The sequence below is a fragment of the Prionailurus viverrinus genome, chromosome A3 (assembly GCF_022837055.1).
Source record: "Prionailurus viverrinus isolate Anna chromosome A3, UM_Priviv_1.0, whole genome shotgun sequence".
Taxonomy (NCBI): domain Eukaryota; kingdom Metazoa; phylum Chordata; class Mammalia; order Carnivora; family Felidae; genus Prionailurus; species Prionailurus viverrinus.
In genome coordinates, this window is record NC_062563.1 from 1125118 (window position 1) to 1400000 (window position 274883).

The window sequence follows — 274883 nt, forward strand, 5'->3', positions numbered from 1 at the left end:
CAAACATCATACATTAATCACACAAAGACAAAACCGCCTGCTATCACATCTCTTCTCAGGTTGCACTGGCAGTTCCAGCCAATGGAACAAGACAGAATAAAATGATAACTAGGGATTGAGAAAGAAATAAATGGATTTTATTTGCATAAAATACAATTGCACAGAAGCTCTGGGAAGTATGCAGATGAGCAACAAGAACTGATCTGAGCAATCAGCAATTGCTACGTATAGGTTTGGGTACCAAGACCAATAAAAATATGGCCAAAGAGAACATGAAACAGTAAAGAAATCCCACTTGCAGCAGTAATAAAAGCCATGAAGAATTAGCCTTCAGGACACCTGCATGATCATTGTGAAGGCCACTAACGAAGACCTGGTTAAATGGAGAGGCTTGTGTATATAGATTCAACACAACATATGTCGTGCATAAAATTCAACAGCATCAAGGCATCAGTGCTCCACAGATTTGCCTATAAATCCATACCATTCCCAATCAAAACCCCAAGAGCCACTTAAAAATGGGTAAATTGATGACCTCCAGTTCTGTCATGATGGAGTTGCCCTGCTCTTCCCCTACAACTAAAACGTCCTGAATACAATACAACCAAAAAGTGTGGGAAGACTCTGAAAGATGGGAAGAAGAAGGCACTGCCTAGAGACCTTGGGAGCAAGGAAAGACGTGGCAGAAGGATCCCTGGGTTTCCTTATTACCTCCCATTCATTGTAGACAGAACATTGCAGAAGCCCCTAACCCAGAACCACCAACAGGCATGGATCACAAAGCTCCAATAAAGGGGGAACCTGGGAGGCTCAGTTGGTTGGGCATCCGACTTCAGCTCAGGTCATGATCTCACAGTTCGTGGGTTCGAGCCTCATGCTGGGCTCTGTGCTGGCAGCTCAGAGCCTGGAGCCCGCTTCGGATTCTGTGTCTCTCTCTACCCCTCCACTGCTCATGCCCTGTCTCTGTCCCTGTCTCTGTCTCTCATTCTTTCTCTCTCAAAAAAAAATAAAAAATTTAAAAAAAAACTTCAAGAAAAGCCTGTTCCCCCATCCAGAGAACCAGGAAAAGGATGGTCTAACAACAAAACGCCTTTTTGCAATACTTGCCTCACTGTGGCCAAACACCAATGGAAAACCACACTCCTAGACCCTGCAATGTAGAATTCAGAGTCCGGAGATAAACCCATGCATCTATAGCCAACGGATTTTCAGCAAGGGCGCCAAGACCACTCAGTGGGGAAGAACCGTCTTTTCAACAAATGATGCTGGGACAATTGGGTGTCCACACACAAAAGCCTGAAGTTAGACTACTATGTACTTCATGTCACATGCAAAATCAACTCAAAATGGATCGAAGACCTAAATGTAAGAGTTAAAACCTAGAATAAAACACGGGGGTAAATTTTCCTAACCTTGGATTTGACAATGGATTCTTAGATGAGATATCAAAAGAATGAGCAACAAAAGAAAAAGTTAAGTAGGCATTCATCAAAACTAAAAACTTTTGGGGTGCCTAGGTGGCTCAGTTGGTTAAGCGTCCAACTTCGGCTCAGGTCATGATCTCACGGTCCGTGAGTTCAAGTCCCGTGTCGGGCTCTGTGCTGATAGCTCAGAGCTTGGAGCCTGCTTCACATTCCGTGTCTCCCTCTCTCTCTGCTCCTTCCCTGCTCATGCTCTGTCTCTCTCTCTCTCAAAAATAAATAAACATTAAAAAAAAATTTTTTTTAAAACAAACCTTTTGTGCAAGAAAGAACATTATTGACAGAGTGAAAAGGTGACCAACAGAATGGAAGAAATTATTTGTAAATCTCATGTTTGATAGCACTCATGTCCAAATATATAAAGAGCTCTCACAGTTCAACAACAAAAAGACAACTCAACTAAAATCCCTACCTCAAGAAAGTAGAAAAAGAAGAGAAAAAGAAGCCCAAAGCAAGGGAAACAAAGGAAATAATAAAGCCGAGAGCAGAAACCAATGACATTGAAAACAGGAAAACAATGAAGAAGATTAATGATCAGCAAAAGAAGATCAACAAAAAGCTGGTTCCTCAAAAAAAGAAAATCAATAAACTTGACAAATCTCTAAAAAGACCGATGAAGGCAAAAAGAAAGAGGACCCAAAGCACCAATATCAAGAATGAAACGCGGATGTCACTACAGACAATAAGGGGATAGTACAGAACTCTATGCTCATAAATTTGATGACGTAACAGGACTCGATCAGACCAGCATCCTACTCAAACTCAGCCAAGAAGAAAGAGAGAGCGTGAATAGTCCCACAGCCATCAAGGGCCAATCAGTAATTTAAAAGCTACTTAAATAAAAACAACGATGGGGCGCCTGGGTGGCTCGTTGGTGGAACATCCAACTCTTGATTTCAGCTCAGGTCATGATCTCACAGTTCATGAGATCAAGCCCTGTGTCGGGCTCCTCAATGAGCATGGAGCCTACTTAAGATTCTCTCTCCCTCTCCCTATGACCATCTCCTGCTTCTCTCTTTCTCTCTCTCTCTCTCTCTCAAAAAAAATGTATATAGTAATAAATAAATAAATTCCCCAGAATTTTCACTGGAGAAAATTCTACCCAAAACTTAAAGAGAATGAACATCAATTTAACACAATCTCTTTCAAAAAATAGAAGAGGAAGGAACATTTCACATTTTATGAGCCAATGTCACTCTGATACTAAAACCAGACAAAGACAATACCTAACAAAGCAAAAGAGAATTACAAACCAATAGCCCTCAATAACTTAGATACAAAACTCACCAAGAAAATATTACTAAATTGACTCCAGCCATACATAAAAAGAATTACACACCCTGGCCAAGTGTGATTTATTCCAGACGTGCAAAGCCATCTTCACATTTGAAAATCGATCAATATAATCCACCATATATCTATCCAAAGGGAAAAAAATCATATGATAGTATCAACTGATGAAGAAAAAGTGTTTGAATCCCACACGCGTTCGTGATAAACCTCTCAGCACGGCAGGAATGGAGGGAGATTTCCCCATCTTGGTAAAGAGCTTGCACACAAAACCCACAGCACGATTCACGGCGAGCACGGCGTCTTCCCTCTCAGACCAGGACCAAGGCCGGGATGCCCAGCCGCACGGCTTTACTCAACGGAGTTCTCCGGAGTTATGGAGACTGCTGTGGCTCTGTTTCCACGTCCCTGTGGGGTACCAGGGAGTGGTGTTTGGGAAATGGGGTGTTCACGGGGCACCTCACCTCCTCCCCCACACCCCCCCACCCCCCTCCGTCCTCCTGAAAGGACCCTCCTCGCTGGTGAGAAAATGTGGTGGTCCACCACCACCAGGCAGCCCTCCCACATGCCCAGAGCGAGGGAGCGCTGGACGAAGGTCCAGTGGCCACACTCACATCGGAGCCCTGGCTCCCTGCAGCCGCCCTCTCCCTCAGCGGCCGGAGAGGTCTTCAGAGGCATGAACGAAACCCCACGGCTCCAGAGAGCGAGGGGCAGCCCTGGGCGCCCTGGGCGCCCTGGGGCCCCTGGCCCTCAACATGCGCGTGTGCGGAACAGTCCCACTTCTGCAGCTCACCTTCCAGGAAGGTGGAGGGAAGCAAGCCCTGAGCAACCCCCGGCTTGAGCAGCAGCAGGAACACGGCTTGCTTGCATGGTCCGCGGGCCGGGGGCCGAAAGGCCGGGGCTGGTGCCCAGGCAGGACTCGGCTTCCCGCCCCCACCTGGCTGCCCCGGCTTCCCTGGCTCCCAGCCTAACCTTCCTCAGGAGTGGCAGCTCTCCCTGGCCCCCGTCCTGGGCTTTGAATGCCATTAACCACGATGAATTCGTTGGGGCATTTCACAGGGGGCCTAGGCACCCTATTCGACATCAATTACTTTGCAATTAAGTGACAGTGCCCATGGCGTGGGGACCGAGCTCCGGGCCATGTCCGCCTCCCAGAGTTGACGGCCAGAAGCCGAAGTGTGGTGCCTGGCTCCGGCTGGAGCCTCCTGACAGCAGGCCTCAGGGCCAAGGTCAGGCCTGGCCTCCGCTCTGAGGGCGGCGGCCAGTCCTGCTTCACGTGGGTCCTCGGCAGGGAAAGGTCCAAGCCTGAGGCCCCTTCCTTGGAGCTCCTGCCAAACCTGGGAGCTGGTTAGAATCTGCACTGGAACATGGGCTCCACGGCCTCTCAGGCACGTTGAGGCGGGGAAGGCCTGCCCTCGGGGGTCTGGCTCACGGCAAGAGACGGCTCTGCCCGAAGCCACCCCAACGCGCACAGCCACGATGCCGGGGGTGGCCGTGTGCCCCGGTGGTCAACACGGGTCAGGGGTCGGCGTGACCTGGGTGACCCCCTGCCTCTGCTCAGCCTGTCTGTGCATCTCTGTTCATGTGCCCAGGGGGGTCCCCTCCGGGGGACGGGCCTGGGGGTTCCCAGCCGCGAGCGCTGACACCGTGAGCCGGGCAGCTGCGGGAGCAGCCAGGGGAGGGGACCCCGAGTCAGACTGTGCCGTGTGGTGCTGCTGGGTAATCCAGCAATTAAAGTCGCCGTGCGGCAGCATCCGGGAAGATGGGATTTGCATAATTTGAAATTTGAGGAAAATCTCTAAATACTTTAATTTTGATAGAAACCGTTTCCACTGCTGACATGTGTCTACACCTATAATTTCAGCTGATAAATTGCTGTAATTTCTCCTCCATTTCATGTTCTTTCGAACATTAATTGTCAGTTGCAGGGAAGACGCTATAGAAAAGGGAGAGAGAGAATAATGCCACGGGCCCGGCACAGGCGCCCCTCTGCAGGGTGATTCTGTGGCTCCCAGATGCGCGTGGACGTCTGGGCTCACACAAAGATGCTCTCTGAGGACCCCCTTCTCCCCCGCCTGCAGTCCCGGCTGAGAGGCTGAGGCCTGAGCCGCGGTGCTGTCACCCTGGCACGCGTGTGCACGCGCACACCAACTAACACACACTCACACTGGGCGTGTGCCTGCTGCCCAGCCCGAGACACCTTCCTTGGTCCAGTCTGGGGACAGCAGTGGTGCGGGACGCCATGGAAACAGTGGACAAGGTGTTACGACACAGCCTTCCAGCGGCACCCTCTGTGGGAGCCTCATCCCGCTTCCTGCTCATGCGTCGGGTGCGGGGCCCTGTCCCCCCCGAGAGCCTGCCCCCCAGACCTACAGGCCCGAGCTCTCCCCGCGAGCATCCAGGATGGCCCCCGAGGAGGCCACGGGGCAGAGCTACCCCCGGGTGGGACCAGAGGCCCCTGTCTTCAGGCCGACCTTTCAGGAAAGTTCCCGTGGGGGTACACACACCAGAACCTCCCCGGGGGTCCCACTGTTGTCACTCAGGCCTCAGCGCTGGCTGGGAGGCTGACGGGAATCGGCTGGATACTCCGTGTGCACATGGTCCCTCCACTCGCGGGGTCAGCCCCACACCAGCATGGTGTCTCACAGGGACACAAAACACTTTCCAGCTTTTCTTAGGGAAACACGGGGCTGGTGAGAGCCGGTCTGGAATCCAGGTCTCCCCCGTTCATCCTAAAACGCTCCCCAGGATTTGGTCTCCAGCCCTGCCCACCACCCGACCTGTTAGGGATCATTCATCGGTGCAGAACCCTCCCCGGTTGATTCTGTCCCGTGCTCTGCCTTCTGCCACGCCACAAATTCCCTTCCCCACTCTGTTACAACAAAACCCACCCTTACCCGGTATCACATGGCACTACCAAATTATTCTATTAATTTATTATTCATGATGAAAAATTATTCTAATAACATTTCCCATGCTATTAATATTCCAAAGAGGAGCCGTGTAAAGCCCCTTCCTGCGGCCCTGCTCTTGGTGAGGGCCAATCTATTTTTAACAAAGTGTATTGAAATGAAAATCTAATCTTGTGCAGTATATGCTGTGTGGAACAAACACACTTTCAAAGTCTGAGTCCGGGCCCCCCAGGAGCAGGCAGGAGGGTGGGTGCCCTGCCCAGTTGATGGACAGCCTCTAAGGTCTCAGAGCCCCTCTCCCCAGTGGGGGCTGGGCCCGCTGACCACTCCTCCCCTCCTCCCTGTGTCCAGCGAGCCTCAGAGTGTGGCTTTGGGCAGGGGTGTGCAGACCTCTAGAGTAGATGTGGGCATCTGAGGGTGGCCCCGGGGTCAGGAAAGAAGGCGAGCTTCTCCCCACTTAGACAATCCTGGAGGTCCCCTTGCCCCTGCTGACCTTCTGGCTTCCCACCCCTTCCCACTGACTGCCTTCTCAATGGGGGGGCGGGGGGTGGAGGGAGGTCCTTGGCCTCACCAAACACCCACTGCAGCCCGAGGTGGGCTGGAGTCCAGCAGCCTAGGGAGGGCACTTCGGCAGCTGTCCTGCTCCCTTCCCTCTGCGTGCAGGTCCCTTCAACGATGCCTCTGGCCATCATAGGTCCCGCAGGTGCACAGAGACATCATCCACGGTCTGTCCAGCCTCGGCTACTCCTCTGCCCATCTGCGCTGGAGACAGAAGCATGAGATTCGAGACCACAGTCTCATGGGAGGGAAGCAGCGTCAGCCCCAAACACTGAGGAAGCTGCTTGGAAAGTGTCAGCTTAGTGAGAAGGATGCTGACCAGGCTACTCCTTAAGGGGTCAGGGTCCCCTTGGGGAGAGGGGAGGGGCCAGGAGTCCCCTGGGAAAGAGGGGAGGGGCCAGGAGTTTCCTGGGGGAGAGGGAGGGCCTAGTGGTCTCCTTGGGGAGAGGGGAGGGGCCAGGAGTCTACTTGGGAGAGAGGGGAGGGGCCAGCAGTCCTCTTGGGGAGAGGGGAGGGGCCAGGAGTCTCCTTGGGGAGAGGGGAGGGGCCGGGGGGGGGGTCTCTTTGGGGAAAGGGGAGGGGCCAGGAGTCCCCTGGGAGAGAGGGGAGGGGCCAGGAGTTTCCTGGGGGAGAGGGAGGGCCCAGTGGTCTCCTTGGGGAGAGGGGAGGGGCGGAGGGGGGGGAGGGGGGTTCTCTTTAGGGAAAGGGGAAGGGCCAGGAGTCTACTTGGGAGAGAGGGGAGGGGCCAGCAGTCCTCTTGGGGAGAGGGGAGGGGCCAGGAGTCTCCTTGGGGAGAGGGGAGGGGCCGGGGGGGTTCTCTTTGGGGAAAGGGGAGGGGCCAGGAGTCCCCTGGGAGAGAGGGAAGGGGCCAGGAGTTTCCTGGGGGAGAGGGAGGGCCCAGTGGTCTCCTTGGGGAGAGGGGAGGGGCGGAAGGGGGGGAGGGGGGTTCTCTTTAGGGAAAGGGGAAGGGCCAGGAGTCTGCTTGGGAGAGAGGGGAGGGGCCAGCAGTCCTCTTGGGGAGAGGGGAGGGGCCAGGAGTCTCCTTGGGGAGAGGGGAGGGGCCAGGGGGTTCTCTTTGGGGAAAGGGGAGGGGCCAGGAGTCCCCTGGGAGAGAGGGGAGGGGCCAGGAGTTTCCTGGGGGAGAGGGAGGGCCCAGTGGTCTCCCTTGGGGAGAGGGGAGGGGCGGAGGGGGGGGAGGGGGGTTCTCTTTAGGGAAAGGGGAGGGGCCAGGAGTCTCCTTGAGGAGAAGGGGGGTCAGGCATCCCCTTGGCCAGAGGGAATGAGTGCTGTCTGAGCCCAACAGGCAGTAAGAGCAGAAGCCCCTCCAGGCCAGCGAGGGGAATGCGCTGTGCTGGGGGCCACCCGCAAGTCCCACTGAGAAGCCTCGAGCCCCTCTTGTGTCCAGCCCGTGCCCTCCCCACCTGGCAGAAGGAACCTTGGCCCTGCCCAGCCCCTGGGTGGTCCCACAGTTGTTGAGTTTCTGTTCGTTTTTTTTTTTTTTCTAATAGATCATTGACTTCTTTCCCTTTAACGGCTTTATTGAGCTGTAGCTCACATGCCATAGAGCTGGTCCACCTAAAGTGTATGATTCAGTGGTTTCCTTCCATTCACAGAGCTGTGCAACCATCGCGAAGGCCAGTTGGACAACATTTGCCTTCCCCCAAAGGAATTCCTGGGCCCCTAGCTGTCACCCCCCCACCCCAGCCCCCCGCTCTCTGACGGTGTGGCTTTGCCTACTGTGGACACTCCCATCAGTGGACTCAGACCGTGTGTGCATTTGTGTCTGTCCTCTCTGAGCGTCATGTTTCCAGGGTCCGCGCACCCACGGGGCACCGTGAGTCAGCCCTTCGTGCCTTTTCACAGCTGAGCAGTAGTCCCCCGTGAGGATGGGCCGTCTTGTCCGTCCGTCAGCCGCTGCCGGACTGGGGGCTGTTTCCAGGTTTGGCTCTTGTCAACCGTGTCGCTGAGAACCCCAGTCAGCTCCCGCTGTCCCACACTGGCCTCGGCTGCCAGGGGCCCCTCCGCACGGCCTCCAGGACACCCGTGGGGCAGCAGCGCGGACTCCCAGGAGTGTCCACACTGGAAGGACCTCCCGGTGACCTCGAATGGGTGCTCCAGGATCCCCTTCCACTCACCCACAGAGCTTTCCGAGCATGCGCCCTTCTCCCCACCTCAGAGGCGCCCCGGCCTGTCTAACCCCTTGACCTGCCCTCCCCTCCGTGGCTCCCACGCCAGCCCCCGGCTAACCTTCCTAAGCCATCCTGGGGACCTGAGTGGCCTTGTGGCTTTGGAGTGTGTCGTGTAGGGAGCCCTTCTCACGGAACCACGCGATCCAAAACTGTCTCCCCTGCGCTGGATTCAGTAAGAAATTCTAATTAATTTCCTTTTCAGTGAGTGGCAAAGCTGTTTTTAAATCGCACACCTGATTGAATTAACAAACTGTGAGACAACAGACCTCCTTTTTATTTTCCCGTGTCCTTTAAAATGCATATCGAATTTCATTTTTTATTTTCTCGTCCTTTCTATGTGTGCCAGTTGCCAGGGCCACAGGGCAGCAAGGCAGCGGCAGTTATAGGAGGTGGGTCCCCGCCTTTCTCCAGCCCTGCCCTTCAGTCCCTCTCATCAGTCTGCACGGTCGGCACATTTTCAAGGGAGATCCTGTTTGCTTTCCCATAAGTACCTCCCCCCAACCCCAAACATCTTGTGCTGCAGGGTGGGGTGTGGGGGGCAGGGTCCCGGGGTGCCACTAACCTCCAGCTCGCTGGGCAGTGGAGGGCAGGGCGGATGGGAGGTTGGGGAGGCCAGAGCTGGAGGAGCTAAGGAGCGTCTGGCCGTGTGGTCCGTGCTATGGCTCCGGGCCTGGCCCGATGGGTTCCAGAAACCACCTGTGCAGCCACAAGGCCCGACGAAGGCTCATGACGGGGTGGGCCTGAGCTTCTGACCCCCGTTGGAGCTATGATCACAGAGCCCGGGATGGGGTAGCTCAGGAGGCAACCAGTGCAGAAGGTCACCTTGGCAGCCGCCCGCCAGCCTCTCCGTGAAGATGCCCTTGGAAGCTGGCAGTGCTCTGTGTCTCTGTCTCTGTCTCAGGATCTCTCTGTCTCTGTATCTCTCTGTCTCTCTATGTATGTCTCTGTCTCAGTCTCCGTTTCACTCAGCCTTCCCTCTGTCTCAGGTCTGTTGTATCTTTCTCTTACCAGGACACCTGTCACAGGCCCTAGACCCACCCAGATCCAGAGTGGCCTTAATGACATCTGTAAAGGCCCTTTTACCAAACAAGTTCCCGTTCACAGGTTCCAGGGGCCATGACTTTGGGGAGTCACCATTCAAGCCACTACAGGCACACATTTGGAGGCCCCTGCAAATACCACTATGGACCCAGGAAAGACGCTAAATAGGCCTCGAGCACAGAGCAAGGAATAACCGAACAGGGTTCCATGTGAGAGACTGTCCACGGGGTGGCCACGTGGGCCTTCCAGCAGCTGGGCCCTGGGGCCCCACGGAAGCCACCTCAGCTGCTGGGAGGCACCCGGGACTGCTCAGCTCCCCTCCCTGGGAGCTGACTCTCGGCTCTCGGACAGGTATTTCAACATAAATACAGAGAAGGGCAGGAAAGTGGGGACAGCTCAGGAATGGCAGTGAGGCTGGGGAGGAAGTGCCCTGTGACGGGGACCGGGCCTGGGGAGACAGGGACACACTCTGCCTGGCGGTTCCCTCATGTTCTGGGCCCTGAGCCTAACTGCAGGGACACTAGAGGCGGCAGGGGGTCTCAAGAGGCTTCTGAGAGGTGATGCTGACCTGCAAAACCTTGGCCACTTTGGGGCGCCTGGGCATCCGGTTTCGACTCAGGTCATGATCTCACGGTTTGTGAGTTCAAGCCCTGCATCGGGCTCTGTGCCATCAGCTCCGGGCCTGGAACCTGCTTCGGATTCTGTGTCTCCTTCTCTCTCTCTCAAAAATAAATGTCTTAAAATTTTTAGTATATTTTTAAAAATTATTAAAAAGTAATAAAAATAAAACCTCAGCCGCTTTGAAAAGCGATTTACTGAGTTGAAACTCCCGTAACATAAAATGAACTGTTTTGGAGTGAACAGTTGGGTGGCATTTAGCGCATTCGTGGGACCACATGCCCACCACCTCCAGTTCCAGGTGTTTCTATGTCCCTGGGGTGAAGCCCCAGCCCATCCCGCCAGCGACCCCCCTCTGCCGCCCCCGCCCGCCGTCGTGTTTCCGTCTGCGCGATCTGATGCTCCGGGGTCTCCCCTGAGGGGAGCCCCACAGCCCGGGGCCTTTTGTGACGGGCTCGTTTCTCCCGGGTCCTCAAGGTCGATCCTCGCGGCAGCAGGTGTTAGAGTCTCCTTCCTCTTGGAGACCGATGGACATTCCAGGGACGGGTGGACCCCGGTTCGCTGAGGGACCGGGATGTTTCCGGGGCTCGGCTCTCGTGAACAAGGACGCCGTGAGCGTGGCTGCAGACCCCTCTCTGAGACCCGAGTGTTCGTTCGCCAGGCTGCCACACAAACACCACAGCCTGCAGCTCGAGCCACGGGCGGCCACGGCTCCCGGTCTGGAGCCTGCAAGCCCAGTATCCGAGCTTCCTCTGAGGCCTCCCTCCTGGGCGTGTGGACGCCGCCTCCCCAGGTCCTCGCCTGGTCACCCCCTGTGTGTGTCTGTGCCCCCATCTCTTGCAGGGACACAAGCCGTGCTGTTTAGGGCCCCCCTGATGAGCACATTTTAATCATTTCTGTAAAGGCCCTGTCTCCACTCTGAGGTCACACTCTCAGGTCCTGGGGGTTAAGCCGCAGGGATTTTGGGGCGAACACAATTCGGTCCACACACGCCTGCTTTCTGTGCTTTGGGGTGTGAACCCGGGAGCAGAACCTCTCGGTGCTGAGGTATTTCTGGGAGGAAACTGTTGAGGCCCCTACGCTTCCCAGCGTGGCCACGCCGTTTACAGCCCTCCAGCCCAGGACGAGGGCGCCGACTTCTCCCCAGGCTCCTCGGCCCGGCCGACCGGCCCTCTAGCCTGACGAGGCAGGGACAGCCCTGGACCACGGTTCAGCCGGTCTTGACCCCCTGGTCAGGCTGCTGCTCCTTCCTCCTGAGCCTGGGGCGCTGGGAAGGGCCAGGACCCCGGGGGACCATCTGGACCCCGATGCAGGGTGCGTCCTGGGCTGTGCCCTCAGGCATGTCATCTTGGAAAATGATTTTAAAATAGCAGCAGCACACACGAGTCCACACCTGCCACACTCGGACCACGTGGCGCCTAGCTGTCCCCACGGGGAGAACACCTGTGCCCAGCTCCCCACTGTCCAAGCTCTGCCCACGCGTCCCTGCTCGGCTCTGGCTCCCACCCGCAGAGGCTCTGCTCACCAGCTCTGGAGACCCCAGGAATCCCCAAGTGCCTCCCCCCACGACCCCAGTACCCCCGCCTGGACCCTGAGAGTCAGAACCAGCAACCTGCAAGTTGATTTGCACAAATCCCTGCCTGTTTTTATCACCCACCTGGTGGAAAAGCCTGACCTTTTTTTCCCTGTTAGATGGTCGGTACCCTGGAGCCACCCACGTGTGCCTGATGGAAAGAAGCGGTGAGTCTAATTTAGAACAATATTGACCTTCTCTTCTTGTCCTTTCTGTTGTGACTACATGACAGGGTCCAGCTGTGACATGTGCGTTTCACCGAGCTGGCCAAGTTCCCGAGAGAGTCTTTGCTCGGAGCACTGGGCCGAGCGCCCGGCTCGTCTCTCTACCTCCCTGGGCTCTCTCGTGGGGGCGCGAGGTTGCGGGGTCCCCAGTGTCAGCCCCAACAGGGGGCCCACGTGCCCCTGAGCCCGGGGTCTTGCTTCAGGTCCCGGCATTCGTGCTGGGGGACGGGTGTCTCTGGGACCGCCATGCGCTCTCCTAGGGGACCCGCAGAGAAGCCACCCCTTGTGTTGTCCTCACATCAAATTCACAAGCATGCCCGAGGGGTGTCACCAGGCCAGCCACACGCGGTCCTCACGTGTCATCAGGTCCCGGGCTGGTGTGTGTCCAGAGAGCACAGGCCCCGAGCAGGCACGGGGTCATACCAGGTCCCGGAGGGAAGAGCAGGTTTCCGGAGCCGGCTGGGACCCGTAGGGACAGACGCAGGCAGGGATCCCGTCCCCCAGGTGCTGTCGGAGAGGAGAGCGGGGCCTTCGGGGCAGAGGGAACAGAGCCGGTTACCAAAGGGCTGAAAGAGTCGCGGCTGGCGGAGATGGAGAGGCAAGGCCCGCCGAGCTCCGTGCCGGGAGCCCAGTGAAAACCCAGACGGAAGGCAGGCCTCCATCCCCGGGCCTTTGGGCTAACACGCGCTCCCCTGCCGCAGGGGCCTCTGCGGACCACCTGGTACATGCGGGTCACGGGGCCGGAGAGACGCGTCTGCCTGGGAGAAGCGGCCCCCGCCTCCCAAGCCGGGCACACGGCTGGGGGCGCGCGGCCGGGGGCTCGCAGGGTGGTCCGCGGTGCCCCATCAGCCCGCAGATGGTTGATGAGCAGTTCCCCTCTTGGCATGCAATATAGTTAATGAATTGAAAGCAACCAGGGCATATTAGAAATAACTTAATTAGCTTATCAAGCCCCCGGGTCACTCACGATCCATTTTCCAATCCCCCAAAGTTATCGGCTTCCACTAGTAACACCCCAGCGTAGAGCGGACGGCCAGACTGTACATCCTTCACACGGTCCCCGCGGCAGCCCCCCCCCCCCCCGCTCCACGGTCGCAGCCTCTGTCGGCACCTCGCGAAGGACGGAACGCCGAGCCGCCAGTAACACTTGGTTCGTACAAGCAGGCGGCGGGCCGGGGGTGGCCCGAGAGTGGAATTCAGTGGTTCTCACCTGAACATCTGTCGGCAACACTTGGCAGCGTCTGCAATAATTTCAGTGGCTCGGACGAAGTCTACCGCGGGAGGAGCCCCCGCACCTGGCGGGCGGAGGCAGGGCGTCACCAAACATCCTACGTGCACAGGACGGCCCAGGAGAACCACACCACGTGCCCCAACGTCACTGGTGCCGGAGCTGAGAGGCCCCGGTCCAGAGTCCTGAGTCCAGAGAGAAGGTAACGGGGCACTCAGGGGCCGGGTGTGTCCCACGCATCACAACAGCGGCTGCGGGCAGATGTCATCCCCGGCTCGGTCCCCTTGGGCTCCTGTAACAATACCACAGACGTCAGCAGGAAGAGCGGCCCAAACACAGACCTGACTTCTCCCCGTTGAGAGTCAAGGTCAGGGAGCCAGGCAGCTGCTTCCGCTGTGTCCTCGTATGGTGGGGGCAGCGAAGACAGGGGCTCTGGGGCCTGTTCTCACGGGCTCCCAACACCGCCACATTCAGGCTCCAACGTATGAATCTGGGGACACACGCTTTCACCGCCTGCAAAAACTCTGGTGACGGGCGCACACGGGGATGTGCACGGGGCGCCCAGCTGGGCGTGGGGCCCAAGGCCTGAGGGTATGAGCGAGTGAGTGAGTGGGCAAGGGATCCACACACGGGCACCTGTTTGCTGTGAGCCCGTCCCTTCTCAGGCTCCTGGGCGCAGCGATAACCTCACGGGCAGGTACCTGCTGGGTCCAAGCCACCGCCACAGGGGCGATGAACAGCCTGGGTGCACCCGGGGTGGGTGGAGGCGGGCTGGCATCCCGCCTCGGTCGTGGCAGCGGCAGATGCCCTGATGTGCTGTGCCCTCCAGCTGGCGGCCAGCTCTGCCATAATCCCAGGGTATTAGGGGGAGAAAACCTTTTTTGCAAATTGGCCCGTCAGCTGGGTCCACCATGTGAGGACTCCTGGTGTCCCCCGACCGGGCCAGGCAGGGTTGCTCACAAGGTCTGGCTGTGCAGGGGGAAGCTAAGGAAGTTACAGGACAGGACGCCGTGGGAAGCACACCCGTGTGCAAGGCCACCCACCTTCCATTAATGCATAATTACATGCTAATAACGACTCCCTATTTGTGCAGTAACGACGCATCCTATGGATTACCTGATTATTTACCCAGAGTTAGCATGTGAATCGGGGTCTAATTACCCTGCATAATTGTTCAACCTCATAGTAACACTTTAATTTGCAAAGCAAAAATAACCATGTGATTACCCTGCAATTACATGACAGTGACTCTCCTCTGTTACTTGGGCAGAGTTTGCTGGTGTTTACAGACGGGCTAATGCCCGCACACGCTGTCCCGAGGCGCGCCTCTCCGGGTGCGCTGGCACTCACCCGCCCCAGCCTGGGGGGCATCCGGCCCTGCCAGCCTCCCTCACCCCCCCACTCACAGAGGGTGCTGGCGTCCTGTCTCTTCCGCCTGCTAGCCTCACACCTGCAGCCAGGATCCTGGCTTGCTCCTGGGTCACGGGGACGGCGGTGGCCCTTGCCTGCAGCCTGCTGTGTGCTGGGCTCAGGCCAGAGGCTCCCCTCGTCTTCAGGCCCTCGTCTTCAGCCGAACTTGAGTGAGGGGCTAGAAGGCTCCAGCCTATAGGTGAGGAAGCTGAATTCAGGCGGGGAAGCTTCTGGAGCCTGTCGGCCTCTGTGGTTCGCAGGTGCAGGTGAAGGCAACGCTGTCTGCAGAGGCACCGCCGTGGGCTCGGGCGCGGGAGGAAGCCCGACCTCAAAGGTTGTTTCTGCGCTTGCTTCTTCCCAGGCCACGAAATGTCCGGGCTGGGTCAACCCTGGAGGCACGCGGCTGTCACCTCCCCCAGTGCGCCCACAGACATCTTGGCAAACCATTCCTGACTCCAGAGTTGAGGCCCCCAGGGAACGCGGCACGGGGAACATGCGGTGTTTTCCCACCTGGAGAAGGAGCGCCTCGCAGCTGGGCCTGAGCAGGCCTGGACGCTGCACACAGGGCCGTCCGCCCCGGAGCGCGAGAAGGAAGGCTCCCCGGGGCGACAGCACCGCCTGGGACCTCACCGCGCAGGAGTCAGCGGCCCCTCCGCCAGTCTTGCTTCCTCTTTCTCCATGTGCAGCTGGGGGGCCCTGAATGTGGCAGGGGTGGGGAGGCAGAGAGGCAGGGCGCTGGCCCAGCCCCTCCACCAGGAGGCGGAGGCACCAATGAAAATGGCACTTTGCCAGCCTGCGTCTCTCTAGAAAGACCCAAGCCCACTGCGTGGCAAGTTTCGGAACAGCCTGGGCGCCTGCACCTGTGGACAGGCCTTGATAATAACTGGACGTCCATCCACTGGAATATGCCGGCCCTTGGCCCCAATGTGGCCGCCCCCCCCCCCCCCCCCGCCGGAAAGACTGCCTGGGCTGCGGGGCCTCAGGCCGCTCCCGGCCACACCCGGTGCCCCCAATATCAGCAACGTCTTTCCTTCAGACCCATCGCTGAGATGACGTCGTGCTGAGTTCTACCTGAGAGAGCCACTCCACGGCCACCCTCTCCACCCTCCACGCGGCAGGGTCACCCCACTTGCTGTCTCTGTGTGAGCTTCAACTCCCCCCAGCTGCCCGCCTCCCTAGCTTCGTGGCTCCACCCCTCTGCTGGCCCTGGAGGACAGCCTGCGGCGTCCTGGGATGCACTGGGCCAGATGGCTGTGGTGTAAATGGGGAAGCGGGGCTGGAATAAAATCAGGACGCTCTGCTTCGTCCACCTTCTGGGGCAGGTGAACCCAGGTGACCGGTGCCCTGGGGGAGACGAGGCCTGGGCTGCCCACCACACGAGGGGACCTGTCACGGCTCAGATCGAGGCAGCCCTTCAAGATAACAGAGGGAGGGCGTGGCTCCCGCCCCGCTAACCCTGAAGACCTGGTCTCCACATCCGCCTTCTCTCCCGGGCGCCCCGCCCTCGCTCTTGTAAACAGAAGGCAGTGAGGGGTCCTCTCTTGCTCTCGAAGCCTGACGGCTCTGCAGATGTGTTTCGGTCTGGAACCTAAGATGAGAAATAATAATCTCTCTGTAGCAGATTCAGAATAGACCCCGGGATGAAACCCCGTGAGCCACATCGAGAGGCCCTATCGGGTCACTTCCCGCCTTCTTCGAGTCAGCGGAGGTGGAGCTCGGGGGCGGCTTCTAGCCCTGCCTCAGCGAGCCACCGGATGGACACAGGGGCCCCACAAGGCTTTGTGCTGGCTCTGAAGAGGCAGGTGTTCTGTGCAGCTGGGACAAACACACATGCAGGTGCACACACACAAGGTGCACACACCTACATAGGTGCACACACGAGGTGCACACACACATAGACAGGTGCACACACAGGGCTAAGAGAGTCTGGAGGACCTGAGATTCCAGGGGAAGCCACATCCTTAATGTTACATATGATAATAAAGGAGACGATGAACACAATTAGCATATGCTTTAAGTAGTTTATTAGTGAAGCTTACCATGAAATCAGAACGGAGAGCGCTCCAGGGTGGGTTGGAATAACAGCTTCTAATCCTTTGAGTCGTAAAATCCCTGGCTCGGAAGGAATGGGCGTCCTCAGATGACAGAGTCGCAGGCCGGGCACAGCCAGCCCGGGCCCCAGAGCTGCACTGCAGAGGTGAAGTCAGTCAGCCTGCGAGCCTGCGGGGCAGGAGAGGGGTCTTCTCCCCTTCTGGCACCAGGCCTTTGCAGCATCCGTGGGGGTGCACATCCCGGGGCAGGAGGGCCACACGCCTACGTGGGAATCAGGACACCGACCTGGTCCCCTTCACTGAGGGCCGCGAGGGTCTTGGCAGGTTCAGCTGAGAGCAGGTTCTGGAAGCAGAGGACGTTTTGCCAGGTGAGGGAGAGACACAGACCCCCGACCTTCCGCCCACCTCGGAGACGCCAGAAGTCAGCCAGCGGACGCTGACCACGGGAGACCTCTGCCGTCCGTCCCCCAACCTGCCGGCCTCTCCCAACACCGGCCTTGGGCGACCCTCCCTCTGCATCCCAGGGGTCAGCTGCTGTGACCGAGCCTGTTTAGGCGCTGGGCCCCGCGGCGCCACGTGCAGGGTTGGTCACGAGATCTGCCCCTTGCCCAGACCCAACAAGGTGAAAACATCTCCACGGGGAAAGGGGCTCCAGACCCGCGGGAACCAACCTGGGCTCTTCACAGGCTCGCTTCCGTGGAATTCCACACACTCGGGATCTCTTGGATTTTCGGGGCTGTGGAGGGAGCACCGGCACCACGGCCTCAGGGCTCCCTCGGCGACGGTGGCCCCGGGAAAGCCACTGGCCTCCTGAGTCTTTCGTTCTTTAATATTGTTATTTATATTTGAGAGAGTGGGGGGGAGGGGCAGAGAGAGGGACAGAGGATCCCAGACTGGCTCTGCCCTGAGACCGGAGAGCCTCGGCCACCCACAGGGGTACAGATGCGCCGGGCACCCCCACCTTGGACCCGCGCCCCTCATCCTTGCCCTGGCTGCCACGGGGGAGCTCAGGCTCCCGGGCCACGTGGCAAAGGGCCACCGACTGGGGCCGAAACAACAGAACTTTTCGCTCTGGGCTCTGGAGGCCGAGGCCCGAGGTCCCGGAGCTGGAGGGTTGGTTCCTGCAGGGGGAGCTCAGGAAGGGGCTGCCCCAGGTGTGTCTGTAGCTCCTGACGTGGCAGACGCGCTTGGTGACCCTGGGCTTTTAGGGGCGTCCTCCCAACACTATCTCCATCTTCCAGGGGCTTCTCTCTGTGCCTCCATCCAAACGTCTGTCTCCTCATAAGGACGCCAGTCATAGGACTAAGGACCCACCCTACCCTGGAGCCACCTCACCTTAACTAATTACTCCTGCAAAGACGCTGTTTCCAAGGTTACATCCCAAGATGCCAGGAGGGACACTGTCCGTGCCAGTCCAAGGGCATCTCGGCACTGCCCTGAGGGGCAGGTCTTCGTGACCCCAGGAAGGTCTGGAGCCAGGATGGTCTTTGGGGTCGTCCTGGTGGAGGGTTGGGTGGGACCTTTGTCCCCCCACGCGGACAAGTCTTCAGATCCAGGCTGGCTCCCCGGCCCTTGGAGCGGACACGGCTGTGAGCTGCCTGCAGACCCCCCGGCCCGTCCCCTCTGCGCCCCCCGACCCCCTCCCCTCTGCACCCCCTGACCCCCTCCCCTCTGTGCACCCCGGCCCCCTCCCGTCTGCACCCCCCGGCCCCCTCCCCTCTGCGCCCCCCGGCCCCCTCCCCTCTGTGCACCCCGGCCCCCTCCCGTCTGTGCCCCCTGGCCCCCTCCCCTCAGCGCCCCCCGGCCCCCTCCCCTCTGCGCCCCCCGGCCCCCTCCCCTCTGCGCCCACCGGCCCCCTCCTCTCTGTGCCCCCTGCTTCCTGGGATCCTGAGCCCTTCCTCCCCATTTCCCCAAACCACAAATGCTGGAGGGCCCCAGGCTTGGTCCTCAACACCCCTCCTCCAGTGTCAGGCCTCCAGACCCCCCAGGCTGGATGGGGCTCCTGGAGTTGTGTGCAGGGGGCTCCCAGGGAAGCCAAGTGAGTGCCCCAGTGTTCAGGAGTGCCTCTGACAGCAGCTCAGAGCCCTCTATCACGGTGCCTCCTTGTTGCTCAAGCCTTATCCCCCACCCAGGCCAAGTCAGTGCTGTGCTCAGAGGTGTCCAATGGGTTCCCGGCAAGCTGGAGCAAATTCTACAAGGTTCCATGGCTCTGGCCCCACTGCCTCTCCTCAGTCCTGGGACATGACAAGCACACTCCTGCCTCAGGACCTTTGCACCCACTGCTCCTTCTCAGAACATTCTTTGGCCCCCAGATCTCTGTGTGATCCATCCTTTCTCTGCCTTTATGTCATCCGGTCCCCGGCCTTCCCGCCTCTCCAACTCAGAAAGCGCCTCTGCGGCCTTGGTTCACTGCTCTTCTAACGCCTGGTGCCACTTAGATGTCCTCGTGCCTGTTTGTTTTCCCGTTCCAACGTGAGCTCCAGGGAAGGCCGCAGCTGGTGTGCTGTGTGCCCAGGAGGGGAGGATTCTTCACTCTGGGGTCCACCTGGTACAGAGCGGCCTCCCCCAGCAGCACGGCGGCCCCTCGGTGTGCGGGCCATGGGAGAAGGACCCACCTGTGAACCCGGGCCCCCAGAGCCACTCGGAACAGCTCACACCTGTCAGGGGCCAGTGTGCCTGCTCGTGGGGCCATGCCCGCCTCACTGAGCAACCAACCTGGGGGGTCCCCGGGGCTGCAGCCTCTCCCTGCGGCCCGGCCCTGTCTCTGCCGAAGGCCCACGCAGGCGACAGGACACGTTTTGATGTCTGACAGCAGGCTGGCTGCAGGGCAGGGCTGACCCTTAGAATCTTCATCGGTCTTGTAAACTGGGAACATTTGGCAGGGACGTTGTGCAGGGCCGTGAATGTGGAAGAGGCATCTCTGCGCTCCGCCCGGCCAGCCCGTGTCACCCAGAAGGACTGTCCCCGCCCCTGGCTCTGGGCATACGGTGGTGGGGACCTTCCGAATGAAGCCACTGATCGGGTTGCGTGTTTCTCAGAGCAGTGTCTTCCCCCATCCACAAGATGAAACTCTTGGAAAAAGAACCTTCCCCAGGCGGGTGCAGGCGGGGGCAGTGGCCATGGTTAACCCAACATCCCCGAGGATGGGACGTGACGGTGGATGTCGGCAGGACAGGGAGGTGCAGAGGCGCGTGGAGTAAGATCGAGCTTCAGGACCCGGCAAATGCACATTTTACACCTTTAATCAGAAAGGTTCCTCTTCTGCCCCCTGGTGAAACAGCAGACATTAGACAAAGGCTCATGGGAAGGGACAGGGCCCCCTCGCGTTTCTTCACCCGGAGGGACAGGGAAAAGCTGTCACTTCTCTCCTTCACACAGATCCGCTGGCCGGGGTGGCATTTACGGCGCGGCTTAGTGTCTCGAGGAAACGGACCGACTCATCGGGGTGTGTGGGCAGCAGAGGGCTCCGTCCCCACCCCCTGGAGGACCCATAAACGCAGCCAGAGTCCGCATCCGAGCAGGCCTCGCAGGCTTCAGGCTTCCCCCATTTCTGTGGCCTGGGGAGGAACAGAATTCACCTGACAACATCCATTTCCCATCGTCCTCAGCGATTCCTCCACCTGGAGATGCACAGGCCTCTCCCTCGCACCCCTCGATGCCGGGCAGCGAGGGGACCCCCTCCGCACACGGCCCTTCGTGACTGTGCGTTGGGTGGGGGAGGTGGGCACTGTGGCGGAGTCCACGCAGAAGCGTCTCCCTGATGACAAAGTTCCCTTGGCTGGTGGGAGAGGCAAGGGCTGGGCCGGGAAGGGCTTAAGCCCCCAGAGGAGACCCCAGGAGCTTCTGCGTCGGGGCGCAAGCTGGCGGCCAGAGCCCCTGGCTTTGTCCCACCGAGTGAGTGACAGTTAACAGCTCCCTCATCTCTCAGGGCTGCGGTTCCCGAAACGAGCATGAAACGCACACCGAAGGACGACATCAGTGCCTGCTCTAGGCATCCCCCGCGAATCCCCCCGCGAACTCCCCCTCTTCCCGAAGGACCTTTGAGAGGAAAAATGAAGCGTGCTTCAGTCATAAAACACCCTTCCTCTGCACAGCCCCACCGCCAAGTGCACACGGTGGGCACCTGCTGAATGGGAGAGCAGTGCAGGCGCTGGCTGGGCTCACGGGGACCCAGAAGCAGAGGGACCCAGCCGGTCACTCCTCTCCCTGCAACATCCTGGGTTGGGGGGGGTCACCGTCTTCGCTGGATCATTTCCTAAGAGCTGACACGTGCATGTGTTGCCCCACATGATGGCTCCTTTGCAAAAGGAAATTACCGGGAATCTAGATTTTATAGAGGAGGGCTCGCGGAATGCGGGTGTCAGAGGAGTCTGGCATGTGACAATACACGGATGATTTGAGACCTGGTGGGGGTCCCGTCCCCCTTTCTGTGTGTCCTTGGAGAAAGCCGCACAGGCAGGAGGAGCAGTGCATGCAAAGGCCCTGAGGCAAGAGCAGGTCTGCCCTGCTGAAGTACCTCCAAGACTCCTCTGGGCTCTGACCGGTTGGAAGCCACTCGGCATCCACGGGGTCACAGTGCCAGAGATCCCTCTTGCATCCCTGCAGGACACAGGATGTGCAAAAAAGTGGCTCTTTCCAAGGATGCGCACGGTGAAGAGCCATGGCCCCTCACCCCGAGGGAATGTCCAGCCCCCAGGGTCCCAGCCCAACAAGGCAGGTCTTCCAGGAGCCAGGAGCTCGGTCACCTGTGCAGATCCACCAGAGGCTGGCTGTGTGCCAGCCGAGGAAGAAGAAGGCAGGGGTGGGGGTGTCCCCGGAGGCCTGGCTGGCTCTTCCTCGGGGAGGCACCTGGGCTGGGTGAGCAAGATCAGGGTCACTCCAGCCGGGCTCCCTCCACCCCAACACCTGGGGCCCCTCAGGGGGACGGCTGTCCCTCCGCTCTGCCCCATGGGGCGGCACTTAGGAAGGGACAATTTCCACCGCCAGCTGCTGACCCGGCGAGCTGCCAGTACGCCCTATACCGTGGAGTCACTTCAGTGACAGGTGTCCCTGCAGAGGAGAGAGCCCGCAGGCCATCCGCCACACTGACTGGGCCGTGCCCGTCTGCGCTGGGACAATGACAGGGGAGCGGGCCTCATCAGTGGGGTGAGAGCTGAGGAAATGCACGTGTCCCCCCAGCAGCGTCTCCCGTCCCATAGGCTGTGTTTTTTAAAATTTTTAATGTTTATGGGGCGCCTGGGTGGCGCAGTCGGTTAAGCGTCCGACTTCAGCCAGGTCACGATCTCGCCGTGAGTTCGAGCCCCGCGTCGGGCTCTGGGCTGATGGCTCAGAGCCTGGAGCCTGTTTCCGATTCTGTGTCTCCCTCTCTCTCTGCCCCTCCCCCATTCATGCTCTGTCTCTCTCTGTCCCAAAAATACATAAACGTTGAAAAAAAAAATTTTTTTTTAAATTTTTAATGTTTATTTATTTTTGAGAGAGAGAGAGAGACAGAGCACAAGTGGGGGAGGAGCAGAGAGAGAGGGAGACACAGAATCCGAAGCGGGCTCCAGGCTCCAAGCCGTCAGCACAGAGCCAGACACAGGGCTCGAACCCACGAACCGCGAGATCATGACCTGAGCCGAAGTCGGATGCTCAACCGACTGAGCCCCCCAAGGGCCCCCCTCATACACTGTTTTACCCATGGGCCCCGACCCCTCTCGATGGGGGGGCCTGTGAGCACAGCAGAAGGGGCCACTTGTGACCTGTGGGGCCTGCAGGGGACGGTGACACACTGGCACTTAGAGCCAAGCCCCCACGCCTAGAAACCCCTGCGGGTGTGGCCCAGGGGGAGGGGGCGCAGCTGTGGCCACGTGGGGCGAGCACGGGCCTCCTCTCCAAGGCCCACGAGACTGCAGACCCGAGACCCAGACAAGTGGCCGTTGCTTTAAGTCGCCAAGTTCCGGGGCGGCTCTCGCGCAGCCACAGCAACCGGAAGTGATGCCCGGAGGAGGCAGCGGGGGGGGGGGGGGGGGGGGGGGGGGAAGGGCCCAGCGGGCGGCGCGGCGGGAGGTCAGCAGCGGGTGGGAAGTGGGTGCCCGGTGGGCGCGGAGGTCCGGTCAAGGAGACTTCCGGGCAGCACTGACGGTGCCCCCCGTGCGCTGCGGCCTCAGGCGGGGTGACCGGCACCGTTCTGAGCAGATCCTGCAGTCGGTTGGGAGCTGATGCCGAGAGAAGCCGTTCCTCCGTCCGCTCTGCCTGAAGCTCGAACTGACGAGCGGCTCGGGGCTGTTCTCACATCAGGGTGAGACTAGAGGGCTATCACAGCCTCGCAGAGGCTTGAGGGGAGCCTCACAGAGCCGCCCACCGCGGGCCCGCGCTGAGCAGGGGCCTTCAGGGACATGTGGGCGACGTCGCCTCAGAGGTTCGTGGGGGCCTGAGACAGGGGGACTGCCTCACAGAGCTTTGCGGGGGCAACTTTGTAGACGGCCTACAATGTTTTACAACGAGGGTTCTGGGGGGAACATTGCTGGTTCGGACTGAAAAGGGCAGAAGGCGGACAGAATGGACAGGAAGGGTGACGACTCCAGGCCAGGGCCAAGAACCCGACCAGATGGAGCCCCCAGCAAGGGGCCGCGCACCTGCCCGGACCTCAGGGCCCACAGGAGCCTCCACTTTTGCCACTTTGGGGTGGCGTTTCCTCAGCAGTTAGCCCGCACCTGTTCCAGCACTGGCTGGGTGGGCACAGACAACGTGTCCCTTGAATCCTGGTCAAGAGAAGCGTGTGGTTGTGCCAGAACCTCATCCGCTTCTGGACTTGATCGATGACAAGACCCAGGCCCCTGAGACCAGGCCTGATGGCTCAATGGCATGTGCCTTCGGGGTGCCCGGGAGGACCCAGGGAATCGTGCAGGTGGGAGGAATGCAAATAATTCCCAGCCTGGTGGTTTTAAAACCTGGCCCACCAATTATGGGAAACTCCTCCATCAAGACCTGGGGCGCATTTCTCCTCCTACTGAATCCGGACTCCTGACGGCTCCATTGATAGCATCTGGTGGTGGATGCTGTGCCAGTTTCCAGGCCGAGGCCTTAAGAAACAGCTCAAGGGGCGCCTGGGTGGCTCAGTCGGTTAAGCGTCCGACTTCAGCTCAGGTCACGATCTCACGGTCTGTGAGTTCGAGCCCCGCGTCGGGCTCTGGGCTGATGGCTCAGAGCCTGGAGCCTGCTTCCGATTCTGTGTCTCCCTCTCTCTTTACCCCTCCCCCGTTCATGCTCTGTCTCTCTCTGTCTCAAAAATAAATAAACGTTAAAAAAATTAAAAAAAAAAAACTGAAAGCTCGCACTCCCTGTATCTGGGACACTTGCCCTTATAACCCAGCCACCGTGCTGTGCAGAAGCTCAGGCTGCCCTAGGAGAGGCCGGCATGGAGAGGAACCACAGCCGGGCCTGCCCTCCAGCCCTGTGCGTGCGCCATCTTGGAAGCGGGCCTTCCAGATGGAGCCCACGTGCCCTGGCTAACACTGTGGAGCAGAGACAAGCTGACCCCTCCAAGCCCTGCCCAAATTACAGATTCCTGATCTCAGTGGTCATATTTTAAGTCGTTGTGTCTTGGGATGGTTTGTTCCGCAGCAGCGGATAACACAGGCGTCCACGGGAAGTGCGCAGGGAAGTTCCTGGCACATGGCAGGTGTTCAGCGAGTGCTGGCTGCTATTTTCATTCTTCTGGTGATTATTATCGTCAACAACAGCGACCTCAAAGAAGTTGGTCTGGCAGAAATGGTCAACCTCCAGAGATCCACAGGCCCACGGGACACATGGACATTAGGAACAAGGGTGCAAACCACTGCTCCTTGGCTTTGTGGATCAGCCTGGGGGGACATCAAGCTTTCACACTGTCTTAAAATGAACGGGGTAAGCGTTGGGCTTTGGGCCATCACAGGCTCCGTGTTGCTTTTTCTCCTTGTCCATAGTTTCTTTGCCTAAAATGTAAAAGACAGTGAAAACGTGCCCGTGTTAGAGGCTCTCCGTTCCTGACTTGGAACTGCCCGACTCTGCTTTCGCGAGGAGCCACAGACACGGAACACACTTGTTTCCGTTTTGGTTTAAGCAAGGCGCTCTCCGACACCAGCCGCGACCCCACGAACGGGCCAGTGGAATTGATGGGGCCGATTTCAGAGCTGCCCTGCAGGAATCCAAGTGCCGAGGCTTCCCCTCGGATTTCAAACGCAGGGAGGGTCATGTGGGCCTGCGGTTCAGGTGGGGCCTCTCCCCTGGCAGATCCCCCTGGGGCAGGAGAGCCCCTGTGGGGGTGGCACCTCAGAGCCAGGCCCTCTCAGCGCTTTCTAGGCGGCCGGCCTTGCTGCCAGCCCCGGGGTGGGGTGGGGGTGGGGCTTTCCAAACACCCCTCAAGCCCCAGTGCTCCACGATCCATCCCTGGGGCCCCCAGTGGCAGTGGCCCCTAGAAGGGACGCCCGGGCAGCCGGAGAGAATGGGCCCGTCTCCCCTAGATCTCATGGGCCTGACCCCAGTCGGCAGCCGCCTCTCCTCCGGCTTTGGGGGGCTAAGGGGCCATACAGTGGCCCCTACTCGGAGCCCCTTGCAAAGGAAAGATCAGCTGCCAGGGGAGCCCTGTGGCGGGAGAGCCGTGTGGCCGTGAGGTAATCAGCAGGCAACACTATTACCATTATGCTGCTAATTAATTCCCAGCTCATTACATTTCCTGTGGCTGATTTGTACTCGGGCTGATTTGATTAAGCTCATTTCTATGCTAATAAATGTGCTTTCCTTTGGTTTTAGTGGCCGAAGGAAAGGGCTCGATATTTACATATTTTGACGTTTATCAGAGAAATCACAGCGTCTGAATTAATGAATCTCTGCTTTACGGTTTGTAGGAAGCATCATCGTGGGGTCAGGCACTTCCCGCAGACAACCCTTCTCTGCGACCCTCGGGCCCAGCCCAGGTGGGGTCTCCTCCCTCCCGGGTCACAGCTGTGCTGGGCAGGACCTCCCCTTTCCTCCCTCTGTGGGGGGCTGTGGTCACACCCTCTCTGCTGACAAGGGGTGTGTTTAGGAGGGCGGCACAGAACCCTGGCTTTTCCGTCCCTCCAGGTCTGAGCGGCAGGGTGTCAGGGAACGTTGATATCTCCCTAAAGCCAACCTCATCCTGACTATGGATGGGGTCCCATCCGCCCCCCACCGCAGCTCCCTCCAGCCACTGTGTGAGCCCCCACCCTGCACAGACACCTACTGGAACGGGGAGGGGGCAGCCCGTCCCCATGCTGCCCAGTACTGTGGTGTCCCTGGGCCCCTCTGCCTCAAGGCCTCACAGAAAGCAGAGGGTGAGAGGACTCATCTGTCCCCAGTCCCTACCTCAGCAGGTCCTGGGATCTGTCTGTTGTCTGCACCCCAGCAGGTCCTGGGATTGATCTGTCTCCTCGAGGCCAGTCCAGCCCCCACATCCCACCATGGCTTCTGTCCACTGCTGACCACGCCTCCCTGGCCCCTTCCTGCGGGCTGGGGCTGGAAGGGCACAGGGGATCCATAGGGCCAACCCTTCCCTGCCTGGGCAGACCATTCAGTGCCAAGCCGTCCTAGACTGCAGTGGTCCAATCTGCGGGGCCCAGGGCCACGGAGGGTGCCGCTGGGATCAGGGCCAGCCCCAGCAGGGCCAGCGGATGTGGTGGCCCCCGCTCCACAGGTCCAGGACCCAGCCTCCAACCTGGGCCTCCCTGGACAAGGGCCCTCAGCCCCTTGCCGCCGCCATGAAATGCTCTAAGGGTGAATGCAGCCCAGGACTGACTGACTGACTGATGGCCCAGGACAGGAGAGCAGACACACCTGGCAGCGGGCGCGGAAGGCCTCAGGGGTGGGGGGTAGGGTCTGCGCTGACCAGCGGCCATGAGGTTTGCACAGTCCACCCCCTCACCAAGTGCGCTGCATCTACCCAGGAGCCAGTCCTGCAGCAGAGGCCGACTGCGGGGGCGGGGAGTTCGCTGGCAGGGGCGGGGCCTCGCCCGGTGAGCGGGGCCTCCGCCAAGGCCAGCGCTGGGTCCTGGGTCCTGGGTTCAGCGTCCACTCCGGCGTGCACCCCACCCCGCAGCGGGGCCGGCACCTTCTTGGGATCTTTCCGCAGCGGAGACTTAGGGACAAATCGCTGTTTCCTCAGGCTCTGCTCCTTTTTTCCCTGGTGGCGGCCTCCGAGCCCAGACGGTTGTCCGGTGGTCCAGTGAAGGGCCCAGGGTCAGACCGAGGCAGCACATGAGGGGAGGGGTGTGGAGCGGAGGTGGCTTGGGAGCAGGACGAGGACGCAGGGATGGATGCTGGGGTGTCCCCAGAGGCCCTGCAGCCAAAATGGGAGAGACCTGGAAGCGGAGTGGGGGAGGGGCAGGGGCAGGGTGGGGAGCGGGCTGCCCAGGCCGCTGGGGTGGGGGTGGGGGGCGGGTAATCCGGAGCCTCCGTTGAAACACGAAACACGAAACACGAAACACGAAACACGAGCTTCAGGCGTTTGCCTGCTCGGCCCAGGACATGCCCTTGTCCTTTCAGGACACGTCTTTGCGGCAGGCCAGTGGGCGTCATTTCCAGATTCTGGGCCCCCAGAATCTGCCCTGGGTCCCGTCCTCCAGCGCCCGGAGCCGGCACTCTGATGCAGAGGACACTTGATGGTCTTGTCTTCCCTCATTGTTGCCTGTAACAGGTCTCACATGAGAGCCTTGCCCAAATTCTGGGGGCCCATCTGTGGCATTCTGGCCCAGGGACAAGCCAGGGACTCCCAGATGCCATGTCCCCTTCTGGAAACGCCACTGGGACTTCTTCACACACCTTCCTCTCCCTCGTCCACACCCATCACTCATCCCACCTTCCCCTGGAAAGATGCCAGAGAAGCTGGTTTCCTGATGGAACATTGATCCCTCCCCCAGAGAGGAAGCTGTGGCTGCCACCCCCCCCCCCCACACACACACACATTCTGGAGCTCTGTCAGGGGAAGGGACTGAGGGAGCCTTCCCGGGGAGATGTTGGCCAGGATTCATGGGGGGAATTCATGGACGTCCGGCAGGGAAGGCCGGGCGGTGCCACTGGCTGCTTCCCAGGAAGAGCCAGCACACTGGGTTCAGCGCCCCACTGGCCCCAAGGACTGCCTGACGCGTGCTACCCACTGAGGTGGGCTATGAGCTCTGGCCGAGGGACAGGAATTTACAACAACGGGTCCCTGATAATGTAGCCGTGTGACAGATGGGGAAACTGAGACATGAATAACTGTCCAAAAACAAAGTCTTGTCAGTTCTCCGAGGCGACGCCCTCACTGGCGGAGCTGGAGCCTCACGGCAGACAGGCCCACCCCCTGCCAGCCGCACTGGGCTCTTTCCCCTTCACCCAGCACCCCCGTCGGGTGGCAGCTCCCTGCACCCCGCAGCAGACCTCTCTTTGGGCTGCCTCCATCCCCAGCCCACGCTCAGACCCAGGCGCCCACTCCCCACCTCCCCACACTGCATCTGTTCCTGCTCAGTGACGAGGACTGGGGACAAATGTCATGACAGCCGAGTGCTAGGTCCCAGCACACGCTCCTCCGATGTGGCGCTGACGCCAGGTGACAGAACCACTCTAATCCCACACAGCTTTGCTTCCTGGCGAAGATTCCCGGTACACCCAGGCGGACTTGGTTGGCACCAGAGTGGGTGCAAATGGTTATTCACCTGAAAATTCAGCTTCACTAAATGGGGTGAGGAGCAGGGGACATGGCCCTGCCTCCTGGGACTCCATTTTTCAGCATAAACTCAGTGTCAGGAATTATCAGTAGGCCTCCTCCCTTGGTGTGGAGCTCGGGATTACACTGAGAGGTGTCCAGGGGACATCTGCTCCGCACACCTGCCTGAACCCCAACCCTCAGGATTAGCAGACACTCAGACATTTCCTAATCACTTTCTCAAAGCAGCAAGCAGAGGAGGAGTGTCCTCCTCTGTCCCTTTGGGGAATCGCCATGGGAAGGGAGAGAGGAAGGACAGGGATGAGGGAGGGTCCACTGAAGGAATGCAACGGGAAGGCTCAAGGTCTGACTGAGGTCAGTAAAAAGACTTATGTTCCCGAAGACACACAAGCAGAACCATAACTCATGATGCGTTAAAGTGAGTCCTGGTTGACTGGCATTTGTCAGGCTGCCTGAAGGTCTCGGAGGCCGGATGGCTGTGCCTTCAGCACCTTGGAGAGCGCTCCAGGCCCAGAGCTGCGTCCTGACCGGGTCCCAGCACCGTGGACAGCGTGCCGGGCCAGCTTGGCCATCCCCAAGGGACTGGTAGGCACAGGTCCCAGGCTCTCCAGGCAGCAGGTGAGGCAGGGCGGCTGCAGTCAGCTCTGCCAACAGCCAGGCAGGGACGTGCCTTGTGCCTCCTAGAGCTAGCTGTCCTCGGTGCGGCTTCTGACACGTGCCCCCGATGAGTGATGACAGCTCAGCTCCCTGTGGGGAGTGGGAGCCTCTTGGGGCCAGGCGTTTCAACTGCCCTCTAACCAGCAGGTTTTAAAAGCCTAGAGCCCCTGAACAGGAACAGATCAGCTGCTCCCTCCGAGGCTTTTATGACAAGCCTCTCTTTTACCTCCTCAGGACCCCATCAATGCTCCGTGTACATGAGTCCAGGAGGGGTTGGAGGGCAGAGAGGGGGCAACCAGCTGGCTTCTCTGCTTTCCGGCCCCGTGTCAGCCCCACTGAGGGGGCTTGGGCTGGAGAGGTTCAGCTCAAGGGAATGGTCCACAGGAATGTTGGCCCGGGAATGTGGGCTTCTGCCTGGAGTGTCTTCCCTCCCTCATTCACCTTGGAAAGAAATCGGCTCAAACGCCACGTCTCCCCGGAAAGAAAGGGATGGTGTGATGCACACACCTGTGTGTACCTGCACCCACTCGGAGCTGCCTGTGGGGCCTCCCCCGGCTCTATCCCGCAGCCTGCTGTCAGCATGGCAGACAATCCGTCTGTGAGCACCTGTCCTTCAGGACCCCACCTCTCTCCACTGCACGGTGTGGTTCTTACTGCCTGACCTCTAGAAAACTCTCTCTTCCCTGGGAAAATCCCTCAGTGGCTTCCCAAGAGGGAAAAAGTGGCCAGATCCCTTGGGGGCTGGAAAGAGCTGAGGATCCTAACCCTCCAGCTGCTCTGTGAGTGCACTCCCGCCAGCCCCGCCCCTGCTACTTCTGTGGGAAGGTGCCCTTTCGCCTTTCCTCCTATGCTACATGCCCCAGGAGACCTGGGGGTGCTGGGCTTCAGGAAAGTAGATGGTTTCAGTGGGGCAGGGAGTGTGGCCCAGACCCCGGGAGCGGGGTGCTTGACTCCTGTGCTGGCCACTGCAGACCACACGCTGCCCTCGCCTTCTGGGCATCGGAGGGGACGTGACTGGGCGGGAAGGGAGAGGGGGCTCGGCTGTCTCCATGCCTCTTCTTTGTGTCTCTTTGTCTAGGGTTTGTCCAGCCCCTGCTGCTGACTGTTGGTGCTGGAGCCGCCCTCCCTGCTGCGTGGGGTGGGGTTGGGGTGCAGGGCAGGGATGGGCGAAGGTACCAGCAGGCAGAGGGAGGGAGGCAGAGCAAAGACAGTGAACTGGCCGGCACATCTGGGTTTGCTCCACGGCCACTGGCTCCACACAACCCCCCCACCCCGGCTCACATGGCCCCTAGCAAGCAGTGCCCAGTTGGCCGTGGGTGCTGATCAACGCTTCACAAGGGGCTGGTGATGCCCCACCCCCCCCCCCCAAAAAAAAATATCAGGCCAGTTTGTGTAGGGACTGAGTGAGTGAATAGACATGTGGATATCAGAGGACGGCATTTCGCACTGGAGAGTGGAGCCCTGGGGTCAGGAGCTGGGTCCCCGCTGTCCCCGCAGCCATGTCCCCACCTCCGTCTCATCTGGGCGCCCTGTTCGTGCACCGAGAGCCCTGCCTGTCTCCTGCCCAGAGCGGCAGCTGTCCACCCGGCACCCCTGAGTGTCTCCTCTTGCCACCACTGTCGGCCACCGGTGCTCATTCTCTGAGTGTCCCTCCCATCCCCTCCCCCTTCTAAAGCTCCACAGGGAGGGGGCTCCTCCCATGGCCCCTCGGCCCCTGACACACCCTCGTGGGTGCAGGGTGACACCTTCCAGGCTCTGCAGAGCAGGCCTCTCTGTCCTGTGTGTGTGGCGGCTCCACACGGGATCCTGGTTTTGCTGAACCGGGCAGCAGCTGTGCTGACCCTGAGCGGGCCTGCTGGTGCCAGTGGGCGTCCCCACTGGACACATGCTCCCGAGAGAGGGGGACCCACACAGCACAGCCTTCACGGCCGGGGTCACTTGCTCAGGGCTGTCTGGCGGGGGTGACGAGGCTCAGGGCAAGTGGAGCATGCCTGTCCCCTCCAGGCACCAAGAGAGGCACCTCCCCCTGCCTCTCAGTGGCCCCGCCGCCCAACCGCTGTTGCGACCCCAGCTCTGCAGGCCCTTCCGGGGCAGCGGAAGCCAGTGACTTGTTTACATCTTGGACAAACTCTGGAAACCCTAAATCCTATGCTTCTTGGTCCTGCTTTGTCCACAGGCCCCACTCCCTTTGGGTCAAGGCCCTCCTCACCTAATGGACATCTAGGGCCCTCGTACTCCAGAAGTAGACAAAGGGACCTTCCATCTGCCACGAAATAGGAAGGCGTCAGCCTGGGCCGAATGAGCAGGAGAATCAGTTACAGGACCCACGGGGCACAGAGCACGGCAAGTGTGAGGCTTTGACCTCTTGTTCCACACTTCCACAGTGTTCGGCGTTATCCAACCTCAGTAAAAAGATTTCGTCAAGAATGTCCTTGAAGCTTGAGTAGGGCATCGTTTTAGTTAAGACGGCAGAGCGACACTCTGAGAGTCAGCTGGTGCACCCCCCACACCGCAGTTTCCTGTGGCCTGCGTGGCTCATCACGTGTGGTCCCCGGGGGAGCTATTGCTGCGCACAACTGTGACCAAAAGGCTGGGAGAGGCTTATAGCCTCGGGGATGGGTGACGGGGTCTGGGCTGACACCCCTTTCCCGGAGAACCACGCCGCCCACCAGTGGTAGAAAACCAGTCCCGGGTGCAGACTCCTGCGTCAGCGCCCGTGAGGTCCGAGACAGGCTGTGTCCAGAGCTGCCCGGCCGCCACCTTGGGGGACAGCAGGAGGCAGCACTGGGAGTGAGGTCCGTCCTTGAGGGTGAAATGGCACTTGGTCTCCTGCCCTCTCCCCTGGGGCTGCACCTCTCCCCAGCCCAGCTCGAGGCCTGTGAGAGCAGAGCCTCTTTCACCTGCTGAGCGGCGACTCCCCCAAAACACAAGGGAAAGGCGAGGGAAGAATAAAATCCGTCTCAGGCATCCATCCCAGGATGGAGACAGTGCTGCCCGGAGACGGGGCCCGTGCCCATCAGCAGGGAGGCTCCCGATGCCACAGCCAGCGACAGAGCCCGAGGTCGGGGGGCCCCCCCCACCCTGGCCCTGGGCACGCACAGCACAGATCCACTTGCAGACGGAACCCTGGCCAGGAGCAGGGAGGCGGCCGCGCATGTCCTGCGGTGAGAGGACGGAGGAGAGCGGGCGTCCTCCCTGAGGAGCAGCTGTGCCGCAAGGGAAAGCCCTCGGGGCGCTGCCTTGGGGGCTAGGAGAGCGGCCCGGGCCTGCCTCCTGGGAGCCCGGCGGGTTTGCAAGTGTCACTGCTGTCAGGCCCCAAGAAAGCCCAAGACAAAGTGCGGAGGCTACGCCGACAGGTCACAGAAGCCCTGCCGGGAGAGCGCACGGCACGCAGTTCGGTCCGACACCCCACTTCTGTCCGGTCCCCCTGCCGGTCCCCCTGCCGGCCGTATTATGTTGGCATCCTCTGATGACTGTTCGGGACTTTTACCAACCACAGAAAACAGAACTCACGGTAAACAATACCTTCTAAAATTGTTTCAGTTCTGACCGTTTGGAGAAGAATTAACGCCTTGGCAGAAGCTGTAAAGACTTGCCTTCTCCAAGCCAGTGCCAGCCTCGGCTGATCCTGGATGTTGGAGATAATCAGATGGCTCCCTGGAGACACCCGGGGTGCTCGCGGGGCCGGGCGGAGGCCAGGCCAGGCCGTGTCACCTCCCAGAGGCTGAGCCACGTGCATGTGGGGAGTTGGCCCCGGGCCCCGACCAGCACTGCAAATGCAGGCAGTCATTCCTGCAGAGGTGACCCAGAGGCATTGCAGGCTGCGGGCGACATGCTTACAGATGGCGGGAAGAGGCCTCATCCGTGAGAAAGACAGACCAAAACGTGCGTCAGGCTTCAAAGCTGCTTGCCTCCTTCCACCGGCCCCAGGGTCCTGCCGGGCCCAGAGCCCAAGGGCATCATCCCCACTCGTGCAAATCTTTGCCCCCATCCCCCCGGGAGCTGGTACGGACTCATATTCCTGCCTGCAGGTTACTTTTCCACTGAATTAGCTACGTTGCCCACCTTTAAGATGTTCTTTCTAAACGCCAGGTTTAATTCTCACAAGTTTCTGGGTCTCCCCCGTGACTGATGAAGATATGGTCCCGCTCGGTCAGGGCAGACACCACAAGTATGTGGAGCGGGTAGGAAGGCTGTGGGGTCAGCTTTCACAGAAGCTGTTTCTGGACTGATCCTGCTGGGGAAGTGCCCCACGTGCCACGGTGGAGGAAACCACATCAAAGTAAGTATTTTAAACCACTTCTCGTAATTGTTGTCAACGAGACCAAAACAGGGGCTGCAGGCAGTGAGGGAGTTTCAGCCAGGAGAACAGCATCTGTGGCCCCCGACACCCGACCCGCTCAGCCCCTTGGCACTGGGGAGTCGGCCTCTCCCTCCGCACGCTGACCCCCAGGTGGGTGCCAGCCCCACCTCTGTCCAGACCACATGCGCTGCTCGGAAGCAAAGGGCTGCGTGTTCCTCGTGGGACCCGGGGCCATGCCGCTCAGGGCCAGCCGAAACCATGGGCTAACTGAAGCCGGCGAGAGTGGCTGGCACCCGGGGTCTCTGTGCCCCCACCCTTCCCAGGATGCCGCAGGCACCGTGGTGGCAGGCGTGGGAGGTCCAAATGACCAACTGAGTCTGAGCCAAAACTCTGCCCAGGGAGGCCGGCGAGGAGCAAGGCACAGTGGCCGAAGGCAGCTGTGGTGAGGATGTCCACAGCCCTCGGCCTCGGCTGGTCTGGCTGCCAGAGCCACCCCAGGTCAGGGACATTTGGAGGCTCCTCTGGCCCCGCGCACAGCGTCTGTCAGCCTGTCCAGGTCAGGGTGGGACACACCAACATCAACACTGCTTAGCACGAGGACACCGGAGAGGGAAGAGAGAGCAGGTCGGTGAGGCTCTGGGTTCGTGTGTCTGCCCTCGGGTGCCCACGCCCGCCTGCCCGCATGCTGGGAGGAGCCAGCGCCTCCCAACGCCCGGCCGAGGTCAGGTTCATCAGCCACCTTCCCGTCCTTCCCTGGTGGCCAGCCCACCAGTGCCGGCAGCTGGCCTCCCTCCTGCCGACCCTCACCGGCCCCTGTGGCCTCCTCGATGGGACGGCTTCGTGTTGGAGAGAAGAGGGACGAGGGGCGGGCAGCAGGTGTGACCTCCACACCTCCAGTCCCATGAGCTCTGCCGCGGGAACAGGTCAAGTCCACAGGGGCTGCAGTAGGGACAAATAGCGGTTGTTGGTGGTCCTGAGGGGGGTGGCAGGGAGGCCTCTGCCATCAGTCAACCAGGGGAGGAGTCACGAGCCTCACTGACCACAGGGCAGCTGCTGTGGGCTCAGGGGAGGGATCCACGCTGAGGACATGGCCACAAACACCGAGGAGGGCCTGCCAGCCCCACATAGTCCGAGCACACCCACGCAGGCACACACCTGCCTACGCGCACACAAATGCACCCACAGAACACGGGTGCATACACCATGTGCACACACTCCCATGCGTGCAACCTGTCGCGCAGAGCACGCACCTGACAACATACACACGTGCACTCGCGTGTGCACACTCACAGGCATGTGCACACGCACGCAGAAATCACAGGCACCTGCACGTGCACAGACCGAGCACAAGACAGAGCGTGCGTGTGTGTGCATCCGTACGTGTGAAAACACACTAGCACACGCAGGGCAGGTAGTGGTCAGGCAGTGACCACCTCTTTGGGGTGCAGATGCTTCTCTCCTCCGGCAGAGCCCCCTTTTTCTGAAGCAGGGTTTGGGGTGTCTTCTGAGCCCTCTCTCCCCCAACCTGCAGCTCAGTTAGGTTTATAAATGTGAGTAAAGCTTTATGAGAACTTCCTCTCCACCCTCCTGCAGCCAGAGCTGAGATGTCAGCCCCGTGCACCTGCCTCAGAGCCCAGGTTCGGTGACAATAACTGACATTTCCTCCTCCCTCCTTCCCGCGTCGTCCGCTTTCTTCTGCGAGTTCCTGGAGCCAGGACGAAGGTCGCAGGAATATCTTGTCTTACTCGCACTCAGGGTGTCAGATGAATCACCCCCAACCCTCTGTGGGCTGAGTCCAGCTGAGACCCACAGGCCAGACACAAGACTCCGTATTTTCTTTCCCCTGTGAGCACGTGATGAATGAAGGCAGGAGGAGTGGGGACGAACAGGTGAGCTAGTGAGCACGTGAGTGAGCTGGGGTCCCGGTGGGGCCATGCCTGACTGGGTCCCAACAGCAGCTGAGGGACATCACCCCTGCCCGTGGCTGGGACGGCCCAGAGACTCTGGCCCTGCAGCTCAGCCAAAGACAAATGCCCCCGAGGGGCAGAGGGCCACATGGGTCTTAAAGGTGCACAGAACATGTAGCTGTCACCCCCATGCCACTCTCTGCAGGGTGCCAGCCTCTGGCCCTTGAGGAGATATGGAGACCCCAAGACCCAGAAGTGAAGGGCCTGCTTACAGCGAGGTCCCCCTACCCCCGCCCCACCCAGCGACCAGCCTGCCACTGCCCTCTGCTGGCCATGCCGGACCACCACACTCCTGGCCCTGGCGGGCAGAGGGAGGGGACATGGGAGAAACCCCCCTGTGTCAGCTCCAGTCAGCATCAGCGAGCCAGTTGCCATGGCGACCGGACGGTGGGGGTGGGGGGCTGCTGTGAAGTCCTTCTGGAAAGCAGGGAATGTGTGTCCTCCTTTCACGGAGCCAAATTCCTCACCCTCTGCCTCTCCCGGCCAAACCCATGTGACCACCCAGGCCCGGGGAGGGGGCTAGGCCCCGCTGTCCTGGGCAGCCCCACCCCGGGGGGCTCCCGCACCCTGGGCACCATGAACCCGCCTCTGCTTGGGGTATAGTCAGCAGGAAAGACGGTCCTTCCTCCTTGCAGCCTGTGCCCCTGACACTTCCACAGGCCACATACCCTCCAGAAAAGCCAGAGGAAGCCTGGGGCGGCCACCTGGGGGAGGTCACTGGGATTCCCCCGCCTGGCTTATGGAGGCATCCGTGATCTCAGCCAAAAGCAGAGGTGAGGCGGGCACGACACGAGCAGGGACCCCAAGGCCTCAGGCCCCGCTGGGCACACAGGCCTTTTCCCGGGGCTGCTGTGCACACACCTGTCTGGAGGGTAGAGGCTGATCCAGCTTGGACGGGAGCCGGCCGCAGCGCCGTCTGAAGCCAAGACCCCGGCCCTGGCGGCCCCATCGGCCGCAGCTCACAGCCCCGGGGAGGGATGCCACCCGGCATGCCCTGGGCCAGCCGCAGCCTTCGATGGCAGCATGGGCTGTCAGAGCCCCCCTATTGCCCAGCGAGCAGTGGACAGCTGAGCCTGGAGCCCAGGGGGACTGAGGAAGCCCTGACCTCAGGGTGCCACCGAGTGAGAGGCTCGTGGGGACCCCTCGTGTGCAAGAGCGGCCCAGATGTTTCCTCAATGGGAGACGGCTCCCAGCTCTCCAGTTAGTACTTTATGTAAACAAACAAGAGAGTCGCTGGTTCTAAATAAAGGTATTTGTCTATGTAAATTAATATATCATACGCTGTCCTGAAATAGAATTATTTGTCTCTGGAGGAATCATGTTAAAGACTGACATAGGGTATAACTGTATTCATTTGCATATGCAGATATGTCTAATTATTCAACTCGCAATTAAAGGCTTGTGTGTCAGCAAATGAGACTAATTAGATACATTTATCTATGATAATCAGCTTTTTACAAACAAAATAGATCCCCTCCACGTCGCAGGGATGCGGTACGTGGGGAAGGCTGCCAGACCAGAGCAGGGTCCGCTTGGGGGCGGCGCCCGGAGGGAGGGGCCGCTGCGGTGACCCACCTGGTGAGCCGCCCAAGGCCACGGCCCAGCGGAGCCAAGCTGGCGGAGGGGGCGCCCCGGAGCCCGTGCCCGCCCACAGGAGCACCTGTGAGCAGAATCAGAGAGTGGAGTCTCCAGGCCCTGCAGAAGCTGTGGGGCAGAGGGAGGGTGCCTGGGTCCGAGGAGGTCCTGGCTAAAAGCCCAGAGAGATTCAGAGTCCTGGCAGGGGGTTCTGTCCCCTGGAAAGAAAGGGCAGGCGTGTTTCCCACGAGGAAACCTGATCGCAGGGTCACTGGGCACATCCCGGGGGCTGGGATCTGGAGCCTCATGCTGGCTGCCGTTGCAGACCCTGGCTCTCGCCTCTGAGAGCAGTCTGGACCTCGGGGAGTGGCCCCTTTCAGGAGACCAACCAAATGGGCCCTGCAACACGGGTCAGAGCCCCCCAGACCCCTACTTCAACCCCACGTCTCGGGTGAGGGTCATATACAGCTTCATCACGGGCTGTGAGAGTGAGCGCGGCCAGCCCACCCACAATCCCAGCCACCGCACATGCCCACCTGCCCGGCCCACAGCCCCCGACTCCCAATCACCCCACCAGTTGGCTCGCTGGGCACCTCCCACGCCGCTTGCCCGTGGCAGGAACCCGTTAACAACGCCGACGCTGATCACCAGCTTCCCCGTGTCCCTGCTCTGGGGGCTGTGTACTGCCCACAAAGTATGCCCACCTGAGCACTAGAATGGGACCTTATTTGGAACATGAGTCTTTGCAGGTGCGATTAACGTAAGGCTCTCAAGAGATCATCCCGGATTCGGGCAGGCTCTAGGCCCACGGCTGCCTGTCCTTCAAGACAAAGGAAAACAGACACAGGCACAGAAAACGGGCCAGGCGGGGACAGAGACGGAGGTCGGGGTGTATGTCTACAAGCCTAGGCTGCACACTCGCCTGGAACGGACCCTCCCTTGGGGCCCCAGGAGGAACCGATGCCGTGACACCTGGATTTCTGTCTCCAGGGCTGACAGGATAAACCTCTGTTGTTTCAGGCCTCCCAGCGTGAAGTTCTGGGCCAGAGAGGCCCTAACGCCTCCCCCACCCCTGCTGCAGGGTCTACTTCTGGGGGAACCCAGCCCAAGACAGGGAGTTTTTTAGCTAAATGAATGAACTGATTTAAACACTTCTTTTAGCCTTTGAGCAGATCTGTGATATCATGGGTTTGATAAGCTGGTTGAATCTCTCTAAATACACACTCGAAATAGACTCTCGTAATATGGAAATTGTCGCCTGAGGCTCTGGCCACCTGAAGTCTGCATGACACCAGTGGCAGCCACACCCCCCAGGAAGACTGGCTCTTTTGCTCTTTTCAGAAGGCCAGGAGAGGCCCCAGTTTCAGAGGGACCCACTGCAGAATTCCTCTCAACGGCTGGTTTCTCTAAAGAATCCCAAACACAACCAATTCCTAAAAGAGCATTTTTCATACAGCTTTGCAGGACTTGACATCACGCCCGGGGGTATGGTGGCCACTGAGTGTGGAGGCCACAGAGCAGGCAGACGAGGGCAGGACCACAGCCACACAGGGAAAACAAGGACAGTCAAGTCCAAGGGGGTGCCAGTCCCAGAAGTGACCCTCTGAGTGAATGGGGCAGGTGCAGGGGACAGGGGGCGCCACGCCCAGATGCCCCTGATCTGGCCCAGAGGCAGGAGGGGTGGGAGGTGTGGCTTCACTCCGTGGCTGGAGAAGCAGGGGGTTGCATTTGGGGGGGCCCAGCGAAGCACCCTTAAAGTCTGCCATTTCTGGGTGATGAGTCTATGCTTGCCGGGGGTGGGGAAAGCCCTGGAGGGGGGAGCGTGGACCGCCATGTCGGGGTGCTGCCTGCTGCCGGCATCACTCTGGCTCATAGGGCACCGGCCTGGACGCTCATGGAGAGCCTTCCCATGCTTCGGGTAGCAATGGCCGTCTGAGATGGCGGTGCAGAGCCCAGCCCCCCTGAGGCAGGAACGACCACCCTGGCGCAGCCCCCAACCCCCCTTGCCGAGGCCCCTGTCCCGGGTCTGTCGTCCTACCGTGGGCCTGCTGTGTGCCAGGCCCCATTTGGGGACACTGACGCCTGTGAGCACAGCAGAGCTGTCCTGTGAGCCTGCGTGCAAGGGTGAGGGCAGCCAGAAGGGCCGAGGCTGTGCGGGCTCCAGTCAGGGCACCGCGTCCGGTGCGAATGGGGCCATCACCACCTGCAGGGATCCGCCTTCCCCTGCCAGACTCCTCTGCACAGTCACCCATTTGGGGCAATTAAAGCCTTTATTTGGAAGACATAACACCCAATTTCCTCAGCTGAGCAGCTTTTCAAGTAGCATATTATTATCTCGAGTTGTGAGAGCAAGTATCCCTCGGAGTCACCCTGCCCGCATCCTGAAGGCTCGTCTGCCTCCCCTCTGCCCTTGGGTGGATGCAGGAGAAGGAGCCCAGGCAAGCTGGGGCAGGGAGGGGAAAGCTCGCAGGTGGACAGACAGATGGGCGGGGCCTCGGCACCCCGGAGCGCATCCGCAGGGACACCCGCTCGCAGTCCTGTCTCTTTGCAAAGTGCCGGGGCTCAGAGCTCGGCTGAGGCTGCATCCGCTTGGCTGCCGCCTCAGCAGGTCCCTCGGAGTTGATGGAAATCTAATCAGGCAGGCAGTCTGGCACCAAATGTCCTAATTTCCCCAATGCTCGAGGGACACGAGTATCTCTTGGCTGCTGTGGCTCCCGGTCACACCTGGCCTTCCCATCATGCTTGTTTCTCAGGCCAACCTGCAGCTGCGTGGAAGATGAGGCCCATCGGAAACACTGGCTGTTTTCAGAACCTCTAAATTAATTAGGCCCCGGTCGCAAAAGGCACTTAAAATACCGATGGCATGTGAAGGGAGCACGGGCGCGAGAGCAGATGGGGCCAAGCCTGCCCCATGCAGCCGCGAGTGGAAGGCCTACTGGGGACACAGGGGCCACCACCTCTCCTGCAGGGAGACGCCCTCACGGACCTCCCTGCTCCCCGGCTCTCAGGGTCCAGGCCCAGGGAGAGGGCCCGTGCTGGCGGATGCCCTGCCAGCACTGGTGATCCCCGAAGAAGAGAAAGGGAACCCGGGCCCGAATAAGTGCTGCCGCAGTACTTGGGGTGCTGGAACAGGTATCTGTGTGAGCCCCCAGCACTGTCTGCAGGAGGCGGTAGGGGGCTCGAGGTCACTGAGGACTTGCATTATCGGCAAGGGCATTTCTGGTAGGGGAGAAGCATGGGTACAGGTGCAGAGAGTCTCTGCTCTGCCCTGCCCTGGATGGACGCCCTGGAGAGGATGAGGCCCCCAATGCACCCTGACCCCTGACCCGTTCCTTCCAGCCCAGGTGCCTGGCGTGTCCCTAAGGACCCCTACCCTCCAGCTGGCATTTCTGTGCCTAGCACAGAGCAGACCCTCCACGGAGACCTGGTGCTCGGGCAAGAACATGGGGTGAGGTTTCCACCCCCGGTGCCCACGTGGGCCCCATGCTCTGATCCCCCGGGCTTTCGAAAGGCCACCAGGCCAGAAGGGCTGTGCAGAGAACAACACAGGCTGTCAGCCCACTTCCCAGCCAGGGCAGGTGGGGAGCCCCCCCCCACAAAGGTCAGGCCCACCATGTGCAAAGGCATCCCAAAGCCCAGAGGACTCCAGTCCCACCAGTGACCATTCAGGAAAAGCTGTGGTTTCACAACTGCCATGGAAGAGCCAGACCCTGGGTTCCCCTGTGCATGCGGCACTGCTGTGATTTCTACACACTAACCTATTAGGGACAGGAGTCAGGGGAGCCGGTGCCGATGTCTGTCCCCTGAGTGTAGCTGCCAGAGGAGGCCTGGCCCGCAGGCTTCCTATCCCTCCACACTGGCTTCCCCACCCCAAATGCCAGCCACCCATGTCCCCTTCCTCCATCTTCTGGACGCTGCCCTTTCTGGCGGGGAGTGCCTCTCAGCCAAAGCCGAGGAGCCCACGGAGAAGCACCCCAGGGGCAGATGATTCCAGAGGCTGTTCTGTGTTTCTTGTCCCAGCAAAACCAAGACCCCTGCCCCAGCAAGACCTCACTGACCATAATTTCCACTTTTTTTTTTTGCCTCTTTCTTCCTGGCGTCCTCCCAGATGAGCCACCACACATAAGCCCTTGCTCAGAGCCCAGCTCAGGTGCCCAGTCCCAACAAGCTTCTCTGGGGACAAACGCCCCTGGGTCAGCAGGGAAGAGCCGCTGCTCCAGAGGCCAGGGTGAGCTTCCTGCAGCCATAGGGTCAGGACACTTGCTGAGGAGGCCTCCAGTCCTGCCAGCTCTGGATGGTATCCAGGTGACACCCAGAGCCAAGGCTGGCCCTGTGCCAGCTCCCAGGAGGTGACCTCTGTGGAATGTCCTGATGAGGGCATGTTTGTTACCTGTGGCCTTGGGCTGTGCTGGATAGTCTACACTCCCGGCACCACCAGCCCCGACAGAACCCTGGACACCCAGGCTCGGGAGCCTCCCTGATGACAGTGCTCCACGGGTGTTCCCACGTGGCTGCTGCCCACACAGCTCCCTGGCAGGAGGGCCCCTGGAGGCACACGGGGAAGGAGGGAGAAGGGAAGAGAGACAGCTACTCACTCAGCAGAGGGTGGAGGCGAGATGGGGTTTGAGAACTAACTTTTACAAATGAAATTGGAATCTGACAAGAACTCACAGTTTAGAGACACGTTGTCCTAAACTCGGCTCCTGGAGAGGAAGGTGCCGGCACGGCACAGCCCACCATCAGGCTCCTGGCACCCCTCACGTGCCTGCACAGCTCAAGCACGGTTTCTCTCCAGGACCCCCTTGCAATCAACTGAGTTAATATGTTACCCCTAAATAAGTTAATTATATTATTACTTTCTGACACTGCAATCACAGATTTTTATGTTTTGATGCTAAATTGGGTAAAACTTTAAATTAGGGTAATTAAATAATTAGCTTTAAGATGACAAAGTAGCTAACAGCTTCCCTCTCCCTGACATGCCCAGTCAGTATTGCCTGCATGGAAAATGCCAAAGAGAAGGCCTGTGCCACACCAAAGAGCCTGCTGGGGTGTCCCCAGCATTCCTGGCTCTCACCTGCTGCCCTCCTCTCTGGGTTTAGTGTCCCTGGAATAACCCATTGGCCTGGGCTCTTGTGTGAGGATGGGGCCTGGCAGTCTCTACATGTTTTGCAGGAAAGCGCAGAGCTGGACTCTCCTTTGGGGAGCAGCGGGGTTACTGGCATTTTCCACGCAGCAAAGTAAGTGCATTGGTCCCCACAATGGCTCAGAGCTCAACAGAATCAAAGACCAGCTTACATGTGAGAAACCTTCCCCTCAGATCTGAATCTCACCCCTCTCCTCATCTTCTTGTCCCTCCAAAATGCAACAGCTCTGAGCACCAAGTCACAGATGTGCATGACAATGGTTATGGGGTTTGTGGCTATTTGAGGAGGTGCTCAGTTTCTAGGTTAATGTGGCACATAGAAACATTTAGGACCTCAGTGTTCAAGTAAAGCAATATTTATAGAGCGTGTGCACCATCTGTGGCCTCATTTCTCTCCAGGTGAATTCCCTGTCCAGGCTGGATGTCAGCAAGAAAAGGCAGAGCAGCTTTGAGCATGATACTTTTCATTTCGAGACGTGTGTGTGAACATATAGACTCAGTGCCTGCAAGATGTCGGCGCTGACCTGCTAGGCTTGGGGGAGAGACTCTACAGCTAAGATTCGCTTTCACTCGGGGGCTCCTTGCTTGGATGTGTGCATCTTTACCGGAGACGTGTCCCACCCCGCATGGGGGCGACCAGAGCCAGTACCTCCTCTGTAAGGTGGCGGCAGGTGCGCCCTACCGAGCAACCGTCAGCACCACGGACAGCATACAGCCAGCACCATGGACAGCACTGAGAGCCGATCAAGGGTGCGTTCCTCGCGCAACCTCTATTCCTTCTGGGCACTAGTGACCTGTAACGCCCGCCCCCACACCCCGGGGGGATGGCAGCTGACCCTGAATTTGGAGAAATCGTCCTTATTTCTGGTGCCAGAGGGTCCCTGGACTTGACCCACGGCAAGTGGGAGGCCCCCACAACCACGGAGTCAGCACTGGGTTGGCCATCAAGCATATCAGGCACATCAGGCTGGCTCAGCTCATAAGTGGGAACCTGCCTCAGGTCCCGGCCATGGCCCACCCTCTGCCCACATTCTGCCTTTGGAGGGGGGAGGCAGCACCATTATTCACTAAACACAAAGAAGTGTCTCCCCCACCCCACCCCAGTACCATCAGAGCACACACAGTGCAATGAGGAAGTTACCCTAGACCCTAGGCTGAGTGAGCCCCTTGCTGGCACCCCCACTGGGCCAGCTCCAGAAGCCACCAAGAGCTTGAGGACAACAGAGGTCACCTGATTAGCCATGTGGAGCTTGGCAGGAGCCACTACCATGGCCTCTTCCCATTTCTCAGTAATCCCCCAACCTTTGACAGCCTGCCCTCCTCCCTCCCTTCCTCTTCCTGCACAATATATGTGGTCCTTTCTCTCTCCTGTTCATGAGCTTTTAGAAATGAAAACCCACCAGGAAAATCCACAAAGGAAGAGAGGAGGGGGAACTGAGAAGCCCAGGAAAGGAGGAGACCCTCTTCAGGAATATTCACATGACCAAGAGGTACCCAGGCCTCTTAATCCATCCCAAAAGGAAGCCACAAGTTCCCTTAAACAGGAGGCGGGCAGGTGAGGGCAGGGGCCACATGGGTGGAGATATCTGTGTCCATCAGGGTCCAGTATTAGGAGAGCAGAGCCCGTGACTCAGGGTTTACTGGCCACAGTGTCAGATTCAGAAGGGCTGCAAAGCCAAACAGGGGATGGGGAGGGGGCAGAGGCCACAGGAAGCCAATCCCACCCTGAGGGCTGGGGGCCAATGGACACTGTCTGCAATGATGAGCAGGAGCTCCTTCCAGGAGACCATGGGGCCCAGCAGGAGTCCCTGCTCGGGGACAGGCCTGGGCTCATCTGTCGGCTCAGGAGAGGCTGCTGTGGGCTGGGGCGCAGAGAGTGAGAAAGGGGTGCCCCACAGCTTCCATCTTGACCCGCCCCTCTGAGTCCTCGTCCTCCTCTGGGTGTCTGGCCCTCCCACTCTCCTTTGGCCACAGAAGGCTGTGAAGGTGGGTTCTGGGGGAGGCGCTATCATTTGGAATCCCTTACAGTCATGAACAGGGGGCGGTGTGGTGGACAGTGGGAGGAAGCCACCTGGCCCCTCCCAGGTCCAGATGAGGAGGAGGGGCCGGAGGCGTAGGCAGTCCCTGCCCTGGGGTCTGGTTCACACCTTCCATTTGTCCACAGGGAGCCACGGCCTGGGGCAGGGAAACCTCCTCAGCTCCACAGGCGTGAATCCCGGCTGCTTTTGTAGAGGAGGCTCCCGTCCCCCCGCCCAGGATGGGCTGGCGCCTCAGTGGGTCTGGGTCCAGGGAGCAGCCGTGTGCGTGTGGTGTGTCCTGCTCATGGTGACCAGGGACCCCACACGTGTCCCACTGGAGAACACAGGTGTCTATGTGCCCCAGAAGGCGCTCCCTCTGGGGCTGGAGGCCGGCGGTCTTTCTCCAGCTTCTCTGTGCTTCGTTTCTTTGCTCTCATCTCATTTCTAAGTGTGGAAATTACTCTCAAAATAATGCCGGACAGAATCACACAAAATCTAGCTCTTTACCCCAAACCTCACCCACACATTCCTTGTTTGGATTTCTCTTCTGAGGTTGATTTACGTCCATCTAGTTTACCTGACTTTGCCGCATTCACACACGGGCACGTCATCTGTCCTGACGGCGTACTGCCGCCTTCCGGGTCTGAACGGAAAACCGTCTACAACCTGGGCCCGCATGTGGGACCAGGCATGTCCCGAGCGACCCAGCTGCAGGACCTCCGTCTCCCGGCCAGACTCCCTGCTCCCACTGGGGGACACACGGGTGGGGCTGGAAGCATTTTGCCTTTCTTCCTGCCAATGACCAAATTCAAATGTACAACTTACAAACTACATTTGCACTTTCCAGCCCACTGCCTGCAATGATTGTGCGGTGATTATTAAACACGTCATAAATAATAATGTGACATTTTCTGATTGTGCATCTGATTAAGTAGCCATTCTTTGCAGCCTGAGAGTGGGCAGCTGAGATCGCTGAAGACAGGACCATTTCACGGGGTCCTCAGCCCCCTGCCAGCCTCCAGGGACCAGCAGTCAAGGCCCCCAGTTAAGTCCACACAGATACAGCCTCCCCAGTGCCGGGTCCCAAGTGTCAGGGTGGGGGCCAGGGGTAACCCCAGCTGTGTCTTTCCCATGAGCCTGAAGCCTCCCCACAACGTGCCTAAGTCTGAGAGCCTGGCTCAGCCTGTCTATTGCCTGAGGTCTGAGACCACTGCCCGCTTTCCCAGCCCAAGGTCACTGCTCAGACACAACCTGACCCCAGTCTCCTGCCTCTGATGTTGCTAGCCAGACCATGGCCTCCCTGCCCCCCAGCCCAGCATAGCCAGCAGCCAATTGGGAGGTAGTTCCTTGGAGAGGAGGGAAGGAGGATACACCTGAACAGAATTCCTCATTCTCAGCAAGATGGCCCAGCTCTCAAGACACCAAAGAACATTCCAGAGTCTGGGGCGCCTGAGTGGCTCAGCCAGTTAAGCGTCCAACTCTTGATTTTGGCTCAGGTCATGATCTCACAGTTGGAGGGACCCAGCACTCCGTTGGGCTCTGTGCTGACAGCACGGAGCCTGCTTGGGACTCTCTGTCTGTCCCTCCCCACTCTCTCTCATTCTCAAAATAAATAAACTTAAAAAAGGAAGAACTTTCCAGAGTCCATGATGTCTGACTGTGCTGCCCCTCTCCATCCCGCTGGCTTGGCAGGGAGGTGATGAGGCTGCGTGATATGGGTGGGGGGTCAGTGCTGTCCCCAGGGTGAGCCCTGCCACACCCCCTGACACTGTCAGCACCGACAACAGGTCACCTGGACACCGGGACCGTCTCAGGGGCGGGTGGGAAGCAGCCTCAGGAGGGGCTGGAAACGAAGCCCCGGGGACCAGGAGGCGAGCTGCAATGTGGTGTTACGTGCACGGTGCAAAACGTGGGCCAGCGCACGAGGCAGGGGTGCCGCCCTGAGAGGCCCTCAGAGCAAAGCTGCTCCTCCCTCTCAACTTGTCAGGGTGTCTCTTGTCTGCTATTTAATGTCGTTCTAAGTAAAGAAAAGTTAAATTCCAAATTATTAGCATGAATTTTGCTGTTTGTCCCCATCTTACACAATAGCAGCTATAGAAGCAAATGTAAGAGCTTAACTTCTACACAGAAACATCAAAACCACACAAGCGCACCTCCCAGCACCACCTGCACGTGGCTCTGTTCTTGGGAGAAAATGCCACACACACCCTGCTTTTGTCTCACTTCCTGATGCGTGGACGGTCCCCCCGAGGCCCCTTCTCCCACTGGCGGTGCAGGAGAGGCAGGAGAGGAGCCCGGGTTTCCTGCCCCCTCACCCCGTTCCGCAATCACCCTCAGGCGCATGGGGGCTGGCGCAGGAAGTGGTGGGAACAAGCAGCAAGGGTCGCACCATGGCCTCCTCTCTGCGTCTGTCGCAAGTTCTCGCTGAAAGGGACATGGGCGTCTGCTGGTCTCCCTGTCGGGACGCGCTCACTCTGATCTCGCTGGACCCGCGCATGCGTCCCTGGAATTCTGTGTTCAGGGGCTTCCTGAGCCTCCGTGTGGTTGGAGAAAACAATGCAGAAATGACAGACACGTGAGGTTTCTCCTCTGCTCACACACTTGCTGTGTCAGCCCCTCAAACGTTACTTACAAAGTACAAGTTCAAAGACAAAATTATTAAGAATTTCAAGATTGCTACAGTGTGGCATTAAACCAAACACAGGCCTGCTCTGAGGGTGGCCCCTATGCCTGCCCGGGTTATAGCTCGTGAGACTGGCCTTGCTCTCCCCCAAAAATGGATGTCACTCCCTGACTGGGGGAGGAGACAGGATCTGGAGCCTGGGCACACCCAAACCCAGAGGCCAGCAGTGCAGAAAGGCGAGGCCCCCAGGACAAGAGGACACACACACACACACACACATGCGTGTGCACACACACCACATAGGTGCACACATGTGTACAGACGCAGGTGCACACACTCACAAGTACACACAGGTGCGCGCACACGGACACAGCATCAGAGTCCCAGCATCAGTGCTCCTTTCTGTGAGGTAGCTGCTGCCTCACTGGGTCGCCTTACAAATTCAAATGTCCCCAGAAAGACACTGAGGTCTCTGCTCCCCAAACCCCTGCCAGGCCCGCGGAGCCCTCTCCCTGCCCGTCTCCTCCCAAGTCCATATCCCTCAGGGTGACTCCAGGCTCTTCCACGGAGGGTGAGGAAAAAAGCTCATCAGCAAAGCCCCGCCCTGTGGACACTGAACGTTCCAGAGAGGCACCAACAGACAGCTTCGAGGGAAATGGGACGTTGTGTTTTCACCCCCCACAGCACCACTGTGCTGGGTGACAAGGACAGTGCTGCTCAGGCACGAGAGCCACCCCAGGTCACAGCGTGAACCCCAAAGCCCCCACCACGACCGCACCAGGACCCTCCTCCGCACCAGCGTGCCCCCTGCCTGCTCCTTGCAGGTGGCCCCAGCAGCCAGCAGAGGGGCCGGGAGGGGCCGTCACGTCCTGCTTTCTGTCCTCAGCCTCCTTGGCTGTCACAGGACCAGCCCTTCCTTCCCCAGGGGATGGTGGGTCGGCCCCCTCCTTAGAAGAGACAGAGGACCCCGCACACCCCACCGGGGCAGGCCCTGGAGGACGCAGATCTAGGGTTTCCTCCTTGTGGTCAAGTGCATGAGGGTGGTTCTGGCTGCCCTGGGCTTCTCCTCCTGGGCCAGCTGCCCCAGAAGCAAACCTGGGCCCTCAGTGATCCTTGCCCTCACCGCCACCTGGGCCTGTCACCTGCCCAGCTGAGCACAGAGCTGGAGGGGCCCAGGCTCAGCTCCCAGCACCGGAGTGGGTGAGCCCCCCTTCTTTCAAGGCCTGCCACCTCTCGCTGACCCCTCATGTCCAGATCGAGGGTCACCTCCTGTGGGACCCCCAGCCTCCCTGAGCGGTCAGGCCCCACCTGCCCCAGCCCCTGGGTGCCCAGCTTCTGCCCGGCACAGGGCACATTGCCAGCACACCACTGCTCAAAGGAGAGCCTCCTGATCTTTGGGGAACAGGGAGGACAGGGTGGTGGATGCCGGCTTGCCTTAGTAACTTCACAGAGAGTGGTGGCCGTGCCTGATCCTTCCAGAAGGGCTCAAACAGGATCACATGACTCGGTCAGCAACCAGTTACACCGCACGAGCTCCGCCAGGCTGAGGAGAGCCTGCATTGGCACTCGGGAGGCCGGCGCTCGCCTGCCGGGGGCGCTGGCTCTGGGTCCAGCCCCTGAACCTGACGGTTAGATGTTACCAGGTGCCTCACGGCTCCGGGGCGGCCAGGCCTGCAGTGAATGCTGCCCGTGGACCCTGCATGTCCCTGGGTCCTCCTGGCCCCGGGGCTTGCTGGCAGATGAGGGACAACGGCTCCAGTCCAGCACCTGCCACGCAGCCCCCAGCGCCCCCCCCAACCCAGGCCCATGGCAGGTGCCCAGCTTCCCGTGTGGTTCTGTGTCCACTCAGCCTGCTCCCAGCCTGCTGGATACTTGGCAGCTTGCTATTTCGCTTAAAAAGATGAAGAAGACAAGACGTCGGAAGGCAGGACACACACTCCTAGGTGGGAAGCCTGCACTTAATTGAGGATGTAGCTATTTATTTTCTCCCCTCACTGGTCCAGACCATGAAATATTTATTTTTCCTCACTGAGCCTCTGTGCTCAAACAGCCTCGGACCAGCTCCCTGTGGGACCAAAGAGAAAATTGTTAGTCGATAACCTCAAACAAGGGAGCCGAGACGATGCAAGCTGGCAGCTTTGGCAGGACCCCAGACAACGGGGAGCTGCTGTGGGAGGCCCGTGGGCCCCCAACAGAGCCCCACCTCCCAGCCCTGGGTAGCCCTGCGCACGACGCGCTCACGGGGGGCGGTGTCCGGGGGGCCCATCCACAGCCCGCTGTCCAGCCAGGTGCAGCCGCTGGGATGTGCGGCCGGGCCGGGTGGCGGTGCGAACAGGTGCATCTGTGGGCTCGGACCAGCACAGGCAGAGGCGGAGGCCGGGGTGGGAAGGTGGGAGCCCACACCCGAAACCAATGGAACCATCGCAAGAGACGACCAGCGTGTCTGCGTGAGTAGGGGCAGCTTCTTCTGCCGAACCCACCTCCCCACTCATTCTGAGAATCAAGCTTCTTTAAAATCCAGGAGCCACTCCCTGACCCGCCCCCTCCCCTGGAGCCGAGCCCAGCAGGTGGAGAAGCACCAGTTCGGGGAGAGCCGGACAGGTATCATCTCTCCCCCACCATCACAAGTCACACCTGTCAGGGCCCGGCCCAGCCACAGGGACCCCACCCACACTCCCGCAGCCCAGGACACCCGCGCCTGGTGGGTGGCCGAGGCCCTTGGAGAAGGGGGCGCCCCAGGGCAGGAAGTGTGGGGGTGCCCCATCCCGACACCCCCATGCTCCGGGCCAGGCAGGTGGATGGGCTTTCCAGAGCCCTGGGACGGAAGGAAGGAGGGGCAGGGGGAGGAGGCTAGACTCTGCCCAAAGCACTCCCCACACAGGACTTCATCACAAGGAGACGGGAAGGAGAAGGAGATTTCTGCTGCCGAGTGAGATCCCACTTTAATTTCATGCCACATTAGGGCAATCTGGCAGGCAGAGCCCCCCAGAGAGGGTGTGCGTGCCGCGTCCCCCAGGCCGCCACTGCCCTCGCTAATTGTGACCTGATTCAACAGTGTTGGATTAACTCCATCCGTCTCCACGGCCAGACCAGGACTGAACCCGGCCCCTCTCCCGGCTCTTTGTCCGTGTCTCGTGAGCGGGAGGGGGTGAGCACCCACACACACGCAGCGGCACGCCCCGAAGCCAGGAACACGACCTTCCCCCAAAGAAATGACCGTCTGCTTCAAGGGGGCACCCGATGCGTGACGCGTCCCCAGCTTCTCCGGGACTGGCGGTTCAATTGCCACATTAACGGGCTGCTCGGAGAGCCGTCCTGGGCCTGACCTCAGGTGTGTGGTCTTAGGTGAAAGTGTTGTGTCTGCTCAGAAGGTCCCAGGTTTGCAGCATTCCTCTTACCTGAAATGCCCAAAGCAGGCAGGTCCAGAGACGGGAAGTGGGTAGGTGGGTGCCAGGGGCTGGGGAGGGGCTGCTAATGAGGACACGCCTCCTTTTGGGGTGATGGCAGGTCTGGAACATAGTGGTGGCCGCACAATGTACTAAATGTACTAAATGCCAGCAAATTACACACTTTAAAATGGTTGAATTGCGCAGTGCGTGGAGTATAGCTCAATAACACTGTTTAACGAAACAAGATGCGCAGGGCAGGTGGGGGCGAGGGTGAGGAGCTCCCCGATGGGCATGGTGCCTCCAGGTGGGCTCAGGTGGGCTCACGGTTCCCCGTGCTCCACTCGGGATGGAGCCATTGCGTGGTCACGCTGCGTGGGTGCTGAAGAGGGGGGTCTGACCAAGACCCCTCCTTGACCAAGCTCCAGTCAGGCTCCCCCGAGTGCGCTTTTGGACCAGGTCTCAAACCCCAGGCCTCTGGGTCCTTCCCTGTACCATCCAGTTCCAGCAAGAGCCCCCCGCCCCCCCTTTGGCCTCACGGGCAGGAGGCCCGGGCCATCGATCCACACTCAGTCACCGGGTGCTCCAAGTTTGGATGGTTTAATGCTCTGCAGTCACGGTCAGGAAATTCTTCATAATCTTTGAACAAAGGGCCCTGCATTTTCATTTTCTACTGGGCCCAGCAAGTTCTGAGCTGCTCCTGCCTCTGTGGGGAGGAGATAAAGGCTGGCCTCTCTCCCCACCTTCTGGTGGGCCTGGAAGTGAAGCCCAGTGGCTTCCAGACCCCGCCAGCCTCCAGCAAGGCACAAGTGCCCAGAGAGGCAGCTCTGGGGACCGGGCAGGTCAGGGTCAGCTACTCTGCAGGGGCAGGACCCCAGGTTTCCTGGGCCCTGCCCACCAGGCCCTGCCACCCACTGTTCTCAGCTCTGAGAGTCCCCAAACCAGCAAGGGGCCAGCGCAGGATGGACAAGGGGGCTGTGCATGAGGCATGAATGAATGACTGAATGAAGACCGGCAGGTGACGTGCATGGATGAATGAATGGACCACATTGAATGAATGAATGAAGGAATGGGCGTGGGCATGGCGGGTGAATGAATAAACAAATGAATGGAGCCCAGCACCCGACATGAATGAATGGATAGATGAATGAATAAATGGACGGTCTCCCCAGTGAGTGCAGCCTAGAAGCGTGTGGAGCCCGGGCAGGGGCAGCAGGAGGAACCAGAGCCACAGGGGGCCCCGTGTCCACCCCACCAGAGTTGGGTTCCCCCTTATGAGCAGAACTGTGTCCCCAAAATTCACCTGTTGAGATCCGAACCCCCACGACCTCAGAACGTGAGCTCATTTGGAAGTAGGACAGCTGCAGAGGGAATCAGGTAAATGAGGTCTCACTGGACTCTGTCCTGTAGGAAGGGGACCCTGGGACACACAGCACGCACGGGGAAGGCCACGTGCTGCCATATGGAGGCAGAGACCCGTCCGCGGCCACCGACAGACACAGAGCTGGCCCTGCGCACACCTTCCTCGAGGACTTCCGGCCTCCGGGACTGGGAGAGGACCCATCCCCCCTGTTCAAGCCCTGGGCCACTCACACGTTGGCCCCGCTGGGAGGGCTGGCGACACGCACGTGAGCACGGTAAACGCGCTGACAGCTCACGTTGGGCCCCACCTGGCGCCTGGATCCAGACGCTTCTTCACGCTGCAGCCCCACAGGCCCCAGCGGCCCCTAATCCGCCGGGCTTCAGCGGCTGGTGCCCTGGCTGGGCTGAGAGCATGGCAGCCTGGCAGAGGACGCAGTGCAAGCCGGCCAGAGGTGTCCCTCGAAGCCGCACACGCACATATACCCTCGGCCCACGGGTCTCCCTTCCTGGCCCCACGGCGGTGGGGGGGGGGGGGGGGCGATGCCATGGCCTGGTTCTTCCTGCTCCCCGGCCCCTCAGTCCTGCCCAGCACTCTCGAGGCCCCTGGGGCTCCGGAACATTCTTTCCAGAGCCCTCGAGCTCTGTTGTGAGCGCCCTGTGACAAGGGCAGAGAACTGGCAGCCGCAGGGGGAGGCCTGAGTCCCCGTAAGGAGTGCTCAGGAGGAAAAGCCTTTATGCACAGGTGGCCTCCTGTCTGTGTACCTTCACGTCATAAGCAGGTGCCCTGTCCTGTTCTGAGGGCTGAAATTGTGTGGTGTCCGCAGCATGGCATGGCCTTCGGCCGGCGAGCATGGGCAGGACCGCCGGCACAGGGGAGGCCGCTTCTCCGGGTCCCAGGAGCTGAGGGGTCTGCTGAGCATCTCAGTGCCTGGGGGGTGAGGTGTGCCGAACACAGGGGGCTGGGGCACCTAGGGACTCCACGTGTTCCCCACTGACTGCTTTCGTGGCCAGAATATTTCAAATGGTTACTCCAGTTTTAATTCATCTTAAAAAATAAAAATTTTGAGGGGTGCCTAGGACGCTCAGTCAGTTGGGCGGCCGACTTCAGCTCAGATCATGATCTCACGGTTCGTGGGTTCGAGCCCTGCGTCGGGCTCTGTGCTGACAGCTGGGAGCCTGGATGGAGCCTGCTTCGGATCCTGGGTCTCCCTCTCTCTCTGCCCCTCCCCTGCTCACGCTCTGTCTCTCTGTCTCTCAACAATAAATAAATGTCAAACACTTTTTAAAATAAATAAATAATAAAAATAAAAATTTCTCCAAGGCCACTCTGTATTGTGCTCAGTCCTCAGTGTCCCACATGAGAATGTGAGCCAAACGACCCCTAGCCCCTCCCCTCCCCTCCACAACCCTGCGCGAGAACCGCGGTGGCTCCTCTCTGGCGGCACAGAAACCGCTGGAACGTGAGGGGCCTCTGGAAGGAAAACGGAGTCGAGGACCATATGCTCACAACCTCCACTCACCGCAGGTGACTCACACCCCCTCCGGGGAGACCCCTCACCCGGAGGCCCAGGGGCCCCTGCCCCGTGTGACAGGGTGACGTGGCCACCGTCCAAGCCACAGTTCCAGGCTGTAGCGAGCGGCGACAGGCAGGAGTCAGCCGTCCGGCCCCCGGCCGCCCCGCCCCATGAAGTGTGCACAGCGTGCTCATCGAGTGAACCAAACGGCGGCAGGAGGGCGGGCCCAGGCCACGAACACGCCACGAGGGCCGTGGGTCCAGAGGATCTCGGTTCACAGGGCGCCCCGGAGAGGAGCAAGGGGCAGGGGGCCGCGAAGGAGGACATCGCAGCCACCAGAGCTTTGTGGCCACAGCGTCCAGCCGAACGAACGCATCAGCTTGGAAGCCCGGCCGGAGCGTGGAGCCAGCAGCCCTGACCAGCCGTGTGGCGCCTCCACGTCAGGGCACATCTGCGCCAAGTGTCTGACGGGGGTTGCTTCCCACGGGACACCCGGAGGGGCTCTGCCGGCCGATGACACCACGGCGACGCCACGGCCAGCGCTGGCCGTGCCCCAGCAGCAGGGGCACCCGAGAGCCATGGCCGGCCGGGGGGCCTTTCCTGGGGGTCAGCAACCCCACAGCGACGGACCCTGAGCTGCTTCTGCCGCGACGGAGAGGGCGCACGAGTGCTTGTGCGCGAGGGCCTGGAGGCGTTTCCAGCTACGCCGGGCCGTCTCATTTCCGAGTCGCTCTGGAGCCTCACCTTATGCGGAAAGTGGGAAATAACACTCGTCTCCCACCCGCTTTGGAAAGCCGCCCACTCTGCCTAACTTGGAGCCTCGGGCTGAGGCGGCTGTGACCACCCATCCCCACCAGGTGGCGCCACCACAGGGGGCGGCTCTGGCCTCCTTGGGGCCTGGAAGCCGGGTGGGTGGTCAGGGGGCTGGACCATCGGGGTCCGGGGTCAGCAGCCTGATCTCCTCCTGGGCGGCTCCCGGGACAGGGCGCCCAGCTGTCCTGAGCTGGAAGGTTCGGGCACACACAGCCTGAGTTTTCTCTGTCGTGGCTGCCCCTTCCCTCTGGACGAAGCCGACCTGGGTTGTCGGTAAGAACGTTTGTCTGGATGACACTGTCCCTGAGGGTAGGATGGACCCAGGGAAGGGGAAGGAGGAGAAGCACGGGGAAGGGAGGTTGGTGGCTCCACTCCCAGCAAGCCCACAGCCCTCTGCTCGAATAGGACGCGACCCAGTGCAACCTCCTCCAGGAAGTCCTCCTGGGACCAGCACAGCTGGGTGACTCTCCACAGCCCTCCCCAGGCCACTTGGCAGACGGGGTGGGCAGGCCTGCAGGGCACCCACAGGCGGATGATCCTTCTAGATGGGGGTCACTCTAGGCCCGTCTCTTGGGTGGGGGTGGGGTCAGCCAACCAAACCACAAGGACCAAGAGTAGGGACGCAGTTTCCCGGCCGAGAGAGAGCAGCTGCCGGAAGGGAAACGAAGTGGTTTCCCCCGGGGCGGCCAAGCTGGGCAGAGGTTCGGCTGCAGCTGCCGGCAGCCTGTGCTACTCGGGGGCTGCCCGCCTGCGAGCAGGGCAGAGCTGAGAGCTGAGGGAGAGCCCTCAAGCCAGCCTCGGACAGCTGGATCCAGCGGTGCCTGAAGCCGTCCTTCGTTCACACAACTGAAAACCCAGAGGTCCCTTTTCTTCTTAAACCAGTTTGCATTAGTCGAGATTCCTTCCCTTGTAAGTGGTCGGGTCCCAGCTCTGACGAAGGTCAAAGCTGAAAGAGACTCCAGACGGGTGTGGAGCGACACCAGGAGGCCACCCCCGGGTCTGCCCTGCACACGGGTCTCTGGGGCCCAGACCCCAGCCTGCTCTCCCTCTGCAGCTCGGAGCCCCTCCCCACCCCACAGAAACGGAGGAGGGGCTGTGGGCAAGGCCAGAGGCTGTTCCTCGTGCCGGTGGGTCTGGGAGGACTGGAGACCCCCCCCCTCCCCGCCCCGCCGCCATCAATCGATCTCACCGCCATAACCAGCGAATGCGCTCACCGAGCCAGCAGGCTGGGCCATACAGGGTCCCGCACGCCCCCCAGGACCGCCCCTCCCGGTCCCCTGGCACGTCATTCACTTGCTTTCCGATTGTGCCGTACGCAGTTGCTTGCCGGAACACCTCTTTTTAATTGCCACGTGCTGAGGTTTAATCTCAACCAAGTACAAAATCATTTGTGCAATAACGTGGGAGCCACGGGAATAAGAATCAGTGACAGACACGTTCAGTCTGCTCTCAGCGTGTCTCAAGGGTCCCCGCCCGCTGGAGGCGTTCACGCCTTCTTGGACACGCGGGCCTCCCAGGACTCCGCGGCCGGGGCAGTCTCGTGGGCTCGGGGCAGGTCCAGGCCAGTCTTCTGGGCCACCTGCGGGATACAGACGGGGCAGCCGAGGGGTGACCGGCCCCTCTCCTCCACGGGCCTTCAGAGGGCCCCCAAGTCCTCATGTCTCCACAGGCCTCGTGTGCAGTGGGGCCCCCTCCTCCTGCCCACAGCTGCCGGAGGCTCTGACAGAGAGCTAGAGAGCCGCAGCCACGCCCACCCAGAGAGGGACTCTGCACAGGGGTGCGGGGTGGGGGGAGAGCCAGGTGCCCTCGGGGCCCCCAGGTGAGAGAGTGCAGCGCCCCCCGCCCAGGACTCTGGACCCCAGGTCCCAGGTCCCAAGCCTGGGGCTGGACTTTATCCCTTCTGCGTCCGGACAGATGCAGCGCGTCCCTGACTCTGTCCCAGGGCCATGTGACCCTGGGCAAGCCGACCCTCTGGGGGAGGGGAATGAGGTCACCGAGTTCCTGGCAAAGCTGCCGGAGCTGGTGCCTCCCTTGTTCAGCAACAGCGACAGACTCAGAGGCCGAGCTCCCCGGTGGAAGGCCAGCGGGAGCATACGTGGCAGAAGGACCTGTGAGGACCTCCGACCCTGCAGGACTGTGCCCTTTGAGGGACAGAAGTCCGCCTCAGAGCCCTTGGCTACCAGCTCGCCGGCGGGGGACAGCGCCCAGGCTGCGGCTCAGGAAGGCCCACGGGCCCAGAGGCCTCTCTGAGCAGAGGAGATAGAGGCCAGAATCAGGGAGGCCAAGGCAGCGGGCAGCCCAGGGCCGAGGCCCCGAGCGCCATCCGGAGGGAGCCCCAGAGATCTGCAGATGAGGGTCTGCACGCGCAGGGCGCGAGGCCCCAAGATGAGGGCAGTGGCAGGACTCACGCGGGGCCGGGGCAACGTGCGTCCCAGCAAGGGGCACCGGGCGGGGCCCCAGAGGGACTCTCTGAGGGTACGTGAGCCGCACACAGTGCTCCAGGGCGCCCGTCAACAGAAAAGCCCGCCCGGAAAGGGTCGGCGTGGCCCCTGCTGACCTAGCTGCACAACACAGAGACCTCCCCGAAGCACTAGGACAAAATCCGCACCCAACGGCACAGGGTCCCCAAGGCCAGCGTCCCAGCAAGGTTGCCAGGGACAGGAAGAAGGGGGAAGTGTCACCCTCAGCGGGAAGAAAATGGGCCGGCAGGAGCAGGCCCAGAACGACAGAGGGACGGCTCGGCGGCAGGGACTCGGGCCTCGTGTCCTCGGAGCATCGGGTGGTGGGAACGTGACCCCCACGTCTTCTCATCCCACACGTGAAAAACGCAGCCTCTCAAGTGACAAACACAAGGGACAAGATGAACAGCAAATCTCACGTCACAAAAGGAAAAACGTGAACGTGAGGACACGGCAATAAAAACTACCCGCAAGGAAGCCCAGAGGGGACAAAGTAGACTGAAACAGGAGTATCAGTGGCACGCAGGCCACCAGTAAGGGGGTGGAGGGACAGGAAATACGCCCTAAAAAATAACGGTCAATTGGGGCGCCTGGGTGGCTCAGTCGGTTAAGCGTCCGACTTCAGCTCAGGTCACGATCTCACGGTCCAGGAGTTCGAGCCCCGCGTCGGGCTCTGGGCTGATGGCTCGGAGCCTGGAGCCTGCTTCCGATTCTGTGTCTCCCTCTCTCTCTGCCCCTCCCCGGCTCATGCTCTGTCTCTCTCCGTCCCAAAAATAAATAAACGTTAAAAAAAAATAAATAAATAAAAAATAACGGTCAAGTTCTCCAAACCTGCTGAAAATCCAGAGACTGAAAGAGACCAACAACTTCCAGCGGAATAAACCCCCACGGAAAGCCTGGTGCGGCGATCCCAATACAACTGCCGAAAACGGCAAAAAAGGAAAACCTCCAGCAGTCCAGGAAAACAGACGAATCACACACAGCGGGACGGGGATCGGAGCTACGGCGGACCGCTGGGTGACACTACGGGCCAAACACGGCGAGGGGACAGCTTTAAAGTATCCACAGAGAAAGAAAATCTGTCCAGCTAAACCCCGACATGGCACAAAAACGTCTTCACAGATAAAACGTTTTTAAACAAACAAAGAAAGTCAGAGGCTTTGTCACCCGCAGGCTCTCAGGAAAAAGTCATCAAAGATCTTCAGGCACAGCGAATGACACCGGGCCGGTCTACGCAGACGAACAAGGTGGGCCAGACACGGAGAGCACGTGGGTAAAGGTAACACACTGTTTTATTTTTGATTTTCGGAAGGTAATCGAGCGTTGAAAGCCGACTTATTAATGATGTGCCTTGGGCTCCGCCCACACAGCGTGGGCCGTGCGACAGCGGCACGAGGCAGGGGCGCGAGCCCACGGCTGCCGGGCGTGCAGGGCGGGCGCTGGGTTAGCAGGACCCACGCTGACCCCAGACAGCCACCGCTAACGTGCGAAACTCGGAGCCAACAGGAGAGAAAAAGATGGAAACACTTCTCAAACCCAGTCCACGGCGATACGGGAAAAGAGGAAAGGAGACGTTTCGTGAAGACGCGTGTCCGGAAAACGCGTGTCTCCTTGAGGACAAGGAGAGAGCCGTCGGTGGAGGCGAGGACACCCCGTCCGGACAGAAAGGCCAACGGATCCATGAGCGTACCAGGGAGGACATCCACTCATCGGCGATGACAAAGGGACACCGGCCGAACTCCACAGGCCAGAGGCAATGCGGCTCATGGGACACAGCCAGGCAGATGTCACTTGCACCCTGGCCGACCAGCCGCGGTCCAGATGGGGCCACGGGCCTCCGGTGGGCGTCACACAGGTGGCTTCACGCAAACACAGCGGCAGGTGTTGGCGAACACTGGGCCGGGACAAGGCCCATCGCCCAGATCGGCCGGTGACCCGGGGTTGTGTCTTATTGGCCGTGAGGGCACCAGTGGGGGACGGGCTCCCGCCTGCTGCCCTGGGGGTGGGCGCTCCCATGGCCCCGTGTGCAGCCAGGGTGTGAAATGGCCGCAACCATCTGACCTAGTGCCATAGTGACGGGGCTCAGAATGAGGTCCAAGGTGCCGTGGGCTGAGGGAGCAGGGAGAGGGGACACCTGAGTGGGAGGCCAACAAGCCATCGTGCCTGCCGGCGACCGTCAGCCTTGCTACCCCATTTTACAGATGGGGAGGAGTGAGGGAGGCCTTCCTGGACGGCTGGGCAGGGCACCGGGGTCCACACTGCCATCGTCCCAATAAGGTGACCCACTGAAGTGTGTGAATCGCATGGTGCACACGGGTCCTGTCCCCACACACGCAGACCCCGTCTGCACACACGGGCCCTGTCTGCACACGTGGACGCCGTCTGCACACATGGGCCCCGTCCACACACTTGCCTAAAGTGCACAGAACCTGGGAGGCAGGTGCCATGGCCGGGCCTTGCCCAGGTGAGGAGAGAGTTGCGGGTCCCGCAGCAGCTGCCAGGAGCCTGGCCTCAGGTCCCCAGCTGCCGCCCGCCGAGGCCTGCTCCTCCTCCCTCTGGGGCCATGCTCAGTCTCCTGGGCCCGGATCCTCCCTGCAGCCAGAACCCACCATCCTCGGGCACCAGGCTGGAACCCCTCAGCCATCGCACAGACGCCCCTGCGCCTCCCCACAGCCCTTCCCTGTCTGCGGGGCCCCCTCCCGGGCCCAGAAAGGCTGCTGGTGCCTGCAGCTCCCCCCATCCCCGCTGGACTCCACCTGATGCAGGGCTGCGGGGGGCAGGGTGAGGGGACTGGGGCTGTGTCCTGATTACCCCAGAGGGCCCAGGGCCAGAGGTCGGGCCCAAGAGCAACCAAGGACACGCTTGCATTCCATGACTCCGCAGCCCCCAGACCTGCCTTGGAAGCGGCTGGACCCAGGGGCTTGCTGCCCCCTGGAGGCCAGAAGGAGAACTGACCCTAATGGGCCACCCCTTCACCCCGCCAGGAGGTGCTGCGGGGCGCTGAGCCACACCCACGCGGAGCCCCACTGATGCCCGTAACCTGCTGAGTGTGGGGCAGGGGCCCGGGGCATGGTGACCTCAGGTGACCTGAGCAAGTGCTGGCCAGTCACTGCCTGATCTCCAAGTGCCCGCAGAGAACACAGGCGAGGGGGCAGCAGGTGAGCCAGGACCTAATGGGGTTAATGGGGGAGGAGTGGGCAGGGGACACAGAGGACAGAAGTTGGAGCAGGACCCAGGCAGGCCCCCCGAGAGGGGTGCAGGGGACAGAGGGGAGTGGCATGGGCCTTGCAGGGAAAGTTCTGCCTGCAGATGTCGGGGGCTGAGGGACCACCTGGGCCAAGGTGGGAATGGGCCGGGTGCGATGAGGCCGCTGTTCTCCCGAGCTCTGAGCAGCAGCCAGGGGCCCCTGCAAAGGGCCAGGTGGGCCACAGTCTTACTGTGAATGAGGGGACCTCGTCAGGGACACACCTGACATGCTTCCCAGGATCTCCCTTGTCACCTGGGGAGGAAGAAACGTGCGAAGCCCGTGCAGCAGCGGGATGCAGGGAGGCTGTCTCAGGTACTACTCCTGCGTGACGGCCACCTTATCACTCGTGATCCCGCGTGTTGGGAATTGGAGCGGGCTCAGCAGGACAGCCGTCTGCTCCACATGCCGTGGGCTGGGCAGGGTCAGGAGGTCCAAGAAGGGCCACCGATACCCCGGGGCCTCCTTGCGGGCAGGTGCTAGGCACATCCTCTCTGGAAACTCTCTCCTGAGGACAATGTGTCCAGGGGCCAGAGGCAGCGAGGGAGAAGAGGCAGAAGCACCCCCCCACCACCAAAAGAACAGACGCAGCCCCGTCTGCTGCACGGCTGGAGACCCACGTCCGGGGGGGGTGGGGTGGGTAGCTGTGGACGCCTCAACTCAGTGAATGCTGAGGCCAACGGCCTGGACCGGGTGGGGAGTGGCAGCAGTGGGCAAAGGAAGGGGTGTCTCCAAGCACCCACTTAAGCAGCAGAAGGAAGGAACGAGGTCTGTCTGCATGGCCACGTGCTTCCAAGAGCAGTGTCTGCCCCAGGACCAGAGGAGCTGGCCCGGACCCCCCCCCCCCACCACCCTCACAGGTGGTCCAGAGCACACCCCTCCCTGAGGAAAAGGCAAGAAATTGGGGGAAATCTCAGCACACCTCCTCCTAGTGCCCCCTGGTGAAGACAGGAAGGTGCCCGGGGGCCCTAGGTGGCATTTCCACACTGTCCCACGTTGGCATTACAGAGCCACCTCTGCCAAGGGAAGCCTGGGATCCACCAGCCTCTGATCTTGTTTCCAGCCTCTCCAGCTCTGCCTCCAGTTCTGCCTCCAGGACTCCCATGCCAGCCCTGTCACTGGGTGCTCACAGTCCTCCCCTGCTGCCTTCCCTGCCAACTCCAGTCAGCATGAGTGTGACTGATCAAAGCCAGGGATGGGACACCGGACCCCTCACCATCCTCAGACCCCAGAGCGAAAGGTCTGCCAGCAGCGGGGGGGAGCACAGTCCAACTTCCATTTCCTCCAGAGTCTGAGGTCATGGCTCTGCCCACTTTTTAAATCAGTTTGCGTTTTTTGCTACTGAGTTGTATGAGTTCTTTACATAGTTCGGATATGACCCCCCCCTTATCACATATATGATTTGCAAATATTTTCTCCCATTCTATAGGATATCTTTTCATTTTGTTGATAGTTTCCTTTGCTGAGCAGAAGCTTTTTGGTTTGATGTAGTCCCAGTAGTTTGTTTTTGCCTTTGTTTTTGTGTCAATCAAAAAAAAAAAAAAATCATCACCAAGCCAATGTCAGAGAGGTTACTATCTGTGTTTTCTTTTAGGAGTTTAAGGCTTCAGGTATTATGTTCAATTGTTTAATCCATTTTGAGTTGTTTTTGTGGATGGTTTAAGATAGGGGACCAGTTTCATTCTTTTGCATGAGGTTGCCTAGATTTCTCAACACCATCTGTTGAAGAGAATGTCCTTTCCTCATTGAATATTCTTGGCTCTTTTGTCATAAATTAATTGGCCATATATGTGTAAGTTTATTTCTGGGATCTCTGTTCTGTTCCACTGGTCTGTGTGTCTGTTTTTATGCAAAAGCCACACTGTTTTGATTACTACAGCTTTCTACCATGGTTTTAAAGAAGGAAGCATGATGCCTTCAGCTTTGGTCCTCTTTCTCGATACTGCCTTGGCTACTCAGGGTATTTTGTGGTTCCATACAGATTTTAGGATTTTTTTTTCTATTTTGTAAAAAAAAAAATGCCATTGGAATCTTGATAAGGATTGCATTGAATCTATAGATGGCCTTAGACAGTATAGACATTTTAACAATATTAATTCAACCCATGGACACAGAATGTCTCTCCATTTATTTGGGTCGTCTTCAACATCTGTCAACAATGTCACAGTTTTCAGAGAACAGGTCTGTCACCTCCATGGTTAAATTTATTCCTGGGTATTTTATTCTTTTTGATGCAATTGTAAATGGGATTATTTTCTTAATTCCTCTTTCTGATGGCTTGTGGTTAGCATATAGAAACTCAACTGATTTTTGTGTATTAATTGTGTATCCTGCAACTTTCCTGAATTCTTTTATTAGTTATGACAGTTGTTTAGTGGAGTCCTGAGGGGTTTCTATACAGACAATACCCTACTTGTGATTATTTGACTTTACAAAGGTGGGAAAGCAATACACATTCAGTAGAAATCATACTTTGACATTTGCTCTCTCCCCCAGCTAGAATCATGCGGTCGGATCCTGCCTTGTGAGGCTGGGTGGGGATGGCTCCCAGCAGCCACGCGCTCAGGAAGGTCAACAGCAGATCCACTCATAACAATTCTGCATCCAGTCAACATCCTATTTCCCCTTTCCATACGGCATTCAATAAATCAGATATTCAACACTTTATCATAAAACAGGCTTTGTGTCAGAGGACACTGCCCAACTGTAGGCTCATGTCAGTGTTCTGAGCACGTTTAAGGTCAGCGAGGCTAAGGTGTGATGTCTGGTAGGTGAAGTGTATGAAATGCATTTCCTACTTGTGACAGTTTCAACTTACGATGTGTTTGTCAGGATGTGACCCGTCCTAAGTCCAGGAAGATCTCTATATAAAACCATGTCATCTTCACACAGAGGCAAGTTTATTTCTTCCTTTCCGATCTGAATGCCTCTTGCTTCTTTTTCTATCAGCGATATTGGCCTATGATTTTCTTTTCCTGTAGTGTCTTAGTTGGTTTTGGAATCAGGGTAATGCTGGACTCAAAACATGGTTTTGGAAATGTTCCCTCCTGTTCAATTTTTTGGAAGATTTTGAGAGGGATCGGGGTTAATTCTTTAAATGTCTGATAGAATCTACCTGTGAAGCCATCTGGCCCCGGGCTTCTCTTCATTGGGAGGTTCTTAACTATGGACTCAATCTCCTTACTAGTGATTAGTCTGCTCAGACGTTCTGTCCCTTCATGACTCAGGCGTGCTGGGTTGTATGTTTCCAGGAATTTGCCCATTTCTTCGAGCTGTCCAACTTGTTGGCATACAATTGTTCACAGCGGTCTCAGGACCCTTTATATTTCTGTGGTACCTTATAAGCCCATGGATGTTTATAGCAACTTCATTCATAATTGCCAACAACTAACAGAAGAAATAGAGATGTCTGTAACCATGTAGACATTTTTAACGATACAGCGAATTTGGCCAAATTAACTTACATAAAACATTACACCCAACAACATGCTTTCAAAAAAAATGACAAAAATTAACCATATGAGATGTCATGGCAATTTAGGGAGAAGGAGGGAGGGACAAACGGGGGGCGCAAGGGCAGGGATTTCTAAGGCATTGTAACTGTTCTGTGTGACGCATACCCGTCTCTACACATCTGCCCAAAGCATCGGCACCCACAGCACACGGAGGCTCATGTAAGCTACGGACTCTGGTGTGTCATATGTATCAGCATTGGTTCATCAGCCGTGACACCTGCAGCTCGTCCTGCAAAGTCAATAACAGAGGAGTGGGGGAGGGGAAGGGTTAAATGGACACTATACTTTCTCATCAGTTTTCATATGAACTTTAAAACTGGTCTTTAAAGAAAGCGTACTAACTTTTTTTAATTGACCATATGCTGAGCCTAAAGCAAGCTTCAAAAAGGACACTAAGGGATCTTGTTAACATCTTTAGGGAACAAATTTTTCAGAGCAGTCTTGATGTGCCCAGCAGAAAGGCTTTATGGATGGTTGTCCGCTCTCCGTGATACAGTCCAGTTACACAGTGAGAGACTGTCACATCTCAGCAGCTGTCAATAGATGAAAGGTAAGAATATGGAGGGTTTGAACAGCAGGATACATACACGCGACTGAATTTGGGTAAATATAGACTATATATATATATATACATACATACATACATATGATTTCAACTGTGTCCAATAAAACTCCCATCATATGCATGAGCTACGTTCAATGACTATAATGGAATAAAATTAGAAATCGACAAGAAAGGAAAACCAAAAAGGTATTCATATATCTAAGTAGTAGTTACAAACTTTAAAGCTGCTTTCCTATGAAGAAATCTGGTATTGCTTCAAAGAAATTTAACTATTTTGTTAACGTTTATTTTTGAAAGACAGAGCATGAGCAGGGGAGGGGCAGAGGAGAGGGAGACACAGAATCCGAAGCAGGGCTCCAGGCTCCGAGCTGTCAGCACAGAGCCCGACGCGGGGCTCGAACCCATGGACCGTGAGATCATGATCTGAGCTGAAGTCGGACGCTTAACTGACTGAGCCACCCGGGTGCCCCACTTCAAAGAAATTGTAAAGGCTCCATATCTAAATGTCAGGGGTGCAGACTGTGTTCTCAGAGGGAAATGCCGAGCCTTGATTGTCCAGAGTCTCTTGGCGAAGCTCACCGCTCCTAATGAAGCACGAAAAATGGACACCTTGTCCAGCTGGGGGCTGGGGGGAGGGTGTCAGGAAGGCTTCCTGGAGGAGGAGGTACATTCAGCCCGATGGGATGGGCAGGGGCATTCCAAGCGGGCAGACTTCTAAGGTCAAGGCGCTGAAACCGGGAACGCCCCACATCACACATCACTGGCACCAGTGCTGGGGGCACCGTGGGGTGGGGCTCGGCACGGGGTCGCGCAGGTGGGAACGGCCTAGAGCACCCCCAAGTGGCAGGGACTCTGCCGCAGGTGAGTGACAGCTGCTGGGCATTGTGGGTGGAAAGAGATCGGACCAGCCAGGAACCTGGTGATGGAGAAGAGGGAGCAGAGTGGCGAGGGTGAGCCTGCACGGAAACCCTGCCCGAGCCGGTACACCGACTTGCTCTCTGTGTGTTGCTCTAGGTCAGCGGCTGGGCCACGAACCAAGGAGACAGTTTGAGGAGATAAATTCATGCTGATGCATGCTGCACCTGTCTCCACGGCATCCTTCCCGAATACCCGGCAGGTGCCCCCTCTGCGGGGGATCCGAAGGTCCGGCTGGTGGGACAGGACTTGGGAGTCGTGAGCAACATTCGGGAGGCGGCCGGGAACTGCCTTGTATGTGCCTCATCACGAGGCCACATCGCATCAAAACCTCCTCTCGTACGGCGTGGCAGCCTGGAAGTAGCACGCTCAGTGAGCGAAGCCCACGAGGCATGATTGCAGCCGCACGAAACGTCCAGAAGAGGCACACACACAGACAGGAAGGAGACAGGTGGTTGCCAGGGGCTGGGGGAGGGGAGGAATGGAGAGCGGGCGGGTGAATACGGGGTGCCTGTTCTGGTGTGAAAAAAGTGTCTTAGAATAGATTGGGAGGTGGTGAGGGATGCATAACACCGTGGACATACTGAGAACCTCTGAAATGTGCACTTTCAACGGGCGATCTGCGTCGCTTGTGAATTACACCTCAGTGAAGCCTCTCTCATCGGCCTGGACGGGCCTGGCTCAGTGCCCGCTCGGAGGGGAGAGGGGGGAATCCTTTGAAAATCGCCCAGTGCCGTAAAAATGTGGAAGGTTGCAGTTCTGCGAAGCTTCTAACGACACCTAGACCAAAAACAGCTTCTTGGGGGCGCCTGGGCGGCTCAGTCGGTTGAGGGTCCCACTCTCGATTTCGGCCCAGGTCATGACCTCACAGTTCATGGGACCGAGCCCGATGAGATCCCCATGGGATCGAGCACTGGCAGTGCAGAGCCCGCTTGGAATTCTCTCTCTCTCCCTCCCTCTCTGCCCCTTCCCCTCTCGCGCTTGCTCTCTAAATAAACAAACATTTTTTAAAAAACAGCTTCTTGTAAGCAGACCAGGACCAGCCCGTCCACCTGCCCCAAGAAGAGTGTGGTGACACAGGGCAGAGGTGGGCCAGATGCCGACCACCACCCTGGGCACTGTGGCACAGGCTCTGGGGGCTTTGAGGGCGTGCACTAAGCACTGCCTAGAGGCACGTGGTAAGGGGTACACAGAGACACGTGTCACCCTAAGATGAGCTAAGCAGCCCTCTCCTCCATCACCAGAGACCCGGAAAGACAACGGGGGCGGGGGGCAGAGTCCCGCCTGAAATCCCAGAGGAACCACCCGGCCTCCTCCCTGCTGGGCGAGCCGGAGGTGGTCCTGGCTGCCCCTAGGGACCTTGTCCCCGGGGAACCATCCACGCAAAACCGCAAAGAGTTGCAACCTTGTTTGGCCTCCCGCACTAGAGCGATATCACAGAAACGAAGCACAACCGGAAAGCGGGTGCAGAGATGTGCAAGAAAATCAATAAAAGCATTCAGAGGTTTGAAATAAATGCGTGTTAGGCACCTTTCAGAGAACGTCTGTGCGTGAATGCCCCACGTCCCCACACCAGGCACCGTGGCCTCCTGTTCGTTAGTGGTGTTTGACAAGAAACGGTTGAAACGTCACGGGTGGTGTAGGAATGAGAAGGATGCTCTGCGCTAGGAGACGGGAACCCTACCGCGCAGGGCTCATTCCCAACACTGACAGGTGGATTCTCCCGCCCCTGAGGCTGGGAATCCCCCAGAAGGTCCACGCGGTGTGTCCACGGCCTCTCCTTGTCCTGTCTCGACGCCCCTCCATTTGCAGATGAGGAAGTGTGGCTTGCCCGAGGCCACGCAGCAGTGAGCTCTGGGGACCCCAGCGCCGTGTTCCCTGCTGCTCCCCTGCCCCAGCCTGCCTGCCTGGCCCCCCAGGTGACTGTGTTCCACGCAGGCCCCCACCTGCCCCACCGGCCCCCCTTCCCCAAGACCCAACAAGTACAGATGCAGGGGCAGCCGGCGCCATCCACTGGGGGCTGTGGCATCCGACTGTCCCCGCCTGGCTGCGGCAGAAGGGCCGGCCGCATGCAGGGACCGTGCCTGCGTGACCCAGAGTGGCTACCCGGAGGGCGGAGGAACCACTGTTCAGAACAGCCTTCAGTTACAAACACAGTCCCACTTTACTGATGCGGAGACGGGCCCAGGGAGGCTGCGGAGCTACCCGTAAGCGGTGGAGTCCGTGCAGCCCTACCTCACCCCATGCTGCCCCTGCCTGCAAGGGTGAAGGGCCCAGAGCTGGGGAGACCTGGGCCACGGGACAGATGTGCTTCATCAGGCTGTATACAACAGGGCCAGCCTCGAGCCACCAAACCCCGGGACCGTGAACCCAGTGACCAGCATGACAGACAACAGGAACCTGGGAAGCAGCCTCCTGCGGCCGGTGAGCTGGTGCCCAGAGGGCGGGAGAGCAGGCCTCCACCTGGCCCTGAACTCCGAGGAGCCCCAGAGCCCAGCGGGTGGGGCGCAATCTCCTGGGCGGCCAGCAGGTGGCGGCGTCTGACCAAAAAACGGTGCCTCTCCGGGCGCCTGGCCGGGATTCGAAGCTGCTTTTCCGTCTGTGGGGGGTGGGCCCCCCACGAAGGCTGTTTTAGGGTCCTGGGCTCCAGATGTGGGCCCATCCCTGCCTCCAGTCCTTCTCCCAGCCGTTGAAGGTGCTTGGTTACGGGGCCATTTAGAAAATGGCCGTGGCCTGAAGTTTAGACATCCCAACTTCCATGCCCACCACAGACCAGGGTGCCCGTCCCCAGCTGCGACGCGGACGCCGGCTTTAACCAAACCTCCCGGGTGACGCCGACCTGCAGCCGTGGCTGGGACTCTGCTCCAGGCCTTTTTTTTTTTTTTTAAGGTTAAATCTTTTATTTCCATTTTTTTAAGTTATTTTAATCACGCGATGCTCATCACAATCCCAAGTGCTCCCCTTAAGCCCCGCCCCCCGTCCCCCCCTCTGGTGGCCGTGGGTGTTCTTGGCACTGAGGAGTCTGTTTCTGGGCTTGTCTCTCGCTCTTTCTTTTCCCTTCTCTTGTTTGTCTCTTAGATTCCGCGTCTGAGTAAAATCATAGGGTCTTTTTGACTTAATTTGCCCAAGCGTATTTCCAGATCCATCCACGTCGTGGCAAATGGCAAGATTCCATTCTTCTTGGTGGCTGAATAATATTCCATTGCCTGTCTGTCTCTACCTCTATCTCTATGTGTCTGTATATCAAGAGAGAGAGAGAGAGAGAGAGATCCAGGCCATGACTGGAAAGCCAACCTCACCGTACCTGCACAGTTACTATGTCGGTCACCACGGCGTTCTGCTGACACACCCCTCGGTGATTCAAATGCCCCCACTGGGTCCGTAGCATACCGTCCCCTCAACCCCATCACCTCCAGTCGGTCCTGAGCCCCAGAGGCAGGACATCGTCTGATGCACTTTTCCTCAGGGCCCCTGTGGACTTGGCCCACCTCTCTGTGTCCCCTGTCACCCCCTCTCCCCTGCAGCTCTGCCAGGCCTGGAAGGACCTCCAGGAGGAAGTGTCCCCAGCCCCCAGAGCACAGTGACCTGTAGAGAACACTTCCCTGAGCACAATGGCTGCCGCTGTCCTCCAACACGCCACACTCCTTCTGACAGCCCGGATGCCCCCACCCCCAGCCCTCTGGTCTAATTAACAGCCACTCACCCTTCAGACCACGGCCTGAACACCATGGCTGCCTGTCCACACAAGGCTGTCCTCAGAGCTGGCCTGTGACTGACCTCGGCCCAGGCCCCTCTCAGAAAGGCCTCACCCTGACCCTTCTCGTCCTTGCCAAAGACAGGGCCCACCTTCGCTCTGGGCCCGGAGATGCTGTGGGGGAGACCTGCCCTCCTGAACGCACAGCGAGGGCGACCATGAGGCCCCAGCACAGGCAGGTGCCTCAGCCTGTGTGTAGCTCCTCTCCATTCATTTCCATGCGGGGCCCGGAGCAAGGACGCCCTGAGGTTTTCCACGATGGCCTACCCCTAGGTTCCTGCCCTCAAACACCAGCACAGAGCACAGAAGCCCTTGAGAGCCAGGATCCCAGTCATTGCTGGATTTCCAGAACCTTCCAGACAGCAAATGGCTCTGAGCCATTCACTCCACGGCACCTACTCACCTCCCTGAGGACTCAACACCACACGCACCATTTCTGTTACTCTCTCCTTGAAGGAACCTGGAGAGCAGAGACACTAAGCCACTTTGCCAAGGTCTCGTGTGGAGGCCAGGGTGACACTTGTCTCTGGGCTGAGCCAGAAGCAAGCCTTCCCACCAGCTCCCGGGCCTCCAGGCAGCTTCCCACCCAGAGAAAGTCTGGGGTCCTGGCCTCCACCCCTCACTGGAAGAACCAAAAAGCTGGGTGCTGAGGCCGGCAGGACCTCCATCCACTGGGGCCGGATCCGAGAGGCGGCAGCAGCCCGGAGACTCCAGGGAAAGCCCCAGAAGCCAGTGTGCACGCAACGCCTGGGTGGTTTTCCGTCCAAGAACGCGGAGGAAAGTTAGCTGGTGGTGCACTGGCCATGCGCGGATATCATTCCCTCAGCACACCCTGCAAACAGGGACCCAGGGTTTGAGGAAGGAACCATGGCGCCCTCAGCTCCTTCCCCTGCCCCATCTGAGCCGTTCTGGGCTTTTCCAACCTGTGTTAGAAACTCCATGGTTACTCCCATCGTCTCAGACCTTCCGAGAGCTCTGGCACTAGTTCCCAAAGCCTCCCCTCAGCCTCCAGAACTTTTCCTGGTGGGGCTCCCAGCTCGGCCCACCCCTCACACGGAGGAAGCTGAGCCCAGTGACCAGCACAGCCCCCACCCCCCTGCAGGCTCTGGGAGAATTGCAGAATAGGACCTCATACATCGCAGCACCTCCCCCCCCCACCCCGGGCCCCCAGGCAAAGATCAGGTCGGGCCCCCACCTGGGGATGCCACCCTAGTGTCCCCGGGGTGGGGAGTGTTGGCTGAGACACGGGCCAGAATTACGACTCCTCCCACCCCCACCCCCAATGTCTCACTGGCCACCCTCCCCAACTCCACCACGGAGGTCACACCCTGACAAGGACAAATGAGAAGACCTCTCTGCCCCTGGACAAGTGTGAGAAACCCTCACACCTGAATTACCAGAAAATTGAAACAAGACGTTGATCCTAAGCAAGTTTTGTCCTCAAAGTCCAATCCCGGCTTTAAGCCACTATGACTTGGGGGAGTGTGGAAAGGGAGGCACTCATCCGGGGAAAGTGCCAGGGGACCACAGGCCCAGGGACTTCCCGATGGCGCCACAGGGCGGGCAGCCGGAGTGAGCGGTGCGCAAACTCGGTTACGCGGCTGTACGTGGGCTCCGTGGGGCACCCACCCGGGCTGCACGCCCAAGACCCCGGAGGAGGCCCCAGGCCAGGGCTCCGCACCTGCTCCGGCGGGGGTGGGGGGGGGTGGGGGGGGGGTGGGGGGCAGGTGTCCGGGGCTGTGCTGCGCGCTCCCCGCTCCGACCCCTGCGCGACGCCGGAGCCGGCTTCTGCCAGAAGAACCGGGGACAAGACGGGCTGAGGCAGGTGCCCGCGTCAGACGCGGGCGTCGTGCGGCGGCAGCCCCCGAGGAGGCAGGAATCGGCCGGAGACGCGGAGATGCAGGTAAAGCCGCCGCCAGCCCATCTCCACGCAGACCTCCAGCTCCCTGCATCCAGCGGTCCCCGCCCCGGCCGTCGGTAGGCGCCGCCGGTGGAGCCAGGCGGTCACCAAGTCCCCTCTGATTGGATGGCCGCGAAGTCCCAGCAGCCGCCTCCGCACCTTAAAACGGGAGCCGAGCGCGTGGGAGCTCCAGCCCGCCCCGCCCGGCCCTGCACGCGGCGGCGAGGGGTGGGGGAGGAGGAGGGCAGGAGGGAGCGAGGAGGAAGGACGAGGAGGACGGAGAGAGGAGGCGCCCAGGAGGCGGGGCCCGGGCGGCCGGAGAGGCTCCGGGACCGACCCACCGACCGCCGCCGACAGCCGGACCGACGCGAGAGCCCGGAGCTGCACCGGCCGCGCGGCCATGGCCGAGCTCAAGTCGCTGTCGGGGGACGCGTACCTGGCGCTGAGCCACGGCTACGCGGCGGCCACGGCCGGCCTGGCCTACGGGGCGGCGCGGGGGCCCGAGGCGGCCCGCGGCTACGGCGCGCCGGGCCCGGGCGGCGACCTCCCCGCGGCGCCCGCGCCCCACGCCCCGGCGGCGGCCGAGAGCAGCGGCGAGCAGAGCCACGACGACGACGCCTTCGAGCAGCGGCGGCGGCGGCGGCGGCGGGGGCCCGGGGGCGCGGGGGACGGGCGGCGGCGGCCTCGGGAGCAGCGCTCGCTGCGGCTGAGCATCAACGCGCGCGAGCGGCGGCGGATGCACGACCTGAACGACGCTCTGGACGGGCTGCGCGCCGTCATCCCCTACGCGCACAGCCCGTCGGTGCGCAAGCTCTCCAAGATCGCCACGCTGCTGCTCGCCAAGAACTACATCCTCATGCAGGCGCAGGCCCTGGACGAGATGCGGCGCCTCGTGGCCTACCTCAACCAGGGCCAGGGCCTGGCGGGCCCCGTGGCCGCTGCGCCCCTGACGCCCTTCGGCCAGGCCGCTGTGTATCCCTTCTCTGCGGGCGCCCCGCTGCCCTGCCCGGACAAGTGCACCGCCTTCTCCGGGACGCCCTCGGCACTTTGCAAACACTGTAACGAGAAGCCGTGAGGGCCCCGAGCCGCCCCCACTCCCGCACGCGTCTCACATTTTACCTTGCCACCCCCCCACCCCGCGACCGTGTCACCCTGCCCCGACCGGCCCCACCCACCGGGAGAAGGCGCCCGAAGCCGCTTCCAGCCTGTGAGCGCGGAACCGTGTAGGGCAGCGAGCTCAGAGCACGTCTGGGCGCGGTGGAGAGCGGAACACGGGAATCCGCGCCCCCGAGCCCTCGGTGCGCGCCCCGGGCAATCTCCTGACTTCCGGCTCCAAGCCCGGGACGGGACGGCGGACCTGCCCTGCTTGTGCGGGCATCGCCACGCACCCTGAAGAGAAAACCAGGACTACAGCTGGAGCGGGGACCGGCGGCGTGACCCCGGGGGAGCGGGCCTGCTGGGCGCCAGCCCGGTTCTCACCGAGCGCGGGGACAGAGCTTAGCCCCGCCGGGGCGCGTCCTCCGCCCAAGTCGTCTGCTCCCGCCGGACTGCGGACTGCGGGGCCCGCTCCTGGTGGGCGTGTTCCCGAGGCCGCGTGGCGCCTGCGCCGGGTACCTCGGGTCTCTGAGGCTCCGAGACCCCGTCGCGCCCCGACCCAGCCCCAACTGGCGTTTGGAAGGAGCTGCCCTAAGAAGACCCCGGGCCGGCAGCTTCGGGGCCCCCTCGAGTCCCAGTGTGTTACGTTTAGTTCCCCGCCTGCCTAGAGGCGCGCACCTCTAGAGGTGAGCCGACACCGGCTGTCTCCAAGTCTGCGGGATTTGTGCCCCCAAACAGCCCCCTGGGCTCCCCGGCCACCGCCGCTGACGCCAGCTCGTCCCCGCCGGGGTGCAGCCCGCGTGGAGTTGGATGGAGACCGCGGGGCGCCCTCCGCTTACAGGCAGCCGCGTGGAGGACGGTCCTCGGTGCCCACGACCGCACTTGGCCTGGGGTGTCAGGGAAGGGCCTGGTCTAGCTCCGGGGACCCGCAAAGCCCCCTCCGCACCAACCCCCACGCGTTTCCAGGGGAGGAGGCCGGGGCATGGGTGAGTAAGCTGGTGCCGGGGGCTACCTGACCTGTGGAAAGGTGTGGGGGGTCTGTCTCCGGGATGTCAGGGGCACGGGGCGGAACTCTGCCACTACAGGGGTCCCCGCACCCGCAGCCCGCCAGCCACCCTGCAGTCCGGCTGTCGGCTCCCAGTTCACCCCAGCCGCTCTGCTGCAACATCCAGCTTTATTAACCCAATTTCCTTGGCTGTCCTTAATGCTATGCTAATGAGGTGAGGACGGGGGGGGGGGCCCTACAAAGCCGCCTGTCTAAAGCATTTAACTTTAATTAATACATTTCAAAAGGCCCTTTTGTATTTGCAAAATGAAGTGTGCGATTAAGCCTTATTCATAAAGACATACGCTTAATACTGGTTTTTGCTAATTTCCATATTTATTTCTTCACTGTCTTTTCTTCTCCCGGACCCACAACTTTGTCAGTTTTGCACATTCAAAAAGGGGAGTCTTAGGAACTATGTTTCAAATCCCTTTTAGGGAAGGAGGGCAGGACAGGACCAGTGCGAGCCACTCACCCGCAGGGTCATTTCAAGTCGATGGTAAATCGACTCTATAAATCCCTTACCCTAATCTGAAACAGAGTTGCTGATTCTGGTTAAAACCAGACGTGTTTAGGACATTTCTATTCAGAATAAAGTATTTGATTTCAAGATTTTGTTTTAAATATGATTAAATTTTAATATCAAATTAAATATGTTCATTTGTGACTGAACTCAATTTCAACTTTCAGATATTTGTGTCAACCTGGGCCACATGCTTCTAAATCACAGAGTCTAAAAAGTCCCTGAGATGCAGACAGCCATCTGTAAGCCGTCACTCAGCGAATATATGAAATACTGAGGAGAAGGTGAGGGGAAAAAAAACCTCTCTGCCCCATCTTGGATGAAAAACAATTTTTTAAAAGGACCATTTCAGTAACGAGTTCTTCCAATTACTTGGTTTCCAAAAAAATTAAATTAAATGGGTTCTTTTAGATGCAAAAGCGGTGTATCTACTCTTCTGGAAAACGTCAGCCTGCCTCTCACTGGGGTGGAGTGGAGTCATTTTTCAGAGCGAAATTAGGCTGAATTCTCAGCAACGCTGATGAAGCAACTTGGTGTATCACATGCATGTCATTTCATACCCCCTTTCTTTTTTTTTTTTAATGTTTATTTATTTTTGAGAGAGAGAGAGAGAGCAGGGGAGGGTCAGAGAGAGCAGGAGACACAGAATCGGAACCAGGCTCCAGGCTCCGAGCTGTCAGCACAGAGCCCGACGCGGGGCTCAAACCCATGAACCGTGAGATCACGACCTGAGCCGAAGTCCGACGCTCAGGTGACTGAGCGCCCCAGACCTCCCCGCTCTAAGACAGCCTGGACACTGGAAGAACTCCCAGCACGGCCCATGTGCCCCACATACGGGGCCCCAGGGTCTCTGCCCGTTGGCCAGCCCACCACCCTCTGGAAACGTGGGCGGGGGCTCTGGCTGTCTTCTCCCAAGGGCCGCGTCCCCACGGGGAGTCACTGCGGGTGACCTCCCAGAGGTTTCGTGACCTGACCACCAGCGCGGTCACTTCCTCAGCCCTGGGGAGGACTGAAATAGGAAGCAGCCTTTTTCCCAGAGGCTCACGCTTAGATCCGCCTCAGGGTGAGGGGAGAGGTACATGCTGTGATGTGGGGCGAAGTGTCCCTTTAAACCCCAGCTGCCCCGCTCAGAACCGGCCATGCGGGAAACTGTAGCTTTTCTAGTGGCCACCTAAAAAGAGCGAATAGATGAAATTAACTCTAATGACTTTTACGTGCCCCAGTGTATGCAAAACAGTATCATTTCAATGTGAAATCAGTGTTTTTAAATTATTAGGGGGGTATTTCATGCTCCTTCTTTTTTGTACTAAGTCTCCAAAATCCAGTGTGTCTGAATTCAGACCAGCCTCGTTTCGAGTACTCAGTGGCCACACGTGGCTCAATTGTACGGATGCAAAGCATATGAGGCGCCTTTGTTTCCTTCACCCTCATAATAAACAGGAAGTGCCCACTGGTTCGAGGAGTAAATTCCAGAGCTCAACAAAGAGGAGACGCCTTGTGACTCCTCAGTCTGGCTCACCAAGTCTAGGGGCAGGTGGCAAGGAAAGACGTTGTCAGCTTTCTACCGCGAAATGGGGCAGCACATCTACGGCGTCACCGGTTCCCAGCATCGCGCACCCACCTCCAAGCCTGGGGAGCCAGCATGGGGACACTCCAGGGGAGGGGGGCATCCTGAAGCCAACACTGCCTTCTTCCTCTGCTAACCACACAGCTGGAGGGCTCTGCCACGCTGTGCCACTCGAAGACCCAGGTTCATTCTAACTCAGTTGTGAGCCCGCGGAGCCCGCTCGTGGTGCCCTGGGGCAGGCTTCCCCAAGTCCAGGGGCTCCGCAGGGGTCCCTTGCTGGGGTCGGGAGAGGCGAGTTGCCTGGCTGAGGTCCTGCACCCTGTCTGCATTCACTGACCGGCACATCCGTGGCCGATGCGGGTGCTAACACGCCTGCTTGCCCCGTGGCACCCCCAGCTTGCCAAGTGGAAAAAGAGGGCACATGGGTCGGAAAACAAAAGTGGGGGGCCCTTATGGTTAAGCTAATGATTGAGCATCCCAGGACAGACACAGTCTCCTCTTCCTTCCTTTCTTTAAAACAACCGACGGCCGATATATCTCTCCCTCTCGTTTGGGTATTTTGATGAGAATGTTTCTACCTACTTGGTGAGCCTCCGTGGTGCCAGTACGTTCTGTTCCCGGAGGGCCCGGGATATTTGACACCCAGGGATCTTTGTTTTCCTCCGGTTAGGAAATTCGCTTACCTGAAACCGCATCCCTGGTTTTCAGTAACAGGTAATGGCATCGGAACTGCGGGAGCAGAACCCCACCCTACCCTAGCTCTGCCCCCGGGGGCCAGGGGCACGGGGCGCACGGGCCATCCCGCCCGCCCGAGGTCATCCGCAGCCCTCCTGCATGAGGCGCGGCGGCTTCCGACGGTTTCATTTTGTTGATTTCGTCCCAAAGGTGGGATTTTCTCTTCCCCCATGCAGATGTCGCTGGATTCGTCGGGGAACTTTGTTCTGCCCTACAAGCAAGCAGATGTGCGTCCGTGCAGACACGCGCTTCGCCAAGTACGCGTGTCTCTTTCCCCTGCAGGTTGGCAGCACCATTCAACGACGGGCGCCTCCTCCTACAGGACAAGTGCTGTTCTCCTAAAAGAATGTGTGAGACGTACGGACTGTTACCCAGTCTCCCCCGCGGGCGTCTGCGAAGTCTGACTGCAGCTCCCCAGCATAGGCTGTGGAGCCCCGGCCAACCCAGCAGAGAGCGATTACAGCAGTTTATCATGTGGATGTGCCTGTGATACGGCCTGAGTCTTTAATCGCTCTTGGCATCCCATCGTAAGGGATGGAAATAGAGGGATTTACAATGTATTAAATCATTTCTCCAACAATTAATTACCTCTTTGGATCATAACCCTGCACGTTATGTTCCGTACCCCAACAAAAGTCTTTCCATCAAACTGGAAAATTAGTACACATTTGCAGATTTAACCCCAAAGGGGCAAGACCCACGTTACCATAAATCCAGAACGGCTCCAAGAGTTAGCAGCATTACCTTGGATGTCAGTGTTACCCCTGATTTACACAATGATTTATGCAGGTTCTCCCCAGTCTGAAGTGCCCGAGGCGTATGCAGTGATGTGAAGGGATGCACGCTGTTTGTAAGCGAGGCTCTGTGAGTAGGAAGCCGGATTATTTTCAAAGTCGGGGCGGAGGGGCGGCGCTCGTGAGAGGCACACGCGGAGGGGGGTGTCTGAGTAAACCGACGTTTCCACGCTCCTGTTCTGCGGTTGGCTGTGGGATCCCCCGGCTGTGGCCTGGTCAGGACACAGAGGGAGGAGGCTGTCTGGCTCCAATGACCGCTGCAGCCTGCATTTCCATCAGAATGCGAACCAGAGCTGTGCACGGGCCCGGCCGGTGGTCCCTGAGCCCCGAACACTCAGGCCCCTCCCGGGGTGCCCGCCCCACAGGGTGCCAGCCTGACGCGGGGAGGGGGGGCAGGGGGGTTGGTCGGTGGTGCCACCTGGGACAGGAGCAGGATCCTAGCTGGAGGGTTTCTTAGGAGCGGCTCGCCTGTGCGTTAGACACGGAGGGCCTTCCCAGCCAGCCTGGTTTCGCCCCCAAGCCCCATTTTGTCTAAAGCGATGAGCCCACCGCCAGTTGTGCTCCTGGGGGCCCTGATTCGGCCTGACAGGAGCCAACCTACCGGCTCCGTGGGGACAGCACTTGTGCTAATGAGGCCACAGCCAGTCTGGGAATTGGCCACAAACCCAAGGCACAAATGGGACCCGCAACACTCGCTCATGGCCACAAGGCATCTGACAGGACGCATTTCACTCTGCAGCTGGCTGGCTCTGAGCCTGAAGCCGTGTGTCCTCGGCCCTCCCTGCACCTCCCTGCTTTGACCACAGAGGCACGGAAGTCACAGAATCCCGGGGAACCATCTCTAAGTCTCATGCATTCTTTTACCGCCTCAGCGAACACCCGGGGCAGAAGCCCGCCTCTGCCCAGAGGGTTCCAGAGCCGGCCAGGCGGGGCTCGAGAGACCCGACCCGCCAGGTCGTCACGGTGCAGATAGAACCCAGGCGTCCTCTGCCGAGGCCCTCGGAGGGTTTCGGGTAAAGCAGCCCGGATGCCGTCTGCTGAAAGCAAACCGGCAAGGGAGCAGCTCGTCACCGAGGAGGGCTACGCCCGCGATCGTTGGTCACTGGGATCCAGAAACCCCCCATCTGAGTCAGCTGATGCCAACGGGCCCGTGGCAACCAGACCGCTGGTGGAGAAAACACCCGAACAAGATGATTTCGGTGTACAGATCCGTTCATCTCCTGAGCGTATCACTAACCCGCCCCGTTAGGCTGGACGAGCCTGGCTGCCAGCGGCCTTCCTCACTCCCAGAGGATCCGGAGATCTGCGCAGGCCGCACCTGCATTTCAAACAGCACACACCAGTGCGAAGGTGTGTGTTTCGTATTCAGGAATCTGGGTTTCCAGAAGAATCCAAAGCCTCTTAACTACAGAGAACTGCCATCCACCTACACTGGGTTCCCTCCTACGGGCTGTGGGTTTGGCAGCGACGTTCAGAATGACCGGGCCCCTCCAGAGCCTCCCGTCCACTCTTTCTCCACCTCCGTGACATTGGGGTACCAGACGGGGTGAGCGCTTCGCCCCAGAATGTGCAAGGGCTGTTTCCAGAAATGCCTGTGTCCAGGGAGTGGGACGTGCCCCCGGAGCCCCTTCCCGGTGTGCCCACCCTAGCTCATTCCGTCCGTCCGTCTCTCGCTCACTCTCTCCCGTAGCTTCTTCAGGGAAAAAGAAGCACTTCGACCTCTCTCCCTCCCTCTGGCCCTGCTCCCCTGAGCAGCACACATACTCCTTAAAATACTCCACATGCAAAATACTCCTGGCCATACCTCGCGGTGCGGCATCTGGCTTAGGGGGAGCCCAGCAGGTCCGGGAAGTAAAGGCTGATCCAGAAGGCAGCTGACGGGCCGCCATCAGCCTGGAGCCCGGAGCCCAGTGGGACAATGGGTGGGAACAGGCCGGGGCCGCCATTATCGTCTGTGCTCACGAGTGTCCTGAACTCGTGTGTGCGTGTCCGTCGCACTACATACAGTTTCGCTCGCCACGCGGATCCCTGGGTCCTCGGCTGCGGTCAGAACAGAAAATACCTGTCCCACCGGGAGCCCCCTCACGGCTCGCTCCTCCCGACGCCCCACCTCGCCGGAAACGGCCCTCGAAACCCCCTCCCGCTCTCTAGACAGCCTGGCCTCCAGTGTGCTTGACCGAGGCTAGCAGGGTGACCCCCTTGCCTGCTTATCCGGACGGGGGTTTTCCCAAGACACAGGCCTTCCATTTTCAAACTGTGTGCTGGTCACCCAGGGGTTAGGTCCTCAAACGGAAGAGCACAGAAACAGCATGAATAAAACCGGGCAGAGGGCCCTCCTCTCCGCTCGCACGCCTCCTGCGGGACGCCCTGAACCCCCCGCCGTATGCCATGGAGACCGTGGCCTGGAGCACACAGTGTCTGCTGAGGGTGGGGGCCCCACTGCTGCCCCCGTGGCTGCTCCGAAGGGGGGGGCGAGGCCACTCTACGCAGACAACAGGCAGGACCCAAGGGACAGTGGTTTCTGTTTGGTCTGAGGGACAATCTCGCAGCAAGAGCTTCAGGGAGCAGGAGCGGCTGAAAGTGCTCACAGGAGTGACTCTGCAGGGGAGGGGGGTGCCGAGACGGGGGAGGGCCATTCCCTGAGCTATGGCCACTTTCTGTAGGCCTGCTTCTCCCAAGATGCCTGCACCCAGCTGGCCGGCCCAGCACCAGAGCGTCTCCACTCAACACATAGCCCATCCGGATTTTAGGGGAGGTGATGGGGGGGCGGGCCCCGAGGGAGAGACGTCTCCAGAAGGCGCAGGAGCTGGCCAGAAAGGGAGGGCAGCCAGCGGCGGCTCAGAGAAGCTGTAGGAACAGGGAGCAGACAGGAATCGGCATCTAATGAGCACGTCGTCGGGATGATTTTGCTCTAATTTCTTGCTTAATAGGGTTGGTTTAAAAAGTAATTTTGAGGAGCCATGCCTCCCCTAAACCTGTTCGTTATCACGACGGGCCTCCCCCTCCGGCACTGCAGGGGACGTGGTGGTTAATTAATACCGTGTCGGGAAGTGGCCGTGCTGACAGATGAGGGACATGGACGGACTTTCAAGGATACTGACTTCATTAAGCAGCCTCATTACAGCCGCAGAGCCGCTAAGTATGCTGTTTAAGGGGCGCTCAGCTCTCGGCTACTCCCCTTCTCCTCTCCGCCCACCACCTAAGTGAACCAAGGATGTTTCCAAAATAGCGACAAACGGGCAAACAAGGTCAGAGGCCCCTGCAGGCACCGACAGGTGTGCGCCCCGCGCCCTCAGCCGCTCTGGACACAGCGGCGGGACAGGCGGGCGAGGGAGGGCGAAGACGGAGCCCGAAGCCGTCCCGAGCGCCAGGTGCTCTGGGGGCTTCGCGCTCTCTGGGCCCTCGCGGGGCCTCCCCACGGCCGTTCCTCTGGCCAGACGGGTCAGCAGGGCGCTGCCCTGTGCCAGCGCCGTCTAGAGGTCCCTGGTCCCCCGCAGGCGGAGGGGGGCGGGGGTGGCCTGTGAGGGGGCCGTTCATTCTTTCACAGCGTGACTGTGTCCTCTTTCTTTGTATTGTGGCTTTTTGTTACGTAAACCGACGTTTTAACCATTTTGGACTGCATAGTTCAGCAGCCTCAGATACATTCCCAGTGCTGTGCAACCACTATACCGTCTATTCCAGAACTCTGCTATCATCTATAATTTGATTTTTCTCAAGTCGGGCTTCTGAAGATATGATTTACATCCAGCAAAATGTGCCGGCTTAAACACACGGTTCCACGAATATGGGAGACATGTGCCATGTAGACACCACCCCCAGGATCGAGACAGAGAATCCCGCCATCACCTTCTCGCGCTGGCCTAGCCCCACGACCGCCAGCACACAAGGTAGCCTAGCCTTTTCCGAAACATCTTTCACTCGGCATGGTGCATCTGAGGTTCACCGAGGTCCCCCTCCGGGCCTCAGTCTTACTGTCTGTAAAGCGGGATGGTAATCATCAGCCCAAGAGGCTTCTGGCAAACCGTGAGAGACGTTTCCATAAATCTCAGCGCCTCGCCTGCCCCACCTTGGTTTTTGCGGAAGTAGCCCCCACGTGAGCCTCTGTGACGCGAGACAGACTTTCCGGGGCAAAATGAGCAGTCTTCACGGGAAGACCCGATTGGCGCGTGCTGAGACCTCCCAAGACCGTTCCTGCCTGGGATTCCGGGCCAGCTGCGTGGCGAGGCGGCGTCCAGGGCCGTCAACACCAAGCGCTCTCGCAGTCAGCCCACCCGTCCCCCACGTCGCTTCGCCTTTCCAGACACATGTCTTCTGGGTTAAAACTCATGCGGCCCACCTGGCTGCTGCTGGTGGCCCCCGTGACAGGTGAGAGGGGTTGAGAGTTTGGGCAAGGAGCCGCTGGGTGGCCCGCGCTCAGGACACGCAGAACCTAGAGCCGTTGTGCCGACCCGTGAGAACCTCGTCTGAAACAAGAACGGCTTGTAGCGAATGAGCCGTGAGTCGTGCTGGGGACATTAACTGCAAAATGGGCCGTGAGAGATTTGATGCTCCTCAGACTTGTCCCAAACTCCTCCCACTGCACTTCTTAGATACAGCAACACGGAGACGTCTTTAACAAGCGAGTGAGTTGAAAGTCGTCAGGGTTAAGTCCCTGACATCATGCACGGACGGGCGTGCACGTGTGACCCGAGTGGCCGCGGCTGGCGCCCAGCGGAGCCGCGTGCTTCGCCACTGGCTGGACCTCCGTGTGCCCCGGCCACAGACGTCAGCAGGGAGCTATCTTCATAAACAGGAGGTATTCATAATCCCCCGTGTGGCAGCTCAATTATCTGTCCAGCGGCAAGGGACTGTTACGGATGAGGCTATGATTAAATTTCCTCATGTAACGACCCTAAGTAAATCTTTGCAATTTTCATTTTGTGGAGATTTAATATAGATCGGCGCCCTGTTGTTGGCTCCCATTTTAATCCAAAGTCACTCATTAAATGGAGACCGGCAGACGTCGGTGGGCAAGGCCTGTGGGCTGAGCCGCGGACTGGACGAGCCAGCCCCCGTTCCAGATGGACGGCTGCTGGCCTCGTTCTGTGATGGGCGCTAATCTGAAACCTTGACCTGCTTCTCTGCACATTACGCATATTAAATGCAACCTGGACACCGAGGGGTGGGACGTTGTGTGGCCACAGACAGGAACTAGAGACCGTCACGTTCACGGTACCAACAGTTCCCGAGATTCACAAGTAGAGGAGTGGCAGGAAGTGCTGTTTACAACAGGCTATGATTCCCGTGTTAAAGGAAGGAAAATGTATGCAGGGATCAGATCTTCGTGGAGGGAGACGAGACGCTGCCCGCGGTGGGGCTTCTGGGGAAGAGGCTGAGGGCCCGGTGGGGAGGGGAGAGGGGACGCGGCCCCGGTGGCAGTTCTATACCCAGCCGTCTTCACACACTACGGATATTGTCTATGAACCCCGGAGACTAACCGTCGTGGGTTGAGTGTGGCTCCAAGTTACGTCCGTGTCCTGATGCCTGGACCTTGTGAATATCACCTTGCAGAGCAAACTGTGTGAGTCAGTTAGGGATCTTGAGAAGAGGCACCTGTCCTCTCCTAGATCACCCGGCTGCACCCCAAAGGCACTCACCTGCATCCAAATCAGCAAAGGCAGAGGGAGTAGGGGGAGCTGCAGGGGGAGGCAGCAGAGAGGGGGCCGGAAGCCCGACGGACACCTACCTACCCCAGGGTGGGAGGAGGCAAGGGGATTGTCCCCTGGAGCCTCAGGAGGCAGTACAGCCCCTGCTGACTCAGCCGTGGCCCAGAACTGTGGGAGAGCTCGGTTCCGACCCAGCAGCGGCCACCACAGGGAAAGTACTGCAGACAGAAGGGAAGTGGTCTAACCTTGGTGGATACAAAACGACCCAGTCCACCCACTTGGGTCTCCCGGCCGATTTCCGCTTTCCCCCTGGGGCCTCAAGTCTTCCGTGTGACTTTATTCTTCCAGAGGAACAAAAGGAGGGTGTGGCAGTGGTTGCCCCAAGTATGAACCACACACTAGGATGGGTCCCTCCCAGGGACTGGAAGAAAACCACTCGAAGACATCCCTTCCTCCAAACAAAACTGTCCTCCCAGCAAGCCCAGGGCCGTCTTGTCTGAGTTAAGCTCTGTGGTGCCTGTGGGTGTCCGAAGGGGCCACCGGCGAGGAAGCCCCTTTATCAGTCTGTTTCTTTTCTTTTTTTAGAGAAGTTTTTCTTTTTTTAATGTTTTGTTAATTTATTTTGAGAGAGAGAGAGAGAGCACATGTGCTGGCGCAAGCAGGGGGAGGGGCAGAGGGAGAGGGAGAGAGAGAATCCCAAGCAGGCTCCGCACCGCCAGCACAGAGCCCGATGCGGGGCTCGAACTCAACAACCGTGAGATCATGACCTGAGCTGAAACCAAGAGTGGGACGCTTAACCGACTGACCACTGAGGCGCCCCATCAATCTTTTTGAGAGCACGGTGCTGTCCTCTGTCCAGGGTCTTTGCTGATGTCCTTGCAGACAGGGACCTGTGTCCTCTGGGGCACACCTGTCCCTTGGGCCCATCCGCACTGCCTGGATCACGCCTGGTCTAGCAGACACGGACACACTTCCCAGACTTCAGCAGGATGCCTTACCCTGGACCACATGGGGCCCCCCAGCCGTCTCTGCGAGCCCCTCTGTCCCCCAATGCCCTGCCCCAGCGACTGCAGGCCGGGGTGGGGGGGGGGGACATCCAGACACACTGGGCTCTATCAGTCCCCTTATATTTTATTGGTAGTAATAAATGCCCGTGCTAATTAACGGAATAGGTTTAACCGCAGTAATGACTGTATCACAGGAGTGGCCCTTCTGAGTCTTACATAAAACCCTCAGTGATAAAATTTCCTCTGTGCCATTTTCATTAAGTTTCCATTGTTCTGAAATGAGGCACAGGTTGTGCTAGAACATTCTGAAGGGGCTGCTGGAGCCTCACACCCATGCTCCACTTGGGAAATGGGGTGGGGGTGCAGCGCTCGGATCCCGGGATCTGGAACATGCCCTCAGAACCATCTCTCCCCACGCCGTGGCCAGGCTGGAAGCGGGGGAGGACTGCACAGGCGACCCGGACAGGGCAGAGCCAGAGGCCCGGACAACCCGCTGATCGCCGAGCCTCAGTGTCGCAGTCTGGGTGGGGATGGGAGTCTCTCCCAGGTGCGTGCCTGCCTCCCTTGGGCTCAGCAGACAGACTTCTTACAAATGAGCCGTTTGGGGACCCTGGGCAGCACACGAGGAACTGTGTCCCCAGAAACCAACTTGCGCAATGCTTCCAGAGAGATCAGCCTGCTCTCAAGAGCCTGGGTACATTTTCTCTCCCACGGGGATCAGCTCCCAGGATTCATTTGGACCTTCACCTGGTCCCCAGTGCCCGGGGCTAACTGTGCCCGCTGACCCCTTGCCATTGCCAGGGAGGAACTGTGGGCAGCCGCGTCTCTCAGACATGGGCGCAGGAGCACCCAAAGACAGCACGAGGAAGCCAGAACAAGGACCCCCCAGGCCAGGCCCTAGACCAGAGCCCATCCCGCTGGCAGCGTGGGCCCCGTCTCTGTAAGGGGGAGGCACTCTTGACTCCCGAGCCGCAGGTCTACAGGAACTGGGAGCCGACTGGGGGGTACGGATGCGGACGCAGTGGACGCGAGTTCCCGCCATCGCTGTGATCTCAGACAGACGGGTACCTGTGTCAGCAAAGCCAACTGTCCCAAGGTCACCACCTCCGTCCTTCCAGACCTACACATGGAAACCCCAGGAGAGTCATGTCGGAAATCAAGAGCCTGCATTTTTACAACACGAGTTCAGGCTTTCCGCTGATTCTGACACTTGTTCTCTTTGTTCTCGACTGGTTTATCCTCCCTGGGCCTCCCATCCCCCATCCCAGCCTCCCTCCCCCCCCCAGCCTCCCTCCCCCCCCCCAGCCTCCAGTCCCACTCCTTCCACTCCCATCCCCCCCCCCCCCCGGGGCCTCCCCTCTCTCTTCCTCTCAGCCTGGGGAGTCTGCCCTCACGTGAGGCCACTGCCCAGGAGAGGCCTATGACCTCTGAGGGCCCCTGTCTGTCCCTTGGATGCTTCCACAGACCCAGGCGGGCGGCAGAGTTTGCCAGGAAGCAGTCACTCTTTGTCAACTGAAGCCAAGAGCCGAGGCCGCAGGGCAGCGCCTGCCCCCAGCTGCTGCTGTCTTCTCTGTAAACCACCGGCCGCTGGGCCCAGCTCAGGCCCTCTCAGGGCCGCCAGCAGACCCATCCATGAATATTGATGGCACTGCCTTTGTGACAAGCGTCCCACATGGGCCCGGGGCCCGCTGCAGAGCGGCCGCTGCTCCGAGACCTATCCGGCTTTGTTGAGGGCCAGGACGCGCGGCGGCGACAGATGGACACTGGCCTCCAAACCTCTGTGCGCCCGAGCCCTGCACAAAGGAGCCCGGGATGTTTTTAATATCACACACTTGCCTCGGGGCTTGTTTTCAGTCCCATTTACCAAGGGCTTGGGCTTTTTATCAGTCAAATGCCTTAAGCACTTTGTCAACTTGGACATCTGGCCGCGCGCTTACAATTTTTTTATTTGCTAAAATATTTAACAGTGTGGCGGGGGGGGGGGGGGGTCCACCGGAGACTTGGGCCACCGTGGCACATGCGGGCACCAGCCACCCCAGCAAAGCACCACAGGGGACCCCGTGGGAGTGGCTCTTCCCTGGTGGAGCAGTGGAAGTTCACCCCATTCGGGGCCTGGTGGACGCCTCACCGTGTTCCCGCCTCTAAACCGTAGGGATCTGTGAAGTCAGCAGACAGTCGTGATTGACAACGGGGCTGTAATCGATCCTGTACATGCACGTCCACGGCAGCAGTCTGTTGGGTACCAGAGCGCAGCCGAGGCTGGAGTCGGCCCAAGTGCCCACCAGCCCGTGAACGGATGGACCAGATGTGGCCCATCTAGACACTGTGCGCCACTCAGCCACACGAGGAACGTGGTTCTGACTCGCACGGCGCGCGTGGGCCTGGAGAACGTGACGCGGGGCGAAAGCGGCCACTCACAAAAGGCCACACGGTGTGAGATTCCACTGGCACGAACTGCCCACGGCAGGCAAACAAGGGGGACAGGAAACGGATGGGTGGTTGGCAGGGGCGGGCGGTGCGGAGGGCAGGGGCGGGGGGGGGGGGCGGCGTCCTTCTGGGGTGATGAAAAGTCTGGAACCGTACAGTGATGAGATGATTATACAAAATTAAAAATGGTTAACATGGTAAATTCATAAAAGGGAATTTACCAAGATGAGGTGACGCTGGTACTGGCTGTAATGGCCTTAACCCTGATCATCAGAGGTCATCAGTGATTAAGGGTCCCCTTGTGCTCAGCACGGCTGTCTGCTGAGGCCACATTAATGAGCAAGAACAGGCATGGACAGCAACCGGATAACTTAGTCTGAGATGAAGGAAGGCTTCCTGGAGGAGGTGACGTTGGGCTGAGCTCAGGAGAATGGGGAGGGGGTCCAGGCTGGGAAACAGCAGGGAGGCCATTGAGGCAGCAGTGTGGCTCCCAGGGATGAGAGAAGGATGACCGAGGTAGGGAACAAAGAGGTCGAGAGGGCAGTGCCAGGCACCCTGCTCCTGCCCCAGGAACAGCGGCTCACCCGTGTAGAAAGGAGGTACATCAGAGGGCAGTTTGCCTGCCCCGTGGGCCCTTCCCTGAGCCCCTCCCACGTGCCCGGCCTGGTGAAGCTGTTCTCTCATGCCTGCCCTGGGCCCCACACTTCCCAGGTAAGGATGCTGAGGCTCAGAGAGGGTGGGTCACCGTGAACCCCATGCCCCCTCCGGGCAAGGCCTCAAGCCTGAGTCTGGAGCTCCTCTCCAGCAGAGGGAGGCAGCAGCCTGCCAGCTCCAGTGAGCGCCCCGAGAGATAAAGACTCCTGAGAAGTCCCAAGAAACTGGCCCAAAGCCTGTGGTCCTACAGCCTGGGCCCCGGGAAGCCGAGGTCCCCAGTGTTGGGCCAAGTCCTCAGTCCTGGTGAGGACCACTCTCCATGCCTCACCCTCTCCTGGGCCACCGTAAGAGGCCACCAGCAGCACACGAGTGCACGGTTGCAGGAGCCACCAGACTGACTGGGGTGCTCCTGCCTCAGACCAGCCTCCATCACTCACCAGCAGAAGGGGCCTAGCCCCTGGGGCTGCACACAGTCTGAGGACCCCATCCCCAAATGCCTGTGCACAGGGGATGACCGTGGTGCCATCCACGTCTGCCTATAGCACTGAAGGTCCACAGCCAGGGCCAGGCCAACAGGAGACAGCACGAAGGACACAGTGTGGAGGGACAGATCCTGGATGGCTAGGGGAAACTGAGCCCTCCCCAGCCTGGAGGGTCTGCCTGGCTGTCAGAGGACATTCCTGGGAAGAGGTACAGAGAGGCTGGGGTAGGGGGTGTTGTAGGGCATGTTCTGGGGAGATGGTCAGGGCCGCTGTGGGTCACGATCCTGTCCCCAGACAGGCTGGTGGTCATCGAGCAGGGTCTCTACGTCCAGGAGCCCCCAGTGGCCCCAGATGTGCCCACCTCACCCTCACCAGTCCCACGCCCCCTCTCTCGGCCCGCCCTCCTGCTGTGCCAGGCCCCCTCGGCTTGCTGCCCCCCGTCCACTCCCCTGTCTCCTGCCTGCCCCCACTGTCTGAGGACAGAGACGGACCCACTCCACCCCACAGCGGGTTGGCCAAGGCACCTCAACACTCCTGGATCCATCCACAGTCCTAGTGCCCACACTGTCTGGGGAGCAGAGGAGTGAGAAAGATTCCAGAGGCTTCCACACAGTCAGCATGCCCAAGCTTGGACCAGTTCCCCAAAATGGCCCAGCAGGGTGTTGACCTACAGCCCTCCACACCCACCTGGCCTTTGGACACTGTTCTCAGAGCCCTGAGTGTTCCCCCGCCCCCCATCTCTTCCCCGTCACACCCACCAGACCCTGCAGGATGCCACCCCGGAGAAGCCACTCGGACTTCCCAGCCCAAGTCAGCCCATGTTCCCACCCCATGAGCCATCCAGGCCTTTTTCCTGAGCTGGGCAGGACCCCATCATTGACACCTGGAGTCAGCACCTCGGACAGGGCCAGGTCCTGGGGGAGCCCAGCAGGGACCCTGGAAGGGGTTCACGAGGTTACCACCCCAACTCCAGGAGGGGACAGCAGCAAGACAGGACTCACCTGTGGAGGAGGGTGGCAGCAGGGACTGGACCCGACCGGCTGGACCCAGGATGCAGTGGAGGGGGCCCTGCGGCCAGCTTGGGACGCAGTGGAGGGGGGCATGACGGCCCACTCGAGACGCTGTGTCCTCCGTCGGCTTCTTCAAAGAGGACATCTGTTCGTCTCTCAAGGAGACCGGCTTCTCTCCCCGCCCTCCTCTGGATGAGCTTCCATGTCCCCACAAAGGTGCCGACAGACATGAAATGTGCCCGCCAAGCCCACCCTCATGTGGCTGAGCTTCTCGGGCTGACCCTGGGTCACCTGCACCCCCCCCCCCACCCCGTCTGTCCCTCCCAGCTCCGGGGCTCCATCCCCACGGGTCTGGGCCGCGCAGCCCCCTCTGCCAGCACCGCCAGGACCCCAGCCGGCTCGCGCAGGTTCTGGTGCACCTCTTGCCTTTAGATGTTCAGCAGCATGAATATTCTTATTTTTTATTTAAAACTAATTTGGAGTTCTCGCTCTCTAAGGGGCTTCTAATCACCAAAAATCGCCTACGGCAAGAGCTGATTGACAGGCCAACGTGGCCACTTCTGAAGAACAAATTGGCCATTGGCGGAGCCACATACAAAGAGAAATGCCAAGGGCTTGTATTTATGAGCTATTAGGGAGAATGCTATTAGCATCTGCTTCCCACATGGGCAAAAACACCTGTCAGACATCAGGAGACCATAAAACAGCACACGTTTAATAGTTACTTTGTTTAAAAAGTCATTAAAATTGAATGTCAGCTAAAACTTAGGAAAACAGTTATTCTTCAAACCCCTTTGATTCTTGCTAGCAAGCACACAGGACTCTTTCTTCCCAGGACAAAGACACAAGTTTGTAAAGGGGAGGGGAGGGACTGCCCCAGAGCAGCTTCAGTGACAGAGCGAGGCTTGAGGGAGAAGTGTCTGTTGGGACCCCCGATGAGGTCCTGGGTGTGGCGGGGTGGAGGTGCCTCCCCACCCTGTGGGATGGCTGGCTGGACAGGGCTGCACACTCACCAGAGTCTGCAGATTGGGTCATCCCAAAGGCCTCCACCCTGACTGTCCCCACTTGCCCTCAGTCCTCCCCCAGCAGGGTCCTCCCCAGGCAGTGTCCTCTCCAAGCAGGGTCCTCCCCAGGCAGGGTCCTCCCGAGGCAGGGTCGTTCCCAGGCAGTGTCCTCCCCGAGCAGGATCCTCCCCAGGCAGGGACCACAAACGAGGTGGGCTCTCTCCAGCCACGAGGAGGCAAGTGCAGGACCCTCACATCTCCTCAGTGTCCCCAAGAGCTGCCAAGTAGCCAACAATTAGGGCCAATTCTGGAGACGACTCCTGATGGGAACTCATGGGCTCAAGCCCAGGATCGGGTCAGAGTGGCAGGTGGGGCTGGGGGGCCGCTAGTCAGGCAGCCAGAGCAGGGCCAGGCCAGTCCGAGGGGCTGTCCGCCCTGGAAGGTGGAGACAACTGCCCGCTGCTCACAAACAACAGATGGTCCCGGGGACAGAAATTGGCCCACAGCCCTTGTCACATTCGCTACACAATGTGGGTCAAATACTGAAGGCGGGGAGAGGTTTGCTTTGGGAGATGGCAGGGGCAGGGAGCCCTGGTACAAGCGAAGCCCACCATCATCTCCACCCCACTGAACAGAGGGGAAGGGAGACGGGGCGGCCCAGGTCACATCCCTGACCCTCACCACATGGAGGGAAGGACTGAGATGGCCGGAGTCACGTCCCTGATTGTCACTGGTTGGAGGGGAAGAATGAGGCCAGGGTTAGGCACAGGCACAGGCAGCTGATGAGAGTGACCAGCCAGCGCTGGGGACTTTGGCCCCAAGAACGTTGTTCTTGCTCAGGTTCTTGGCCCATCTTTGCCTGGGGCCTGCATGGTGCTGGGGGGCTCAGCCCAGGGCTGCACATCAGCTAAAGGTTGATGGAAGGAAGGAAAAGTCCCGCCTGGCCATGTCAGGGCTTCGGAGCTCCCAGGGTAGCTGGACAGCTGGACATAGAGACCCCAAGAGAGAGCAGACACTGTAATTGGCCAGTTTTGACAACGTGACCCGTGCTACAACGGACCGGGTAGCCCAGCCTGGGGCATCTTTCATGTAGATGAGTTAACCCTGGTGAAATCGTTTCAGCAGCAGAGCCATGGAAATGTTGGACATGGTGTGTGTGGCCACGTGGAATGATGAGCAAGGACTTCCGCGGGCTCAGCGAGGAAGCTCTGGAGAACGTTCTCCAGGGAACACGTCACATGATAGAAGCTGTGTGGGGTCTGTGGCTCTGGTGTCCTCGCGGGTGGTGCCTGCGGACCCGTGTATGCTCGGTCATCCATTTGGGGCAAAGTCCTGGGGACGGGGCAGAGAAATCTGAATGGCGGCACAGCCCTCCTTCCCCAAAAAGCCATCATCCTGGGGAGAAAATGGCATGAGATGATGATGCTGAGGGTCCGTGGGGGACACTGCAGCTCGTCCCCAACCTCCTCACCCCAGCTCAGCCCCAGGGACTCAGGGACTCCTGAGGAGTGGCAGTTTGGGAAGACCAGGGGTGGTGAGCAGTGTGGAGGGCTGGGTCTTATTGTCCCTGTCCTTATACTGGGGGAGCCTGGGGCGGGGACTCCCTAGCCCCAAATTCCAAATGACCTTCAGGAAGCTTTCGGACCGTGTACCGTCGAACAACGCTCTAATCCCAGCCTGTGAGACAGGGCCGCTGTCCTGCAGGGACAGAGGAAGGAGGACCCGGGGTTGGACCGCGGGCCGGACAGGCTGGAGCCGCTCCTCGGTGGGCATCAGGGGCCACGGACGGAGGTGAGTGACCCCGGAAAACACCGTCAGCGCCCCGGACGGGGGGGCCACACGTCCCCGTTGGGGACCAAGTCTCCTCACGGAGGGCACAGAGGGGACAGCGCCCGACCGAGGCACGCGCACACGGACAGCGGCCTGAAGCCCTGTCACCAAGTATCAGCAGTCCTCTCTCGGGGGCATTTATTCCCACTCATTCGTCCTCCGCATTCTCAGCAAAGAGCGTGTCTCTGCCAAGTCCATCAGGGCAGCGTCTCCAAACTGGAAAGGAGAGCAAGTGTGGGCCCAGGGTGGCCGATGGTGCGTGCGCCCCCCGGCACTGCCCACGAGCTGGGAGGTTCCAGGCGGGTTCGCCGCCCCTCTGCCTTCCTGGGAATGGGGTGCCAACCTGACGGCCTCTTCCCCTACTGTTCGAGGACGCCAGACAGGCTCCGTGACCCGCCACGGCCTCTGTCCCTCCGGATGCAAGGAGGCGGCCGGTACCGGGCACCTGACCTGGTCTCTGAATAGCCCTGTGCGCCGACATTTGCAGCTGAGGCGAAATCTGCAGGACGTTAAACCAGACGCTTTTCCTTAATGTTATTTTGAGAGAGAGGGAGTGAGCGTGCGCAAGCACCCGTACGCAGAGCAGGGGCAGAGAGGGAGGGAGAGAGAGAATCCCAAGCAGGCTCTGAGCTGTCGGCACAGAGCCCAACATGGGACTCGAACTCAAGAACTGTGAGAGCCTGACCTGGGGCGAAACCGAGTGTCAGACGCTCAACCGCCTGAGCCCCCAGGAGCCCCGTTAAACCAGACACGGTCAGCGGCAGTTAGCACATTCGGTGCTGTGCGGCCCCACCGCCTCTCGTTCCGGAACATTCCTTCACCCCAAACGGAGGCCCGCCACCGGCGGCAGTCACGCTCTGCCCGCCCCGATCCCTGGCAACACCGATCTGCTTCTGCCCCTGCGGACTTTCCTACGACTCGTGTCCTCCTGGGTCCGGCCTCTCACCCCACGCCGTGGTTTCAAGGCTCGTCCAAGCGGCCGCGCCCACGCTTCGCTCCTTGCTGAGCCCGAGTGACACCCCGCCGGGGGCTGGACCGCGTTTGGCGGACCCGTCGTTGTCTCCAGCTCTGGCTGCCGCCAGCGTCCGCGTGTGGGTTCTGCACGGACACCCCGCCATCCCTCTTGGGCGCACGCGGAGCGCTGGAGCTGCTGGGTTGCTATGGAAACCTCACCGTTCGGCGTCTGAGGATCTGCCAGGCGGCTCTGCCCGGGGGCTGCACCCTGTACCCCCCCGGCCGGCGTGAGTGGGGCTCCGCTTCCCCACCGCGTTCACGCCAACGCTTCCTGCGGCCTGTGTGCTGATTCCAGCCGCCTCCTGGCTGGGCGCCAGGCCCGCCGAGGTGGATCCGCACGTCAGCAAATGATGATGCCATGCGTCTTTCCACGGGCCGTGCTGTGCGCCAGGGCTTACGGGCCCGCGGCTTGTTTGTGGCGAGCAGGACTGAGCCGTTCGTTCCCCTGGACGCCGGTCGCTGGGGCGCTGTGTTCTGTCTGAACCGTGGTCTCCGGGCCTGCACTGGCGTTTCTGTGGCAGCAAAGGGAGAGTCTCAGACACGGAGGACGTGGGTCTCCCCCCAGCCAGGAGAGGCTGCCCCGGGGGCCGGGTGGAGATTTGCCGCAGGAGGTCACAGGGGGGGTCTCGGCACCACCCTGTGGGGAGGGACGGAGCAGGGGGAAAGCCGCAGCCACAGCCGAGGTCTCCATGGCCCCGCGGGAGGTTCTGGAGCTATGACGGCCCTCACTGCGGTCCGGCTGAGGCTGGGGTTGGGGGTGGGGTGGGGCGGCGGGCCAACCCTGAGGGAGGCGCAGCCTGGGAAAGGGGCTCGGCTGGCAGCTGCCAGCAGCCCCCACCCCCATCCTAAGTGGGGTCTGGTCGCCCACAGCATTTTCTATGGCCTCCAGGGCAGCCTCACCTGCCCTCTACGGCCCTGGGTTCAGGGCAGGTGGCAACAGAGAAGCCACACTGTATGGCTGAATTGTGTCCCCCAAACCCAATGTTGAAGCTCTAACCCCCGGGATGTTGGGGTGACTGTATTTGGAAGGGGGGTTTTCACAGAGGTGATCAGGTCAAATGAGGTCAGTGGGGTGTGCCCCACTCCGGTCCGTGTCCTTGTAAGGAGAGATCTGGAGGACGGCATCTGCACGGGGGCCCAGGAGAGAGGCCTGGGGTGGGGGCGGCCTCTGTGGTTGGAGCCCCTAGCACGCAGCACTTTGTTCTGACAGCCTCGGGACGCTAAAACGCCACCGTCACACCTACCCCGAGGGCGCTGGGCTGGTCCCTGTGGCGGCGCCTAATTCTGGGAATACAAACGTGCATCCAGGCAGGCACAGAGATAGAAGACAGGAGGGGGGTCGACAGAATACGAAACGTCCCTGCTGGGTGCAGCAGGTGTCGGGGAAACCGCTGGCTCGTACACAGGGAGCCCGTCCCCCAGGCGTCCTCTTCATGAGGAACAGGAGGAAATAGGAAAATACATTCCCAGCCTGGGCACCGGCTGAAGGCTCTCTGAGCCAGAGGAAGAGGGAAAACTTGAACCACTTACGGGTTTGCCGGATGGCAATTAATGCTAACGTGTTAAATAATTTAATTGGACAGGGTGGACTTCGTGTCACATGTCCCTGGCATTAGTGGCATCTCCGTTAGTCTGTCCTTGGCACAGACGCTTTCCCGGCTCCTTCCTAAAGCAGCTCCTGGGTCCTCTGCCCACCTGAGCAAAGGCAGGCATTGCTTTTGTGAGCAGGAGGAAGTGGGCATCGGTCAAATTCTCCCTGAACAACAATCGTGAGCCAAGACTGGACAGCCGAAGGGCGGCTGGGGACGCCCTGAAACTCAGGGCCCCCCTGCGGTCTTCCCAAGAGAACGAGCCCCGTTCCTCCCGCAAGCCGGACCCAGCTCAGACGCCCCCAGACCCTCCAGCACCCACATTGGATGGGCACACCCCTCCACTCTCTCCTCAGGGAGCCCTAACCCGTCACCCGAAAGCCAGGCTACTTTACATCAATCATCGTATTCTCTCTAGCAGCCGCTGTAGGTCGGGCATTGGAGGGGGCTCATCTGGGCCATTCTGTCGGGGGCTCCTCGTGCAGTTAGCCAGAGAGCCTCTGTCTCTTCCTGCACACCAGGGCCTCCCCGTGTCTCCCTCACAGCATGGTGGGGGCCCCAGACCCAGTGTCCGAGGGGAGCTTTCCCTGACCTAATCCAGAAATCACCTTCCGGTCTTAGAGCCCACCTAGATCCAAGGTGCTTAAGGGAAGGAATTTGGGGGCTACTTTTAAAATAGCAGCTCAGGGGCGCCTGGGTGGCGCAGTCGGTTAAGCGTCCGACTTCAGCCAGGTCACGATCTCGCGGTCCGTGAGTTCGAGCCCCGCGTCGGGCTCTGGGCTGATGGCTCGGAGCCTGGAGCCTGTTTCCGATTCTGTGACTCCCTCTCTCTCTGCCCCTCCCCCGTTCATGCTCTGTCTCTCTCTGTCCCAAAAATAAATAAACGTTGAAAAAAAATAAAAAATAAAAAAAATAAAATAGCAGCTCAGCTTCTCAGGGAGGAAGGGCCTCCCTCCCCTGTGCCCGCTTCCCCCCAAGGCGGGCACAAAGCTGCCTGATCAATGCCAAGGCAGCAGACCCCAGGATTCCCATCACACGTGTCCCAGGGCCTGTTGATGCTGGGTATCTCTGCCAGGCAGAGCAGAGGGCACAGTGCCCTCCACCAAGGACCACCGAGGCCAGGCCCCAGGCTGGGGGGCATGAAGGAGCACTGTTCATGAGCCCCGCCCTCAGAGCCTCTGTCTAGTGGGGGGCCCCTGCCACACCAGCACCGTGTGTGTGCCTGCACGTACACGTGTGTGCACGCATGTGTACGTGTGTGTTGGGTGATGGGGTGGGGGTGATCTAGGCAGTGACAGAGGCCAGGCCAAGGTCTGGAGGTGGAAAATATAGGCAGGGCAGAGAACAGGTGCGTCTGACCGACCACAGGCACCAGGTGTGAGGGCTGGAGGGACACGGGGCCTGGAGTCTCAGAGACTGAAGCAGGAGCCCCGGGGTCAGTCCCCGCCACTAAGCTGCCTCACTGACCTTGGCAAGAGTCATTTTAGTAGGTGGTCAGGCTGAGAGGGGCACAGGACCCTCTGGGGGGACAGAGACAGAGACAGAGAGATGGAGACGGAGACAGAGGGAGCAGGAACGGGGTGTGGGTCTCGAGCTGGCTGTCTACATCTTTGTTGTAGGAGGAGGGTGGCAGGAGGGGCCCCGAGGTCTCTGCAACAGCACGGTGGCTGGCGGGCTCAGGCCCTGCCCGCTGGACGCCGGCTCACAGGGTGTGAGGAGCAGGCTGAGGTCCTTCCCCCCACTGCCAGGCGCAGCTCTGGTGAGCCCCTGGCCTCCCCGCTGCCCATGAGGACAGGCAGGGATGAGTGCCTGGTGTGGGTGGGGCCCAGGGCGGGTGGAAGGTGCGGGGACAGCACCCACCCCGAGGCACCTTCTCCCAGCTTCCAGCCCCTGCTCGCAGGACTCGGGGACACGGGGCTGCTTGGGCATGGCAGTGCTGGCCGGCCCCCCTCCCCTCCGCTGGCCTGTAACCCCACATGGCCACCGCCTCGGGCTCAGGAGGGGCGTCAGCTAGACTCCAAGGAGGACCAGCCAGGGTCCACTGCCCCATTAGGGGCTGGTCGGCGACGGAGAACACAGCTCCCCCGCCACCGGCACCAGCCTCCCCGCCAGCTTCTTTCAAAGTTGGGAGTGTCTTTTGTATTCCAAAGGCCAAAGGGCCAAGCTTGCCTTTAATTAAAATGCACGTCCTTTAATTAAAGGCCCCATAACACATGAAGGGCATCCACTGAAATAGGACGTGTGACACAGTCATTTCCCTGCTGTTAATTACTAATTAATGAAGCTATTTCAATTAATAGCTTCCCCACCTCACTCCCCCTCTGACAGGCCCCGTGCTGGGGCGCGTCCTAGAATCAGACACCAGCTCCCGTGCCAGCAGCCACCGTGCTGAATATTCATGCCACGACCTCAAAGCTTTTCAATTAAACATAATAAAATAAATCCCAGTCAAAGCGCAGGCCAATTGTAGCTCATCTCCTTCCTCGGGCACCCGAAGAGGGGGACCAGACGGCCCGCTGCAGACAGGACGGAGCATGGCCGGTGGCCCCTGCATGTCCCCCTGGTTGTGAGGTCCGACTCACCCAGGGGGATGGGTGTCCAGAAGTCCCCGAAGGGGCAAGTGGGGACTCCCAGGGCACTGCAGTCCTGCAGCCGAAAAGACGCAGCCAGAAATGGAGGGCCAAGGAGGGCGGCCCAGAGAGGTGGGGGGCCGTTAACATGTTCATTAGGAATTTTAAGTGGCCATTAAAGATCCTGCTTTAAAGAAACGAGGAGAGGGGCACCTGGGTGGCACAGTCGGTTAAGCGTCCGACTTCAGCCAGGTCACGATCTCGCGGTCCGTGAGTTCGAGCCCCGCGTCGGACTCTGGGCTGATGGCTCGGAGCCTGGAGCCTGTTTCCGATTCTGTGTCTCCCTCTCTGTCTGCCCCTCCCCTGCTCGTGCTCTGTCTCTCTTAAAAATAAAAAATAGTAAACATAAAAAAAGTGACCTTATAAAAAGAAACGAGGGGGAAAGTCATTTGTGGTGACCACGTGTGGGTGGGAGCTGAAGGAAGGGCACCAGGAAGCCTGTGTGGGGTCTGGGTCCGAGGACAGGACTCAGGGAAGCCTGTCCCCCACCCGAGGGACATCCGGAGTCTGAACCCCCAGCACCCCTGCTGCCTCCTTGCTCAGGTAGGTGGAGGACAGCCCCGCCTGGAGGACCCAGCCCCCGCCCCCAGTGTCAGTCACCGGCCGGCGCCCCAAGCCCGGCCCCAGCCCCTCCCCCTCCCCCTCCCCCTCCCCCTCCCCTTCCGCGTCGGGCTCCTGCCGCGCTGTCCAGCCTCCCGCCTGCCCTGGCCCGCCCTCGCCGCAGGGTCCCCTGCACCTGGAACATCCTTCCAGCCCGTTCCCTCCAACGGAGCGGAGCGGCAGGGCACCCACGGACAGGGCACTGAGCAGCCCGCTGGAGGCCCCTCCCACGGCACCTAGAGGCGGCTGGACGGCCGGACGCAGCCCTGTCAGACGGCGCCCTCTGTCGGCCAGCTGCAGGTGACAGCAGCCCGGGCCTCTGGCGATGCCTCCAGGCAGGGCCTCAGGGGCACTCACGGACTCCCGCACCCCCGGGGGCAGCGAGCTGCGAGCACGGTTGGGTGTGCGGTGCAGGAGGCCGGCCCGAGCCCTACGCCCCCCGGCTCTGCTGCTTTCGCCCCCGTCGCTGCCTGACCTTGGTCCCCGTCAGCCACCGGGACCTGCCAGGGCTGTTGACAGGGGACGCGTCTGAGCCTGTGAGCGGCAGATAACACAGGGCTGGGCCCCCACCAGGCTGGAACACCCTCTGCCAGCAGCACCCTCCCTGCCAACAACCGTTTCCCCCAGACTCTGCAGCCCTGACCGAGCTCCGACACTGGCCTTGGAGCATCCAGCCCAGAGACGGCTTCCCAGATCAGGAACGGCCGTTGCCGGAGGGGGCCGGGCCCCTCTGCTGGGCACCCACCCGGCCTGTGTCCCCAAATCCCACGTGCCTGCCTCCCTCCTCTGACTCTGCGGAGGGGACCGAGTGGGACCCGATATGGCGTCCTGGGGGCCTGGGGCCTCAGTTCACACACGTATATCTTGGTTCTCCTTCTGAGCAGACCCACCATCGCCTCCTGTGTCCCATGTTCCTTCAGGGGCTCAGGGTCCGAGACCCTCAAGGACTGAGCAACCACGGGAAGGGCCACCTCCTTGCTTACACTCTTAGAGACCTCACGGTTTTCTGTGGGTTGCGAAGGTGTTAAAGGCCTTACCCCGACAGCCAAAGGTTGAAACAAGCCAGGAGTCCACCGCAGATGAGTGGACGAACAGGTGTGGCCCGTGCACACATGAGACTGTTACCCGACCGTAAAAGGGAAGGACGAGCCGACACCTGCTACAACATGGGTGGGGCTCGAGGACACCACAACGAGTGGAACAAGCCAGTCCCTGAAGGACAAATACTGCATGACTCCCCTTACGTGAGGGGCCTGGGGCCCTCACACCCATAGGGACAGGAGGAGGATGGTGGGCCTCTGGGGGCGGGGGTAGGTGTTGTTTAGCGAAGACAGGCTTCCCATTCTGGAAACGGTGGGTGGGGACGGCCACGCGGCAGTGTGAACGCGCCAACATCCTGCGCCGCCCGCTGGCAGCGGTCATGAGGGCCGACCTCAGCTCCCGCGTCCCAGGACCGTCACCGTGTTCTGCGCTGCAGGACGTCGGCCGCGGGGGGCCCTCCGGGGCTGGGCTCCTCCTCCGCCGGGGGTCACTTGGGGAAAACCTCCAGCGGAGCACATGTGAAGGCCTTTGTGGTAAATTAACATCCCTAGAACATTTCCACGCCGCCCCCCAGCGCCTCTCCGCGTCTCCGCGTGTCCCCGACGCCCCCCCAGCGTGTCTCCACCTCCACAAACAGGCCTGACCTATGGAGGCCAGACTCATTTTGTAATCAGAGGTCCGTCTTCGGGTTCTTTCTGATCCCAAGTGGAGGCGGCAGGGAGCAACGTGTACTCACGCAGAGCTACCCTCCTCCTCCTCCAGCGCACCTGGGCTGTCTGGGCCCGGTTCCGCGGGAGCCGCGACAGGCAGGCCACAGCAAGGCCAGAGGCTCCGTGCCACCGCGGGCGGGTTCCCCGGGTGGAGGGGCACCTCCTCCCAAGCTGCCCCTGCACCTTCACCTCCACCTTCCTTCCTGCATGTGTCTGCTCAGGGGGCCGCCCCTGACCGTCACCTGCAACACTCCCCTGGCTTCCTCCGGGGTGAGCGCAACAAGCCTTTAATACGTGTTTATTCTTTTTAAAAAAGGAAGATTGGGGGCCTGGGGGGGCTCAGTCGGTTGGGCGTCCAACTCTTGACTTCGGCTCAGGTCATGTTCTCACGGTATGTGGGATCAAGCCCCACATCAGGCTCTGTGTTGACAACACAGAACATGCTTGTGATTCTCCCCTCCCCTCCCGCCCTTCCCCTGTTCACTCAAGCACTCTTTCTCTCTCTGCCCCTCCCCACGTGCTCGCCAACTCACTCTCTCTCAAGATGAATAAATAAAAGCTTCAGAAAAAATAAATAAATAAAGGAAGGTTAATAAAACTTCAGCCTTCCCTTTCCAGTTTAATCATTTAAATAAGTCTGGTGTGATCTCTCCACATTCTTGGTTCTTCCACACAGACAGCTTGCAGAATCTATTACAAACTCACGAGATGACCAGTTTCTCGTTATGAGAGAGAGAAGGACAAGGTGGGAGGGCTCCCTGGTCCCCAGAAGCATCCCTGGCAGAAAGGGACCCACAGGGGGTGCCGGGGGGGCCCCAAAGATGGGCGAGGGCGTCTAGCCCACAACCCCCAACAGCCTCCATCAGAGCCGCGGTTCTGGCCCAAGGCACAGTCTCCTGAGGACATGTGGTGAGGCCAGAAGACAGTGCTGGTTGTCATCACTGGTGGAGGGGGCCACCTAGTAGGCGGGGGCCAACTGCTAAACAGCCTGCAGTGCACAGGACGGCACCCCCCAGGAAGAATGATCTGGCCCCAGGGCCAAGAAGCAAAGCAGAGCAGGTCTGAGGGAAGAGTCCAGCTGGGTGGTGCCCCTGCCCCTGTGATGACAGACAGGCAGCCCTCCCACCCAGTGACCACGTGGGCACGCAGACCTACGTGGGACAGACTGTGACAGTGCAGCTGCTACTCAAAATACCAATCCCACTCACCCCTGCCAGCCCACGAACCCCGGGGAAGGGCGCGATCACCTCACTGGCAGGTGGAGAGACTGAGGCCCACCAGGGCCGCCCGGGCTCTGCTGGGGCCCGTCCCCCTCTGCTCACACACCCGGGATCAGGAGTGGGAGGCTCTTCAACACAGCCCGACGCCCCGAGGCGGGCAGCACTGGGTCCTCGGGGAACCGTCAGGCCGAGGCGGCTAGAGGTCCTCGTGGGTAGGGCTCAGGTCCACGCGCTGGGCCTCTCCAAACAGCAGAAAGATGCACAGCCCCAGGCTGCTGATGGCAGCCACCAGGCTGAACATGGACGTCCAGGAGCCCGTGGTCTCGATGAGGTAGCCTCCCAAGCACACGCCTACGACACCTGCACCAGAGGCGGGCGGGGCAGTCCTGAGGGGAGGGCCGGGGCGGGGACTGGGGCTAGGGTACCAGGAGGGGAGGCCGGGGGCGGCCTGAGGGACAGAAGCTGAACTCAGGTGTCCAAGCTACCAGGCCAAGGGAGGGCCGGCCTCAGAGGGTCCCAGAGGGCCAGAGACCTCACGGGCTGTCCGGCATACTGCCTCTCACAGGTCCTCCGTGGGGAGTGAGCCCCAGCGTTCTCACCCAGCCACTCAACCCCTGGAACCCCGGGCCTTGAGGATTTGACTCACATCTGTTGGTCAAGTGAGGGCTGGGGTGCTCGCCATCAGAAAAGTGAACGTTCGCCCCGGACCAGCTCCGGGATCTCACTGTCCCCCTCCCCGCTGGTCTGACACCGGGGGACCCTGGAGGGCGCCGTGCCCCACCCTGCAGGGCTAAGGGGCTGGCGGGGCGGGAAGACTCAGGGGTGGGACAGCCGGGAGACACCCAGCCCGCCTCTTACCTGCCAAGGCCCCAGCTGTGTTGGCCACACCTGTGAGCGAGACAGAGCGACAACGAGGATGGGTCACAGGAGGCCCTGGCCCGGGGGCAGCCCCTGGGGGCCCAGAGAGAGGACGGGGGGCTCGGGTGAGCAACGCCTGGGTGGGGAACAGCCCCTCCTATTCAAACGGGGGCCAGTGGCTCTCACCGAACAGAAAGCCGGCACAGGATGGAGCCAGGTCCTGGATGTTGACGGAAATGCCACTGTGGGAAAGAGAAAGGGAGGTGGGCGAGCAAGTGACCACAGGGCGGCTGCCACCCCATGGAGTCCGGGGCTGGTCCTCTGAGCACCCGGGGTCTAGAAACTGCCACACGGGCACTCGGAACCCAGCCCAGCCAAGGCCCGCCCCCCACAGCGGGGCGCTCAGCCATGCCAGGGCACAGCCACCGTGCCAGGGTGCCGGCTGGTGAGTGGGGCGCCCGGCCCTCACCTGTGGTTGAAGGTCTGCAGGCCGATGGAAGCTGATGCAAACACCACAGATTTGCAGAAGCTCGAGGTGTGCCCCAAACACAGGGCAAAAACGCTGGACAGGCCAAGGCCCATCACCTGCGGGAGAGAGGATTGGTGCCTGCCGACAGGGCTCCTCCCGGGGCCACCTGGGGCGCACTGAGCAAGGTCACTGGGAAAGCCCCTCCCAGGCCTGCCCAGCAGGTATGAGACCCCTACTTGTCCGACCAGAGGGGAATGAGGGCGACCCAGGCCCAGAGACGTGTGCGGGGGTCTGGGGGGGCACAGCTGGGAGAAGGACCTCAGGTCGGCCAAACCAGCCCCCAGCACTGACCCAGGGCACCTCCGAATGCTTTCTGGGTCAGGAGACGGGGGGGTCACAACCCGCAGGTCCCGGGAGCATTCCACCTCCCTACCTGCATGAACTTCCGAACAGTGATGGTTCTGTAACCTGAGCAGAGGAGAGAGGTTCCCACTGGCACCCATGTGGGGTCCCAGCCGGCACGGCTGCAGGGAGGGAGCGGGAGGGGAGGGCCGGGCCCTGGGCTCAAGGAGGGGGTGTCCCGGGTCATGCGTGAGACATGTGCACATGTGTGTGGGCACACGTGCCTGCACTGGGCATCCTGTGTGCTGGGTGTGTGTGAGCAGCTGTGTGAGTGTGTGTGGGCATGTGTGCCCCGTGCTGGGCATCCTGGGTGCGTGTGCACACCCGTGTGAGTTCCTGTGGACGCGTGTGCCCTGCCTGGGCATCCTGCATCCTGGGTATGCGTGCACATGTGCGAGTGCGTGTGAGTGTGCGTGCCCTGCCCTGGATGTCCTGTGTCCTGGGTGCACGTGTGCAAGTGCGTGTGAGCACGTGTGCCCTGCCCTGGGTGTGCATCTAGAGGACTCTCCAGGACAAGGTCAAGCAGACAGGCAGAAGGAAGGCCCCGGGACGGTTTACACACGTGCTATCTCCCTGTTTCTGCAAAGTCTCCACTTTTTCCACAGTGAGGGTGCAGCACTCTCTCACTAGGAAAGGACTAACGTCTAAGAATGCGTGTGCGTGTGCATGCGCATGCGGTGTGCGTGTCTGTGAGATCCTCGTCCTCGGGTGTGTTCGCTGGGGTCCCGGGCTCGCACACACAGCCCCCCCCGACCTATGACCTCTGACCCCTCTGAAGACCAAGGAGGAGCTCCACGGTGCCCACAGGAATCGGGTCCTCTCCCTGTGCCCCACCCCCTCCGGGAAACTGAGGCTGAGGTGGTCGGGGCCCCACTCTCGAAGCGAGGTCCTGGGGGTGGCAAGACCCCTCCCATCCCCGTAGCACCCCCAGGAGGAGGCCCCCACCCCCCACAGTGTGGCAAAGCTGGGTTGGCTCCCGGCAGCCCCTCCCCCAGGGCTCACCCTGATTGATGAGATGGTCGGAGAGGAACCCGCTGAACAGACCGGCGGGGATGGCCACCAGCCAGGGCACCACGTTGAAGACCCAGCCCTGCAGGGAAGAGGGAGGCCTCAGAGGGCATGCGCCTGGCCACCCGCGAGAGGTTGCACAGGCCGGTGGTCGCCCATGTGCCCTGATGCCCGGTAAGTCTCTCCCTGCCCACAGGCTGGGCTCCCGGGCTGGAGGGCCCCCCTGACCTTGACCTCCCCCACCCTGGCTGAGCTCCACGTCCACTAGGGCCGCCCGCCTTCAGGCCGAGTCTCCCTCACTGGCCCCCCACACCGTGACAGGGCCAAGCAGGGGGGACACAGGCCCACCGTGTGGAGGTGCAGGAGGTTCTGGTCACCAGACGGGGAGGGTGGCCGGGGTGGAGTGGGCCAAGCTGACCCTGCCCGTGTCGCGATCCCCACTTGGCCCGTCCTCAGTCATGACCACACACAGACCGTCGGCTGAGCCTAGGACAGGGCTCTGCCGGGCGGCCGCACAGGGTGCATCCAGGGAGTGGGCGCTGCGCGGTGGTGGGAAGGGGCCCTGTCCTGGGTGGCTGCACCAGACCAGAGGGGCCGCGGGCCCTGAGCACGGGCGAGGTCAGCTCAGGGCCGTGAGCCTGAGTGGGGCTGCAAACAACACCGTGTCTCCGTCACCCCGCGGGCACCAGGGTGGTCCACCCACCTTGGAGCTGGGGAACGTCTCCTTGAAGAAGGTCGGCAGCCAGGAGAGGAGGATGAAGAGAGCGCACGCGGACGACAGCTGAGCAGAGATGGCTGCCCTGGGGGGCGCGGGCTGGGCTCAGGGTCCACGCGCCCCAGCACCGCACGGAGGGGCGCCCCCGCCAGCCCCCGCGGAGCTCAGAAGCCGGGGTGACCCTGGCCTGTGTAGGCTTCAGGAACACCAGAGATCGGCTGGGCTTGGCCCCGTGCCGCCCCACCCCAAGCCGCGGCCCCGAGGCGCAGGCTCACCAGACAGAGGGCTTCCGGAAAAGCTGTCTCCAGGGAACTTTGGTGCGCCTGGACACCCGCAGGCCTCGCACCAGAACGCCCAAGGCCAGGATGAGATCTGAGGGGCAAGCGGTTTCCATGTGGAACCTCCTCAGAATCGGGGGACGGCGTCTGCTTGTAACAGACGGCTCCCGGGGGGGCAGCTCCAGGGGCCAGCGCCCCCACAGCCCTGCGGCCCACCTGGCTGCCCCGGGGACGGCCACACCGTCCTCCCTGCCAGCACCTTGGGCTGTCGGCATTTGAGGGAGTCTGAACAGACTTCCTCGGTCCTTCCCCCGTCCTCGGATCCCCCAAGCCCCGCTTCCTGCCATCTTTAGACCGATGGCCCCTGCCAGCTGCCTGTGCCCGGTGCGCACCTGTCTCCGTGTGCCCGCTTCTTCCTGGGGCACGGCTCTCAGGCCTGAACCCGGGCAGAGCCGGCCCGAGAACTGGCATTTTCCTCAGGCTCTAGTCTAGAGGATGCTTTTCCGGACGGGGCCAAGCTGCAGCCCAGGGACCCGCTGAGCGGGCGCTACTCCGCAGGTGAGTTGGGTGGATGTTTAGCAGCCGCTAGAGGGGCTGGGCGCCAGGCCCTCGCCCTCCCTGGGCAGCTGCGTTTGCCGGCCATCGCCCGCCCGGCCGCAGTTACCTTTTTCACTCAGCAGGTACCTGTGCACATAACACACCCACAGCAGGGTGAGCCCGCCGGAGAGATAGAAGACGCTAGGCCAGCCGTACCGGTCCAGGAGCAGGGAGCCCACGGCCCCCGTCACCAGAGTCCTGAAAGACAGGTGGCCGTGACCCTGGGCTTTGCTGGGGCAAGGCGATGCCTCTGAGCATCCCCACCCAGCATAAGCTCGTCACCAGGAAAGCAGCCGCCCCAGTCTGAGCGTATTTTGTGAAGCATTCGGAGCGTTCAGGGAGACTTCTGGCTGCCTCGGCGCCCAGGGGACGTGGGCAAAGCCGTGCGGCCATGACACGGCACGGGGGCCCTCTGTTGCTTTAATTTCTTGCTTCCGGGCCTCCAAGGTGGCCTCCAAGATGTCTAAACGCAAAAGCGGGAGAAGCAAGCACAAAGCCCAGAAGCCCTGTGGATCCTCGCCTCCTGCAGGCCGGGGGGTGGGGGGTGGGCAGGGGGGCGCCTTCCCCACCGGAGCCTCCCTTTCCTCATCTGTGCAGTGGGCAGACTGTGTTCCATGCCTCTCAGCCTAAGACACGGGCCCAGGACGCCTGGGTAAAGCGGGATGTCAGAAACAACGCACACCCTTCCTTGTGGGAGTACGTCCCACACGGCGTATCCAGAACCCCTGTTCCACTGGGCGCTCTGGGCTTTTATCCGGGCTCCTGGCCCGTCCTCAGGCACCCCTCCACGCTCTGATTTCTTGCCTGCTTCTTGGCAGCAGGGAAGTGAGGGACCTGAGCCCCGGGTAGTGAAGCCCCATCAGGACAGCAACATGTCCCTTCTCCCCGAGCGAGGCCTCCATTCAGGAGTACAGGGACAGGGTCTTCGTGTCTGGACCGTGTCACATGCCCCCCAAGGGGGCACAGGTAGCCTCCCACATCGGGACGGCACCCCCTCTGGCTCCCTCAGCACAGATGAAAGGGAACGCCGTGTCCCATTGCCAGAGCCTCAACCACACCACCTGTCCTGGGGACAGAACATGCACAAGGGTGGGGGGGGGGGTCCCCCGCAGCACAGAAGCAGCCGACCCGCATCTCCCTGAGCCACAAAGGCGCCCACGTGGCCTGTCCCCGCCCAGGCCCCCCTGGGCACACCCTCTGTCCCCTGGGCTCTCAGGGCCAGGACTTACCCAAATTGGGAGCCGGCCCCCACGGCACTGTATGTGAAGGCCCGTTCGCTCTCTCGTACCTTCTGTGACAGCAGGCTGGTCAGCGCCGGGAAGTAGACCCCTGAAACGAGCAGAGAGCTGCGTCCCCACGCTGTCACCTGGGGCCAGGGCGGGGCCAGCCAGGACCGAGAGCTGCTCTGGGAGGCTCCCCCGGGGACCAGCAGGACTGGGCTCTGAGGACCTGTCAGCTGGACTCTCAGCTGGGGGACAGGTGTGCTCAGGGTCCTGGCACAGAACGGGCTGTGGGAACGACGGAGTCTGAGCTGGCACTCCTGCCACACCAGCTCGAGTCCTGGTGCACACTCACACTCACACACGCACTCACACACGCACGCCACACGCTGATTCGTGCATGCTCACGCGCGCACGCTCACACACACACGCGCACGCTTGCTCGCACAGGCCCACTCACACTCGCACACACGCTCACACACTGGCACGCCCTGCTCGCACGTGCACATTCGCACTCACGCTCGTGCTCACACGCACACGCTCACAATGCTCATGCACACTCGCACACACATGCTCACACATGACACGCTCATGCACCCACGCACACTCACACGCTCTCTCGCTCGCACACGCACGCTCGCACGCGTTCACACACGCAGTGCACCTACAGCCCGTGAGGCCCGAGCGAGCGGCCCCACGGAGCCACGGTGCCCGGATGTGTCGTCGTCCCGCAGCCACACGAGATGCCGCCCCAGGGAGGCCCGAGGGACCCCGGGGCCCTTTCGCAACTTCCTGCAAATCTATGATCATTGCAAAACCTAATTTTTAAAACAGGGACGGCGGCTCCCGCCGGTTGTGCTGCGCTTTTCTCCCCGGAAGAGCTAAGAGGCCAGGGGCTGAGGCAGGGCCCGGCCTTCCCGTCGGGGCCCCACCCCCACCCACACCAACTGCCAGTCACCCAGGCTGATCGCTGCCCCTTGAGCTCTCGTGATGGCACGGACCGGCCCCCCACCTCCCAGGAAGATGGGGGAACAGCCTGAGCCGAGGGCCCCCTGGCTGGATGCCCAGAAACCCCAGCCACGGGACCGGCCGCACATGGGGCACCGGGGTGAACCCACGGGGGCTCAGGAGCCGGACTGCCCGAGAGGCGGACCGGTGGGGCCGGCCAGGAAACAGGGAGAGGCCCAGTGCAGACGCGGGTCCTGGAGGCTCCGGCCAGGGGCAGCCTCTGCCCAGCAACACGCAGAAACTCAGCAAGTCCCCGCTGCTCCAGCGGCCAGGGGCGCTGACGGCCACCGTGTGGCAAGCTGCCTGCCACCCACGCCCCCGGGGTGGGCCTTTTGGCGGAGGGGGGCATCTGACATCGGATTGTGCCAGACCGTGAAATATTTCTGGGAAACAGACAGAGCTTCGGCGCCAAGGCCTCGCGCGGCACGACAGACCCGCCCGCCACGGGGAAGCGCAGCCGAGCGCCGGCCGCCTGCTGGGGGTGGTCCGTCCTTGTGCCTCCCTGCCCACGAGGACAGCTGCCCGCCCGCCGCGCTGGGGGCTCCCGGGGCCTTATCAGCAGGCGCAGGAGACTTCCTCTGACCTAAGCACATGCGCGGGATCACGCCTGAGTACACGTATGTACCCACACGTACACCCACCTGCACGGACACGTCCACACACCCACGTGTCCACGCGCATGTACCTACACGCGTACACAACGCGTGCGCGCTCGCCTGGCGCTGGCACGGCTGGGACCGCAGAGGGGAGCTGCCAAGACAGCCCTACCTTGGAGCAAGCCCGTGAGGATGCGCGAGAAGGTCATGAGGACCAGGTGAGCACTGCTGAGGCGGGCGAGCAGCGGAGTGGCGGCAGTGATGAAGCCCCAGGCGGAGGCGGACAGCAGGATGACCTTCTCACCCCCGATCCTGGAGGAGGACGAGAGCACAGTGGCGGGTGGCGGGCAGGGTGGGCGGGTCCTGCCCGGAGGAGCCCAAGCCGGTGCCTGCTCCAGCCCGGCTCTGAGATGCCGCCACCGGGACGCTTCCTCGTCCTCCTCCGCAGAAGGGGCGGAGGGTGAGGGCACAGGCCCAGGCTGTCCCTCCGTCCCAACAAGCGCCCCCCCTCCCGCCCCCCAGGACAAGCGCCCCAAGGGGAGCCGCGCACCTGCCCCCGGACCGCCTCCTCCACGGACCTCGGTCCTCCCGGCCGATGCCTCTCTCCAGGCCAGGCCTGGCCCCACATTCATCCTGCGGGAGCCGCCTCCCCCCGGGGCAGCCCCGGCCCCGCGTGGGGAGCAGGAGTGGTTACCTGTCCCCCAGGTGGCCGCCCACCACCTGAGTCAGGCAGTAGCCCCAGAAGAAGCTGCTGAGCACGACGCCGGCTTCCTTCTTGTTCCAGCCGAAGTCCTGGCTCATGGAGACGGCGCACACGGGCACGCTGACCCGGGCGCAGTACAGCAGGCCCGTGCCCAGCAGCAGCGTCCCCGTCCATGCCTGGCACTCGGGCCTGTGGGACAGGAGGGACGGTGTCACCCAGGAGGGCAGCGTGGCCGCCCCTCCGACACCGGAACCCCCCTGCGTGTCGGCTCCTGAAGCACAGGCAGACTCTAGGAATGAGTCACGACAGCAGAGGCTGGGAGCAGCCGGACGGCCAGCAGAGGGGCACGTGGGACAGAGCACAGCTGGAGGGGTGTGCTAGCCGGGACCGGCAGCCAGGTCCACGCCCCCACTCCCCGCTCCCCACAGGCCAGGGTCCCCAGGGAAGCAGCTGGGCAAGAGCAGACAGCTCAGTAACCTGCCCAGGAGACCCCGGCTGAGGCCAAAAGGGAGGGTCTCGTGGCAGGGGTGGGCCACTACGGGATAGGAGCAGGGCAGTTGGTCCCCGAAGGCTCCGCAGGAAAGCTGTGTGTGCCCCGCAGAGGAGGTCGGGGCAGGCGGTGCTGGGTGGCCAGCAAGGGGACAGTGCCGTGGGGCTGGTCGGCCCTTGGAGGAACCCGGGCAGAGGCGAGGCAGGCCCGGCTGCCTAGGAAGTCTCCAGACAGGTGTCCACAGGGGGACGGTCCTTGAAACTTCTGGCCAGTGCTCCCCGACTGCCCCTGAGACCAAGGGAACTGAGAAACTGCCAGAGCCAGGAGATGACGCCCCCATGCATGTGGGGTCCCAGATGGGGTGCTGGGGTGTGAAAACCAACAGCAGAAATCTGAGCAAACTCCGGGCTTTTGTCCGTGGTTCCCTGCGGAGAGGGACTCGCAGGCAGGCGGGACAAAGGCACGGCGCTGACAGAAGATGTGGAGGGAGGGGCGGGCGGTAGAGTCACTCCCTTCACGTGACTCTGCAAATCAAGAACCGGCCTCAGAGACAAAGTTTACTTTTAAACAGTGAGAGGGAGGGAGCTGTGGGCACCAGCCGTGGGGGTGGGAGATGGGTGGAGAGGGGGTACCGCTGGTGACTTGTGATGTCCCGTGCGGAGGGCGGGGTGTGCAAGCTGGGGGCGGGTGGTCAGAGAGTGCGGGGGCCTTGCAGCAGCCCTGCGGGGAGCTCAGGGGCCCCGCCTGCACGGGGACCCATCCTGAGGGGGTGCACACACCAGGAGCCCCATCAGTGGGTGTGATACGACGCACCCATTACCACAAACGCCCCGACCTGGAGCGGGGCCCACCTGCCGGGAGAAGTCAGGGCTGCGGGACTCCCCGCAGGATGGACCACTGACCACAGGAGCTGCCCCGGGGGCTGGCCTCCAGGCGCCCAGGTGCGGGTGGGTCTGTGGACACGGAACAAGAGGCCTGGCCTCTTCGAGCCTCCGTCTCCTTAGTGAAGACAGGCTGGTGCCCATGACAGCTGCCTCTTCATGGGTGAGTAGACAGCAGAGTGACCAGCAAGTTCCCAGTGTCCCAACAAGAAGCCACTGTGACCAGGAGGAAGGGAGGCCAGGCAACTGTGTCCACCTCCTCCAGCTGATGTCTCCACGTGGGTCCACTCCCTGTCCACAAACCACAGTGCGCTCTTCCACGGTCAGGGAGGAGGCGGCCCTCCCCACGGCCCCGACCTGCTGAGTGGCCCCACCGTGGGCGCCCTGGGGCCGCTCCTGGCTGCAGCCCCTCCACAACCAAGGAGCCACTGCTTGAGGCTGTGGGGCCCTGCAGTCCCACCAGCAGAGACAGCTGATTCGAGGTTCGACACCATCACTCAGGAGTTTGGGGGTGAATGAGTCTGAGTTCCAGCAGCCGGCCTTCTGGCCCCAACAGACCCCTATCTGTAGGCCAGGGCCCCATCTGGGGCTTGGGGATTCCAGTTCCAAAGTGCCTTCCAGCTCCTGATGGGGCGTGTGGCGTGGGCATCAAAGAAGTCCCCGTCCAGGCCCTGGCACGACGCAGGGAACCCCATCCCTTCCCTGGACTGGTTTCCCAGGCGTGCTCTGGACCAGGCACTTCAGGCTGGGCCTCTGGACCTCAGAGGGGCGTGGCACGCAGGGCTCCAGGGTGCCCTTCTGTGGCCCTCTGCTTTTATATACCAGAACCAGTGGGAAATCGGGTCCTGTGCTAAAAATATCCCCAGCTGTGCAATTCCAGAAGCCAGACACTAGACCCTGCTTTGGCTGAGGTCAGCTGGGGGACGGTGCTCCACTTGGAAACTGCCCAGTGACCCCCGTCACACGCCCCCCACCCCCACCTCCAGGTTCTTAAAATGTTACTGGAATGATTCAGAAGCCTGGACAACGGGGACAGCAGCATGGACCCGAGGTCCCAAGGCTTCCCCTGCTTGAGAGGGATGGGGCCATAGGGGAAGCTCAGTGGCTGTCCCTCTGGGCCCGGGGGCCCCAAACGCTAGTTTTCTTTCCAGAACTGAAGACCGTGGGGCAGAGGCAGGGCCAGGCATCTGCGAGGCTGATAAGCCCGCAGGTGGCACCAGCTCACTGCCCACCCGACACAGGACACGGGGCCCCTGGCAGGGCGGACCACCGTGGGCTCAGGCACCTGCCCCTCTGGGGTTCCAGACCTGAAGATGATGCCCCCAACGTCTCCCCGACGCTCATCCCTGGGACTTGACCACAGTCGCCCCGCGAGCACCTCACACGGTCCTCCCTCCCACCCAGCTTTCCAGCCCAGGGGCAGCGGGCCTGTTGGGCACATCGCTCTCCTGAGCAAACACTCCCACTGGCCTTACTGGGGAGGCCCAGAGCAACACAGCCCAAACTGCCCCCTGGAGTCCGTCCAGCTGGCCTGAGCCCAGCCGGCTGCAGCATCACCACGGCCTCCGGGTGCCCCATTCCGGGGGAGCCCACGGCACTCCCACACCCCCGCGCCCCCTGCAAGCATGTGTATGCACTGTCCAGGGGCACCAGGAGAAGGCGGGCGTGGAGCAGAGTTTCCAACGCCCCCACAGACAGCCACAGTCCAAAGGTGCCTTCGAGAAGGAGCTTCATTCCTTTCTATGGTCAGAGCAGTGGAGGGCCACCCGCGTCCAGACTGGACTGTGCCCCCAGCAAGCCCACCTGGCCCATCTCACTGGTGACCCTGAGAGCCTGGCTGTGTTTGCTCTCTGGGTGGGAAGGCCAGCTGAGGCTGACCCACTCTGGGAGGCTGGCAGGCTCCTAGAATATGGTGCTGCCCCTGGGCCTCCTTGTGACCACGGGAAGCCAAGAAAGGCCCATCAGCATCAGGGCCAGCAGTCTGCCCTGAGCTTGTGTGGGGCAAGGTGCTGTCTGCTTCCTCCCTGGGAGGCCCCCTGGCCCAGTCCCCAAGCTGGAGGCAATGCCAGCTGGGCAGGCAGAGGTACTTCCTCTCCAGTGGCTGGGGACACAGAACAAGGAAGTCTGGCTGGACTCGGCGGCCCAGGCACGGACTCCTTGATCCTGTGGATGGCCTGTTTGGGAACACAGAAGGCAAGAGTGGATAGGAGAGCTTCATCCTGCCCACAGTGACCTGCCCTGAGCCTCAGGCCTGCGCCCCCAGCTCATCAGAATGCTTCCTATGAACCTTCTAGAAACTTCTGCTTCCTGCCAGTGGCCCTTGTGCATAAGCATCCACGGCTGAGCAAACATGTGGTCACGTGGCCCCTCGATTCAGAAAAGGGAAATGTGCCGGCATTGCAGGCCACGGGTCCAAGGCCACTGGCTGCCCCCACCCCTGCTCCCAGGGCCCACGAGGGCAGACACGTGGCTGTTGAGGCAGAGGGCACACAGGGTGGGCAGCCAGAAACAGCCACACTCACTGCGATGGGTCCACTCAGGGGTGGGGACAGCCTCGTCCCGGCTGAATCCAGTTCTACTCAGGACCCCCAGACCCCTCCAGAACTTCAGGCTGCCTCCCCTGCCAACGGCCCGGGGAAGTGGGGCAAGTGCCCCTTCCAGAGCGAGCACACAGGGAGGCAGTTGAAGCCGAGCCAGCTAGAGCCGCTGAAACGTGACCCCATGCCACCCGGATCAGTACCTGGATCAGCCCCTCGGTATCCAGGGCAGCGGGGGGGGGGTGGGGGGGCGGGAGTGGGGGGGAGGACGAGAGCGCTCCTGGACCCTGGCAGGCACCAGCACGCAGCCCCCCAGCTCTAGCAGATGCCTGGAGCAGGGCCCGGGCCGAGGCTGCGGTTTGGGCTCTGGGGCTCCCGCGCTCACTGCGGCCCTTCCCACGCTGCTCTGCACACCTGTCCCGCGAAACGACCAGCTTCTCTCCCGTCTCCCCCACTGGCTTTGCCTTCATCTTGCCCCAGCCTCGGGGACACTACCTCTTAGGGTCTTCCTGTGACCCTGTGCTGGGCGGCAGCAGCAGGTCCCGAGACCAGGCTCCCTGGGCATTCGGAGACGGACGTGAACTGGCCTGGGAATCCCAGGGCCTGACGTGGGCCCAGGGTCCACAGAACCAGAGGGAGGGCTGCGGCACAGGTGGCCTGGTTGTTCAGCGTGTCACAGTCGTGAGGAGAGCCCCGGTCCTGGGGCCTTCTGTCCTCGGCAGTGGATGTGGAAACAGAATGTTTCCCAGAATGTGGGCCCTGCCCCACCAGGAGCCTCCCCCCCCCCCCCCACCATGGAGACCTGTCCACAGCACACAGCTGGCAGGTATGGGCAGGACTCAGCCACCTGCCATTTCAGCTGAACCTGCTCTCGGGTGTGTGGTCACAGGTAGGGACTCGGGGCCTGTAAATGGGTGTGGTCCTACCCGGCAGGGTCACTTCTAGGACCCACAGCTGTGTCCGTGAGCTCCCCCTTCACCAGCCAGGACGATGCCCCCTTCCCCCAGGCAGGACTCCTGGGACACCTCCTGCCTGTGCACCCCCCAGGACCCTGGGGTCTCTCTCTGGCCCTGGGACTCGAAAAGGGATGGGGTCTGGGGCTGGGTACTGGTATGCGGACAGTCAGGGAAGTGCACAGCCCATAGGTGGAGAGAAGGTGGCCTCGCCCCGTCCCCAAGCCACCGCCCCGCCCCCCACACCTTGGCCCCACCTGGACCACTGGGCGTCCTCAGCCCCGTCCCTGCGGGCCTCCTCCGGTGGCAGCGGCTGCATCGGGGGCAGCCGTCCGCGGGCGCAGCGCGTCCAGGTCGGGCGCCCGCCTCTCCAACCCACACGGGGCAGCGCCGCCCAAGGCCACGTGTCAGTCCCGGCCGTGCTTCCGTCTGGCGCTCTGCTCTTAGGACGTGTCGCCCCCGGACGGCCACCGCAGAGGGAGGGCGGGTGGGGCGGGGCACACACTCGGTCCCCGCCCTGCGCTCCACCGGCAGCTGTCAGGGTCCACCTCCCTGCGGCTCCGGCTCGGCTCCCATGAAGTCCGGCGGCGGGGAGTGGGGAGGGTGCGGGGCTCCCGGTGGCGGGTGGCCCGCTGGGCGGACCAGGCTGTGGAGGGCGGGGCCTGGGGGATCCTGGCGTCAGGGCTCTGGTGTTGGACAGGAGCCTGTGAATCGGGGGATGGTGGTGGTCCCCGTGTCACAGGGCTGTGGACTTGTCCAGTGACAACTGGGGACAGTCTTCGCAGAATGCGAGAGCAGGAAGACTCAAGCGCCCCCAGTTTGTAAGGTGGGTCTTCGGAGGTGGGATCCCGCCCTGCCACCCGAGCCAGCCAACGCCGGGCAGCTGAGCGGGCAGTGTCCACGTGGCAGGCCGTGCGGAACAGGCCAGAGCCCCAAGGGCGTGCCAAGCACGGAGGGTCTGCCAGCCCCCAAGCTGAGTCCCCGGGGCCCTCTCGGTGTGCGGGGGGCGGGCTTTACGTGGCCTCGTCGAGGACACGGCCAGCACGGAGCCGCGGACGCCGGGACCCGATGGCCACAACCGGGCTTCCGGCCACACTGGCTTCTCCTAGCTGCCGCCTCCTCCGTCCTGCACAGGGCAGCCCAGCGAGCTGGGTCCCGTCCCGCCACAGCACAGCCTCCCAAGGCTTCTCACCGCACTTAGAACAAAGCCTAAAACATCCCCGCAGGGCAGGGCCCCATCCTCCAGCCACGGGCCTTTTTTGGAAGCCAATTCCCTCCCCCCTCGGCCTCCGGAGTCGTCAGTACCGCGCAGCCCGAGGGGGCGCAGGCCCAGCGCCACACCCGGTGCAGCTTCAGCTTCTGTAACCCGGGGGGGAGGGGGGGTGCCCCCCCATCACCTCTTTCCCCTCCCCCCAGCTTCACACCAGCTATTGAAGGGAGGAGTCTGTCTTTTGCACCCAATTACCAACCTGAATGGTTGAAGGGCCCAAGGACAAACAAGTGTGCACAACGTGACCGGAAACCACAAAAATGAATTTCGGATAATAAATGAATTTAATGCAGTGTAGGTTCTACAGCGGGATTCCTCCAAGTTCCGGAGCGGCTCATTCTTCAACGTGCTGGTGGGCTCACCATCCGCGTCTTCAACACACGCGCTGCTGTTCCGCACGTGACTCACGCTAAAAACACAGCTAGACGTCTGGAGCTGCACAGGGCCCGCCTCGACCTGGGTCTCTGTGCCTCCACTGGCCGCCCACCGGGCCCTGCACCCCCCGGCCCAGGAGGCCACGGCGACCACCAGGCTCGCTTCCCTCTCGAGCGTGTGGCGCCGTGTACACCGCCGAGCGCCAGACGGCACATCCAGGCAGGGCTCCGCACGCGAGTCCGGCGGTCCGGCGTGGCGGGCGACAGCGGGATCGCTGCCTCCCGGTCCTCAGGCTCCCGACGTGAGGCGGAGACTCATACCGCACCGCACGGCACCATTCCTGCCGGTGCCACACCCACAGCCGGGCACGAGGTCGCGGTGTGACTTGCTCGAAAACACAGCCAGACGGAAGGTGCTGGGAAGGCGCGTGCAGAGGAGTCCACTCCTCCCGGTTCTCCCTCCTCCAGCTGCCAGTTTGGGTTGGAGCCGAGTAGGAGTCCCACAGACCTTCTGCATCACGGTCAGAATGGACCCAGCGACCCCGCCTTCCAGAGGGGGGCGGGGGGACTTCCCAACTCTGCAGATGAATCCTGGTCCCACCACAGGCTCCCTGCAACGAGAAACACCTCTGCCCTGCAGATGCAGGGACGGGATGACCGGTCGGCCCAGACTGCCCCTCCTGCCCCCCACCGAGGGCCCGAAGCCCCCGCAGCTGGGGCCCTGCGGCCTGTGAAGGCGGAGCAGCTGGGGACACCCCACCACTGCCGACAGTCTGCACAGGCACAGAGGCCAAAGGCCCCTGCAAACCCGTGTTCTATGTCTACGTAAGCAAATCACGAGGACAGGAAAAGCGCCTCGAAGGCATCTCAGAATTAAGGCACGACATCCCACAAGGGCAGGCCCCCCGGGCCGGGGACTGTGGCCCTTGCCAAACACCCCGGGTGGTCTTGAGTGCAAACCCAAGCGCTCACTGCTCTGCACGGTCACGCCACCACCAACCACCGCACCACCTCCTGCAAGGTGGCAGGCGTTGGCAGGAAGAAGGGTTTAGGCGCCATCGTCACACGGGGAATGGTGACGGTGGAGGGTTCCTTTCCCCTCTCCGATGTAACAAACCTGTGAGGCTACACTCAGTAACGCCACCGCTCCGGCATCAAAGCACCCTCCTTCTGCACGCGCTAGAAGGCGCTAGAAAGCTGTCACTCCTAGTCTGTCAATGTTCCGCAAGTGCCTTCCACGCGAGGCGCTCACGGTCCTGACAGCACAGGATGTGTGCCTCTGCAGGATGTGGAATGTGCCACGGGGAGAAGGGCCTCAGGCTCACCACAGCGGTCCCTGGACTTGGACCATCAGGAAGCATGCGTGAGTAAAAAAAAAAAAAAAGAAAAAGAAAAAAAAGAAATTTTTCAGCTTAAAACCACGCAGACGGCAGCCCCAATCTATTTTCTCACAAACGTGAAACTCGAGCGCTGCATCTCTAGACAAGAGACGAGTTCCGCGTCCACGCACAGCACACACGGACGCACATCTGTGAAAGCAGACAGTGCCGGTGGGAACGGATAGAAGGGGGCAGGACGCGGCCCCGGTCCCTCCACCAGGGCTAGCAGATGGGACTTCCCACCAGACGTGTTGGCATCATCTCTAAGTGCTTCTCCTTCGTAGATCTTCACGGGCAAAAACCAAAAAGACCTTTCAGGAAATCGCTCTTGAGAAAAACAAGGCAAATTTTACTGTGAAATTAACAACAGGCAGCAAAAGCACCCTATTCTGCATTTTTCAAAGGACGCTGTGGAGGCCCACAGGCCCGCAGGGACACGGCGGACTCAGGACCAGGGTAACTCCCAGAGCAGGTCCCACTTTGTCCTCCGGAGGACACCATTGTCCTGAACGTAAAATGTGTACGGTTCTTTCTGAAAGCCCTGGTACCCCACTCCCCAAAACCAGCATCGTACACAGAGAAATACGGACACCGCACCACCTTAACAGAAACCGTCCTCAACGTGTTTCCCCACACGGCTTCTGGATGCATCTTGACTGCGTGGGGGGAACCACCTCCTCATCCCCCGAGGCCTCACACATGGGGTCTTCGGTCACGTGTGAGGGAGACTTTCGCGTCAAACACCAGGCCCGATGAACATTTGCCTGTTCTAGAACCTGGAAACCTCCATTCAAATGGCAAAATATATTAGTTGTCATTGGATTTGAGCTAATCCCTACGCTTCGTAAAGATTCCAAACTAGGGTTATTTTTCACACGACTTCCTATCAGGAATGCAGAGTAACCAGAATATTCTCAGATTTTATTTATTTCAAGGCACTTTCCACAAAACATAAAGAGAATAAACTACATAAAACATACATTTTCATAAACACAACAGCGAGATCCAAACGAGACGAAGAAAAATCACGTTATACTTAATGTCTGTGGTCTCGAAATGGCTTGATTTAGCGTGCTTGCCGAAGACACAGACCGCCACACGGCGGTCCACGGGAGGCATCTGCAAAGCCGGTCCCGCCGGAGCCTCCAGGTCCACCGACAGATGGGACGAGCGTAGCCGGGCCTCAGAGGGAAGAGAACAGCAGCGAGTCTGAGAGCGAGTCTCGCCAAAGCCCGGCTCGCACGTCACCCGCTGCCTCGATAGGCGAACAGGGGCCGCCGCCCGCGCGTTCAGGCCGATGGTTCACGGCTCACACCCTGGACTCTGAAGAACGTGTCTGGTTGATTACGTATTAGTCATGCACGCAAACGATCTCACATGCGCTAACGAGGAAAGCCAACTGGAAACGTGCTGGACTCTGGTACCCGCCAAGCGCATACGCCGCCTGCTCGTCTCTCCGGCTCCTGCAGCAGGTAATGGTGATCTACCTGAAGATGAAAACCTTTGGCCCTAACTTATCGGCCTCAAGCCTCGGAGGAAACAGCCCTAAAGAAAGGTCACATCTGGACTGCTGAGACGGTCTCAGGCGTCAAGGAGAGACCCCCCCTTTGTCCTCACGACACCAAGAGGGCAGCAGGAGGGCGAGGTGGACAGAGGCCGGAAGAATCCACAACGCATAGTCTTGCCTCTGCATCGGTGACCACCCAAGGCGGTCAAAAACCCACCACCGACCCCAGGCTCCGAGTGGAAGCAGGGAGCAGAGATGAAGTGGGGGACCGGCTGACCGCACGGCACGTGAGGATCGCGCTCAGGTCTGCAGGCGTGTGGGGGACGTGGCCCCAGCGGTCAGAGGTAGACCACCTGACCCACGGGAGCACCCACGAGCCCACCCAGCCTCACTGGTCAAGGAAGCCGGCTCCCCGCAGCTCAGCAGCTGTTGGCATCTGCCTCTACGAAGCCCCGGGCACCGAACCCCGCCCCGGATCCACACAGGGAGGACGGAGTCCCCGCACCGGGGGGACGTGCAGAGCCGCCCGTGGCTAGGAAGCCCTGTGCCCCCGGGCACGGTCCCCTCCACCTCCTCGAGCCTGCGCCCGCGGGGTCGGCCGGCAGCTCTGTTAACGACCGCCCTACAGGACCAGGGCCGAGCTGCACCTGCAGTGAGTCCGCACACACGAGTCCGTGTCCCCGGTCACCAGAGCACCTGCATCCCAGCAACTACACCGGCGGCAGGACACGTGGGGACTCACACGCACACTGGCCTGCTGCAGGGCAAGCCCCCCCGCCAAGGCAAGTGTGCACTCCTGGGGGGGGGGGGTACTCGCTGTCAAGACCCCACTCCTCGGGGTCCACTCCCAGGGGCACATGGGCCCTCAGGCCGCAAGCACTAGATGAGGCCACTGCCATCAGTCACTGTCCCGGCACCGAGACATGAGCTCCGAAAGCAAAAGATTTGAGAGGATTAACACTTTTTGGAGGCCGTCGTGGTCATTCTCGAAATCAAAGAGAAACCTTTATTTTCAACAAGAATGCCTACAAGAAAAGGTCCATCGATCCGCTAAGAAAGAGTCTCTCACCACAACCAGCACCAAAATATAGATTTAAAAAATTAAAAAACACACAGCCCCAGCCCTCACTCACACACACACACACACACACACACACACACACACGCACAAACGCATCTCCCCAGGAGCCATACCACCCAGACCAGAGAGAAACAAACCAAACTCAATACCCTCACACAAAAGAAGTCTTTGAATTAGGATTTACAAATTTATATAGTCTTTCCTATGAAAAAACAAAAAACCAAGGGGTAAGAGAAACCTTCTCCACAAAGGCCTGACGAGTCTTAGCAGATCTGAGAAAACGTATTTTCTGCCTACGAGCTAACAGAAAGCAAAAGGATGATCAGTGCTTGTCAGAGGTTTGCGAGGGAGGCCTCCGTTCAACAACGTTCCCGAACTACAGAGTGCTCGGTGGCCGATGCGGCCCGTCCCCGCTGTCAGCGCGCCCACCGCGGTCTGCGCCACACTTCCAAAGACACCGCGTCTCTCGCTGCAAGTTTTCCAGCGCTCAGAAGGGCCGTTTTTCCCTTTAAAAAAGATGCCAGGTCGAAAAAAAAAAAATCCAGGAAAAGGGGGAAGAAAGAGTTCTCTACTGCGGTAACCTGTCAGTCACAGACAGCTGCTCTGAGTCCGGTCCGGGGGGTGGGGGGCGGGGTGGGGGGTGGGGGGCGCAGGGGCCACCGGCACAGACTACTTGGGCTCCTCGATCACACCTTTGCTGAGGTCTGTCATTTTGGGGTATTTTACTTTCTTCTGGTCCAGCTCATTCTGAGCCCAAAGGAGTAGTTTCAGTAATTTTGCCAGCTTGGGTGTGGACTCACGATTTTCATAATCTAGGACAGCTTGGTTAACTTCACTCCACACCTAGAAAATAAATACGCCGGATAAAAACAACCACACGTGCAGAGTGCCCGCCGGTAGGACCAGTTACAATGTGCACTTACACTTCTTAAGACCTTCTTACAGGAGAAGATGGTTACTTATTCAAATGAATACGAAGCCCATGACCGTGAGGCCCTCCAGAGGATGTTAAACACACACCCCTTGTCCAGGAGGAGCTCGCGGCCCGGTCGGTGGGGCTCATACCCGGCCTGCATAGCAGTGAAATGCCGTGAGCCAGGCTTGAGGGGACCGGGGCGGAGGAAAGAGCAGGGTGGGGTGACACAAGGTGCACGGGACAAGCCACAGGAGGACTCGCGTGGCGGCGGCCTGGAGAGCAGCCCTCCCTTCCGGCAGGAAAGGGCCATGGGAGTAAAGGGCCGCGTCTGGGGCAGTAATGCACCGTCGTGGGGGCTGGAACACAGAAGCAGCAGCAAGGAGACAAACAGCTTCACAAGCAAATAGGGGATTTTAGGTAAAACGTGTTTCGGACACCTACTTCTAAGGGTCTCCAAACAAACGAGGAGGAGGTTAAGACCAACGAGAAAAGCTGAGAGAGTCTGAATGCCGTGTATGACGTCACAGTGCTCAGTTCCCGGTTCACACAGGGAAAGGGGACACTTGACGGGAGAATCGGTGCTGTCGTGACTGAGTGTCACGTGCCCAGACATGGCTTCCGTTCGTTCTACAGCTGTGCCTTTTAGAGTCCCGCCCTGAACACCCACCGAGGGGAAGGAGGCCCCGTCGGTCTTACCTTCTGCCTCTGCATCATGTGAAGCAGGTCTCCGAATGGAGACTCCTCAGGGTTATCAAAGGCCAGCAGGGCCAGAGTGCGTTCCATCTCCGTCAGGCACTCCCTGCTCTCCTCGCCCTGCTCCGCCAGCTGGGTCTGCGCGAACTCCAGCGCCGCCTCCGTCTCGCGCTGGCGGATCAGCTCTATGAGGTGCTGTTGCTGGGCCGGCAAAGGCAGACAGGCTTACACACCCGCGCCCAGACAGGCACACCCGGTGACGCGCTCTAGCCTCTAGCCAAAGGACGTCTCACGTGACAACTTCTAGCAGCCCTAAATTATGACACTAACGCTCCTAAAGCAAGAAACAGCTCCTGGAACACACGAGACAACGGCTAACCCAAGCCCCTTCCCCACGTAAACTAAAACAACGTTCTGTTAATGCAAATTAGCCGCGTTACTTCTGAAACGAGCACACGTAACCTCATCGAGTGTCCACAAACCAGACGCCTCTCAACTGAAACTCACTTGCAGGTGGAAGTAGAGATACCGGTTGGTGTCCAGGAGCTCCGGATGGAGGCTGTTGATCAACGCGATAGCCTCCTGGATCTGGCCTTTCAGGATCATCTCACGGATTTTGATCCGCTCGTCAAGTGTTTCCAGATCCACGCTAGGTTCAATCCCAGATTCCATTCGAAACTTCTCTGCTGCCTCCTTAAAGCCCTCTGAAAATGAAAACCATCTTCAGTGCTCAGGAAGCTAGCAAGACACTAACGCAAAGCATTTTTATCCCTAGAAAGCCCATCCACCTCAAACCAATAACCTTCAACGTGACCCGCACCGTCTTAGGGACTTGGCATATACATCTCTGATTTACTAGCCGTGCCCCACACAGAAAATGAAAACCACGTACGCCACTCCTTCCCATCCCACCCGAGACGCCGTTCACCCCCCAGCCAGGGGCAAGAGTGCATGCCGGGAAGCCCAGGGCACTACGGGCTCCCCCGGGAAGGCTGCGACCCCAGGCAGAGGCTGCAGGCGTGGTTCAGGCACATCTGCGCACGCCGGCTGCGCCTCCACAGCCTGCAGAGGCCTGACCCTCCTGCCTCCTTGTGAGTGCACGGTTCTCACCAGCGTCTAAGCAGCATGTGTGACCACCCACCCCCACTACAGGCAGACACTTCCTCAACACCTTCCCAGAGAGGTCTCGGTCAGGACTGATTTGGGGGACGAGGCACCGTGAACAATGGAAGGAGACTCAGACCTTTTTGAAACATCGGTGTTTTCCAACCATGTACAAAATTACCCTCTTCTTTCCCAGTATCGAGGAGGACTATAGTTACAGACCCCTTTTGCCACTTTCCATCTGCTTCTTCCCTTCCCCCTTTCTCCTCTGAATTAGGCACACCTTCTAGAAACAGCCCAGTATAATTTCTCAGACTTGCCAAAAGAGATCAATTACTTGGGGTTTAAACGTACTCCAGAACGTTCTTTAGTCACTTGATAAGCTGCAAAAACATTAAAGGTCAAGAAACAGGTTTTTGCTTTAGAGCTCAGATACCTGGCATAACAACCTCACCTCTGGAACAGGTCACCTTTGATACGGCAATTTACAAATTTAGGAAAATTAGCAGTGTGTTTTTATGACACCCCAACACAATTCTACCACGGAAGTCCAATGTAAAATTCTACCTACATATACCAAAAGGGAGATTTACGTTCAAGAGGTAGCACCCTTATGGCCAGCCGTTACCTGTGACCAGGTAGTTCATGATGAGGCGGTTCATGTCTGCTCGCTGGACGTGCAAGTTATTGAGTTTTTCCATCCACTCGTCTTTCGTGATTTCATCGGGTTTTTCTGCATAACTCATTCTGACTTATTTTCTACAGGAAAACAGTATTTTAAAAATTAGCGAAGATCACGGGAACGAATTACAGAGAACACGCTCAATGGTCCCTCATAGGGCTGTGCGGTAACAGATGACAGCCAGACTTGTGAGCACAGAGAAACCTACAGGGTCATCAGATACCCATGTTGCACCCAGAAACGCTGGGTCTCTACTGTACTTCAATTGAAAAAAAAGGATGTTAAGAATTCCGTTAAGAGTCGTAATCGTTTCAGAGTGAAGCAGGGCGACGCAGCGCGAAGGAATAAGGAGACGGTGGAAAGACACCTTATGTGGGAAACGGCAAATTCAAAGCGCCTGGCACCAAATGCAGATATAGGGATCAGAAAGAAGGCTAGCATATTTAGAAGACAGGATTGGTGCGAGGGAGAGCCCAGAGTCTCCGAATGGACAGGTCAAGTCGGGCGGTGGGTCGTACCAAGTAAGGCCTCGCCGGCTAAAGGAGGAGTTTAGATCCACCCTCTCCTAAGCATGAAGGGCAACCACGAGGGACAGAAGCTAAATATTCAACGCGATGACACACGTGCCCGAGAGAGAAGCCCACGATGAGACACTCCCCAGACCTACCAAAATTAAGAAGTCTGACCATACCAAGCGTCCACAGAGACATGGAGCTCCCTCCAGCTCTTTGATGCTGCTGCGAGAGCAGACTGGAAACGCAAACAGACCCGGCATTCCCCGCGGGGCGGACCACACGCGCTCCTCACGGCCCGGGGATTCTATCACTAGACTGAGGTCCTCCACACTCACCACCGCACACCCGACACGGACAAGCCTGCTCACAGAAACGCTTTTCAAGATGGCAAAAATCAGGAAGCCACCCACCTGGATGTTCATTCAAAAGCAGCAGGGAACCGCAATCCCAGGCCCGAAACCCTTGGGCAGATCCGTTCCGAAAGTTAAAATCTTGCCGACTGTACCCAGAACTACACGGCACGACTTAGCTTATGTCACATGACATGCACACTGCAGTCTGGGGTGACACCCCACAATTAAATACGACTTCTTTGGGGAAACGTCTGGGCAGCCACACTGGGTGGAATGGAGATGGAAAAGCTTTCACCGGAGCAGATTTTGCCATCAAATAGGTTAAAAACAAAAAATTTCTGATTTTCGGAGCTATTTGGATTTTAGGATTGCTGAGAAAGGCTTATGATCGCGTGACAGAATTTACTAGGACAATTAAAACATGAACACAGCCACAGGGAGGACTCTCAGAAACCAGTTGGACGAATAAAGCAAGACCCAAGCGTGGCAGACAGTTTTACAAAGAACAAAAACACCACAAATCGCGTGACACGTGCTTTAGCAACAAATACAAATTCGGCGAAGCGTTTTCTTGTTTTGAGTAAAGACGTGAAACTCGGGAGGCGGTGACCATGGGAAGGAGGGCAGAGAGGTGCCAGCCCTGGGGGCACCAGTTGGGCTCTTAAGATGGCGAGCCCACCACTGTCGTCGTAAGTAATCTATACATCATGGGTACCGCTTTACGCCAGACAAGGACATGCTAAATCGCTTCATTAAATTAAAAGATCAAAAAACAAAGGCACCTGGGTGGCTCAGTCGGGTGAGCGTCCAACTCCTGATTTTGGCTCAGGTCATGATCCCAGGATCATGGGATCGAGCCCCAGATTCTGTCTCTTCCTCTGCCCCTCTCCCCTGCTCACACACTCCCAATCTCTAAAATAAAAAAGTAAAATAAAAAAATGGTTTTAAATTAAAGAACAGAGAAAGTGGGGCAGCAAAAGCCGAGCAGGAAAGCCAGCGAGAAGCCATCAAACGAGAGCAGCGGCAGGAGAGTCAGAGACACAGCAGGTGAAGATTCTGTGGGCGCAAGTCAACGGCCGTGCTGCCGGCCTGAGTGCAGAGGGATAAAGGACCAGAGCGCTCGAGGCCGGACCGAAGCTTTCAAGCTTGAGACCTTGGAGGACCGGGCCACAAACAAAAAGAAACAGGACAGGTTTGAGGAGTAGAGCAAGTTTGGGCTGACTATCAGACACGAAGATGGAGAAGTCAAGCAGGCACCTGGATTATAGGTCCCCAGCCCAGCGCTGGAAACATTAATTAGGGAAACAGCCACCCAACAAGGGTACCTATCGAAAGCCACGGGTTGGGCAAAGATCGCCCAGGGAGAGAGCACGGGCACAAGACCAAGTCCTTGGGTGCTAGGAGGGTGCCCACACTCAGCACCAGAGGAGGAAGCCGGCACGGGAGACAAACCAAGAGATGTCATTCCTCCTACAAATGCCCAAGTCCTGTAGCTCCGGGCAGGTGCATAATTCCCTCAGGCCACTCTGCTGTTGCCAGACAACTCCAGGTAACCTCGGACAAACGAGGCCCCTCTCTCTCCATCCCCGTAGTACCCAAAATCACACCAGTACCGTACGCTCCCAGCACGGACAGCGATCTGGGAACAGCAACAACTCCAGAGAAACACTCAACACACAAACCTCCCAACTCTGAAACCGAGGAACACTTGCTTCCCAAGCAAGCAGTTCGCGTCCTCACCAGCTCAGCTTCTGCTCGGAAGCGGTGGTCATAAAACTCGTTCTCTTCACAGGGACACGAGTGCGGTGCTTCAGGTAACTGCCACTGCTGTACTCGGCGACCACTTCTGAACCTTGTAGCCTTCGCTCGAAAGGCGCTCCCTTTAAGAATAAACACCGAATTACAGCGCCCGAGCGCTGTGGGGTCAGGGCTCTGCTCCGGCCAGGAGAAAAGGGGCAGTTGACAGTGCAAACCCACAAGGCCCCGGTTCTGCCACCTGCTCAGACCTTCGACCCCGTAGGGCCCCCAGCCCGCTCCCGACCCCCGCCCCGGCCCCCTCTGGCCTCTCCCGCCGAGCCCTACCCCGGCCCCCTCCTCGGCCTCCACCCCGCCCCCGCCCAGCCCCACCCCGGCCCGCCGCGCTCCCGCGGGGAAGCTCGGCCCGGCCGCCTGGGTCCGCCGCGGCCATCTTACCGTGCGGATCCCGCCTCCCGCGCAGCGCGGTCTCCACGGCCGCTCGGGGGGGCGGGGGGCGGCCGAGCCGGGAGGGCGGCGAGGCGCCGGGGATGGGTGGCGGAGGCGGGAGCCGCGGCGGAGGCGGGGGCGGGGAACGGGAGGGCAGACGCACGGACGGCCGCCCCTTCAGGCACCTCCCGCAAGATCGCGAGAGTGCAGGCTCGCCAGCCTGTAACCAATCAAGCGCTCCCGCGAGGGGGCGGAGCGCGGCGGCTGCCCGGAAGCGCGAGACTCCAGCTTCCGTCCTTGCGCAGAACTCTTCTCGCGGCGCGCTCGCTCTACGGGTTGGCGCGAGAGTCAAAAGGCGTCGGCCGACGCTGGGCAAGATGGCCGCCGTCGAGGTGTCGTTGCGGGGGAACTTCGCGCAGGGATGGCGACATCTAGACTGAGTCGGAGGCGAAGGTCCCAGCTCCCTTTCCGTCATTTGTGTGAGCTCGGAGGGCAGGGGGCGGGGGGCAGGCGCCAGTGCTCGGCGCCGCCCCGAGGCGGGGTCCCTCCGCACCCGGCGCCTGCCTTCGCACGGGCCCGGGAGGAGCCGCCCGAGCGCGACCCGGCGGGAGCGCTTCGTTCCGTCGGTTGAGGAGGGCCCCGGGGGTTACCGAGCGCGCTTTCGCTCGCCGCCTGCGGGGGCAAAGGAACCGGGCCCGCCCTCGGGGCGCCTGCCGCGCAGGCCCGGCGGTCCACTGGCCGCGCCAGCTGGGGCCAGGGCTGCGGGCGCGCGTGCAGCGACAGCGACGGCGGCGGCGGGGACACGCGGAGGCGCGCGTGTGCTCGTTCTGTGCCTGCTCGCGGGCCGCGTCCGAGCAGGGTCTCCTTTTCCCGCTGTGGGAAAGCAAGGTTAAGAGATCTCTGCGGCTTCGGGAAGGAAATGGAGGGGGCAGCCCCTTGCTCCGTCCCATTAATTCCGACGTCTTCCTGAATTTGAGCTCAGGGTTGGATGGTTTCGTGCGGTTGCTCAAAAGTGAGCTGAAGAGCGCGGGGGTGCTGTCGGACTTCTTGCCGAGAGGAAGTCCCATAGGTTTCACAGGGATGACTGGTTACGGGTAGTTTCCAATCCAGTGTGCTGAGTCTGCAGGTACAAAGTTTTGACATGAATCCGTTCAAATCGCACAGACAGTACACGTTCGTGAGGACGTCTTTTGCAGCTACTTAAGTCTGCGTACGATTCTAGGTGTCAACTTCACGGTGTGCGAAGGGGTGCGGATTTTTAGAATTCTTTCCAGAGGCACACAGCAAACACTTGAATGCCAGTGCCCTAGGGAGATAGGATATTCCAGGCCGCAGAGGCTTCAGCTGCGCCTTCCGTGGGCCACAGGTTAATGGCCCGTGCCCCCAGCGGCCAACGTTACGGAGTCCTGCAAATTCCACCTCCTTATTTCTGTCTAGACGCTGGCTGCTTTTTATTGTCCCCAGCCTCTCTGCTGCTGGGATTGCCCCTCCCAGGGGTCCCACCAGTTTTTAATGAAGCGCACGGAGCAGGCAGGGTGGTCTCTCCTTGTGCCCGTTCTCTTCACACCTTTCAGAGACCCCCAGGTGCCTGTGCAAAGTGAGCAGGGCCAAAAGCCTCATGGCCCCCGCCCCTCCTGTCTCTACTGCAGCCGTCCTCCTGTTGGAGGTTCTCCACCGGCCGCTTAGCACTGGGTTCGCAAGCTGGGCCACGTGGAAAACACTTCTCCAGGCTGACTCCTCGGAAGGGGACGGCCTTCCCGGAACAAAGCCGAATGTAGCCTGTCTCCTTTAGGCTCACGTCTCACATCCTAAACCATGCGTTTGTCGCATTTAGCGCACCATTTTCTGTCGCTGATGCTTGATGATGTGTCCCAGTTCAGCACACGTGTGAACTTTTCAAGAGCTGAAACATGCAGGAGTGGGGGCTGCGTAGCTATTTGTTGAGAATGTTGAAGGAGTGAATGATGAATGACCGCTTTAAGTACAAGCAGCCTCAGCAGAAGTGGACGGAGGGAGTGTCATGGGGCAGGGAATGTCCGCAGCCCTCCGTGATTGAGTTCATGGATTGACAGGAGAGGAAGACAGAGAAAGGCACTTCTGTAGCCTGGTTGATGAGGTTAACGGTGGGGGCACCAGGTGAGGAAGAGCCATCCTGACAACTCGTGGGCTGGAGGGGGGGGGGGGCGGGGAGATGGCGAGCTCAGTGTCGGCCTTGTCGGGTGTGAGGTGCCTGGGGGACATGGCTAAGCTCCAGGGAGGGACGATGAGGCTGAAAGCAGAGGTTTTGTGGTGACCCCGTGTGAGAGGAGACAGACCTATTCAGAGGAAGACTGTAGGGAAGGGGAGCAAAGAAGTCCAGGATCCTAAAGGACAGCAACGTATGGCTATTATCCATTGAAGTTGTCTGTTAGGTCAGCAGAGAGGCTTGACAGGGACCAGGGGGTCAGTAGGCTGTCCGGAAGCTGGGGGGTGGGGAGCTTTGGAAGATGGATGGGCAGTATCGAGTGCAGCAGGGCCGTCCAGTGTGACATTCACCAAAAACTGTTCACTTGACAGTTGTGGGTGACAGGGCAGCGAGCTCAGTGACATGGCGGGAATGGACAGTGATAGGTGGCGGTGAGGTGGGAGGTGAGCAGGGTGAAGGGAAGACAGTTGTGGTTTAACACCTCCGAAGCGGCAGATGTGGAGAGCGAGGAGCACGTTAAACACTAAAGCCACAGGACTTGGTAGCTGAAGGGGGGGGGGGGGGGGGCGTGTCAGCGTGTCAGGGAGAATCCGGGCTTCTGGCTTGTGCTTTTGGGTTTATAGGGTGGGACCATCACTGAGTCGGGACACCAGGGAAGCGCCTGGTTGGAGGAGAGACTCCCAAGTCATGAGCTCGTTTTGCATGCCTTAGGCTTTGATGTGCATTTGAGGCATCAAGTGGAGATGACAGAACTAGTGGGTGGATGGACCCGGCTACAGGCAGAGGTAAAGGTCAGCACAGCCGGGTGTGCATGAGATCCCTGTAGAGCGTACGGTTAGGGGCCAGCCGGGGCCACCCCGAAGACACATGCCGCAAGGAGTCTGGGGGAGAGCAGTAGGGGGGTGCACCACTTTGGCCACCGCCTGGGGCAGTGACCAGGTTGACAGGAAGGAGGTGGGTCTGTGGAAGGGGGAGACGCCAGAGCTTCCATGGTTCCCCCAAGCGTGGGTGGAGAGTTTCATTTTATTAGATTAGCAGCTCTTTACAGAGACGCGTGAAAAGTTTATTAGTCTTAAAGAGCATGAAAGAGTTTTCAGAAAGGAAAAGTATTTGGGGGAATAAAATACACAGTGCTTCCTCTACTCAAATCCCAGACTGTTCAATAACAGGACATCAGCCGTGTTTTACAGATGTTTTTATCTTATTCTCAAAACCCAAAAGCATAAAATCAAGGCCCTGCTTTGAAGGAGATTTGGCAAAGACAAACCCAGCTCATCAGGATAGCGCGCGGTTGTCGCTGCTGAGTCCCCACAACAACCACGCAGGCAGCCCCGAGAGGTCAGCTCCCGAGCTCCAGCTTTTCCCGGTGCTTTAAGTTTCCTCCCGAAGATCTGGAAGAGTAAGGAAGGATTTTATCATCGTTTAGTGGTGCCGCGCGCGCGCATCTCAGCTAAAAGTTCTAAGACCGGTGGAAGCGTGCCTCTCGGCGCGTTCGGTACGGCCCCGCCCTCCCTCCTGGCCCAGGTCTATCTCCCTTCCCAGACTCTGTACCATTAAGTCAGAAAGCATTGCTTCTGAGTTTCTTCGGGTGGGTGAAAGCAAGAGTAGTTATTTCCTGATCCTTTAGCCCCTGCTGAGATCCTAGAGAGCGCGTGCAGCACAGGGGGGGTGGGGGTGGGGGTGGGGGGCCCACGCCCTGCAGCTGCAGACCAGCAGACACAGGCAGCACGCCTGAGTGACAGTCACTTAATCCACCAGGATTTCCTAGGGAATTCATACAGCATTTCATACGAACTTGTACACTAAGACTTGGCTGGTGAAGAATTTGATAGACCTGTGTTGGCTTGGGATTCCACCTTTTTTTTAATTAAAAGTAGATAATGCACTCACACGGACACACATAAACGCATATAGCCTGCGTATGTGCGTAGTTATATCTGTATATGCTCTGAGGATTTTTTTTTCTTTTTGTCTAAGCCCAGAGATTTTTTCCAATGGATATCCACGCTTTTCCTTTTTTAGAACGCACTTGGAAATTCTTGGTTTTTGCTTTCTTGACTTTAAAATTCTCTTACATTTATTCTTTAAGGCTTTGCTTTCTGTTGGAATGAGAGGGACCTCTGTCTGACAGACTCCCGAGATGTTTCACTTCTCTGCACAACCATGAAAGGCAACACCCTTGGCCTCCCACCTTCTGTAGACAGATTTGGGAGATGTTATTTCTCCTTGGATTTCTAAATTTTAGAAGCAGTTGGTTCCAATTGCAACTCAAAAATAGTTCTGGTATCGAGCAGGTAATTTATGTGTATTGATTTTGTTGAAGTTCGGAATAAAGCTCTGGGAATCCTTTTGAAATCACGGATGGCTTGGCCTCTGTTACTCTCGTTGGTATTTCCTTCCAGTGCTCTTTCTCACCTTCACTGTTTGAGTTTTGTGAGCCGTGCAAGAGGATGAGTTAATTCCAACAATGTTTCTGCTCTGGACAAATCCAGAAAGCCCCTGTCAGACCTGAGTTCAAACAGTCGCTTTGGCTTTCCAAGTACTTGTTCATTTTGGAAACAAATCTCATAAATTTCAGCCTGCACATTGTAGCTGCAACTCTCCTGAGGCCCCACAGGCCAGGGGTGATGGCAGGAAACTGGCACCCTGCCCTAGGTCTTGCTTGTCGGGGTGACCTTCCTCCTCGCACTCACCAGCGGGCTCAGACTCAGTAAAGGTCTTGGGCTTGTTCCTCCCCACTTTCTCTGCTACGATTAGCCTCTGAAGCCCACGGAGTCACATCTGCTTTTCTGTCAAAATCTGTGACAGGCACTACTTTGTCTGGCTTTTTTTATTGCGTGGATTCATTTAGAAACTTAAGAGATGAAAGCAACCAGAAAGGAAATACAGCTCTCCTGCCTCACAGATTAAAATACTGATTTCTTCTGAAGTCAACTTTATTTTCCACTGAATCCGCAGGGCAACATCTCAGAGTAACAGGAACCATTGTGAAAGCTAGGAGTAATGAGCATCGTTCTGCACGAATATAAAACGTTGTATTCCCTCTCATTGGGATCACAAAGCCAGGGCTTTACTATAGCAGAGGAGATAGAATATGTCTACTTGTTCTCTGGCTGAGGATCTCTGGACAAGGGTAGAAGAACTGAGGAGGACACATCTAGACCAGTGCCCTGTCTTGTACCCAGTTCTCTGCCGTGATTGACATACTGTCCTAAACCCTCATCCTGTGCCTTCCGTCCCTGCAAGCACCCACCCGCGTGGCACCTGGGAGTTATTACGATCTCCCTTTGCAGAGAGACATTGCTGCTGGGTTTGTTTCATTTAAGGCTCCTCCGCTAAAGAGGCCGAGCAGCGTTCCCCCATTCCAACTCCTGGCTGGGGAGGCCTCCTGTGTGTGGTCTTCCCCATTTACAGACACCCTGCCCAAGATCACACTGCTTGTGCCAGCTGGTTTCGCCTCCCAACCGTCGGCTCTCTAAACTCCCCACTCCACCTATCTGGGGGCAAACTTGAAGACGGTCACGATGGAAGAGTGGAGAGCCCATCCCTGCAGGATTCCATGAAGGTGGTCCTAATGGAATCCCACCAGCAGAAAACACTGCGTTGTATTCCTTGGGAGAAAATCCAGAGTCCGGCTCCGAAACTAGCAGGTCTTGTCATCTTTAGAAATAGATGTTGATTGAAAAGCGCATCTGACCCCAACCCGTGGTTCTCACGCATGGAAGCGTCGGGGATGCGCCTGTGGGGTTCGCTGTGTGCGGCTCTACTGCACACAGGGCACCTTTCCGCCTTTTGACCCGGGCTGAAACCAAAGCCAAGGGGTTCCTGCTTCTAAAGAACGTGGGAGCAGGGGGGCTGTAGAGGCACGTACGTAATGGGGGCAGAGGCCCTCAGCCACGGAGTTCTAGCCCCCGGGGCCAGTGTTCGGTGTCCATAGCGCCCCGAGGGTGCCGGCGCTTCCCCTCTGCGGTATGTTTGTGGAGCATCTGGGTACTGGCCGGTGCTGGGGTGTCCCTGCTCGGCTCGGAGTGAAGAAGATCCGGATGGAGGGCTGCGCACCTGCCAGACCCCTTTGCCTTTCTGGACCCGGACGCCTCACCGCTCCTTGCAGCCCCTGCGGGCAGATGTGCCCGAGCTGAGCGTGCCGGTGGCGGCGGGGGCCGGCTTGCTGAACAAACTTGAGGGCGCGGCTGCTCCTTTATCCTCGTCCCCGCCTCCTCGCCGCAAAGCCAGCCCTGGGGCCCCGCGGCCCGGGGGCCCCGCCGGCTGCGGCCGGCGCCTGCGGCCCTCGGACTCGGGGAGCCGCGGCGCAAGGCGCAGGCGCGCACGCGGGGCGGGGCCTCCTCCCTCCGCGCGGGGGCGCTGCTCCGGACGCGGCCGGCCCCTCTAGCCCCGCGCCTCGGTTTCCGGCGCCGACCCCGCCCTCCCGCCCACTCCGCCGAGCTCCGAGGAAATGGCTGCGGGACCCCAGAGGCCTGCGACCCGCGGTGAGTGGCATCCCGGCCGCCGGGCAGACGGGCCGGCCGCCGCGGGGCCGCACTCGGGGGCGGCGGCGGGGCGGGAGCCCGGCCCTCCGACAGCCGCGGCGGCCGCGCCGGCCCTCGCTGCGCTCCCGCCGAGGAGAGAAGATGGCGGCCGCCGCGGGGATGGCGGGAGGGAGGGGAGGAGGGGGCGGCTGAGGGGGGAGAGGGGAGGCGAGGTGCGGGAGAGGGAGCGGAGACGGGGGACAGTGGAGGGGGAGGGGGGCAGGGGGCCCACGGAGAGGGGGTCGCGGGGGGGGGGAGGGGGCCCACGGAGCGGGGTCACCTCCCGAGGCCACTCCGAGGTCCCCGCCGCGCGTGGGCGCCAGCCTGGGGCTGGGTCCGCCGGAGGAGGGTGTTTGCTCGGGGGCCTGGTCCCGATTTGAACGGACCGGAGGGGACGGCAGCGCAGTACTGTCCGTTGACCCAAGTCAGCAGGGCGGGAGGCCCGCTAGTCCGAGGGCAGGGGGCGCCGCTCTTCCCTGGAAGTTCCAAGTCCAGCGGGCGTCCGCGTACGAGTGACTTGTTTGCCCAAAGTGCCGCTGGCTGCAGTGAGTTCTGCTCTCTACCCCGGTTCGCTCGTCCGGACGTCCTTCACGGACGTGAAGTTTCGTTCCGGGATCCTTTCTTGGAGTGTGGGTACGGTTCCCGGTGTTCACTTCCGTTTAACCGGAGGAGTTTGGTGTCTCCACCTGCTCTCAGGAGGGGTATTGGGACAGGTGTGTGGTCTTTGGTGCTCCAGGAAGCAGAGGAGGCTTTCGGAAAGTCGGTTTCGCTGAAAAAGAGTATTCGTCCCATCATAAAATACTGATTTTTAGTTTTCCGTGTAGTTACTTTGTCATCTTGGTGTATACTGGCCACGTTTGTGTCCCATTTTATTCTCCTGGCCAGCTTTCACCTTCCAGGGGAGGCGTGCCCCTGCCGTCCTCCTCTTGTGTCTCCCCCACCTTTGGCACTCGGGGCCCCATTTGTTTTCTCCTGCTTCGCGCCCTGCTGCACCGCCCCCGGACAGACAGCCCACTTAGAAGCCCGCTCTGAGGCTGCACGAGTCCCTTCCCCGTGCCTCTGTCCCCTGGAGGCGGGAACGGGCACACAAGCAGTTGTTACAGTGAGTTGTGGCAGGTAAACAGCCCCGAGCGGGGTCCACTGTGAGCCGGCGCTCTGCTTCCCCGACCCTGAGGTGCGTTCGCGGAGGATCTTAAAGGCCGCTTTTGCCTCCTGCGCGGTGCTTGTGACACAGTGGAGCTCAGGGCCCCTTTTCCGCTTTGAATCCAGCGCCTCCATCAGTGAGCCTAGAATCGGCGCCGTAGGTCCCAGCAGCGTGAGCTGAGCTTCGTTCGTCCCTTGGCCGGAGAGAATGGTACCTGTGTCATTTGCGGTGAATGAGATCTGAGCATTCCGTGCCCGTTCTGACCTGCAGGGAGGGCACTGAGGTGCGAGGGAGGAACGACCTCCAAGCCCAGACCTCGGAGCCTGTTTCTAAGGGGCCCACCCCAGGCACGTGTTCCGTGGTTCCCCCGGAGCCACACAGGCCCTGGCTGGAGGGTGCTCCCAAGAAGGGTGCTTTAGCCAGGCATTTTAAGGAAGTGGCGTCAGCGACCCGTAGAGTGATTCCTCCGTTTGCTCAGCAAGTATTTGCTGCCTCCTGGGTGCCGCGCAGCCTGGCTGTAGCGGCTCGAAGAAAGGCCTCCCCGGCCTCGGAGACAGTGCAGTGGGGCTTGTGAGGACACGCCAGCCCCTTCGCTGGCCAGCCCTTAGTGGCACCTGTGTTGGTGCGTGTACACACACACACACACGTCTCTGGGACCGGTCCCCTGGGTTCCCATTAGAAACACAGCCCAGGCATCTCAGAAGTGTCACCTGGGGAGACCCAGCCCGAGGCCTGCTGTGAAACTTCCGCCAAACGCACGTTCGAGGCCTCTTGTTCTCCTCCTTGCCGGTGTTCTTGGGGGCTTGAGCCATGACTTCAGGAATAGTGCGTGTCTTTATTTCTGATTTTCCAGCAGGAACTGTCCCTTGTTACTATGGGATTAAATTCAGGTTATTTCGAGCACAGTTGTGTACTGATCAGAGGGAAGGGCACAAATAAAAAGTTGTGTGATTACAGGTGGCTCCCCTTTCCCGGCTGCTGCTGCCCATGGTTACCACTGTCTGTCCTGTCCAACGGTGATGCTCACAGCTTGTGTGCCTGTGTGAGCATCACAATGGCTCGTTGAGGAGAGGTGTCGCTGGGGGGGCCTGGAGGTGGGCCACTCACTCAGTGCTTCTGCTGGGCTTTGTGTGGGGGGCTTGGAGTGGGGACTTCCATTCCCACATTCTGCTTGCTTTTGGCGGCGGAGTTTTCAGGTCCTGCTGTTGACCCTGTTAAGTCTTTGTACTGCCATAGGGTGTCTGACTCTCAAGGAGTCCGTCCTCAGGCAGCTCAGGGACTGGTTTCTTTTTTGTTTTGCTACGTGTTTGTGAGGTGTTCAGGGTTCTGATTGTTTTATATTTCTGTTAGCACAATACGCTTCATCTTCATACACCTGTCTGATGACACCAGGGGATTTCCATTCGGCTCTTGCAGAGCAAAGATTGAACGTATTTACGGGTTAAGCCCGCTCACTGTTGTCCTTGGGTCCCTGCAGTGTGCCGCTGTGTCTCATAGAGGCCTGATTCTCACATGCCTGGTGGACTCAGGAAGTCCATTAAGAAGGTTTCCCCTAAATGGAGTTTCTCTTTTGTGCGTTTTCTTATTTATGTGGTGTGGTCCCTTAGAATGGGTGCCTCATGTTATCATCTGTGTAGTTAGTATCAAATGATTTGTGCTGATTCCATTACAAAGGCTCTGTGGTTAACAGTTGATGAAAACACACTAATTGGGAAAGAAGGGTCAAATTGAGCTCACTTGGTGTGAGTGCTCACGGTTCTGGAGAATACTTTCTCTTGTCTAGACCTCATTTTATTTTTTGAGTACTAATTTTGAGGGTAAGTTGTTACTTCAGATTGAGTAGGTGATTGTATGTATTTGATAAGGATTCTTGTACCTGTGACTAAAATATGCTTAATCAGTAGGTGGTGATTACCTAGTGTAATATTTCTTTCTTCAGGTGGCAGAGTCAGGTGCTATGGTTTTGTTTCACAGACGCTGATACAGACATTTAAGTGGCGTTTACCACACCTTTATGAGAAAGTAAATGAGATTCTCCCTCCCAAATATGAAGACAGATTTGCTGTGTGTTGAGTTACAAATGCCTAGAAAATTAAGATAATAATTTAAAAAAAAAAAAAAGGCAAGAACACCAGAAGCCCTTCAGAACCTGCGTTACAGCTGTTGCCCAGTTTCTGGACACGGGTGGGTGGGTGGGTGGGTGTGGCAGGATGTGTTTATGGGACGTGGCCACCGTACTCTTCACTCGTGTGGGACCCACTCTCCATGGCAATGGCCATGTGGTTTGTTGTCCTTTAATTGCAGTTTTAAAGAATTCCATTATGTGGACGTTTCTTGATTTTTTCCCCCTCCCAAAATCAGTGTCCTGATGGTGGAGATGGATTTGTGTCCCTTTGTTTTAAAAAAAAAAAAAAAAAAAAAAAAAAAAGTGTGGCTGGGAGGGCCCTTATACACGCACCTGCCCTTTCCCAGCTGTCTCAGCTGGGTCCAAGTGAGGCATGTCCCTCTGGACCATGGGAGCAGGAATGTTGCCTGCTCTGTCCCGGTGCCGAGTACAGGAGGGCATCTTGGTGAATATTTATCAAGCAGATTCTCCTAGGGGCCTGCTTTCGCAAACGCTCACCAATACGGACATCATCGTTTTAATAGGTGGCCCCTACCGCTTGCTCCTTGCTTCCTGTGTGCGGGCGCCGTCACTTACACGGTGTAGTTTCACGGATCCTTTTAGGAAATCGGGAGGTCACGGTGGTCCACAGTTCCCAGACGGGCAAGCACAGCCCAAAGGGAAGTGCGCATTCTCAGCATGTCGGTACCTGTTAGGTTTGCCCCTGGGGCTGCAGCCCGTGTTCTTGTAATGCGCTGCCGAGCTGCGCCTTGAGCCTCCCGAGCCCAGCCTGCTTGGGAGAAGAACTACCCCACTTGTACGTGGAGGAGGGGAGTGCCGACTGCCTCGGTCAGGACTGGGAATGCTGAACCTGCGTAAAGAGGGGCCCCCCCCACGAGATGCCCTAGCGCCCCATGGAGACAGCGGGGCTAGGTGGACACTAGTTGTGGATGTTAGACTGTGATTACACAGTCTGCCTCTTCACAGCACGTTTTTTAGTTGTAAGACATCCCATTCCTGCACTACTCACACGTACAGCAGCAACAGTCTGAAGTCGCGTGCGTTGTGTACCGGCTTGACTGTCAGGCTTGGCGCTACGTGAGGCTTTAAAAATTGACAGGGAAGATCCTGTGGTCCTGTAATTTCTTTGTTTAAGCCGGGACCTCTCCCGCTTGCCCCCAGTACAAAACTGGACATTGGCTTTGGCTCATCTCAGAGAGAGAAAAGAAGACTCCAGCTGAAACGTGGTGGCTTCCTGACCTTAGGTCTCCACCGTTAGCCGTCGCCTCTTGGCCAGTTTGTGGCCTGCGGTCCCGACAGCACCACTCACCAGGCAGGTGCTCGGGAGGGAAGGCCTTCGTGTCTTCTCCAAACTCTATTCTCTTTGAGGTCGGGTGGCAGCCTCTGTGTGAGTCCTCCATTTCATACCTGGGAAGAAGCGCCTTCCTGGCGATCACTCAAGAGCGGGACGGAAGCTGTAGAAGAGGCGGATACTGAGCGCCGCCGCTGCCCGCCTGGCCTTGCTGACTGGGAGGGACAGGGCACCCACTGCTTCTGGCCCGCCAGGAGCAGTCCCGTCAAGCGACCTTAAAGCCTGCTCTCCACACCTCAGCTCAAGACACGTTTATACGCCGGAATTTACTGAGGGCATCACGGAGTCTTGATTTACGTGTGTCTGTTGGTATTTACTGTACTTGGCGCTTACAAGACATCTAAGTTCATTCACTTTTGAGCATGCAGTCTCACGCGAGTCAACGTGAATAACGTCGTACGAAAACCATTTTCTAAGAAACAATGACAGAGGTCATTTACTTTTTTAACTTCTGGCTTAACTGACAGCAGCTGGACCCTTACGTCTGCTTCTGCATGCAACTCCAGTACATCGCTGTCATTTAGCTTCCAGAAGGCTTTACCACCCGCTCCCGAGTGGCCAGCGGGAGAGGCATGTGATAGCCTTTGTGGTTGCGGAGATGAGTTGACCTCGGGGACCCCCTGAAGGGCCTGAGGACCACATTTCTTGAGAACTTCTGCTTTAAATAATGATTAGAGGTGCTTTCTTGTTAAGAAATAAGAATTTTACAAAATAGTTGTCTTTAAATGCTCACATCTGGGAAAATGGGTTACTTTTAGGAAGTTAGACGACGTCTTTGAATTTTTATTGGCTCAGCCGTGTGTTTGCTTTTCGGGAAGAACTTGGGATAAAGCTGGTTTGTCCTCCCAGTGCACATCTCTCTCCCAAGTAGACCACCTGAAATGAAGTGAGAGGCCCAGAGCGTGGCCTGGGTGCCTGCTGGGTGGGAGGGGCTCTGAGACTTCTTTGGGCCTTAGGTCACGTGGCCTGACTGCCGCGTCTGCGTGGAAGTGGCACTCCACATTGACTGTAAGACGGCCTTTCGATACACGCTGCCTCTCACTAGATCCTTAATTCCTGCTGCAGCGAAAATGGGGGTGAGGGTGGCCTATGTTGGCTGTGGAATGATGCAGGTCTCCTGCGGCATGACCCCAGGAAACGACAATGCCGTGGGGTCCTGCAGCGGTGCCCCCACTCACTGGTGCTGGAAGGGAGTGCCAGCCAGCCACAGGTGCAGATGGGGCCTAGACAGACCACTGTGGATATAAAATCAATAGGGTGGCCAGTAGGGTCGGGGTCCTCCCTGGAGGGTCAGGGTTCTTAACTAATAGCTACAAGACCTAGAGACTCTTAAGGGGACACAGCTCCCAAAGCGCCTAGCAGGGGTGGCTGGCACTTGAACATCATACTGCCCAGGGAAGTGACTTACGGTGCCTGTCCTCTCTGTGCACACACACGCACATCTCTCCCTCTCTCTGTTGGGGAAGGAAGGAGAGGGGACTCTCCTGTCTGGGAACCCGTCCCAGTGTCGTCGTTGGGGATTTAGCAGCAGCCAAGCTTGTCCCGTATGACACTTTTTACTTTTATTTTTTTAATGTTTGTTTTTGAGAGAGAGAACGTGAGCAGGTGAGGGACAGAGAGAGGTGGGGACAGAGGATCTGAGGCAGGCTCTGCGCCGACAGCAGCAAGCCCGACACGGGGCTGGAACTCATGAACCGTGAGATCGTGACCTGAGCTGAAGTTGGACGCTTAACTGACTGAGCCACCCAGGCGCCCCCATGACAGATTTTCTAATGAGTGCAAGAACCTGTATTGTTCAGAGGGTCACTAAGAGCCGGGCGGTGGCCTTGTGTTAAGAGCACCAGTCCCCCAGGATGTACGATTCCAGCGGTCCCTTGCAGTGTTTGAAAGCATGTTTTTGTTCAGAGAGACCAGAGGGGGGCTGGCTCAGTCTGCTTGGACTGCTTTAACAAAAGACCGTAGACCAGGGGGCTTATACAAAACACCTTTGCTTCTCACATATCTGGAGGCCCGAGATCAGGGTGTTAGCTGGCATGGTCAGGTGCTGGTAAGGGGTCTTCAGGGCTGCAGGGGGCAAGAGAGCTGGGGTGGGGGAGGGGGCTCTTTTTAAGGGCACTGATCCTATTCATGAGGGTTCTGACCTTATGACCTAAGCACCTCCCATCTGCTAGGAGTGCCATCACCTTAGCACTGGGTTTCAAAATGAATCTTCAGGGGTGTGTACAACGCAGACCGTGGCCGAAGCCCATTGAAGGTAGTGGCCCGTGGCATTAGGCAGAGAAGAGTGAAAGCCTCGTCTCCTTCTCCTTAACCTTGGCAGATGTAACGTGGCTGCTCTGGCTGCTGACACCACGTGGCGTTGTCCACCAAGGTCACAAGCCTGTGTTCTGCAACAGAAACTGGGTAGAGGGAAACCTGTGCCCGTTGCATGCCCACAATGACCTGGAGGCCCGGCTGGATGGCAGAGCCTGGCCGGGCCTCAGTCCCCAAGGTGCTTTCAAGCAGCGGCTTTTGCTTTTTGTCTCCACACATGTGTAAAAGCAGCACTAAGAAATTTTAAGCAGGGTCATTTCTAGATGTCTCTTTATATACACATCCGGGCTGTGTTGCGGACACCTTCGTTTCATCAGGATAATTTTTTTTTTAATGTTTTTTAATGTTTGTCTTTGAGAAAGAGAGCATGAGCAGGGGAGATGCGTGGGGGTGGGGGGGGGTGGCGGTGGAGACACAGGATCCAAAACGGGCTCCACACTGACAGCAGAGAGCCAGATGCCGGGCTCAAACTTACGAACCACGAGACCATGACCTGAGCTGAGCCACCCAGACACCCCCCCCCCCCCCCCATCGAGATACTTTTAATAACCACCATGGGTTTTGGTAGCAGCAGAACTTTGAATAGGCTGTAAAAGACTTAAAAGCAGTTAAGGCCGTCGAGTCAGGGTCTGTGTAGATGTTCAGATAAACAAAAATTGGATTGCTTAGTTTCCTTTGTGGGCCAGGGTCAGAAGGCAGGAGTGGCGTTTGCTGCCGCAGACCCCAGGGTTGGCGAGAGGAGGGAGTGCTGGCAGAGCCCGCTGCTGGCGGCCAGGATGGTGCTCAGACCTGTGTGCTCGCGGGGGGCCGTCATGTCAGGAAAGAGTCTTTACTTGGGATCTCTTTCCTTTTTAGTAGCTGGAGGAACCTAGCACCTTCTCAGCCCTTTATCGTGAGCCACAAAGGGGCGGTTGTGAGGAGGGAAGCCCCTTCATACAAAGCATGAACGTGAGCTTGAGCGCGGCCTGGCAGAATTTTAAATTTTCAGTTAATGAGTCAAAACAGTGAGGCTGTGTTGCAACATTGGCTGTAATTTCTGGCTGGCAGGCTTTTTTCAAAATTGACATCACTTGTTTTGAATATTGTTTCAAGGGTTGGAGGTTTGCCACCAGGTGCGTGGTGGCGTGGCAGGCACACGCTTCGTGTGATCTTTTTGAGACGCAGCGCTGGCTGTTTCCTCACAGTCGTCCTGCTGTGAAGACAGGAACTGCACTGTGGTTCTCGGCATAGCGTCTTCGGGAAGGCAGTCTCGTAGGTTGGTAGAACCGGAGACCCGTCTGTCCACGGGCGCATCCTTGTCCCTTCCGTGAGCGCGCGTCCTAGACGCGGAGCCCTCGCGTTTACCAGGTCGAATGTCCTGCAGCACTGGCACCCACGGCTGCTTTGGGTGGATGTTTGTTGTGTTGTTTTTTAAAAAAGAGGGCCACCTGGGTGGCCCAGTCTGTTAACGTCCAACTGCAGCTCAGACCATGATCTCACAGTTCGACTCTCGCAGAGCACGCTTCGGATCCTCGGTCTCCCTTTCTCTCTGCCCCTCCTCCTCCCCCATTCCCCTGCTCTCGCGTGTGCACCTTGTCTCAAAAAAAAAGCATTTTAAAAAATAATTTAAGAAAATTTTTAGGGGCGCCTGGGTGGCTCAGTCAGTTAAGCATCCAACTGCGGCTCAGATCATGATCTCACAGTTCTTGGGTTCGAGCCAGGCGTCAGGGTCTGTGCTGACAGCTCAGAGCCTACTTGGGATTCTCTTTCTCTGCCCCTCGCCTGCTCATGCGCTCGCTCACCCTCTTTCTCTCTCTCTGTCTCTCAAAAATAAACACTAAAAAAAAAAGTCACAACTGTCAGCCTAACATTTTGAAAAGTTGTTGGAGATTCTGAAGGGAGAATTGAGCAGGTTTAGAGCAGTTTTGTGGGAGGAAATGCCTGGGCCCTTCTGATACCCAAGTGCAAGACTGTTGCTTTGCACACATGCAGGGCGTGCAGGGCTCCTCCCGGCGTGGTGCCCGCGTCCTCGGGGCCGGCGGCGAGGCCTGGGGACCTGATGGGACCTCACCACTGCGGTGTCCCGGCCTTCGAACGTCCCCTGCGGTGAAATGGCGAGTCCCCCAGAGGGCCCCCGGCAGCCTCTGGAAGGGCCCTGGTCCCTGAGAGAACCGACCGGCTCCGCATTCAGGGGGCGTTTTCTCAGGTGAAAGATGGGAGTCTCGGGGAAAGCAACTGCCACTATTCGCCACTGGTGATAAAATTTGAGGTTTCAAGTGCAAATGACAGTCTTGAAAAGCCTCTGTCTGCTGGCACGAGCCCGGTGTTCCCCGGTAAGTAAAGCCGTTTGAGGAGCCGGGGACTGGCCTCAAGGCCACCCTGGCTTCTGTGTTGTAGGGAAGCAGGTCCGTGCAGACGGGTGCACTTCCCCCACCCCAGCAGGTGCCTGTGCTCCGCCCTCTTGCAGGGCCCGCCCCGGGCTGTGCAGGGCGGGAGCTGCCAGTTATAGTAACCGGAAACTTTCTCCATTTGCCTGTTGGAAACAGAATCTCTTTGGGGCCCTCAGCTTTGAAGAACATGAAGGGGCTCTGAGAGCCGCCGGGAAGCCTTGAGCCGGGAGGACTTACGCCAGGCAGCCAAGGAGGGCACCACGCTGAGATGGAGAACGGTGACTTCCCGCCATCGCCATCTCAGTCTCCGGGTGGCAGGGGTGCCCGCCTTCCCCCCCCCACACCCCCCTTGGTGGGGACAGCCATGGCAGCCGGCAGGGCTGCGGGTTCCTGGGCAGTGGACTCTCTCCGTTACACCCCATGTCCAAGTTCAACACAGTCTCTCCGCTTTTCACCGGGTGCGATTTTATAGTAGAATTTCTGGGCTGATAAAATTATCACAAAAGTAATACTGCAAAGATAAATATAAAGTCAAGATAATAGTTTCTTCTGAGAAGCAAAGCGTCTGAAGTGTTGAAGCCTCAATTTGAGATGCATTTACCACATTTGAGAGATTCGGTGGCCAGGAGGTTGGATTCCGCTCCTCCTCGGAGTGGAGGGGTCACTGTCTCTTTAAAAGGAGGAGCGTCAGAATGTTGGCCTTTGTTCTGGGCTCACTAAGGAAACCGCAGTTTACCGGAGGGCTGCTGGAGGTGAGGGTTCAGCTGGCAGGGGGCGCCCTCGGGGTGGAGTGTGAAGTGTGTGAAAAGATCAGCTAGGATTGGCCCCGGGAGCAGGGGCCTGTTCAGTGTGCGTCTAACTGGGTGCGGGAGAATACGGGGGAGGGCTGGGTGCGCTGTGCCACGCGCACGTGGACCACGGGAAGTAACTGTAAATAACGGTCTTCAGAGTTTTTCTTGGGCCTCTAAAAGGATGGCATGGCTACGGCATTAAGATTTTTTAAGTACTTGTGTTCGTATGCGGTTTGCTGCAGCCTTTTCACGTTCCCTGGTTCTCTCTCTCTGTGGTTTTATGGAGCTGGGTCTGTCTCAGAAGTGAGGTCGTGATTGGAAAGCAGCCGATTTTGCAACCTCTCTGCACTCTCCCTGCAGCTCCCTCCCAGCCTCCCCGCTGCGCCAGCCAGGACCCGCTCCTGCTCCAGGGCTGGCCTGGTCACCATCCAGAGCGTGGTCACCGTGTCTTCCCTTCGTTAAAAGTCCTTGAGGAACAGGATTGTGTTTTTTCTTTTCTTCTTTTTCTTTTTTTGACTCCCTGGATGGCTTTGTGGGTCACGTGGTAACATACAGGCAAATCAGATTACTTGGAAAGTTGATGTTTTGTTGTGTTTTTAACGTGGTTTTAGTTCCAGTTACTTACACCCATGAATTATTTTTTTATTTTCTTTTAGGAGCTTACTCCATGCGAATAGTCTCGAGATAATCTTCATTGTTACTTGTGAACCTTGACTGACAACAGCAGTGTTTGAGGCCTAGTGGTTTACTTGGACCAGGCGATTCCATCTGCCAGGTGTTTGGACCTCCAGAAAAAGCGTCCAAGCTTTCAGTGTTCCGGCAGGTAAAGTATAAATAGCGTTAAATGTCAGCAGCTCCTTTTCACTTAATAGGTTTCAAGTTGGATGGCATCTTATGTGAAGGAACTGGTAGCATGTAACATTCATATTTGCTTGTTCGAAATAGTAAACTTTAGCCCTAAGGTGTTCAGAGAAACATTCAGCCACGTGCTGAGAGCCGGATGCCGGCACTCCTTTATCTTCACATTGGCGTTTTATCGGAGCAGAGACTTGACGTTGTGTGAGAGTTGCGTTTTGTTGAGGAGAGCTTTTCCTGCACAAAATCTCAGGTGACCAGAAAAGTGCTGTGGTCCTTGAGGGGACGCGTGCTGATGTCACAGTCACTCCCACAAGCTTCCGACTGGCTAGAGTGTGCCGGCCAAGTTCTGGACAGAAAAGCGGGAAGGGACGGCACCTTGTGGGGAGTGAAGAATCAGGTCACGTGTGGTTTTGAATTTTGTATATTTTGTATTTTGAAGGTTTTCATGCCATAGCAGTCCTTCCCCTACACTGGAACATGGCATAGAATCTGAGTCTGCAGTAGCATTTAAATGTGATTGAAGCCTGGGAAGCTTGGAAAAAAATTCTCAAGGTATATACTGGTTTTTTCCCCCAGATTTTATCATTTGAAGCAAGAGTAGAATTTTCACGAGCATGACCTTTTAGTAATCTACTAGGAAGTTAAGAGCAGAGAATAAATACGTGTAAAGCTGTTGCCTTGGGCTTTATTTTCTCAAGTGTCCAAATTATCTGTTACTTCTTACCTGTGCGACCCTCACCTCCATGAGGTATCCGCAGGGCAGGGTGGCACTCAGCTCGCCTCAGGGTGGGGGTGCGGGCGCGAGCACCACACCTGCTCCACGCCCTTCCCTCTAGCGGGGCAGCCGGACGTCTTACATAGCAGCTCAGGGCTCTGAAACCCAGGGTGGAAGCAGCCGGTCCTCGAGCCGGCACGTCGTTCTGTAGCTGTGCTGGGGTGGGGGGTGGGGGCTCCCCCGAAAGCCGGCCCTCCTCTGTTCATGCCCCGTGCGCTGCCCCCGCCGCCTGTCCTGCGGAGCCCTGTGCTGGGCAGCTGAGGGGCGAGGGGACCAGCTGGATTTGCTGGCTGCGGTTCTCCACTAAACATTGAACGTGTGGCTGTTAAATCTTCTCTAATGAGTTCCCTCAAATCTCCTGTTACTGCCTGTTAGGAATCTTCGGTCAAGATGACTCATTTTGTAGCGCCTGGTGGCACAGTCTGTTAAGTGACCGACTCTTGATCTCAGCGCGGGTCATGATTTCATCGTTCATGGGATTGAGCCCCACGTTGGGCTCTGTGCTGACAGTGGAGCCTGCTTAGGATTCATTTTCTCCCTCTCCCCCTCCCTCCCTCTCTCCCCCTCCCCCTCCCTCTCTCTCTCCTTCTCTCCCCCTCCCTCCCTCTCTCCCCCTCCCCCTCCCTCTCTCTCTCCTCTCCCCCTCCCTCCCTCTCTCCCCCTCCCCCTCCCTCTCTCTCTCCTTCTCTCCCCCTCCCTCCCTCTCTCTCTCCCCCTCCCCCTCCCCCTCCCCCCTTCCCTCCCAGCCTCTGCCCTTCCCCTGCTCACATGCACTCATGCATGCTCTCTCAGTCAAATAAGTTTAGGGGCACCTGGGTGGCTCAGTCAATTGAACGTCTGACTCCTGATTTCGGCTCAGGTCACAATTTCAGTTTGTGGGTTCACGCCCGGCATCGGGCTCTGTGCTGACAGGGAAGACAAAGCCTGCTTGGGTTCTCTTTCTCCTCTCTCTGTGCCCATCCCCTGCATGCACTCTCACTCTCCCTCTTTCTCAAAGATAAACTTTAAAAAATAACTGAACTTAAAATTCTTTCTAAAAAGGTAACTGGCTTTAATGGGCACCTTCACTCCACGTAGGTAGAAAGCCGTTGTTGCCCCCGCGCCCCCTCCGTTGTGCGGATTAAAGGCCGCGTGCACTTTCAGCTCCGGGACCGTTGGTCGTTGGCCCAGAAATGTCGCCTCGTTAACGTCGCTTGTGGTTTGGTCGTTTCCCCGTTAGGCATGGATGAAAAAGGTGGCCCGAGCAATGAGGAAGCACCCAAGGCCATCAAACCCACCAGCAAAGAATTCAGGAAAACGTGGGGCTTTCGAAGAACCACCATCGCCAAGCGAGAGGGTGCCGGGGACGCCGAGGCGGACGCTCTGGAGCAGCAGCCCCAGCAGGGCCTTTCCTTGCGGCGCAGCGGGAGGCAGCCGAAGCGGACCGAGCGCGTGGAAGAGTTTCTCACGACGGTCCGACGGCGAGGAAGGAAGAATGCGCCCGTCTCCCTGGAGGACTCCGGCGAGCCAGTGTCTTGTCCCGTCACGGACGTGGAGACGGCATCGGAAGGGAGCGTGGAGAGCACGTCGGAGGGGAAGGGCGGGCCCACGGCAGGCTCCGCGGGGGACAAGGAGCAGCCGGCCGCCCCCACAAAGGCCAAAGGGGGTGAGGGCGAGGACGACACCTCTGACAGTGACAGCGACGGGCTGACTTTGAAGGAACTGCAGAACCGCCTGCGGAGACAGCGGGAGCAGGCGGCGGCTGACAGATCCCCCAGGAGCCTCCAGAGCCGCCTGCGGAGGAAGCGCCGAGAGCAGGGTCCCACGCAGACCGGCGGCACGGAGGCGGCCGGTGCCACAGAGAGCTCGCTGCCCGGCGAGCAGGAGCCCGAGGCCGAGCAGGGCGCCGTGTCGGAGGCCGAGAAAGACAGCGGAGAGCAGGAGCCAGAAGGGAAGGCGGCTCAGGGGATGGAAGGCAGAGGCCCCAGGGACACGGGCCGGCAGCGGCCCGAGTGCGAGGCCTACGAGCCCAACGCTCTGTACTGCATATGTCGTCAGCCGCACAACAACAGGTAGGCCCGGGGCCGCCCCCTGTTCTGCTCGTGAGGCAGCACAGACCGGGATGCCCCCATCCTCCTAGAGGCCCCTTGCACAGCGCTGCTCTACACCATTCTGGAAGGGGGCACAGGGGCAGGCTATGGCTGGGCGGGGGGCGGGAGACGAGCGTGGTCTGTAGGCTGGAATGCCAGGAGCCGGGCAGCTCACTCCCTGAATGCTGCCTCCCCCCCCCCCCCCCCAAACAAAAAGACCCGAATTTGAATGATGGTAAATTCAAGAAAAGGGCATTGAGTAGTCATTATTTTCTTCCCTCTTTCCTGTATTTTGCTTTTTTTCATAATAGGGTTTTAAAGCCAATTCATTTTTTAACGTACCAAAAATTGAGCGTTTGTCGTGTTTTCCAGTCCTGATACCATTATTGTATAATTTTAGGTTTATGATCTGCTGTGACCGATGTGAAGAGTGGTTTCACGGCGACTGTGTGGGCATTTCCGAGGCTCGGGGAAGGCTCCTGGAGCGCAACGGCGAGGATTACATCTGCCCGCACTGCACCATCCTGCAGGTGCGGGACGACGCGGAGCCCGAGGGCACAGAGCAGCAGGAGGCCGGATGCGGGCCCACAGACTCAGACGGTGCCGACTGCACCAGCATGGGGACGGTGGAGCAGAAGTCCAGTGAGGACCAAGGAATAAAGGGCAGAATTGAGAAAGCTGCAAACCCCAGCAGCAAGAAAAAGCTCAAGATATTCCAGCCCGTAAGTACTGGTGTGCGAGGCCAGCGGAAGGGGCGGACCCCATAGATCACAGGTTCCCGTCCACAGAGGGAACGGTGTCGGGACTCGAGATTCTTTCTCTCGGAGCAGGGCGCTGTGTCTGCCGTGGGCTGGGCTCTGCTGGAAGGCAGTCCTCTGCACTTTGCTTCGTGGGCCTCCCGCACTCGTGCCCCTGCAGGACGCCACAGGGGACCTTTTATTCAAGTCCTGTCTATCTCCTATACGGTTATTATCAAGTTAACGTTTTCCTTAAACACTTATTTATAGAGTTTGATTTTTGGGGGGTGCCTGGGTGGCTCAGTCTGTTGAGCGTCCAACTCTTGATTTTGGCTCAGGTCATGATTCTAGAGTCGTGGGGTGGAGACTGCTTGAGATTCTTTCTGTCTCTTCCTCTGTCCCTCTCCCCCACTCGCATTCTGACTTTAAATAAAAATAACTTAGAGTCCATTTTTCTTAAATATTCTTTCTGGAGTCTCGATCTTCACATGCACATGTTAACGAAATTATCTTGAGCTCCTGAAGTAAACGTACACCTGTATCACCTGACCCCACCATCCTGAGAGGGCTGGTGGTCTTCCGAGCACCAAGGGCAGTGCTTGTGATCCAAGGTCTCCGGGCGGGAAGGCGGGAGATCCCTCTGGCCTGACCGCCTGTAACAGTCTCAGGTGCTCCCGGTGCTCCCGCCAGCTCAGTCTCTCTTTTCCTAGCTCTGTTACGTGCTTCTCCTTCTAGCTGGCTCTTAGGTCTCTAGGACCATGGCGCTCTGTCCTCTCTCTCATGTATGTTCAGCTTGTGCTGTTGAGCAGGGTCACAGACCCTCATGAGCACGTTCCCACAGCCCTTCCTGAGTCCTGGATGGCTTTGAATTGGAGGCCTGTCCTTCAGTGGGCATTGGGCATTGGGCATGCAGAAGCCGTGAGGGCCGTGGGAGCCTCGAGGTAAAAGTGCCGTGAGGTCTGGGCCAATTAAGGGTGGCCAGCAAGGAGTGCCAGGACGTACTGAGTGGGGGTGTGATGCTCACTGTTCATATCATGTTCGGTCATTAAGGAAAATTCATGGAGGGGCGCCTGGGTGGCTCAGTCGGTTGAGCGTCCGACTTCGACTCAGGTCATGATCTCACAGTTCGTGGGTTCAAGCCCTGCATCAGGCTCTGTGCTGACAGCCTGGAGACTGTTCCGGATCCTGTGTCTCCCTCCCTCTCTCTCTCTGTCTCTCCCCCAACTCGTGCTCTGTCTCTCAAAAATGAATAAACGTCAAAAAAAGTTAAAAAAAAAAAATTCATGGAATTGGAAATTAACGGGAAAAGTCACCTTAATTTCACGTCTTTATTGTTGATCTGAGGTTATACAGGCTTAATTTTATTCTTGGTTAAACTTGGATTTTGTGGAAGAAAAACAATCTCAGAATACGTTAATTGGAGAAGTAAGATTTTGCTCAAGTACACTTGAGGGATAGGTTCATGTGTATTTTAGTCTTGACCACCAAAAAAAAAACCCCACACGTTGGCAAATGTTAACAAGTGCACGGGGTGAGATCTCGTGGTAGGTGAGGTCCCTCTTGCTTGCCTAGCGAGTGACCACAGTCTTAGTGGCCTTGCACAGCATGATTTATCAGCTCAGTTTCTGTGGGTCAGCAGCCTCTGCACAGGGTCGTAAGAGACTGCACCCCAGGTGCCGCTGCAGGCTGGGGTCTCGTTGGAGGCTCGGCTGGGGAGAGACCCGCCTCTGAAAGACTCCCAACGGTTTTGTGTCTAAATGTGCCCTGTGCGGTGTCTATGGCACAGTGGTACTAAAAGTCATTCGTTGTTTCTCGGAGATTCAAATTGAGTTGGGTGTTGTGCATTCCATCTGGCAGCCTCCCCCTCAGAACCTGGCCGTGGGGGCTCCCGCACAGGACCGCTTGCTTTTTGAAAACCTGCAGTGGGGTCTTCTCTCTGCTGCAAGGCCCGGTCCCTCTTTTATGGTTTTCACTTGACTAAGCCAGGCCCTTTCAGTTATTCAGAAGAGTCTCATTTGGGATCTCAAGTACATCAGCGAAATCTCTTCCTGTCTGCCTTGTAATGGAACCTAATTATGGGTGTGAAATCCCATTGTGTTCAGAGGTCCACAGAGGCCGTGCACCAGGGCAGAGTCCCGGGGTCCCCTTCGAGTCCTGCCTGCCACGGGTGGCATGAGGGGTAGTTACTGTAAGCGCCTAGCCAAGGGACAGATGGTCCGGGCGCTTTGGATAAACGGAGATGTGTTTTCGTTCTTACCAGAAACATAGTGCCTCCGTTAAAAATCGTGACGTCGCTACTAGTAAGTGGTTCCCAAAGCACTGTAACCGCTAAAACGGGTGAGCACGCTGAAGCCCTGTGTTTCATCCTGCAGGTGGTAGAGGCTCCTGGTGCCTCAAACTGTATCGGCCCCGGGTGCTCGAACGTGGCGCAGCCTGACTCAGTTTACTGCAGCAGCGACTGTATTCTGAAACACGCCGCAGCTACCATGAAATCTCTAAGCGCGGGTAAAGAACAAAAACCAAAACCTAAAGACAAGACCAAGATGAAGCCAGAAAAGCTCATTCTCCCGAAATGTAGCGTCCAGGTAAGTTGACCGAGACCAGCCCTGTGAGTCGTTGACATGAGAAGCGGGTGGCAGGCGGGCACCTTCGGTGGCCTTTGTGGCCTGGCTGGGCCCGCGCCCCTCCACAGCGCTCCTGTCAGAGTCACACATGCGCACGTCTTCTGTCCGCCCTCTCGGTGAGGGCGTCACACTCGCGCGGGAGAAGAGCTGGGCCCCGGCAGAGCGTGTGCACCTTGCACTCACAATGAGGTGGCGTGGTCCCCTGCGGCCAGACTGGGCCGCACTTGAAGACCTGCCACGTGGAACTGTTCTGTGCTGCATGTGATCGGGGAAGAACCCGGGATGCTTTAAGGTCACGGGCACTTGTTTTACCAGGAAGCCCTTGACCAGCGTTTGAGCTCAGCTTGGCTTGGCTGTTTCAGTCCCGTTACGTCTGTGACAAGCAGGGTGTCGGTGGTGCTCTTTGGGGGAGTTGTTCTTAAATGCTGCTCAGCCTTTAGATGGCTTAAATTTTAAAGCTGGTGATTTTGAATCCCAGGCTCCCCAGAGCAGCACTTGCTGCTGTGCACAGGGCCGTGGCAACAACGCCGAGCGCCCAGCCCAGGAGGCGGGACGCCACTTTCCTCCACGTCCCGGCGTCCACAGGGCTTACCCAACACGTTGTCACCCAGGTCCTCCTTCGTGTCCATCACTCCCCAGGGGCCTGCACCTCGCTCAGGGTGGCGAGGGGCTTCAAACGACCCCAACCATAGAGCGTATCGTGCCTTTCGTCGTGAAGCGCGGCGAGCAAAGGCTCTTCTCTGACCTCCGTAATGATTGGGGTTTTGCTGGTTATCCAGGCAGGCGTGCGAATCTCTTCTGTGCATAAGAGACCAGCTCCAGACAAGAAAGAAAACATAGCGAAGAAGGCGACAGTGGCCCCTTCGAGGAGCGAGGTGTTCGTGAAGGAAGCGACCTGTGAGGGCACGCCGTCCTGGGCAAGCGACCACAATTACAATGCAGTAAAGCCAGAACAGACTGCTGCCCCCTGGCCACCACTGTTGTATAAATGTATGTATCACCTAGGGGTAGCGTCTGGACCCTTCCCGGTCTTTCTGGACAGCCAGCACTTGGGCCTGTCCAGAACTAGGAGCTTTAGCCACGTTTAATGGTGCACCTTCAAAGATCGGAGCAGATTTCCGAGTCCGGGATGCCTCCAGCCCCGTGCACCTCCTCAGTGTGTTGGCGCTTCCTGTCAGTTACAAACCTCAAAAAGCTGTACAAACCTCATTGCTAAATTTAGTCTCACCTGGCGATCTAGGTCTTTAATCTCTTTCATTTTTATTGTCGGGCTCTGGTAAGTATCCGTGGTCTCCAGCGAGGTCTCACTGAGGGGCTGCGCTTCCGGCACTCAGGCCCCACCAGTCCGGGGGCCTCCGCCTCCTCTCCGCGCAGAGGCGCGGGGAGGCCTCTGCGGGCAGTGCTGCACCGGATGCTCAACTAAAGTAGGATTTTCAGGAGTTCAGTCAGTTTGGATCCAGCAGGAATTTTTTTCATGTCTGATTCAAATACTACACAAACACACACACACACACACACACACACACACACACACTCCAGCTTTGAAGGCTGTTTACCGCTGCTCCATATGCTCTAAGGTAAGTGAGCGTGCGGCCTGACCCTTGGAGCAGCGCCCCCGGTGGAGGGGGAGTGCCGCGCTCCCTGGTGCCCGACTCCTCTCCGGGGGCGTGCGCTGTCGGGTGGGGCCCTCAGCCTCGGACAGGCGCCCTGGGCCAGAGCGTGCAGTGGGGTCCTTTCTGTTCGCTCATTTCTCAGTCAGGCGCTCCAAAATTCTGGAAACTTAAATTGATCCATAGGGCACAGTGTACTCCATTACTAAGATTCTTTTTGTTCCGCTTTAATTTATGTTCTTTTATATTGTTTTGTGCTTCTTACAAAAATTCCAAAATACTGAGTAGTCTTAAATTCCAAGAGCGTAGACTGCGTGCTGCATTCTCCTGAGCGCAGGAGCTGGGTGCTCCTGTAGGTCATTGCTAGAGCCCGTGTGGTCGGGAATGTGTAACTACTCACTCAGAGAATGTAAGTGACCTGAGACCTACGGAATTACAAGGCAGTACTAGGTGGGTGGGGAGGGGGAGTTAGGAGTGAGCTATTAAATTACAGGATTAACCGATTGCTGTGTTAAAATGAGTCTCTGATACACCTTAGGTTGTTGAGCTGAGAACTTCGTTGCTCGCGACCTGTCTCAGATTTTCAGCAGAATAGCACTTTTGCAGACCTCACGCACGTCCCCGCAAATGAGCATCACTGAGCATCACGGATGAATGGGGGGGGGGGAGGGAGCGGTGCAGGAGCAGTCACTTTGGAACACTGTGCCACAGTGCTCAGAGTTGGTCACGGGCACGTGACAGGACAAAGGAAACCGGGAGTCACCCCGGAAGCCCTGGCCGGCTGCAGTACAGTTCCATCTCTGTCGACCAGACCTGGAAAAGCTGCCGTGAGGCTCCCCGTGCGCGTGGGGGTGGAGGAGTGCTGGGCGAGGACGGTGGGCACACGGGGTAGGGAGTCCAGGAGGAGGCCCCCTGCTCTGCCCCTCTCACCTCCACCTGCTGCTCTCCCTCTCTCACCTCTACTTCTCTGCCCCTCTCACCTCTGCCTGCTTCCTCTGCACATCAGCCCCCCCGCTGAGGCCCGAGCTGCTTCAGCTGACAGGGGACAGATGAGTGACTGCTGGCCTTTCTCAGCACACTCACATCTCAAAATTAAAGCTGATGGATAGCCGCCATTTATGGAATGCGTAAGGGACACATTTTTGAGCTAGTTGCTTCTCATCCCTTTTTGTTGCGCCAGAAATGTCATCTTCCGGTCATTAGTAAAATACCCGACTTCGGTCTCGGTGAGTAGCAGTTGTGTCTCTGCCTCTCTCCCCGCAAACTATCACCTCACAGTTGGGGTCGCAGGCAGCCTGCACACACACAGCAGAACCCTGCGTCCCCACGGCGACCACCCCCTTCCTTTCTGGCTGGCCGCAGAGTACTCTCCTGGGTTAGGGTCCAGCTGGCGTTGGGACAGTGGTTAGGAGGAGGCATTCCCACGTTGACCTGGGTACGTGTCAAGTCTGTGGGCAAATTGCCACCCAACCTGTCTTGCCTACTGTTGAGGGAACAACACTCTGACCCCGGAGGTGCCCCGGGCTTCCCTCTCCTTCCCAGGCTGCTGGTGCTGACCTTGGGTTGTGGGTGTGGGGCAGCCGTGAACATGGGTGCAGGGAGACCTCCCATCAAACAGGGAAGGACTCAGAAGCTCTTCCTGCTTCTCACAGAAACATCAGCAGGGGTGATGCAATTCACATACCATTGTTCCTCTGACTCGTTTTTCTGTTTTTGAGGATTTCTGTACAGTTTAACTTCTAGAAGCAATTGCCACTTTATTTCTTCACTCAAGTCATGGTACTCCTTTGTTTTGATAACCTTATTTTTTTCTGTTCTTTTTCACTATTGGGTCAACCTCCTGTTAAGGCATGAAGAGGGCTGAAAACTTTTTTCTAAGATGCCCCTGATTTATCAGAGTTCAGAAGTGAAGTGGAATTCTGATATCCATATGCACCATTCCTGGTACCTTGGATCCCCTATGTGGGCTCATTAGGGGACTTCAAACACTGGGGTTCTGAACAGATTTTGACTGGAAAATGGGATTTCTGCGGTTTCATCTAGTTGAGAAGTAGAATGGACACCCTAGCAACCTCTCCACCCAAGCTCAGATGTCTTAAAACCGCTCACACAGATAGAAGCATCTCCTCGCTAAGTGCCGGGCACACCTCACTGTCCACCTGCTTACAAAATGGATCAAGGAGAACGTGGATTTTCACGAGGATAACTAGGGGTGTGGGCTCCGGAGGCGTGCTTAGGAGCCCTAAATTTCCTATAACAAATATGGGGGGGGGGGCACTAGGACCCAGGAATACTTTGTAGAAATGGAAATCCTTGGGTTCTGCCAGTTGCGGGAGCCATTTTTATCAGTCCGTTCCAGAATGGTCCTTGGCAATAAAATGTGGTTGGAGACCAATCAGACCTGGTACATCTGAACCAATTAGAGAAGTCAAAACTTGTACTGGTAAAAGATTTGGCTTGGCGAGTCTTTGACGTTATCCATGCAGCTGGAGTTTTCTGGGTTCTCAGGTGATAGTCTTCTGGCATTTAAGCAGTTTTACTTTTCACAAGCTTAAAACTAGCAAGACAGGTCAGGGAAAGGTTTCACATGCCCATCAACTTAACACTCGAGAGGAAACCTTCTGTAGCTCCCAGTGCCGCCCCCTGAGTAGTTGTGCTACAGTCCCTGGCAGGTGGGGGGTGCTAGGCCTCACTCAGGCCAGTGACTTTGGGGAGCTGCGAACCTGCTCTGTTACGTAAAGACAGGCTGCAGGAGAGTCCGTCTGCGGGCATCGGTGTCCCGGAGTCCACGGGTCCCTTCGACGGCGCTGCTGTAGTCCCACCAGTGCAGCACAGGGAATTCAGGGCTGTCTGCATAAAGTAGGACGTTCTTGATTATATGTGTGCGACGCGTCCCTGTGCACATAGCTGTATTCTTTGCTTCAGTAAACCGAAGAAGCTTTGCTGAGAGGAGGCTGGGCCCTCCACTAGTGGCGAGAGCCTGGAGAAGCTCAGCCGGGAGCACACAGAGGTAACTGCGGCAGGGCCCTGACTCTGGTCTGCACGGGGCCAGCAGCCTGGTGGTTTCTGCTCAACGGGGCCCTTTGGGAGGAGGGATGGACAGAGAAAGGTCAGCGGGCTCTCCTAATGTGGCTCAGGCCCCTAGTGTGTTGGGTGAACTAGTAAACCATTTTGGGCACAGATGATCCTGCTTACGATCACCCCTGGTGGGAGCTGCGGTCATGCCTGTCAGCCAGTTCAGAGCTCTGAGTCCCACGGGAGCCTCGGGCCCTGTGTCCAGTCCTGCATTGGCCGTGGGCCACTCCCCCGATGGCAGCTATGTCGTCAGGAAGGGCGAGGCGCCCATCTCCCCACGAGACCTTGGTCCCGTCTCTTCCAAGTGGTTCATGCTGGAGGACAGTCACTGGTTCTTTTCTGGATTACCCATCCAATATGAAGGAGCTTCGGGGTTGATTTTCAAAGTACTGGACGTGAAACTTAAAATGAGGGAGAGTGACTTCCTTCCAGGCGTATTCCGCAAGTTTCTCGCAGAGTTCTGCGCGCCTCTCTGTTAAGGCGGAAGTCACTCGAATATGGGACGTCAGTAAGAAAAGCCTTGTGAAGCCCTGACCGTGACAATCTGGGGGTCTTCATAATGACCTCCTGAAGATGGTGTCTAGTCCGAGCAGCATCGGGGTGCAGCTTACGCTTGCTTGAGTGTTCATCAGGAGGTGATACGTGCTTTCTGATAGAAAAGCAAGTTGGTACTTTATTGTGCTTCTCGAAGAAAAATGCACTTTCAAGCGTTTAAGCAAAGGCACGAGAGCAAACTGGTTTTGTCTTGCTCTGGTTCACTTCACTTTTCACACCAGGATAAGTCCTGGCCGTCAGAGGTGGGAAACACGGGGCCGCCCGGCCCGCCCGGCCCTGTGCCTTCCCTTCCTGTGGTGGAGCCCACGGGGCAGGGTGGCCTGGCTCTCAGCTGAGGGGCACAATTGGGGCCGGCGGGGTGGGAGCAGGGGCTGGGATCCTGAGCCAGTGGGCGGGTCTGCGAGGGGCACGTGGTCTCTCACTTGGGGCCTTGGGGGACCTACCTGCCCCGAGGAGCCCGCCCGCCGGCGCCTAACGCCCTGAAGCACTGTTTTCTTTCTTTGGCTTTTATAGCCGGTCACCCGAGGCGGGTGTGCCTGAGTTTCATGTTGGGGAGTTTTTAGGGTAAACTGGTACTAGTTCGGGCAGGACCAGAAGCACAAAAGCTTTAGAGCGATTTGCAGCCGCACTGAGGGTTCGTCACCGGTTCCCGTGAAGGGCAGTCCCTAGACGTGTCTGGGGCCGCCGGGCCGTGCGGGGCGGGAGCTTCACCTGAGCGGCTGCCACTTCCTCTGCTGCAGCCCGGGGCTCCCGACTCCGCTGAGGCCCGCCAGTGCCACCCAGTGGCCAGCGATGCCGCGGCACCGCTACCGCCTGGCACTGTGACAGGCTCCGATCCGGGCGTGCACACTGGCCTGGCCTGCCATGCCCTCTTGCTAGGCTTTGCCCGAAAGCGCTCATCTCTGTCACCGACAAGCGGCCCGATCTGGCAGAAACCGCTCCATCTGGGCCGATGGCCTGACCCCTCGGGAGCGGGCCTTCCTCTGGCTGCTAGAGTCCCGGCGAGCCCCTTAAGTCCTGCCTGGCCCGGCGTTCCCCGCGAGCGGGCCCCAGGGTGTGGGCATTGAGGGAGCCTTCGCTGCCAGAGTGGCACAGGCTCGGCATGCTCCCGCCGGGCGGTCTCCCTCCAGTAGGCCGGGCAGCCTCCGGCGGGGAGTGCAGGCACCTCGCCTTGGCGGACCCGAGCGTCCTTCAGTGCTTGGGGCCAATCGACGGTCCCCTGAAGCTGCCCTTGGGTGGCTGTCTAGAATAACGTTTTTTTGGTTGGCTGTATACAGATATTCCTCGCTCTTCTGGAAACTTATACACGGCATCCTACGTTTAGTGAATCTGGATAAAGAGTCTGCAAACTTGATTTTAGCTCTGCTCAAAAATAGAGATTCTCTCACTGCGACAGCATTCCGGTGCCGTGCAGGGCCAGTCACTCCGGCAGCAGCCAACGCGGGCCCAGCTGGCAGGGGGACCAAATGCAGCGGGGTCTGCCGTGCTTGCCGGATAGAAGCATGGTGAACGTTTTCAGCCTGTCAGAGTGGAAGATGGGCGTGTCCGATGCACTGGTGGCGTCCCACCAGTTTCAGAACGTCGTACTAATAATCTGCTTTTTTATCTAATTGTCATACCTCTTTACATACTCCCTCGAGCCTAGATGAGGGATGACAGAAGCTGATCTTAAAGAGGTAGCAACCGGTTCTATAAAATAGCAGCATGGTGAACAAGGAAAGCCACCCTCTGCTTTTTAAATAGATTGTGTTCATTTACCACCGAAGCGTTCTTGGGTAATAGGTCACTTTAATCCTACGTATTGGGAATGTCCTAAAAATGATGTTGACTTGGCGTTTTGCTGAATGAGAAAACAGGTCAGACAAGTGGAAGTATTGATTTTAGGTTCTGACCGGGACACTTTGGAGTAAGCGTTTTATTTTTTTATTTAAAAAAAATTTTTCTATGTTTATTTTGGAGAGAGAGAACGGGGGAGGAGCAGAGAGAGAGGGAGACACAGAATCCGAAGCAGGCTCCGGGCTCTCAGCCTGGAGCACACAGCCCGACGTGGGGCCTGAACTCACGAACCGTGAGATCATGACCTGAGCCGAAGTCGGACGCTTAACCACCGAGCCACCCAGGCGCCCCTGAAGTACGCGTTTTGAGAGTTCCAGTTTTTCACCTTAAGTGAAATGCAGCCACTCAAATGTCAAGTGACAAGATTTGCTTCTGGTGCCATCACACAGGTGTCCTGTATGCGACCAGCCTTCCCAGGGTGTCTGGAAGTGCCCTAGGCCAGCTTTCTAAGTGTGCTCCTAAAGTGGTCTTGGCAGAGTTTGTCTTCATGAAAGGCAGTGACAGAACCAGTTCTGGGCCTCAGTTGTCATGACGGCTGCTGGCGGCCAGGTGCCTGCCTCTGCTCAAGGTCCGTGTGCTGGGGGCCTTGCTTCTGTCCCTGTCCTTTGCTGGGCCGCCCTCCTCTTGCCCCCTGCTTCCTGCAAGAAAAGGGGCCGTCCGGCTGATTTCACCCCAAACTAGCAGCCCCTCCCCCCACCACCACCACCAGCAAGGTGGACCTTGTGGCCAAATCTGAGTTGCTGAAAATCTGTCTGAGTGTTGAGGTCCGGGACCCCTAAGGTCTGTGAACATGATGTGATGGGACTGGAGAAGTGTTATCTCGTCCCCATTATGTGCCCGCTTCTTACTTTGCAAGAAGTCATCGTTTCCGCGTGCTTTCTTGAAAAGTCCAGATCCCGAGGGCATGAGACATTTACGGGGGTGGCCGTTGGTGATGGCGGGCACAGGTGACGACAGGTGGGGTGGGGGTGGCGCACAGGCCACCTTGGGCGGGATGGGCGGGAGGCTCTGTGAGGTGAAAATACCGGCTGCGGAGTCCGAGTTGACAAACCCGGTGGCCAAGTACTTGTGAGGCTGGCTGGCCTGAGATTTGGATCCGTGCCGCACTTGGATACAGACTCGGTAGGATCCGGAAGTTTTGTTTATAAAGCGGAGAAGTTGAGGTCCCAGGCCCTCCAGTTCCCACTGCTGCACCGGCCCTGTCGGCTGCTGCAGGGAGGAGGCCCGTGAGAGCAGCGCACTGGCCCTCTGCCCACATGGCCGGGACCTGCGGCGGCCCGAGGGCCTCGTCTGCAGGTTGGGTCCTCTCCTCCCTCACCGGAGACTTTCTCCCTCGTGCCTTAGAACAGTAAGAGAAAGCAGTGGCGGACGGGTGACCCAAGATCGCTGGAGCGTATGTCGAAGCCACCCCCGCTCCCCCCATTTTAGTGTCTGAGAGGCAGTTTCTCCCGTGGTCCCTTGAGTGACTTAACCACCACCCTCGACAGCATCCCCACGCGGTATCCTGGCCATTTGGCTCCTCCAGACCCCTGTCTGTCACTCTACACTGCACCCACCAGGGGCCGTCCATGACCTTCCTTTTTGCGCTGCTCCCCGATCAGCTGTGTCCCTGGAGGGGCTGCGACACTGGCCCAGAACCGCCCCCCTTTCTTCCCTCACACCTTCACCCTGACGGTCTGATCACAATCAAGACCATCGGTTCTTTCCGTCCTTTCTCTCCCCCACCGACATGTGCCAGCATCACGTGAAGATTTTTGTGCAAGTGAAGAACTTTCCACATTATTTTAGCTTTCGACCACAGCCCTTGTTTGGATCAAAAGCGCTAATTTAGCGTCCTGCCCCATAATGGGGTACAAGCAGAAGACCGTGGGGACATCTGTCACACCGCCTCTCTTTGCACGTGGAGCAGCTGACCTTCCCTGTGCCGTGGGTCCCCTCAGCTTTCCCTCTTGCACTGATGCCCTCCTTTGCCCTTGACTGCTGTCCAGATTGGGGGGGGGGGGGACACCCGTGTGCGGCGCGGCCCCCAGCAGTGCAGCTCGCCCTACCGTAGCCCAAGGGCCGGCGAACATGCGTTTACAGAGAACGCGTCTGTCTGATTTCTACACTCGGGTTCACAAAAACATTACACTTGTCTGTGAAAGCGTTCTTCTGAATCTTTTTCTGATCCTGCAAAATTTGTCATTCAATTTTCAAGTTAGCGATTTAAATTAAGACTTTGGAAACTCAGGTTTGTTGCTTGAAGTGAAAGGTTTAACATAATAAGATAGCAGAACGTTATTTTCTGAAATACGGCGTGGCCACTTACAAATATTGCTGGCAACCCCTAACTAACACTCGTGAACTTCCTGATTGTAAGTTGCCGTCCCGGAGTAACGCGCGATAAACTTTGCTGGTTCCGGGGCGAGCGTGCTTTTTGAGTCGGGTGACCGCACAGCCACCTTCTCCCTGCCTCACTGAGCGTGTTCATGTCTCACTTGCAGCCATGAAGGAGGACAGGCGTGTGGAGGAGAAGACCGCAGTGGTGGCCGTTGGGCCGAAGAAGATGGCCCCTCCGGGCTCCTCAGCAGGCGGCAAACAACCTTCACCCAGAAACCTCCTGCCGAAGAAGTCCCCTCCCTTCGCAAACGCAGCAGCAGCCAAAGTGGCCAGCAAGAAGTCGCCGTCGGGCTTCAAGGGCACCATACCCAAGAGGCCGTGGCTCTCGGCTGCCCCGCCGGGTGGCGCCCCCACCGCCAAGCAGGCCAGGCTGGCGCCTGGGACTGCCACGTCCGCTTCCAAAAAGTCACCGGGCTCTGCCGCGTTGGCGGGGGCCCTCAGGAAGCCGGTGGCCACCTCCGGCCCCTTGGCTCCTCCGGCCCCAGGACGCCTGGGGACCTCGAGCCCTGCCCTGTCACAGCCAAATTCACAGATACGGCAGAACATAAGACGCTCCTTGAAGGAGATTTTGTGGAAAAGGTGGGCTGTCCTGCTTGATTTCTTGCTGTCGAAGTGGGTTCGGCCTGGTCGTTTTCACATTTCCACCCTTCGAGACCAGGCACAGGTGGGATTTACGCAGCTCTTCTCTTCCTGTTCCTAGAGTCAACGACAGTGATGACCTAATCATGACGGAAAACGAAGTAGGAAAAATTGCCCTCCATATTGAGAAAGAGCTGTTTAACTTGTTCCAAGTTACAGACAATCGCTACAAGAGTAAATACCGCAGCATCATGTTCAACCTCAAGGATCCCAAAAATCAGGTGTGTGCAGATGACCCGAGTGGGAACGTTCTGGCTTTCCGGGTTCTTTCAGCCACACTTCATAGTGAAAAGCTAGACACAGCACGCTGAAGAGCTGTCCTTTCCGTCGAAGTCGGAAGGACACGCCTTGTTGGTATAGAGAATTCCCGTTTGTCCTTCCCTCCCCTGCCTAACCTGGGGTCGGAGTCAGGGGTTCTTGCTGGTTCTCTGAAGTCCGTCCTCGTTTCACCAGATTGTTCTCTACACGTGGCTGTGTGGTTTCTATTGTTCCATTGGCTCCGGAGTAATATTGAGATTCTTTATCTTAGAGATACGGGTGTCTCCATCTTTGAGCTTCAGACAACTTTCTCTGCCTTGTTACTGTTCCATCAGTTGAGTCAGCCTGCTGATCTGGGTGTCCTTGAGCAGTAATGGGTCCTAAGCACGCCCTGCAGCGCTCCCCCCTCGGACAGGTGCTGTTCTCACTCAGGGAGTGGGGCAGAGTCCTGATGGCAACCTCTCGCAGTGAGGTTGAAACGGGAGTCACTCAGAAAGCATTGGCCACTCGCCTGGTGTGGTTTCCCCCAGCTCCTGCCCTCTGAGGCTCACCGTCTTCTGGCCTTCTCTCCAGATGTTCAGGAACAGACTCCCATACTCTCACCTCCCATCACACTGTAGTAACACTGTAGGGGGCGGGGGGTGGTGATTCCCACCTTTACTCCTAATCTGGTACCTTTTTTTTTTTTGGCTTTCTTTTTAAAGTTTATGTATTTACTTTGAGAGAGAGCATGAGTGGACAGGGGACAGGGGGGCGGGGAGAGAGAGAATCCCCGGTAGGGCTTGGTGCCGTGAGCGCGGAGCCCATTGCGGGGCTCGATCTCATGAACCATGAGATCACGACCTGAACCGACATCAAGAGTCGGACAGACGCTCGACCGACCGAGCCACCCCGTACCTTCTCGAGTTGGTTTTGTTTTCGGTGAGGTCTTTTTAGCAGAGTCAGTGCGGCATGGCCCCAGGGGCCACTACCTGGCACTGCCCGTCGGGGACAGCGTGGCATTTACCTTTGTGGGCTGCTGGGGAGCCGGGTGAGGTCAGGTCCCCTGCTGCGCTCAGTCCTTCGTCCTGTTGCCGCCGGGCCTCTGGCGAAAGTTCTCGCGCTGCTGGGTTTTTCTCGTATTCTCCCTAGTGTCTCAGAAGCGGACGCCAAAGTGTTTTTAAACGAGTGAACGAAGGGTGTTTGTTTACAGGGCCTCTTCCATCGTGTTCTGCGTGAGGAGATCTCTTTGGCAAAACTCGTGAGGATGAAGCCAGAAGAACTCGTGTCCAAAGAGCTGTCCACGTGGAGGGAGCGGCCGACAAAGCCTGTGAGTGCCAGCCGGTGAGGGGGCTCAGCGCCGGTGGCCTGGGTCCCCGGGGGCGGCTGCTGGGCGAGGCACGAGCGAGCCCTCCAGAGCAGGGCTTCAGGCTCTGTGTCCCTTTCGTGTCAGGCGATGGAGTCCAGAAATAAGCAGCACGGTGACAGTAAACAGACCACCGTTAAACGGGATGCTGTGCCCAACATGGAGGACTCGCCACCCGTGTCCGATTCAGACGTAAGCGTTTGGGGCTCCCGGGGTTTGCGAGGGTCGGGTAAAAGCCCCTCCGTTCCCAGGGGCTTCGGTGTCTGAATCGCCCGGCACGGTGCCGGCGGCCCTTCGTCACACGCGCTGTCCCGTGCCGGTGCCGCGGGATGGGCAGGAAGGGCTCAGGCGTCCACTCGTCGCCCCGCAGGAGCAGCAGGAGTCGGTGCGAGCCGTCCCCGAGCAGAGCGCCGCGCCCCTCCTTGACATCTTCAGCAGTATGTTGAAAGACACCACGAGTCAGCACCGGGCGCATCTGTTCGACCTGAACTGTAAAATTTGTACAGGTGAGCGTGGCTTGGGGCGTGAAACCTCGGAGCTGAGACTTCACTGGCTGTTGTTTGAAGTCGCTGTCCTCCTAATGGCAGTCGTACCCGACCCACGTGGAACAAGTTAGAAGACTGGGGTGGTTTTCTGAAGTTGTAGTGTCTGCCTCTACCTTCACGGCTTTTTCTTTTTCGTAAGAAATCATCTACTCGTGGGCAAGCTGTGCCCTCCAGTGTGTGGGATTCCTCATGAAGGCCTTCCCCATGTTCTTCAGGTCAGGTTCCATCATCGGAAGACGAACCGGCTCCAAAAAAGCAAAAGCTGTCCACTTCTAAGAAGGAAGAGTCGAGATCCAAGTATGACACCGCTCCTTCTGAGCCAGTTCTTAGCTCGGCTGATGACGCGGTTCCAGAAGCTCTGCCCGAAAGTGCCTCCGAGCCAGACCTGGACAGTGCTGCTTCGCACGCACACTTGGAAAGAAAGTATTTTCCTGTGCCGCCGGGAGACGGCCACCCAGAGCCTTCTGCCCTGGAAGGCCCCTCCTGCCCGGCCACCTGCGGGGGCCCAGTGCTCACCACGGTCACGGTGTCTGGCCGAGACCCCAGGACCGCGCCAGGCGGGTCGTGCACAGTCACGGCCCCTGCAGCAGCCCGCCCTGACGGCGCCCACCCAGCGGAATCCCGACAGGAGGTCCTGAAGCCTGCCGTGACCTCGGTGACAGTGCCCAAGTCCATACTGGCGAAGCCGTCCTCGTCCCCCGAGCCCAGATACCTCCTGCCGGTGCCACCGTCACCGCGCGTCAGGTGCGCTCTACACGTGGAGTCTGGACGAGCCATGAGTTGCGTTCCCTGTGGGTTAACAGAAGGACCAGAGGGGAGGGATCCCGGCGCTCAGCTCAGTCCGCTGTGCCTGGAATACGGCCATGCTTGGGTGCTTTGCACGGGCGGTAGGGGGCCTGCTTGTAGGCTGCCTGCTCGCCATTCTAAACCTGCGGCTCTTAAAACCCGAAACGTGATCTTGTGGTCATTCGGGTTTGTCGCCTCTTCGTTTTATTTTTTCTTGACCAGAATGCGTCACAGTTAAAAGTACTTGATTTGAAAAAAACTACCAAAACGAGCGGGAGCTTGCTCTTGCTGTTAATAATTGCCGAAGATGTCCATACTTGGAAAAGTTTTGTGCAGAAAGAAAGATTTCTCTCTCTTCTCTGATTTTGTCTTACAGCCTCTCCGAGTCAAGGTCCCCTCCGGAAGGAGATACGACCCTCTTTTTGTCTCGACTCAGCACCATTTGGAAAGGATTCATTAACATGCAGAGCGTAGCAAAATTTGTCACTAAGGCGTATCCCGTCTCAGGGTGCTGTGACTATCTCAGTGAGGTTAGAACCGGGAGAGGGAGAGCGAGAGAGCGAGCGTGTGCGCACAGGCGTACGTGCACGCGTCTTCTGTAGACGCCCTGACCCCACGTAGACTCCAGGGTGGCGGCCTTCCAGCAGCGTGTCCGGACGCATAAGCACGGGAGGCACGGGAGAGCCCGCTGTCACGAGTCAGCAGGTTAAGCAGTTTGGACGGTGGCAGGCACTGAGATGAGCAGTCGGGCATCCCGACATCGACGACGAAGCCGCCATCGTCTTCCCCCCTTTGTGCAGTGAGGGCGTTTACCCAGGGCGCGTGCTCCCAGCTGAAGGCGAGGTCGGGCACGCGTGAGTGTTGGTGTGCAGTAACACGCACAACAGCTCTGCTTTTACAGACTTAGTGCGAACAGCGCTAGGGTGTGCGACCTCCGCAAGTAGCCTAGTAAGTCGTTCTGGATCTTAGCTCGTGGCCGTACGCATACGTTCCCGAAAGATGACCTAAGAGTTTTGCAAAACGTAATCCTGTTTGGCTGGAGGCCATCATAGCACGTTTATGTTTGGTGACTCATAATCCTGGATGATAACCAAGCACCATCTAATACTGTTATGACCGTTTCCTTTGGAATGGTTGTTCCCGAGTCTCAGGTAGTTGGATGCCTCGAAATTACTGCATCAGTGTCTCCGGGTGCCGTGGGTTTACCGGTCATTTACGCCAAGTATGTTTTGTCTAGGACCTGCCAGACACGATTCACATTGGCGGAAGGATCGCGCCCAGGACGGTCTGGGATTATGTCGGCAAGCTCAAATCTTCTGTGTCTAAGGTACCTGCTTTAGTCTAATCTCTGCACCTGTGGAGGAAGGTGTGTGTTCAAATGCAACTTTCTCTTTCGCTTTTTATCTTGATGGGTCAGTACTTGAAATGTCGGCCTGTAAGTTACGAAGCGTTGCCAGGTAAACGTTTAAGATTATGTTTGTAGCTGGATAGCAGAGTGTGTTTGGGTGATACAGTGATGGCAGTTTTATTACGAGTGATTTTAATAACGCGTGCTGGTCGGTGTTAGAAATACAGGCGCCGTGTCTCCTCATTGTTTCTGTGACCGAGGAAGCCAGCGGGTGCTTTATGGTGACCCTGCTGGGGCTCGAGGCCTGGACTCCGGGGGGGCCTCGGTGCCGTGAGCCCCTGAGACGCGGCTGCTGCCGGGCTGCGTGCAGGGGAAAGGGCTGCCTTCCTCCTCAGGCTCCCCACGGGGCTCAGACCTTCTGGGCTCCTTGAGCCTTCCTGGCTCTCGTGTAGATCACACGGCCGGGTGATCGGGACCACTGTCCTCACAGCAGATGATGTGTCGGTGCGAGAACACCACGAGAGGGGCTGTTTCGAGGACGTGGGGCTACGAATAGGCGTGATCTTGAGATTCCTGCCGAGACCGGGGTTGGAATCCAGCAGCCTGATACCGGACACCGTGTCGTCCCTAGCACTTGTCCCAACGTGCGGGCCGGCAGGGCCGTGGGAACCAAGTCCAGGGAGCTCTTGTCCCTCTCCTGTGAGACTGCTGGTGAGGTGCAGGTGCAGGCTGAGCGCGGACGCCTTCTCCGGTAACCGCAGGCCAACGTGCTCTCGTCCTGTTTGTGCCGCAGGAGCTGTGTCTCATCCGCTTCCACCCCGCGACCGAGGAGGAGGAGGTGGCCTATATCTCTCTCTACTCCTATTTTAGCAGCCGCGGCCGCTTCGGTGTCGTAGCTAATAACAGCAGGCACGTCAAGGACCTCTACCTGATCCCGCTGAGCGCCAAGGACCCTATTCCATCCAAACTCTTGCCCTTTGAGGGACCAGGTAAGCGCCAGTTTTCTGAGTGGTGACACCTGATCCCACACGTCCCTTTCCCGCCAACACCACGTCCTCCCGAGCTGCTCACAGGCTTTGTAGCAGCAAGAGCGCTGAATGCAGGTGAAGCCGGGCTGAGCTATAGGACTCGGCCTCTGGGGTCCTGGGGATGGCGGGGTGCACCAGAAATACCCTCACCGTTGGCATGAACTGTCTTAGCAAGTGGCTCGCAGAGGGGAAAACCCCTGTCATGGCCTCGGGTCCATGGAAGCGCAGAAGAGCCGCAGAGGAAGGTAACCGTTGACGTGGGCTCGTGGGTGCTTGCGCTTTACCGACAGCTCAGAGCCGCGCACGCGCCAGGCAGGTTCCTCTCCTGCCTCCCAGGAGACGCAGGAGAGCAGCTCTGTCTGTCCGTTCCTTACAAAGTTCTGCTTTTGGAGGATTACTTGCAAATTAGTCTTAAGCAAAACACCCAACGATTCAGACTTGTCAAGGGGTTGAGGGCGATTCCAAGGGGCACCTCTTCTGGGAGGGGCACGTGACTAGCCGCACACTTGGCAGAAGGCGCCCACATTGAAGTGTCTCCTTGGCCATGAAGTCCCCAAAGGATTGAGAACGCCCGCAGGGCACCGTATCTGACGCACGGTGGGCTCTTTTTGAGGTGCTTTGTTCCGGAGGCAGCGGCCGAGCGCCGGGCCATTGCTGGCGCCGCCCGGACCTGGCACCTCCGTACCCTTGGCCCCGCCACTGGTCCTGGCAGGCGCTCCCGCCACAGCCACGCGCCGGACCCGCCCCACCTAACCCGTAGCGGGGCCCCGCGGGGCTGCTTCGGCCAGAGTGTGCCTCCCACGCCACACGCACGGCCCAGGTCCCTGCGTGTCAGACGGTAGCGGTGGGTGTCTGTGACCGCGGGGCCGCTTGTCTGCTGGCACGCTGCATTGAGTTACCTCACTGCCAAATTCATGAAAACCAAGTACTTTAGAGTGTCCCCTCCCACACTCCGTGGGGGGAAGAGACGACACCCGACGGGTGGCGGCAGGAACCTTGGTGGAGGTTCTCGGCGAGCGGCTGTGTGAAGTGCGCTGGCCTGCTCCCTGGATCGCCGTCCTGTGCTCCTGGAGGCGAAGACGAAGAAACTGGTCTCTCGGGCCCCGTGGAGAACCTCCGGTCAGTCGCCAGTGTAGGAGCTCGTGTGGAGAATGTGGCGGAAGCGTAGGGATCCTGGCTGACACAGACACAGGTGTCCGCAGAGCTGGGTGGGCGGGGGCGGGCGGGGGGGATGCCCAGCCTCCCTCTGAACGAGAGTAAGCTGTCCCCGCTGCAGGGTCCGCAGAGCATGAGCCTCCCTGAGACTCTGCTGTGGGATGAGCAGGACGGGCCCTGTGTGGGGGCTCCGCCTGGGCAGGGGTGTGGGGAGCTGGGCTCCATGGCTAGGCGGGCACAGGTTCCTTGCAGTGGATGGGAAAGGAGACCCTCCATTGGAGTCGCAGTTGGTGCAACCCAGCTGGTGGAGAGGCCGGGGCCCCACGGGACATTCCGGGGCGGCACGGGCACAAGCGGGGCGGGCAGGGTGGGGCCTCTCGCCCGACCCGCTGAGCACCCCGACACACTTGGGGATCGCCCACCCGCCCTCCCAAAACTACAGCACCACCCGAAGAGCCCCCTGAAAGAGCTGTGTTTTAAGGGCTTCTCAACCTAACCTCATTCAGCATATGTTTTTTATTCTCCTGATGCCATTGCCTACCATTGATATCTGTGCGTATGTGATCCGCTTCCCCAGCGAAACAGCCTTGGCCCCAGGCCGGGTCATCTACCTGACCTGCCTCGTGTGTTCGTAACATGACTTGGCGCTCTCTGGGTGCGGATGCTCGTGTGTCCCGGCCTCGTGGTGGGTGTGTGCGTGTGTGCGCGCGTGTGCTTGGAAGCCTGGGTGTGGGTCCTGGTGTGTGTGTCCCGTGTGCACGCATCTGCAGGGCTGGGCGCGGGAACGTTTCTCCTGGGTCACAGAAGTGGCCTCCGCGGCACAGGCTGGTCGGAGGGCGGCAGTGATGTCCCTCAGCGGAACAGCCTGCCGTCCGGCCAGCACTGCCCCCAGCCTGGCGGGGGCGCCCTTGACTCCCGCCGCGGCCCTGCCCACGGCTGTCCCTGGCCTGAGGTCACACACCCAGTAAATGCTCCCGCTAGGGAGCAGGGCACAAAGCGCAGGCCTCGGCGGGACGCAGGGCCGCGGCTCGGGGGAGCCACCAGTCTGGGTGAGGGGCCTGCTGTGTGAGCAGGGGGAGGGTGTGAAGAGGAGCTTAGGGTGGAGGTAGGGAGGGTGCCACAGGAGCGACCAGCGCTCTTCCCGGAGCTCCCTTTGTGGAAAGTCCTTTTATTCCCGTAGAAAATCACAGGTGCCCTCGCCTCCCGCACTCGGGAGCCCAGTAGGTTTCGGTGACGTGGGATTCTCCCCAGACTCTGGCTGTTCGCACCAGAGGGTGCTTAAACCACGTCCTGACCCAGGGACTCTATGTGAGCCTGTCCCTTGGCCGGTGGTGCGTGTTTTCGCAGCTCCACGCTCCTGACCGGACCCACAGAGAGCGTGTCCACACGCAGTCCGTCCTCAGCCGACACACCGAGTGTCCACGCGGCATTTCAGAGCACAGCCAGAGCGCGCTCGGCTCCTGAGGACGTTTCCGTCCGTGCGTATTTGTGTGACTCGTCCCCCAGAAATGCCAGGTTGTCATGTTCTGTCACACGGTGTCATTCTAACCACCTGACAGTGTGATCTCAGAAGACACCTGGGAAGCCTGAGTCTCCCTCAGCCAGCAGACTGTCTCCCACTTGGGACGTTAATGTAAGTGGCCTCGAGCTGAGCTGACAGGGCTCTTCTCCCCTGGGGACGTGGGTCTCAGATGCTCTCCACGTCTCAAGGCCTTGTACACGGAAGGAAGACCGGGCACGCTGGACATTCGTCTTGTGTGTGCCCTGTGACCCCGACAGGACCGGACCCAGGCCAGGGCGCCCCGTCACTCCCGAGTGAAACCAGGGCACGGGTTCGCGCCTGGGACGCCTGTTGGGTGACCTTGGGCTTCTAAGAGGCGCACGCCGTGGACGGCAGGGACACCGCCTGCCCGGGTGCTGAGTGGCGAGGGCTGTCTGCCTGGAGTAAAGCCGTGGTGCCGGCTTCTGTATTCATTTTCACTGCTTTCTAAATTAGCTGGGAACTCTGGGTTGAAGGATTGTCAGGTAAGCATTCCTCGGTTTTCCTGTGTGTGTGGTGTGAATCGGTGGCTGTGCTCACACTGTCCTCAAAGTCGAGCGTGATCTTGAGTCCATGTATCGCTCTTTCTCCTTCGAAATCAATAAAAGTATTTTCTAGAAACTGGTCACTGTTTGTTTGAATTTGAACCGTTTGTAGCTCTTGTCGCAGGTCCGCCGTGACGGAGGACGCGCCGACGCCACCCAGCCGTGGGAGCGCAGCCCGGCTGAGGGTGTGCAGGGCCGTGCTGCTCTGAGCGCCTGGACGAAGACAGACAGCACTCTCCTTTCACCTGAAACGTGTGCTAAGCCCCGTGGCTTCGTACGGGTCTCAGGGAGTCAGACTTAGACGGAGGCGTGTGTGTGTGTGTGTGTGTGTGTGTGTGCGCGCGCGCGCGCACGCGCGTGTGTGGTGGTGGTGGCAGTGGGCTGGGGGTGGTACATACTCTTGCCCTGTATTTGCCAAGTCTCTTTCTGGACCAGTCCTACTTAAGAATCATGGCCTGTTAACTCCCACGTAGTTTCTGCTTAGCGGGAATGAAAATTCTGTCTTGATGGATTCAGACCATAAGAGAGTCTTCGTTTAAAAAAATGAATAGTGTAGGGTACCAGATTTAGGAGTAAAAGCACTACTTTCGTAGTTCCGGGGTTAAGGAGTCAGCTTTCAGATGGCTTATTAAAACTAAGTTTTGTCCCATGATGTGTCCGGGGGGGGGGGGGGGGGGGGGGACAGGGGTGTGCTTCCCACACCTTCACCTTCCCCGGCATCCCTGCTGCTGACACACCTGGATACAAGCCCTGGTTTTGGTCTCATGTCAGAAACCTGCTGGCACACGACCTTGCAGATGCCCCTGTCCCTGGGTTGGTCCACTGTTTCTGTACAGGTGGTCTGAGTCTAGCCACAGAGGCTGAGGCTGGAGACCCACCAAGAGCACTCAGGGATGCCCGCATAAAGCCAACCAGGCTTGTTTTCTGTGCAACACACCCCGGAGACCCATTGCCCTGGCACTTTGGAGGGCGTGGGTGCCGACGCCCCTGCTGAGCCCGATCGACACCCCTCTGGAGGTGGGACGGCACACCCCCCCCCCGCCCACCCACCTAGTTGCCTGTTTCCATCTGCTTTGCGAGTTACAAACCTAACAACAACCCTCCAAAGGGCGGTGGGGTAAGTAGGCATCTCTGCTTCTAATGATGGACGAAGGGAGGAATTTGGCAAAACCGGAGAAGCAGCCCTGTGCCCTGGGCTGCAGCCAGTATGGTCACCACCACCGCACCCTCTCCTCTCCCGAGGAGCACTCAGCAGCGGGCAGGCCTGCAGAGGGCCCTGGCTGGGCGACGGGCGTTCTGGAGGAGAGCCGGCCCCCTACTGCCTCCCAGATGGGGGCACCCGTTTGATCTTGCCCCCTGTCGCCTCGCCTGCCACCCCCCCCTTGTGGCAGCAGGAGCCTGGGTGAACCTGGGGCGCACCCTCACGTCAGTAAAGATCTAAAAGTCGATTCCGAGGCCACTAGATTAGCAAATTTTACTGTTTGTTCCACAAACGTCAGTTACTGCCGTTTACACTTCAGATACTGTGCCAGTTACACTTCAGATACTAATGCAGCCGTGACACGAACACACGCGTCGGGTGATGAGATCCGACTGCTTCAGAACAGACGTAGGCATAAAGTCTCGGTGAAATTCAAAACTTAACACCGATCCTCGTTAGACTGTTTACAGATAGGTGCAGATGCAGTCCGGTCGAGAGTTGAAAGCTACTTAATTAGATGCCAGTGCCTGGCGAGCTTGCTGTTCTCAAAACAAATGTAAATGCTGAGTGATTTAACCGTCTTCCCCCGTGATGAATAGGACAGCAGAGGCTGGAATCTGCAGAGGGCTGCCGAGGTTAGGGGTGTAGTGATCGCCCTCTAGTCTGCATATTCACCCGTTGTAAGTTTCCCTTGTGAAGGCACGCTTCACCAGGACTGAGACCCAAGCCTCCCCGGATTTAACACCATGACTTCCCTGCCATGCACAGCTTACCGACCTCTGGGGCCTGACCCCGAGCCACAAGCCCCAGTTGGGCTTTCCCTGCGTGGAGTACAGGTCCCGGGGACTTCCCCTCACCAAGGCTCCCCGGCCCTGGCTCGCACCCACCCACCCACGTGGCTGAGCGCATTCCTTCATCGTGGCTCTCGTGTCAGGTTCTTCAGGGAGAGTCAGGCTCGCAGAGCAGGTCTGCAGGCTCTGGGGCCGCTGGCAGCCAACCCGCGGTCCAGAAGGGCCAGATAGCCATGTTAGCAATTGACCAAACCCCAGGCTGGGTCTGAGTAAGCAGTCAGATGTCCAGTAAACTGCTACGGTGAGAGGAGTGCCCTTGTAAGTTATCCTTAACTCGTGTTAATTAGGAAATGAACTTGATAGATTAACCCTCAGGTCTGCTGAGCAGAAACGTTTGCCATGTGGCACAGTGTGGGCTGCCTGATTTTCCAGTCTGTTCCCTCCTTTGCCTGGCTCTTCCTTTCCTGGATACACAGCTTTCGTTGGGGGGCTGGGGGGGGGGACAGGGAGAGGACGTTCTAGAAGCCATGTCTCTTGAGGTGATGGCGAGGTCCTGGTGTGTTACGAGCGGATGTCTTCAATGGACATCTGTGCTCTCGCACATCAGCTATGAGGCAGGAGGCCCAACCTGGGAGGGAAGGAGGGTCTCAGTATGCTGTCTGCGCAGATGCTGGGGTTCCCCAGCTCTCTGGCGCCCCTGAGACTCCTCCTCAGGGGCTGGACGGGCCATCCACCAACCCTCGAGTGCTCAACCTATCAACCCATCTCTGTCGGAATTTAGGGAGGTTAACAGACGTTTGAGAATTGTATAATGGCACCCACAGAGAACTATTTCAAGTGACTTGTGATCATCTTTAAAACCAAAAGGAATAGGGAAACTACTGATTTTTAGTAAGTCGAGAATGTATACGTACCACGTGCGTAGACATCCACATTCTACGGTGATGTTATCAGTTGAGTTTATACGATCTGATTTTAAATATGCTAGTGACATAAGTTTTTGTTCTCTGTATGTCATTTGTCCCTAAAATTACTGCTTTGTGACTTGGGGTGGCGGGGTTTTGTTGTTGTCGTCCCTCTTTTGGTATTCTGGATTTATTGTGAGTGTGGTTACCGAACTATTAACACCCTTGATAAAACGCACAGTTTAGGACGCAGTAAGCCTTTTTTATTTAAGAAATGGGTATTTTTAAGAACCATCCTGTGCCCAGGAACTTTTCCATGCGGCCTGCTCTTCACGGAACACCCCGCCCTTGTCTTTAAGCACCCTGTCCCGTGTTCACAGAGACTGAGCAGGACTTGGCCCTTGTTGATGTTAATGGAATTCCCTTCTAAACCTACAAGGGTGTTTATCATAGCCCTTTCAGTCAGCTTGGTCTTTCCCATCAACTGTAACTGTGACGCCAGCAGCTGGGTGACCTTCCCTAATGGCACGTGCTGAGGGGATCGTTGCAAACAAGCCGTGGAACTGCTCCCTGATGGAACCTTCGGTATTCGTACGTGTAGCTTGAATTACGTAGCGCAGTGCGTGAGTTCCAGGAAGGGCTGTTACCTTTCTGATGTGTAGTGAGAGGCAAGTAAAAGAACAAAGCTAAGATTTTGTTTAAAAAAAAAAAAAAAAATTCTGCTGCGTACATGCTTCGTCTCTTATAGGTCAGCAGATGCTGACGTTTGCACGCTGGCCTCGCCGGCCTCCTCCGTCATGCCATTGCTTTAACTTACGTCTGATCTTTACATCTGTAACGTAGGCTCTGCTCATTGGGACGACTTGACTCATGAACTGGGCCCTGGGTTCTGTGGCTGTGACGTGGGGGCTGGACGGCGGAGGCGACGGTGTGCCCCGGGGTCTTTTGTTTGCAATAAGCTGTTCAAACACTCGATTGTGTTTTGCCAGCGAGTTTCTTCCTCCTTCCTATTGAAACGTGCCCCATCACTGCCCTTGACAGGGTTTACGTCTGGAGAATAAAGGCCGACGTTACATTCTGAACTCTGCACGAATGTTTTGTTTTTCAGGTCTTGAGTCACCGCGCCCCAACATCATCCTCGGGTTGGTGATCTGTCAGAGAATAAAACGCCCTTCAAGTGCTGGAGAATTAGATAAGGTAGAGGAGAAGCGGACCCGACTTCAGACCCAAGAAGAAACCGAGGTTTCTGTCTATCCCAAAGTGCCTGCAGCCCCGCAGTCTGAGAGGAAACCCCCCAAGCTCCAGGTCTGCTCCGGGGACGTGGCCGGCAGCACCACACCCCCAGGGACTCCTCCCCCGCCGCCCCCTCTGCCCGAGCCACCCAGTGCCCCGGCGGCGTCGTCCGTGTTGAAAATCCTGTCGTCGCTCAAACCAGGAGCCACGAGCACTACCACGGCGTCCCCACCCGCCACTGCGGCCGTCACCGTGGCCTCTCCCTCCGCCAACCCCTCCACCTCGAAGACAGCCTCACCCCTGGAACACATCCTGCAGACGCTCTTTGGGAAGAAGAAGTCCTTTGACCCCCCTGCCAGGGAGCCCGTGGGGTCCACACCGGCCTCCCACCAAGACCCCAAAGCCACGGCCGACAGCGGGCTGCCCGCGGCGCCTTTACTGGACCCGATCGTCCAGCAGTTCGGTCAGTTCTCAAGAGACAGAGCTCTGGAGGACGAGGAAGATGACAGACCGTATGACCCCGAAGAGGAGTACGGGCCCGACAGAGCCTGTGACGCTCAGCTCGAGCGCGGGAGGCGCCCCGATGGGGACAAGGCCCCAGAGACGGCCGAGCGGGAGGAGGTGGCCTATGACCCGGAGGATGAGACCATCTTGGAAGAGGCCAAGGTGGCCATCGACGACCTGCCCAACAGGATGTGTGCGGACGGGAAGGGCGGCTCCGCCGAGAGGCCCGGCGAGCCCACGGCCGCCGGAGCGGCCCCCTCCCTGGTCGAGCAGCAGCAGATGATCGAAGAGCTCAACAAGCAGATTGAGGAGCAGAGGAGGCAGGTGGAGGAGCAGGAAGCCGCGCTCCGGCAGCAGAGGGCCGCCGTGGGGGCCTCCATGGCGCACTTCTCCGTGGCCGACGCGCTGCTGTCGCCGCCCCCGAAGTCCCTGCCCCAGGCCGAGCTGTTCCCGCCGGAGCAGCAGGTCGCGTGCCGCCCGCCCGCACTCCCCGGCGCCCCTGCGGGGGCGGGCCCCGGCCCCGGCTGCGACCCGCGGCAGAACCGGGACCCCCGGCAGGCCCGGCGGCTGGCCGCAGAGCACGGCGAGGGTGAGGCCGGCTCCAGGCCGCCCGCGGCCCGGGAGGAGGGTGCAGAGGCGGCCCCGCAGGCCAAGCCAGACGGCCCCAAGCGCGAACACCCCCCCGCGAGCCCGGTCCCGCCGCCCGTGGACAGCGGCGCCCCCTCGGCGGTCTCCAGACCTGCCCGCAAGGTGCTGCTGCCCACGCCCCCCGGCGCAGCCGCCTTCCAGCCCGGCTTCCCTTTGCACGGCGACGCCCAGAGCTTCCCCTCTGCCGGCGGGAGGGACCCTTTCTCTGGTGCCTCTCAGGACAAAGCGCTCGGCTCGTCCCAGTACGAGGATCCGAGGAACGCTCAGTTTGCCGAGAAAAGTGACCACCCGACCGTCGAGCCCGAAGGAGACAGGGAGCCGCAGTGCAGACCCGGCGAGGGGGCCGCCACTCTCCCGGCACCTGGACAGAGGGTGGGGGGCCCTCCGCCCGCGCCCCAGGGCCAGCGGGAGCCGGCACCACGTGCTTTCGGAACGTCTGGGCTTCATGGCCCCAGTTTCCCAGGACCGAGGGGGTCCGTTCCTCCTTTCTCAGAGGAGAGTATGGTTTCCAATAGCGATGGGCCACGGGGGCCTCCGCCAGCCAGGTTCGGGGCTCAGAAGGGGCCCATTCCTTCCTTGTTGTCAGGGCCACACGGGCCCCCTCCCTATGGGGACAGCAGGGGCCCCTCCCCCTCCCACCTTGGGGGGCCCAGGGGAGTAGCACCCCAATTCGAAGACCGGAAGGACCCCCACGGGGAGAAGAGGGAGTTCCAGGACGGCCCGTACGACGAGATGGCCGGCCCCCCCTCTCAGTTCGAGGGACCAGAACAAGCCCCCTTCATGGCGGGCAGAGGCACGGCGCCTTTCCAGTTTGGAGGCCAGAGGAGGCCTCTGCTGTCACAGTTTAAGGGCCCCAGAGGAGGTCCCCCTCCCTCTCAGTTTGGAGGTCAGAGAGGGCCCCCGCCCGGCCACTTCGTGGGCCCGAGGGGGCCGCATCCCGGTCAGTTCGAAGGACCCAGAGCCCAGGCACCAAACTTCATGCCGGGGCCCAGGGGGATCCAGCCTCAGCAGTTCGAGGAGCAGAGGGTGAGCTCGCCCCCGAGATTCGCCGGCCCCCGGGCGCCAGCGCCCCTGCCGTTCGGCGGGCCGAGAGGGTCGGCGCCCTTCCCCGAGAAGAGCGAGCCCGCACCGCCCCGCTTCCACTTCCAGGGCCCGCCGGCCCCGGGGCTGAAGCCGGCCCCCAGGCCGCTGCTGGAGCTGCCCAGCCACCCGCCGCCGCACCGGCCGGAGCGCTGGGACGAGGCGCCCGCGCAGGGCCCCGAGGCCGACTTCCGCGAGGGCAAGGGCCACGAGTACAGAAGCCAGGCCTTTGAAGGGCGGCAGAGGGAGCGGTTCGAAGCCGGGCCCAAAGAGAAGCCGCTGGAGGAGCCCGAGGCCGCGCCGCCGGAGAGCCGGCCGGGCAGGGCCCTGGAGGAGCGTCGCCGGGAGCGGGGGCGGCGCTGGAGCCGGGAGCGGGACTGGGACCGGGGCCACGAGCGGGGCCGTCACCGCGACAAGGACCCGGGCCGCGAGTGGGACCGGAGCCGGGAGCGCGGCGCCGACAGGGACCGAGGGCGGGAGCCGGAGCGGGCGGCCGAATGGGGCCGGAGCCGGGAGCGCAGCCGGAACCGGGACCGGGAGCGCCGGCGGGAGCGGGAGAGGTCTCGCAGCAGGGAGCGCGGCCGGGACCGCACCCGCGAGCACGGCCGGGAGCGCAAGGACCGCAGCAAAAGCAAGGAGGGCTCCCGGGACCCCAAAGCCGAGGCGCCTCGGGCCGCCACCCCCGCCACCCAGACCTAGCGCCGGCCGCGCAACGCTCCCGCGGGGCCGGCGCCCGGGTCGTGGTGAGCGCCTGGGTGTGCAGAGAGCTACGAACTGCGATGCAGAATAGAACGTTCTGGACTTCGACGATTGCTGTAATTTTGTGTATAGTGGTTTCTTACAAAATTTCACATCTTTACAATTCTGTTGCTTTTTAAAAAAAAAAAAACTAAGAACTGAATATTTCCATTTAAAATCACTGAAATGGGAAAGCGTCTACAGAAGCATATTGCTTTTTCAAATTATAAAGTTATCTTTTCCAATAACTTGAGTCTAGTAACTTTTAAGGGAATTTCAGTGGACCCTAGAGCCATACCTTCGCTGACCTCTCACCTGTATTTCTGTTTCCAGAAGCTGTTGTCACAGGTGTCACAGGTGTAGTGCTGGGGGGGGGGGGGGGGGCGGGTGGCCTGCTTTCTGCTCGCTCCCTGGGGTGTCAGATGCACAAAAGCCCACAAATGCATTTTCCTTTTGTCCTAAAGAAATTTGAATTGCAAATTTCAACCAGGAAACAAAACATTTCTTAGTTTTGCTCAGTTTTTATATATCACCTTATACATTTTTTCAAAAACGTGATTGAAAGCAACATCTGTCCAAGTAGAAATTGTTGCATTTTAAATAGCAATCTATTGAAAAAGGTGTAACCTTTACCAGCCTAAAGAAAGTGAGAAGATAAGCCAATTAAGTGTACTTTAAAAAGGGGGTGGGGGAGGGGGGTTACGTGGACTTGAACGATCAGGAACATTTTGTTTGTGAAACCCAACCCTCTGAGCAGTCCTTCCTGTGTCCCAGGGAAAGGGCACCAGCTCCAGACTGTTACACTGTCCGGTGATGCATTTTAGAGTTTGTCATTGAAAGCGGAACGGTACTTGTGTGAAGTCTGGGACGGAAACCAGTGATCGGAGTTAGAGAGCTACAACTCAGGAAGCTGTTGGCTGAAACGGCGGCCTGCCTTCTGCGGCGTATTTGCAGGTACTTCCGGAGCGTGAGACGGAGGAAACCTTGCTAATTTATTTGACTGTACAAATACACTTTGATAATTTTTTATATTTTCATAAACTTTTGCAAGTGTAAAATGAGAGAATTTCATTCATTCTTTGGAGTCTGTTCCATCGTACGTCACTACAGATTTTTCACTTTCTAGCACAAACGTACAAATGGTAAGAACACGGAGGACTTAGTGATTTGGAGGGACTGGGATTCCAGAGCAAACGTCAGGTGACACCGCAGCCGAGTGCTGAAAGTTCCAACGTCTCATACGATGCGAAGGGTTTTTTACACGTAAAGCAAATTTTTCTAATTTAAATACACAAATGTAAAAATCAAGTGTGTTTCTTTAGGTTTACTTGATAGAAATTTCTGTAAATTGTATTTTATATTACAAAGTATTATATCACTGTACATTAAAACGCGGAACTGCATAGGTTTTGTTACTTGAAGTAGAATAAACATCTACAGAAGGTTTTCTGCCGCGCCTGTGTCACTTCCCCTGTCGGGAGTCTGGGGCTGGGGGGGCCCCTCCGCGAGCTCGCACACGCCCACCCCTGCCCTGTGCCGACGACCCCCACCCCCCCGACTTTGAGTCGGGTGACCCACCCTACCGCTCTGCCTGCTCGAGCGGTGCCTGGTGCCGTGGCCGCCGTGGCCTGGAGGTGTGGTGGAGCCCGTGGCCCAGGCTCTGGTGCCGCGGGTGGAGTGGGTGGCCGTGGCCAAGCCGGCGGGCTGACGCGGTGCCTTCAGGGCGAGGGGAACGGCTCCCAAACCTACACGCGGCCACTGCCGGGGCAAAGGACACGGCGTGGGCGTTGCCCTGGAACTTCAGCGCCCAGCTGCCCCCCACAATTGACCTCAGTCCGATGACCCCGTGTCCCAGAAGCTCACTCTCTCAGCAGGCGCGTCCCCAGCCCCGCTGTGAGCAGAGGCAGAGAGAACATCCTTCCCGAGGACGCTCCCGTCCTGTTGGGTGTCCTGTCACCAGTGGCTGGCAGGTGTCCCAGCCCAGCACAGGGCAAACCAGGGAGGGCCCCTGGACACAGAGCAACCGAGGAGGGTTCCGCAGGGGGCAGCACCCGGCCCCCCAGGCCGCTGTTGCCTCAGAAGGGTGTGCTGAGCCGAGACGGCCCACAAAGGCGCACGGAGGCCGGCGGCCTGTTTGCGGGGAACCGCGAGGGGCCAGGCCTGGCCGGGTGCAGGAGACCACCCGAAGTCCCCTCTGTCCACGCATGTCCCAGCCGGGGCTCAGCCGCAGACCAGCCGTGAAAGTGAGCACGAGCGGGCACGGGCTGCGGTGCGGGGGCCTCTGCTGTGTCGAGCAAGGGGGAGAAGCCAGACCGGAGGCCACCAGCCCATCACATGACAGCGGGGATAGATGGGGCTGGGGTGAGGGGAGCACGCCGCTGGGGAGCGGCACCAGGGAGTCACGGGGGTGGGGTGTTGGCTGCGTGGCTGTTTGCAAGTGCCAAAACTCACAGAAGATGCCCAAGCGAGTGACGGTTACTGGAAGTGACGCCGTGTCGCCCAGATGAAGAGTGGAGGCCGGGTGTCGCATTGGCAGCAACCAGAGGTGAGTCCTACCCCCCACAGCTGCACTTGTACACACACACACACACACACACACACGTGTGCGCATGCACACTCACGCACACTCACACCCATGCATGTGCACACACATCAGGGACAAAAAGAAAGGAGCTCAACTCTGGAGGTGATTCTGCAGCAGTCCGGCTTTGTTCGCCCGGAATACGGCAAAGCCTTATTCCGGCAGTGACTCGCTTTTGATTTCAGAAAAGACCCCCCACGTATCTGTAATTATACAGCAATAAGTGAACATCTCTTCTTCTTTAAAAAAAACAGAACGGGGGGGTGGCGCCCTCTGACCTGGGTCTGGGGTCTTTCCTCTGCCACTTCCTTCGTTCTCTCTCTGCCACGCGGCTGGATGACCCCTTGTCTGTCCTGCCCTGCGGATCCTGCCTCCTTGTCCTGCCCCTTTCCCTGGAACTCCTCCCCTGAATTTCTCCGGAAGGGACTTGGTCTACCCCTGGCTGCTTTCGCCGTGTTGGGATTTTGCAGGCCGTCACTGGAGACCGTCTGTCCCCGCTACCGCTCCTGATGCCTGTCACCTTGCCCCCGACCAGGGCAGCATGAAGCTCTGGCTTCTGCCAGCCCGTGCTCACTCTCATTTCTCGCAAGTTCGAAGCGGTTGCCTGGAACTTTCCCCTGGTTCGTCTTTCCTTCTGCGTGTGTGCGCGCGCGTGCGTCTGACTGATCAATACTTTGATAGCTGAGAAATCTTTGGGCAAGCAGAGGGAAACTCACATTTTGTTCCCCGTCCCACTTCTTTGTCTTACAAATCTAGGGAACGATGTTTCTTAAATAAATATTTAAACTCGAAATTAAATGTTTAACGACCTTATAATCAGTATTTAATAATAATTAAATTTCCAGGGGCGCCTGGATGGCTCCGTCAGCAGAACGCCCCACTTGGTTGAGCGTCTGACTCTTGATTTCAGCCGGGTCATCATCTCAAGGTTCGTGAGATCCAGCCTTGCGTGGGGCTCTAGGCTGGCAGCGTGGAGCCTGCTTGGGATTCTCTCTCTGCCCCGCCCCTGTCCACGTACTCCCTCTGTATATGTACGGCAAAACAAAGAAACTTAAAAAAGTAAATTTCCAAATACTTAGATATCAGTTACAAAGATACTTAATAAAAGCCTCCTAAGTGGCTAACGAAACTCACACCTGTAACAAAGGTTTATCAGATTCCCTCAGTCCTCGTCCACCTTGAGGAGCGAACAGCGCAAACAGCTCTGTTTGCTCGGCAAACAGCTTCCTGACTGCGAGTGCCGTGGGCGCAACTCGCTTCTTCATGATCTCTTCTTGCGTGGGTCATCCCGGGCACAGAGGACCCTGAAGACAGGGGTACAGGATGGACAGACAGACAGGCATCAGGGAGGCTCCTCATGGCACCTACCCTGCCTGCCGTGGCCGCAGGGTGACGCTGTGGGCAGCCCGTGGTCCGCGCCCCGCAGGCCAGAGCTCCAAGTCTGCGAGACAGGCAGAGGCAAGGGGAAGCAAGGTCAGGCCGGGGCAGGGGGTCGTCTGTCGTTCCGGCTTCTCCGGCAGGATGCCCTCGCCTCCAAGGTGGGAGGAGTGAGAGAGACACGTGTGCCGGTGCGTTCTCGTGGCTCATGTAGCCCAGCCACAGCCCATGCCAGCCACGTGAGCCGCCACGCACAAGACCCCTCGGTGCTGCAAAGCAGCCGGCGGGGGCTTCTCTTCCGGTGTCTGGATCTCACGTACAACTGCCTCTGGTGACCCCCTGAACTGGGAATATGCAGGAGAGGGCCTCCTGCTCCGCCAGCCCAGCCCCCAGCACAGCCCCCAGACTGGCCCCCAAGCCTGCTCAAAGTCGCCTTTTAAACCTTAAGTTCCAAGGGTGCCTGGGTGGCTCAGTCGGTTACGCATCCAACTTCGGCTCAGGTCATGATCTCGCGGTTCGTGAGTTCGAGCCCCGCGTCGGGCACTGTGCTGACAGCTCGGAGCCTGGAGCCCGCTTCGGATTCTGGGTCTCCCTCTCTCTCTGCCCCTCCCCCAGTCATACTCCGTCTTTCCCTCTCTCTCTCAAAAGTAAATAATCATTAAAAAAATTTTTTTAAATAAAAACAAATAAATCATACACTCTAAACAAACACAATGGCAGAGTGGCGCTCCCACCTAACTGGATGCAGCTATCCCGGAAATACGCCCACTCCCAGGAGGAGACAGTCCCTCCTTGCCCTGGCGAAGTTCAAGTTCGGTGTTCTCCACCGGCCCACACTCCCGCCTAGAGCTCGGGATGAGGTCAGCCACTCTCAACACACCCGATGTCAGACAAGAGGGTCAAGAGGGCAGAAGAAAACAAGAGTATGCGGTTAATAAGCACACACATGTATGTTATCTCCGAAGCAGGAAGGGACGGACACTCCTGGGGTGGTCACCTCTGCAGTGGGCCATGTGGCCGTAACCAGGGTCTCTTGGCTTCCTCGCCATCCAGTCCATGCTCCCTTGGTCCTGGAGCCCCTCAGCCGGTCTAGACTCCCTGCCTGGTGGGTGCCCCAGAGCGTCCTTCCTTCGGGCCCGAACTATCGGCGATCCCGCCTGAATTGCCCCGTGGTGGCTTCACTGATTCAACCACAGGACTTGGGGGTTACCGAGAGGTGGCCCGAAGAACGCTCCAGCATCTCAGGCGTGTTCTCCTGACCCTCACTGACAAGTAGCAGCCTCACTGCCCTTGCTAGGAGGCCGGGTCACCCCGGCCAGGGCAGTCTCCCTCCTCTGCCCGTTCGTTCACTGGCACGGAGGGGCCGAAGAGGCCAGGTGGCTGTCCCCGCCGACAGCCCCGCGAGACCATCACTGCGTCCTCTAGAGGAAGCTCTCTTCCCTTTGAACTGACTCTTCTAGAACCAGAAGTGGCAGGAACGGGCAGCAAAGATCCAGCTAGTGGATCAGCAGAGGTAACAGCGAGAGGCGCCACCCCATTTCCAGCCCTTGGTTCCCAGACCCACGAATCCCGGCGGTGGAGAAAGAGCATCCTCAAATTGGTGCTGACCCCGAGCATGCGTCCTGAGAGGCAGCGCCCCAGCCCTGCAAGCTTCTCCCGCCACCCGGCTGGCGCCGTGACGGAGTCTTCCAAAGGCCGCCAAGTACCTCTCTCAGAAGGGCCCAAACCCAGAACTCTGACCCCAGACGCTGGCGAGGGCGTGGGCGGCAGGAGCGCTCACCCTGGCCGGCGGGAATGCGGCACGGCGAGGCCGCTCATGAAGGCAGCGTGGTGGTTTCTTACAAAAGTAAACACGCTCTTACCGCAGGATCCACAGTCATGTCCTTGGCAGTTACCCAAAGAAGTAGAAAACTTCCGTCCACACAAGAACCCGCACACGGATGTTTATGGCAGCTTTATTCACAATCGCCCAGACTCGAAGCAGCCCAGATGCCCTCGGTGGGTGTGGACCACCCAGACAGCAGAATATGATTCAGGGCTAAAAAGAAATGAGCTCCCAAGGCCCTGGGGACACATGCGGGAAGCTTAATCGCATATTACCAAGAGAAAGAAGCCAGTCAGAAAAGGCTACACACACTGTGTGATTCCAACCGTATGACGTTCCGAGAAAAGCAAAATCATGGAAACGGAGAAGTCAGTGGCTTCCTGAGGGGCGGGGAGGGGAGGGACAGGCGGAGCACCGAGGATTTTCAGGGAAGATGTTCAGTATGATACCCGACATACGTGTCAGATGCACGTTTTGTTAAGTTCAGACCTCGGCGTATTTTGAGTGGTGGTAAACGTATCGTATTTTAACGGCAGCATATACACGTCCACTGCCGGTGTATGGGAAGACAGCGGTATGTGTGTGCTGTTCTTTCTGTGACCTTGCCGAAGTCACTTGTTAGCTTCTTTCCAGGTTCCGTAGGATTTTCTACATAGATCATACTGTCTGCGCTTTTGTCTCCTTATGAATTCTTTTCTCCTGCTCGTCGTATTGCATAGAGACTCCGGTGTGATGTCAGACAGACATGGTGATGGTGGAGATCTTTGCCCTTTTCCTAACCTGGGGAAAACATTCAGTCTTGTGCTGTTAAGTATGATGCTCGCTGTGGTTACTTCCCAGATGCCCTTTATCGGGTTGAGGAAGTTCCCTTCCATTCGTGCTTTGCAGTTTTTCTCAGAAATGGATGTTAGATTTGTCAAACACGTTCTTTTTTCTTGTTGCAATTTTGAGTTTATCATACTTTTTGTTTTTCTTTGTGGCCTTTTATTTTTTTTTTTTTAATTTTTTTTTTCAACGTTTATTTATTTTTGGGACAGAGAGAGACAGAGCATGAACGGGGGAGGGGCAGAGAGAGAGGGAGACACAGAATCGGAAACAGGCTCCAGGCTCTGAGCCATCAGCCCAGAGCCCGACGCGGGGCTCGAACTCACGGACCGCGAGATCGTGACCTGGCTGAAGTCGGACGCTTAACCGACTGCGCCACCCAGGCGCCCCTCTTTGTGGCCTTTTAAAAGTTTGTTTATTTTGAGAGAGAGAGAGAGAGAGAGAGAGAGAGAGAGAGAGAGAGCGCACTCATGCAAGCGGGGTTGGGGCAGAGACAGAGAATCCCAAGCAGGCTCCGTGCTGTCAGCACGGCGAAGGGGGGCTCGAATCCATGAACCGTGAGATCACGACCCGAGCCGAAACCAAGAGTCGGATGCTTCACCGACCGAGCCACCCAGGCGCCCCTTTTTTGGCCGTTAACACAGTACATTATGTTGGTTGATTTTCGAATGTGAACGAAACTTGTGTCACTGGAGTAATCCCCACTTGGTTGTGATGTATCACTCTTCTTTAAAGATCTTGTTGCATTCAATTTGCTAAGATTCTATTAAGGATTTTTGCACGTTTGTTCATCAGACATTGCTCTGTGGTTTTATATTCCTGTAACAGCTTTATCCGGTTTTGATATCAAGTCACGCCGGTTTCACAGAATGTATGTTTCTATGATGGTTTCACATGCGGCACTTACCCTCATGAAGCGAGGCTCACACCGAGGGTGTGCTTTCGGTTTTCAATGGTGGGTCCACAGCCGCTAAGCTGACTCTGTGACCCACCGTGGGTCTTCCCCCGGATAAGGACCGCGGGTGCCGTGCTGATTCGGCCTAGTCCCTTCTCCCGGCCCCTCTCAAATTCGATTTTCTTGCCTGTTTGGGGCAGAGGCTGCTATTCGCTCACAGGAGCCACGGCTGGAGACCTCACTCCCCGCATGCAAGCCGGGCTGCGCTGGGATTCTCGGTGGGGTTCACAGCTCTGGGGGGCTGCCTCCCGAGGGGTGGGCGGCACCCCTGGGAGCTGCACTTAGACTTTAGAAAAGCACGTTTGGTATTCTCTTCACGTTTTACTTACAATGCCAGTTCCAGTGAAGCCACATCATCCTCGCATTCCACCTCTAAACAAAAGAGGCCTCGAAAACTGTCTGCAGGAACCCCACCCAAATGAGAAACAAACGCACGTGGTAGGTGCCAACGGTCTTTAATTCCAGTAAGTGAAAAACCAAATCGGATATAATCTTGAGTTTACTTTCTCAGTGACACAGCACTTTGTGATTTTGCCGTTCAGCGAGGTCCTTTCAGCAGCAGCAGGCGCATCAGATGGGGCTCCTGAGAAAGTGGCTTCCGGGTCCCACCCAGGCCTGAATTAGAAACTGCTTTTTAACAAGGTCCTGGTGACTCTGTGCGCATCGTGGTCTGTGTTGGTGCCGCGCTTGGAATCTTCTCAAAGGTTTTACCCACGTCCCTCTGTGTGTTGCGCGGCTTTGTAATTTCGCTTTTTAAACTTCCATATTTCAATCACCTCTAGCTAATCTCTGTGTCTGGTGTGGAAATAAGTGCTCTAGCATGGTTTGCTTTTTTTTTTCCCAAAGGATGAATCCCCTGTCCTGATATCGTTTATTGAGGAGCCCACCACTTCCCTCCCGAGGACGTTTCAAGCGGGAGAAAAGCCTTAAAACCACGTGCACGGTACGATCTCGCATGTGTTCACAGAAACGACGCGGCAGAGGGGCGCTGCGCACTCGGGGAGCACGACTGCGGTGTGCTCCGGGATGCGGCGGTATGACCGACACGTCACCAGGCTGCAGACCGCCTCCTCCCCGCACAGGTACCTCGCACAGGTACCCGGGGTAGGTGTAGTACCTGTGAACGGCTAGAGCGCACGCGCCCGCCAGGCCCCGGCCCCGGCCCCGGCCCCGGCCCCGCCCTCGCCCTGCGCGCGCATCCCCCGCATCGCCCCGCCCCCGACCTGCGCACGCAGCCCACCACCGCGGCTCCCCACCCACCCACACACCTGCGCGCGCAACTCCCGTGGCACCGCCACCGCCCTCTCCGCCGTCGGGGGCGGGGCGCGGCGCGGCGCGGCGGGCAGCCGGCCAGGCGGTTGGCGAGGGTGGGGCCCAGGGGGCGGGGCCTCGGCACAGGGGGTGGGGTTTCCGTTGCGGGGCGGCGCGGCGCGGCGCAGGCGCGCTGTAGGTCCAGCGGTTTCCCGCCCCCCCCAACGTCGCCCGGCGACGCCGCGCCGGCCCGGTGCCCGCCGGCCCCGCCGCGCGCCCCGCCGTTGGCGCCGGCATGTCGGGCCCCGGGCCGCGGGAGCCGCCGCAGGCGGGCGGGCCGGCGGGCCCCGAGGGCGCGGACGCGGCGCCGGGCGAGGCGGGGCTGAGCTTCACGACCACCGACCTGAGCCTGGTGGAGATGACGGAGGTGGAGTACACGCAGCTGCAGCACATCCTCTACTCGCACATGGAGGCGGCGGCGGCCGACGGCGAGCTCGACGCGCGCCTCAGCTCGGCGTTTCTGGCGGCCGCGGCGCCGGGCGCGGCGACGGCGGCGGGCGGCTTCGCGGCGGCGGGGGGCGCGGCGGCGGCGGCGGCGGCCGGGGGCGCGGCGTCCGTGTACCCGGTGTTGTGCCCGCCCGCGCTGGCCGACGGCGGCTTCGCGGGCGCCGCGCCCTGCCTGGGCCACGTCGACTTCCAGGAGCTGCGCATGATGCTGCTCAGCGAGGCGGGCGCCCCCGCCGCCGCCGAGAAGACGCCGGGCGCCGACGGCCCCGGCCCGGGCGCGCCGCGGCCCAAGGCGCCCGACGGCGGCGGCGGCAAGGAGAACGCGGAGGGCGCGCCCGAGGCGCGGGCCAAGTCGGCCGTGCGCGTCCGCCTGGAGGACCGCTTCAACAGCATCCCCGCTGAGCCGCCTTCCGCCCCGCGCGGCGCCGAGCCCCCCGAGCCCGGCGTGGCGCTCAACAAGTGGGTGTCCACCCCGGGGCGGCCGGGCGCGGGGAGGGTGCGGGGGGCGGGCCGCGCCGGGTCTGCGCGCACAAGAGGCCGCCGGCCCCGTCAGGGTGCGGACCGGAAGGTCCCGTGCAGAGGCCGAAGTCTCAGTCTGGGTGCACATGCGGACCCCTGGTGAGGAGGCCGCCAGCCTGGCTGTGACTGGTATCTGCGTGGCCGGGTCTGGGTAGAGACCAGGTGATCTGGTGCAAAGCCAGCGCCACCGCAGCCTGCGTTTTAATAGGGATCGGGCCCCGCTGGGTCAGGGCGCAGGTAAAGTCAGCCGCTAGAAAGCCCCCAGCCTCCTCCCGGCTGGCATCGTAACAGGGGGCCGACTTGCAAGGTTCTGTGCCCTGTGCAGGTGCCGGTGAGCAAGCACTTGGGAGTACTGAGTACACACCGCAGAGCGTGGGCTTCTGTGGTCAGCACTGTCTGCACGCGGAAGGGCTAAGTTCCAGTTGAGATCGGTGTGCCAGTGCTTCTGAGCACCGAATTACCCGCCTGCGTGTCAGGAGAGGTGTGGTTCCCCCATGTTGACTCAGGTTAGCGGTGTCTTCACTGCGCGCACGGACGCAGTCTTGTGGAAGGAAAGCGTCTTGTCCTGAGGCTTTGACCACAGAGCGTAGCTTCTCCTGCAGCCAGGCCGCCAGCCCGCCAGTCCTGCCCCAGGGGCGACTCCTGGAGAGGAGCGGCCCGTGTGCTGCGGCGGCTCCTCGGCTTCCTGTCCATCCCTAGCCAGTGGCGGTCCCCACTTCGCCCTCAGTCATCAGAGTTTGGAGAATGGCCAAAAAAACAGAGCAAGAGAGATTGTCAGCGACACACAGCCTCCCGATCCTCCGTGAGGAAGAAGCTTGAGCTCGTGCGCCGCAGCACCGGTCGGTGATTGTTCGCCAGAGGTTTCCGTGATGAGGGGCATTCGTTCACCCTGACAGACTTGCACGTTCTAGAAAAGGCGATTGTACCGCTTCGGGACATTTCCCGCAACACACTCTTCACACGTTTTTTTTGTCTCGGCAGTTTGGTCACTCTTATCCGACATCCTTCCGAATTAATGAACGTCCCGCTTCATCAGCAACAAAACAAATGCACGACGTTAGTGAAAAATAAAACTGCCACCACGGCCACAGCCCTGCAGTTCACGTACCCCGTGTTCACGGCCAACGCCTGCTCGGCCAACGCCGGCTCGAACCCGTCGCAGGTGCAGGTAAGGGGACAGTTGGTCCCGCTTTGCTCTTTTGTAGCAAATGGATTTGAGTTGAGTTCATTCGATCTGAAGGATTTCTCTTCCGCCGAGCTTAATAATCCTTAACGTCGAGAGTGTTCATGTGGTCGGGAAATGTCTTAAAATCCTCCGTGTAGCGCATGATGTCTGACGTGATTTCTGTGGAAGTGCATGTGCTTTGTGTGGAATCGAGGGGACCGACTGGGTCTCATGCTGATAAAGTTCCTGTGGCTTCGTTTTTCCAGAGCTCTAGTAACCCATGTTCTATACTCGAAGCTGCCAAGCATCAGGATATTGGATTGCCTAGAGCATTTTCTTTCTGTTACCAGCAGGAAGTTGAATCCACTAAACAGACTTTGGGCGGTAGAAACAAAGCTTTGCCTGAGCAGGTTTGGATTAAAGTAGGAGGTAAGCCACAAAGGGGAGCAGGCGCTGCCCTGATGTCATTCTGGTGGGGGGGAAGGGAGGGGAACAGGGGGGGGGGTGGTGGGGAGGAGGTTTGTAAACATGAGATGGTCTTGGAAGTGTACTTCCACGTGGGGGACTTTTCTTCACTTTGAACTTTCTTTCGAATTCCAAACACATTTATACTTAGTGTGGAAACATTGAGTTTGGAGGCTCCTCTTTCTTGCTAGTGATCTCCGTGAACGGAAGAATGACGGACTTCCGTAAACTTACCGTTTCCTGCAAGTTGCCGAAAGCACTTAGTAGCGTTGTTTTTGTTTTTTTCTTATTTTATATTTCACGCGTGAGCCAGGAGTCTGAGACCTGCTAAAAGCTTTAGGAGACAATCTGCAGATGAGCAGAGGATTGAGTTGGGAACAAGAGGCCATACAGTGATTCAGAAGGGTTTAGAAATAAACTGCTGAAGGCAAACCTTGCTCATCTTGAGAGTGAGCTCGCAATCCCTTTCTCCCTGGGAGCCAACTATTTTTTGACTCACTGGACGAGATAACCCCAAGGTTTTCCAGAGCCGGTGAGGGCAGGAGCGACGGAGCCGCCGAGGCAGCGGGCAGTTCTCATGGTTCGGCGTCTCCGTGCAGAAGCGCGTGTTACCGTTTGCAGAGTTAAAGGTTGCTAGTCAGGCCTTGTGCTAAGTTCTCAGCTTCAGGAACAAAGCGTTCCCGGCACTGAGCTCCCCACCGGGTCCCCCGCTCTGAAAGATGTGGTGGTGACTCCTGTGCCACAGATATATTTGGCTTTTGTTTGGCATCCTGGGAACGCACACCCCGCACGTGCTGGCTGGGGGCCTCCCGCTCTGCGTGTGATGAAATTTGCCACGTTCCTCCAGCAGAAGTCAAAGCTAGGAGGTGGTCCCTCCTCGTGTGGGCAGAATCACTTGTGAGGTGAGGGCACGTTTAACCGTAGGCCACCTACGTTTTGTCTTCTGGGCACTGCGGTTAGAGTATCCGCTGTCACGTTAGAATAATCGCATAAAAGAAAATCTTCTGCAGAAAAAAAATATTTTTTCGTTCTGAACGTCAGAGAAGTTCAGTAACTTCTTGGTTTCTGCGTTCATAGGCGGTAGTTAACATCTGCTGATTAACAGGGGACTTTTGACAAGGTTGTATCGATTACATAATACTCGGAGTGTTCTCGTTTGGTTACAGATTTATGTTCAGGTTTGTGGTTTGAACCTTGGAGCTTTGTGTACAAGTTCCTGGAGTAGGTGCAGCTTTTCCTGTTGAGTCCTGTGTGTCCCTTGCTCGTGAATGTGTGTCTGGAGTTGAAAATGGCACCAAAGGTACTCAGCACTAATGGGAAGAACTTAAGTAAAATAAAAAATTAAAATACACTTTTTTCTTCTTTTGCAAAGAAGAAGCGCTATGTAAGCAAGCAATAAATAAGAGGAATCGGAGTAGAATTCGTCAGCTGGACACAAACGTGGAGCGAAGAGCCCTTGGAGAGATTCAGAACGTGGGTGAAGCTTCCACCGCCGCACAGGGCGCTTGGCCACCCGCGGAGTCCTCGCAGGCAAACCTCGGGGAGCAGAGCCAGAGCGGGCCGCAGGGAGGAAGGTCGCAGCGCAGGGAGAGGCATAACCGCATGGAAAGAGATAGAAGGTAACTCGTGTGGTTGTTCATCAACACGCAAGTTTATTCCAGTTATTAGCAGTAATAGGCAAGTTATTGATGAGACAGCAGTTTAGTTGATTCACAATGTGTTCAAAGTGGAGAGAGGTTGGCCAGAGTGAATATTGACTTTGTTTTGCTAGGGGGATCAGGGTCCCCAGGACCACCCCCCAGGTTTGATGATTCTTTAGGACTTAGGGCTTTGATTTATTACAGAGAAAGGAACCTGCAAAATTACCAAAGGTGCTGGGTGGGGGATGGGCGTCCAGTGAGCTAGGTGCAGGCTCCCAGGTGTCCCCTCCCAGGGGACTTCCAGATGCACTCAGCAACCCCAGCACCAGCTGTGGCCAGCTGGGAAAGCTCCTGAGGGACTCAGGGCCCCGAGATTTTCTTGGCGGGTATGTCATGGAGGCATTCCTACCTGGCAAGCAGCCAATCCCAGGACCCCAGGAGAAGAGCCAGTGCACAGCATAAACCATGTTTACGCACATGTTGTGGGTGCAGAGAACCCCTCCTAACTAATGGTGCTGGGAACCCCTGGAATCTGAGTGTCCAGATGCCATCAGGGGCCCGCCTTGTGAGTAGGCGGCTGGGAGATGGCCAGGGTGCACAACGGGGCACTTAGCTTTGCCTGGTTCTTTTAAGAATGTTGGGAAAGAAAGGGGTTAGAACTGTCGTTTTATCTGCAGGTTTTATTTAGAATCTGCAATATTTTTTTGAATATTTATTTTTGAGAGAGAGAGAGAGAGATTGACAGAGCATGAGCAGGGGAGGGGCAGAAAGAGGGAGACACAGAATCCGAAGCAGATTCCAGGCTCCGAGCTGTCAGCACAGAGCCCGATGCGGGGCTCAAACCCACGAACCATGAGATCATGACCTGAGCTGAAGTCAGATGCTTAAGTGACTGAGCCACCTAGGCGCCCTGAATCTGCAATTTTATGTAGAATCAAAAGGTGGCTAGTTTTTCTCTATTACAGTTGGATTTTTACCTGATGTTTCCCTAACATAATTAACATAGTCATTCATTGAGAACTTTGTACCAGTTTCCTTTTTGTAGCATGCGGCAAGGCAGACGTTCAACTATGAAGGGCGAATGTTGACCCAAGGCGACTTCTTTCCTTTTAAAAGGATATATTAGAGCTAGCTGGCCAGCTAGATCTCCTTCTTACACAGGTGCGCTCACACCCACTGGCACACACACACTCACACACTCTACTTGAAGCGCTGTGTCAGCAAGGACTTGTGAACCAGAAAGGACATTTTTCCTACTCTGATATTTATCACATAAACATTTATTTGACACCTACTATGTGAAAACCCTTCTATCGTATGCTGACAGCGAGAGCTTAGATTTTTACTCTGCCTTTTCGTAGTTTAACAGCCTGCAGAGGGATCACCTCTCATCTGAATTTCTTATCTACAAAGCAGAGCTGGCTACCACACGGATTGGAGACAGGATGAAACACGTGTGTATGTCACGCGTGTCTGCCTCTGTGTAGAAGTCAGCATCTCGTAAATGCCAGCTGTCACATTGACCTCATGAGATCGCTACGACAGATTCTGAGTGTATGCTTGGGAAGATGGGCAGCGAGGGTTGTATAAGCTGGTAATCGGGAAGAGCTAAAAATGGTGTAAATCATGAGACCACGTGGGATGCAAACGATCTCTAAAAAATGAATGATCTCTCAAATGACTGGGATTCGGGGCATTAACAGACTGGTCGTGTGTGATCCTTTTGACCCGGGGTCCCTTGCCGATCATAGCTGCAACCCTGAGCTGTGGGTGAGCTCCTTGGCCCAAGGAGAGCTGTCCACCCAGAAAACCCCCCCACAAAATTTTGCTTCGCGTTTCCGGGGCTTGGGTCCATGCTTGGTCTGGAGACTGGAAACTGGCCCTTGCTCCTGACCCATGAGAAGTCCATGGAAACCCCTGCAGCAGGTCGGCCTTGTGGAGGAGGGCCACATGGTCGTGGCGGAGCGTGGTCCTGAGCACGCACTTGGTGGCCGGGCCACAAGTGACACATTCAGACATTTGCTTTACTGCTTGGTGTTACTTCTGCTTCTCTGGGTGATCACTTTGGATTTTAACCGTAGGCGCAGAATCCGCATTTGTTGCGATGAGTTGAATCTTCTAGTCCCGTTCTGCAATGCCGAGACAGATAAGGCAACCACGCTCCAGTGGACCACAGCGTTCCTGAAGTACATTCAGGAGAGACACGGAGATTCTCTTAAGAAGGTCAGTATTCGGAGCAGGTAGATTTTTAGAATTTTATAAACTTACCAGAGAGCTTACTTACCCTTTTTTCCCTGAGATATCCCGGACTGTTGTTCTTGCTGGAATCCAGGGTCAGGTACTGAGTTCACTGAGAACAGAATTCCGCTCATTAATGATGTAGCTCTTCGTGTATCGAAATAAGAATCACAGCCGGGGTCCGTTCACTGACATGCACGGTGTAAGTGACTGAGTATCGGTTGTCAGATCATAGATCGAGCGTCTGCTGTGTGCAGTGGATTGTATGGGGCTTGAAGGGGTGTCAGAGACCTGGGAGATGTGGTCTTTTGTTACCCTCTGAAAACTTTGTGATGGGATGAAGCAAGAATAGTTAAGGGAGAGACAGAGACAGATACGTGTTAAATAGTCTGGAATTCACATGCGCTCAGAAGGCGGAGAAGCGAGACTCTTCGGTGGGCTGCGTGACTGGGGACGACTTGGGGGCTTTGGAGCCCAAGTATCTGGCTCCTTGTTGCAGCCAGCGCTGCCTTGACCCTGTCTGTTCAGTCCCAGGGGCAATTGTAGCGAGCGAGCATGGCTCCAGGTAGGACCGAACGCATGGCGTGAATGGGAGTCCAGCCGCCCCTTCCCTGGTGGTTCAGATGGAAGAACGGAGGCGTTCGCGGCTTTGGCTTCAGTGCTCTGCCTCGGGGGGACCTCGGCTGCAGGTACTGGCCTCAGAATGCTGGTGGTCAGGGGGAGGGGTGGCGAGGCCTCGGCGAAGCAAGCCCAGCGCCCTGGCCCTGCTCCTTGTCGAAGCCGTCGTGTGGTTGCTGCTGTGGGCTCAGCATCTGTTAGGCGCTGAGCTGAGGTTGGTGCAGAAACATGGAAGCCTTTTAGAAAGAGCCTCTCGTGTCTAGATCCTGGAAGGGCCGCGAACCGCAGGCGGTTTTCCGTTTCCCTTGTGTCTCCGCACGGCAAGGCTCCGTCCTTCCGTTGTACGTTGGCTGCGTTGGCTGCGTTGGCTGCGTTGGCTGTGTTGTAGAGCAGCGTTTATGTCCCGTTTCTTCTAACTGGGTCACTTACGGTTGTTTATAATGCACTTACTCTTTGACGTTATGTGTTGGAGATAGACTGTTAACTTTGATAAAATAAAGCTTTTATGTATTTTTTTTATTATTTAATTCCAGTTAGCGAACACACAGCGTGATATCGGTTTCAGGTGTACAGCGTAGGGATCCGGCCCTCCCACACGTCCCCCGGTGCTCATCACGACAGGTGTGCTCCTTCGTCCCCGTCACTCATTTCCCCCGTCCTCCGACCCCCCTCCCCTCTGGCGACCGTCAGTGTGATGTGATCTCTGCAGTTGAGAGTCTGGTTCTTGGTTTGTCTCTTTATTCCTTTGCCCATTTGTTTTGTTTCTTAAATTCCACAGATGAGTGATACCATACAGTATTTGTTTTTCTCTGAATGACATGTTTCACTCAGTATCATACTTTAGTTCTGTCCACGTTGTTGCCAGTGGCAAGATCTTACTCTCTTTGATGGCTGAGTACTACGCCATTGTGTGTGTGTGTATATCACGTCAATGGACGTTTGGGCTCTTTCCATAGTTTGGCTATTGTCGATAGTGTCGCTATAAACATTGGGGTGAATTTGCCTGTTCGAATCAGCAGTCTTGTAGCCTTTGGGCAAACACAGGGTAGTGTGATGGCTGGGTCGTAGGGTACTTCTATTTTTAACTTCTTGAGGAACCTCCACACTGTTTTCCAGAGCGGCTACACCGGTTTGCATTCCACCGGTTTGCAGTGCAAAAGGGTTCCTCTTTCTCCGCATCCTCACCAGCACCTGTTGTTTCCCGAGTTGTGAATCTTAGCCGCTCGGACAGGTGTGAGGTGGTGGTATCTCAGTGTCGTTTTGATCTGTATTTTCCCTGATGAGGAGTGATGTCGGGCCTCACGTGTCTGTTGGCCACTTGTGTGTCGTTTTTGGAAAAAGCTTACGTACATTCATATATACGTATGTGTATATATGTGTGTTTAAAAATTGATATTTGTTTATCTAGAGAGCGCGCACACATTTACAAGCTAGGGAGGGAGGGAGGGGGACAGGGAGAGAGAGAGAGAGAGAGAGAGAGAGAGAGAGAGAGAGAGAACGGGAGAATCCCAAGCAGGCTCCACACTCAGTGCAGAGCCTGATGTGGGGATCGATCTCATGAAGCACAAGGTCGTGGCCTGAGCCAAAATCAAGAGTCAGAGACATTTAGCCTGCTGCGCCACCCATGCTCCCCAAGCTTTTACATTTTTGAAAATGATTTTAATGTTTGCCTCTGGGTACCTGTTAGTAATGAATTATTCATGTAATTTATTCAAACGTATTGAAGGTGCTTACAACAATGATAAAAATTTGTTAACTGTCTTCGTATATACCCAAAGATTAAATAGGTTAAAACTTACAGGTGTTATATTTCACATTTCATATACATTATGCTTCCTGGTGTTTCTGAACTTAGTTACATTGAATGTGTGGCTTGCTTCTGGGTCAGATTCCAGGGCCGGTCAGGAAAGGGGCTGCAGGGACGTCGGGGAGCACTTTGTTGGGTTAGCACACAGCTCGCCAAGCAGGGTCTATGGCTGTTTCCTCAGTAACCGGTCTCCCTTTTTCACCTATTTCTGTTCTGACAGGTAAAATACACGAGAGTCTTAAGTGATTTTCCCGAGTTGTTTTAGTACACGTTTCGTTCCACAGGTCCCTGCACCCAGGCTTGTTCAGGATGCCGGGGGGTCACCCTTCGAATGAGACCAAGAGCCTGCTGGCCGAGCGGACGATGCAGGGGCGTGTCGGTCCTGTCACGAGGAGAGCTGCTCTGTGGGCCCTGCCTGCAGCAGGGGCGTCGGGGGGTCTGGAGGGTCGTAGGCAGCAGTGGCATGTCAGCCTTAAAAACAAAACAGCTGGTGGTTTTACTGGCAAAGTGAGTCTCTGGGGAACGAGGAACCGCCATGCAGGACACGCAAGCTGCGGGGAACACAGGGAAGGCCCGCTCTCTTAGGTTTTAGGGGGAGATCGGGGTGGGTCGTTTGGGGCGGCAGTGTGCTGGAGAGGAGGGGGAGTCAGGGTTTGGGGCGGTTTCTGGCTCCGGCAGGCAGTGGCCGGGGCGGGGTGGGGGGGGCACCGAGGCCTCCCTCGCCGAGGCTGGTCTCGCCGGGCGGCTGTGGCGCCCGAGCCCCCGCCAAGTCGCCTGGCTCTGTCTCGGGGGGGTCTCCTGTGCCCGTCCCCACGGGCGCCATCTGACCGACGTTTCGCGTGGGGCCCGCCATAGGCCGGTGGGGGCGGGGGGGCCCTGGTTTGTGTGGCCAGATGAGGGTGCTCTTGCCGGGGCGGCCTCCGGCATCTGGTGCAGACGTGCGAGGCCTTCAGCGCCCAGGAGGCACCAAGTCGCGTCCAGAGGGCGACGGGGAGATGAGTCTGGGGCTCCGTCAGCAGACACCTGGTTCCCTCGGCCCCTTTCTTGTTTCTTCGTAAATTTATTTCACTTCCGGCATAGTTACCATACAGTGTTGTGTCGGTTCCAGGCCAGTTTGTGTTGTTTTTCTAACGAACATACACGCAGTACAACGAACACCTCCGCACCCGTCACGCACGGTCAGCGTTTACCGTGTTTACATCACACACTCGCGTGTCGGCCGCGCAGTTTCAGAGACGCTTCCAGGCGTCGTGTCTCTTCACCTCTAGATATTTCTGGACGCGTCTCCTGGAAAATTCTCCCGCGCAACCCCCGTGCCGTTACTGTGCCTCACAAGGTTGATCGCCATGCTGTCATCTAATGGTCCATATTGGCGTTTCCCCGGAATGTTTCAAATGACTTTCGTAGCGGTTTTTCTTTTTTCCTCCAAACCCGCACCCACCCATGGATTATGTGTTGCGTTTAACTACGCTTTGAGTCTCCTTAAGCTGCAACCACTCTGCCCCACCTCACGTTTGCTTACGATGACGTTGAGGTTTGGGGGAGATGAGGTCGGGTGTCTGTAGAACTCTGAATTTAGATGATTCACTTTATATGGGGAATTTTGATAGAATTTCAAACTTCGAGAAAACTTGCAAGATTTGTACCGAACTCGGCAGGTGCCCACCAGCCTCACTCAGAGTCACCAGTTGCTAACGTCATAGGCCATTCGCTCTGTCATGCTTGATCTCTCATCATATACTTTCCTGAACCGTTTAATAACGACTCGTACATACCTCAGGACTTGTGTATTTCTGAAGAACAAAAGCTTCGTCTTACGGAACCGGGATACGGTGCTCAGACTCAGGAAATGGAACTTCCGTACAAAACTGTTGTCCGGCTCAGGGGTAACCTCTGGATTTGCCTGGATTTGCCCGTTCTCCCGATTATGTCTTCTGCAGCTTCCCCACTGGTTATGAGGAGCTGTCGAGAGAGAGGACCGGGAATCTCAGCGCAGCCGCGGGCGGCCCCTCCCTCTGCACCTCCCGCCCCCTCCCCCTCCCCCCCTCCCCCCCTCCCCCCCTCCCCCCCCCCCCCCACTCTCCCGGCAGCACCAGCACTTGGTGCTGCAGGAATTCCTGCCCCCACGTCCGCCAGCTTCTGACTGGTTGGTTCCTGTTTCACCAGTGACGGGCATCCTGAGTTAGTCTGTGGCCCTGGGGGTGACGGCTGACAGGCTGACGGTCTCCCCAGTTGGTGCGCAGCATCCCCCAGTCCCCTGTTGACTGGTGTTCCCCCCCCCCCCCCCGCACCCTGCACACAGACCCCTCCTTCAACCTTCCAGACAGGAACATACCCCCTCTTTGGCTCTGAAGGCGAGGACAGTCACCTGGCCTGGTGGGTGGGCCCTGGTGGCCCCGTTGCAGCTCTGTCCCCCCTCTGCTCCTTTGTCACTCTGAACCTGGGTGCCTGTGCCCAAGTCTCCGTGAGCCTTGGGTGTCCCAGATTCTGCTCTTGCTGCTCTGTCAGCATTTGGGGGACGGGCAGAGTCAGTGGTAGTATTTTCTCGTTTTTTCTTTTTTGAGAAAGGGGGCGCAAGTGAGCAAGAGAGAAGCGGGGCTCACCCAGTTCGGGACCCTAAGTCACGAACCGCAAGATCATGACCTGAGCCAAAGTCAGACACAACCGACTGAGCCACCCAGGCACCTGATCATGTTTTCTTCTATCATAATTTGCTTTTATGTCCATTATTTCAAAGCGTTACCTATTCTGTCGTTTTTTTAAGGTTTTATTTTTTTCTGTCACACTGAGGTAAAAGCATTTGGCTTTTTACTTTTTCTGTTTTTAAAGCCAGAGGTCTCTGGCTACTTTGTATTTTATTTTATTTTATTTTATTTTTTTAAATTTTTTATAAGTTTTCTTTATTTTGAGAGAGGGTGGTGCAGAGAGAGAAGGAGACAGAGAATCCCAAGCAGACTCCATGCTACCAGCGCAGAGCCTGACTCAGGGCTTGAACCCACAAAACGTGACATCGTGACCTCAGCCAAAACCAAGAGTCAAATGCTCAACCAACTGAGCCACCCAGGCGCCCCTGTTTTTCACGTTTTCGTATTACGTTGTCATCAATGAAGATGGTCTGTACAAAGAAACCATTTTTGAAAGTTTGTTGAGACTTCCATCGTGACCTCTTCGTCAGTTTTTAAAAGTTTTGGGTTTATTTGGAAGGAATGTGTATACTCCATTCGGTGAATTCTGTGTTTGTTAGGTTGAGACTATTCGTGGCGATTCAGACTTTCCCCTCCTGCTCTGCTGTGTGGCACGCCTGTCCCTGCCCCAGACAGGCGGCCGGTACTGTCCCTTCCCGACTTCCTGGTGCAGCTTCCTGATGGGTGCTCGGAACCATCGCCCTCCTTCCTCTTAAGAAATACGCTTTGTTTTTGTAAGGTTATTTTTGTTTCTATAATCTCTACACCCAACATGGGGCTCGAACTCACAGCCCCAAGGTCAGGAGTCACTGGCTGTTCCTTGCTGAGCCAGCCGGGCGCCCTGAGAAATGCACTTCTTGTGTTTGGCTTCTCTTGTATTTGCACACTCTGGCCAGGCGTCATCAAGGTGTCTTGATGAGCTGTAAGACTCCCTTGAAACTCTGCCATTTCACTTAGGTTTTGTTGAAGTAGATGCCGACTGAGAGGGGAGAGTGGCAGTCGCCCGCTAACTTCTGGCCTACAAGGAGGCCTGGCGATCGCAGCCACCCCAGTGCCTCGTGATTGAGAGCTGGGACCCCGTGGGCATCCAGGCCACACCAGCTTACCCGCTGCCCGCACAGATGCCCGGCACAAAGGCGGAGGCCCAGCACTAGTCTCGCAGCGTGGACACTGGTCAGGAAATCTCTGGAGTGCTTTCTTACATCGGAAATGATTGTTTCCTTCTTTGTGGCTTTAATTATTCCCAAAGGGAAATTCTGCCTTCTCAGTACAGGCAGATACTTTCTATTTGGGGTTTGGGTGTCAGGATATAGGAAACTGTCAAAATATGGTTCATCTTAAATTGTATTGAGACCCTAAAACCTCTTAAAGTTCGGGAAGAAAATTAGAGATATGTGCAGATGTAGCGGCTGAGTGGGATAGTCATTAGAAATGACAGGTGGCCTTGGTCAGATGCCACTTTGAAGGTGGACAGGTGGCGTGCCCCAGCCATTCCAGATGGTTCCGAAGTTAAACTCGTTCAGCAGAGTGCTTCTTCCCTTTCAGGACGTGAACTAAATATAAACCCACTACAGCCCAGCAACAAAAGCAACACAATACAAAAACAAAGGATTCGAGCACCTTTTTCCAAAGAAGGTGAACAAATGGCCAGCAAGTACATGAGAAGATGCTCGCCATCTCTGACCATCAGGGAAATGCAGATCAAAACCACGTGCAAGTACCACTTCTCACTGTGACGTGTGGCTGTTACACACAAACTAGGTGCTCACAGGAGGTGCAGAATTGGAACTCGGGGCTGCTGGTGGGAATGTCAGATGGTGCGGCTGCTGTAGAAAGTTGTCTGACGGTGTCTCGAGAAGTGAGCCCTAGAATTACCGGGCGATCCGGCAATCCCTCTTGGGGGTTATGCAACCCAAGAGACTTAAAAGCAGGGACCCGGATGGACGCCTGTATGTCAGTGTTCACAGCAGCTCTGGTCTCAGAGGCCAGAACGTTGGAGGCAGGCCCCGTGCCTGGCAGCGTGCGTGCGGAGGGCGCTTACTCGGCCGTAGGCAGAGAGGGCGCGACACCTTGCTGCAGCACGGCGCGCCTCGTCACCGCTCTGAGTGACGTGAACCAGTCACAGGAGGACAGACGCCCCGTGGGTCCACTTCCGTGTGGCCCCTGGAGCTGTTCCATTCGTAGGGACAGAAAGTGGGATGGTGGGCAGGGGCTGCGGGAGGGTGAGAGTCATGTTTGACGGGGGACAGAGTGTCCGTGTGGAAAGATGAAAAGTGGTGGTGATCACGCGACACTGTGAAGGCAGTTCGTGCGCCGGATAAAACCACATACAGCGGTTAAAACAAAATGTCACGTTATATATTTTTTACTGTAACAAAACCTTTAAGCCTAGACTCAGCGGCATAAGAATGCTATGCTTAAAAAACTCGTGGAAATGTGTCCGTGCACAAACGTGGAGAGAACAGAATACTGAGCTCCTGTGTTCCTGTAACTCTGCTTCAGGGCCAAGATCGCCTGTCTGTACTCCTGTCCTGCCTCCCTTGTGGGACTCTTTTATTTTAAAGCAGTTGCAGACCTAACATTTTAATTTAATTTTTTAATTTACATTCAAGTTAGTTAGCGTGTAGTGCAACAGTGATTTCACGAGTAGGTTCCTTAGTGCCCCTTCCCCATTGAGCCCATCCCCCCTCCCACACCCCCGCCAGGAACCCTCAGTTTGTTCTCTTATTTAAGAGTCTCTTCTGTTTTGTCCCCCTCCCTGTTTCTATATTATTTTTGTTGCCCTCCCTTATGTTCATCTGTTCTGTCTCTTAAAGTCCTCATATGAGTGAAGTCATAGGATTTTTGTCTTTCTCTGACTAATTTCGCTTAGCATCATACCCTCCAGTTCCATCCACGTAGTTGCAGATGGCAAGGTCTCCTTCTCTGTGATTGCCGTGTAATGCTCCACTGTATGTATACCACATCTTTAGCCATTCATCCCTCGATGGACGTTTGCTCCTTGCTCTTTATTTCCCGAAGAGACGGAACACTTTGTCCATAGGACGTCTGCCTTCTGCGTTGTGCAGACCCACGATCCCGTTTCCCAGAGGCTGACAAAGATCTGGCTGTCTGCACTTGCCGCCTTTTGTGAGCTTGGGGCTGACCCTGTGCTCGGGACAGCCAGCCTGCCCCAGCCACGAAAGCTGAGGCCTTGAAAAGTTCCTGGAGGCAGGACAGCGTGAGCAGGGGCCGTGCCGACGGTACCACGGGAGCCAGATTTTAGTCTTACGGGTGCGGAGGTAACCCCTGACCCCAGGCCTGCCCCGGAACACTTGCTGGTGTGTGTGGGGTAGGTCATGGGTACGGTGTCTGTGTGGGGTGATGGAAAGTTCTGGAGATGGATGGTAGTGATGGCTCTGAAACACTGATGTCCTTAATGCGGCTGATTGAACACTGACACGTAAAGGGGTAAATTGTTATATCATGCTACGATAGAAAATCTGTAAGTATGGCTGCTGCTTTTAAATAAAGAAGGCTTTATAATACATCCAGGCATTATGAGACTCTATTGGAAAGTTAAAAATACATGTAAATGCAACAGAGAAAAATGTCTGAATCCTTTTTATCCTGTACACCCCCTTACGAGATGCGACATGAATTTGTAGATGACGCCTACATATCTTGAAGTAATTTAGCTCATAATTTCAACCTTCTTTGTTTAATTTTTTAAAGTTTTTTTCATTGTAAGTACTCTCTCCGCCCCCCCACGGGGCTCGAACTCACGACCCCGAGATCAAGAGCCGTGCACATTGCACCGACTGAGCCGGCCAAATGCTCCCCCCAACACACAACCTTTTGTGTTGTGGAGATAGTCTCCGTGTCTGTAAATTCAGTGCATTAACGGTCATTTCTCAACTTCAGGAATTTGAGAGTGTGTTTTGCGGTAAGACTGGCAGAAGGCTCAAGTTGACCAGACCGGACTCCTTGGTGACGCGTCCCGCACAGGAGAGCCTACAGAGCAGCCCAGCCATGGACGTCAAGTGACCGGCACCGACCGCGAGTTCCCGGCAGTGGCGGCTGCCGCCCGGGGCCCCCAAGCGTCTGTGCAACCCAGGAGCCCCGGCGGTTTGACTCTAGGGGGACGCAGGTCAAGTTGATGGGCCTCCAGTTGGGGACGTTAAAGCACGTTGTGTAAAGATGTTTGTCTAGAACAAAATACTTACTAGTCATTCGTGTCCTCTTAGACCATTTGGGGATGAAGACGTTGCCAATTGACAAGAAACTTCTCAATTACCTGCCTGATTCCATCATGTTTCTTAACATGATAACTTTGAAAATTACCATCTTTTGTAATTTCCTTAGTCTTAAAAGGTATATTGCTTTTTACTTACTTTATCTGCATTTTAAATGTGCCCGCTTAGCAACTGCAACAAGTTAAATTTTTCTTAATTAGAAGTAGTTTGGAAATTTCACTCTTTTGTTTCTCCCTCCCCTCGTACCGACTCCATTCACACAGGACCATGTTGTGAGATGTGGTCCATTTCCAGCCTTCCCGCTGGACATTTTCCAGACTCCCTTTGAAGCCATTTTTGTCCGTAAATGAAATATCGTCACAGTGGGTTACCTCACACCCTGATTTCCATATTGAGAGTCCCTACTTTCTGTGTAATAAACTCTAGTGTTTGGAACTGAGTTTTTCAAATGAGTGGCTTTATTTATCACAACAGGTAATAGCAGTAGACTTCCGTGCAGTACAAAGTCACCTTCAATAAATACTGTTAATTGGAGACGGTAAAAGTTTGTACACAAGAAAAGCGGGAAAATCAGACTAGACCACGTGTAGTGGGGATGCCGTACGTGAACTTCTTTATTTGTTACACTGTGGTCGTTAGATTTCATAGATCGTCTCACCGGGACCATGTCTTCGTCCTTCCACAAATGCCGTGTAAACAAGCTGAATATTTTCTATCTGTGGAACCGTACAGAACTGCGTGTGCGGCCTGTACCCCCAGATGCCACGTCACGTAGGGCCTGGGCTGAGGTACGACGTTTCAGCTGTAAATACATGGGAGACAGAACACGAGGACAGGGCATTGGAGGACGCTCTCAGGGACCCAGTGTCCAGTCGCTGCTGTCGAGGACACGAGGGCCAGGCCGGGAGGGCCTCGGGGGACGTCACAGCGCGGCCCGAGGTCTCTTCTGGGACCTTCCGGAGCTCCCTGCTTGCAGCAGCCTCATCTTCTCCCTCACTTCCTTCAGTTGCGTTTTAGGAGCTTCTAGAACCGGATTTTTCCCCGCCCCCTGCCATCACGGCTCCTTGGCAGGCAGAGGTGTCACAGATGCCGGGGGTCCCCTGAGCACCAACAGCACCAGGGAGGCCGGGATCTCCCGGAGGCCCGGGCTCGCCTTGGGCCCCGTCTCGGCCGTCCTTGCTCACGCCGGGCACGCCCTGCGGTCCTGGAGACGAGTCGGAGCAGGAAGGTGAGTGTGGACGGTGGGAATGGACAGCCATTCCACCTGCCCCCCCACTTTGGTCTTAGAGCTTATTCCCCACTCTGGAAGGGCCCAGGGGAGGCGGCTCGGACTGGAGCTGAGCTCGGTCTGTGGTGAGCCAGGGGGGTGTGCGGAGTTGTCTGGTGAGCAGGGACGGAGGTGACCGGGCCCCAGAGCAGGTGGAGGCAGAGTGGCCGCTGCCTCGCGGGCAGCCCCAGGTGTGGGGGCCGGCAGGCCTCGGGCCCCCGGCCCCTAGGGCGTGGGTGCAGGTGAGACCAGGCCCGGAAAGCCTCCTGGGAGGCCCCTGTCTCTCCACAAAGCATGTATGTTGATGTTAATTCAAACGTCCAGGATACATACGGGCCAGTGAAGGGATTCGGTTAGAATTTAGCTGAAATAGATGGTGGGTGGCCTGCACTAAATAGATTCTCCTGAATGGGTTCTTGAGTAAACTGTTCTACAAAGTGATTCAGACAGTTCCTGACCTTCTAAGAGTGTTTGCCAAGAGAGAACTCGTTCCTTTAGAAGGCCGTTCGTCGCCCAAGCACGCCCGGCGCAGAGTTGGAAGCAAAGCCGACAGCGGCCGGCACACGTACCTTGGAGCCCCTGGTCTCCGTCAGGCCCGTCCAGACCCGCGCCCGCCGAGCCTTTGTCTCCTCGGTCTCCCTGGGTCCCTGTGGGAAAGCAGCGGATGTGAGCCCCAGGAGCGTGACCCACCTTCTGACGCCCACTTTGCAGGCTTTTCCCCAAAGTGACACGCTCAGGAAAACAGCCCAAGCATCACAACCAGTCAAGGTGGTTGACGCTTGAATGCATCTCGGTTTGGGGACCACGGGCACTGCCACGGGGCGGGGCAGGACTCCGGGCCGCCCGCAGGGAACCTCGGGGGTTCCATCGGTGCGGATGGACGGCACGGCGTCTGGGAAGGGGGAGGAGGTGTGCGCGTCCGTCTCCGGGGCTCAGGTGATTCGGCGTGAGGATGTGGGAAATGGCACCGCTAATTTTGGAATACTTTACGCTTCACAGATGAAGGAAGGGATTTACAGATTTAAGTTTCCCTTGGAAGTATTTTTCTTAGGCTACTTTTCAGAAACAAAATTATTGGATCAGTAAGTTGGAATGGACTGGAATCATGAGCGTGATCTCCCTCGTTTGGGCCGTGAGGCTCGCTGGCGGGGCCAGCCGGCCGTGGTGGCGCAGCTTAGAGTTTGGAAATGGGGTGAGTGTTCGAGGCCGTTTTGGAAAAGGTTAGTGCCCACCCACTCACACACACGTGAGGCTCCGATCATGGGCACCGAGCACCCCGCCGCCAGCACAGGCCGGCCCCAGGGCCCATGGGGGGCGCGTCTGTGACTTGAGCTGGTTCCTAAATTACATCTAGTGCATCGTCCTTTGAAAGGGAGTTCTGTACAGTTTTTGCCTTTTGCCACAGAAACGTTCACATGTGTCGGTTTTTACGAAGGCACATCCTATGGTGTATAAAGGGGCTTCTGTGTGCTTCTCACGTTTGTCTATCCTTCCCCCCAGATGTTCTGACGGTATTTGAGAAAAACATCACATTAAAAAAACGTTGCAGTGCTCGTGGGAGAGAGAAGGAATGTGGGGGCCACTCACCTCTGGGCCCAGGGTCTCCCAACTCTCCGGTGGGACCACGATATCCAGGGGGCCCTCGCGCACCGGGGTGGCCGATGGAGCCGGGGGGCCCCGGGGGACCTGGGGGTCCGGCTGGACCAGGCCGGCCCGCGGATCCCGGCGCTAAAGGCTTCCTCAGGTGAGCTGCTAACTGTGCAATTTGTTCTTTTGAAAAACAAAGGGGCACGCATTTATTCAAAGCGGATTAGCGGAAGTGTTCTATGCCTTGGCTAAAACGTCAGGGCTGCCCGCCTTCCAGAAGGAAGTTTCACAGATTGAAAGTGGCCCGAACTTGGTGTGAGGGCACGAAACTCTAGTGCTGCCAGAGTACCGAGCAGTGAGTCAAGGCCCAGAAGGAGGCGCTCCCTTTGCGAGCTCCTTAAAAGCCCTGTGAATCAAAGTGGCCAAAAGATGCCACTTAGTTCGGAAGGGCTGAAAGGGCACAGTCCCCGTCCCTCATGACTGATTCTTTGAACAGACGTTTAGAGCGCCTGGCCCGGTATTAAATCCCAGGGGAGGGAGCCCCCCCCCCCCCCCCCCCCGGTGCAGATGGACAGAGTGGACCCCCCAAGGACCCCAGGCAGCTGGGCAGGGAAGGGGGTGGGAGGGCACTCACCGCTGAGCATCGCCCCACACAGCTCCCGGATGTGCTGCTCGCTGGCCTCTCGCCCCTGAAACGCACCCCGTAAGCTGGTCAGCGGACAGGGGGGCAGGCCGGCACCTCCAGAGGCACCCCGCCCTCACTCTCGGGAAGGGGACCCCCGCCCCCGGACGCCGACCTCAACACAGGGAAAGAAGCACGTACCGGGACTCCGGGCTTCCCAGTGATGCCAGGCACGCCTTGGACGCCCTGGAAACCCACGGGGCCGGGCGGGCCTGGGACGCCATCCACGCCGCTGGTGCCGTTGGGACCCGGGATGCCCTTCGGGCCCAGCTCCCCTCGACTGCCGGACTAGGGGAGAACGGGACCAGTGCCCAGCAGCCCCGCCACGCACGCTCCTCCCTCTTGCCCCGCTTCCGGGCGGAGCCAGCTTCGCGACCTGCAGGCCCGTGTCTCCTTTGGGCTGTACTGTCGGGACGGCTGCCAGCCACTTACCTCTCCTTTGGGACCGACGGGACCACCGGGACCCTGCGAGAGAGGAGCCGTTGCGTGTGCTGCTAGGCAGGCGGGCATTTGCTTCCAGAGAACCAGGCCAGCACGTTACTGGTCAGGGATGGCCTCGAACAGCCGGGAAACTACAACTTGACCGCTTCAGGATCTCTCGTAAGTACGTTTTTATCTCGCTGGGGTTGTGTTATGACCACTGATGTTTTTGTGACTTAGTTTTCCTAAAGGGTGTTTTCAGTAGCTGCTTCGTACTTTTTCTCACACGTGTTGACTTTGCTCCTGGCCGTCATTATCGTTATAATAAATGACGCTAAGCTGACAATCTGTCCCTAAGGTTCCCTTTCCCCAGCTGTGTCCTCCTCAGGAAGCTTCCTGGCTGCCTGTGAACAGGCACGTGGTCCCAACCAGACAGCAGATGGCCCAGGACCCATTCTGCCATGGCGCCATCGGCAGCCTCTGGGCTCCGCAGCCGGCAGGAACTGCCACCACCATCAGATTATCAGGGACGGGTTCCCAGGGTCCTGCTGGGTCAAGGTCATCCGGGAATTCCCCAAAATAAACCTCAAGCGCGCGCGCACGCGCGCACACACACACACACACACACACACACACACACGGAGCCCTGACCACGTCCTGGCTACAGTCACAGGGCTGTGGGCTGTGCCAGAGACGAGGGTCCCTGGGACCGGGTCGTCGCCATCTCCCCCAGACACCTCGACAGCCTTAGTCACTGAACTGAAACCCTGGCCACGTGGCAAAGACCCTTCCCCCGAAACCCCACGACCGTTGTGCCCCAGCCTCCAGGAAAAGGTCCACCTGTCCATGAGCTCAGTCAAGGATTTTACTCTAAACATAACTTGATTTTTAGCTCTGTGGAGGCAGAGTTTTCTTGAGTTTTATCTGAACCGTGCCCCAGTTCCCGCCGAAAGTCACCGGTGACGTGACTGCAGGCAGTATCACGTGGACAGGAGCCCACAGGACCCACAGGGACACATGGGCCCAGCCCCTGGCCTCCACGCGGCTTCCCCCACTCCCAGGACCAGCAGAGACTGGCCTCCCCCGGACGTGGCTAGTTCACACTCAGCTGTTAACACAAGTGAGGCAGACTCGGTCACACTCACCAGCTCTCCTTTGTCCCCAGGAAGGCCGTCAGAACCTGCAATGCCCTGGGAACGACACGCCCCAACGTTAAACCACGTTCTCAAGCCTCGGGAGCTGGTTTGCGAGACCCCGGACGAGGGGGACGCAGGCTGACGTCCCTTATTGACCTGACACGAGGCTTTCTTGCCAAGCAGAATCCTCAACCAATATAAAGAGGACCTGGGGCCACCTGGAGGTCACAGGCCCAGCACCCTAGCCTTTCCAGAGAGGACAAATTTTTGACCTACAAACAGGCCTGGAGCCCAGATGCCGCCCTTGACGAGCTCACATTCCCAGAAGGTCCGCAGGAACACCCCCTCCCCCGGGGGCCCCAGGAGCTGAGCCGGGGAGTTGGGCTGGGTGTCCAGGGCGGTCACCTCCACTTAGAGGGAGCAAGGAGAAGCCAGTCATGAAGACAGCGGGAGGGAGAGAGGAGCTCCAGCCTGCATCGATGGGACCAGCGGGCACCCACTCACCTGGTCTCCCTTCGGGCCTGTGGCTCCTCCGGGGCCCTGGCAGAGAGAAGGCTCGGCCTTAGAGGAAGCCCAGGGCCCCCAGGGGGGTGGAGCACAGGGGCCCCGGGCGCGTCCCCCAAGTGTCTTAGGGACGCCAGAGCATCGCAGCACGCGGGGTGCCGTGGGTGTTTAATGGGCCTCTTTGGGTTGGGTGTTGCTTGTACCACCAGTGACTGTGCGGGCAGCTGGCACCTGTAACCCTCGGGTGGCATCCCGAGTGGGACCGGACGTGTCTGGGGAGGTGCAGGCTGGGGTTGCCCCGAGAACAGAGAACATTAAAGTAACAATTGTCCGTCTGCTCAAACAGCAGCAGGAGCCAGAGCTGCCCTGGGAGGGGATGGAGGAGGCCGGGTGGGCAAGGTGGGGGGGGAAGGCGAGGACCCTGTGTGAGCACAGCCCCCGGGCCCCCTCCCCCACCCTCACAGAGGCCCTGGCCTGGAGGCTAACGGAGGGCCGCTTTCTCGAGAAGGCCAGTGGTTTCCGTGGCCCCCGCCCTGCCCTGCCCGCCTCCCCGGAATGAAGCGAGGTCTGGACGGCAGCTCCTGGGCCTTCCCATCTGCAGGGGTGATGGCAGAGGCAAGCACGGCCTTGGCAGGGCCTGGGGCGCACGTCCAAGTGGGGCCTGGTCCTGCCCCGCCGGGCGCCTGGGCGCTCTGGCCCGACCGTCCCGGGACCACAGGGACCCACACTGAACCCGTCACAAGACCGCTAGGAAAGTTAGAAGCAGTCACGGTTAACAACAGTCGGGGTTTTCACACTTGTCTTAAAGCAACATAACCCTTTGTCCAACCCTCAGCTGAAACCTGACGGGCCCCCACGGAGCCAGGAGCACCGGCCTGCCGGCCACCGGCAGCATGTGGTCCTCCCCTGTGGGTCCCGGGGACTGTGAGCAAGGGCGGGGCGGGGTAGGGCACCCCCTGCCGGGACAGCCACTTACCCGGTCACCCGTGACACCTCGGAGGCCCTGGGGGCCCGGCAGGCCGGGGTCTCCTGTGTCGCCCTTCCGGCCCTGCAGACAAGGACCCAGCTCGTCAGCACCCACAAAGGAGCCCAGCGGGGACCCCTCCCCCTGCTCAGCTGGCCCCCCTGGGCGTAAACCCCGCCCCAGATCTCACCCACCTGGAAGCCTCGGACGCCAGGGGCTCCAGGAGGGCCTTGCGGGCCCAGAGCCCCCTGAAAGACAAAAGGAAGGTGTGGGTCCAGCTCGCCTGCCCCCAGGGACACCGGGCAGACACGGGAGCTGGCCCGCTCGCCGGGGACAGAGATGGGGGGAGGCCGGGGGTTGTGGGGGTGAGGCGTGCCCTCAGACCCCACGCACCCGTCAGCCTTGGGAGCCAGGCACCCACACCCAGGGCTGCCCGGGGCCCTGTGGCCAGTGTCCCCACGATCCCATCTATCCACCTACTCGGACGTGAGGGGTGGGAAGCCCCCACTGCACCTCACGGAGCCTGCGGCGGGTGCTGTGACTTCCTCCCTCGGCAAGGATGGGACGGCTGGGCCTGGCCCTCGGTGTCTTTTGGCTTTCGTGGGCTCAGCTCACTGACGTGTCCCAGATGCCTCCCCAGCCCGCACGGCGACATGGAGGTGCCTCCCTGCCCTTCCCCCCCTTGCCAGGCTACACCGGCCTCACTCACCGCCGAGCCCCTGTGGCCAGCCTCACCGCGCTCCCCAGGCACGCCAACGTCTCCCTGCACGAGGTCGGGGGGAGGGGGACAGGGGTCAGCAGGGTCCATGGACTTAGGGCAGGGAGGGGGGAGGGGGGAGGGGGGATGGGGGAGGGGGAGGGGGAGGGGGGGGACACTTACCGGGATGCCAGGCTCGCCCGAGGGTCCGGCCTCACCCAGCTCCCCGGCTCGGCCCTGCACGAGAGAGAGCCCCGAGTGTGCGCTCGTCCCTCCCTCCGGGGCCCGGGCACCACCCCCACCCCCACCCCCACCCCCAGCAAGACGGAGAAGCCACCTACCAGTTCTCCCTTCTCGCCCTTGGACCCTGCTCGTCCGGGGAGGCCCTGCGCACGTCAGAGGTCCGGGCTGTGAGCCCGTGGCAGAGCACCCCCAAAGCGGGGCTCCCCCTGCACAAACTCCCGCTCGGGGACGCGCAGAAGACCCCGGTCCCCGAGGCCCCACCGGCGTAGCCCCGGCACCACCGAGGGAAGCCCACACGCTCACCGGCAGCCCATTGGGACCCTTCTCTCCTGGGGCACCGTTGCGACCGGCCTCTCCCTGCGGGAGGTCGGGGGACAGGGTGCTGAGGCCCGGGAGGCCCAACCCCCGCAGACCCCTTCTCCCCTGTAGGCCAGATACCAACCTTCTCGCCATCGAGTCCGGGCACGCCGTCCCGCCCGTCCTTGCCCGGCATACCCTGGGGATGGGGGGTGGTGTGAGGCCTGGGGCGCAGCGCGTCTCCTGTCACCCCACCCTCCCTCCCCAGGCCGGTGTGTCAGTCCCCGCAGGGGGTGTGCGGAGAACGCCGCCCTCCGCGTCTGCCCGGGGTTTTCACCACGCCCACAGCCAAGTTCCGTTGCGGCCCGTTTTGCAGATGAGAAGACAGAGGCTTGGGGGCTGGGATGTGGGCCTTCCCGATCCCACACTCTGGACCGATGTGGGAACAGTGAGCACAGCCCAGTGTTGGGAAACCAGCAGGAGGGCAAGCTTTCAGAGGAGGCCCCCAGGGGCCCGTCCTCGTCCCCGTGGGTTGGGGCTGGGAGGGGCTGAGCAGGGGACCGGGCGGTGCAGGTGCCCCAGGACCCTCAGAATGCCCCACACCTGTGCCCACCGGTCCACCCAGCCCACGCTTCTGTCCCCTGCGGCAGACGCTCTGCCTCCTCCGCCCGGTCGGGGCCGCCCGGAACACGTGGCCCCGTGCCCTGCTCAGCCACTGCTAGGAGGCTCCGGACGGCGACAGCAGCGTTCAGCCAAGTGAGGGCCACACGCCGGCCGCGGACAGCCCCGGGCGGCTGAAGGAGAAGGGTTCTCCCGGGGGGAGACACTTGCAGAAGATGGGAGGCCAGCAGGGCCAGCAGGGGCCTGCTCTGTGCAGGGACACCAGGGACACCGGCCGTTGTCCAACACCACGGCAGCCGCGGGCACTCACCGGCTCTCCGCCCGGCCCGGCCACTCCAGGGGCTCCTTTGGGACCAGGTCTGCCCTAAAAGACACATAAGCCACTGCATTTGGGACCTTGAGGAAGAGGAATGCTCCCCCCCCAGACTGTGTCCCTGGTCCCCAGGCAGGCTCAGGCCAGGAGCCCTGCACGTGCCCCGTGCCCATGACTCCCGGGCACCAGGGGCTGTGCTCAGGGCTGGGGGATGCCCAACCATGGGGGGAAGGGCTTGTGGACTCGGGACCTGTCTCAGCATCACGCGGCCGCCTCCTGGGCCTCTGGCCACGGGACTCAGCCTGGGGGACGACGAGGTTGAAGGCGTCCGCAGGCAGACGCCAGCTTGGGGCTGTCCCCTCATTGCTCGATCATCTCTCAGCTTCACTCACGGTCACTCGCTCAACCTGAGAGTCATTTTCTCTGTTATTCCATTTCACAGTTGGGCAACGTTGGCGCAGGGCCCAGGGCCTCTGGCGGGATGAGTGTAGCGGCCGGAATGCGCCCCCAGGAGTCTGGTCCTACAGCCTCCGCCCCCCTGCTCCCGGCACGAGCTCGTCAGAGCCACCAGAACTGCCGGTGACCCAGCTGCTGGCCAGGGGCCACCCCACCCTCCCTCCCCAGAGGTCGGCATATCTGGAGGAAGGACCCAGAGAATCAAGGTCACTTTACTTACAAGGTCACCCTTGGGGCCACGGAATCCGTCTGGGCCCCTCTCACCTCTGTCACCCTAAAATGACGGGGGGGGGGGAGGTATGGAAACAAAAAGTTAACTGCAGAAGGTGGGAGGGCTGGATGGAGGGTCACAGGGGCCAGAGGGACGTTGACCACACCTCACACACGTCCAGAGGGAAGAATACCAAAGTCCCAGCGAGAACAGGCCCCCGCCGTAAACTCAACCCCCCCCAGGTGTACCCACTCCTGCCCCCAGGTGTGCCCAGGGGTGCGTGCCCACAAGAGGACTCCGCTCCCGGAAGGGCCAGCCCGGCGCAGCCCAGGGGACTGAGGGAGGCGTCTGAGTGAGGAAGAGGAAGGGTACAGAGAGCCCAGGCCTGCGGGGGGCCACCCTCCACCCCCAGACACACACATACCACTTTCCCAGGGGCTCCTGGGATCCCCAGCGGCCCTCGGAATCCGATGGGACCCTGTAAAGGAGGCGGGGGGCCATCTGGGGCCTCTCATCTGGAGCCTGGCCAGCATCCCTTGGAGGACGTGGCTCCAGCCAGAGAGACCCTGCCTCCAGCACCCCCAACAGACACCCCCAGCGGGCCCCTCCCTGGTCAGCCGCCCAGGGGTCCCAAACCACCCCCCACCCTCCTTTTCCAAGGCCTCCACTCCGCTTGCCTAGGGCCCCTCTCCACCTGAGGCGGGGCTGACTTACCCGATCCCCGGGGGGCCCGGCCGGCCCCGGCAGACCTCGAAGTCCTCGAGGCCCCTGTAAGAGGAAAGCTGGAAAGGCAGGGCCTGGGCCAGCAGCACCCCCAGGACTGCACGCCCCCCGGGAGCCACAGAGGGCCCTAGGGTCTTCCCTAGAAGCACCTGACCTCGGGCCAGGTCCTGGAGGGGCAGGGCCACAATTCCTAGGATCTGCAGCCTGGCAGAGGCAGGACCGTGGCCCGGTCCCTCTTACAGGTGTCGGTGGACCGTCCCCTGCAGCCCTAAGCAGTCGAGAGGCTCTGGCCCCACATCCCCACCCACGTCTGGCCCCTTCCCCTGCTCACCTGCAGCCCTACGGTGCCTGGGATGCCAGCGGGCCCGGGGGGGCCAGGATCACCCTGCAATGGAGATGAGGTGCCGTGAGCTGGGTCAGGCCTGAGCCCTCCCAGCACCTGTCCAAACCCACTGGTGCCCCCAGATGAGCCCGTGCAGCAGGGGCCGTGGCCCCGTTCACAGCTGAGCCTCTGAGGTTAGGGGGGTTCTGGCCTTCCTCTGGAGGGCAAGGTCCCTGTGGCTTCTGCTCCTGCAAGGCCCCCAGCCTTTCCCAGACGCCTCTGCCTGGCTGGCGTGGGCGCGTCTACTGCCCGAGCAGCGACCTCACCGTGCCGGACATGTACCCAGCCTCAACTGGTGCCTGTGGGTAAGGGCAAACCAAAATCTTCCGCGGCCAGGGGCCACGGGGTGGGGGGGGGGGTGGCAGGGGCCTCCAGGAGACCTCTCCAGCCACCAGCGGGGCCCGCCTGAGCTCAGGGAACTTCCACGTGAGACCAGGCAGGTGGCGGGTTCGTCCAGGGACCCTGCCCCAAATCACTTGGCTCCGACTGGCCAGGCCCCACAGAGGAGGCGTGCATAGCATGCCCCAGAGGCGGCCGGCACCCCCTCCCTGACCCACCGCCAGCGGGGCCCTGGCCCCCACCCCACCAGGCGCCCCTCCCTCCCTCCCACCCCCGCCCAGGCCGACGGCCCTGCCGCGGCCCACATTCACCTTCTCGCCATCCTTGCCGACCTCTCCTTGCTCCCCTTTGTAGCCGGTGGGCCCCTGAAAGCCAGTGGGGGCGAGGAGTCACAGCCCACCCCCAGCAGCCCTGAACAGAGGCCTGCGTGGCCGCCAGATCAGGTGGGGAAACGGAGGTCTGGTCAAGAGGGGGCAAGGCCGGGCCAGGGAAGGGAGTTGGTGGCCTGACGCCAGCTTCCCTGGCTGCAGCTGTCGCCATGCCGCCCGGTCCCGGTGGCCACACCGGTGCCCAGCCCGTTAACAGTGCTGAACAGGGGGGTGGGAACAGAGCAAGGCCCCCAGGCTGGGTCGGAGGCCAGCTCTCCCTTCTTCCTGGAACCACCAGGGCGGGCTTTGTGGAAGCCCACCTCCCCCCCGAGTCCCCTCCGGATCCTGAGGCTCGGGTCTGAGTCACCCTGTGGCCGCCGCTCACCTTGAACCCTGGCATTCCTGGGGGCCCGGGAGGGCCTGGGGGGCAGATGGCCGGGCACTGTTGTTGGAAAGCAGAGTGGTCAGAGCGGGACCTGCCTCTCAGGTCAACACCCAGGGGCCCTGAGACGGGCCATTCCAGACGAGTGAAGGGACCTCAGGCCACACCAGGGCCTCCCGGGGAGCCCGGACGGGCCCTCGCTCAGTGTGGCCGCCCGGGGTGGGGTGGGGGGTGCAGAAAGGCACTGCCCGGAGCAGGATGGCGGCTGCCTGGCCCCTCGCGGGCTCGCGCTGGGAGCCAAGCTCCCCTTTCTCCGTACTCAGCGCAGCGGCTTCACAAAGGGGCCCTCGTCCCGTGTTCCCGCAGCAAACCTCGGGCCGGGGCTCCTGTCAGCGCACAAATGTGCTCTAGGAACGGACAGGTGTCCTGCAGACATGGATGGGGCACTCCGCGCCCAGGGCACCGTAACCCCAAGGGATGGCTCTGGGTTTCCTAGATCATTCCACAGCTCATCTCTGCCCCTGCCTGGCCCATCACCAGGGGCCCAGCCATTCTCCCGATTCTGGAAGGTTCTGGAAGGTTCTGGAAGGTCCCTAAACCCTCCCTCTGGGACATGCCCTGGTCAAACACTCTGGACACAGGGGTGGAGCCAAGGGCGCCGGCAGCGGGCAGGTCACATCCTTCAGGAGCACCGGACGCCGACCCTTCCGCACACACAGCGGAGAAGGACCTGGGGCCGCCCCAGACGCGGTCTTCGTTTTCACGGGAGCGACAAAGCTCACAGATAAGAGTGAGTCCCAGACGCTAGTCCAGAGCCTTCTCTGCTGGGGAAACCCTCTGTGCCACCCGTTGTAGCCGACATCCGCCGAGTGTGGCTGAACGGTCAGCACCCGGCTGTGCCAGGCTACAACTGGATTCTGTTTCACTTCGATTCACATTCACACTCCTGTGAGCAGGGGGTGGGGGTGGGGGTGAGGGGACCCGGGGGCAGGAGCGCGGGAGGGAGCGGCTCATAGCCAGTGGGCAGAGTTGGCGTGGCGAGGCCGCGCCCAGAGCTGGTGCCACCCACGCGGACCCGGGGGGTAGAGAACGAGCCACGGGGTCCCCGAGGCGGTGGGCTGGGCTCGTGCCCCCTCCCCCCAAGACGGGCAACCTTCACAGATGGCTGCAAGTGCCTACCTGCAGGTCAGTGGCGCCTTCAGGGAGGACCCCTGGGTGACCCTGGGACACAAAGACAGCTGACTTGGACGCTGCCGTCCCCCGCCCTCCCTGTCACCCACCACTCCGGACTCAGTCCCTTCATCCCTCACGTGGCCAGTGCTGGGCATTAACAAGGACAGAAACCACCTGTCCTGAGCCACTGGGCCTGAGCCCTGCCTGTCCCCAGGTCAGCTGACCCAGCTGCCACTTTGGCCCCGGACTCCGCCCGTGTCTGAAAAGGGGATGGGAGTCCACGTGGGTGCGGCTGGGGGCCCCGGGGACAGGAGAGCCACGTCATCGCTGCCTGGCACTACCCCAGCGAAGCCCTGGGGTCCCCTGCCTGGTACTTACAGGGGGTCCAGGAGGTCCCGGGGGGCCAGGGAGGCCCGGTAGTCCAGAGGGTCCCTGGGGGGTGGGTTATGACGTTAGGTGAGGGTGACCAGCGGTCTCCCTCCCTGTGCCCTCACGGGGACGTTGCCACCTGCCCGCCTCCCCGAGCCTGGCCTGTGCATGTGCCCACAGCGCATCTCAAGGCCTAGCCTGTCCTTGTCCCTGAATGTCACTTGGGGTTTCCATCAAGGGCCATGAGAAAGGAAATGGGGGAGAGGAGGAGGAGGGTAGAAGGGGTGAGGGGAAGAGGGAGGGAAGGGAAGGGAAGGAGCAGAGGTGGGAGGAAGCCCTCGGGGTTGAATTGGGGGTGTCCCGGCGGGCAGGGCCCTTGCTCTGAGCAGGGGGGACGGTCAGGGCCAGCCACTCACCGGGGGGCCCCGGAGGCCAGCTCCACCAGGGATGCCGCTCACTCCTGCCTCTCCCTGGGGGGTGGGGGGGGGGAAGGACGTGAGAAACAGGGGTCTGCACCCACAGACCCACACAGGGCTGGTCTGCCCCCTCTGGAGGGACAGAAGGTCCGGTGGGGGGCGGCTGGGCCCAGCCCCGGTTTGGGACCTGGCAGCCCGCCTGGCCCGGAGTGTGGTGGGCGTGCTTGGGTGGGGCCGCGAGGGTGGTCAGTACTCACCGGGGGTCCGGGGAGGCCTTTGCCCTGCAGTGACAAGCACGGGGTCAGAAGGCGCTGGGGACAGCCACCCCCCTCCCCTGAGACAGGCGGGCTGTACAAGGGGGACCCCCAGACTCCTGGTGCAGGGGGCCCTCCCTGGGGGAGAGAGGACACAGCCCAGATGGTGTCCCAGGACCCCGGCCCTGGCTGGCTCGGCCCCGGAGGGACAGCAGGCAAGAGGGCTGGGTGCTGCCTCTCAGGGCTCCCGAGGGCACCCCACCCCGGTCGGACCCTCCAGCTCCTCAAAGTCCCACGCAAGGGGGAAATGACACTCACCCCCAGCCCGGGGGGCCCCGGGGGGCCCAGACTTCCCTGCAGAAGGAAAGAGGGTCAGGAGTGAGCTGAGCCCAGGCGCCCAGGACTCTGTGAACCAACCTGTCCCACCCGCCCCCCCCCTCTGAAGTGGGAGCTCTCCGTTTTACAGAAGATCGAGGCCCCGGGGGGGGACCTCTGAGGCCCAGCAGCCGGGACAGGTCTTTGCCAATAATCCCGCTGAGGAAAATCCATCCAGACTGTTGGAAACGAACACAGGAAGCAGCCCAGAGCAGGCAGGACACGCCCCCAGGAAGGCCCGGGGCTAGGGCTGACCAGAGCCACACAGAAGGGCCCTGTGCCCATCTCTCCAAGAAGCCTTCCAGGTAGCCCCCCCAAAGGTCACGAGAGCTTTGGCCCCTGCCCTTTCTGCCGCTCCCCTGTACCCCGAAGACGCAGGACCGGCCCGGGGGGCCCCCGACAAGAGACTCCCTACAGAAAGCCCGGAGCCAGCCACCCTGGCCCCCGCCGGGTCTGAACGCTAGGACGGCCGCGAGCAGGGGCCCGTGTGTCGTCCCCCTGAGCCCACCTGCCCTTCTGTGGCCTCCACCTCACCGCACACGCGGTGGGACGTCCCAGCTGCCCTCAGGGCCACCAGCCTTGTGGACAGTGCTCAGCACTGGGGGTGGGGTGGGGACCTCACTCCCGAGTGGAACCCATTCAACTTGGGGCAGGCACTGACCCGTTCTCCAGGTGCGCCCTTGGGGCCCGGTGGTCCGTCCTGTCCTGTCAGACCCTGGGGAGAGAGGCAGGGGAGGGGGGGCTCGAGGGGTCACGCTGGGAGGACGGTCCGCCTCCCCCCCAGAGGGCACTCTCCTAACTAAAATGGGTCCGGACACCGGGAAGAACCTTGCATGCGGCCCCTTCCTCTCCCAGAGCTTCTGGGGGAGGTGAGGAGCTGATAAGCCCAGCAGGTGGGAGAAGTCCCTTCTCAGAGCCCTGCCGCGGCCCCCAGGGTCCTGGGGCCAAGGCCTTGAGCCCCGAGGACAAACGCAGCCAGCCTGGGGCTCAGAGGGGCCCAGGTAGCCAGAGAAACGAGAGCTAGGAGCATTTTCACCCCTGCCGCGAGCTGGCTGCGTCCTCTGCCTGGGCTGAGGGGTCTGGGATGCAGGCCAAGGGACCCCCCTGGGGGACATCCGGAGACTCTTGGGACCGAGCAGGCCCAGCGCAGGCCCAGCCCCAGCGGGAGAACTGCAATTAAACTTGACTCCTGGGATACAACCCCTCCGGTCCCGGCTCAGGGGAGGAGAAGGGAGGGGGCTCACGAGAGGGGGCTCTCCGGAGGGGAAGGGGGGAGGGGGAGGAAGGGGCGGGCACACTCACGTCCACACCGGGCAGTCCTGGGAGCCCAGCCTCCCCTGGTTTCCCTGGCTTCCCTGGGGCCCCTTTTGGTCCCTGGAGGGAGGAGGGGGAGGGCAGAGGCGTGAGGGCAGGTCCAGCCCAGAGCCTTGGCCTTCACCAATAAGGCTTGTGTTTTCCAGCTGCGGCACCGCCCAGCAATTAGAGATTGGCTCTTCTCCACCGGAGGCCCAGCTGCCGGCTTCCCTGCAGACCCCCACCAGCTGGGCCCGGCGCCCACCCTCACTGGCCCCAGCTGGCCGCCCTCTCCAGCCACCTCCCCCTGCTTAGTCACCTCTGTAGGAAGTTCACCTGGATGCTTCGTCAGCCGCCCGGGCTAAGGGCCTGTGCGTCCCTCTGGGGGACCCCCGGTGTGCCTTAGAACCCTCAATTCCTGGGCCTGAACAGCTCTGTGAAAGCCCAGGGCCCCTCGCCGGCGGTAGCAACCTGGCCTGGCTGGCACCGGCCCAAAGACCGTCTCAAAGCCAGCCGCCACCCAGGGACACGCTGAATCCCACACGCTCGCCTCCCGCCCCCTTCCCGCCTCTGAGGGCTCCTGCCTGGCGGGCAACCCAGGGCCCAGTGTGGTGGGAAGGGGGCGTCCTGACCCTTCGGTTCTAGGTCCACCCCTCCCCTCGCCGTAGCTGGACACTCACCGGGGACCCTGGCAGACCCGGAGGCCCAACTTCTCCCTGTAGAGGGGAAGACACCCACATGTGACCAAGCGTCCCCTGAAGACCCCGGCCCAGGGGAGCAGAGACCCAAGAGGCGACACGGGACCCCCCCCACAGGCGACCTCATCCACATCTAAGGGGCCCCCTCCTCTCTGGGGCCAGGCACAGGGACACACCCCCCACCCCTCCACCAGCCTGAGAAGCCTCGGAAGGTGGGCCACAGCCCCTCAGACTTGCAGAGGCCCAGGGGGAACGCCACCCCCGTGACCACTAGGCCCGAGACCCTTGGCGTGAGGCTTCCAGGCTTTTAAGTGGAACCCTCCCCAGAAGGAACGGCATGACTCCCGTCAGCCTGGGGCTCCTGGGGGGCCGGGCGCCCAGCCCCAGCGGGAGGGGTGTGGGGCCCTGGGTCCAGGGCCCAATGTGGCCACCATGACCCGCCCCGCCCCCACCCTGCGGGGCTGTCGCCGAGCACCCTGCGGGTTGAGATCAACCAGGGTTGGTGTGGATATGAGACTCAGGGCCATCTAGGGCCTTGGGGGCTCAGAGAGAGACTGAGGACTGGTCAAGGGGGGCTCTCGCGGGCGAGGAGGTCCTGGGGCATGTCTCTGCTTTACATGGAAGTGGCTGGATGGGGGGGGGGGGGTTCACCCAAGACGGTCCTGGGGGAGGCTGGCCGCAGGATTTCAGCTGCTTGGATTGGGCCACACTTGACCTGGGGCACCCCTGGAGACAGCATCTCTGGGGCGGAGCCAGCTCCAGAGCCCCCCCAAAGCTGGCTCCAGCCCGAGACCCTCAGGGGACAGCCCTGCACCTCCACCCCCAGGGCCTCAGGATACAGGAGCAAGGGCCCCTCGGGGACCCGGAGACACGCACATCAGTGCCCACATTCCCAGGCCAAAGACTACCGTGCACCCCCCACCTGCTCTGGGGACGGGATCCCTGGGGGCTGAACCCTGAACAGGAACAAGGACCGTCTTTGTCCCTCTTCACACCCCACACCCCGCTTCGCCCCAGCCCCGACGAATGGGACTTAGTTTTGTCTCCATCAGGTCTAGAGGCTCAGGGAGGTTGCAGCCAGACTAGAACACCACGGAGCCCTCCCCACCCACAAACTCACATCAATGCCGTCCTTGCCCGGTTTCCCAGGTGGCCCTTGGGGGCCCGGGGGGCCTTGGGGTCCCACTTTCTGAAACGGAGAAGTGTCATCATGGAGTTGATCCCTCCCACCCTCTCCCGCGGGTCTGCCCAACAGAGCGTCCCCTGTTCCTGGGTCGGGAGCGGCACCGGGGGCCTGGCCCCGGGCCCCCCCCCCCCACCCTGCCCAGGCCTGCCTCAGAGATCCCCCAAAGCCCGGGGCTGGCAGCGTCTGCTGCCTGGATCCTCCAGGAGGGGCTGCACCGCAGGGAGCCTTGGGGAACAAAGGCGACATTGTGCCCGTCTGGTGGCAGCAGCAGCCGACCAGGCCGGGCGAGGACAGGGCGACTCCTGGGCTCATCCACGAAGGGTCGCGCCATCCACGAGGGCCCCGTGGGGCGAACAGTCTCTGTGCTCCACGGCGAGGTGGGCGATGGGCCTCGAGGCTGCGCAGGCGGTCCCCAAGCGTCCCGGGTTCCGGGCTCACTCACTGGCCCAGGGTGGCCGGGGAGGGGGCAGGTTCGTCCCCCGGCTGTGCTGCTCGACGCCCCGTCTCAGAGCCCCCGGACTCCCACCCTGGCCGCCACTCTCCGGCCCCGCGCTCACCTGCGCCTCGGTCACGGTCGCGGCCAGGAGCTGCCCGAGCAGGAGCAGGGCCAGGGTGGGGGCTCCGGCCATGGCTGCACTCGCGCTCTGAGCAGCGGCAGCGCCGGCGGCCTGGGCTCGGGGCGGATGGCGGGCGGGGCGGGCGGCGGGCTGGACGCCAGTTCCCGCCCCGCCGGCTGAGCACAAGCCCCCCATTCAGCAGGGCCCACCTGGGGCTTCCGCGCCGCCCCACGCCTCCCCGCCGAGCCGGCCAGGGGGAAGAAAAGAGACCCAGTGGCATTTTTTGGCCAGCCTTGGAGTTAAAATTATCCCCGAGACCGATGAGTTACACACATATACCTTTTAGCAAAAAAGAAAGAAGTTCTTTTCACCACTTGAGCCCGGAGCAGGGCGTAGAGAGGGAACAGTCCCACATTGAAGGGCTCCTTCCGAGAAGGGGCAGCCCCAGCCCCAGCCCCAGCCCCGGCACAGGGCGACCTCCTCGGGATCCTGAGGGCGACCGAGGCTGCCCAAGGCCCAGCGAGACCCCCAGCGAGGGCGAGCATCCCTGTGCCAGGGGCCAGACCAAGCCACGCCTCTGGCTCCCGCGCCGTGTCCTGCCATGGGCAGAAGTCTAGGGCCATGCCTGCTCGGCCGGGGACATCGCCCATGCCCAGGGGCCTCACCCCAAACTTTAGCAATCCTGAGTGGCCCATCCATGTTGCCCATCACTGGCAAAGAAAGGGCAGACTCTTACCCAGCGCTCCGCACCCCAAGAGAGGGCAAAGTGGCGGCCTCGGCCGAGAAGAAAGCCCCACCATGAGCCTGGGCCTGAGCACGAGTGGTGGACGGGCCCCTGAGGCTGGTGTTGGCTGTTCCCGTTTTTCACAAGATTTGGGCAGCTCAGGGCTCGCCAGATTTAGGCAAACTCTGCTTCCCCCTGGGAAGGCACAGGAACAGCAAGGTAGGGGGCAGCACCTGGGGCCAGGGGCCTCCATGGCCACCCTAGGGGACTCTCAAAACTCCAGGTCACCTACAGGCCCATTGCATTTGCAGGATCTCGCCCCCCCCCCCGCCCCCCCCCCCCGGTGTCTGAATGTTTAGAATCCCCTAGGACATGCTGCTTTAGGATTTAGGGTGTGCTGTATGAGCTTGGCTTCTCGTTCCCTTTTCTTTTTCCCTTCCCTCCTCTTCCCTCCTCTCCCCTCCCTTCTCCTCCCGTTCCCTTTCCTTCTTTTTATTTTATTTTATTTTTTTAATTTACATCCAAATTAGTTAGCATCTAGTGCAACAGTGATTTCAGGAGTAGGTTCCTTAGTGCCCCTTCCCCATTGAGCCCATCCCCCCTCCCACACCCCCTCCAGGAACCCTCAGTTTGTTCTCTGTATTTGTGAGTCTCTTCTGTTTTGTCCCCCTCCCTGTTTCTACATTATTTTGGTTTCCCTTCCTTTATGTTCATCTGTTTTCTCTTAAAGTCCTCATGTGAGTGAAGTCATAGGATTTTTGTCTTTCTCTGACTAATTTCACTTAGCATAATACCCTCCAGTTCCACCCACGTAGCTGCAAATGGCAAGATTTCATTCTTTTTGATTGCCGAGTAATACTCCATTGTATATATATATACCACATCTTCTTTCTCCATTCATCCATCGATGGACATTTGGGCTCTTTCCATACTTTGGCTACTGTTGATCGTGCTGCTATAAACATGGGGGTGCATGTGTCCCTTGGAAACGGCACCCCTGTATCCCTTGGATAAATACCTAGTAGTGCAATTGCCGGGTCGTCGGGTAGTTCTATTTTTAGTTTTTTGAGGACCCTCCATCCTGTTTTCCAGAGTGGCTGCACGAGCTTGCATTGCCACCGACAGTGCAAAAGAGATCCTCTCTCTCTCTGCATCCTCACCAACATCTCCTGGATGTTGTTGCCTGAGTTGTTAACGTTAGTCATTCTGACAGGGGTGAGGTGGTATCTCATTGCGGTTTTGATTTGTATTTCCCTGGTGATGAATATGTTGAGCATCTTTTCGTGTGTCTGTTGGCCACCTGGATGTCTTCTTTGGAGAAGTGTCTGTTCATGTCTTTGCCCATTTCTCCAATGGATTATTTGTTTTCTGGGTGTTGGGTTTGAGGAGTTCTTTATGGATTTTGGATACCAGCCCTTTATCTGATGTGTCGTTTGCAAATATCTTCTCCCATTCTGTTGGTTGCCTTTTAGCTTTGCCGATTGTTTCCTTCGCTGTGCAGAAGCTTTTTATTTTAATGAGGTCCCAGTAGTTCATTTTTGCTTTTGTTTCCCTTGCCTCGGAGACGTGTTGAGTAAGAAGTTGCTGCGGCCAAGATCAAAGAGGTTTTTTCCTGCTTTGTCCTCGAGGATTCTGATGGCTTCCTGTCTTACGTTTAGGTCCTTTATCCATTTTGAGTTTATTTTTGTGTCTGGTGTAAGGAAGCGGTCCAGGTTCATTCTTCTGCATGTCGCTGTCCAGTTTTCCCAGCCCCGCTTGCTGAAGAGACTGTCTTTATTCCGTGGGATAGTCTTTCCTGCTTTGTCAAAGATCAGTTGGCCGTACGTTTGTGGGTCCATTTCTGGGTTCTCTGTTCTGTTCCACTGATCTGAGTGTCTGTTCTTGTGCTGTCCCTTTCCTTCTTCCTCCCTCCCTTCCTTTCTTTCCTATACTAGTCAATGCGAGCGGTGGGGAAGAGTGGCATGCAGAATTCCATCTGTAACTGACCGTGGACAAGGGGGAAAACTCACAACCTCCGGCCCAGCCTGCAGGAGCTTCATTTCTGTGGGTGGGAGCTCAGGGCTTGCAGGGGGCCGTCGGTTTACCTGGGAGCAGCAGGTGGGAAGCAAAAAGGATAGAGCAGCGAGGCAAGATGACTGCTCACCGCTGGGGTGGACCGGCCGCCCCTCAGGTGCGAGGGTGTGTGTGAATTCCATCCAGAAGGGCCGAGAGACGCTCACAAGAGTTCTTGCCCCCCCCCCCCCCAGCAGAGTCTGGGTCATCCTAGGACCCCCTCAGACAGCAGGGTGGGGCTTGGGGCCAGCCCCCCCCCCCCCCCGGCCCCTGCTGGACCAGACTCAGAGCAGCCCAGCTGGCCTTCACCCGGGTCAAGGGAATGAAACCCTGCTCCACCCTTCACCCCCAACCCATCCTTAGCTCCACTCAGCACCCCCCCCCCCCAGCTGTTCCTGCCTTGAAGCTTGAACAGCCGCAGTGGGCTAGGGCTGGAGGAGGCCGGGCAGGGGGTGCCTCACATCTGGTATCACCAGGCAGAACCAAAGCATCACCCGTGTTTCGGGCCATCGCTCTCCGTGATGCTTGGCGGGTCAGAGCCAAGCACGGACCCGCCCCCCCAGAGTTCCTCCGATGGGATTTTCCTTCCTCTCTGCGGTTCCAGCTTCCCCACCGAACCTTGCTCCATACTGGTCTACACTGAGGACTCTGACCCGTACGGGCTCACACTCATCTTGGTGCCTTTGTTTCTCCCCTCTGTGGTGGAAACGGCATCACCGACCAAATCGGAGTTCAGGCACCTGGGGTCCTACCCCTCCCAGCAGATCAGGGGTGGGGGCGGCGGGGAAGGGAGCCAACAGTCCAGGACATACGCCTCCCCAACTCCAGCTCTGGGAAACATCAACTCAGGGGCCCTCCCTCCCAATGATTTCCAGTTTGTGCAGCCCTCCCCCCAGGACAGGAGCGGACCGTGGGCGCTTTTTGTGAGAATGGAGCCCAAGTCGCAGCTGGTAACTCTCGGGTGAACCGTGCTCCCTTCTCCCGTCCCCAGGAGAACTGTGACCTTTGTCGCTTCGCTTGTTCAAAGGCAAGCGCGTGGCCCTCGGCAGTCTCCTCACCCCACTGGTGTCGGCACACAGGAGCCAGCGTGTCAGGAAGGGGGATCCTCAAGGAGCGGGAGGTGTGCTGTGCCCACGCCAGGGCAGAGGGTCCGGAGGCCCCGGGGAGGCTGTGTCTTGATGCGGAGGGCTACCAGGGTAGGGATAGAGGGCACGGAGCCAGAGAACGCCGCTGACCTTGCTCGCCGAGGCACGACACTGTGCCCCATATCAGCGTGGGCACAGGTCCTGTCTGGACCCGGGCCACGCCACGCCCCTGCTCCTCCCGCTCAACCCACCCAAGGGGGCGGCGCGTGGGTCCCCAGACTTAAACTAGTGACAAAAGGCAGCCAAGGGACAGAGCGCCCGGCTCCAGAGGCCCCGGGAGGCTGCGTGGTCAGGGTGCTCGAGTGCTGGGGGGCGCCCAGGGGACACCACCCCCGGATTCCCGAAGAGCAGTGCCCCTCCCCTGCCCACTCACGGGATTGCTGCCCATGTCCAAACACTCAAAGTCAAATGAGTTTATTCAGAAAAGGTTTCGGCACCAGACTAAGAAAATGAGCCCCCATTCCCGCCCCCCCGCCCCCAGACCCTTGAGGGCCAATTTACAAAGATGGGGGGGCGGTGGCTTGGAGGAGGGAGGCAGGAAGTGCGCTGGAGGTAAGGATCCCCGAGTCCCTGGCCTTCCCAGAGCGCGGATCTGCTCCTTCCACGGCTGCGGTGACCAGGAGGGACAGACCAGTACTGCTCCGTGCTGACAACAGCTGACCACGTGGCTCCCCAGACCCGCGGCAGGACGGAGGGCAGGATGCCCAGGCGGCCCTTTCCCTTAAGGCTTTCTGGGTTTGGCCGCAGGCCCCGCCTCTGCTTCCCTATCTACCGAGGGTCCCGCGGGGGCTGAGCTCCCAGGGGCACCCTGCTCTAGCTCTGCCCGGCCACCGGCCTCCTCCACCCCATTATCCTCCTCTCTGGCCTCGGGGCACCCTGGCAGGGCGCAGCGCCGGGCGGGGGCTGGGGGCTCGGCCCCACCACCGGCACCCACCGAGTCGCCGCTCCCGGGGCCCCGGTCCACCTTCCTTCTCTTCCTCACCTCCTCCACCACCTTGGCCCCCGGCGGGGGCTGGGGGCAGGGCTGCTCGGCCTCCCCCGGGGCCCGGCTGCCCGATTCCTGGGTCCCCCCGCTCAGGCCGCCCTGGCTGAGGGCGCAGCCCTCCAGGTTCAGGGCGATCTTCTCCACGTCCGAGGCGCTCTGGCCGCCCCGTTCCCCCGGGGCCTGCTCCCGCCGGCTGGCGTCCAGCTTCCTCTTCTTGTTCTCCTTGGGGCTCGGGGGCTCCGGGCCCCCCTCCCCGCGGCCGCCCGCCTCCCCTTCCTGGCCCCCGGCCCGCCCCGGCGCGCCGGTCTGGCCCCCCGAGGCGCCGGCCCCCGGGAGGGGGTCCGGGGAGCTCCCCTCCCCCTCCCCCTCCCCCTCCCCCGCGGGCAGGGGCGGCCGCAGCCTCCGCAGCTTGTCGTGCGGCCCCCACACGAACTTGCGGCGCGGCCGGAAGTGCTCCCACGCGAAGCGCAGCAGCTGGCGGCGCTGGCGCGGGCAGCGCACGGTGAACACGAAGTAGTCCAGGGCGCTCTGGCGCACGGCCGGCAGCTCCTGGCGCACCAGCGTCTCCTCCAGGAAGAAGCGCGCCAGCGGCGCCTGGTAGCGCTCCAGGCCCAGCTCGCCCAGGGACTTGAGGATGCGCGTGATGCGGAGGTTGTTGTGGCTGTGCCTGGGGCCGGGAAGCGGAGGGGCGCTGGCGCGGGGGGGCGGGGCGCCCCGCCAGGGCCCTCCCTCCTCCTCCCCCTTCCCCCTCCCCTCCTCCCTCCCCCTCCCTCCGCCAGGCTCCGTCCCACCCTCTCGTCCCCCTGGCGCCCTCCCCCTCCCTGTGCCCCACCCCAGTCCTGGAGAAAAAGGCCTGTGTGCTGGACCCTGCAGGTGGGGATCCTGATGCATCTTTTAGAAGGGGGCTGCCCCCTGGGCCCTGAAGATCTTCCCCCACCCCCCTGCATGGCTGGAGAAGAGCCGGAGGGGGACCCCCCCCCCCCCCCCAGCACGGGACTTGTTACCCACGTCTGTTACCCACGTGCAGGGGCACTGGTGTCATCAGCAGACCCACCCCCTTTACCTCCTCCCCATCCGGTGCCTCTCACCAGGGAGGAGGAGGGCCGTGCCTACCAAGGTGAGGGTGCTATGGGCATCCTGGCCCACACCCAGGCGGACCCAGCGCGGCTAGCAGTGAAACTGACCGGCTCTCACGCCCCTATCAGTGGCACCACCCCCACCCTGCAAACACGGAGGGTGTTCAGAGAGCCTTTAGTCACTTGCCCCAGTGGCCCTGGAGTCCCTCCTCCGCCGAAGTGCTCCCCCCATACCTGCCTGAAACCTAGCGGCCCCATCCTCCTCGGTTGTGGTGGGGGAGGGGCGGTCCTCACCAGTTGAGGTTCTGGAAGCGCTTCTGGTAGTTCTGTGCTCGGCGCACCTGACCCGAGCTCCTGTCTTCTAGCTGGATCCCGTAGAACCCCAGCATGAGCTCGTAGGCCTGCACAAACCGCTCCCTGACCTCCTTGCAGCTTTTAAATGCCTGGAACACACCCCCGAGGCCAGTGGGGAGCCCAGGGGTCGTCACCCATACGTCGGGCTGGCCAGCGCCCCCCCCCCGGGCCCTGATTCTTCTAAAGGGCTGGACTCAGACTTTCAGGGTAAAACGCCAGGGCGCAGGAGCCCGGACAGGAGTGAATAATGAACCTCTCTAAGCTGCCTCAGAGTCTCACTGGGGCCTGAGGCGCCGGCTTCACCCCCAGGGGAATCGAGCTCCTGGGAATCATGCGCCCCCACCGCCCACCCCCGGGCTGAGCACGTGGCAGGAAACACGTCCTGTCCCCCCCCCCCCCACCCTCTTGTCCCTCCAGGAGCGTCTGCTCCAGCCCCAACCAGGTGTGATGAAACTCCCGTCACCATGATTCTGCTCACAGCCCTGGCTCTGGGCTCCCCGATTGGAGGCAAACTGCCGGAGAGAGCCAGATTTCTCTAGAAGCCTGTGAGAGCACCAGGGGCAGAGGCAAGGGCCAGCGCGGAGGGGAGGGGCTCCCCGGGACGGCTTCCCAGCGATCAGAGCTCACCTCAACCTCCCGGAGCGTGAGGGGCTTGGCATGCCAGTTCACTCCAGGTTCACGAAGAGGAAACAGCCTGTGGGAGGCACGGTTACAGGTCCGTCGGCGGCAGGCACGGGCTCCCAGCCACGGCGCACACCCGCGGTGCCGGGAGGCTCACCAGCCTCTCTGGGCTCACGGCTCAACTCTAGGAGGGCCTGGCTGGATGAACATGTGGTGTGCGCTCTCACGAGGCAAAGCCGAGGCGTGAGTGGGGGAAGGCTGCAGGGAACCTGTTACGGGCCAGGGCACCCGATGGGTGCACACGCGACTAGAGGAGTCGTGCGTGTGCTCGGCAGCGAGCCGGTCTGCCAGTGCTGCCCAGGGCGTTCCAGGCAGTCCTCCTAATTCTTATGCTCTCCTTGCGTCTAGTCGTCAGTGCTGCACAACTATCCCCCACGATGCGCTGTGCCCAGGAAAAGGCCCCCGACGTGCCATTTTCAAACGCACACTGTGTTTGTGGGGCAGCGTCAAGGCTCTCCAAGGCAGCCATGCCAGCAAGGATCACCTCAGGCCACTGTTCGAGGCCTGTCACTGTCAGTGTCCAAGGGGCTCTGCGGGCCCACGAGGCCTCTTGGCACCGGGGCCCGTCCCGTCCCAGGAAGCCGGCCTGTCTAAGGCTCTTCCTGCGCCCCACGCCCACCTACAGCCTCAGAGGCCGCGCACCACCGCTGCCCTGCGCCGCCGGGGCCGCCTGCCCAGTAAACCCCACCCCGCCAACGGTACCTGCTCAGTAAGCCCCGCCCCATCGAGGGCGCCTGCTCAGTAAGCCCCGCCCCATCGAGGGCGCCTGCTCAGTAAGCCCCGCCCTTCCGACGGTGCCTGCTCAGTAAGCCCTGCTCCGCCCCGCCCCGCCAAGGGCGCCTGCTCGGTAAGCCCCGCCCCACCGAGGGCGCCTGCCCAGTAAACCCCGCCCCGCCAACGGTACCTGCTCAGTAAGCCCCGCCCCACCGAGGGTGCCTGCTCAGTAAGCCCACCCCACCGACAGTGCCTGCTCACAAGCCCCGCCCCGCCGAGGGCGCCTGCTCAGTAAGCCCCGCCCCGCCAAGGGCGCCTGCTCAGTAAGCCCCGCCCCGCCGAGGGCGCCTGCTCGGTAAGCCCCACCCACTCACCACTGGATGTAGGAGTGATTCTCTTCCAGGACGTCGTAGTCCTCCCTCCAGTTCTGAAGAATGTCTTCAATGAAACAGCCTGGGGGCCCCACGGGGTAAGTCAGTGAGGAGCTGCTAGAAGTCCCCCCACTTTCCCTCCCCTCCTCTGCTGAGGACCTCGGGGCTCTGAAGCTTGTGTCTGTGTCATGTGACCGTAACCCCCCAACCGAAGCCCTCGGTTTCTCTGCAGTCCGACACGGGCTCTCCGTTGCTGCCTGAGCACAGACCCGAGTGAGAAGGGCCACGCTGGGCTCGTCGGGCCGGAGGGCCCAGGAGGACATGGGGTCCCAGACCCCCACCTGCCTTTGCAGAAAGGGGGCCTCACTGCCCCCTCCAAACCACAGCTGGTTAGCTGGAACCCGACCTCAGACAGAACCTCCAGCGGAGCCCCACCCCCCATGGCCTGGCCTCCTGTAGGGCGGCCACTGTTTCCAAGGGCCAGTGACTCTCTGAGGCCACGTGTCCTCTGCTGCAATTGTGCTGCGTTGTAGTGGGAAGGCGGCCACGCCTGAACGAATGCGCGTGGGTGGCTTCCCACGGACTCTCCCTTATGGACGCTCACAGTTGAATTTCGTGTCACTTTCACATCACAGAACATTTTCCACCTTGAGTTGTTTCCAACCACTTGGAAATGGAACAATCACTCTTACTCGCCAGTTTACACGTGCGGCTTTCCCACCAAGGCAGCAGTAGTGAGCGACACGGCCCTTCCCAGGGCGTCCCCGCAGCAGCCTGCAGGGGGCGCTGCGGGGCAAGCCGAAAACCGCGGGCCCAACAGGAAGCCGTCCCCAACAGGGTCCTAGTGGGGCCACAGACGCCCCCCGGGACAGGGCGCAGGCGGCCCAGCAGACGCGCACCGTTGGGCAGGAACCGGATCTCGTTTCTGTAGAAACTCAGGTTTGGCATGTCACCGTTGCCATCCCGTTCTATCAAATCCTGAAGAGCCAGAGAAAGTTGCCGGTGGAGACATCTCCAGAAATAGGCTGCCTCCGAGGGCCCCTCACACTTAGAACGTTCGGGGAGCGGGCGTCCGCTCTCGGGCCCGTGAGCCTCGACATCCTGAAGGCTGGCGAAGACCCGAGTCCCCAGCCGGGGCCCCTCGCCCTGCAGGCGAGGACCAGCCTCCGCACTGGGAGGACAGCAGCTCCCTCTGACCGCCACCTTCCCTCCTCACCAGCGCGGGCCGGGCGGCAGGTCCCCTCCATCTGTACCCCTAAAGTAGCCTAGGGGTTGGCTGACACTCACAGTGCGGAGGGCAGGGGCGGGGGCCACGGGAACGCCACCGACATGGGCCCCGACCCGCGGGCCGACACACGGGGCCACATGTGGCTGCGCCACTAGCTGGCGCTGCTCCCCTGCTCTAAAGGCTCCGAGACAGAGGCGGTCCTCCTCACCCCCCTCCCCCGGGGGGAAGGAGCCGCAGTCCCAGGTGGGCCATGGGACCTCGTCTGAGGAGGGGGGTGACGGGACGTCTTGTCCCGATGGCCTTCTCCCGGCGGAGGGCGGGAGACTCCGTCCCGGGCGGGCTGCCGAGGTGTGCGGGCGCCGAGGCGGCTACGTACCGGGTAGTGGTGCCGGTACCTGCGTGTGTCGCGCGCGGCTCGCCAGTTTCGGGACCCCGTCGTCCTGGCCTGGGGAGAGAGGAGATGGGTGAGACCCCTAGGGGAGGCCCACCCCAAGCCAGCCCCTGTCCCAGTGAGGGCAGCAAGGACGGGGTCCGCTAGCAACAAAACCGGAAGGGACCAGAATGGGAGGAACAAGCCCTGCCCCCTGCTCAGCCCCTGCCGCCGCCCCCGCTCCCAGGATCCCAGGCTGACCCGCACGTTCTTGGGGCGCAGCACGGCCCCGGGGCCCTGGCTTCACTGCCTCTCCGGTACTTGCCAGCTAACTCCATTTGGACCGCAGCCCCGGGACTCGCCCCTGGTCCCCCTGCCTTCGCCAGTGCTTTCTCTGTGTACGGTGCCCTAAGTTGTCACAAGGCTTGAGTCTCGAAGGGCCGTGGCCTCCCAGCCTACAGCCCCAGGAGGGGCCCCAAACACTTGCCTGACGAAGAAATGAATGACCAAGGCCCAGGGAACCAGCCTGGCCCCCGCCCAACGCTCGTCGACCAGACCCCGTGTCTCCGGGCCTCCGGCCCTATGGGAGAGCCTGCGCAGGGAGACACAGGGGCTCCTCGCTGCCCCCCAACACCTGCAGCCCCTATCTCTGCAGGCCAGGCTCCCCGGGTCCTGGGAGGGATAGAAGGTAACTTCACGGCTAGGACGCTGGGTAAAGGTGGCTTCACCCACCCTCTTATAGGGTGGGAGGCGTGAGCGGGGCTGAGCCTGGCCTGAGGTCCGACAGAAGCCGGGGCAGGAGAGAGGGCCCAGGCAGGTACGGCTCCTGGGCGTGACTCCACCGGAGACCGACCGCTCGTCCCAGGGAAGCACCTGGGTCCAGGATCCTGGAAGGAACACTGCAAGGGGAGTCAGGAGGCCAGGCCTGTCCCTGTGTCCCTTGGCTCTGACCCCCTCCCCACTCCCCAAGATGCTGCAAATGGTTCTGAGCTCCAGCAGGGGCCTGGGGGTGCCTCTCTGCCCAATTTATAGACCAGGGCCTGCTGGTGATGTTCTTGCCTACCAGCCAAGGGCCCGAGGAGACACCGAAACTCAGCAGGAGCCGGCCCCACTCACCATCCCCAGGTCAGCCCCACGGGCGCACAGAAGACACAGCCCAGGACAAAGTACCAGACAGCTGGGCCCCGTGTAGAAGTCAATGACTGTGGCGCCTCTCAGTGGCCGAGGGGCCAGCGCACTGCTGTGGGAGTGGGGCTCACGGAGTTACAGCAAGGACCGCATCCTCTCTCAATGCGTGCCCCAGCCGGTGGGCATCTGCCACGGAAGAGCCAGATCCCTGCCCCGTGACCCCTGGCCACTGCCCAGCCTGCTGCCTCCAGAAACTCATGCCTGCCCCAAACACCATAGATGTGCTCCGCCTTCTGGCCTCCCTGGCAGGCCCAGGAGCCCGTCCGGGTCCCTCTCCCTGACCAAGACTTCACCACACAGCCAGCTAAACCCCAAACCAGAGCTCTCATCTGTCTGGGGGAGAACGCAACCCAGAGATCACACGGGATGGAATTCAAGACCCCATAGACACAATGCCACTACATCATCCTCCAAAAGTGACAGCTGTCACCTAAGTCCCAGTAACACCTAGATCCCCAGCTGGGACCACCCTGCACTGGGACAGAATGTGAGGCTCAGGGAGTACGGGCCCCTGGTATTGAGTGACCCTAGTAACAAAAGTAACCAGTGGTGATGAGAAGAAAATAAATCCGTGGCAACAAAAGTAACCGATCGTAACAAGGAGTATCACCAGTGAAGACAAAAGTAACTGCTGGTCACCTAGGTAATCAGTAGTAACAAAAGTAACGGCTGATAATGACAAATCAGCAGCCATAACTGCCAGTAGCTGGTGCGAGCAGCCCTGGCTCAGGCAGGTCACATAAATGTGGCCTCCAAGGCCACTTTCGAGAGGGTGGGAAGTCCCAGCGGGTGGGCGCTGCACCCAGCCAGGAGTGGTGGTGGGGGTGAGGCGGGCCGGGGGTGGGAGGGAGCAGGGCGGGGCAGAAGCAGGGGGCACCCAGAGGCAGAAAGGCAGGCAGAAGCAGGCGGCCGGCACGGAGAGCTGGGATCTATTCAGAGGACAGAGCCAAGGGCCCGGAGGCGGGAAGTGACAGAGGCGACTCCAGAATGTGCCCAGGGCATCCGCTTGAGGAAGTATCATCACACCGCACGGATCTGAGGGTGGCCCTGGATCTCCCCGCGAGGTCCCCCCCCCCCGGACTGGGCCGGAGCTGGGAGGCGCGGGACGGGGCGGGTCTCAGGGTGTCCAGCGATCCTGAGGGGGGCACCAGGGGGCCTGGGTCGGGGAGAGAGCAACAGCTGGAGAGGGAGAGCCAGGCCCCAAGCCGGGTGTCCGGGGGCCGGGAGGGGGGGCGGCCTTCCCGGAGCGGGGCCTCACCCCCACCTCGCGGCGGCCGGGCGGGCGCCCCCCGGGGCTGGGCGCTGGGTCCCCGGCGCGCGTCGAGGCTGCACCTGGAGCGCGCCGGGCCGCGCCGCCGGCGCGTCCTCTTCGTCCTCGTCCTCGTCCTCCGCGTCCGCGTCCCCTGGGGCGCCGGCCTCGCCGTCCTCGTCGCCCCCAGCGCTCGCGCCCTCGCCGTCCTCGTCCTCGTCCTCCTCCCAGGTCGAGTCGCAGTCCGGGTCGTCCATGCTCGGGCGGCGGCGGGACCCGCGCTCCGGCGGAAGCGAAAGTGAGCGAAGGAGGAAGCGCGGGGGAGGGCCGGGGGCGGGGCCGGGGCGGGATCGGGGCGGGGCCGGGGGCGGGGCCTCCGGCGCCGTCCGCCCCGAGAAGGCCCCCCACGCTCCGAGCACAGCCCCTCCCGGAGAACGTCACTCCGGAGGACGCCCGCCCCCTTCCTCGCTGGGATTGCCCCCAGGGTGTCCCCCCAGGACCCCCCCTACACGATATCCCTTCCCTTTGGGAGAAGACACCTCCCCCAGGATGCCCTCTGGAGTATACCGGCTCTACAGGTATGTCCCTGGAGGATGCTCATCCCAGAGAATCACCCCAGAATGCCCCTGAGTACAACCTCCCCCCAGAGGAAGACGCCTACCTGCTGGAAACCCCCTCCTCCAAAATATCCCCCTTCCCAGAGGATGTTCTCCTGGAGGAAGTCAACCCACCCCCTGGAGGATGCCCACAGGAGGATGTCCCTCCACAGGGCTGACCCCAGGAGCATAACCCCTGGGAGCTGTCCTCCCCAGAAGGGAGGCCCCCCCCAGGATGCTCCCACGCGGGATGCCCTCCAGGTGTAGGCTGGGGCTGTGGTCTCATGAGAGGCTCCTTTGGAGAGCAGTCTGCTTCCACGGTCCCCCAGACTGTGGGCAGAAGTCATTCTCGGGCGGTGGGACACAGATCCTCGTGTCCCTTCACAGACGGTTCACAACTGGGCAGTTTGCTTCCATAAGGCCAGCAGGAGGGTCTCTTTCCAGCGTGCCGGGAGTCGTCTGCACCGTCACCGTGGGCCTGGCCTCTGCCCCTTTGCCACATCCTATCAGCGGTAAGGTAAGGTGCTGCCTAGAGGGAGGGGACGCATGAATGACTGGGTGACTGGGGTCATCCTGAGGCTGCTCAACACAGGTGGCCCTGGTTAAACATCCCCTCGGGGGCCTCTCTGGGCGCTGGGGGCAGCCGGCGGTAGCCGCCCTCTTCGCACACATTGGCGTGTGTCAGACAGCTGAAAATCACCTGCATTTGCAAATTCCCCAGTGACCTCCCACAGAGTCCCTTAATCTGTGCCCTCACATCTGCTGGTGGCCGCGGGAGTTCCAGCAAAGTTGGAGACCCGCCCCTCAACATGCAACTTGGGAGTGGCCGGCCCAGGTAGTATTTGGACTCTGTGACCACCGTGCACCTTCAGTGTTTCACAGCATTTTCGCTAAAACCAAAGTCTGGCCTTCTGACGGATCTAGCCAGGAGGGTAACTCCCGGGGTCGACGGGGTAGAGGGTGAAGGCCAAACCCAGCCCCCTGGGGTCGCTGACCTCTCCCAGCCCTGCCAGCGGCCCCTGGGCCTCAGGGCTGCCTGTGACAGCTGAGAGGGAGCACAACCTTCCGACCTTGGCTGTGGGCACAGCTGAGGGCCCTTCTTGATGCGGGCCGTCCTCATCCATTCTCCGGGTACAGTCTCACCTGGCTGGAGCCTGTGTACACACGACCTCACTCTCTAAGAGGACGGAGGTGAGGTGCCCCCCCCCCCCCCGGAACGGACATCTGGGCATTTCTGTAAAAGGTATGCCACCGGTGGGCGGGCTAGGTTTCCTGGGCAGCGGGCAGCCGCCGCGCCTCTGGCGGGAGCCGCGGGGGCGGATTGCCTCCCCCACCCCCTGGGCCTCACCTCCCGCTTGCCTGACTTGCAGGTGGCCCCGCGAGGCCCCGGCCAGGACACCGGGCAGATGACACCGGGAGGCCCTGACGCAGGTGTCCGCGTGTCCGGGGCGGAATGCAGGGGTTTGGCTGCTCTGAGGGGCACTGCGGTGGGGAGGCTGTGCCTCTCCACGGGCCGAGCGGCAAGCCTCCCCGCCGCTGCCTCCCACCAGGGCTGGGACGACGGACCCTCCCAGACGCTGCCCGACTTCCGCTCGACAAGGAAGAGTCACCCCGAACCGCACCTCCCGCTGCTTTCGTGCAGTTTGCCTGGGGCTCCGCAGGGCGCGTTAACCCGGGAGCCCAGATTTCTGCTGCAGAAGAAGTCTTGTGCTGTTTCCTCCCCTCTGCAGCCTGGGGACGCCCGCTGTGGGCTCAGGGCTCTGGAGAGCTGGCCGCCCAGGCTGGGGCGGGGCTGAGCAGGGGTTGGGGGCAGGACTGGGGGGCGGGCCAGGGGGGCCGGGGCGGGGCCCAGAGGAGCGACGGCGGCGCGCTGGCTCCGGTTCCTCCTCGGAGCACCGGCAGTAGGTGGCGCGCCCCAGGGTGGCCCTGCCCCTGGTGGAGGAGTCTTGCAGGAGCTGGGCAGGGGCAGGTTCAGGTTAGACCTGCCTTAACGTTTTCCTCAGGCGAAACCAGTTGCAGCCTCGTTGTTTGGCCAAAGCCCCACGCCCTCCCGCCCCGCCCCGCCCCGAGGGAGCCCCGCTGCGTCCCGTTGCTGCCCTATCGGTACGCACTTGGGAGCACATTCTCCTCCTGCATCAGCCCTGGGGGCCCTGGGCTGGGCCAGGGCAGGGAGGGCTGAGGCCGCACCCACCTGTCCCCGCCCAGGGAGGCTGCGCCGTCCCGTTGTCGACGACCCGGCCCGGCGTCCTCGGCACGAGGCACCTCCCGGAGGTTTCTGGTCTCAGGTCAGTGGCGCCTGTCTCCCCCAGTGTCCTGCAGCCGCTCACACTGGTTTCTCCCCAGCGCCTCTCCTCTGTCACACTCCGTCTACCTACGTGGTGGGGGCACAGCTGTACCCCATGTCACAGAGTGGACCCCTAGGCCAGGAGAGGATATGGGTGGGGATGTGAACTTGACCTGCACAGGCCACACGCAGCACATGATCTGGACCCGCTGTGTGAGCCTCACTCCGGCTGAGGACTCCGGCCTCCGCAGGCCTAAGGGCGTGGGGAGTGGCCCCAAACCGGCACCTGGGGTGGGGGGCCATCTACCTTGCTGGGTGGCCTTGCGCGCCCCTCCCCCCACATCTCCTGGAAGGGCAGCCAATGTTCAGTCATTAGGAAACAGGTTTGACTTATTGACTAGGCTTTTCCAGCATGTTCTGAGGTCCCTGAAGATCCTGCTCCAGACCAGGGTCTACGTCTGTAAGGGAAAGACCCCCGTCTTCATAGACAACGTTTGCCCCATGGCTCTGCCGGTTCTGACTCCCCAGGGACCGGCTCCTCTCGGGCAGCAGGGTCCCAGCGACAGAAGCCGGTGCAGAGTGGGCCTTGAAGGAGGGCTGCCGGCGATGCGCTCCAGGCCCCGCGAGAGACGGCGGGCCGGGTAGAGCAGGCCAGCCTGCATGGGGCGTGGGGCACCGGGTTCCTGCCCTTGCCTGGTGGGCCGAGGCCCGGCCTCCTGCTCCGAGACGGTGGGGGGATTCAGCTTCCTGGTGACTTGTCCAGATGAAGGACCCGGGGCGCGGAGGTCAGCCGGGACTGAGGGCGCACCCTTCTTGCTCTGCCCGGACTCTCCTGTGCGGAGAGCAGACTGGGCCCCGAGACTCGCGTTGCCAGAGGATGAGCTCCCGGACGCCCGGGCTCAGCCAGCCTCCGGCTCTGCCTTGTCCGCAGTCCTGGCATTTCGTATCTGAGGGACTTGTCACACTCGACCACATTTCCACTCTGGCCCGATTTCCTGTTGGTCGTCAATACATTGTATCGAGGGAACACTAGGAAGCCCACTGAGTGTAGGCTACGGTGATAATCCTTGGAAAAATAAACACTTCCTACCGTAAGAAAAGGGAACTTACTTTGGTATCAAAATCACACGACTCCAGGCTGCTGCTTTTGTGCTTTAATATTCCGCACTCAAACAAAGTATTTCAGGCAACCCTGGGCCCCGGCGCCCCTTCCCTCCACTCACTCATTTGGTCTGTTTGCAAGTTACCGGAGGATACAAAAATAGCCGCTACAAATCCTGTTTCTGGCATATAAAAACTGAGCGAAAAGTGTCTCAGCAGTCATGACCTTAACACAAAACATCTCAGGAAAAATACAACACAGGTTTCACTTCTGCAGTGTTGTTTTCATATAAAACACTAGTAAAATAGGCTTCTTAAAAATTAAATAGTGAAATACCGCCAAATTATATACATCGTTACAGTACAAGCGAATGAGGCAAAACGTCCAGTTCTCAGTTTCTCAGGTGGGGCGACGGTCCGCCACGGGGTGGTTCCAGTCTCTCTCCCGACGGGGCAGCCGGTTGGGAAGAAGGGCCAACAGACGGACAGACGGACAACGGGCAGCACTGAGCTGCCCGGCAAGACCAGCGCTCCTCAAGGACACGGCAAGAACGGACTTCCTGCTCGCTGGCCCAGGTCTCCTTGCCCGTGCCCCTCGCCCTGCTCCGCGGGGCCTGGACCGCGGCCCGGCCGGAGAACTAGCACGGCTGGAGCTGACCCGGCGTCACGGGAGGACGGGGAGGACGCCTGCCTCCCAGCTCTCCGCCCCCGCGGGAGGTGGTCGCGGTCGGGCCCTGTGGGAGCCACAGGGGCGGCGGGCGGGGGGGGGCGGCGCGTCCGGCCCGGTGGCCGCCGTCCCCCTGCCCTGTGCCCGGGCTGAGCGGCGTCTACGTTCGGCGCCGCTTGGCGGCGCTGGGGCTGGAGGGGTTGCTGTTTGCCGTCAGGACTTTGTCGGTGACGCGGCTGCGCTTCCGCTTGTCCACCCCCTCCTTGGAGCCCAAGTCCGAGGGGTTCTTGTCTTTGCTGGCCTTTTCTGTTGCTTTGCCCAAGCTTCCTGAAGACGAAAAAACTGGGAGACAAAATCATTTGGCTGAAAACAGAATATCCAGAATTTTACTTCATCTTCCCGCTCAGTGATAAAAAGCCGCGTCGACACACACGATGCTCCGAGCTGGGCTGCCGTGCGGCCCGCGGGCGGCTGGGTCCTCCTGAGGACCCGCCGTCCCTGCCGCGTGGAGTGTGTCCCCTGCACCCGCACCCCCTGCACCACGCGCTTTACGTCCCGCGGCCCGGGTGCCAGTGCCCCGGGCCGCCGCGGGGCTCGCTCGCAGTGTGGGCCGTGCACCAGGCCAGGTCTGCCCGGCAGCTCGCGCCCAGGCAGGTGGAACCAGACGGCGCAGCTCCGGCCCCAGGCGGACTCAACGCGCGGGCTGGGGGTGCGGAGCCGCCCGGCTTGCTCCCGGGGCCCAGGGCGGGGTCGGGGGCGCTCCCCACTCACCATCGTCCGCCCCGTTGTGGGGGTCCACGTCTTCCTTCATTTCCTCCTTCATCTCTTCTTCAATGACCACTTTTCCTGTGGGGCGACAGCTGACGTTTACCAAAACGGTGGGAGACGCGGCCCTGCCCAGCGCTGCGGACGGCTCAGGCCGGGGACGGCTGTGTGTGTGCTTCTCAGCTGCCGCCAGGCCGCTTTTAAAGAGAGCCCATTGTTCTTGAACAAGTTCCCGCCAGCCCCCAAGACTCCCCAGACCTCCCAGTCCACCTGGGCCAAGAAGCACCCCGCCAGCAGCCCTCACTCCTCCCCGAGGCTCGTGACCTTCGCCCGCCGCCACCGCCCTCGGCCCACGTCCTCCTTAATTCCCGAACCTGACCCGCCCGAGTCTCACCTTCTCGGACTTCGTGAATGATTTCTTCCGGAAGGACGAAGTTCCTCTCTGGATTTGGGAATGGAAGAATCTCAGATTCGTGCTGACGGCAAGTAGGGCGATTTTTTAAAGAAACAAAGAAAAAAATGTGATTTTAGTAAGTCACCAAAAACGTGTAAGAGCCAACTTAGGAGCACCTGAGGAGCAACCACACGGCCGGGTCCCCAAGAGCCGAGGGGGAGGGCACCAGAGGGGTGAGGACACTTCCTTCTTTCTGCCGGCAGTCTACCAGGAGCTGGGCTTCTCCGACAGGCCGCAGAAGGCAAGGCTATGGCTCTAGCCACCAGGAGTCCAGCCACCAGGAGTCATCACCTGACCCGAGGCTGGGGCAGCCCCACTTCCCAGCATGCCGTCCCTACCCCCAGGGCAAAAGCAGGCTACGGCTGTCCTGCTGACCCGTCCTGCTCCCTCCCCACAAGATGACAGTGACAGTGGAGCCCGCAGACACGGAGGGTGCCGGACAGGAAAGCCACTGCCTCGGAAACCAGGTAAGGACTACACAGTGGTGTCAGGGACACTGCTTATCAGAGTCCCACTTGTCCTACACGTCACACAGTCCCCATGTGCCAGAAGGGACGAGACCCTGGAGGCACAGGACCACCGGAGGAAAGGAAGGTGAGCTGGCGGAAGGGGTCTAGACAGGGAGGGGCTCAGCGGGAAGGGCCTCCTCTCCGCAGCTCGTGGTAAAGCTCAGTGCTTAGCCCGCAGACGTGCTTGCGTCTCCTGGAGCTTTGGAAACCCTGTGGCTCTTGGGGCTGCTGGTATCTCCGTGGTGGGGGCCACAGATGCACCTTGCCAGGGTTCCGGGTGACTCTGGCATCAGCTCCAGAGGGGCACTGGGGTCCGGAGCGACAGCCTCGAGGTTGTGCCTGGTCCCGCACAAGTAATAGGCCAGACTGAAGTTCTGGCAGAGAGGGGGGACCGGCTGCTTGCCCTGGACTACAACCTCTGAGAGGCGCCCTGCGGCTCCCAAGTGCAGCGAGGGCCTGGTGCCAGCTGTGTCTGTGTCCCTGGCTGCACTGGGCCAGGGACCCTGCCACCCTGATGTCTGTGTCTTGCTTGGGGTCCCCACTGGCCTAGAGTCACGGCATGGAAGTCTGGGGACCAGGTGACCCCACAAGGTGACAGGTGTGGGGTGAGGCCCCTTCAGGATGACAGCTTGTCCGTGATGAGCTGGTCCCAGCAACAGGGACTTCACTTTCCAGGGTGCTTCCTCCAGGCCGGGCAGCCAGTCCCCAGAGCACGGCTGTCACCCTTATCTCCTTCCGAGAGCAAGACAAGGAGCTGCGAACCACCCGCCCAAACCCACAGGAAGCAAGGGTGGCACCACGTTCGGGCAAGGAAGGCCTCAGCCGGGAGGGCTGGCGTGGCCCCAAGTCAGCCAGGGGGGCAGAGACTCACCCCTGCCCCGGCCCAAGTGCCTACCCCTTTGCTTGCCTGTAGCTCCCGCTGCCCCCCAGCCCCAGGGGTCCACACCTCCTCTGAGCTCCTCGACCCCCCATCGCCTGCTGCCACAGAGCCCGGACGCCTGCTGTTCCTCTGCGGGGAATGTCCACTGTCTCCTCTGGCCATCCTGGCTTCCCAGTTGACCTGCCTGCCTCTCGAGGAAACTGGCCGGGGTTTCTGTGGCGACAGGGCCCCGGCCTACCTGGTGCCCACAGAAGCCACCATATTCACCTGAATGTGACTCGGACCCAGTCACCTTCCTGCCTGGCGCGCCGTGGGGCCTCCCGTGTGACTGCCGGGGCCTCACGCCTCCTCCACGGGCCTCAGCTCCGCACTCATCTCCCCGGAGAGACTTTTGCGAACCACCCCACATAAAGAAGGCTCCTGGAGGGCAACCAGCTACCCCCACTGCGTTTGTGAACTACTTGAGGTGCCTTGTTTAGTTACTGGTGCCCCCCCCTCCTCGGGGAGGTCCACGGGCCACAGGGCTCTCTGAGGAGCAGCTCTGTCTGGGGTTAGCGGGGCCCTGGCCTGAGAACCAGGGGGGGTGGGATCCAGCTCACCAGTGCCTGCATGTCATACATGGTGCTCAGGTGGTCCCAGATGACCTTGGATGGGACCTGCCGGCCAATGTTCTGGCTGAACTTGTCCCGGATACAGATCATGTGGAAGTGTCGATTAACACCTGTGGGAAGAGGGGGTCACCTGTGAGGAGGGGGGAGGTGGAAGGCAGTGAGGGAGCTGGAAGCAGGGGTCAGCAGGGGAGAAGTAAAGATGGGGGCAGGAGGGTGGGTGTAGGAGGTGCAAAAGGAGGGTATTGGGGGGCAGGGTGGAGGAGGGCGAGTGGGTGCAGGAGGGGCACAGCAGGGGCCAGGGGGAGGGTGCAGGGGGAGCATCAGAGGCCAGAGGGAAGGTGCAGGGGGGCAGCAGGGGCCAGAGGGAGGGTGCAGGGGCGCAGCAGGGGCCAGAGGCAGGGTACAGGGGGAGCATCAGGGGCCAGGGGCAGGGTACAGGGGGAGCATCAGGGGCCAGAGGGAAGGTGCAGGGGGGCAGCAGGGGCCAGGGGCAGGGTACAGGGGCGCAGCAGGGGCCAGAGGGAGGGTACAGGACGGGCAGAAGGGGCCAGAGGGAGGGTGCAGGGGCGCAGCAGGGGCCAGGGGCAGGGTACAGGGGGAGCATCAGGGGCCAGAGGGAAGGTGCAGGGGGGCAGCAGGGGCCAGAGGGAGGGTACAGGATGGGCAGAAGGGGCCAGAGGGAGGGCAGAGGGGTGCAGGAAGGGCCACAGGGAGGGTACGGGAAGGCGGAGGGGCGCAGGGGAGGGGTGCAGGAGGGGGTAGCGTCAGCGGAGGTGGGGTGGGTGGGCGCAGGGGTCGGAGGAGGCGCAGGTGGGTGGGCGGGCGTGGGAGGCCCCGCCCCGCGCCCCGGCCGTTGCCCGGCCCGCCCCGCCCCCACGCGGGTCCGCGGCCTCGGCGGCGCTCCGCTCACCGACGGGCTTGTGGCCCAGCATGGCGTGGAAGAGGCACACCTCCACCTCGGGGCTCCACACCACCGTCTCCTCGGCCGGGCTGGTGGCCGCCTCCCCCGGCCCCTTGTCGCCCGGCGCGCCGCCGCCGCCCACCTCAGCCTCCCCCATGGCCCGGCCGCCCAGCGACGAGCCCCCGGCGGGAGCGGGCGCGGCCACGGCCTCGGCGCAGGCGCACTTGCGGGGCGGGCGCGCGCGCGCGCGCGGCGGGCTCGCGCTCGGGTTCGCGCGCGGCGCCGGCGCAGGCGCAGCGGAGGGTTGGGCCCCGCGGCTCCCCCTGGCGGCCCGGCCCCGCGGCAGCGCGGTGGGCGCGGGCGGGCTGCGGAAGCGCGGGGGAGAGGTTGCGGCGCCTGCGGCGCGGCTCCGGGTGAGGCTCCTCTGAGCGGTGCGCTCTTCGAGGCGGGGCTGCCAGCAGCACGTCCCCGTCTGAGGAGCTTAGGAAGAAGAACGGGCCACTGACAGCGCCTGCCGGCGTGGGCTCCCTGCGACCGCCGCTGCCCCGGCCAGACCTGGCCTTGACCGCGGGCTTCGGTGGGGGCCACCCCCACCCCCCCACCGCCGGCCACGGAGGGGGGCAGGGCCAAAGCGGGGCAGCCGACATCACCCAATCAGGGCCGCCGACTCCGCCCCGTCCCGCGGACCGCGCCCCGCCCCTCCCCAGGCCCCGCCCACCGCGCTGTCAAGGCGCCGGACCCGCTGCGGCCTGCGCGCCTCCCCTCCCGCCGGGTGGTGGACTCTCGGTCCCGCTGCCGGGACCCCTTCCGGGCAAGGCGCCGAGCGTCTCTAGGCCTCAGTTTCCGCCTCCGTGCAATGGAAGCAACAACGGCGCATTCCTCAGGGGTCCTGATGAAGGCTGGGGGCCCTTCCCGCTGTCTGCTCTGGTGCCCCAGACCTGGGCCTGACGCGGACGCACGCCCAGGCTTCACAGTAACTGCTGGTGTCACATTGCTGAGCGCTGCCCCTTGGCCGGTGCAGGCTCCGGTCAGCCACACCCCCGGGGACAGCCCAGAGGAGTCCAGGCTCAGTTGCCTGGGGCCTGAGTCCTGCCTGTGAAGGGGGCTGCTGATGATACCGGTCCCCTCGGTGGCACATGGGAGCTGTGGCCCTCTTGTCCGGGGGGTCGGGAGAGGCCCCTGGGGTGGCAACTTTGGACATGGGGGACAGGCAAAGGGACGGAAGGAGAGGCATGTGTGGCCCTGGGCTGGAAACAGAGCGGGCCTGGCCTGGCGGGCTAGGGTGGGTCATGGGTGGTGGCTTCTGGAGGTCAGTTCCTCCTCACTCAGTCCTTGACCAGGGACCGTGGCGAGGTGTCTCACCCTGACCCCCAGACGAGAGGATCCCACTTGTTCCCTCATGTTCATACCCCTCAGCAGGTGTTCTGCCGTGCTCCCTGCCTACTTGTCACTGCAAACCATTGGTGACAGCGTCAGTCTTCCCTGCCAGATTATCAGTCAGATCCAGGGGACCAGGGCTGACCTGGCACAGAGCAGGTGGACAGTGACCATTTGTGGACCCAATGACCAACTGACCAACTCACTTTCTTGATCACTAGGGCTAAATGATCCCCCCCCTACTGCCCACTGGCACTTGTGATGTCCACATCTTAAAAAGATGCATTTGGCGTCCCAAGCCTCTGAGTCCCAGCAATGGGGGGGCTTGGACCCCCAGATGGGAAACATCTAGGCCCTGGAAAGGGATTTCTCCATGAGCCATCTGGTTTATACATGAGCCATCCGGTTTATACATCAGTCTTGTATGAGTTTGGCTACTGTGAATTATTCCCAAGACCAGGTCTGGGTTCTGCCCAAGTGAAGTTTCTTGCCCGGGAACTGATGTCATCTCTGGAAAGCAGTGACCATCACTTATAAAAGGGTACCTATCTTTCACTCCTAAGGGGACACCGGGCTCTTACTTGTGAGAGCTGGGTTCAGAGGAAGGAGTGTTTGGAAGGCTTTGGTCAAACATCCCCTTATGTGTCCACCTTCCCTTGGGCGCACTGTCCTCCCCTCCGACTGAGTCTCTGGGACAGAAATAGAATTCCACCCCAGCATGGCTGGCACTGGCCCCCCTCTGGTGCTCTCACACTGGAGTTCACACCCGAGGCAGTGGAGGGATACGCTCGTGTAGGAAGCGCAGCCCCCACTCGCTCATATCTGCCTGCTCTACCATGGCCTCCTCGCGCCTCGTCCTGACCTCTGGACATCAAGGACAGCAACATCATCCCTGTTCCTGGGCTGAGGGACCTCCGAGGTGTGAGGTGCCCAAGGGACCCAGTGGCTGCCAGCCAGGGCGGCTGAGACTTCTCCTTCAGGGTCAGCTGTGGCTTGCAGCCCCACATCACACCTCTAGAGGGCGTCTCCCACCCATTGTTTGGACTCAGACCGGGGCTCCTGTCTCAGAACCCTGCAGGCAGGAACCACACGGACGCACTTCGTCTTCCCTTGGCAGCTGGCCCAGAGGGCCGGTCACGGCCTTTTGAAAAGAAAGTCTAATTCTTCCGATGGGCATCATCGCCGTGATGACCCCAAGGACGTTTATCCTGCCCACGGCGCATGGCTCTGTGGTCAGCTCCGTGGATCCTCACAGATCCTGTCCTGGCACCATTACCATCCCCATCATGTCACCTGCATGGCTAAGCCTGGTCCAGGGGAGGAGGGGAGCCGTGGGGTGCCAGGCTCAGCTGCCAGTCACTCCTGATTGGTCAGGGGGGTGTTGCCTTCTCTGTCGGGTTGCCGGATTTGACATATAAAACTAGGGGCATCTGGTGGCTCAGTCGGTTGAGCGTCTGCCTCTTGATTTCGGCTCAGGTCATGGTCTCATGGTTTGTGATCAAGCCCCGCATCGGGGCTGTGCTGACAGGTCAGGAGCCTGCTTAGGATAGAATTCTCTCTCCCCCCTCTCTCTGCCCCCTCCCACTCTCCCTCTCTGTCTCTCAAAATAAATAAATAAACTTAAAAAAAGAAGATTCTCTCTGCCCCTCTCCCCTACTCACACGTGCTCTCTCCCTAAAATAAAAAAATAAAGGATGATGCTCAGTTACATTTGAATTTCGGATAAATAATGAGTCATTTTGCAAGTGAAGGTATGTGTCAAATATTGTGTGGGACGCACTTACATTCAAAGTTACTCTTTGTTTATTTAAAGCACAAATTTAACTGGATGTTCTGTATTGTATCTGATGATCGCGTTCCTTTTGCCCGAATTACTTTCTGGTCCGCAGGTTTTTTTTTTTTTTTTTTAATGTTTGTTTATTTTTAAGGAGGAGAGAGTGTGCTCAGGGGAGGGACAGAGAGAGAGGGAGACACAGAACCCGAAGTGGGCTCCAGGCTCTGAGCTGTCAGCACAGAGCCCGATGCCGGGCTCAAACCCACGAGCCGTGAGATCATGACCTGAGCCGAAGTCAGACGCCCAGCCGACTGAGCCACCCAGGCACGCCTGGTCGGCAGCTTGATTTGTCTTGACATATGGAGACTGCTGGGGCCATAGTGTTCTGTCCGTCTCTCCCCGGAGTGAGCCTTGTGAATTCGAGACAGGGAGGTCCTGTCACCGCTGGGAGCTCATTAGGATTTGTAGGCGGAGTGAGCCATTTGGGCTGTGATGGCCAAGGGCAGACCCCAGGCCCTGGGTTCCCAGGCGCTGATTTTGTGGGTGCAGAGGGCCCCCAGGTAAGAGCACACGACAATCAATTATACCACCTCTGCCTTGAGGGATAGGCCCCCTGTGCGTGTGTGCACTTCATGTCCCTGCGCTCGGGGCTGGACCACAAAGAGGAGGGGTCAGCTCTGGCGGCCTGGCCTTGTCAGGGCGCAGCCCCTCCCAGCAGCTCCTGTCACACGGGGGCTCGTCAGAATGGCAGATTCCGCAGGGTGGGCCCACGCACACGTCCATGACACCCAGCTAGCTCTGCCGAGTCAGCGGGGGGTGGGGGGCAGCCCTCCAGGGTGTTCAGGTGAGGACCACAGAGGGGTTCCGCCCAGCGGCCTCTCTCCAAGTTCTCAAGTGGCCTTGACGAGGGGTGGGGTCAGGCTGAGCCGCTCCCTATTGTGTTTTCTTGTTCTGATTTCCTGGGGGAGAGGAGCCTCAAGTTTACTGCCTGTCAGGGGACAAGAGGCCTTCCCAGCCCTGGGGCATCAGAGCCAGGCCCTGAGCATGGCTAGTGACAACCGATGGCTTCACCTGTGACTGCAGGGACCAAACAGTCAGGAAATACCCTGGTTGTCATCATCCCCCTTGTGGGCGTGGAAACTGAGGCACAGGAGCGCCGGGTAAGTGATCTGCTATAGCAGCTGGGAAGCTGGCTTTGACCCTGTGTCCTCACCTTCCCTGAGAGCGGGGGTCCCGGGGGAGGACACTCACTTCTTTCTCCCCCTTCGGGTGCTGACCAGTCTGCCCCTCCTCCTCTTCCCACGGCCCCGAGGGAGCCTGAGGACCAGTTTGCAGGAACCTCCCCCCGCCCAGGACGGCGTCACCACTGAGGGCAGTGGGGAGTGTGGGCAGGGGCGCAGGGAAGGGGGCCCTACCGCAGGCAGGACGTTCTGGGTTTATTCTCAGCTTCTTGGCTAGACGTGGCCCAGCCCCAGGGGACAAGGAGCAGACCCTTGGCTTCCGAGGCTGGTAGCAGACTCCCACCCCCGAGAAGGCTCTGGGCCGACCCAGCACAGCCCCTGCCCCCTGCAGCCCCAACCCCCGCACTTTTCAAGACGGAGGACTGTGCCGTGGCAGTCGCCGAGTGCCACGAAGGCTGCGCCTGGGCTGCTGGTCGTGGCAGCCCTCGAGCCAGTTTCAAGGGGACGCATGAGGGGCTGAGTTTATTTTTAAAAGATAGAATCTTTCCCCATCAGTTCAGCTCCCAGTGGCCAGCATGGCTTCCTTGTGCAACAACAGAAGGAAATGATTCATCGGGTCAATGTGGAGAACGTTCTCTTTGTAAAAGGGAACAATTCTTTTTTTAAAAAAGTTTATTTACTTATGGCGCGCACGCGTGTGTGTGAGAGAGAGAGACAGAGAGAGAGCACGTGTGGGGGAAGGGCAGAGAGAGAGAGAGAGAGAGAGAGAGAGATTGAGAATCCCAAGCAGGCTCCATGCTGCCAGCACAGAGCCCGACGAGGGGATCAAGTTCATGATTCGTGAGATCACGACCTGAGCCGAAATCAACAGTCGGATGCTTCACCGACTGAGCCCCCCGGGCGCCCCAGGGCAAAGTCATCCTGAAAGAAACCCCCCATGGCTCACACTTCCCCTGAGCCAGGCTCTGCCGCATTCTGGCCTCGGTGTGTTTCTGTCCCCCATGGGGAGGTTAGACGCGGGGCTTGTCAGCTGGAACCCTGGGGGGGACGAACCAGAGAGGGGACCAGGAAGTGAGCCCCTGGGCTCCCCGTGTACCTAGCGGCACTGAAGCGGGAGGGTGCACCTGCGGGTGACGTCTCAGGCCCCGGAGATAAGGAGAAAAGGCACGAACTTCCGGGAGAAACAGTGGAGTGGCCCCAGGACAACTCAGGGCCAGAATGATGGCGGGCTCGGACCGGCAAAGGTCACAAGGAAAGCAGTGCTGGGCCCAGAGCCCCCGGCCAGGCCACAGCCTCATCCCGTGTGGGGACCAGGTGCTGCGAGGGCACCGGCATGAATGGAACACGAGGTGCAGGATGCAGCCCGGTGCACGGCCAGGAGACCATTACCCTGTGCCTTCTCCCCCTCTACCCCTTCCCGACACTTTTACTTTTATTAAAAAAAAAAAAAGAAGAGGAGAAAAATACAGGGGCGCCTGGGTAGCTCAGTCGGTGAAGCATCTGACTTCAGCTCAGGTCATGATCTCACGGCCCGTGGGTTCGAGCCCCGCTTCGGGCTCTGTGCTGACCGCTTGGACCCTGGAGCTGCTTCGGGTTCTGTGTCTCCCCCTCTGTCTCTGCCCCTCCCTTGCTCCTGCTTTCTCTCTCTCTCTCTCTCTCTCTCAAAAATAAATAAACGTGAAGAGAAAAAACAAAACAAAAAACTCCCTGAAAATACAGGAAGGGGATTATCTCCAGGGATCCAGAGAAAGTATTTGTGGAGGGAGGGATTGGAAAGCAAGTAAGGTGAGCAAGAGATAAGCCTGATGCTACGCGGGGCTCCTGTGTAAGTCCTACCACAAATTATTTAAAAGTAAAAATTTAAAGACAGATATGAAGACTGCAGAGGAAGACAGGCGCGTCAGGGAACCCACCACAGCGGTGGCTTTTTCCCAGCAGCGCTTGCGTAATTTCATATAGGATTAATTCCCGGGTCCCGGCCTCTCTCGCTGCTCCCGAGCAAGCATTTCCGGTTAAACGAATTCCCAAACCTTCCTCTGAAAATGAAATCAGCCTCATCTCACTTGAGGTCCGCAGAGCCGGTAGACGGAGGTGGTGGTCAGGGTGCGCGTGCGCCTCCGAGCTCTTCTCCGAGCGGCGTGGTGTCTCTGCCGGGACCACATAGACCCAGAGATGGGGCTTGGGGGCCTTTGGGGGCAGGGCGTGGCTCTGGGTTCCTGGGGACTGGTGTAGAGAAAAGCTCCACACTGGTTGGAAGGAAGGCACTCACAGAGAGCCAGCAGGAGGGGAAAGACCCCGTTGCCCCGTTACAGGGGCAGCTGAGGACCCCCTACAGCTTCTGGCAGTGGCAGAAGGTCCTCCCCTGGGGCCACCTCAGTCCTGGCCGCTACTGCGGTCTGTCCCAGGAGGGAGTATTTGCAGAGAGCTGTCCCCAAACGGTGACACGCTTTCCGCCGCGTCAGGAGACCTGGCCGTCACTCTTGTCCAGCTCTGGCATCCGTGGGGCCGCTCTTGCCCAAGACGGGCCGGGAGAGGCAGGGGAGGCGATGACGAAGGACGGCCCCGGCAGGGCAGGTTCTGACCAGAGTCCTCTTTGATGGCCGTCACTGCTCTGAAAATCCCCAGTGTGTGCACTGGGCTCCTGTCCTGTCCCTGGCTGCAAGGATGTGCCCCCCTTTCCAACCGTTCTCCCTTGGTTTCCGTACGGGCAGGGTCTGGGGGGCAAGCAGTGGAGGGGACCCTGGCTGGCTTAGGGGGTGGAGAATGACTGGAGGGCCCTGGCGCCCACAATGTTGATGGCAAGCGGGCGTACCCTGGGACAGGTGAGGTCCCCGTTCTCTGACTCTGTCCCTCTGCTCTGGGCTCAGAAGGGGGCGAATGAGCACCCAGCTGCTTGGGTCTTGGTGGGAAGAAGCTCTTTCCTCAAGGAAAACTGAGGTGTTGGGAGAGAGGCCGAGGGCCCCGCTGCACCCACATGACTCCGGGTCACGTGAGAAGGAGTCTCCCCACCGCCTCACGTGGGCTTGAAGGGCAGGGGAAGCAGGACCACACCCCGGAGCCCAGGAGGGCCCTATAGTCCCCACGTGAAGCAGGCGTCTCTGAGAGCCCTCCCACCTGGGCTCCCTGTCCTGAAGTCTGTGCACTGGGTCCCGGGTGGGAAGGCGCCCGCGTGGGCCCGGGCCAAGTACCCTGGTTAGCTAATCGCTGAGGCCGGTGGGTCTGGCTGGGTCCCTGGGGCCAGTGGGGCTCATGCTCACTCTGGCCCTTCCCGAGACAAATCCAGCCGTGCAGCGAGCGAGGCAAGCGAGGCTCTGAGCCCAGCGCCTCTTGTGGCTCTGAGGAGCCGGTGGCCAAAGCCAAGAGCTGTCCTCAGCCAGCAGAGCTCCAGACAGGGTGGAGGGCTGCGAGCCGGAGCAGAACAGCAGGCTGTTCAACCCCAAGCCCAGAAATGTCAGTCGGGGCCCGGCCCGCCGCTGCCCGGCGAGCTGATTCCCAGAGCCCCGCCGTTGTCCTGGGGCCGCGAGCTGCGGTGCACAGGCCCCGCGAGCCCCGCGCCAATCTGCTCTCTGCGGAGCTGCGGGAAGGCACTGCGTGTCCACGGCCAGGTACCTGAGCAGGGTCCGTTTCCCGGTAATTCAGCCTGGGGAGCCTCGCCGGCGTTGCTGATGCCTCTGGCTTTGGTAAAGCGGCCTGGCTTTGCTCTAGGGGGCCGGGCAGGTGGACAGGAAGTCTGGAAAGTGCTTCCTCCGGGGCTCGGCGCCGGCCTCTCCCATGGAGCCTCTGCGGTCTGAGCGTGGCGGACGTCCCTGGGCCAGAACTTGATTGCCGATAACCCCCCCTGCAGCGTGCTGGGCCTCTGGGCCTCCGTCTGGGCCAGAGGGGAGGGTTCGGGGTAGCCTACTCCCGGCCGCTGCCCTCACGGGCTTCGCTTGGTTACTCGCAGGGCCTCCCAATCCCGAAATTCCTGGTGTGGGACACGGGGTCCTTTCCCTCCTCCGTGTCAGGGAGAGATTATAAGCACATGACCTTGACACACCACACGGCCCCATGAAGTCATTGACAGACACATGGTCACCCCTGGGCTTCAGTTGCGGGGGGGGGCGTCCTTCATTCTCTAGTTCAGGAGCTTCCCCAGAGGAAGTGAGGACAGTGCTGCGCAGAGCTGGGCGCGGGCTGCTTGCTTTCTCACCTGGTCCTGGGTTGGGGTGCCGGGGCTGCTGCCAACCTCCTCCCCCACCCCACCCCTCCCCTTCCCCGCAAATCCCTCCTTCCGCAAGTGCTGAGGGATGCGTGCTTGTCCTCTGAGCTCATGCCCGTTCCTTGCCCGACATGGTCCTGAGGTGCGTAGTCTCTCCACACTTGGGTGGCCTGTGGGAGGGAGGTCCCTCCCGTGCGAAGCCTCTAAGCGGGGGAGGAACCATTTAGAAGCAGCAGGCAGACGGGGTGGTGGGAAGGGCTCGGACCTCCAGCCTCTGGGCTGGGCCTGTCCGGGGCTCCCTGTCATGGCGGACCGCATGGAGTCTGGGGCTTGGCCCGTGGCTGATTTTCCACCCTCACGTTCCGTGGCCATATCACGGTCCCACCCTCACTTGAGGCTGCCGGCAGGAAGTCTAGTTGTGTGTGTGCCCTCAAGTACCGGATCCTGTCAGTGTTCTCCGTGGCGCAGCTGTTCCATCCATTTCCACGATGCAGCCGCCAAACTGAGCAGAAGCCTCATTTCCAAATGGAAATCTCCTTGGCAGTTTGGCAGGCACTGACCTTGCTATTAGCTGCTTTTGTGGCTCTACAGGCAGGAAGTTTCCTCAGGTTGCCTCTCTGCAGATAGAGGGACAGGATGATCAATGAGAAGAGCAGCGTTTTCTTCCTGAAGTGTGCTGCACATCTCCTTCGCCATCCATCCGCCACCCATCCATCCATCCATCCGTCCATCCATCCGTCCATCTGTCCATCCACCATCCATGCCTCCATTCGTCCATCCATCCACCATTCATCCATCCACCCATCCATCCATCCATCTGTCCATCCATCTGTCCATCCACCATCCATCCATCCATCCATTCATCCATCCATCCCTCCATTCGTCCATCCATCCATCCATCTGTCCATCCACCATCCATCTATCCATGCACCATCCGTCATCCACCCACTCACCCACCTGCCCATCAACTCACCCACCCATCCACACATCCACCCACCCACCCAGCCACCCATCGATTCATCCATCCCCCCATCCATCCATCCATCCATCCATCTGTCCATCCATCCATCGACCCACCATCCATCCATCCATACATCCATCCATCCATCTGTCCATCCACCATCCATCCATCCTTCCATTCATCCACCTATCCCTCCATTCGTCCATCCATCCCCCATCCCCCCATCCATCCGTCCATCCATCCATCCACCACCCATCCACCATCCATCCCTCCATTCGTCCATCCATCCACCCATCCATCCATCCATCCATCCATCTGTCCATCCATCCGTCCATCCATCCATCCGTCCATCTGTCCATCCACCATCTGTCATCCACCCACCCACCCACTTGCCCATCAACTCACCCATCCATTCACACATCCACCCACCCACCCAGCCACCCAGCGATTCATCCATCCCTCCATCCGTCCATCCATCCATCCATCCATCGACCCACCATCCATGCATCCATCCATCCATCTGTCCATCCATCCATCCACCATCCACCCACCCATCATCCATCCCATGAACATTTACGGGGTGCCTGCTCTCTATGTACCAGGCCCTGAGGAGTGAAGACAACTCACACCAGAGAGAAGAGAGACAGGTGATCAGAGAACATAATACGTTGGTAACGAAGAGAAGCCTAACAAGACTTTTCTTGTTGAGGCAGGTGTGTTAGCAACAGTAGGAGGCCCATTGCCCTGAGGCCATACAGGACTCCCGTGGGGTCCTTCTTCGGTGTCGCCGTTCTGCACCTCTGGAAGCTATTTCTCCCGGTCGGGACTGTACTGTCCAGGACGACCCAGCTCGCCTGCCTCAGGGCAGCAGCATGGTGAGTGATGTTAACATTTTTCTGCGTGCTGCTGTTTCCCAACCACCCTCTCAGCCACCGAGAATTCTGTTTCCCATAGAAATCGACGCTTGACGTCTCCCGAAGCCTTCTCTTTCTTCCGCCTGCTTGCAGAGTTGGGGATTGTTCCTCTGTGGAGTCTGGGGCCATACCCTTGTCTAAATCAGACAGCCCAGCAGTCTTCATGTGCGGCGTCCAGGAAACCCTGAGCAAAGGAGGGAAGGAATCCAACCTCACGGCGTGGTGGGCACAGGCCATGCCAGGACGTTGGACTGAATGGTTTCCTTAACATTTTTGACGTAACCTCTCAGTTCCAAGACTCGGAGACCTGGCGTATTCACCAGAGGAGTCTCCCTCCGTGTTGATGAGAAATCACCTGGAGTGTTTTTCCGCAAAGCAAACCCTTCCTCCCGGACTTGAGTAAGAAAGACCCAGGACGGGGGCACCTGGGTGGCGCAGTCGGTTAAGCGTCCGACTTCAGCCAGGTCACGATCTCGCGGTCCGTGAGTTCGAGCCCCGCGTCGGGCTCTGGGCTGATGGCTCAGAGCCTGGAGCCTGTTTCTGATTCTGTGTTTCCCTCTCTCTCTGCCCCTCCCCCGTTCATGCTCTGTCTCTCTCTGTCCCAAAAATAAATAAACGTTGAAAAAAAAAAAAATTTAAAAACAAAAAAAAAAAAAAAAAAAAAAAAAGAAAGACCCAGGACGTTCAGCTCATCTATACACAATCCTTCCGGTGACCCCAGGCCCGAGCCTGTGTCAGAGCCGGACCCTGGGGTCACGGTAGTCCCTTCCAGGGAAGCCGAAGGCTCCACGGGGGCGGCCACCAGAACAGGTGGGCACTGGTGAGCCGGCAGCCACGGTATGAAGCAGCAGAAGGAAGGGGCTGGCAAGGCAGGGGCCCCCGCTGGGGTCTCAGCCAGGCTAGAGTGCATGTCCTCCCATATCTGCCCCGTGCCTTCTCTGTCCACTCACCAGTGACCACGCTATGCTGGCCCATCTCGCCCTATGGCCTTCTTCCTAAAAGCAGTGCTCAGAATGCCATGGAGAGCAAGGCCTTTTGGTTTGGGAGCTCAGACCTGTCCATGCCTTGGCGACAGGGATCCAAAACCCCTGCCCCAAGTGACCCACGGCCCGCAACTCAGGTCCAGGATGTAGTTGCTCAGGACCAGGCCGGTGACGGCTGCAGAACTCCCGGGACTGGAGTGCGCCTGCCGGGAGGGCCCCGGGCATTCCTGGCCGAGCCAGGTCCTGCAGCACCAAGGGAGAGGACTGCGTGCAGACACAGCCTCTGTGCCCGGCCGGGGCGGGGCGTGCTTGACTCAGGGTCCCTGAGCAGGGCTACCCTCTGCCACACGTGCACACAGACAGACGTGCTGGGACAAAGCGGAAGACTGACAATAACTTGCATCTGGATGGCCAGGGCACTGAGGACGTACTGCAAAGCCGCACGGCAGGGCACTCCACGCTTTCCTGCCTCAGCACATCGTCCGGTAGCACCCACTCGCACCCCGTGTTCCGTGGGCCCGGCCGGGTCCTCCGCTCGGGGTCCCACGTGCCGAAGCTGCGGTGTCCCCAGCTGGGCTTGTCCCCGGAGGTTCCGGGAAGAAGGCGCTGCCTGCTCGTCCAGGCTGTGCTCAGGGTCCAGGTCCTTGCGGCTGTAGGGCCGAGTGTCCTTTCCTCGTTGGCCGTGGTCGGGGGTTGCCCCCAGCATCGCTGGCTGGGGGCCTCTGTTTCCATCTTGGAAGCCAGCAAAAGCGGCTGGGTCTTTCCCACACACGAGTCTCTAGGACTTCCCAGCCTGCCTCTGGAAATGCCCAAGAGAGCGGAAAGCAGAAACCGCTCTGCTTTTAAAAGGTCGTGTGACTATTTGGGGCCTCCCTGGAAATCCAGGATAGTCTCCCCACCTTGACGTTTACGGCCTTAAACACATCTGCAAAGTCCCGCGCCCTGCCACATGCCGCGGACACACGCTCACAGGTTCTGGAGGTAGGGGAGTGGACGTGCCGCCTCCCGCAGGCACCAAGCAGCCCTCCCAGAATGAGCACGTCTGCGGTGTGATGACAGAGGGCCCGCTGTTGCGGGTGGACGCGGAGGACCGAGTGCTGACAGAAGGGGGGCCCGCTGGCCCGAGTTCCCGTGCTCCTGGCTTATCCCGCCCACAGAGCAGAGGCGCCCCCGCCCCGGGGCCCTTTGGGGGAGGCCCCGAGGGGCAGCAAGGAAATCTCTCCGCACCAGCTCTGCCCCTCTTTGGTGCCGTCAGTACGGGTTAGGGCTCACACGCAGACCCGCCGATTGGGAAGCTACGCTGGGCTCCCTGGCACGTCCTAACGGAAAGTCACTTAAAGTCATCTACGGCCACTTGCCTTTGAAGAACGGGAACTCAGCCTGGTGTTCGGGGCGGCCAGCCGTGAGGCCATCGTCACCGTCCCTCCGGTTCCGCACGGCGTGGCTTTCTGGGTGCGTGACAAGCCATCACGTGCGGGCTCGCCTCTCCTGCCGCCTGGGGAGGTGTGCCGGAGCGTGCCTGGGGCGGGGGGGCTGTGCCGGGCTCCCCGTTAATTTTGGGGGCGTCCGCATCTTGGGGTGCAGCACATATCACTCCCCCCCCCCAGGGGCACGTGGGCTCTTCGCTGAGAAGATGCCGCGTCCGCGGGTGTGGGAGGAAGTCGAGAATCAACCACTCAGTAGCTTCAACCGGAAACGGGCCAGGGACCGTGGGGAGGGACCGGGCGCCAGGCACGCGGAAGCCGGTGTCACTCACGGCATGTTGGCGAAATACAACCAGAAACACAATCTGCTAGCCGGGCACACCTCTCCACGAAGGTGGAAGAGAAAGAGAACAGTTTTATTATCAAATGAGTGTGCAGCTTGCGTCACGGGCCATCCGCCAAGGGCTGCCAAAGACAGAAGAAAATGCACCCTTTTCCGGAGCCGAGGAAACACCCCCATCACCACGTTCTTCAGCTCGCGTAGACACTTCTCAGGTAGGGCCTGACGGCACCTGCCGTCACGTACGGCCCGTCCCCCTCCACCTCTAACTGCGGTGACCATCTGTGTTAGCTCGCCGGCTTTATCGGAGGAAAAATAAACTCCCGCACCCTCACGACAGGACGGAGTTTGGGGGTGAGGCGCCCGCGGACGCCGGGCTCCTGCCTCTCGGGGGCTGGGGCAAGGGGTGCTCCCTTCCCTGGGGATTAATTTCAGAGAGACGGCTCCCAGGTCCTTGAGAAAGACAGTCCTGGGTTGTAAGCTGGAGGGAGGTTTATTTAGCTTTTAGAAAGATTTATATACCTCTCAAAGGAATGCACACCTCCTTTGAGAGAGAATTTGCAACTCCCAGTTTTCTAGAGTCGACGCTGGAAGGAAACGGAGGGAGTCTCTCCTGTTAGCACTGGGCGGGGGGGGGGGGGTGATTTCTCAGTTTCTACCTGTGGAGCCTGCAGCACGGAGGACCTGGGGGGAGGAGCTGGGGCTGAGCACGGGGGCCGGCGGGCGGCGGGTGCCGGTGGCACAGGGTCCCGTGCAGACTGCCCGGCACCCGGGAGCGTCAGTGGCCCCGTGATGCGGCTGTGCTAACGGCTCCTTCTTGGGGGCTGCGGCAAGCACAAAATTGCAGGAGGTTGGTACACACAGAGGTCCCGCGGGAGAAATGCTGCTGTTGTCACTATGCCCACGGTTGGTGGCCGGATGGGGGGGCCAAAAGCTGGCACATGCTTATGGGGCAGTGCAGCGGTGGGGGGGTGGCCAGAGAGCACCCTCTGAGGAGGAGGGGATGGGAGATGGGGAGCAACAGGGACAGGGCATCCTAGGCCCAGCTAGGAACCCCCCCCCCCCCCGCCAGGATTCAGGGACCTTCATGGTCACCGTTGTGAGGGACAGAGACCTCCTGATCACAGACACCTCCTCATCATGCAAGAATCTCAAGCTTCTTAGTGCTCCGATTGGGTGAGGCCAGGTTGGGGGTGGGGTAGGGGGCGAGGGGTCAAGACCCAGGGCGGAAAGAGGCCCTTAAAGTTCATTTCCCGCCCACCCCCACCCAGGCTGGATCCCACGGCAGCAGGGGACGGGGCGACAGACTGCCTAGGGCTCCCTCTTGGCCCCTCCCCCTCTGTAAACTGGACACTGAGGAGGGGCAAGTGTCCTCGGGCCGTGGGGAGCCTCCGAGGGGGCCGGTCCACACAAGACTTGCCGGCTCCCTCCTGGAGCCCGGACACGGGGACGGCAAACAGGCACAGCCTGGTGTTCTGGGCTGCCAAGGCCTCCCACCACAGACCCCTGACTTTCTGCTCCTTGCCTGGCTTGGTACATACAGTAGGCGCTCATTAAGTGTGCTGGGTGGTGGAAACAAAGAAGCCCAGACTGGGCTAAGGGGGCAGGTGGGGGCCGCAGGGGGACCGCAGAGGGTGTGGGGGAGCCCGCGGTGCCCGGGGCCCGAGGGGCCTGCCCTCAGGGGCCCCGGGGTCAGACCAGGGTGGGTCCACCTCACGGCATGGCAGGGCCGTAGCCGGGAGCGGGAGCGGGGCTCTGCTGTGCTGGGGAGGCCGGGTGTGGCCGTGCTGGTCAGAGCCTCTCCCTCCCCGTGCCCCACTGAAGTGTCACTTTCTAATGTAAACGAATGACAGGGACGCTCAGAGGAGCCTGCCTGCCGAGGGGGAACATGATTAGAGTAATTTGGGCCCAAGAGAAGTGACTGATGTGGAGAGACAGGGCCAGCGGGGCCGACACCCCGTCAGACGCCAGGGCCCCATCTGCAGGGCTGGGCCAGCTCCCGCGGTGGGGGGCCCGCTCCTGGGGGGCCGTAATGAGCCCACCACACGTCCCCAGGAAGCTCAACATGAGCCCCACAGCCGCACGGTGCCGCCCTGCCCACCTGTCCCCCCTGCTGCCCTCAGCTGTCCTCCCCGCAACAGCCGGTCACTGTCCCTACCGGGGGAGCGTGCCCCTCCCAGCCACCCTCTCTGTCTGCTTCTGACTGCTCACCCCAACCACCTCCTTTCTGTTTTCCGGGCTCCCATCCGCCCCACCCCCATGGGAGCCCCACGGCCCACGCTGCTCAACGCAGTGTCCCCACACAGCCTGGGCTGGCAGCCAAGGGGGGCTCTGGTAAATCCGTCCATGGGAATCTCCACGTGGACGCCGGGGGAGCACGGCCCAGGCTGCCCCCTCCACTGCCTCCTCCAAGCAGCCTCCCTGGATTAGAGCCACCAGCCTGCCTGGGGGAGGGGACTCTGCTTCCTTGCTGAGCCGGAGGTTCTATCCCCCATGGGTGGCCTAGTCTGGGCAGGAGTCCCTGGAGGACCCCGGGAGGCCGGGGTTTGGGTGGGAATTTGATGTTTTCTTGGGTGCCGCTGAGTCACCCAAAGTGACACAGATGATTTGAAACGGGGTTTTCATGTCTCCATCAGGTCCTCAGATGACTTGGGGCCAGAGAGGCCATAAGCTGTGTGCTTGTTGGCCATCGAGGAGAAAGACCGTGGGAAGGAGAAAGGACAGTAAAGAGACCCCTGGCTGAGTGCGGCTGGAGTGGGGGCAGGGGAGGGTGCCTAGGGGAAGGAAGCCCAGTCCTTGGGCTGGTGTTGGGGGACCAGAGCGTCCTCTGCTTTGCTGCTGGCCCTGAGGGGTCCCACAAGGTCTCCCTCTCAGACCCACACCCTCATCAGTAAAAGGAACTGTCCCCTTCCTGCTTAGTGACCACTGCGAGGTCCCACAACTGACTGAGCATAGCACGGGTTTTCGTGTCCCTTCTCTGCTGCCCCCCCCCCCACTGTCCCCTCCTCATTGTGTCTGTCCCTTCCCTGATGGTCACTGGCCTCACCTGCACTGCCTCAGAGGTGGCTGCACGAGGAAGGGTGGGTATGCAGGCCGAGCCCCCCGTCCCACGCCCCAGGACACCTGCAGGGCCGTTCTGACGCCTGAGCTCCCACAGGGTCAGCCGAGGCCTGTGGAGACACAGCAAGTCCTCTGCTTGGGCGCTCTGGGGACAGGGACCTCACTTCTGCACAAGACAGCCCGTTTTACCTTCGGGAACATCTGAATGTCAAAGATGTATTTTAACTTCGTGGGCAAACGTGCGCACGAAGGGCCGAGCACGGTTCGGCCGGCGTGGCTGCGCCGTGCGTGTGCGCGTGCGCGTGCATGAGAGAGAGCGCGTGCACGCGTCCGGGGGCTGGTGTCTGTGTCCCGCCACCGCCGGCCCTGCCACAGCGCGGGGCAGCGCGCTCCCCCCTGCCAGCGGCGGCCACCCCCCGGGGGGACTAAGCGGGGACTTCACTCGGTATCGTATACTCTTTTCAAATTTTCCCTCGGAGAGTGGACCACCTTCTACCGAAAGGGAAAGGCTTTGCATCCTGAAAGTCCGCGCGCACACGGCCAGCCAGGCAGGCGGGGAGGCTGGGGCCCCATCCAGGAGCGTCTTCCACACCTCGGGCCTCTCTCCCCCGTTCCGCTCGCTCGTGCCGAGTCTTGTCCCGACAAGAGCCTGAGCCCACGCTCCTCGGACGGTAAAGAGGCAGACAGGTGGGCGTGTGGGGCGGCGCCTGGCAAGAAGCTCTTTGTCACCCAAGCAGCGAAGTGACGGGACAACGCCACGGGAGTCGTCTGCCCAGCTGGAAGGCGGGCGCGGGCCGGGGCGCCGGCCGGGGGCTCCCGCGATGCCCACTGCTGCCCTTGGGGCGCCAGCTCTCTGGCGACTCCAGCGGTTCAGGATTCCGCCCGCGGTTTAGCGTTTTAGAGCGGGCACATCCCGTGTAGACGAGGCACGAACGCTCAGAGGGGAGCAGCGAGGTCTCCCAAGGCCCCTCTTGGGGAGCGTGTAGGGTCTGAGAAAGTGAATCACTGCCTGGGAGGCACGGGGGCGGGGGCGCTTGGAAGGGGCAAGGCAGAGGATCATTCCCAGGGGAGCCCGAATGCTTTGGTTGGGGCCGCCGTTCCCCTCACCCCTGCAAATACGCCACACGCTCAATCGGACCCCCTTTCGTTCCCAAAGCAGATCTGCCCACCGGAAACCCCCGAGCGGAGAAGCCAGCGGCCGCAGCGCTCCAGCAGCGGCCACGAGCCCCCCTAGCCGTGGCCCTGAGCGCCGGGACTGCTCAGATCACAGGAAACCGCTCATCCTGAAGGGTCGATGAGGCTGACGTTTTCCTCCGAAATCCCGGTGACTAATGTGGCAGGGAGAGAATGTCATGGAATATTCAGCCAGAACCTTCTTTCGAAGGACCTGAAGGGTTTCATCACCAACACTCGGCACTGGTAGGGGTGTGCTCCACCAGCTCTGCGGGAGGCGTTGGCTCTAGCGGTTAGAAGTGCACAGACCGTGTGGCCCAGACTGTGGTGGGGACCGATCGTCCACTCCCAGAAGCCGGGAGGGGGATGGCGAAGGCAGGCGGAGCTCCGGCACCTCCGTCCCAGCCCCCTGCTTGGGGTGTCCGGGCCCCCGGTGTAGAGTATCTGTGGGTCTCGGGAGGCAGACGAGCGGAGCGCTGAGCCTTGAAGCTGCTGGGCTCGGCTGGCACGAGGCCACAAGCCAGACGGCCCTCCCGGAGGCTTGTTCAGACTGGACACCAGGAGGCAGAGCCCTGGGGAAAGTCTTGCTTCCCGAGAGCCCGGGGAGCCCGGGAGCGCCTCAGGTCCCCAGCCAGCTTGCAGGGGCCCCTGGGCTCCCCGAGGGGACACCGGGGGTGGGGGACTTGTGCCCTCATGCCCCGCCCTGAGTGCTCGTTCCGAGGAGCACCCACACCTGCCTCCCCGGTGGGTACCCCCCCATCAAACGCTGCAGGATCGTGTGGTCACAGGAAGGCTCGCAGACCGTCCTGGGTGCGTTCACCTGGCTCCAGGCCTGCCGTGTGTATGTGTGTGTGTGTGTGTGTGTGTTTCCGTCTGCTCCCCCTTCTGCTCAGCGGGGGTTTGCTGAGCCGTGCGGGGGTGGGGGTGGCACAGATCTGGGAGGTCTGTCATTCTGGGGGTCCACTTTGTGTGTCTGTGAAGTTCCTGCCCCTGGCCTCTGTCTCCTCTCCGCAGGGGCCCTGCCCCCACACCTGGTGAGGAAGGCGGACGTTTGCTTATTCATTCATTAGATTTTCTTTAATGTTCTTTTTTGAGAGAGACAGAGCATTAGCAGGGGAGGGGCAGAGAGAGAGACAGAAACAGAGAATCTGATGCAGGCTCCAGGCTCCGAGCTGTCAGCACAGAGCCCGACGCGGGGCTCGAACCCATGAACTGTGAGATCATGACCTGAGCCGAAGTCGATGCTTAACCGACTGAGCCCCCAGGTGCCCATCGATTTTCTGGGTGATAAGTCCCAGCATCCGTGGGCAAAGATGAGTGAATTACGGCGGAGGGCTGGCTGGCCGAATGGCTCTCAAATCCAGCAGCTGGAGTTTGAATTTGTCATTCCATCACAAGCGACAGCCCCAGGGTCTCTGGTTCAACACCCACCGGGAACAAGAGGGCAAGAACCCTGCGGGGGGATGAGCACCAGACTCCACCCCCCCCCCCCCCACCCTGAGCCAGCAGGGAGAGTGAGGCCTGGGCCCTGTCCCACCGCAGCTCCCCGAGGGGCCCCACCAGGGTGGGCAGGGGCTGAGTGGAGGCTCTGGCCCTGGGCGTGGCTGGCCATGCCCTGTGGGGCTGCAGAGAGCAGGACAAGGCCCCCCCCCATATCTTTTCATCCCCAAGGGGGCGGGGAAGGTAGGGGCCCGGAGGCCCAGGTGGCCAGTGGTCTGTGCCACCTGAGCTGGGCTGAGACCGGTGACCTCTCTGAGCTGCAGGAGGAGCCCCAGTAGGGCCAGGGGCCAGTGCCCTCGCGTGTGTGTGCTTGCACGTGTGTGTACATGAGCGTGCATGCTTTGGGGCTGGCCTCCCCTTGTCCTCGTCTCTCCACACGGCCATTTCTTTTAGACGTTCAGCCTGGACGTGGTTTCCATGGAGTTCTGACAAAAACCGGGATTCAAATCGTCGTCACGGGCAGCAGGAGGGGGAGGGCGGGGCCGGGAGCTTTCCCTGCACTCGGGATCCAGGAGCAGGCCTGGGCCTGTGGTTTTTTTTCCTCCTTCCTTCAAGGGTATTTTAAAATGTATGGAATTCTCTCCCAAGCCCTCCTCCCATTCCCTGGCGGTGCGACCAGAGATGCCTTTAGTAGAACCTGGAGGGAGGATTCCTCCCTGTGCATGTGCTGGAATAGGGATCCAGGCTCAGGAACTTGCAGGAGGGGCTTGTCCAGAGCGCTGGCCTCCCGGGGCAGTGGCACTGAAGTGTGGTTAGGGTTCCAGACCGCCTTCCCACTGACCCCAAAGTTCTGTCTCCTTGACTGGCCTGAAATTCCACCATTAGAGTTTTATTCCTTTGGATATTCTCGTAAAGTGTCAGTGCACCTATTGGAGCTTGCCAGTGAGTCTCTCACATCTGGGAGTGAAGGGGTGTCCTGAGCCATCCCTGCCGGGAGGGCGGGACGCTCGCGAGGAGAGACAAGGGAGTGTTTGGAGCCTCACCCCTCACCCCTGTGCCAATCAGAAGGGAGCCGCGAGTCAGCTGGAGGCAGCAGGTGAACGAAGGACTGCAGGAAAGGAAGGGGGAGGGCACGCGGCTGGGGTTCTGGCGCTTCTGCACAGGCTGTTGAAGGGGCAGGTCCCCCTCCCCGCGCCCCCACCTTTCCAGGAGCTTCCGCTCAAGCACACGGGGCAGGCTGGGGCCTGGGAGGCTGGCATCTATGGGCTTGTGGTGTTTCCCTGCAGCCGGGAAAGACGCTCTCCCTCCCGCCCCCAGGCTGGACACCTCGGGGACGCCGCCCATGAGGGACGAAGGTGTAGCAGGAGAAGCCGAAAGACGACGAGGGGTCGGCTGTGCCAGAGGTCAGGGCCAGTGCTCGTCCCCGTCCCCGGGCGTCCCTCACCTGCCGACCCCTGGGGAAGAGCTCACTGGCTTCCCCGTTTTCTAGGCCGGCCCCAGGGGCCGCGGAGACCCGAGTCCGACACTCACAGACCCTGCACGCCCGTCAGGAGGCCGCCTCTGTGCTCAGCCCGCGGACGAGGAAAACGGACACACGGAGGACAGCGTGCTGGCCGCACCCCCGGGTGGACCCAGGTCTCCCCGACTCCAGGCCTGGAGGCGGCCCCGTGGCTTATGGGGTCTTCTGCGCAAGCTCCTCCTGCCGCTGTTCCTCGCCCTGGTGGCAGCAGGACTCGAGCTGGGGGATCCCGGCCCCCAGTGCCCCCAGCCTTTGGGAGATGCAACCAGAGCCCTGGCGGTTTTGGTCAGAGGGCCCCAGTGGAGGGTTGTCCCCCGAGTCAGGAAACGCCCAGTGAACAAACGAATGAGGGGATGAACAGATGTGGGCCCACTGGCCCCTGGACATAAGAGTCTCAGCCACGGGGGCCACTGTCTCCTTTATTGAGAGGCTCGGGGGCTTTGTTCTTGCCGATTAGGTCACGGGGGCGGGGGCGGGGCGCTTGAGCCGTCGGTGGGGTTTTGCATCACTGCTGACCAGTCACACCGGACACTGTTCTCTGAGACCGGCTTCGGGAGCTCCAGTGTGACGTGGCCAGGAGCTGACTCCACGGGGCTGGACGGCACGGGGAGGGGGGCCCGGCTGCGCGGCTGCGTCTCTACCTGCACGAAGTGCGCACACGGGAAGGCGGGGTCCTTGAGAGCCGGACAGACTTGGGGCTGCGCACGGACCCCGCCCCCGCTGCGACTCAGAGGCTGCGGGGTGGTGGGGGGAGGGTCCCCACCTGCGTTGACTCCGCCCCCATCCCGGGGAACCGTCCCTTCTGTCCATCCTGGACACGCGGACTCCGCTGGGCACGCGGAGACGGTCGCGTGAGTCCCGGCTGAGAGGGAGGAACGGCCCCACCCATTTGTCAGGCGGCTGAGCCGGGGCACGAGGACCCGTGCCCGAGGCGCGAAGCGCCAGCGAGGGTCCGGGCCCTCGTCCCGACGCCCACCGCCAGGGCCCAGCCGCCCTGCTCACCCGCCCAGAGCAGACGCTGTGTGCCAGGTCTGGGCTGGCCTCGGCCCCTGCGTGGGTGGCCCCTGGGTCACGGGGCTGGCTGTGGGCTGACCTCCTCCCCCTGCCCCCCCCCCCCCCAGCTGTCCCTGGTGAACGGAGAAGGACCCCGTGGGGTTTAAGCAGGACACGGTTCCTAGCGGGGCGCCCATTGACATCCTCCCATCCACCTTGTCATTTTCGTGGGTGGGACATCGAGCCCTGGTCACCCAGGACAGGGACCAGGCCTCCTGAGTCCCGAGTCAGGGCTGTTCCCAGCCGTCCGCCAGCCCGACAGTCTCCCTTCAGGCCAAATATGCTCCTGAGCCCAGGGAGAACCTGGGCTTTTAAAAAGCCTGTACCTCTCTTTCCAGGCCCTTCTGCCACTGTCTCCTTTGGTTCGGGGGACCTTCTAGGGCCAAGGTCGGGACCAGGCCACCCTGCCTGGAGACCGGCTCTTCCAGACCAAGGAGGCACCTGCCCCTCTGGGTCCCCGGAGCCGGGGCTGCTGCCGGCTGGCTGTGACGGATGACGCTGGCCGGCGGGCTGGCTGTACTCACGACTCCCCGTCCTCACCTGTGGCCGAGTCCCCAGAACTGGTGTCTCTCTGGGACCCGGCCAGCTGCCCTCCACTCCAGGGAGCCGACCCCGAAGCAGCTCAGAGCTGGGCAGCGGGAGCTCACCCGCACAGCGGACAAGAGCCCGCGGGGACATCCCTGGCCTGGCCTGGGGCGGGGGGTGTGGAGACAAGACTCCGCCGACCTGGCCTTGCCTCCGCCAAGCCAAGAGGACTTCCAGGGCAGCCCCCCAGCAGCTGGCATCCCTGTGGAGCCCGCTGCTTTGGTGAGGAGGCAGGAGAGGAGGGGGAGGCCCGGTCCGGCCGATGCCCGGCACCCCGACCCCCGGGTGGTCAGTGGGGACACAGGGAAGCTTCCTGGGAGTCGCCCTTGGAGGGGGGCCGTCTGGCTGCCTGCTGTACCAGAGGAGGGTAGGGGTCCTCTCCTCGCTCCCCGGGGGCGCCAGGACCTCTGCCGGCCTCTTCCACCCCTCCCCAACCCCTGCCAGAGGCACTGCCGCCCCCAACGCCCGCCTGGCCCGACCCGTGCCTTTCATTTCTGTCCACCCTCAACACACAGCCGTCTGGGAACAAAGAAGTCTGCCTTTCACCCAGCACTAATTTGTCCTCATTAAAGGCCCTTTCTGGATCCGGGAGAGGAACAATGTCTCCGTGGCATTCAAAGAGGAGAGGAGGGAGGGGTGGGGCGGGCTGGGGGAGAAGCTGAAACAAGTGGGGCCCCGGGCCTCGCCGGACCCCTCCGCCGCCCCAGGGGTGGGGGTGGGGGGGGCTGCCGAGCGGCGGGGCCCCACCCGCCTAGTACAGTGTTTCCCGGGTGACGTTGCTGGAGAACGTGTGGTTGCTGGACACACTGTTGGTCCTCTTGGAGAAGGCTGGCCTCTTCCTCCTGCGCCCCCACAGGGGACAGAGGCAGGCCAGGGTGGACAGGAAGGCCTGGCGGAAGTTGGCGGAGACCAGGTTGTACAGGATGGGGTTGATGGCGGAGCTGATGTAGAAGAGGGCGTTGGTCAGCATGTAGAAATAGTGGTAAAAGTCGTAGAGGAACCTGGAAGGGAGGGGCGAGGGCCGGGCGCTCAGAGCCCGCGGCCCCCACGCGGGGGTGGGGCCTGGCAGCCCCCCCCCCCCCCCCGGCCGCAGGAGCGCGGGCTCGGGCGGTGGCTCGGGACAAACGTTTAGGAAACGCCTTGTAAATTTTTGACCCGGGACATTCCGTGGTAAGTTCCAGGACTCCGGCTTGTCTCGAGAAGCCGGACGGACGTCGTGGCCACACCCCCCCACCGAGCTGGGCTGGGGCCGTCCCCCCTGGGGGGTGCGGCCCACCTGCCCGGCACCTCCAGCGCTCCCCGCGACACACCTGCCCTTCCGCTGGCCTGGTGGGGTCCCAGCACAGCTGGGCTGCGGGGCTCGGACGCGCCCCGGCCTCAACCCAACAGCCAGGGCGGGAACCCCTTCCCGGCCTCCTGGACGGCAGTGTACCTCGCCCTCAGGGGAGGGCGTTCTGGAAGCTTCTACACGGCCTCCCGGACTCCTCCACCAGATCTTCCTTCTGCTGGTTTTGCCCTGAGTCCCGGGGGTGCTCCTGGCAGCTCCGCCAGCCTGCGGTGGCCCAGCCCCCCTCCCACATCCAGCAGGGCCGGCCCTTCCTTGTCTCTGTCTAGATCTCTCGACTTGTCTCGTGCCCGCTCGCTCAGGGTCTGCTTTCCTTCTCTGCTGCTACCTGCTCCTGGGCACCCGTCCCTCTGTGAGCTTCGTCCTTCCCCCGGCCCGGTCACAGCCACACCAAGGACGTGTGGGGGCGTGACCCGCACCCTTGCCCTGAGCTGCTCTGCTCAGCGCCCCCCCCCCATGCCCACCTGCTGTGGCAGCTTCTCCAGCCCGAGCCCCACCCCCGCCTGGTACTCACGGGGTCCACTGCGTGTCTGACATATAGCAGAACATGAGGCGCCGGGCGTGGTAGGGCAGCCAGCAGACCGCGAAGGCGATGACCACCGCCCCTGAGACACAGAGAGACGTGGGTCTCCGTGGGTGAAGGGCTGTGTCCTGTCATGTGTGCAGGAGACCTGACACTCGTAAAAGTGCAGACTCAGGGCAAGCTCCCTCAGCACCCTGACGACATTGTGTTTCGCAGAAACAGGAAAACCCATCTTAAGATTCACGTGGAGTCTCGAGGGACCCCAGAAACGGTCTTGGGAAGAACAAAGATGGGGGGCTTTCACGTCCTGATTTCAAAACCCACCACGAACCCACAGTTATGAAAACAGTGTGACACTGGCTTAAAGACAGACATAGAGACCATGGGATAGAAAGAGAGCCAGAAACAAGCCTCATGGATGTGGTCAAATGACTCCCTGTGAGGCTGCCAGGACAGGACCATTGAGGGGATGGTCTCTTCAACAAACGGTGTCAGGGAAACGGGCAGCCACATGCAGAAGACCCCTACCTCACGCCCTATACACGATTAGCTCAAAGTGGATCAACGACCTGAAGGTAATAAGAACGATGAGTCCCAAACTCTTAGGAGAAGCGGAGGGCGCAAACCTGACGATGTTTAATTTGGCAGGGATTTCTTGGATATGGGATCAAAGGACACAGTCAACAGGATGTAAAGGTAACACACAGAATGGGAGAAGGTATTTACCTAGCATGTCTGCTCAGGGATTAATATCCAGCATACTCAGAGAACTAAACTTCAACAGCAAAAATCAAACCACCCGATAAACATTTAAAAATGGGCAAAGGGCTTGAGTAGACATTTCTCCAAAGAAGACACACAGATGGTTAATCGGCACATGAAAAACTGCTCAACATCACTCATCATGAGGGAAACGCAGTCCCAAACTATAGTCAGATCCCAGCATGCCCCAGGATGGCTACTATTAAAGAAAAAAGCCCTCAGAAAATAGTGATTTTTGGTGAGGATGTGGAGAAATTAGAACCCGTCTGCGCTGTTGGCGGGAACGTCAAATGTCATGCCTACTTTGGGACACAGCATGGCAATTCTTCAAGACATTAAAAACAGAAGTACCCAGGACCCAGCAATTCTACTCCTGAGGGTGTTCCCCAAAGAACCGAAATCAGGGCCCCGAGCAGACGTTTGTACACCAGCAGCACCACTTACAATGCCACAAGGTGGGGCAACCCGAGTGTCCACCAACAGATGATGGAATATTACTCGGCCTTAAGGAGAGGGAAGTCCACCTGGTGCCACAGCCTGAGCCTTAAGGACGTTGTGCTCAGGGCAGTAAGTCAGGCACCAAAACACAACGATTCCACTCCCATGGGGCCCCGAGAGTAGTCAAATTCAGAGACAGAGAGGAGGTGGCAGTTGTCAGGGGCTGGGGGAAGGGGGTGGGTGGGGGCAGAGTCTCGGTTTGTAAGATGAACACATTCTGGAGATGGATGGTGGTGACAGCCACACAGCGTCATGAATGTATGAAATATCACCGAACGGACACTTAGAAATGGTCGAGACGGTAAATCGTATGCTATGTGTGTTTTACTGTAATTAAAAAGGAGCGACAGAAAAGCCAACCTCTAGGGAAAACCCAGGGCTGGCTGGCCCGGTCCAGAGAGGAACACGGTCCCCGAGACAGCACATCCCCATCCTGGGACTTGGGCGCAACTTCAGGAGGTGCTCGGTTTGGGGCCCCGGAGACCCGGGCCTGGGGGAGGCCCCCGAGGGGAGGCTGTCCTGCTGGCAGCCGTAGGAAAAGGGTTGGTGGCATGGGGCTATTCCGGAAGCCCGACCCTGACAGGGCGGAAGCAAATGCTGGGACCCTGACCACTGGACACAGTGTGCTGCTCACTGGACACGAGGCGACTGTGAGCTGAGTAACTCTCTCATCGATAATATTGCGATGATCAATGCTGAAAGGGCAATACTTTGGAAATACTAAACCTAATCAATTACTAACATTAATTTCATCTATGTCTTTTTGCTTTTTAAATATGTTGCCACATCTCAGTGGTCACTAGACCGTTTAACATTTAACCGTCATATATTATGACACTCTGGACCTCTTTCTTCTAAGAACCAGGGGCCGCTGAGGGACAGGTGGCCTGGGGCAGAGGCCCAGAGGCCTGTCTGCTGGGGTGAGGGTGACAGCAATTGGGAAGGCTGCTGGGCTGGGGGAGGCACAGGTAGGTGGTCAGGGTAGGGGTTGGGTCGGGTGGGGCTGCCTTCAGCAGAGCAGAGCGGGGGAGGCGGGTGTTTGAAGAAAGAACTCTCCGCAAGGAGGCCACCTCTGGGCACAGGAGACACCCTCATGGCGTCCCACACACGGAGCCCCACACCCACATGAGCATAAGCTCCACCAGGGCTCTCCTGTGACGGGGGCTGGCTTGGGACCTTTGTAGGGGTTGGTCTTCAGGATTCCTTATTAGAATGTGGGTCACTGTGCAGGGGGGCTGCTCTTCAGGCCTCTTTGCCTGGCACCTGATGGCACGTGATAACCCCACCTCTGCTGCTCGATGACTGTGTGAGCGAGCTGCCTGACCCGGAGACGTGCTCAGGGACTGAGTGAATTGAATTGGCCAGTGGATGAGTGATCAGACAGATGGGTGGACAGATGGAGGGATGGATGTGTGGATGGCTGGAGGGACGGGTGGACGGATGGGTGGGTGGGTGGGTGGATGGGTGGACAGATGGGTGGATGGCCGGGTGGACAGGTGGGTGGGTGGGTGGATGGATGGAAGGATGGATGGGTGGGTGGATGGATGGACGGATGAACGTGTGGATGGCTGGAGGGATGGGTGGGTGGGAGGATGGATGGATGGAAGGATGGATGGGTGGGTGGATGGATGGACGGATGAACGTGTGGATGGCTGGAGGGATGGGTGGGTGGGAGGATGGATGGATGGAAGGATGGATGGGTGGGGTGGATGGATGGACGGATGAACGTGTGGATGACTGGAGGGATGGATGGGTGGGTAGATGGGTGGGTGGGTGGATAGATGGGTGGGTGGGTGGATGGATGGGTGGGGGGATGGATGGATGGATGGATGGATGGATGGATGGAGGGATGGATGCATGGGTGGGTGAATGGATGGACGATGAACGTGTGGATGGCTGGAGGGATGGGTGGGTGGGGGGATGGATGGATGGATGGATGGATGGATGGATGTGTGATGGGTGGATGGACGGATGTGTGGATGGATGGAGGGATGGATGGGTGGGTGGAAGGAGGGATGGATGGGTGGGTGGATGCAGGGATGGATGGGTGGGTGGATGGATGGACGGATGAACGTGTGGATGGCTGGAGGGATGGATGGGTGGATGGATGGGTGGGTGGGGGGATGGATGGGTGGGGGGATGGATGGGTGAATGGATGTGTGGATGGATGTGTGGATGGATGGATGGATGGACGGATGGACAGATGGACGGATGTGTGGATGGCTGGAGGGATGGGTGGGTGGGAGGATGGATGGATGGAAGGATGGATGGGTGGGTGGACGGATGGATGGATGAACATGTGGATGACTGGAGGATGGATGGGTGGGTAGATGGGTGGGTGGGTGGATGGATGGGTGGGGGAATGGATGGATGGGGGGATGGATGGATAGATGCATGGATGGATGGATGGAGGGAGGGATGGATGCGTGGGTGGGTGAACGGATGGACGGATGAACGTGTGGATGGCTGGAGGGATGGGTGGGTGGGGGGATGGATGGATGGATGGATGGATGGGTGGATGGGTGGGGGGGATGGATGGATGTGTGGATGGATGGAGGGATGGATGGGTGGGGGTGGGTGGACAGATGGACGGTGAACGTGTGGATGGCTGGAGGGATGGATGGGTGGATGGATGGGTGGATGGATGGAGGGATGGATGGGTGGACGGATGGAGGGATGGATGGATGTGTGGATGGATGGAGAGATGGCTGGTGGGTGGATGGAGGGATGGATGAATGTGTGGATGGATGTGTGGATGGCTGGAGGGATGGGTGGATGGACAGATGAATAGGTAGAGGAGTGGAGTTAAGAGCACCAACCCCTGGCTGGGGCTGACCCTTAAGTCTCAGCTCAGACTGCTCCGTTTCCCGGGTCTTAAACTTTGCCCTGTTTTGCAGTGTGAGGCTCACAGCTCTGCCAGCCCCTTGCTGCCACCCGGCCCACCCCCCAGAGGGCCCGGCAGTTACGTACGTAAGACCCGAACGCCGTGCCGCAGGGCCTGGACCCTGCCAGGCTCGATGGACATGTTGAATGAGCTGTGTTGGTCCCCAACTGCGCACACCTGGCCCTGCTCAGATGCCTGGCTGACCATGATGGTCAGCTTGTTGGCGATGATGGTGTTCAGGACGGAGATGACCACCATGGGGAACACGAAGGACATGAAGGTGTTAACCTGCAGGGACAGAGCAGGACAGCCATCAGGCTGGCGTGCAGGGGACGCTGCCCTGGTGCCTGTCCCCTCCGGCTGGGGGTCTGAGGCCCCCGGAGTATGGAAGGTGCTTGGTCTTTTGCGTCAGACTTGTAGACATACCCCCCACTTCCTGCCCGTTTCCCACCCACTCCTGGCTCAGAGAGCGGTCACGGAGTCTTTGCCATCTCAGGGAGCCACTCTGCATGGGGTTCAGCCTGTAGACAGTGTGGTGTGCCCTGGCCGCGGTGAAAGGCTGGGGCTCTCTGTTTCCAGCTCTGGACACGACATGTCATGGGTACATTCCTGAGCATGGTGCTGCCCCTCCAGGAAGGCTGAGCCCAGCCTGTCACCCTGGATGCAGACAGCTCACGTCTGGACAGAAATGGAACGCCCTTCCCCTGCCCCCCCCACCCCCCCCCCCCCCCGCCTCTCCACGCATGAAAAGTGCTTCTTACTGGCCCTCTAACTTCCGTGTCCTTTGCACCTGGGGAAACTGAGCCACAGACAGGGGCTGGACCTGTACAAGCCCGAGTCTGGCCTTGCTGGGACACCAGGCTGAGACAGACATTTGCAGCCACCTCGCAGGGGTGGCCCTGGTGGGCGGCGGGGAACGGGTCTCCCAATGGAGCTGGACCTAACGCAGCCACCGCCTTATTCTTCCCGAGCGCTCCTGTTGTCTGATGCCCCTTGCTCCCCACGTGCCTCGCCCTCAAGATGCCACAGCGGGTCTGTCCGTGGTCGGCTGCTCCAAATGTTCGTTTTGAACTTCACGTTCAGAAAAACTTTTGGTTGTGCCTGGCTCTGCGGGCAGCTGCAATCCCTCTGGGGAGTTCCAGGGCATCTGCGCCCAGGGTTCCTGGGCCCCGGGCTGCACCCCTGCTACCTCCTAACTCAGTTTGCCCGCAGCCCTTGAGAGCAGAGCTAAGGGTCCTCCACGATACGCAGACATGGTGTCTGCACCTCTGTCCTGCTCATGCAAGCAGGGGACGGGGGACCAGTGGCCGCCAAGAAATGCCAGAGGTTCCCAGATGGGGACGTTGGCAGGTTTGCTCCGCGGCCCTCTTGGTGGTCAGGCGTCTGTCCAGAGCGGGGCAGGCTCACACGCCTGCTCTCTTGAGGGCACTGGCTGAGGCCTCCAGAGGCCCTGCCCACCCACACAGTGGTTCCAGAACCCACCTGGGAGATGGAGAGGGCCTCCAGGAGGCGGTGGCCGGAGGAGACCTCAGTGCCATCTGAACAAAGCTCTGCTAGACTAGGGTGAATGGGCCCTCGGGAGGGCCTCTCCCACGCGCTGGCCCCAGTGCCCATCACTCACTGCCGGCCCGGGGCTCCTGACAGCCCCTCCACCAGGCACCCTTCTCCCCCACGTCCTCAGAGCTCGGCAGGCCCGTGATGGGGCCCCATCCCAAGTCCCTTGGTGAGGACGCTGCTGGCATGCGGCGGGGCGGCTCCGGGAAGGCTTCTGAGGCTCCTGCTGGGCTGCGGGCTGGCCAGGGGTGCAGGGGGACGCTGTGTCTGGGCCCAGGAGACAAACTAATTCCCTGTGAGTCATCGCAGCCTGGTATTATTTAAACAGAACAAACGTATCCAACACAGATTTTAAATGTCAAAACATTTAAGATACCATACCTCGCTGAGCACAGGCAGTAGGGACCGCTGCCTCGGAGGGCCAGGTGGGGGGCCACGGGCAGGGGCCAGGGCCCTGCCTGGTGGGTTAGGAGGTGTGGTGTGAGGCCCGCTGTGGTTCCCCTTGATCCTGAGGTCTGCAGTGAGGAGAGGGGGCCTCACCCTGCAGGCCCGCCCCGGTCAGAGGCTTGGGCCAGGCCTGACTTCCAGGGGCCGGAATGCCTCTCCTCGGCATCCCCCACCCCTGCAGCCTGGAGGTGGGCATAGATCTGGATTGCGGAGGCACTGGGGGGCACGCCTGGCTCTGGGGGCTTGCCTTCCCTTGTCAAGGCTCACAGCACGGACGGGGGCCCGAGGCGGCCTACCCGCTGACAACGAGCGAACAGAAGCACCTCTATTAAGCCTGGTGCAGAGTCTCTGGGAACACTGTAAATGTCATCCCAAGAAGGCAAGGAGGCCAGGCGAGGGAAGCCAGGGCCTCCCAGACGGGTAGGTGCAGGTGTGGACGCTGTGCCTGGTCTAGGCATTTGTCCCAACAAGACACAAGACTTGGGAACACACAGGCTGATGCTAAAATGCAAATCGAAACACGTCATCTAAGAATGGCCAGGAAAGCTCTAGAAAGGAAGAGCGATGGGTCAGTACCGGGCAGGGAGGTGGCAGCGTACCACCCACTTACCAAATACTGACCCACGAGAGAGACTTGGTGCGAACACTCCGGCACAGGGGGAAGGGTGGACGCAGAGACCAGTGCAGTGGAGACGGGCCAGAAATGGTGCCCAGTGAGGCAAAGCATGGTGCTGGGTAAAGAGGGCAGCATGCCAGGGTGGGGGGGAGGAAGGTGGCCGCCTGCAAAGCCAGGAGACTGGACCCTCAGGGCCTGCTGTCTCCGCCCCCTTCCCCGGGCCCCTCCCCCTGCCTCCCTGCAACTGCCCACCCTCCAGGTCCGTCCAGTCCGAGCATCCCTAAAGCTCTAGGCGGGCCCTCCCTGGACAAATGCAGGCCGTTTCTGCAGCCCTGCACCGTTTACACGTATCTGGTGAGAGCCGACCCCAGGCCTCTTGTTCAGGAGGGACCTGGGGCAGGGGTGGGGGGAGATGCGGGGGGGGGGGGGGGCGCCGCCCGGCCTCGCTGGAGCTCCTACAGCCGCCGTCTGCAGCCGCTGCTCCCAGCCTCTCAGTTTTTCTTCAGCAAAATAAGTATTTCCTTATTCCCTTAGGACAATCTGAATTGGTTCCCGAAACTTGTACCCTAACTCACGGAGATCCCACACCAAAAAGACAAAGCCAGATGGAGCAAAGATTAAAACCTAGAAAGGAGAGCCACAAAACAGTACGGAACTGAGGGAATTTCAAAAATAAAGTTCAGGCACTGCTATTAAAAAAAAAAAAAGAATGATGGAAAAAAATCAATTCTCTCAGCCGTCGGAGAAATTCCTGTCCCGCCTCGCCTCCAGACATTCCCGTAACCCCAGCCCCGGCCCATCCTGCCTCAGTCTCCCCGTGGCAGCTTCGAGCTGGACCCAAGAGGCCGGCAGGAAGCAGACTGCCCAGCGGGAGCCTCCAGAGGCCCAGGTCCTGGCTTTGTCAGCCCAGCACCTCCCTCCCAGAGCCTGTCCTCCGTCCCTGACGCGGTGGTTGAGCGCCCTCCCCCGTGGCCCTGACTGACCGCTGGGCGAGGTCTGGCCACAGCGGCCAGCCTGCTTCGGGGAGGTCAGGTCTTCTGAGCTCGAGGCCACAAGTTGAGCTGCCTCCCCGCCTCCCTCCGTCCCCTGCCTCTGGGCTCCGCAGCCCTGGCCGGAGCTGGAAACCCCTGAGGCGGGCAGGGCCTCCAGGAAGCAAGGGTTGGGGGTGGGGAGGGGAAAAGGGAGGGAGTGGGGGGTTTGACCTTGGCCTCAGACACCCCTGGTGGTGTGCTGGTTGGCTGGCTACGGCTTTGGGCGGTTCCAGAATGGCCTCTCAGCCTTAGCTTCCTCACTTCTGGAAGGGGGACAGTAAGAGTGCTCAGCTCAGGGCTGAGAGCACGGTCCATACTCAGTGGCGCCCAGGATGTTACTGGGGGACCCGCTTGGGGACGGAGCCAGGATGCTCTGAGGCGCTGTCACCGCCAGTCCTGTCCGAGGACTCGGGGCTGGTGTCTGCCCCCCAGCACTTGTAATCTCGTGAGGGGGGTGGAGCAGAACGTTAAGCAATGAAAAGGAGGTGTGCATCTAGGGACAGAGGTCTCCCTGGGAGGCAGGGCCAGCCCCCAGTCCCGGGTGGTGCACATCGCAGGCCTGCCAGCCTTTGAGGGGCACCACCGTGGATGCGGGCAGCCCGGCCCGCCTCCAGGCCCTCGGTCAGCCAGGGGGTTCTCCACTGAGACCCCTCTCCTTCCCCTTTCAAAGGGCCTCATCTCACTCCTCCCTTCTTTTGTTCTGCACTGGGGCCCAAGCCTCTCTGCTTAATCCCACGTGTTTAGAGAGAGAGAGATGGCCCCCGGGCTCACACTGCTTCAAGGCTCAACTAGCAGCCTGCGGTGAGCGGAAAGGCACAAAGCAGGGTCAGGTCGTTCGCAAAACCCAGAGGTTCGGCTTCTCGCCCAAACTCTCCACTGTAGAGACCGCTGGGGCCTCCTCGGTGCCTGGAAAGAGGACCCCCTCCCCAGCAGATGAGCAGCCCCAGCCCGGCCCAGGCTCACAGGGGTGGCCCCTGCCAACTTCCAGGTCAGACTCCAGTGGAAAGGAACGTCCCTCAGACCCAGCAAGTGTGGCCCACGACTCTCCACTGGGACAGCCACGGCTGCTGAGGGCGGGGACGGCCAGGTGGGTCATCCAGAGCCCTGGTGTGCCACCGTCCCTCAGCGCAGCCTCGCTCGAAAAGCAAAAATCCAGGAACAACACCATCTGGGCTGGTTGATAAGTTACGACACGTGCACACCACGGGGCACCCTGTTGACATCGGGAATGAGGCAGACTGGATGCTCCAGGGAGACAGGTGAAAAAAGCAAGCACAGAGCGGCCAGGTGAAATAAGGAGACAGCTCCATGCTGGCGTCCCCAGGAGGGAAACCCAGCAGAGGCCGACATGGGCGGGGAGGGCCTGGGGAGCTGGGAGGCTCCTGTCATGTCCTCCTGGATCGAGGGCACAGGGGTGGAATAAGGGCACACTCGGTCTGCTTCTCCTGTGTGTGTGTCCCTTGCCCCCTTGGTTGCATGAAAGCCACACGTGTCACCCCGCCTCCCCAGGACTGGGAAGCGTGAGGGGCCTAAGGGACCAGATCTCAGCGGCTATGTCCCCATTCCAGGGGGCGGCCAAAGGTAAGAAAAGGGGCTTTCAAGGTGACACAGCCCAGGGCTTCCCATCCCTTGTCTGACAAGCACCCCGGTGCTCTAGATGCTGCTGGGACCTGGAGTTCAAATATCTGCCACCCAGCAGGGACACACAGACACGGACCAGTGTCTAGAAAACAAGACAGGGCACCACGGAGCTGCACACCGCTCTGTGGGTCAGTGCTGGCCACAGGCCTGGGCTTTGGTGGGACAGGTGGAGGACCAGGGCAGAGGACACAGCACGTGACCTGGAGGGGCCATGCGAGTCATGGTTAGTGTTTCAAAGGCCAGCACGGGGAGAAGGGCCCCAGGCACTGGGTGCCGCCTGGGGCTTAGCTTGCCTGCTTCCGGCTGCAGGTGTCGGCCTATCCGACACAGCCCATCCCGCCACGACGGCCCTAATAGGCAGACTCTGGCTCAACGCAGAAAGGACATTTTGAGGGCCTCTAACTTCCCCTTTCTCGATACATAGACTTTAGCTAAGCATGAGCGGGATGCTTTCCATGAGCCAGAGAGCATGCTCGGACCCCTGCCTGCACTTCACTGAATACACGTCAAATCAACAAGGCAGAAGCTGTCAGTATTCACACCTAATCGAAGAAGCAACCCAGACCCAGCTGTGAGCCCGGACCCAGTCTGACTCACAGCTGGAGTGCCCACCTCCCATGTCACAGGACGTTTTATAGGCAGGGAGCAGATGAAAGGAAGATGAAGCATCCATTTGTATGGGCAAGAGCCACACCAGGGTGCGGGACCTCATCCTCACAAGGGAAGCTTCTCTGGGCATGTGGCTTGCCCTCACCTGCCCAGAGAGGGTGCTGTTTTTGGGTGAGTGCAAATTAAAGAAATTTTTTTAAAATTTTATTTTGGAGACAGAGAGTGAGCAGGGGAGGGGCAGAGAGAGAGGGAGACACAGAATCCGAAGCAGGCGCCAGGCTCTGAGCTGTCAGCACAGAGCCCCACGCGGGGCTCAAACTCACAAACTGAGATCGTGACCTGAGCCGAAGTCAGACGCTTAACTGACTGAGCTCCCCAGGTGCCCCGAGTGCAAAATTTTGAGAACAACTTCTAGTTCAAAGACCATGACTCCTTGGTGATCTCCCAGAGCTGAACCTCTGCATTTCTCTCCTTTGATCTCCCTCGCTCACTCGGTCCCTCTGGTCCCTGCTCTCTCTGGCTTGAAACTTCTGGAAAAGGCTGGGCAAGTCACTGGGGACTCGGTGAGAGACGATGCTCCAGCCCAGGAGGCTGGGTGTTCAGCACCATGGACAGTGCCACCAAGCCGATGGTGCCACCGGGGGCCTGGGGTGGGGAAGACCTGGGGTGGGGGTCAGGAGGGGGGGGGGACAGGGGTGAGGGGCTGGTGTGGGGGAGGTGGGCTGGAGTCGGGGAGACCTGAGGTGGGGACCCCAAGCCAGCTAGGAGCAGGGGCCATCAGGAACACTCCACCCGTCTCTAGACCCTTCCTATCTTGATGAGAAGGGGGCGAGCACCGGAGCACCTGTAACCTGTGTAGGAGGCACTTCCCCACGGCCCGCCGCTGCTCCTGCTGCCGGCAGCCCTGCACTGGGGAGGGAGTCTCCCTCCTGTAGTGCGCGGGAGCCACAGAGGCCACAGTCTGAGAGTGAACTTGAGACACAGGAGCCCTCTGGAGCCACATCCTGTCTGTTCCTGGCGGTGCTGCAGGGCTGGCACCAGCTGGGCTGCTGGGAGACCCTCAATCGGATTAGGAAAATCGCCTTCCCAGGACGCCTGCCCCTTCCTGAGGACCGGGGAGGGCATCCTCCAGAAGGAGCAGGATGGCCGCTCCCCTGGGTCGCAGGCTGGAGGCGCACCGGGGGCCCGGCCTTGGCTGAGAGTTGGGGGACTCACGAGCCCCCGTGGCAGCTGGGGTGGCGAGCTGCCTCGTGGTTATGCCGGCACCTCTCAAAACCACACGGAAGCCATCCGTACGGTGCGGCAAGCTGTCGGGGGGCGTGGGCCGAGGGCCTCTTTGCTGTGTTGTCAAATATCTGTTGGCTAACAAGCCCGTGAGAATGTTCAAATCAGTGGGACATCTGTTAAGTGGCAACAAACGGGCTTTAAAAATCCTTGACAAGGACCCGCGGCAGAGCAGCGAGCGGGTGTGTGGCAGTCTGACCCTGGGGCACAGCCCCCACTTTTGTGCCCAGCGGAAGGAGGGCAGGAACCTTAGTGGTCATCTAACGCACAGAAACCATGGCCCATGTGGCGTATGCCCGGCTCTTGTCCCTACCCGCCCCTCACGCTGTGATGGTGACCCTTTTCTTGCGGTGACAAAGTCCTTCTTGCAGGATGGCTCCCGGTGTGTAAGAACCGGCTCCTGCCAACCCCACCACGCAGGTTCGAGCCGATCTGACCAGGTTTGCTAAGCCCTTTGTGTGCATTTTCCTAACGTGCGGGGAATTAATTCTACCCTGAGGGATTACGACCAACTCACGCAGCACAGGGCATTCTGGAGGTTTTGTGTGAGCCTTTGACAGAGTTCGAGGTGTCGGGGTTCTGCTCCATGCCAGGAAAACCTGGGGACCCGGTCTTGATCAAGACCCCAGGGTGAGGGGGGGCACACACGGATGTGGGGGTGGGTTTCCAGGGAGTTTAGCAGATCCCCCGGCTGTGCCTGGGGGTGGGGTCCGGAGAGGCGGGGAGCTCACACACCAAGGGGCCGAGAGCGCGAGCAGGAGCACCGACTGCCTGTCAGCAACGCGGTCAGGAGAGCGGTGCAGGACCAGGGCTCGGCCTGGGGGCTGTCCCCACCTCGGTGCCGTCGCTGCCCTGTTCCCCGTGTTCCCGGCATCACAGGCAGATGGACGTGTGGCCCCACAATTGTGTTTCCTTGCCACGTAATTGTGTGCGCAGTTTAGCAAATATCCTGTTCCTTCCCAATTTCGAATTACTGTCCCCTTGGCCACTGTGCTCCGGAGGACATCTGCTCTGCTCTCATCATCTCCGCTCCTCCCAGTAGAATTAGTGCCCTTTCCCTGCTTTAGGTGAATCTGATTATGGTGGACCCAGAGCCGAGTGGCCGGGGTGAAGGAGGAGGGCCGGGGGCCACTCACACCCCAAGCCCAACTCGGCCCGAACGTGGCTCTGGTTTCTTCCCACGCTGACCAGCTCCTGGGCCCGGACGGGAGTCTGTGCCCTGGCTTAAGTCCCAGCGGTGACACCACACGCTCCCTCGGCCAGGCTTCCTCCGGGGCTCCTGTCCCCGGACGGCTGTGACCTCAGAAACGGTGGTGGGGTCCTCTGCCCCTGCTCCCGCCCAGCGCCACCCAGCGAGGGCCCTGGCTGTAGCTCTCAGCAAAGCGGGAAGGCCAGCCGGCGTGCCGCCCAGTTACCCCAAAGCGGGCCCCCGACGCCGGGAGCAGCCGAGAACTTCTTCCTTCCATCCCGAGGACACGGCGCGTGACGAGTGGGGCCCCACTCTGCTTTTCTCCTCTCCAGCCGCAGACTCTGCCACAGCAGATAGCCCTGGCCAGCGGATTCGAGACTCGCGGTTCTCCGTGCATGAGTGCGCGAGAGAGGGTCGCGGTGGGGGCGAAGGGCCGAGCTTCCTGTTTCCAGATACTGGAGCGCAGAGCAAGGCGGGCCCGGATTGGGGTCTCGCCAGACGACTTGAGTGCGTCCGTTCCCAGGCTGGGCCTGTCTCCCGCCTATAAAGAGGGAGGTGGGCCGGTCCATCTTGAAGACCCCGGACCTCGGGAATGAGGGCGGCCCGGGCTGGGCACTGCTCGAGGACCACGCAACATACCCCTGGCCTCCGGCTCCTGTTCTCGGGCAGATGGCAGCTTGCTGGAGGGACTCCACTGCCCGCGGCCGTGGACGCCTGGCGCTGTTGGTGTTCCGAGCCCACGAGGGCAGAGGGCTGACTGGCTGTCCGGAGGGCCACGACTTCCCCAGTGTTCCACTCGTGGACCATCAGCTATTCTTTTCTCTTGCGGGAGCTCAGTGGCAGCTGGGGCAGCTTAAGGGGACTGGGCTGTGTGACTCAGGCCTCCCCATGATTCGGGCTGTCACCTGGACACGGGCCCCGGGCGGCGGCTTCTTCCCAGCTCAGGAACCGCAGGCTTGAGCAGGGACATGTCCTGCCCTGGCGTCCCCTGTTGGAATATTCTGGCGCCTCCTGGCTGCGCCCTCCCTTCTGCCTACCCACGCCCTCCTGGGTTCACCAGCCCGTCGTCCTCTGTCCTCTGAATGCACCGGCACCTGGGCTCACCATCTGACCTTCAGAAGCATTTATTGAGCATCTGATGTACGCGGGGTGCTCTGCACAGACTGAGGTGAGTGCGGAGGACAGGTAAACACACACGACTCACGGTGGGCACGAGACACAGGCTGGTGGGGGGACAAGATGGGTAGGGCCTGGGAGCCAGGGGGGGGGCCCAGGCCCGGAGAGATGCCACGGTGGCCTGTGTTAGGGTGGTGCTCACAGGGACGGACACGGTGGGCCACCGAGGGAGGACCCAGCAGTGTCAGGCAGGAGGAGCCAGGGAGAAGCCAAGGGGGGGCCCATGAGACTCGGCCTCTCTGGTGGGCCCGGGGGCTGCACCTCAGAGGCGTGTCTCCTGCTTTAACAACCCCCGCCACGCGGACATCTTGGCTGCTAATGTCCCCACACACACACACCGGTTAGAGGGTCCCCTTGCTTTTTCCTCCAACAACCTGAGTCTTCTTCTTGTGCAAATGTCTCAGCAGAGATGCTTTCATGTCATCATCAGCCCGTCTGGGAAGACGCCTTTCCTCGGGAGCCGGGACATCCCCCCCGCCCCCCGCCCACGGCGACCCCCTGAGGCTCATGCCAGGCGTTCGTGACACACGACTGGCTCCGCTTCAGTAGGATCAGAGGAAGCCGCAGTGTGGGGCTCTCGGGCTGCCCTCCCGGCCGGGCCCGGGCAGGCGGGGAGATGTGGGCAGAGGCAGGCAGAGGGCGAGAACCGTCCGTCTGCCCCTGGGAGCACGCGGGACGCCCCGACAGGCTGGGGCCACCGCGGGCCGGCGGGCCCGGTGCTGCCGACCCAGGTGAAGAGTGCAGCCTCGGGGGGTCCGGCTCCTTCAGGGCCGTCATCCGCTGCCCCGTCCACGCCGGCCCCTCCACGCCCAGCTGGGTTTTCCCCCCCGACGGCTTTGCAACGGCCACTCAGAG

General features: G+C 59.7%; 10 protein-coding genes and 3 long non-coding RNA genes across 29 annotated transcripts in view; 6 read left to right on the forward strand and 7 right to left on the reverse strand.

Annotated features, from left to right (window-relative positions):
* The first annotated feature begins 70365 nt into the window (after positions 1–70365).
* Positions 70366–71046, forward strand: BHLHE23 (basic helix-loop-helix family member e23). The gene has a single exon (XM_047851488.1). The coding sequence runs from the start codon at positions 70372–70374 to the stop codon at positions 71044–71046; it is 675 nt and encodes a 224-aa protein (XP_047707444.1). The 5' UTR covers positions 70366–70371.
* A 26898-nt stretch (positions 71047–97944) lies between these two features.
* Positions 97945–111900, reverse strand: SLC17A9 (solute carrier family 17 member 9). 4 transcript variants are annotated; one of them, XM_047854082.1, is made up of 13 exons: positions 111566–111900; positions 106439–106636; positions 105917–106056; positions 104150–104249; positions 103008–103118; positions 102321–102417; positions 102034–102130; positions 101325–101412; positions 100354–100388; positions 99921–100036; positions 99638–99693; positions 99452–99481; positions 97945–98953 (listed from the first exon to the last, which is right to left on the reverse strand). In XM_047854082.1, exons 1-13 carry the CDS (start codon positions 111625–111627, stop codon positions 98776–98778), a joined length of 1308 nt encoding a protein of 435 aa, XP_047710038.1. In that variant the 5' UTR covers positions 111628–111900; the 3' UTR covers positions 97945–98775. The 4 variants fall into 4 exon arrangements, with proteins under 4 accessions (XP_047710038.1, XP_047710037.1, XP_047710036.1 ...); XM_047854081.1 differs by having other exon boundaries at positions 102988–103118; XM_047854080.1 differs by having other exon boundaries at positions 99921–100388.
* A 4915-nt stretch (positions 111901–116815) lies between these two features.
* Positions 116816–123595, reverse strand: GID8 (GID complex subunit 8 homolog). 3 transcript variants are annotated; one of them, XM_047854515.1, is made up of 6 exons: positions 123376–123595; positions 122923–123062; positions 120261–120391; positions 119036–119232; positions 118532–118723; positions 116816–117762 (listed from the first exon to the last, which is right to left on the reverse strand). In XM_047854515.1, exons 3-6 carry the CDS (start codon positions 120376–120378, stop codon positions 117589–117591), a joined length of 681 nt encoding a protein of 226 aa, XP_047710471.1. In that variant the 5' UTR covers positions 120379–120391; positions 122923–123062; positions 123376–123595; the 3' UTR covers positions 116816–117588. The 3 variants fall into 3 exon arrangements, with proteins under 3 accessions (XP_047710471.1, XP_047710469.1, XP_047710470.1); XM_047854513.1 differs by having other exon boundaries at positions 118532–118729; positions 123376–123589; XM_047854514.1 differs by lacking the exons at positions 122923–123062; positions 123376–123595 and adding an exon at positions 121965–122025 and having other exon boundaries at positions 118532–118729.
* Positions 123596–123678: 83 nt separating this feature from the next.
* On the forward strand, positions 123679–174424 carry DIDO1 (death inducer-obliterator 1). 6 transcript variants are annotated; one of them, XM_047854507.1, is made up of 17 exons: positions 123679–123819; positions 140827–140993; positions 141468–141580; positions 143023–143854; positions 144273–144594; positions 146982–147194; positions 148013–148223; positions 156793–157267; positions 157389–157548; positions 158778–158894; positions 159018–159122; positions 159301–159436; positions 159691–160219; positions 160638–160791; positions 161499–161588; positions 162403–162598; positions 169883–174424. In XM_047854507.1, the coding sequence occupies exons 4-17, from the start codon at positions 143025–143027 to the stop codon at positions 172936–172938; spliced, it is 6594 nt and encodes a 2197-aa protein (XP_047710463.1). In that variant the 5' UTR covers positions 123679–123819; positions 140827–140993; positions 141468–141580; positions 143023–143024; the 3' UTR covers positions 172939–174424. The 6 variants fall into 6 exon arrangements, with proteins under 6 accessions (XP_047710463.1, XP_047710468.1, XP_047710465.1 ...); XM_047854509.1 differs by having other exon boundaries at positions 123702–123845; XM_047854508.1 differs by lacking the exon at positions 123679–123819 and adding an exon at positions 129948–130038.
* Positions 174425–176492: 2068 nt separating this feature from the next.
* On the reverse strand, positions 176493–179729 carry LOC125162332 (uncharacterized). Its single transcript, XR_007150994.1, has 3 exons — positions 178798–179729; positions 176695–176862; positions 176493–176581 (listed from the first exon to the last, which is right to left on the reverse strand). It is a non-coding gene; the product is annotated as an uncharacterized LOC125162332 (long non-coding RNA).
* A 2357-nt stretch (positions 179730–182086) lies between these two features.
* TCFL5 (transcription factor like 5) lies at positions 182087–198108 on the forward strand. 2 transcript variants are annotated; one of them, XM_047853227.1, is made up of 6 exons: positions 182087–182757; positions 183799–183985; positions 184249–184411; positions 185820–186066; positions 188169–188310; positions 197338–198108. In XM_047853227.1, the coding sequence occupies exons 1-6, from the start codon at positions 182087–182089 to the stop codon at positions 197458–197460; spliced, it is 1533 nt and encodes a 510-aa protein (XP_047709183.1). In that variant the 3' UTR covers positions 197461–198108. The 2 variants fall into 2 exon arrangements, with proteins under 2 accessions (XP_047709183.1, XP_047709184.1); XM_047853228.1 differs by having other exon boundaries at positions 185823–186066.
* Positions 198109–198256: 148 nt separating this feature from the next.
* COL9A3 (collagen type IX alpha 3 chain) lies at positions 198257–215698 on the reverse strand. The gene is made up of 32 exons (XM_047853226.1): positions 215583–215698; positions 214960–215028; positions 213822–213857; positions 213151–213222; positions 212510–212563; positions 211792–211827; positions 211477–211500; positions 211220–211273; positions 210813–210866; positions 210441–210482; positions 209265–209321; positions 208823–208876; positions 208122–208175; positions 207782–207835; positions 207492–207545; positions 207077–207130; positions 206398–206451; positions 205612–205665; positions 205473–205526; positions 205268–205312; positions 205110–205163; positions 204939–204992; positions 204424–204477; positions 204242–204313; positions 203266–203301; positions 202771–202815; positions 201638–201670; positions 201347–201493; positions 201158–201212; positions 200524–200706; positions 199506–199583; positions 198257–198873 (listed from the first exon to the last, which is right to left on the reverse strand). The coding sequence occupies exons 1-32, from the start codon at positions 215652–215654 to the stop codon at positions 198683–198685; spliced, it is 2049 nt and encodes a 682-aa protein (XP_047709182.1). The 5' UTR covers positions 215655–215698; the 3' UTR covers positions 198257–198682.
* Positions 215699–219901: 4203 nt separating this feature from the next.
* On the reverse strand, positions 219902–228113 carry OGFR (opioid growth factor receptor). Of its 3 annotated transcripts, none has more exons than XM_047853681.1 (7): positions 227803–228113; positions 225289–225357; positions 224584–224662; positions 223688–223766; positions 222546–222612; positions 221859–222007; positions 219902–221155 (listed from the first exon to the last, which is right to left on the reverse strand). In XM_047853681.1, the coding sequence occupies exons 1-7, from the start codon at positions 227974–227976 to the stop codon at positions 220225–220227; spliced, it is 1548 nt and encodes a 515-aa protein (XP_047709637.1). In that variant the 5' UTR covers positions 227977–228113; the 3' UTR covers positions 219902–220224. The 3 variants fall into 3 exon arrangements, with proteins under 3 accessions (XP_047709637.1, XP_047709639.1, XP_047709638.1); XM_047853683.1 differs by lacking the exon at positions 227803–228113 and adding an exon at positions 225608–226158; XM_047853682.1 differs by lacking the exons at positions 224584–224662; positions 227803–228113 and adding an exon at positions 225608–226158.
* A 598-nt stretch (positions 228114–228711) lies between these two features.
* On the forward strand, positions 228712–229943 carry LOC125162543 (uncharacterized). Of its 3 annotated transcripts, XR_007151076.1 has the most exons (4): positions 228712–228832; positions 229037–229150; positions 229453–229558; positions 229686–229943. It is a non-coding gene; the product is annotated as an uncharacterized LOC125162543 (long non-coding RNA). The 3 variants fall into 3 exon arrangements; XR_007151075.1 differs by having other exon boundaries at positions 229037–229558; XR_007151077.1 differs by having other exon boundaries at positions 229037–229506.
* Positions 229944–230151: 208 nt separating this feature from the next.
* Positions 230152–231727, forward strand: LOC125163026 (uncharacterized). Its single transcript, XR_007151235.1, has 3 exons — positions 230152–230418; positions 230521–230600; positions 231001–231727. It is a non-coding gene; the product is annotated as an uncharacterized LOC125163026 (long non-coding RNA).
* An 11-nt stretch (positions 231728–231738) lies between these two features.
* MRGBP (MRG domain binding protein) lies at positions 231739–236707 on the reverse strand. Its single transcript, XM_047854564.1, has 5 exons — positions 236497–236707; positions 235575–235696; positions 233527–233608; positions 233139–233213; positions 231739–232709 (listed from the first exon to the last, which is right to left on the reverse strand). Exons 1-5 carry the CDS (start codon positions 236642–236644, stop codon positions 232528–232530), a joined length of 609 nt encoding a protein of 202 aa, XP_047710520.1. The 5' UTR covers positions 236645–236707; the 3' UTR covers positions 231739–232527.
* Positions 236708–249636: 12929 nt separating this feature from the next.
* LOC125163034 (uncharacterized) lies at positions 249637–258948 on the forward strand. Of its 2 annotated transcripts, XM_047854577.1 has the most exons (4): positions 249637–249854; positions 253856–254118; positions 256599–256715; positions 256802–258948. In XM_047854577.1, the coding sequence occupies exons 2-4, from the start codon at positions 253994–253996 to the stop codon at positions 257166–257168; spliced, it is 609 nt and encodes a 202-aa protein (XP_047710533.1). In that variant the 5' UTR covers positions 249637–249854; positions 253856–253993; the 3' UTR covers positions 257169–258948. The 2 variants fall into 2 exon arrangements, with proteins under 2 accessions (XP_047710533.1, XP_047710534.1); XM_047854578.1 differs by lacking the exons at positions 249637–249854; positions 253856–254118 and adding an exon at positions 254356–254682 and having other exon boundaries at positions 256630–256715.
* A 126-nt stretch (positions 258949–259074) lies between these two features.
* Positions 259075–274883, reverse strand: part of NTSR1 (neurotensin receptor 1) — a 46844-nt gene continuing 31035 nt past the window's right edge. Inside the window, 3 exon segments of the mRNA XM_047854576.1 lie at positions 259075–259470; positions 260329–260419; positions 264568–264769. Coding sequence (XP_047710532.1) covers positions 259221–259470; positions 260329–260419; positions 264568–264769 — 543 coding nt within the window. The 3' untranslated portion in view covers positions 259075–259220.

Bases quoted from the DNA above. Each gene is read 5' to 3' on its own strand.
- MRGBP (XM_047854564.1), bottom strand. From the start codon at position 236,644: ATGGGGGAGGCTGAGGTGGGCGGCGGCGGCGCGCCGGGCGACAAGGGG. The intron at 235,697-236,496 runs GTGAGCGGAGCG...CTCTTCCCACAG, and splicing joins GCTGGGCCACAAGCCCGTCG to GTGTTAATCGACACTTCCAC. The intron at 232,710-233,138 runs GTGAGTGGGGAG...TTTGTCTCCCAG, and splicing joins CCACAACGGGGCGGACGATG to TTTTTTCGTCTTCAGGAAGC.
- BHLHE23 (XM_047851488.1), top strand. From the start codon at position 70,372: ATGGCCGAGCTCAAGTCGCTGTCGGGGGACGCGTACCTGGCGCTGAGC.
- COL9A3 (XM_047853226.1), bottom strand. From the start codon at position 215,654: ATGGCCGGAGCCCCCACCCTGGCCCTGCTCCTGCTCGGGCAGCTCCTG. The intron at 208,176-208,822 runs GTGAATGTGGGC...TCTCCATTGCAG, and splicing joins TCGGCAAGGATGGCGAGAAG to GGTGATCCTGGCCCCCCCGG. The intron at 205,666-206,397 runs GTGAGTGCCCGC...CCCCATCCCCAG, and splicing joins CCGGGCCGGGCGGAGAGCCG to GGTATGCCGGGCAAGGACGG.
- TCFL5 (XM_047853227.1), top strand. From the start codon at position 182,087: ATGTCGGGCCCCGGGCCGCGGGAGCCGCCGCAGGCGGGCGGGCCGGCG. The intron at 183,986-184,248 runs GTAAGGGGACAG...TCGTTTTTCCAG, and splicing joins CGAACCCGTCGCAGGTGCAG to AGCTCTAGTAACCCATGTTC. The intron at 188,311-197,337 runs GTCAGTATTCGG...TCTCAACTTCAG, and splicing joins ACGGAGATTCTCTTAAGAAG to GAATTTGAGAGTGTGTTTTG.
- LOC125163034 (XM_047854577.1), top strand. From the start codon at position 253,994: ATGAGGCTGACGTTTTCCTCCGAAATCCCGGTGACTAATGTGGCAGGG. The intron at 254,119-256,598 runs GTAGGGGTGTGC...GTTTCCCTGCAG, and splicing joins ATCACCAACACTCGGCACTG to CCGGGAAAGACGCTCTCCCT. The intron at 256,716-256,801 runs GTCAGGGCCAGT...CCCGTTTTCTAG, and splicing joins AGGGGTCGGCTGTGCCAGAG to GCCGGCCCCAGGGGCCGCGG.
- SLC17A9 (XM_047854080.1), bottom strand. From the start codon at position 111,627: ATGCAGCCGCTGCCACCGGAGGAGGCCCGCAGGGACGGGGCTGAGGAC. The intron at 103,119-104,149 runs GTAAGTCCTGGC...CCTGTCTTTCAG, and splicing joins GGGGCCGGCTCCCAATTTGG to GACTCTGGTGACGGGGGCCG. The intron at 100,389-101,324 runs GTGAGCCCTGGG...TCCTCTGCTCAG, and splicing joins CGACCATCTCATCAATCAGG to GTTACAGAACCATCACTGTT.
- GID8 (XM_047854513.1), bottom strand. From the start codon at position 120,378: ATGAGTTATGCAGAAAAACCCGATGAAATCACGAAAGACGAGTGGATG. The intron at 119,233-120,260 runs GTAACGGCTGGC...TTTCATTTTCAG, and splicing joins CATGAACTACCTGGTCACAG to AGGGCTTTAAGGAGGCAGCA. The intron at 118,730-119,035 runs GTGAGTTTCAGT...TTGCCGGCCCAG, and splicing joins ATCTCTACTTCCACCTGCAA to CAACAGCACCTCATAGAGCT.
- OGFR (XM_047853681.1), bottom strand. From the start codon at position 227,976: ATGGACGACCCGGACTGCGACTCGACCTGGGAGGAGGACGAGGACGAG. The intron at 225,358-227,802 runs GTGCAGCCTCGA...CTCTCTCCCCAG, and splicing joins CGCGGCCCGGCGCGCTCCAG to GCCAGGACGACGGGGTCCCG. The intron at 221,156-221,858 runs GTGAGGACCGCC...TCCCGGCCCCAG, and splicing joins CGCTTCCAGAACCTCAACTG to GCACAGCCACAACAACCTCC.
- DIDO1 (XM_047854507.1), top strand. From the start codon at position 143,025: ATGGATGAAAAAGGTGGCCCGAGCAATGAGGAAGCACCCAAGGCCATC. The intron at 144,595-146,981 runs GTAAGTACTGGT...TTCATCCTGCAG, and splicing joins AGCTCAAGATATTCCAGCCC to GTGGTAGAGGCTCCTGGTGC. The intron at 147,195-148,012 runs GTAAGTTGACCG...CTGGTTATCCAG, and splicing joins TCCCGAAATGTAGCGTCCAG to GCAGGCGTGCGAATCTCTTC.